We start from the raw sequence: 228,463 nt of genomic DNA, 5'->3' as shown, positions 1-228,463 counted from the left end.
CAGCCCATGACATGGAATTACTAAGAAATATTCACAGGCTGTACAAAAAGCTCCTGGAAGCTGAGTCAGTCTGAATTACACCCCACGTCCCCCTGCTTATAACCAAGAATATCAAAAATTTCCACTGAAAAAGAATGAAAAGCAGAAGGAAGACACTAGTGGACCTTTTCATTGTGCTAAAACCACACTTCTATTTCATCATAAAGGTGTATTTGTCTTTCCAGTGGAGTTTCACATGAGAGCAGAATCTGGCCTGGGCCTGGCACATATTAAGGGGTAAGTCTCATTAAAATGCGCTCTGGGTACCATTAAACAACTTTGATGTTAATGAATATATACGTGACACCTGGGATTTTAGGCAGACTGTGGCTCCATCTCAGGAGCTTGCCTGAAGCCACTGTGCACATACATCAACTGTCACTGGAAGCCTGGGAGAAAAGCACCTTGCCCTGCTGCAAAACAGCGCTGTCGACCATGCCCCATGCCTTACAGTGCTGAAACATGGAGGCAGCGGGATCACAAACGCCCTACTACAACTGTTACTGACCCTCATTACCGGCTGAACTATGAAAAATGAACAGCTTAGTGGAACACAATGAGTACAGCCCAGAGAAGTTAGCCTCAAGGAGTGAAAAAGGAGGAGGAAATGCCCTTCATCAAAAGGCTGATGAGCATATTTTTAGGAAAAGGAGGTCAAGGTTGAGATGCACGTTAAGAGCCACATAAAGGCAGAACTAGCCAAGCTTCCATGTGGAGAAGGGGTGATAAATGCACTTTATTAAGTTGTTTCTAAAATTGGAGCAGATGAGATAAACCTTGAAAGAGATACTCATTTAAGATTGATGTGGAATAAGTGCGGAGAGATAGCTGTTGAAAAGACTGCCGTAAACCAGTTCTCCAAGTTGTCATTCACTAGCACTCCCCTGTGTTTTCTAATAAAAATAATCTGTTAAAATCAGTCTCTGGAGACAGCTTGTCTTTGGCTGCCAGTGCAATTTCTCCTTATTGTTTCACGTAGTAAATGCTTTTGGAATAAGTCAGGGATTGTTTGAAGAAGAGACAGCTTTGAGATAGATTTTTAAGTTATTGTTTTTCATACTGGCAAAGCACTTTTATACAGCTTTAAAACAGGAAAAAACGGTTACAAGTTATAAAGGAACAGGGGAAAGTCTTTTTGTTTTAAAAAATGGCAAATAGTTAGTTAGAGCCACTTAAGTTGCTGATGGGTATTCCTTCCATGTACAAGTTTGCAGTACCATACAGCAGTGGAAGGATGTAGCCTTGTGCTAGCGTGGGACTATGGATGTGCTGGAGCTAATGAAATGCCTGTAACCCCACAGGATAAACTGATAACTAGGAACTGCAGAGTACAGTGCAGACATCATACCAACGCACTGCTAAAATCCTTGCTGACACAATTGCTGTGAAGTTAGTTACCTAAGGCAGCAAAGGCCGCATTGCACAGAAGAGAGCAGAGACCACAAGCAGCCTGGCTGGGGCTGACCGTACATCTGTCAGTGCCCCGGGTCCAAGAGCAGGGAGACACAGTTACGGTCCCTCCCTGCTGGGACTGGGGTCATGGAGATGCAGACCTTGGGCTGTATCCTGAACCCAGGGATGGTAGGCTCTTTGTGCTGCCTCTATTTCGTTTCCCAGGATTCAGGTAACTGCTCGGAGGGGAAACACCAGACCCCCTCCTCCCCCATTTCATCCTCTCTCCCATTATTTTCGCAATCCCTCCCAGGTAAAACAAGAGCACAGTGACATTGGGGTTGTAAAGCGGAGCTGAACTGAAGCTAGAAAACCTTCACGAACCCACAGCATCCATTTCTTCTCTGTGCCATAAACTTCTACTCATTATTTTGCCATTAAGTTTGAGAGATGGACAGCAGAGTCTGTCTCTTCATTAGTGGCGATGCAGTGCCAAGACAAGCCCCCAGCTTCCCTGGTGCGGTGCCAGGTCTGGGGGAGCCGTTAATAGTGATTTTTCTGAGATGGCAATTTGAAATTCCAAGCTGGTTTCACTAGCGAGACATGAAAGTCATTTTTGACTCTTCCACATTAGTCATGATTTTGAAACTTTTAGTGTGAAAAAAAGCCATTCTCCTGCCTTTCATAGCCTTGAAGTGATTGCTATCAGAGTTCAACTGCAGGAATATTTCCAACTGTAGAAATGTGCAACAAGCATCTTTCAGAAAAATAAAAAAAAAAAGAAATACTAATTTTTTGATAAAAAACACATTGCAGCTACCTGGAAAAGATTCTGCTGTTTTTCACGGAAAAAAAAAAATGTCACCACCTATTTAAAATATGACCAATTCTAAATGAGGCTTTTAGGTGCTTCTATGAAGTGCAATGTATTACCTTATTGCCATAGCAGAGCCCACTTAAAAGTAAATAAGCTTTTATATGCATTTTGCTAAGGGATTTGTTCATTTTGGGCCATCCTCAGCAGGAGCAAGATGGACTGTCTTACACGGCTCCACCTGCTGCTGCAGGAGCTGGGAGGTGTGAGGCTGCTTCAGACCAATGTACACCCTAAAAGCCAAAAGAGGGTACGGGACAGCCCAGACACCCCTTGGTTGGGGATTCCCCTTGGAGAGAGGGAGAATCTGTGCAAGTTGGCCAGCAGGAATTCACTTCTATAGTTTTCCAAGTGATTTGCAGGCTTATATCCCTATCGTTAAGTGGTTTCCTATGGACAGACTATAAGCACCTGAGTGTGAACCCTGCACCTCCAAGAAGAGACGTCCATGTCAGCCTCTTCAGGACCCTTTGTCCCAACTTGTCATGGATGCATCTTTTGTATGGCCCACATGATGTTTGCAAAGTGCTTTGCTGTGGTGTGTGGATGAAAAGGAGCTATATAAATGCAAATTTAATGTATTCATTTATTCTACACGGAAGGTTGTACTGAAGGCCAGGTAAATTACACCCACGGCATCTGCCTGTCAGCTCTTAATGTCACCCAGTCCAGGAGCAATAAGTTTCCATATAATTTGTTAAGCATGATATTCTTTTGTTAGTCCTTGCAGACTATTTTTAATCAAATTACTCTTCTCCAGGTGTTTTCCATCCGGCTGGACCCGCTCGCTGCTGAATTCAAGGAGCCTGATTCATTACTACCTGCGTCATTTGCCTGACCTTGCCACGAGACCGCAGTGGCAGCATAACGAGGGAGGTTCGTTCTTCTAGCACAGCGCCGGCTTCTCCCAGCTCACTGCTGGGATCCTCAGGAGCCGAATCCTTGCCCTGAAACTTTAACAACCTGCAACAAGAGCAAGTCCTTTATCACTCACTCCGGCTTTACCTGGGGTCCCTTCATTATTTCTTTTACTCCCCTTGGAAGTATGCAGCTGTCCCTGGCATTGCTCTCATTATCCCTCTGTGAACACTGGAAAAAGAACGTATTTACATTTCCTGACACGCTTAGTATTCCTGTCATCGCCGTCTCCCTGAGCTTGCCCTGACCTTTGCAATGACCTTTTGCAGCAACTCTGTTCCAAACACTTTTTCTTCTTTGCTGCTATTTCCTGTGCAATTTTGGCTTCATTTTTCCAGCTCTATTTTTGTTATTATTTTCTTCTTTGCTCTTTTATGCTGTTCTATATAGGTCCCTGGCTGTAGTGGTGACCCAGCAGCCCTTTCAGATATCGCTTTCTGGCCTCAGAGCTCCCTGCCGGAAGCCTCATTGCTGTCTGTAACGCTGCTGGGTACCGAGTACAGGGAAATTAATGTCAGCTACAAGTGAGGCTCAGCACATGGAAGGAAGTTTTGCTTGTGTAACTTCGGAGAGCTCAGCTATTCCTCTGCTGGGATGTACATGCCGCTGGCCTCATGCAGAGATGATATGTCAAGAGAAAGACAAACCTTACCACTGCCGGCATCGCTAGCGCTGTTGTTTTGGCCTCAGGCTAAACCCAGCTGCGAGATCTAAAACTGTGTGCACCTGTGGTCCGGATCAACATCCCTTCAGCTTGATACACCTCCGTGTTTCTGTGTCCCAGGGTCCGCAGTGCTGCCCACGCTTCAGACCCCCAGGGATTCTGTGAGACGCGGGGAAATAGTCTCGTTTAGGCAATCGCAAGGTTGAATTTTCCCAGCTGAAACTACATGGAGAGACATGAAGCCTTGGAGAAACAAAAGGTGGCTTATGATAACTTGACCTGGGCAGAAGCTCCAGACTTAGCTCTGAAATTTGGGAAAACATCATTCATACTGGTGTGGACCTCTAGTTTTGTTTTGACACTCACCTATAAGTAGCTGCAAACTCGCAAACCTTGTCAAGCAAGTTCTTGGATTTGTCTGCAGAGTCAGTAAGTGGTGGAGCCAGACCTTTAGCTGCCGAAAAGCAATAAAACTTCAGTCAAGGCAGTGGATTTGCACTGATTTACATTGGCATAGCTTACAGTCCACAAGAAAAACCCAGTTTATTATATTCCTGAGAGTAAAAGATATATTCTCTGGAAAGCAGATACAAGAGTTACTGTCATCCATCCTCCTTTACCGGTGTAACAGGATTGATGTGGTTCAGAATGGCACCTATTAATTGTTTTCATTATCTTATTTTCACCTTTTTCTTTCATTTCACTAGCAGGCATTATTTAACCATCAGTGCTGCTGGAGAAGGCCGGTACTCAGGTTTTGTACTATCAGTGAGTGAGTACCTGGCAGATCAGAGAGAACAAATGCTGCTCTTGCAAAGGTCTCTCCAAATCCTTGGAAGAGGCACCCTTAATGTCTGGCAGCATATTGGGAAAGCAGCCCAAGACAGACAGATGCAGAGCTGAGCAATGCAGGTTATAGCCTTACTTTTGCAAGGAGTCCAGCTGAGGAGTTTGGCTAAAACAATACACGGACTGCAGTGAGTAAGACTGATGAAAACGGGAACAGTGTAATTTCACCTAGGCAAACTGAACAGCAAAGGCTGATGCGCTTCCAGTGCTGAAAGCTGGTATTATGGTGCTGCAACTGAAGGCACAAGCCATTTCTCCCCTGAAACCAAAATAAATGCTTTAGGCTTCTGCTTATTTTTGTAGCCTCACAATTTTTTCTCTATTTTTTGGGAGCAGACGGAGTGCAACAATGCTAGTAACAGTTCATGCATCTGACTGCTGCTATGGGAAATAGATGGGGGAAAAGGGGTTGAAGGACGCAGGGAATTTGCCAAACAGTTGCTTGGAAAGTGGCAAATAGCTCCAATAAGTCCAATAGAGCTAATACATCCACCTAACTGTATGTGCCATCCTGCCCAAGCACTTAATCCTTAATTATGTGACTGTTTTTATCTCCAGATGGGAACCCATTTGAAGTGTTTATATCTCCCTCTGGATTTGGGAAGGAGGTTTGTGCTGACCACACACCAATTTCCTCTCATGGCTGCAACACACAGATCAGACACTTCACACCAGCGCGGCTCTGTGAGATCCCTTCAGCTTTCCACACCAGCTCCAGCCTGGCATCACTGGTCACTCCAAAGCCCCCCTTCCCCAGGACTCGCTGGGGAGGAAATATGGAGAAGGTGTTGACATCTGCTCAAGCAGAAAGTGATGGGTGAGAAGCACAAAGCAAACAGCCTTGGGACATAGGTGTTTTTCACAGGTATCAGAACGGACTGGCCAGACAGAGGGGTGCTGGCAAAACAAGGAGTAGCTGACAGTCAAATTGCGCAGGTCATTGCAGGTCTTGTAACTCAGCAGTGTGAATTTTAGTTTCTTTATTTAGGTTAGCGCAAAAGAGCAAAGGGGAGCAATCACCTGGCCTAGCAGCTGCCTCACAAGAAGAAACTACAGTAATAAGCATCTAGCTTTTTAGTAAAGTAACAAGTTCTAGCTGTGCTTTAGCAAAGAGTTGCAATGGCTACTGCTTACTTACCTTGCTAGAGCTTTGTTGTCCCCTTTAACAAAAATAATGTTCATTAAGCCATCTGATTTCTCTTTGCAAGTTAGGAACATAAACTCACCAAGGACAAAAAAAATTTGTAGATATTTTCCTTGTTTCTGGCTCACACTGTTAAGCTTGAGTGCAGCCCTTGTTGTTGCCAGTTGAGTTCTGGCAGATGGGTTGCGCTTGGGAGCTGAGGTTTCCAGGACTAAGCAGCAGCTGAAGAAGGAGTGTGAATACTGAGATTTGGAATCAGGCACTAAATCTTTTGGAAGCGTTGCCCTTAAAGATTGTCTATTTCTTTACCGGAGCAGCGTGAGAGGCTGCAAACTTGATACTGTTTCCTGGAGACCAGACACAGAGAAGGTCCTCTGCCTGGTGGGCCAAATCCAAGCAGAAGGTCCTATAGGCTTATTAAAGCTCAGTTAGATGACTACTGGTCTCTTACATAGCTGCTTATCAGCTGCCCTTTCCAGTTGCCCATTACTCAGCTAGAAGGAAGAGTAGCATAGAGCCTGGCAGCACAGCTATTGAAAGCAGACCTTCTGCTTGCTGGGTGTGCTCAGCAGTGCCTTAGTCTATATACTGTAATAAAACTATAAGAACCAGGGTGTGCACTGGCATCCCAAGACAGACAGTTGAGAGAGCACTAAAAGTATCCTAAAATAGATATAGTTTTGCTCTTTTGGATAATCTAAATAGATTTAGAAATCAAATAGATTTTGGAAGACATTGTACCATGGGTACTACACCTCTGTGGACAATTGAACGTATCGGCAGTGAAGTGTAGCAATTTATGGAGTTGTTCCAATATTCCTGTGGCAAAAATCCACTGCATCTACAGCGTATTCATGTCAAGACCTCAACAAAGCCTTCCCAGGGTGTGTGAGCAGTGTGGCACTTGAGCTGTGCCAGTGCTGCAGTGCTCTCAGCTTTCCCTTCCTATCTAGTCGGTAGTGTCACCCAGCTGAAGCTGTAACTACGCTTCTTTTCAACAGTGGCTTATACTTCAAAAGGACAAGCAACAAGAATTAGCACCTCCCAGTTCTGCAGTCTCAAACTGGGGGCAGCAGATAATCTGGTGGGTCAGGCACTTACTTTCTGGAGTCATTTTGCTTCTCTCAGAGCAAGGTGTAAACATGCTGTCTCAAACCCAGATATCGGTGTGGGGAGGAGTGTTTGTGTGTTTTACACCACCAAGAGCCTCCTTGCTTGGGCAGTCAGGAAAGGACGCCCATTGTCTTTCTCTGGAGTAGAGCCATGGAGCTGAGAAGGGACTGAAATGCCCACGGCTCAAGAAAGGACAAGTAGCAGATAAATAGCCTACTCTGGGCTGTCTCCAGTAGCCTGATGTATATGTAGAGTTCAGACAGTAGATATGTGACAGTGTGTGTTTGTTATGCTTACAGAGTAATTTCCAGGTACCGTTCGCTTCCCACACATCCCTGTATCCCACTCCTCTGACCTGGTACTCGTTACCTCTGGCTGCAGGAATGCTCAGCCTGTATTGGGGGTTAGCGACAACTCCAGTTCCCAGAATCCAGTCAAGACCTCACCTCAAGGAATAGCCATGCATTGAGGATTTAGTCAGAGTTTCTCAGTCTGCCCATGAGCCGTGGGCCTATATTGGCAAGATATTATAAATAACCATTTTGGCCTCCACAGTGGATGCTCCATCCTTTCGCCACTGTTTCTGTACAGAGCCAGAGATAGTTGTAGATAGTAGCTGGCCTGAATCATTGGAACTAAAACATCAGAAGAAACACTGTCTTAATCTGAATAGGCTTGAGCTAATCAATTAGTGTAAAATAATGTAAGCGGATAATTAAAACAAGTAATGAGAAAGTAATAGGAACGGCATATCTGGGTCCAGTTAGTGGCTTTGAAATGCTTTTGAAAGTCTGAGTCATGCACAGGGTGCAGATACTAGAGATCATTTAGTTAAGAAGGGGACGCAGTCTCTGACAGCTTGTCTGTGGATGACTACTCAGAGGTCTTTCTGTGTACACCCTGCTGAGACCTGCCTGCTTCTCTCCTCAGTTCTGGGCAAGCTCAGACACATCTTCCTGCCCCAGATGGGAATTCCTCCTCTCCGGAGCATCTGCATCTCTGTGGAAGCACATCGTCACGTGCTGTCACCTCTGCGTGCCTTCCCTTCCCAACATACTGCTGGAATTAAGGCTTGAATGCTCCTCAGCATGTGGTCTTCTCAAGCAAATCCACTGGTGGGCTCTGTAGGGAGGGGACATGCATGCGGGGATGCTAAAGTGAAGGAGAAGGAGGAAACCATTTCTTCCACCACTGTAATTTCAACTTTGAAAACTTCTTCTGAGTCTTAGTGACTCAGAAGAATGAAGCCAATTAAACTGCAATCTGTCAAGTCTACGAAGCATCCCCTCCTTTCAATGGAAGTCCTTTTCTGAGTGACATGAGCTGAGTGGAGGAAGACTAAACAGACAGGAGCAGCACCAAGTTTTTTCTAACTGAATAACTGCAGCGTTTAATATTCTGGTGCACTGTCAGTGAGAGGTGATCATTTTTTCAGAAGAAAATACACTGAAACTAGAGAAAACTCTGATTTCTACTTTTGCAATCAGATGCGGCAACACCTCCGAGCCTTTTTTTTTTTCACCCTGATTACCTAAAAGACACTGTAGCAGAATTCAGAAAGATGCAGTCAGTCTGCATCTTTTTGCTTGGAAAAGAAAAACAGATATGGTTGACACTCCCAGTGTGATGTTCCTTAAGAGTACACCTCTCCAATCAGCTAACATTCACCCGAGCACTTTCAAACACAGAAAAGAGCCTGCTGATGAAAATAGCTGCTTCTTGCTTGTGTTGATGCTTTAAAAACATACCTGCAGAGCTACCCAGAAAGCCTACTACAGGCTACTACTGTGATATACAGGCTACCCCATATACGTCCTTTTATTTCACCTACTGAACTCTGCACTGAGCCAAGTGATTTGAACCTTGTAGTTGCTGCTATTCACACCCATACCAGCCCAGGGCTAGAGCTTGTCTTCTACTTTTTGATTTGCAGACCACCAGACGCTAAGAATCAACCTCCTCCCTGGTCCTCGTGGTTAAATGTGCCAACCTGAACTTGGCTGGAGTCTTTGCAGAGCTGTAGGTTTTGGTATGTGTTTTGCCTCAAAATACAAAAGGGTTTTTGGTACTTGGTATTTTCCCCAACATGAGGAATCAACAAGTCATCTTTCAACCTCCCATCTTTGTTAAAATAACCTGCCTGAGCTACGTGTCTCAGTGTAAGTGCTTGAATACTTTTGTGGATCTTTTCTGCCCCTCTCAATTGTCTTCAAAGGCATTGTCAAAATAAGACCAACAAAATGGTACGTGATACACAAAGGAAAGTCAGTCATTATCTCCCACCTTCCTATTTGTATGCACCAATCCACCACTTATACCTTAAAAAATTCTACTAGCAAAGGTTTTATCACATCACTACATTAAAAATGCTTGATCAGTTGCTGGCTCAGTAGAGGCCCAAGAACCTTTCCAGGGGTGAGACAATTCTGCATCTACCAACTGTAGCCCAGGAACAGGCACATCTTGCTTCCCACCAGGACCCATTACAAATTGTTGAGCTGTCACAGTTTGTCAGCAGAGCAATTATACTCAGTTTCAGACTGCTGATGGAAACACAGGGCGGTGTTGGCCTTGTACCAACATTTGCAAACCCCACTAGAAAAAAAAACAGTTGGATGACAATTCCCCACTGACAAGTAGTTTTTGAGCTGTCAGTTCGGCAGTCTGTAAGCCACTTAACAGGTGCTTCAGTGATACTGCAAACTGCTTATTTCTTTGTGCTGCTTAGTATTATCCCTTGTGATTTCTGTAGGATCTTAGGAAACCAATGATGTGGGGTCATCTTTGTGGGAATAGGAATTAGACTTGATCTTTTGAGACGTGCGGTGGCAGGAGTGGGGGAAGGACTACAAATAAACTTCTAGTTCAGCATAGAAATGCCTGCTTGTCCCCAGACTCTGCCCGCCCCACCCTCATATAGGGCTTCCTTTGCCAGTCTCTGCCCAGCCATCTTCTCTGGTGACCCCAAAACCCCATTCCCCCAGTGGCCTGGCAGATTATACTTTCCTCTTCTCCCTAGACCAGACTTTTAGAGAAAAAACCTCCCTTTGCTCACCATTTTGAGAGCTTCTGCACTGGGTGGTCACTGTACTAAACTCACAGACTGTGAAACGGCATTGAGAGTGCTCTGCCAGCTCAGTCGCCACCGAGCCATACCATGGCAGTCGCTAACTTCCAGTAGCCTGCTACAACCAATATACAGGGTCTTGATATGTAATTTCAAGCGGTGAAGAAGGTTTCTCACAGAGGAAATGAGCTGAGTGGATACCAAACAGAGCTACCCACAGGTCAGTAGGCAAAGACACTTGGTGCAAGTCTTTCTGAGTTAAATCATGCTTGCGATTAGCTATGGTATACACCCACATACAGTCATTGAAGAACTTATTCTCTGCATCTCTTGGTCTATCAAGACCCTTAAAGTATATTAGACTGCAGCCTCATCTTCCAGAGCTCCTGAGTTTACCTCCATTCCTTCATTACCACCTCATTTTCTTGCCTTCTCTCTCTATTGATGAGAGCAGTCACATTTGCCTGATTCTCCAGCCAGCACCTTTGACTTTCTCTATTGCAAACATCCCTTTTCTGGCTCCCCCCCGCTTCAACCTTGTGCACTAGATGCTCTCATGTGATGATAAGTCAGGACTTCTCTGTGAGATGAGTGGGGCATGTGGGCTTGCCTGTGCTTATGTATCCCGCTGGTTTGCACTCTTGTGGCCTCACCTCTCATTCATTTGTCCTGGTCACCTGTCACAACTTGTTTTTTCACCTCTCCACCCTTTGGAGATGGCTCTGCTGCCAAACAGGTACACTGCTGGTGATCCAGCCTCTGGGTAAAACCGTAACACAAAGCTTGTTTAACAGGAATAACATCTCAGAGCACACTGTTTATCCATGGTGCCTTTTCCCTAATTTCCTTTAATGAAGGACTTGATATTTCTTTGACAACCATCTGCTGAAGAATATAAGCGTCATCCTTCACACTGGTAAATCTTAAAACAAAGGAGTAATTCAAACAGCTTACCGTCAGCCTGCTGCCAGATCAAGGGCTTTATTATGAATTGAGTTCAAATTCCTCATGGTGCCAACACAATGAAAGGCACTTGGTTTATTAACATGAAAAGAATCGTTTCTACTTCAGTATATCTTATTATCCCGGGAAGGGAATTCAGGCAGTCTGCTCTATTACATTTGGTGGCTGATATTAAACTCATCAGACCCAGTTGTAAACTCAGATGCGTTTAGCAATGCTCAGATATTAAAGAAGGCCTGACACTGTGAAATCTCTCATTTGTATTTGATTTGCTGGGTCGGATGAGGCAGACCGCCTTCTCTCCAGTGCTCCCCAGTGCCCTGTGCTGGCTGAAATTGGATGAGCTAAGGGACGGGCCGTAACAGGGACAGCTATCGGAAACAGGAGGTCAGCCGCGTCAGGCCTATCTGAGTTTACAAAGGCTGGCATGTTTATGGTATTATTGGTATTCAAAAGACTTAATTGCTGCTTTGTTTGAAAGAGAACTTTAAACACTGACAAACACCCACGGGGAAAGTAGGACTCTCTTCTCTCTTCAGAAATGTCTCTCTTTCAGGGCTTCCTACCTGCTGAGGGGAGGTGATTTTCCTCACTTGCCAGGCTGGGTTTGAGGTCTGCAACTCTCTTCAAGGCATTCTGCCTCTTCCCCTCTTTATACTCTGCTGATATGGGGCTTCTGCATCTCTCTTCGTACATGACATTCCCAGAAACAGTTCCCTCATACATCTTCATCCACATCATTCTTGGAAACATAAACATCTGCTGAGTCCAGGGCGGGGCGGGCTGCATGGCCCAAGTGGAATAAAATATTCCTTCCCACACGAGCCACAGCAGACAGAAAGGTGGCACAACCAGCAGCAGGGACCAAGCAGTCACTGCTGGACAGCCAGAAACCTCTGCAGTGCTTATGCAGGGAAGGAAAAGTGGAAAGTCACAAATTCAAGAGCGAGAGCTCTTTTAGAGAATAAATGCCGAAAGCTCACCTCGCCTCCGAATGAGTTTTTGTCTTGCTTCCACAATGAGTGCTGAGGCTAGTGGGTTTTAATGGATGTTTAAAGGCTACATCGGGGGGGCAATGGCACACAGCACCTGAGGACACGGCGTACTGCTTTCAGGGCTCCGTACCTGCAGGCTAATCAATGCAAGTCCAGTTCCCACTGGGAGCACATATCTACCCAGCAGGACTGCTGTACTGGTTCCTGAAACAGAAGCCAGGATACAAGCAAATCTGCTGCCGACATACAGAGCATAATTGGAAACCCTCAGCCTAGCTGCTCGCTCATTAATAAAAACAGATTCATAATGTACCTGGCTCCTTCCACCTGCTGCTAGTCTATAATTAGCAGCTTGTGCGTAGGTGGCAGCACTGGTAAATTACTTCCAGTCTTCGGTAACAGTAACTCATATCTGTGAGAAGGGTGTGACAAAGGCACAAGGAATAGGGATAAATGGCTACAATAATGCAGAAAGCCATTAGCACTAAACAGCAACAATAACCCTTTGTACGTCAGCACTAGCTCTGCCCTCATTTGTATGAGTCTCCGTTGCCTTGTTGGAATTATGGACAGATGTTAGCAGCTGGGGAAGGCAGGCACCTCACAGCAGTCAAACAGGCTCCTTTTACACAAGTAGCACCAGAGTTGAGGTTTTACCCCTTGAGTCCTCAGAAAAAAGCCTGAAAACTGCTGGGCTGGCCCTGGACCAGGGTGCCAGGCTGTACAGACCCGTTCCACCTGGCCCGGACTGTCAGGCAGCAATTCACCCCATCCTCACCATCTGAACCGGGTGCTCAAGCCTCCTTGCTCTATGATCCACCAAAATCACGCCGCCACCTGCGCCCATGGGACCACATTTCCCTTGGTCATCTCCTTTCACTGACTCTGCAAGAAGACCTCATGGCAGAGACAGGATCATGTTCTGCTTTAGGGATGCTGCTGGTGGTAGCATTACCCATGCAAGGTCCCGCCCTAGCACCTGCAGTTCTCACACATGGAGATGGGACCAAGACTCTTCTTTCGGCCTTAGATCCTGTTGTTACTCATCCTTACCAGGTCCTGTCACCATGGACCTGAGACATGGTCCACGCAAGGATGTCTGTGGCTCTTCTAGTTAGTGACTGCACGGGGAATAATTTCTCACTGCTCTTGGGCAGCTCTAAGCGAGTTCTACCTTAGAGAGATGGAAACGTTCATACATGTGAGAACACTGCTCATTATAATTCAGAGGAATTATCATTAAATCAACACATCCTCAGGTTCTGCAAATCCCTGAATCTGTTGCTGAAAAAAGAAGTCAAATCTGTCTAGTCTTTTTGATTGCAAATGAATATATTGAAAGTGTGCCTCGTTCTCTTTGAGAAATCAAAGCCTGTTTGATTGAAGCTTATTTTCACACAATTAGCTGATGCAGCTCACACTTTAGACGTTTTCAAATTCTTTTCACTTTTCTAGAAAAAAGACATAGATCCTGAAGAAAAGTGTCTTTCTCCAAAGTCATCTGTCCAGGCTTTCGGTCTCTTACATTTTTTTGCTGCCAAACTTTTGATTAATAAGATGAAAAATTGTGTATTTCCTTAGATGACAATAACGGGATGACCTTTCTCCTGTCTCTTCTGACTATAAATGCAGTAATAAAAAAAGTGTTTTGATGGCAAAGAATTAGATTCAGGTGCTGATAATACTAAAATACTGTAGATTTATTTTGTAAGAATAATGCCTAAATCATGCTTCCCATTTTTCTTATAACCTCTCAGATGTTTCATTACGTGGCAAGAATTCTGAAAACCTGTTCCCTCTTTTGGTAGCTGAAAACCTGGTCCTTTTTCTGACTTGTCTCTCTGATGTTTTGCTTTGCGGAGTCTCTTTAGCTGGAACAGTATTTTTGTCTTGCTGTGAAGTGTTGCTTGATGCTCGCCTTTCAACCCTAGGAAGAATTCTTGTTTGTAATTATTTCAAAAGTTCAAAACTAATTTAAAATGTAGGGAACACTTGGAAAGTGCAAAGAAAAAGTTCAGATCTCTAAAAAGGAAAAGAAAGGAAGAGGAGGGGATGTGACAGAAATACAGTTCTGGTGCCATTTGAGAGTTAGCCATTAATAAATAAATAGGAAGTGTAACAACTGATTCAAAGTTTCTGAAAAATTATACGTATAAGCTTTACGCCTGTCAGAAGTGTGGACCGAGAATTTTCTGAAATGTTACAGGGACATGGACCCCCAGTACACCAAACTCACCCATGAAAAAACTTCTTGGAGGCAAACAAATGCAGACGGAAAAAGAGGGAGAAAGAAAGGAAGAAAAAAAATAGTTAATTTTCTTTATGAAAACATTGGAGCGCAAAATATTTTGTTAAGAGTTACAAGAAACTCCAGCAGAGGAGAAGCTGTACCAGAGAGACTTGTCAGATTAATGCCTGGTGACAAGATGTATGGCATGGAAAGAGAAAGAGATGATCAAAAAAAATGGGTATAGTCACAGATGTCAACACCAGGGCAAAGTTTTCCATTGGTTCAGGTCAAAATACCCTACTAATGCTCACCCACCAGAGCTGAAAAAAGTGAAATTAAGGAAGCACATGCAGGCTGCGTGTCCCCTCAAACCCACATTTACTGCCATCCTTCTTTATGGGGACTTCTTATTTATGGGAAGTGCTGCTTTAAGTAATTTTCTGGCATTAAGAAGGAACTGATTACAGATGCTCCTACTCCCACCAACGCTGCTCGCCGGGGAGTCCCCACTGTCACGCCATCAAACACTGCAGCTTGTTAGAGTAGAGGGGAAAAAAAATCAGCCTGTGATGAATGGCCCTGCAGCCCAGCCAGGTGAGACGGCCAAAGGGAGCTAACCCACCTGAGAAGAGTGGCCTGCTCTCCGGGACTTGGCTGTGTTTTATATTTAGTCAATTATGAACATCCAAAACAAATTAAAAAGGGGAGGTCAATCTCTGTTTATAGGACTCTCTTTGATCTGTGTAAATTTTAATTCAATTTCATTTATCTTTTGATTATATAAATCTATATTAATTTAGTTCGACTGATTGGATCACCAGGCTGTGGCACTGTCAAGATCTCCAGCAGCTGGAGGTCTTCTCAGGCCTCTGAATTCCTGTTGTTTTGAAGCTGGGGCTTCAAGCTCTAAAGACCTAACTCCTTTATGAGCAAAATTTCCCTGTCCTGTTTCTCCCAAAGCTACACACTAGTGTTATCTGCTCCCCTGGCAATTGTGCAGCACTGGGGCTGGTACTCAAATCTAAGCACATGTTTAAATACGTGATGGATTTAGGGTGGATTTTGTCTCCTTTCATTTGGGCCTTCCTGCTGTGTACTGCTCAAAGTAATGCGTGTTCATTCAATACGGTGGAAAATAATCCAAGCAGACATCACTGAGGGCACAATGCTAAAGAGCAACCTCTGAAACGCCCATCTGCACTGGTGACCCGGTGAGGTAGATTGGATTTTCCATACATTGGTAATTAACCACTGCTTCATTCAGTCTAACTTTAATTACCTCACGGATAAACAATAATCTATTTTTCTGCCAGATCATGCTGAAAACAACTTCAATTTTTAACAACTTTAAAAATGTACTTTTTATCCAAAGAGGTGGCAGACACACAGCTGCGGTGCTTTCTCTCCTTACATTATTCTTGTGGTCTTTTCCACAAACGCATGGGTGTCTCTTAGGTATTACTTTTTAATCATCCACTCTCATTACATGTAGTGTTTGCTCCTTTTTCATTTTACAGCACAAAGCCAGAAAGAAGGCAATTAAAATTCAATAATGGTGCAGTGCTTAGACACTCATTAAGTAGTCATTATGTAGTCTGGAGACTCATTGTCTTCATGAGAGTTCGTTTTCTCGCTCTCCGTGAATCTCCCCACCGCATTATTAGCTCGAAACAGCCGGCGCGGTGTGAATGTGAATCCAGACGGGTTCATGAGCCTCCTGGCCCAGGCACAAGTGCTTCCGTTGCCTCCTGGGCACCTACCACCTCGGATGCAGCAAACCCCTGGGGGTCCTCCAGCAGCACCGAGGAGATGCCCAGGGCTGGGTCTACCCTGCCTGTCCCTGTCCTGCCCTCCTGGCTAGGACCAATGCACCCTGGCAGTGACTCCTGTCCTCCTCAGGTGATACAAGGATGACTTCAACGCCCTGGCATATGATGGCTTGACTAACACCCCCTCCCAGAAACACAGCCCCCAGTTGCCACGACAGCTTGTAGAAGGACACGCTTCTCAGCATGAGTGATTGGCAAAATCAGGACTCTTGGGAGTCAGGAGCATTCGTTGTCAGCATCAGGAGCCAAGCTCCTGCCAAAAGAACATTCAAAACAAGCAAGCTTCATTTTGAGGTGGGAAAAAAAAAAACCTCACTGGCAGAGATAGGATGGCAAGAGTATGCCACTGATTGTCAGATGCATAAAGGCATCAATAAAATAATGTTCACACTCAAAAGCTGTCTTACAAAACAAGAGAAGCAGCCTCTCTTGATTATAAGGATTGCCTCTGGACAATAAATAACAGCATCTGTTCTCCAAACTCTGAGCATCTTGAGTTTGCTTTGCTTTCTGTCCTTGAGGAGGCAGGGAGGAGAGAGGACAAGACAAGACAACTGAGATGGTTCAAGCTAGGAAGGCTCCGCAGCAGCTTTAAGGAGCAGTTCACTGGAGCTCACTGAGAGCACAGGGAGCAAACCCCAATGCATTATTTAAGACTACCCTCACACTGCTGAGCCTTCGTAGATACAGATCAATATAGTGGCCTGCGCCAGAAAAAGGAGCCTTTGCTATGAAAAAAAAATAAAATAGGATTCCTATTAGAGATGCTGAGGGGAAATAATACAGCCCAAGGGAATATCTGCATGCCATGGTACAGTAAGGCAGTCCCTGAGGGAGCTGAGCAATTCACAGATTCCCAGCCTGTTGGGCATAAAGCTCTGGCATAGAATCACTTCATCGGTAGCCCGTCACCTGCACCCTTGCTTGCACAGCCACATTTCATGAAATAATGGGTTTCTGTATTAAAACTCATTTCACCTCTCACTAAACATTGCATCGTTCTTCATGCCTCGCCTTCCCCCGAGACCTACATGTTGCCACCGACTGCCTGGCCCGGTGTCGGGTGAGGAGCAAGAGGAGCACTCCAATTTGTAGGCTGCTTGTTGCAGTTTGCTACACGTGCTCAGGCTACTTCTCTGAGCCATCCTCCATTTGTCTTCCTGCTTGGTACCTCAGCTGGGAGGTCTCCGAGGTTGGGATTGCCTTGGGGCTGTTTTTCTCAGCGTCAGATGCAGTAGCTGATCACGACTTTGGGGTTTTTCCCCTCAAGGTGCATTCAGCTGGAGATTTACCTGCTTGTAAGAATTTTTCTAAGCAGTTGGCAGCCATTTAGTTTATCAAGAGAGAAAAAGTATTCCTGAAGGTTTGGTGACGTGCTGTGCATAAGGATATATACATACCCGTATGTGTATATATATGTGTGTGTGTGTGCGCGTGTAGACATAGGGATAGATGATAATTAGATAGCCAGACAATTCATGACAGACTCACAATTCATTTCTCTATATAGATACACATACAGAGGTAAAACATTTTCCGGCTCCCTAAGACAGACTGCAGATTCTAAATGCGAAAGTATATTGACAGTCAAGTCATAGAAAGGAGTAATCTTCTCCCCTTCCATTTGCCATTTTTCTTTAGAAGTATTACTTCTTATTGTTTGCACACCACTGCCTTCATACTTTGGTAACAGCTAGCCATGGATTAATGAAGATGACAACAAAACTGAGCCCATTTTATCTGTGGGATGATAGTCACAGTGTGTGCATTTCTGGTACGTTGCAAAACATTGGGAATCCCTGGCCAGGTATCATCTGGTGGAACGGATCAATACATTTACACCAGCTGACTAAAGATCTGTTTTCCTCAACTGGTCCTTCTGCTGGGAAGTTTATTCCCATGACCTGGTTTCTGCTTTCTGACCTGATGGGGTAGTGACCAACTACACAGTGCAGGAATACTGAAAATCAGGTGGCTGTGGCTAACCTTGTGTGAACAACTCAAGACTGAAACCTGTCTGGAGAGCTAACATGGCAAATTATCTGTAAATAAGGACTTACATCTTGTTTGCTGTGACAAATCAAATTGGTCTGCCTCCTAATCCAGCTGTGGACGAGACATTGACAGCTCTGCTTCTTATCAAAACATTCAAATACTCTTTTTCCCTTTATAATTCAAGCACCTTTTTACCAAGTTCGAGGCCCCAAAGTGTTAAATAATTACCTCACTTCCTTTGCTTGCAATATCTCTGCATCAAGTAATACAGCTTCTAGCACTTTTAGGAGAGTCAATAAAAAAGCAGCAAGGCTGTTTGATGCTTGTGAAGGTTTTTGGTACAAACATGTAAGTCAAATGGGACCTTTTATGAAGCCCTACCCACAGCAATCTAATATCTTTACATTTATTTCCTCACATTTACTTCCATCAGCTCTGTTGCTTTTTTATTGCTGAAGATCCATGATACTAACAGTCCTCCTCCTTCCTTTTAGATTCCTACTAATGACCACCAGCAATGGGATTTTGCTGGAAATGAACTTGCTTGTATTTCATATATTTTTTCACATATAGAATGCATTTCATATATAAAGGACAGTGACTCAGTCTTTTCTTCATCTTAAGCCCTTTTTCCCCAGCGAGCAGAATAGATCTGAAAAAAAAAATTATGTTATACAAGATCTAAACTTGTAAAAAGATTTTTTTTTTCTTTTATGGCAATTCATTCCATTTGTCTAATAGATAATGTAATGAATTTGATCCGTTCCTCTCCTTCTATCAATGCTCTATTAGGCTAGAAAAGGACTCTGCACTTCTCTCTACAGATTGACATGTTTGTGGAAGAGTAAGGCCTGTTAACAGCCTGACTGGGTTCAACCATTGCTTAGTGGACTTCATGATACAATGACCCTTTCGTCGTCTCCTGCTTTCTTCAGACTTTTTGCATTTCTAAGGACCTACTGATCTCTAAGTATTCAGTACCGTACTTTTTTTGTTAGTTCAAAATTTACTACTTTCTTTTTATACTAAACTTGATTGCAGAAAGATAATTAATCTGATAATGCTATATAGAGATTATCAGTATGGCATCTAAGTAACCACTGTTACATTTAATACTCATACCACTGCACCAAATGCAGCTTCACTAAGCTCAGCAGAGACAGTCTATCTGGCACCAGCCTCTCTACCCCAGGGTACGTAAGCTGTTCTCTGTCACAATTTTTGATTCATGCGTCTATATACAGTTTTATAAAATCTTCGTTAATCTATTTAGTTTGAAACAGTTCGGGATCAGTGGAGGCTCTTATAATTTTTAGCTGGTGGCGACCTCAAGCGAAAATCTGATAGGGGATTTGTGAGTGTTGGTGCACACATGTCTAAGGCAACAAAAGGTTTATGATAACAATATCACACAAAACAAGAACAGTGTAGGCTATATGTCATCAAGATAATATTAACATGATGAGAATATTTAGTTGCTGGATATTGGAAAACAGAAAAATACGGCAATTGTCTGGAAAAAGACCATGTAACTTTTTTTTATATACCCACATGCCCATCTCTGCAAGCCTGGGGACAGCACACAAAATCCCCACTGAAGGATACTTACTGTGCAGCTGCAGAAGTGTAGGAGGATACTGGGAGGCCTTTAAACACCTGTAAAAACAAAACAAAACCAGGCTTTTTGGAACCTATGAAACAGGTTTTAATGAGCTGCAGAATGGAGTTGAATTCCTGATGCATACTCTCCCCTGGGGCACGGAATGCAGCATGACAGAAGACAAATTCATCGGGTTTTATCAGGTTCTGGTGGGGATAGATCTCATTGTCTGTAAAATAAGAGCTGGTCCTGGTCTGGATGATGCAATTTCAAACCCAACAATTTGCTGAGAATTTTGGAAGGGATGAGATCTGAAAAAGGTAGGGGTTTATTGGAAAAAGAGAGTAGATGCAAAGGCATACAATCCGATCTAACGCTTTTCTGAAGTGAGCCTCAACAGAAACAGTGATGTAAGAATTTCTGTCAGATCCATGGGATTTACCTCTGTGCTTTTACTACAGTTCAAAGACAAAAAGTTTCCTGCTGAGTTTAATATGTATACCACATTGCCTAATTGTGGTTTGATCGACAGAAAAACAAAACCAAAGTGTAGTTTAAGGTATATAACCAGTAAAAGTAGTAACCTCCAGATGCCTCATATGACTTGAAGTTCATATCCTGCAGAGAGAAGAAAGCAACTGAAGTGACTGTAAAAGGCGCTGTGATTTCTTTTTTCTTGTGTAACAAGCAAAAGTACTGCTCCTCAGAGAGCAACCATTTTCCTAAGTGTAATCTGCATGGCTAGACCATGTTTTCCAGGCTTTAAAGGCTGCCCTTTAATGATCTCCCTAGAGCTGGAATGCCTTAGAGAACTTGACCCATTCCTATGCAGCTTTATTTTCCTTGCATGCTGCAGGAAAGCAGCACACAAAAAATGTCTAATGAAGTGTTCCTGATTAATAAAAAAGAACTGATTGCTTACAGAGGCTGTTTATGAAGTTTTTGTGATAAATTACTCTAAATCACAGCTGGACGTAAGTGTAGTAGCCAAGATTATCTCCCTCTGACATAATTCTCATCATGTGCTGGTTACTTATTATTTGCTTTGACAACTTTTTAGTCCCTGCAACATCCAGTAACCCCTCCTTTATCTTGGACTTTGGCATTCTGTTTTCAAATGGTCTTATATGAAGTCGTGTGCAAAAAATATGGAAGAAGTACACAGACACAACGTCGAGAAGGATGGGGAGTGTTAAGTACAAGAAGAAATAACAGAAAAGAGACTGAAACCTGACTGAGAATTTGTGCTTCAAACTGCCTCTCCACCTGAACCACCACATAGAAGAAAAAAATATGTTTCCCTACCTCAGTGATCATATGTGTGGATTTTAGTCTCCGGTTTGTAGCACTCTGTGTTCCGAATAAAAGCTGAAATCAGACATGCCAGATTCTGCTGTTACTTTGAGTTGGAAGTATAATGCCACATCTTCTGTAGCTGGGCATGTCCTTTGCTTCTTCAGTTTGTGTTGCTGCTGAGTTAGATTAAGATGACTCTACTTACCTTTCCCTTTAGGTCTCTTAAAGCATATCACAAAGACAGATCAGGTACTGCTTAATTTACTATCAATACCAGTAAATAACTCATCTCAGGTCAAATAGCAATGTTTTTTGATATTCATATTACGGATTTATTTTAATTTATTTAATTTAGTTCTTTAGTCCTTTAAAAGTTGTGACACAAAAGCAGCAAACATAAGGATTATGATAATGGCTCAATGCCTAAAATTAATTTCATCCACAATTAATTTGAGATTCTACTATAGATTGTACTACTTTGTTATCCTTTAGCGTTTTACACAGATGGATGAAGGAGCTCAGAACGCAGAATAAAGAAGAAGGAGGTAGAAGGAAAACACCAGGTATATACTCAGAGCATGATATACAGTTGAAATCAGCGAAAGTGTGAGGCATATGACAAAGGGAGCATGAACACTGAGAAAAAACATTAACGGTAACCACGCGCAAGCCAAAAAACCACCAGTTTATTTTTCCATCTGTGTACAATGAATTTGATCCAAAACTCTCAGAAGTTGCAGCACGGATTCCTAGCTAACGTAGTCAGCTATAGCTCAGGCCTCACGTCTCTGTCTCTATACATGCACGTGTGTACGGTGTATGGCCAGACATCTTTCTTCCTCTATGGATATACATACCTATCTCTGGGTGCATGCATGTATGTATATAAATATACACACCAGCACGTATTTTCACGGGTCCTTTGAAAGTCATGCAGATTAAATGCAGTCCTTTTGAACACTGAAGAATAACAAGACAATTAGTGGCTGAGAAGCCGAACATAGATATGTATGTTCAAGGGTAAACCTGCCAAAGTACAAAAAATAAGGGCTTAAATGTCATGAGGACCAGTTATCATAGGAATCAACAGCAGCTGGAGTCTAATCCGGCACCATTTCCATCAGAGGCAGCTTTGCCAGTGATGCTCTCACTGATGCCTGGCCAAGGCCCAGGACACCGCCTTTCTTTATGTCCTAAGTGGTGAAAAAGGGATGCTGGTAACGGTGAATCCTCCCCTTCACTGTCACAAATATTTGTTGTTCTTCCTCTGCCTGTAATTTGTACCATATTTACCCACTTCTCACCATGGTCTGGAATCTTAAATGGAGTTTACCCACATGCTTAGGTACTACGTTACCTTCAGTAGTTTCCTCCAAATACCTCCTGTACTTGCTCACTGGCCTGAAGAAGGCAGCTCAGCACATTCACTCCTCCTTGCCATTTACAGTCCTCTTACTGACACAAATTTTACAACTGAAGACTTTCTTCTGAAGCCTGTAGCTGCTCCTCAAAGTACAGAAGCTGATCCACTTCAAAGCAATCGCTTGCTCTAGCAACTAGTTTCTCCAGACGTCTCCTGATCTCCTCCTCACTGGCATTCTGCTGTCTCGCTTGCTTGAGATAGCTGTACACGGCCTCAAATACCTCCGCTCCCAGCTTCCCTATAGCAGATCTGGGGATAAATATTACATAAAGGTCAAGTAAAAGTAAATTCACATTATATATTAATAAAAGCAATAACTACTACTGATTTTTTTCTAAATGTTGTAGGTACCATATAATGAGGCACCTTATTTGTCTGACAAGGACAATAAAGTTTCCTTGGGAATTTCTCTCTGATTGTTCATTATACAAAGAGCCCAGGAGTGAAAACCTGGCCGTAGCAAAGTCACAGGAAACATGGCCGTTGTTGTTGTTACAAACCAAGATTCCTTTTCATGCCAAATCTAACACAGCATTTTATCTACAGCAAGCCCAGTATACCCACATGTATTATTGCCTCTGGATATCATTATAACCAAAAGGAGCCAACCCCAGTCAAAAATACACCAGTGGAATTTTATGTGAACAAACACATTTCAGGATTCATTGCTTTATTTTAGCTTCTATCAAATAACAAGGAAACCGTTGTGCAAGCTCAGCATGAGCTAACTGACATTTTTTTCTTTTCCTACAGCACTCTCCTTTTATCAGAAGACAGATCTGTAATTCAGCAGCAAAGAATACACTCACAGGATCTTAATGTTGATTTACAAAGACGATCCATTTGCAAACTGCAAGACAATGAATAGAACTTCTTTTTAAAGGCAAACATCTTTACCTTCCTATGTCACCAGCCACAGGTGACATAAAATTTTCCACTCAGTGATGGATTCATAATATTTTTGATGAAAATATTGGAGTAATCTTCCTTCAGCATATCAGAAACTATATGCCTGCTCTGCACACATCTGCCACAGGAACTGTGCTGTTTTCTTTCTTTTATGTGTTAGAGAAGTTGATATTTGATTGTCTTTAACTTCAGACTTGCACATTTCAGGAGTAATCATGCCCTTCCCTTAGTCAGAAACTGAGCTGGAACAATTGGGATCACTTTGTGGAAACATCTGCAATTTGTATTAAAAAATGTCTTATTTTGGTTAGGTAAAGTTGTGGTAAGCAACCTTTCCTCCCACTATGATTTTTCTAGGATTTCAAGAGTATTTGGGGTTTTGGTTGGTTGGGGTTTTTTTTGCTGGGGGGTGTGTGGTGGGTTTTTTTCTCCAGAAAATCCATCATGGCATGAAGACCTCTTCAATAAACCTCTTCAGCATATCTGAGTAAGGTTTCTCTGACAAATTATTCTTACATACTAAAATGAACTAGTGGTATCTGAGATTCTAATGCTCTCACACATTTCTCAAGCATCACACATATTGTGTCTCTAGCATGTTAAAATATTTGATGCCTTAACACTTTGCTTGGTGGTAATTCTTTTAGTCAAAAAGGAGGTACTAGGAAATGAGCCATACAGTGTTCCAAAATGTCAGCCTCAATGTCTGTGCTCAGGTTTGCCTTCCACTGAGTCTCTGTCACACACTGCTTTCTACAAATTTCGATCGCAGTAAACTGAGAGGATGACCCACAGAGTTGTCCCAAGATGGGAACTGCTTCATGTATCACCCCAGAATTGAGCTGCCTACTACTTATGAAGGAGCTGCTGGTGGCCCTGGGCTCATTCTGCCCACAGTCAGGCTCCAGCCAGCGCCTGGGTTACAGGGCAGCAGGGAGCTGGGACATGCTCAGCTTCTGGCCATGCCAAGGATCACCCTTTCTGAGCTGTACAGGAGCAGAGAAAGGGGTCAGAGCTGTCTCCTGGTGCCAGCATTAAGGCTTAGCACTCTAATACTCTGCGCTGGGTTCAGCACAAGCACACACAAGACTTCCCAGAAGCAGCTTAAATGGTTAAACCTGCACACTGCCCCCCAACACCACCACGTGCTCCAGTTGGACTTTTTTTGCTGATATTGCACTGATTTTGCTATGTGTCTAACACCAGGGCAAGGCCAACAGTTCTAACCCGATAACATGATTCACCTAAAGGGGTAGCTGCTTTTCATCTGTGGTCATCCTGTTATTGCTGAGGAATAACATCGTTATAGTGAGATTGCAGCCAGTAAAATTTCCACATTATGTAAATTCCTCCATTCTCAGAAAATTGTTTCAAAGAATTTTAGTTTATTGTTTCTTAAACTTCATTTGGTGTGAAAGCATACCATTTCCTCAGTAATGCAGAACCACTTTATTAGCATATAACGGACTTCTGAAAAAACCTGTTATTATATACAGTAGGAACTACTGCTGCTAAAAATGGACAATACATCTAACATGGTATTTTTGCCTGAAGGATATCCTAGGTGACTACTCTGATCTCACAAGGAGGAAACACTTCTCCTCACATCCCGCCTGCTGTCTGCTTTTCTGCAGCTTGGTCGTGCTCAGCTGTGATCTCCCCCTTCGGCTACATATTACCCCTCCTGTTGCCTCCTGACACAGAAGCGGATTGGGAACTTGGGGCAGAGAAAGCCAAGACCCAGGATGAGAAGCCACAGGGCCAAGCTCCAGACCTGATCCAGTCCTGCTTCCCGTAACTAGAAACTGCCCCTTTTTTTTCTAACAATGGTGCCGTTTAGGGAAAACTAAAACTCTTGGAAGTGATTCATTCTCAGACACTGAAAGCCTAGGGATTACATTAGCAATGAAAGCTAAACAGGGATTTGTTTGGCAAATAATGTACATTTCTTCACAAATCAGAAATATCACCGTATTTCTCTCCAATGGTTAAAAATGAAGACACGAGAAGCTATCACCGCTACTTCATCAATGCCTTTACTGACTCCTCTCTCCCTCTTAGACAAGTACGTTTAATCTTTTGGCAGTCCTGTCTATTTAAAGATGAAAATTAAGCAAACACATATCTTGGGAGTATTGCTACTGCTAATAAATGTGACCTGCAGACTTGAATCTTTTCAGTTTAGCTTGGCAGAGCATGCAAATCAGCTAATCTGTATAATAGCTGATACAATAGCATTAGGGGAAAAGTGATCCTAGGTTGAAAATTAAGGGGTAGGTAACAAAAATTATAACCTGCTTTTACAAAAGAAGACATCAGGCTCTGTTTGGACTCGAGCGCTGCATTAATGTGAGTCTGCTACCACATCATGCATTTTCTGTGACAGAGGCAGAAAGGTGGGATCTAAGACAGTCAATGTCAAACAGACGGTACTGAGTGAATCTATCATCCTGACGGAGGGAGAGTGATGGTGCCTTCCTGGAAAGCAAGGTTTGCCCATTACGGCCCTGATCCTGTGCTAGGGGATACTGTTCCATCCCTGTGAAGTCCTACAGAGGCACAATTATGGATTTTGCACCTCCCTTGTGTTTATAGTTATTTCAATTTCACATGCAAATCTGCATTTACAGTTTTGAAATGGTTAAAAGCCTTACCACCAAATGTGCTGTGAGAAGAAGTACAAAGCTCCCATTTGGCTGTTCTCTGATTTACTGGCATTTACTCTTTTTGTGCTATCTCATAGCTCACTCACCTACAAACTCACTATTTTCCCCCCAGAAAGGAGCCATCATCCCTTTCTCAGCCAAGACTACACATGCAAAGGGGGTACCTGACACCCGGGATTTCATTACTCTGACAAGCTCCGTGGGCCAGAACCCCGTCCCACACTGCCCTAAATTGTTTTTCACTTTGCTGAAATCAAAGGAGTTACATCAACCTCTACCAGCCAAGGGTCTGACCCAGGGTGATACACACTAACATGCTGAAATGCAATCTCTCAGATTGTTCTTTATTTTGTTTCACTGTGTTACGAAGGCTTAGATATACAGAGGGATTAATTGCTGGCATTTGAGCACTCTGTTTCCTAACTTTTCAGCATCTTGTTCATGGAATGATATTTACAGCTCTGTGGTTGAACTCTGTTCTCTCTGTACAATGCGGTCACCCAAAAAAGGTCATTTACCCAACACAGCAGCCCATGACAACTGAAGGAAGGTATATCCTAAATCTGACACTTGTCTGGCTTTATAGGAAAGTTGGGAATCACCTCTGTCCACCCAGGACAAACAGCAATTCAGCATGGCCACATAGGTACACATTTGTCCCCTTTTAGAGCATTCACCCAAAGATCTGGAAACCTGGGGCTAGGAGGAGATTCAAACCCACACCTCCCAGAGCAGTACCATAATCACCCATCAGACAGGGGGACGAAGGACTCTCCTTCACCTTCCTTCTGATTTGTATGAAAGCTGATGTATTGGGCCAGAAGAGAATGAGACATGATGGAGGCTAACTCTGGATAGACTGAGGACCAAGGACAACACTGGAGGTATGTGCAAATATTATTTTTATGAAACAGTCCCTGGATAAAATAGTATGTGCCGTCATTGGAGTCCTTCAGTCCTTGGGACTGAAATCCAGGTTGCCACATGGAAGTGAGTGCCCTCCTTGCGAACTACAAGAGATTCAACAGTGAGGCCAACTTCCCTCACTCCTTCTGGCTGCAGAGAGCAGTCCCAATGTGCCAGGCAGAGAAGGCACAGGGATGGGGACCTCCACAGCCTGGAGGCATGCTCTGACCACCAACCTACTGGCTGGACAGCAGATATTGCCAGGCCCCACACTAGCATCCATGGAAGCTGTGGTTTGAAATAAAACGCCTCTCGCTGACAGCTTTTCTGCAACACACTATCCACGCCTAGAGAAAATTAACTGGAACAAGCCACAGAGATATCTGATTTGTGGATAATGAGGGGTCTGGGCATGAGAGAGACTTGGTTCTGTCAAGGATAAGGTGCTTCTGAGCATGTGAGAAGTGGTATGAATATCAGCAAAATCATAGGCACTTACTGCTTTGACTCACTGCCAGAGTGAGAGGGGAGCTAAACAGGAGCCTTGAGAATCGCAATTTTATACTCAGGGTGTCTAAAAATGTTCCAAGTCATCTAGTGGATCTGGGCCCGAATGAATTTATTGGGCTATCTGGTGATTTGCAGTTGATTTCCTACGCATCAGTGCAAAATTACTAAAATTTGACAATATAATAATGTTGTGTTCTCAACTGGCTGAGGAAGTTGTAAATCTTTCCCTGGGTGAACAAAGAATTTTCTATTATCCCGTGGGTCTTTATTTTGACTATTCTGCTACTAGCTACATATTAGCATTTCCTTTCTGGTCTGGAGATCAATTACAATACACCTACCTTTATGCAGCCCTGACAAAAGCCACAAAACAAGATTAATGCTTAAGTTTGCGCTCCTCTGTGGGCGTTAGCAGCTGGGTTAATATTTCTCAACAGCTTGTCATTGCCTGCCTTGAAGGATAACTATGACACAAATAAGCAGCTAAGGAGGTTTTCAGCTTCTCACTTTCGAATGTCATTCAGCATGATAGCGACTATCATTTAAAACCATTCTGCCCTCCTTCTTCCACCCCCAAAGGGAAGCAGCACTTTCTGCTGGCAAACACAGAGTTTTCACTAGTGTCTCCAGGGAGCTGCAGCGTGGTCCGCGCTCGGGAGCAAGGAGAGGGTCTGCAGCTGCCGAGTCACCACGCTCGGGCACAAGTCACTACCGAGCACACCAGAACGACACCATGAAAGTCCCTCTGGATCAGGCATCTCACTGCTGCCGCAGCAGACGACAAACACGCGGCTCCTACGCCAACCACAGAAAATACAGTTATTTCAAAATACTAATATTATTCATGGCAACCTAATGTAAACCTTAAAAAAAGAAGCTTTCTGTACATGGAATATCCATTCCAGTGGACATTTATTTATCCTTGCAGATGCAGCCAGGCCACCTGCATCCTATATCAACAAGCATATTGTAGATCAGGAGGCAAATCGGTCGTGATTAGGGCTCATGGGGCATGAAAGCAAGCGCGGGGATCTTTGAAAGAATAATTTCAGCAGATTTCACTAAATTCTGTACTCTGTAACTCAAGGGTATCCCTACGGAGTCCAGCAGTATTACTTAAGATTCCCATCAATACAACCAACTTTGATTTGTCCCCAAATGTGTTATTTCTAAGCTTTTGTTTATTAACCTTATATTTCTCTTTAAAACAGAGCACAAACCAGCAGTAACATGAATCTTGGTGAAAAAGATTGTTACATTTATCTCCTGAAATGACTCTGCAAAAGAATCAGGAAATTACATGTCTTTGATCTCATACAAAATCTTGTTTTCTAGCTGTACCAGAAAATCTTAGAATATCTGCTACAGCACCTCATGGTTCAGTAAACAAACAGGTTTATCTCAGTTAAAACACAAAAGGTCCCTTTCCTCTCAAGTTATCTTCCTGTCATTTGGTATGTTGGCATTACTGACTGTGAATGATTAAAACTTCTCTGAGACTTGAAAGAAAGTGCTCTGGGTTCAAAACTGCATTTGCAGCAAAGCTTGTCTGTTGCTCTATAAAGACCCTTTGAGATCTGCTAGAAGTGCATTATAAGTTCCATGATTATTTTTTTTAGGAACTTATTGCTAAAGGTAGGGCAATACCTTTCTAGTTCTGACAGCTGTTCAGTCTTGGGAATGTGAAAAGTATCGCAACGTCTAAGAAAAGGGTTTATTAAAAAAAAAAAAAAGGAAATTGAAAGAAGTATGATATAAAAGCTAGTAAAAGAAAATCTGAATTGTTAATATTAGCCCCTACCTTCACCTTCAAGCCTCAGTGGACTTTGACTTTCATCATATTACTGCTGAATGAAAATTTCTTCACTTGAAGACACAATGATAATTTTCATAATTCATCCTTAATTACTTCATAATTTCTGAATTAAAGCACCTTAATTTGATTGCAAACAAAACTCTCTGATGTCCTACTTCAAAGACTGGCAAAATCTAAAGCATGTTTAGAACATATTTTCCCATGAGCTAAGCAGGATCTTATTATTAAAAGCTGTAGACACACAGCTGAAGAAATATCAACAATAATATTCTCCCCGCATCTCATTTTCTGAGATAAATGAATTTGTAAAATAGTAATTGAAGCTGACATCTGCTCTTGGAAGAAGCGTGAATTAGAATTTAGAGCTGGTAGTTGAATTCTAGCTACTACTAATTTAGAATATAGTTTGTCATAAGAGAAATTTTTTTTTGTTTTTCCCACAGAAAAAAGAAAGTCACAACAAAACAAGGTCATTTAAATCAAACCTGAATATGGCAATTTTAAAGTCTTCCTATATTAACAAATTTACTGCTGATACTAAAAATGAAAAAAAAGAAACAAGTTTGCTTATATAGAGCTATTCTTCAGGAGGTAAGACAGGTGAAAATGACAGTATAGTCCCCATGAAGAATTATCTGAAACACACTTCCCTGGGCTGCAGGCTCTTTATACACATTCTGAGATTTCCTAGCCTTGGAGAAATAATTTTAAATAACATCCTGGTTTTAACAGTGTCATGGCATACAAAGAGTCTTTGAAAAGTCATCAGTTCAACTTATTCAGCATCATTGGTGAAGATCAAGCAAAAATTCAAGGCACATTCGATACATACCTGATGCCATCTACTTTGTTTATCAATGCTTTTGTTTTAGATAAATATGTCTGAAGAGCAGCACAACACACTGCTGCTTCTTGAATGTGGGCATGCAAGGATACAGTAGTTATCTCTGAAGTCAATAATTATATACAGCTTCATAAGAGTTTAAAAGTAGGAATATAATTGCAATCTCTTTTGTTCAGCTGTGTGGTAATTCAGAGTTAATACTGATTTTCTCTTCCACGGCTTGAATTGGTGGTGGTGGGGGTCCTCTCCTGATTTAGGGTCTTGCACCAAAATGACAGTTATAAAACTAACAATTTGCCCATCAGAGAAGGGAAAAGATACAGACTTATGCATTTCAATGAAACAATCATAATATTACATATTACTACATACATAATTTTGGTCAACCTGAGCACTGTCTTTATCCACATTGCATCAAACGTTAATATTGGATGTAAAAAAATGCATTTCTAAGTTACCAATAAGCCAGTCCCATCAAAAGACTGTCAACATGTCAAGCATGTCAATGGAGAGATTAATGTAATCATCTGGTATGGAGCTGGACAATTATTGATAAAAACATCACAAGCCCCACAGTAATTTCCTAACAAACCTTCAGCTGGGCTTGGATATTGTACAGCAACAGGGGGAGATGAAGCAGCAGTTCTGGGCACCTCAATATGAGAGAGATGTCGAGGTGCTGGAGCGAGTGCAGAGGAGGGCAACGAAGCTGGTGAAGGGCCTGGAGAATAAATCTTATGAGGAGCGACTGAAGGAGCTGGGACTGTTTAGTTTGAGGAAGAGGAGGCTGAGGGGAGACCTCATCACTCTCTACAACTACGTGAAAGGACACTGTAGAGAGGTTGGTGGTGGTCTCTTCTCACAGGTAATTAGTGATAGAACAAGAGGGAACGGGTTCAGGCTGCAGCAGGGTAGGTTTAGGCTGGACATCAGGAAAAAATTCTTCACAGAAAGAGTGGTCAGACACTGGAATAGGCTGCCCAGGGAGGTGGTGGAGTCACCATCCCTGAATGTGTTTAAGACTCGTTTAGATGTGGTGTTAAGGGATATGGTGTAAGGGAGAACTTTGTAGAGTGGGGCTGATGGTTGGACTTGATGATCCCATGGGTCTTTTCCAACCTAAATGATTCTATGATTCTATGATTCAAGTGCTGAACTACGCTAAGTAACCATACCAGGTTATCATAAAAGTAGTAATACTTTTAAGTAACCCAATCAAAAAGACATTTTAAAAGTTAAAAATAAAAACAGCTGCTGTGGATTCTGAGATGCCCAGTTATGACAAGTATATATGCATCTATATATGTACACATAAAAATAGATATTGACATAGGCACAAATAACTGAGTAAAGTTTTTGTACATCAAACGTTTGGGCTTAGTTCACATCTATATCTACTGGAAGGGGCCTGAAAGTAGGTGGATTAAGTCCACAAGTTCTTTCAGGTCCGTTTCCACACCTGTAGCCCTGGAAAAAGTTCATAGTTAAGACCAATTCACATTCTGGCAGAGCCACACAATGACTACACCATACTGCAGAGGAAGAAAGAATAGCAATTATCAACTATGGACAGTAGATCTATGATTTTCAGAAAGACCTAGAAATGGTTATGCACTCAGTTTCTTCTGGCTCTTCACCTAGCTTTACAGAGGTATTTAGACATTTAAAGAGGCAGATAAGATGTCTAGTCCTTTTGATTTTTTTCCCAAAGAATAAACATTTAATACCTAAAGATTTTTCAAAATAGGACTCTAGTCATTCCTCTCTCAAAAATCTCTTGGAAAATCAAATAATACTACATCTAGCTGTCTGAAAATATGGTATATAAAAGACTAGTGAAGAATTCTATTAAGCCTAACAGAAACATAACAATCAGAATATAATATCTAAATAATTTGTTTCAGCTAGTAGACGCACAGAGATAAAACCCAAGCTTGCTGTGAAACATGACTGAGCCAGAAAAATTACCATTAAGCTAAAGCGTATTTTTGCAATGCTCAGTTCTTCTCTTCAGGATCAAAATTATTTTTCTGCAGAAAAGTTAATGGAGATACATGTCTGAGGTGTTACCCTAAAACTAAGAGCAAGGTTAGGCCTTACAAGTACTATTATCCTCTGGTTTTGTCCCAACCTTTGGCCATGTCTGGTTAATGTAAACATAGGACACGTCCTACGGTAAACGTAGCGCAGTCAGTTTGGTATCTCCAAATCCTGAAGCCCGACAACTCATGAAAACAAGCTGCTCAGCAATGAGGTTCACCGCAGAGGGAGACAGACCTGCAACAAAGCCACCCTCAACGCTGCTGCACCCTCAGAAGTGGTGGGTGCTCCCTTTGGAGTGATGGCAAATGCGGTGTCTTGGGTCTGCTAACCTCTCCTTCGTGCAAGACAGTCTGCATGCTGCCCAAGCCTCTGGTATTTTATCCCGTGGGTATTGTTTATGATAGCAGCTCTGCATTGCTCACCTCCTTCCAGACGGGGAACATGAGATGTATACCTTAGTGACTTATGTATAGAAAGGAACGAAATCACTATGTGTTAACTGGGAAAAAAACACGGTGAAGGAATGAAGGAAAAGGACAGATTTTCCTTACAGACAAGCATGGTATTAGAGTAGCAAGCAGATGAAGACAAAAGTAGAGGAAAGAGTAAACATCGATAGCCCTGGCAAGGTTTTGGTCAATGCCCTTTGTGTATTCCCTACCTATTTTTCTCCCAAGTGTCTCTGTAAACTTCCCAAGGTTGCGATGCTGCATCTAGTAAACACTGTCAAGATTCTTCAAGTGGTCCTGGACTGAAAACAGACTGTATGATTAATGCCACATGAAAGCATTCTCATATTTGCAAACTATTGTCAAAATCAAGGTGCTAGAAAACTGAGCAGCTCAATCTGTGTATAATGTATGCACAGCAAGCGAAACTAGGGAAATCATGCTTTTTGTGCAAAACAGAAAGATGTGTCAGTCTAATTCTCCTAGTGTTTTGAGTGTTTGGGGCTACTTGACATTTTAAAATGAGTGAGTCTATACTTATAATTTTATGTGTTTTGTTACTGGATAAAAACTCTCTCTAGTGCTAAAGCAATTATAACACTACTGTCCACTTCAAAAAAATTCTTAAAAATTCAGGATAAGAGACTGGCTCGTGAATCTATGACATGTAGCTCAGTAGAGAAGCTGAAAAAGTCTGAGTTTCCTTTATATATCTAAATTCACAAAATCTTACACTTTAAGGGTTGGACCTGAGGTTTAAGTAACATCCAAAATGTGCACCACGATGAACATCCCAAGAAAATACATCAAAGTTTAATTACATCCTGTTGTATGTTAGCTAACAGATACACTCACTCTAGCTGCTCGGTTTGTTCACTTCATTCATTCCAAAGTGCTAAGTAACGCTGCTAAGAACTGCTGAAATGATGGCATTGACAGGTGACATACTCTTCCCATCCCCAGATGCAGAATGGAGAGGAGCAGTATAAGCTTCTCAAAGAACAATCTACGACTTGCAAGAAACACAAGTACAGGCAAAAGCAAAGTGAATGGTCACCCAGCCTAATTTTATACACTTACCTTAGTTGGCTGCCACCTTTGGCACCAGCGTGAGAGAAACAAAACTCCTACAGGTAAAATCAGAATAGGAGCCTAAAACATACGTTCTAAACTATCCTGTGTCTTTCCACAGAGGGGGCCCAGAGAAGTTCATAGGCACCTAGGAAAGGTTGCTATAATTGGGCTGTGTGAATATCCTCCTGTATGACTACTCCATTCAATGTCTGATTAAGCCAGGCAGTTGAATATTTGCATAACCTTAAGCATCTGTTGTCTTTCTGAAGATGATAGATGACTTCTGTTTAACATTATGAACATGATGAAGCACTTCACTGACCTGGGACCTTAATCTTTGGCACCCTTTCTAGGACAACAAATGAAGCAACTAAACATAAATATTTGTGGCCCGTTTTACACTGAGATACAGCAAATAAACTAGTATTGATTCAACTTAGGCTACAGAGCTGGGGGCTTCATGCTGGAGACTACTTCAGAGAAGCAAATACATGTTCTATATTGCAGACTGGTTGAAAACCCAAGAACATCTGGATTAGTGACCTGGGATTTTAATATGTAATTCCATTTTCCATAATTGTCAGGCTAGAGAAATACATACATGCTACCTTCAAAAGCAAGCAAAAAAAAAAATGATAAAACATACTGTTCTCGCCAAATACCTTTCAGTAGCAGCTGTTGAATTCCTGCATTGCTTGTAGCTGGCAGGGCAGCACATTAAGATCTATATAATCAGCACACCCCCATCTAACAATTAAATGATGGATCACTTCCAACTTTCGCTGAGCTCAGGCGTATCGGAGCTTGCCGTGAAGAATACCAGAGGCCCTAAAGCTGAACAACCACTAAAATTGAAGGCCAACAGCTGTAACACTCTGGAGACATGGAATGAATGCTCTTGACCATTTTAAAGATGCCATCATTTCCAACTTAAACATACAGAACTTCCGTCCTGTTACGGCAGGGAAACAGACTCAACATGCAAGCGTAAAACCTGAGGTTTGTTAATTCAGTTGCCAGCGCTTTCTATGTGACTCTGCATGTATTAGGCACAAAAGAAGTCACTAGTAATGAACAATTTCTAGAGAAAATTGGATCTTACTAAGTATTTTGGTTTATTTCTTGAATGGAAGGTAGTTGAGTTCTGAACTAATACAACAGATTTTCCAAGATTCACACATTTTCACACCTCTCCCCATCTACCACTCTAATCTTGAAGATGTACTTTGATGCATCTTAATACCAGGGATCACGCTGTTCCTGATACAAGGACAAAATGCTATCTGCATGCAGTCTGAACAAAAATGAGGATAGCACCCTAGAGGAGTCCTGAAGATTAGGAACCCCACCAGGAATTGAGCAGTGGCTTTCAAATGATCATCAGGAAGATATTCACATGATAACCATCTCCAGGGTGCCTCGGTCCCTTTGGAAGTGAGTAGAACTTGTCTCTTTGGGTGCTCTGAGATTTTACCTAGTTTTTCCTTCCTGGATGATAACAGTCCAAACCACTTAGCTGAGGAAGGCAGAGACAGAGGGCCAAGACAACAAGAGAGGCAGCCAGCTTTTGCTATGGAAAAGGCAACAGCACGGACAATGGGAAGAAGATGAATGAAGACCCACAGGAAATTGCCTGGGGATTTAGACCATCATCTCCAACTTCAGCCTTGAGGGACGACTACTATGTCTGCTGCAGAGGACTCCTGTACTCCTGGGCAATAGCCACTGCCTTGCTCACCTTCATTTCTTCTTAGGCAGGAAGAGCCCAGGATTCACCCATTCCCACTTTCTCTCTCAGTTGTTGCCTTGGGACAGCAACAGCCCACAAACCAGGAGCGTTCACTCACTTTCCCTGAAAGGAGCCAAGAACCAAGTTCCCAACTTGGTCACATAAAGGCAGGTTCAACTCTCCTAGCGTTCCTGGTTAGTTCTACTGTATTTTCACTTCATTTGCTTATAAAGCAAACAGCAAAATCAAAATATTTCAGACCTTCAAATCTGGGTCTGGAAGGTAAGTATGCAATTATCTTGAAATAGATTATCAGTAAAAGAAGAAGAAACTCACGGGTTAAGATGTTAACTTATTTCTGTGGTGAGCTCATTCGGCCTTAAACAATTAAGAGATGAAGATTGGCCTTTAAAAATGAGGTGTGAGAAAGGAAGTGACAAGCAGGATGGATATGTAAGTAATATTTTGGCTTAGCCGCGGCAAGATGTTTTGGGATCACCAGACAGAAATTATTACCAGAAAATGGAGTGTTCAGCAGAACAGCTGTGGTATGTGTTAAGAGGAAATTTCCTGCTCAAAAACATTCCAGGATCAATACTCTCAAGAATAATGTCCTCTATTCATCTGCAAAAAACAGCCATAGCTCAGACAGTGTCAATAAACTTCCTTACCAAATATGTCTTTCGTCTGTGAGAAAATATCTTATTCCTCATGCACGTTTACTTCATGACACCTTCAACACGACAGTCAATGGCAGTTAGAAGGTCACTGAGAATTCTTTCTATGGAAGTCTAAAAACCCGATTAGCTTTTCTATATTTGTTGCTTTTGTCTTCACCTAAAGCTGTCCTTGATGTCAATAACAAAACCAGTTTCAGAAGTCTCAGAGCTGACCCTTAGGAAGGTCCACCTAGCATCTAATAAAACACAAAATCAAGTAATCAGTTTCTTTACTGCAGTAGTTCAAAAATGTGCAGAAATAAGTTTACAAAAAGTCTTGTATACTTTAGGCATTTTTAGGACTACTTATCTTAAAGAATATCCAGTGCTTATTCAATGACTTCAGTATGACCTTTCTTTCTGAATTTTTAAGGTAAACGATATATTTGATGCCAATGTCACAAGCACAAGAAGCATATATGCATACTGCTCATGAGTGCAAATCAATAGTGTTATGAGCATTCACAGGAACAGAATAAAAATATCACCAAATGCCTTTTCTCCATGACTTCTGAAAGATGGCTTTACTTACACTCAGCAGGTGATGATGAAGTCTTTTTCCTGATCATGGTATGCTGCTGTGCGTAAGACTTCAGGGACTGACTAAGAAGTGCTTACTGCTGTGCAAAAGGATTTTAATTTACTTAAAATTTGGGGCATAAAAGCCTTTTCCTTTTACTGACATACATTTTATTGAATTCTAAGCTGCATATTAAAGTTCATGGCTATTAAAATGATGCATTGTATATATTCATGGATACCTCCACAAAGGAGCACAAAACACGCTGTACTAACTTTTTTTTCTTCATTTCCTACATTTTTATTTCTTTTCATATTTTCAGGAAAGAGAGAACAAGATATGCATTCTGTTCTATAGCTATTCCATCATTCAAAAACCAGCCTTACTCTGTACAACACAAATCCTGATTTTACAAAGCCAAGACATGAATTTTGACTGCAGTGCTGAAGAGGCTTCAAGGGAAAGCCTCCAGCCACTGGACAGCTGGGAAACGAATACTACATAATAGAGGGAGATGCAATTGTGAATATAGTCAACTGCACCAAAACCCCTAATAAGGTTTGTTCTTTTCCGCAAAATTTCTGCACACACTTGTCTTATTTCTCATCTTTGCTTCTCCGTTTTAGATCATAAAAACCTGCACAGACTTGAGATGTCAAGCGTGCATCATAAGACTTCGCACAGGTTTCTGTGCTTCTGCCAGGCCCTTCATTGTGCTCAAATTGTGGCTGAGGTGGTCAAAATCTTGGAAACAAGGGCCTCACAATAAAATAGAGTAAGCTATAAAGAAGTAGAAAAACTTTTTCAGCTAGAGATCTAAAGTTGGGCCTGTCTCTTTTAATGTAGTGCTGTTAGTTCAAGCCTGAAGAAAGCTTTGTGGTCGTCCACCGAGTTTTTCAAAAGCTGGCAGAAAAGAAGCTAGTGTTTGCTACAATGACTCTTCGAAAGCCTTTCCTTAGGGACAAAGCCAATCTTTCAGGCAATGCGTACTGCCAAAGCTTCTGACATCTTGTAAAGAAGACTGTGACAAGCTGTAGGGACCTCAGGGGAAACAGTAAAAGGAATAGATGGTGTAACAATTTGATCTGATGGTGAAAAAAAAAAAAGCTTTGGTTCGAGGAGTTGTTTCTGAAGAACAGCAGGGTTCTTTTCTGAGATGCATAGTTGGAAAGTCTCTATAGGGGAGCATCAGAGAATGGAAATTAATTTTTCCTCATGGATCTCTCTGGTGAAGATAATTTGGCTCTGGATAGCACGTGTCAGTAGAGCTTCTCAGACTGAGGCGTGCACCAAGTTACCCAGTACCATGGATGGGAACCACCATGAGAATGAGATGGTGGCTGAGACAGAAAATACCAAGAAACAGCTCCTCCTGTTTCCTGCATCTAACATGATTCCTCAGCTTAAAAGCCCAATATGAAGAATACGAGTCACACAACTCTGATTTATATATTTGCTTGACTTCCCACTGTTAACATGCAAGGCCTGGAAGGAGCGTAATGAGAAAAAGCTCAGCTAACCTTTGAGGGGGCTAGTTCAAGAAATAGAGATTTCTTAACACTGCAGAAGAACCCAATATCAAAATGCTTAGCACTGAAGTAGAAAGTTTTGCAGAGAGAATGAACTCTACTTGAAACGTAAAGTTAAATCTCTGCTGCTATAAACTTTATAGTGAATACTGATACCAAGTATAACAAACTAGAACTTGTTGTCACAGGAGCAGGTGATTTTATCATGACTTTTACTGAGAGGACAGCAATCAAAATGCTGTAACAGAGCGCAAGGGGAATTGGAAAGAAGATGACAGGGAAAATATTCAGGGACTGTAGAGAAGGAAGCTGGTGACTGAATCATAAACACTATCAGGTTATCTATAGGTTAAGCCCTGAGCCTTTTTTTTTTTTTACTTAAAATAGAAGAAGGCAAAGGACTTCGACCTACCATATTTGTGGTGACTCCCTGTAAGGACTTTTAGCATAACTTCCCTCTCACATGAATATAGGTATAAAGCCCGGCAAAAGAATACAGTAGAGGCTACGTAAATTGGCACTCCAATAAAGAGCAAGTCTCTTTAATGTCAAAGAATGCATTCAGTGCGGCATACTGCAATGACTCAAGGAATGAGCACATCACATCTTGTCAAGTGACTGTCCTGCTGCAGTTGTTTGTCAGCCCATATTATTCACATGTCAATTAAAAATGGCTAAAAGGCCCTTTTGCTGTCAGACTCTGTGTTGTTTTACATGAATCTACCATTTTTTCAGAACTAACGAGTTTCTTTCATTAATGTTACTTGCAATGTATAGGCACAATGCTTGCTTTCTGAGCAATTCATGACATAAAAAAGAGTGTTCCTCATCACAATCTATTGCTGTTAGCATCTGAAACTGGCACTGATCTCAAACCTTCGTACTTCTGTTTCTATAGTGACTTGACACCTAGACAGATTTCACTGCACTTCCACATTGTCTCCACTGCTCTTCTTTTCTGTTTCATCATAAGAACTCCAGCTACTCACTTTCTTTAAGACAAAATAACCACCTTCTCTCTTTCATTAGAAGCTGTCAACTGTAAGACCCCACCATAAGTCTGTGGCTTCCTGAGTAAAACTGAGTAGCACAAGTCTAAATTATGTTAGCCTTGCCTAAGCAGCTCTGCTGTGTGGATGAAGTACAACACATCATGTGAAGTTTGATGAGGGATGAGCAGAGCAGCTGAGGCTTCATGCATCATTCTGCAGCCAGATGTACTTCCTTCTTGCCACTGAAAATTCCCCCACTATCCTTTGTGTGCAGGCTGGCCACATGTAAGACTTTGCAAGCATCTCCTTGTGGATGCTGGGTACCATGCTCACCCACTTGTTTCTTAACACCCTAACTTCCAAGCAATTAACATACTCACTCACCATTACATATTCAGGAAGTGACAAGGTCGTAGTACGTTTAGGAGAAAGGGCAATAATCCGAGTAAATATTTTGATAGACTTCATTGCACACAAAAGGAGATCTGTACCTTTATTTACAAAAAAACCAAACCTAAACAAACCCAAAACATACCCCCTCTTAACTTGTTCTATTAAGGAATGTAACTTGAAAATCATTCATGGGTATGGTCTGATGAAAGTTCTCAAGATGCCACTTGGTTGGGTCTTTTGGCCTCAATACCCAGCTGACTGTTCTCATTCAGGAACAAAATGACTAGGAAAGTTTCCAAAACCAAGAAGTCTAATGCATTAAATGTGAATTACTGCAGTTAATCAGGCTTTTCATTAGCATATGGCTTGTTTATAAACTATTCTGCAATGTCACATTTCCAAAGGATCATATTCCAACTTTTTCATCATTTCATTACTTCCAAAATTTTCAGCATTTAACCACCACCATGTGCCTATCCTATCAGAACCAACAAACTGTGAAAACCATGAAAAAGCACTAGAAAAACAGAACTTGAAAGAAGCAAGTGATTTAATTGTACCTCAGCCCTAAAGGCAATGATCATAAAGTTCAAAATTTAAGGTTTATCCTGTAACCATGAGAACGCAAGATGAAGCTGTAAAATTAGTGAGCATTTTGACTAAACAAGTTCACCTTGCAACTAGTTGGCACAACATGATGCTTTTTTATTTTTATTTTTATAAGTACTTTCTATGAAAAAGGAATGGAAAGCACTCAGAGTGGCAGGCTGTGAAACTTGCTGACTGGTTGCACAATAAAGGCTAAGCCATGAAGTGAAACCCTAGGAGCTGCTGCATCTCAAAATGCCATAAAACTGAACAACTTCTATCTGGAGTAAATCTGATTGTTATTTCCCTTGAATACATGGTGCATTTGGCACTGTAATTTGTTTTAAACAGTGATTGGCATCAACGCTGTTCTGGTTGCATTCATTTTCTTTAGAGGATTCATTAAATAACCACTAGCATTAACTATTTGAACTTATTTGTATTCTGATAACATCCACCATATTGTTGGCACTGACCACCCACACAAAAGAAAACTGCCCTTTTTTAAAGAGTTTACAATCCGAGATCTGTTGAATGTTGCAACACTGCAAAGAAAATTTGAGTTCAGAAATAATACATAGCATCATGATTATCAGATCAGCACCTACATTAGCGTACAATAAATCTTAGAAGGCGAGAAATTACTGAATCAAGATAAAAGCTCAAGATACATTAACCAGTATATTCTAGAAAGGAAGCACAGATCTTTGTTTTATTAAGACACTGAAATCTTGATTAATAAAGCTGGGGTTTCAATGATGCTGAAAGCAATTAAACAATGAGTTTCAAAGGGAGCTGCACATGTAAATTCCTCTGTCTTATTTGAAAATCCCAGCCAACAGCAGCAATCGTGTTTGGTTTAAATCATCATATCATCATGGGAAACAATCAAATCATGGGAAGTCATCAAATCATCACTTTTTTGGGAAATAAATCCATTAGTCTTTTGTTCCAGGCAAGAATGAAGTGTGGGTGAGGGAGCAAACATGGTGGGAACATGGGTATCTGCAGGTGAACTAAAAAAGGGGATCTGCAGATGAAGTAAAAAAGAAAGCAAAGTTAAGAGCAACGCAGACAGCAGCGAAAGCACACTAGATCCTGGAAGGATGACAGTGGTTGTGCAGATTATGAGAAAACAATCAGAAGTGACAGGCAACCTTCATCCTCTGGAGGCAAGTACGCATCCAGTCCGTAAAGATATCTTACCATCCACTTCTTTTTGCTGAAGGGATTTTTTTGGAGTGGGGAAACAACACATGGTTTCCTTTGCTGTGTTCTGCTGTTTTTCAAATCCATCCTATTTGTCTGAATATGGGTAACATATAAATATTCTACTTACTCCCTCATGCGTTTCAGTTTGGTCTCAGCCATAGTGCTGTTGAGAGCTCTGAATCCCTGGGGCGCCCCTGGAGACACTCCGGTGACAGTCCCCGAGCCTACAAATCAATGCACAGACACATAACCTTATTCACCTTCATCCCCTGAGCTCTATTGCAGAGTCAAGGGCAGTCAGAAGGAGGAAGACCTTGTTTCTCACAAGGTAGTGCCACATTAATTAAAGATGAATTAGATTATTACATGCACATTAAGGGCAACTCCCCTCTGAGGGACAAGTAGATTTATAGCTTAAAGGCACCAAATTTTTAACAACAATTTTCCTTCTGTGTAGCGTACAGGGAATTACATTACAACAGAAAGAACAGTCACTGGAGAAAGTGCTGGGACAGATAAATATTAAACAAAATTAAATTTGCTTAGACAATATGTATTTTCCTTCATTGTCCTTTCACTTATTTATAAGAGCAAGAACCTTCTTCCTAACAGGCAAGTCTCTCCTTTAGCTTCATAATTATTGTAAACAGAAAGCATTTTACTTATGACATCACTCTCCCCTTCAGATGAAGGCACTCTTTTTATGTATGCCTACATATATATATATAAAAAAAAAACCTGTATATGTAAATAAATATATATATATATATGTATGAGAAATATACATAAGCATATACACACACCCACACTCTTTCTGTTTAGAGGCCTTGAGAGCTGTTGCAATATGTAAGGCCCTAATGCTCACAGACCGCTGTGGTGCTCACCCACAGGGACACAGAAGTGCTGCATCCCAGAGGCCCTGTCAGGGCTGTCAGCACAAATATCCTGCAACTTCAGGTTGCCATTCCATCATGTAAGTCTCTGCTTAACCTAAGGAATTTAGGTTGCCCAGAAAAATGGATGCCCCGTGCATGGAAGTGTTCAAGGCCAGGTTGGATGGGGCTTTGAGCAGCCTGGTCTAGCAGGAGGTGTCCCTGCCCATGGCAGGGGGTTGGAACTAGGTGATCTTTAAGGTCCCTTCCAACTGAAACCATTCTGTGTTTTATTTATTGCCCCTACTGCTCCCATTGGAACATGATTTCAGAGCCTCACTGTGAGCTGGTGGCTAAAGTCTCTCCTCCAATTTCCCAACAAAAGTTCTTTATTGGCCAGTCCATGCTCATTTTTCTCCTGTGCCCGTCCTTTTGTTTGGCTTTCTTAGTTCTTCCCTTTTGCATACTCGTTTCATTTCTTTATAATTGGAAAAAGACATCCTACTTCAGCTTTCAATTTGCTAAACTAAACAAAGCAGCTATTTTAGTTTCTTCTTGCAAAATATTTGGCATTAGGATTTCACTTCCCAAAAGAGGAGAATATGTATCATGGTGCAACTACATCCTGTGTAAATGTGTGGGCCCAAGACCCGAACAGGCACAGGAGGGCTCTGCGTAGGATATGAAGAAGCTGAAAGCCACACAAACACATCAACACAATGTTGTGTCTAAATGAACACGCCCTCCCCTCCTAGCAGGGGTTTTATCTTGGAGTCAGTTCGGCTTTAGTTTGGATTGCATTAACCTTGATCACATGCATCCATAGGGAGCTTGCAGCCACCTTCCTGCTATGAGCAGTATAGACACTCCCAGAGAGTACTGAATGCTTCCCTGGAATGCATAATCATGGCTTTCCCAGGAGTTAAGCGGAGTTAAGCTCCTGTGTTTTACACGATTCTAGACCCTGATCACATAAGGTTGAATACTGAGATTAAGAGTTTCCACCGTGAGTGATCCTACTGAATCACCCACGGTAAGCACCTGCTGGATTCAGAGCTTTGCTGGATTCAGAAGATAGGAAGCAGGCATGGAGAGAGACCACAGAAGAAACAGATTCCTGGCTATGGACAAACGATCTGACTTTTTAAATCATTTTCCTTACTCCTCTTTACGCCTAACGGCTAACAGTGGTCTGGTGCCTAAGTATTACAACTGAGGTATAGTTAACGTAGTTTAAAAGATGAAAAATGACAAGCTCAATTCTTACTAGCAACCAATAACTTCACCCATTGATGCAAAAAACATTTCCTGATCATTTACTGTAACAGTACACATGCATATCCATACATTTTTACACGGGGTCTGTAAGCATTCAATTACTTGAGCAGCATTGGAAAACTCAGCTGTCCTCAGGGTGGCCCTGAGGAAACCCGAAACGCTGTGCAAAGCAATGCTCATGACTTACTGGGTGGCATGCTCCTCTTGGAGCTGGCATAGAATTAAGGTCCAGATGCGGGGCTTTGGGGCTTTGGAAGCAATAAAAAATTGATGCCTTCAGCTCCAATAGCTGAAGAAAAATATAATCTCTTAAAAAAGAGTACATTTAACCACAAGCCTCAGCTAAATTCTGGTATTACTATTATTACAGGATATATCACTGTAGTAAGAGCTCAGCATTCTCTTTCTGTGTAGTGGGTTCAATCTATTTATTGCTGCAATATCTCCTTCTCCTCCGACATTTCATTATTAAAGACATCCTTCTTGTTTTTTTCTGGGATTCCAGGCTAAATAATTCGTACTTTGTCTACTCTCCATGTTGGCAGTTGGCCAAGCAAAACTTATTCTCTACACACAAACTAGTATCTATCTTCTTCTCCATTTAATAAGATTTTCTGGGTACTGTGGGGTAGCTGCAATGACTACAGATTGCAGGATGCTGCAAAGGTGTGGTTAGTTACCAAAAAAAAGAGTTCTCAGTGAAAACTGCTAAGACCTTTTCATGTTGTTGCTACAACAAGCCTCAAAAATTTTTCCTGGGGTCATTCATAAGCCACACCAGCTTCTATGTCAGAGATATTTTCTTAGAAGCAGTTACTTGATTAATAACATAATTTGCACCCAGCTTTGAGCAGTTTGCCTACCCATGCATCAACGCAGAACAAGTAATTATGCTTCTTCAAAAAGTGGCCGGATAACTATTTGCATTTTTTATGCAATATGTCATTCTTGATTCATTAAACAAAATCCAATTAATCAACAAGAGCACTGACTTTTCAAAAACAGGTATTGTGGCTTTCTACATCCATTTCAAAGACAAATACTCTCCCAGTGTCTAGCCCAGTACTGCAGAGAACAACATAGGGCAAAAGGGCAAAAGATCTTTATCCTCAGGTCATGGAGCACCAGTTTGAGTTTCTCACTGCATCTTTCTTGTTCTGTCAAAGGGAAGATGAAAGGATCTGTAGGGAAACAAATCTTCTCTCTGACATTTATTCACAGGTACTTAGATTTAAAATGGGTGATTATGATTATATGGTGAGACTTTTCATACATTATGGCCCAAAGGCATTCCTACCAACATTTCTGCTAACAACCAAATAATTGGTGATAGACATCTACTGCTTCTCTTGGTAAGCCACTCTGTGTTGTGAAGCTGTTATCTCCACTACACCATAGACTTCTGTTTGGATTTTGGATTTCTCTCTTCAGCTTTCACTGCTACATATGAGATCCCTCAAGGACATTTTCTACAAGATTAAAAAGCTCCTTAGAATCAGATGTATTTTCCTGAGTTTATAAACAATACAAAGTTACCCAACAGCCTCTAACCTTCTCCTTTAAGCTAAGTAGATTTAGTAAATTTTAAAACCAGGTTTTCAAACTTCCTTTCATTTTGCAGTTCTTTTCTGGGATCCTTCCAATTTTTCAAACTTTATCAGCATGGACTATATTATTTCAAATATACTCCACATGGAACTGTATAGCCAACCCAAAATGAACCTTGTGCCACACTGAAGCACTGATATTCACAGTGACTCAGTGGGAACTCTTGAGGAAAAAACTGTTACTTCAAAAACCCTTTTACCCTTCAACACTGAGGTTTGTACTAAAGCAACTCCACCTATGGAAAAACAATGTCTATTTACTGCATCCTCTTTATCGCAGGCCTTGCTGACATTAAAAAAGTTCTAGTTTTATTCTACTCAGATGTTCTCTAACATCTGCTTGAAATGGCACATAATTTTTTTCACAATACCCTTAACAATGAAATACACTACAAGGAATTCTGGCCAGACCAGATTTCTGCATTTGCCCTGGTATTGCCATGAAATCCACGCTGTTTTCAGTAGTAGACACTATAATGATGATGTAGCTTTGTAGCCCAGTAATATGGTATTGCCACTGCTACTACCGGGTCAAACGCTTGGACCAGAGTTTGCAAGGCTCCAGGCTTTGTCTGAACTTGTCTTGACCCACCATGAACTTAAGCTTAAGCTGTAACAGCAGTTCTTCTAATGACCAGGTGTTTGTGGCTATTTTGTTTTGTTTCCACTTATTTTTGTATTGTACAACCTGCATTTTTAGATAGATAGTAGTAATCTGTGTAGAATGATATATTTATAACTAACTTAATATAATTAATGTAGAGAAATACAGGCCTGGTACAACAGCAGATGCTTTCAAAAGCAGGGACAAAGGATGAGGTGTAAAGGACTATGGGCATGGGATGACAAGAGGTGGGGCACAGGCTGGTACTGGCAATCCCATGGCTATAACCAACGTGCTAGTCATCAGTTAAAGAAACGCAGACCTGGAAGTGGACATAACTAGCTTTAGGGTGAACAGAGAACAAGTATCTACCCTACGTAAAATGCATGGTATACAGAAAATTTTGACTGAACGTGACTTTGCAGCCCAGTGAAGAAAAAGCAAGGTATAAATGAATGTTAGCAAACACATATAACGAGGTCCAACTGCAGCTTTGTAGTTTGACATTGGAAGAACTAAAAATAGTAAATATTTAAACTGCCTCAGTGACACTGAACGTACAAAGATAAAAGGGAACCTAGCAAATTTCTCTCTTATTATCATCACATATATTTGTTTGGAACAGACCATGCAAACCTAATTACCAACTCAGCTTGAAGAAAGGCTTTAAGTTTCCACACAGACTGGTCAGAGATTTTTTAATGATTAAAGCGCAATTTAATTCTTTAATATTATAAGTTTTAAAGGCATCTTCTTGTTCTTAATACTGAAAGAAAAAAGACAAGAGTCTCTTTAATACTATGATTTTTTAAAAATACCACTGTTTGGCTAATACTCCAGGTTATTCCCAGAAGCCCTCAAGGCAATTCCTCTCTTTCATTAAAATAACAAAATATTGAAGCATAGAGCTAAATATTGTCCCTATTTCCACTTCTGCAAACCCACTGCAGACAACAATGCTGCAAATGCATAAATGAGTGCAGAATTTGAAGACCACGGGATCTCCGTTACTGTGAAGACAAGCTGGACGTGAATGTTCCTTCCTTCCATCACAAGGATCTCCCTCACATGGGACCCAGAAGATGACCAGACATGATTCAGTTTTCCCAGGCTTCCCCTATGTTATTGTGTCAGAGATATAAGATAATACTTAGTAACGTTTATCGGGGGCGTTTGGGAACCCAGCTGGGCTTTCATGCAACCCACACGCAGGCTACTGCTGCCACAGTTCAACCCAGTGGTCTTCAAGGGCAGTGAGTACACCAGCCTCAGTAAATACCCTTCTTTCATTTAAGTTTTCTTTTTAGCTTTTAAGCAGAACACAAGAAACCAGGCTTTCAAACTATACATTTATAGAGAGAACTTGTGGGAGATTTTAGGATTAAATGGCAAACTTAAATTCTCAGTGATTTTTCTGTGCTTGTAATGAGATACTGTAAAATAAAATAAAATTAATACTATGCAAACCCGGATCATCATTTAAACGAAATTTTGAAATATTTTAACTCATTTTCTCTTATTGTTTCCAGTGCTAGAAACTATAAAAGAACCTACATACCCTTAAATATTTTCCTCTGGAGTAAAGATGGCAGAAGCCAAGTTTTTAAAAGCTTTTGTTATAACATTCCACACTTCTGTCCATCACGCTTTATGGCTCTATTATTTTCAACAAAAGCACTTAACTGTGTATGCCTTTTCCTGTGGTATATTTATTCTTCTCTACAGTAGGTTAAGGAAGCAATTTTCAAGAAGATCACATTTTTTGAGTTATTTTATTGCAAAATGGAAATAATTGGACTGTGATGAATACAGACTGCTAATAACTGCTGCTATTACATTTAAAGAAGAGATATCATCTTACCCGATGAGCTAGTATTCAGGACACTCTCCAAATACTTGACCATTGCCTCGATATCACTGTCCTGTGGATAAATGAGATAAAGAATAGCATTAGCGTGAGCACAAACTTAAATATAAGCACTATGTACCAGACTTATGATTCCACAAACATAAAGGATATCACTTACACCAACAAATGTCAACACTAGACTACAAAGAGTCTACGTTGCTCAGGACTTTTTCTGTATTGTCTTCTCCTAAACCATCAGTTTGGGAATGATGTTATATAAAAAAAAATATTTACATCAGATTCCTTGCAGAACATAAGTGTGTAGAGCTGTGCATGGAGTTTAAAGAAGATATGTTTACTGTGGAGGGTGGTGTGCAATCTCTGAAAATACACCAGCATTTTATCATCGGTGAGTCCTGGAATATCTAAAACAATATTATATTGAAAAGGGCAAGTGTGTACTTCTTAACTACGCCAAAATTTCTTATGCTTATGATAGCTGCTCACTGCAAATTAATACTTATGTTTCATGTCATTGTATCTACTTACACACCTAGTAACAATGACCAATTGAAAAAATTCTAATTAAGAAGAGATTTTAGCACTTTTCTATTTCAAATTTTCTGTTACCAGACAGATGATTAACAGTTTTACCATGTATCTTTCCTGTGAAATGCTATTTGTGTACACAGATGAAATTTAAAGATCTGTTCATTAAGCAGTGATTGTGCTCCAGAAAGTAGATTGCAGTTTTATTAAAGTCCAAGAGAAACTTGGACTCTGAGTTTCTAGAAGCGGCTGCCGTACCACATTTGACAACATGGCATTTCTTGCTGTTTAAAACGAAAGTCAAAATCTTGACCTTACTGAAAAATCTGCCAAAAATCTGCATATTAAAAAAATATTGAGGAGCCTATGGTTTTAAAATTTAAAACTCTGAAATAAAAAGAAAACATATTGACCTCAGCTTCTACAATGGACAATCTGCTTTTTACTTCTCTGTCATCTTACTCAAAAAAGTTCATTCTAAGTTTCTCAAACTGAGGAACTGTCAGTATACCTTAATACCATGACAATAATTGTTGGCAATGACTGTTAGTTAGTTAGTGACCTTTTGGTGCGAGTGAAAGCTGTTATGGAGGAGCGTGATCTAACTTCTTATCACCCAAAGCTGTTTCATGGGCTTATATTTGAAACAGGCTCTGCTTTTTTAACTGAGGTTTGCAAGATGGTAATCAGCTTCTAGGTTGGCCATTTCAAGAGATAATCCAAAGGCTCATAGGTCTGAAGGAGCCTCTTTACCCTTTTGGAGCAGCCTGTGGGGTCCTGGCTGGATAAAGTCAGCACCAGGGTTTCCAGTTCCACCGCCCATGCAAAGTCCCTGAGTTACCTCAGATGAACAAGTTAATCTGAACCTGCTTAACCAGGGCTTTTGCCCGTTCACAATAAAGTGCCCAGGAAATGCTGATGAATGTATTACATTTATATATAAAATATATATTGAACATTGAATTAAGACAGACTTAATATTACAAATATAATTCCTCCTGTACTACCTATGCCTTTTGTCCACTTGGGTTTAGCAGTCCAAGAGGATTTTACCTGTTTTATTTAATATATTTATCTATTTAATATATTTCTTTAATGTTTCTCTTTTTTTTTAAAGCCCTTCAGAATGGACTCTGACAGGTAGAGGCACTCTTGCACATAAGAGCCAGCGTAGATGAATGCTGAAATTTAGAACAAACGAAACCCTTTCTAGAAGCAAAGGCACGTGTTAGGAATCCAGTGGAGCATTTGTCGGGTGGCAGCATATAGACCACCCACAGCCACTAGAGCTATGATAATTTATGTCAGATGATTATCTGGCTTGACAATCTCAGAAGCAACCTGGAAATTGAAAATAGGAAGTTAATGTACCACATTAGTAGACTTTGTCAGAACAAAGAGGGTGAATTTGCTATTATTGTCACTAAAAGAAAGCACAAAGAAGGTGGTGATAAGCTGCAGTAAAAAGCATCCATTAGCATCTCAGTTAAATGATAGCTAATGAGCTTCATCACGCACTAACTTTTCAAGATGAAACCTCTCCTAAGCTTCATATTTTAAAAAAATTTTTACAAACAGTTTCTCATTCTCTTTCATGTTTTCCCCCTAATTAGAAACTAGTGTTCCTAGAAAAAAATATGTGGGCAAGAGCCATTGGCTTGAAGTGGTCTAGAAAAGTAATTGGCAAATTGCTGCTTGAAATCTGGCAACCTGCATTTCTGCTCCAAAAGAAACGGACAAAGGACACTAAACTCCAATGCTACAGCCAAGACAAGAGGTCTAGATGTGCTTAGGGTCTGAAATTGGTTGTAACTCCACATCTGCAACTGGACAATGTTGCTGAAAACACACAGGTTGGATCGAAAGATATCAACACAGGAAAAAACAGCTGTCTTGGTTCCAATCCTAAATCTTTGAAATTATATCGTTCCAGTGTCTAACTCTACCTTCTTAACTGAAGAGGTGTCGCATCCCACGTAAGGGCACCACTTCTCAGTCTGTCTCGACATCTGTGGGAATCTAATATAGCTTGAATAAATAACTCGGATGTCTTTCTACATCATGTACCCCAATGTGTTGTTCAATTAGATGACCTCTCTGACCCCTGATGCATGACCCCTACCGCATGAACATCAGATATTTTTTTTAATCATTGTTTGAAGTAATGGGGTCACCAGAGAACGCTGCACGGAAGTAACTAGTAAAGCAATCTTGGCATTGGAAAATTGAGAGATTTGCACGGATTAGGAAGGTAAATATCTTACAAGTCCTTATCCTGTGCGGCAGTGCAAAGACTTTTTATTAGCACACACATCCAAAAGCTTAATTTATGAAGGTATTTTTGGAGAAAGGGTTTAAGACTATGAATCCCATCATAGAAATAGGAGTAGGAGTTTTGGTATTAAGTAAATGACTGCAGAAGCAAACCCCTGCTATATACTAGCAAGATCAAATCTATTCTGGTAGTATTTGAATCTTATTATTAATACTGAGCATGATCCCACCTACCGTTGAGTGGGATTCATCTCACGTAACTGTTGACATCCAGGATGAAGATGTCTCATGCATGCTAATAACTGTAGCTCCCTTTATAATCACCAGAGAGAAAAAGAGACCTCTCAGCATATTCCATCTAACCTACGTTAGATGTTTATACCAAGATAATATTATTCCTTAAAAATGCTTGCTTACTTCCCCTTACTGTACAGACTTTCCATTCAGTTAGTTCACGTTTAGGTGTCCAGACTGCAGAGCTAAGTTCAGTCTGCTTTGACCTTGGACTTACTGCAGAATTTTTCACTTGACAAAGGGAAAACTGAAAATTATGCTCACCTCCCAAGAAAAAGAAAAGGTGATTGTGTTGACACCCAGAAACACACTTCTGCGTTATCTAAGGTGCCTGGGATCAACATGAGAAAAAACAAAGACAATTAGTTTCTTTGATAGAGGATGTACTAAAAGGCAAATGGCCACTGGGGGTGCTTCCCAGTCAGTTTGGGCAGGGCAGTTCACAGAGGGTTAGTGCCCTGTGTGCACACAGACTGCTGGTAGAGCGAAGCCTCAGGTCCATCCGGGCTGGATTCAGACAAGAGGTGCCAGTGGGACAACTCTTGCAGCCCACAATGATTGCTCTTGTCATCGCCGAATTCTGAGTCACTGCAAAATGAGGGAATGTCGCTGCTCAGATCTGACTGCCAACGCCTAATTTATTCTGCGTTATTGAGAAATCTATTTTTATCTTCTGCCCTTCGTTAATTCTAAGCAGCAGTCTGCCTGTTCAAAAACACTATTGATTGACACTTAATGACACCACCAATGAAAGTTGAATGAAAATTTTAAACGGCGTTCTAAAAAGAAAAAAGATAATCTCAGAGTCTGATGAAAGTGAGCAATAATTTATTTTCAAGAGTATCTTGTGGTCGACTTTCTGGGAAACAGAGCGTTTGCATGTCTATGTGTTGTGGGTAAACACAGACCCAGCAACCTGAAAAAAGGCATTGTCTTAGATATTCCACTGACTTACAATTCACTAATAATGTCTTTAGACCATTACTGTATAAACAGATCCTGAATTTTAAAACATCCCCTGTATTTAATTTGAAAGCTAGGAGGACGTTTCTAGATTGAATTAAGCTGTTTCTGAGTAAATTTCAAGTTTAACTTTTGAGAAAATTTGAGGACTCCTTGCTACCATGGTAGAAGTAGAGTTCTGATTTCTCACACAAACATTTTATTTTTGCCCTTAAAACTACATCTGAAAGAAACTATTAGTTCAAAATTTTCAAAAATCATTATAAGTTATTTATAATTTGGTGACGAGTATTAGCATATGTGGTTGGCTCCCTAGAATGCAAAAGACATCACACTCTGTTCTGCAAAATTTGAACATGAACTCAGAATAACGTATATGATCCTAAACAGAATCAGACAGTACCATTCAGAGGCACTGTATGCAATGGTCGCCCAAGGGAGAAAAGAATTGTTCCTGAATACCTTAGAAGGATCCATTTTCAGAACTGACTTGGGCATTTAAGTTCATTGATTTCACTGAGACTCGATCACTTGAGACAAGATTCATCTCAGCTCGTTCTGATCAGATCTAAATTAGGTGCCTTTTCCAATAATGTTCAGCCTTCTTCACACTACAATCCCTAAGACTTTCTTGTGGCAGCCTCACCTGATAAAGCTACTTGAAGACTTTCAATAATAATTTTTCACTGACGCTTTCTGAGATCCTTGGGAAAGTCTACAGATTTGCTGCTCAAGTCTTGCAGTTTTTTAGGCTCTCAGTTCATCACACTATCCTAGAAAATATGTCTAATATAGGCAGGAAGAAGTGGCAACTAGAGGTGCCTATCTGTCCATGGGAATAAGAGTTGGAACTTAGATCTTATGCTTGAAGTATACCTTCAGCTTTAACTTAATCTACCCATAGCTAACATGTGAGGGAACCCCACTCTGAATGATTTAGAGTCACAAGGGAGTTTATTGACAACAATCCGCCTTATGGCATTCATGGGAGTATTATCCTTAATCTTGAAGGAATGCAAGAATCTTTCTCATTAATGTCTCAGAAGAATTACATATGCATACCCATATAATTAATTCATGATACTGACATACACACACATTCCTAACAAAACCAAATTTCAGTAACATCAGCAGGACAAAATCTTGGAAGGAGCTTAATTTTCCCATGAGCATCAAGTGTATGCTGTTTTCCCAAAGGTCACATATACCTGGTGATTTGTCTTAAAGGCCAACTGTGACGCTTCCACATCCTCCTCCTCCTCTTCACTGCCTTCTGAACAGGATTCAAACTCATCATTATAATATTCTTCTGCAATTTCTGGGTCTTCAGGGATCTCTAAAGGCAATTATGAGTTTAAAGTATACAGACAGACAATATGCACGATGTTAAAAAGATAAAATGGATTTTATAACGTCCATGTTATGTCACTGGCAATGCATTCTGTAATAGAAATCAAGGGATAGATTTTCAGGTTAAAATGTTCATCTTTGATGACATGATAAGCAATGTTAAAGCTGTCTCCGGCAAAAGGTCAGATCCTCATCATATGTTAATTAAAGACCTTAAAGGATCTATATTGATTTTGGCCTGAAATCACTGAACCATAGAATAATTCAGGCTGGAAGGGACTTCATGAGATCATCTAGTCAAAGCAGGGTCAGCATTGAATTGAATCCAGCTTTTGTGAGCTGAAATTATGTCCCAATTTGGTTTTCTCTAACACACACAACCTAGGGTGAATACAACTGCTAAGCTAAAATGGAAAATAATATATACCAGGCACATGTTTAAAAGATAAAAGAAATAAAATCTACATCTTTTTCCAAACTTTCCTGAAGCAAAAGCATAACAAAATAAAAGAAACTGGTGTAAAGTCAAGCTACGCATACTTGGGTGTCACGCTTTCTCAATTTGTTACTATCAATCACAAGCGAGCCTATGAAGTACAATAATTGTTATTAAAACTCAACACATTCATCACAGCATGAAAGACATCCCAGCCAGTCTGCTCCAGGTGAAATCTTTCAGCATCCCAGACTACGTAAGTAAGGAGGTAGTGAAACAGCTCAAGGCCTGATGGCACCTGCTTCAGCAAGCTGTCCTTTTTCAGCAGAAGCACCTAAGCATATGTTGAATTTTAAGCAGAAGCTGGACTGTCGTCACTATTTCAATAAAAAGCATAATCCCCACTTTTATAAACAAAGAAGGAAGGCAAAGAGCTGCCCATGAGAGACATGGGTGAGAAGCAGAAGACAAGGAAGCCCAGCTCGCCAGCCATCCCATCAGTAGCCCTGTGCATTCACACATTCCAGAGACATCTTCCAGGAGAGCTAACCCCCGTGCTTCAATTTTAGGCAGTCTCTTACTGATTTGCCAAGATAAGTTACATCCAAGCCCGGAAACAATATTTTTATGCTACTAGTTTTGAAAAAGAAAATGTTTGATATCCAAGTTTGCCTGGTATTATTGCAAGAAACGTTAGCTGCAGATAAAAAACACTTAGTATTCAGCTGTCATAAATCACCATAGTCCTAACTTTAGCTAATGCTGATTTCCACCGTTCTCCCCAGTTAAGTCTACCAGTTTAAAGATACTTCCTTTTTCTATAAACTTGATTTACCTCCAAAATGCTGACACATTTTCACTCAGGTTTCTCTATTTTAAGATATTTATGGAAGCTTCTTAACAGCACCATGCTCCACTGCCACAATTTCTAATCCTTCCTGTTTCTATTTTTCACTTTACTTAATTTGAAAAAAATAAAAAGAAAAAAAAAGAAAAAAGAAAAACAGAGGATAAATACGTGGGCTTCCAGGAGAAGAACCCCCCCAACCCAAAACCTTTTTCTCACAAAAGGAAGCATTTTACTGTGTTTAATTGTTTGATTTCTACAAAGTGCCATTTGTCTGAAAAGCTAACACTTCAACTTAAAAAAAAAATCTTAAATATCATTCCTTTTTAGCATGGGAAGAACACTACTAAATCAAGATACATCTCCTTTTCCAGACAGAGTGAATGTTAATTTTTCCTTCTTGCAGAGAGGCTGTCATTCCTGTGATTAGTAAAATTTTATTAGGTTCACCTGCAATCTATCTATGTCTACATACGCATTCAAATACATATGAATCAGCCTATTTATTATGTTATAATGCAAACATTGGATGACACTAGTGTTTTCCGAGTTGTTTTCTCCTCCCACACTCTTCATTTGTTTACTGTTGTACTAAAAAATGCAATCCTCTCCTTCCCAACCAAACAAGGTATCAAAATCAGTCTTCTGACACATGAATGTAATTTCCAAATGGCTGCTCTGGCTACAGTAAAGCTCTATACCTTGCAAGTAACCTGTGACCAGCCAGAGCTGCTGATGCCCCCAAACTATGCAGAGGAGCTGGCACTGGCCGTACCTTACTACCACACCAGCTTTAACAACCTTGTCAGAATTGCTCACTTTGCCATTTGAGAAATTGTTCTGAGAGTTGTTCATAGATGGCCAGTTAATCCAAGCTCAGTAATACAATTTTAAATGCTAGTTCAGACCCTAGAGATGTTCCAGGGTACAGATGTTTACTGGCCTTGATTCAGAAGCTCTTCCAAGTGACACTTCTGAAAGAATACTTAAAGGGTGGATGTCAGGAGGATGGGGCCAGGCTCTTTTCAGTGGTGCCCAGTGACAGGACAAGAGGTAACAGGCACAAACTTGAGCATGGGAAGCTCCATCTAAACATGAGGAGGAACTTCTTTACCTTGAGGGTGGCAGAGCACTGGAACAAGCTGCCCAGAGAGGTGGTGGAGTCTCCGTTTCTGGAGACATTCAAAACCCACCTGGACGCGTTCCTGGGTAACCTGCTGTAGGTGACCCTGCTCTGGCAGGGGGTTGGACTAGATGATCTCCAGAGGTCCCTTCCAACCCCTACCATTCTGTGATTCCGTGATCCAGTGGGTGGGAATTTGGGATTTAGCTACTACAAGTCTTTAAAACTTCTTAGTTTTATGACAAGCACCTTTAAAGAAGGCACTTTCAACATATTCTTATTAGGCTGTCTGGTTCCATATAACAGTTTCTTGAGTCCTACTAAGTAGAGTCAACTCCCAGGCATCCATAAGCTACAGATGCAGAATTAATCTGAGTACAGAACAACTTACTTAGTTGAGATTCAGGATCAGCCTAATTTCAAGAACACATAAGCTGGCTTTAGCATAGCTGATACCATAAATCAACACGACGAGCTGTACCTCGGAAAAGAAAGGTGATGGTCACATCCGATATGAAGGTTTCTAACACTGTGCCAGCTGGTAGAACACGCAGCCTGATGGCTGCAACGCCACTGTAGTATAGCTGTCCCTCAGATGCCCATTCTCCCTCTCATACAGCATACTTATATGCTCCTTATGGAGCAGAAAGGAAGGCCTCTACTGCTGCTTCTGCCCCCTCATGCCCCCCAGTCTGTCAGCTGCTCTCTGAAAATACATTACGTTTTACCTAGCTATGCATATTGCACTAAAGCCAGTCACGGTATCTTTTATTTGCTTACAAAGCACTTTGTTCAGAACAAACTCAGCTATTACTTGTGTATTGCTAGGTGGCTTAGTGTAACATTGAGACGCTTGATATTTGCTATTAGATATTCAAGGGAAAATGAGCTCTGAATAATAACATTCCTCATTAGGTTTCTTTCTATACATTACCATAACACTAATAGTGGAAGGAAGGGTAAAAATCCATTATCTAAAAAAAATCATAAAAGCATGGTTATTTCCCAAGAAGACAAACTATACAGAAAACAAAGGAATGTGATACTTGTAATATTTTGCTTAAATCCACCAAGAGCTTGTTTCAGGTAGCATGGTAACTTGGCAACAACAGTTTTCTCCAAAGAGATGAAAATACTTTGATAAATATCTTTAATTTTCTCTTGCCTTGAAGTCATAATTGGTGCATTGACGCAGCTTTGTCACATTCCGGTGCATGCAGAAGACAATAAGTAAGGCCCCTTTTATTTAAAAAAGGGAGAAAAAGGAAAAAGAAAACAGAATTGTATAACATATGTTCATTTTCACCACTTACATTCACAGTTACAAAGTCACACTTGGCTCTTAAGGACTATGATACTTTTTTAATCCCAAGGCTTCATCATATCTCTGGAAGACGGCAGATTTTCTCAGCTGTCCCTTTCCCATTTTAAGGAAAAACCTGCTATGATTCCACGTAGCTACACTCCTCGGTTTGCGCAATACCACAGACAGCAAAGTGAGGAGCAAATCACTCGACTGCTCCGACAAACGTATACTGTCATGAGATATAATGCACTCTTAACATTACGGTGACATGAACCAAGACGCTAAAAAACAGTGCTACCACACACTGCCACAGGGAGCTGGAAAAAAATTAAGAGGAGGGGCCAGGACACAGACACTTGCGCTTCTCCCCTTGCAAGGCTTTGTACACGAGCCATGCTGGGGACCGAGGCAAGAGCAGAGACAAGCGTTCCTTCACGGTTTTGCTTCTGCATTGCGCTGGGCTGCAGGACGGCCCGCTGGCAGCACTTCATCAGTAACACAAAGGTGTCCGTGGTCCTTTTTCTGTCTTTCATCAGCAAATTTCAGTTTTATCCCATCTGAGCAGGAGTTACCTACGGAATCAAGGATCACAGCGGCCCCCAAGCTGGGCAGGGGGCTGGAGCCCCTGGGTGCAAGGAGGGGCTGGGAGAGCGGGGTCTGTTCCACCCTAAGAAGGGAAGGTAAAGGGGAAACTTTATTTCTGTCTGTGACTATCTGCACAGAGGATAAAAGTAAGGTGGAGCGAGACTCTCCTCAGAGATGACAGGGATAGGACATGAGGAAACAAACACCAGCTGGAACATCAAGACATTAGGAAAAAAATTTTACAATGAGAGTTATGAAGTACTGGAACAGGGCTTAAAGAAGCTGTAGAATCTCAATCGTTGGAGGCGTTCAAGACTTGAGCAGATACAGCCCTGTGCAATCTTATCTGATCAGACCTGCTTCGAGCAAGGGATTAGACTAGACCGCCAGAGGTCCATTCCAACCTAAATTATTTTATGATTCTGTGGTTACCTGGTGCTCCACAAACAAACTGTTTAGAATTACCCCAGATGTATTTGTGTGTGTGTATGTATTTAACATACACACTCACAAGCTAAGCAGAAACTTGCAACGTATACACATTCTCATAAATCACGGGCAAAAGGAGACGGTGCCCAGGGCTGGCCAGCACTCTTCAGAACAGCGCATCAGTTGTCACAGAGGAAGAAAACAGAACAGGATTTCTCCCTTCAAGGGTGAAAACAGAAAGAGCTGAAGTACTGTCACTAGGAAAGAGGTTTGAAACACAGAGATACGTTTCTCTGAGCTACATAATCCTGAATGAGAAATTCTACTGCAAAGGAGAGCACAGGCTCTGTGCCCCTTCTGCAGTTCGGGGCAATACTCACACGATTAAGAAAAATAAGATAGCTCCATTATTATAATTTAAGCTCATTCAGATTGGTTTGGGTTTATTTTTCCCAATGCATGACAAAAAATTTCAACTTAAAAAGTTTCCATCAAAGAGAATCGCCTCCTTTGGTCAGCGATAGACGAGATACGCATTACTAAGCTCTGAAGCTTCATTGTTCAGAAAGCCAGTGGAAGCTTTTGTCCAGCCCTTCTAAACTAGGCTGAAAAAGACTCTTGGAAAATGCCTTGTTCAAGAAATGAACCAAGGGATCTAATGGGACTTTTGTGCCCTTGAAAGTCTTGTACAATCCTTTTGGCTAAGCACAAAAGGACTATGAAGTCATTAATAGAATTACCTTCTGACATGGCCATGTACAACATAGGCATAAAATAAAGCGGGTTGTTCGAAATGAGAACCAGAAATACAACCAAAGTTAAGCATTAACATGTTATAGTTCTCCTTTTAGCATTTTAGAAAGAAAAAAAAGCTTCAATTCACTTGTGGGTTTCACTGAATGATGATTTACCTATTGTGAAACATCTAGGAAAAATAGAGATAAAGAGGATGTAAATCAGAGTAACATTATGGGGATCTTCCATCACTTGATATTAGAAATGAAGTAGTTAGTTCAAAATGTTTTTCCAAGGAAAAATTACTTTTTTAAACCAAAATTAAAATTCCAAGAAAAATGTTTTATTTGAAGGACACCGTTCTTTTCCCCAAACCTTTCACCTCCTTGTATTTTATCAGCATGTAAAGAGGTAAAGCATGAGAGAATGGGAGGAGTTGCTAACAACAATGAACAGCAGGAAGGAACACTTTCATCACATTTTTTTCCGTAATTTTCTGAGTGGTTAGTTGTTGGGGTTTTTTTCCGCTGATTTTCTAATTGTCATGTACACAGAAATGGGAGCGCTGGTAGGCAGCGATAACGAAGGTGCCATGCTGCCTTTCAAGCACAATTTAAAGTTCAGCAAATCTAAAAATCTTCCAAATACTCGGAAATCCTTTTAGGATTCCGTTTAGGATCACCCATGGGTGAATAAAGAGAAAGAATAATATAGCGATGAAGTCAATAACAGGGAGCACTTAGTGAGTCATGGAAGCCATTTCCTTTATGCACAAAGAGGCCCTGTTATTGTAAAGGTTGCCCTATTATTTGCACAGTTTCCAACAGGAGCAGAGTAAGAGCTGTAAATTAAAGGAAAAATGACCACGAAGCTACCTTATGACATCAATTTAAAACTACCTTAGTCCTTGAGTTATTTAAAACTTTTTTGATCAGTCAAAGCATACTTTCAAATAAAACCTCGGTTTTCCTGATGAATCTGGCAAAGACTGCCTGATACTTTCCCTTTCAGTCTCACAAGAGTGTTGGGTAGGAGAGTCCACATGTTAACACGAAAAGCTGACCCTTAAGACAGTCACTTCCTTCTCCCCAAGATTCAGTTCAAGAATTCCATTTTTAAGACATAAATTGGGGATATTTTCACAACCAGAAGTTACTAAAAGAGTAGAAGCAAATGTGAACAGTTCAGATCCAAACCTGGTGTAAGCAGTTGTGTGCATGAGAATCTGGATGTAGCAAAGATGTAAAATACATTTAATTTAGGCATAAGCAGTAATATATGTTGAACAAGTACAAAACCAAGTAAATGATTGCAACCACGAAAATCTAGGAAAAAAGCATTGAGACCTTAAACACCTAAATGAAATTAACTAACTGGTTAAAGTCAATGTATTGACTAGATCGCAGGGGCACACTTTGCTCCGTGGAGCAGATAAAATAGCAGGACAACGTAAATCAAGATCTTCATTGCTGTCACCTTCTCATTTCCTACAGCTAGTTGTCTGACCGCCACATGCACTGAAAGCTAAACTGGTAGAAACTGCAAACTAATTCAGTATTTGCAGGTACTTTCTGAGCAAATTCTCCCTCACGTGGAATTGGCTCCAGCTTCTTACGCCACCGTATAATTTGGCCCAGCTCCCCAGAAATGCTGTTTAGTTTGATAAGTGAGCCAGAAAACTGTGACTGGGGGGTGGACTGGGATTCCTTATCAAATGATTTTCAACACCATCCTGTTCACAGATGCTTTGTTTGCAAGTAAATGCCTGGTGTGTTTTTATTTACATCGGTTTAACCTTGAGTCTAAAGTGCCATGTAAAGTTACATTGCCCTGTAAGTAGGACAACTTGAAATAAAAACCGGTATCTTTCTAAGGAAGGCTTAAAACTTTGATATTATCTGAAAATATCTGTTATAGAATCTAGTATTGTGATTTAACGCCAGTCAGCAGCTAGGACCATGAAGCCACTCGCTCAGTTCTCCGCCTTTCCCCCCAGAAGGATAGGGAGAAGAGGGAGAAAAGGAGGGAAAGGAAAGGAAAAACACCTTGTAGTGGAGATAAAGACAGTTTAATAGAACAATAACAGGAAAAGGAAAAAAACAATAATCACGATAAAAGAATATACAAGATAAAATAATACAACACGAGTCTCTCTCACCACCTGGTGATCTGGTTGCCCGAGCAGTGGTTGCGGATTCCTGCCCCCTGGCCAACCCTCACTTATATACCAAGCACAGGGTCTATGGTACGGAATATTCCATTGGCCATTCCATTGCTCTGTCTATGCTCCTTCTCAGCTTCTATGAGAAGCTGAAAGAAAGTCCTTGAATAGTATAAACTTCAGCTAGCAACAACTAAACCGATTTGCATTATTGACATTTTTTTAAAATTGAATCTGAAACACAACAACCACTAGAAACAAAATTAACTCTACCCCAGCTGAAGCCAGGACAAGTGTATAGTATTTTTCGTACATATACAGTCTTCGTGCATTTGCTTCTAATTGCTTCCTAAATTCATCCAGTGTTTTGTAAACATTTTTCAACATAATGCTTTGGAAGGAGTGAAGGCACTTCCCATGTAGGTTTTAAAAATATTTGGCCAGAATCATTTTAACTGTAGTCATTGACCAAGGTGAATTTTGAGGTAGGCTCTACTTATCAATGCCAAAGTAAATCAGTATGAAAATTAAATCAGAAAAAAAGTAGACGCTACAGAGTAACATAATTTGCTCTCTCCCCACACTTTCAAATTGTTTGGATTTTTTTTTTACATAACTGCTGTTTAAAGACTTCATTCCGCAAGCTTCCCTCTGGGAAGCTGTAAGAGCAAGACTTCTTGTAAGAAGTAAGCTGTGAATTTTTGTGAAGCTATGAAAAGATTTAAGTAGCTAGGCATACTGAACAGTACATAGCTTTGGAAAAGGTTTCCTGAGGAGGTTATGAGTAGAGTTCAATTCCTGATGGCCCTCAAATAAGCTAAAGCATTTGAGTAAAAACTTGAAGATAATGCAAAATGCATAGAAACCTCTACATAGAGGTTTCTAAATTACTGTAAACACAAGATTCAGAAATATAATAACATTCCCAAAAATATCTCTTTAATCCTATGGTTGCCCTCACAGAAGAACGGTTTAAATGGAGAGCTATAACCAAAGCAAAAAATCAGCTCTCCAAAGGCAATATTTCTAGGGAAAAACTCCTTAAATGAAAAGAGTAATGCTTCAGTCAATTAAAAAGAAAAAAAAAAAAGCATTGATTCATTTGCCTCTTTGTGGCTAAAACTTGCAAACTTTGTTAAACCTTGCTTTTGCTAGACTAAATCAGATTTACTATTCCTTTAATTGAATCTGGGACAAGGTGGGATCTCAGTGTGAAACCAAGCAATGAAAACATGAGACGGATAAGCAGGTCAGAGGGGCACGCTCCCAGCATGTCTACGTCCTCAAACCCTGCGAGAGTCACAGGAGCTTTGTCACCCCATGTGCCAAGGACAAGCAAAGGACCGGTAACAGCAAATGCCAGAACTAAACAGGCAAATTTCTCCCAGCAAGCATCCCATGGTATCATTTCAGAAAGTAGTAAGTCAGGGAATACGCCTTCAGATCCTGGAAGCAGGGTAACCACATGGAAGAGGAGACCAATGGGTAACCCACAGTAGAAGTCACTGCAACACTATCTTAATTGAGACAAGTCTTTTTGGTTACAAAGGATACTATAACAATAACACTGCAGAAAGGTGCTTAGTGCCACTTATTATAAATATTATTGTGTTCTATTTTGGCTTGCCAGACTGAAAAACAAAACAAGACATGATTTTCCTAAAAGTCTTTGAGCGGTGTGATTGCCTGTATGTTCATATTTTGGAGTGTTACTCAGTTACCCAATCCATATGCGTAAGTACCATTTTATAGGCACTAAACAAAACGTGCATCTGCAGAGATGCTTAAAGATGTGCTCAGAAATAACCTTTCAAGACTTGAAAAAATACCTTGAAAATCCTTCAACAAAGCTTGTAAAAATAACAGAGTAGAAAAAAACCCACAATATTTTATAAGTGAACATTTCCTATTTGAGAGCCAACTGAACTTTGCCCACTTGAAATTCAAAGCAATATATCCATAACTCACAATTAGCAATGGAAATCTAGAAATAACATATGCAATTACTGTAATGTACTTACCTATTTTGGAATTGTAATGAAATCGGGGGGTTGCCAGATGTAGTGTATTGCAACATATTAAGTTAAGTAATTTAACATGTTATAATATTTGCAGTAAACAGAAATAAAAAGGAATATAATGCAGATCAGAGAGATCATATAATATATCCCTTTAATTTCTATGCCTTTAACTTTTTAATTTAAATAGCTTAAGCTATTTTTCTCCTTTAACTTGACCCCTTCCCACACACAAACATGTCTATTAAGAGCAGAGTAGTAGTTTATGGAGACCTGGGGCTCTTACAGAAAAGGATGTGAACATGGGTGATGTCTAGTAATGTCCTAGCAATCCAAAAATGCAAGATACAATATTTTATTAGTGGCCCTTACATCCATTTTCCTGCATTTTTTTTTTCATTCCAGGCACTTAAGTGCTGCAATGAGGACAAGCCCTTAGAAATATGGATGCATTTGCATATATAATTTCTTGAATACTTTAAAAAAAAAAACAAACACCAAACCAAAATCTTTCCCACTCTTGTTTACCGTGTTTCATCAGCTGTGAAATTGATATGAGTATAAAGCGGCACTTTTAGCCCGGAATGCCAGTGGATGGCTTTAAGTTTTCATGCCTGTTAGACATCGGCTTGTTGAATTTAACACTCCTTATGGCTCCTGTAAAAAGTATGGGGTTTTGGTAATGGAGATAGCTTTCCACCCAACTTCTTTCAGCTGTAAAAACTGATTCAAATCAGAGGGATCAAAGATGATGGTGAGGAAATGGTAGTTTTTGTTACATCTGTAATTGCACTGAGGTATCTGGAAGCACTTTTAGATACAGTTTATGATTTTGTAGCCAATTTGAAGGCAAGTTCTACTGCAGAAATTGAATCAGAAGCCTTGAACACTTAGCTATTACAGTTGTATAACCAGATTATCCCTTGCTCTTCATGCCTTTTTCAACTGCAAAGACTGAGCTTCTCTACCTACAGGATTTTCTATGTAGTAAACATGAGAAACTTCAGATACTCAACACTAATTTCCCACATGGGTAAGTACAACATGTGCTCTGATAAAGATTTCTCTGGATTCTTTACAATTAAGTCCCCATAACTAGTGTTTCCTATTTATTAAATACCTCTGCAAACATTGATACAGTCAACGGGAATCAAGTTGTACACAGTGTTGAGAATTATGCTGTAAAATTTAGCTTCATTAGAAGACACTGTAACCAAAGCAGAAGGACTCGCACTCAAATAATTAATGTGATGTAGTGACAGAGCTACAATTTTCCATCCTACCTAGCCCAGTGTGTAGTAGCCCACACAGAAAAGCCACGGTGGTCTGCCAGTACTACAAAATCCACGGAAAAGATGACCCTTAGCATCCTAAACTTCTCTCAATATCCAGTTCTCTGAAAAAACGGGCATCTGCTCTTCTGTTTACTTATTTTACAATCAGAAAATTAGTCTACGAACTCAATAAAGTTAATTAGTAGATGAAGATTAACTATATTCATATATTAGAAAGTAATTAATTACTTACATGATGGTTCCAGTAGGTTTTTAGAAGGAGGCCACATCATTGAACAGTAAACATCTCATGAAGCTGCCTAGCTGGAACAGCCACGTTCTAGGTGGCACAGGAAGGCACTGACCATATTCATTCATAATATCAAGGCTAGGTGTAGCTCATGGATACTTTTAGTTTTTGGTCAATAATTTTTGCTAACGGTTTAGAAAATAAGTAATTTCATTCCAGCTGCACTTATTATCGTTCATGGAAATGAGCAATTAAGTACGGACAGTTCTTATTTACAGCAAATTTTTTTCTTATTGATAAACTGACCTCTAGTTGCCAGCCCTACATTATAATTTGCCTCACTATTATTTTCACAAAACCACTATTGAAAGCTAAGTACTTGCACTGGAAATACAGTGTTCTCCAGAAAAATGTACATTGGCTTATCTACCCGAGTCCAAATGGAGAGAATTTCTATAAAGAAATGGGTCAAGAGGCGGGGGGAGCAGGAGGCGGGGGCAGAAGTGATGTTACGCAATTCATTGCAAGGTGGCTTTTCTTTTTGATGATAATTAGAGAGGATGAATGACTTATTTCCTAGGTAATTATCTGCAAAAATAGGAAATAGAGACACAGGTTTACCCTGACACGTTTTGCATTGCCCATTCCTGCTTCATTGCCACGATTTGCAAAATACGCTTTTTAATGCTCATAAATAATTAATCAATAAAATGACCTGAAGAAATGTAGCAGCAAAGAAAAAATCCAAATCAAAATACAAAGGGAATTTAGTTATTAATCATTTGCGATTTTACACTGCGCCCTGAAAATAAATTAAGTGTACAGATACACATATATATATTTTCGACACACAAATATTTATATTTAACACCAACAGTGGCTCAGTGTCTCTGAGTACTATCGCAATATGAAACTTATTTCAGCTCTTTTGTCTCTTCCTTGTACTTGGAGAAACTGGAGATGGAAAAGACAGGAAGCAAAACTGTTCCCAATAGTACAATATATTCCTAACTGCTCTGTCCACCCTAGTTTTAAATTATTTGTATGATGACAGTTCGATAAATTCCTGGACACATAAGATGGAGACATAAACATTTTTCAATGAATATTAAACAGAACTATAAAATTCCTTTCCATACATATCTCATTATCAAAATATAAATTATTTTAAGTTTTGTTTACAATTAACAAATTAAAAAACTTAATGCAGATTAAAACTATTTCATAAAATAGTTACGAATTAGTAAAGCTATTTTCCACTGTTTTATGTTTAGAAAGGTTTACATTTCCAAGGAACATGTTAGCGGTCTAATTAGCTGAAACAATACAGTAAGAGTGTATATTATTCTAATGATACACTCAACATACCACTTCAGCCATTTACTTTATATAGTTAATAATAATTATTAAAGCAATTTTTCTAGCTGACTCTTTCTTAGCAACTCTGTTGCCTGTCTTTTTACAAATAAAGGGAACATTTTTTACTCCAGATTGTATGAGTAAAGATGCAAAACTGTTAAGAAACTTATTATAATAACTTAAGAGAAATAGAAATTTAAAGCATGTTTTTAAACCTTCACCATTGCAAGGAATGTTACCTACCCATCTGCCATGACTCCCTGAAGATCTGCAATGTGGAGAAAAGTAATAGCCAAACCAAAAGAATACTTTGCTGTAGCACGCACGCAAAATGCAGCTAAATCACGGAACTGGAGAGATGAAGTCCCAGAACATGAAGATTTACAGAGATATTCCTTAAAACCCCAGTGTGCCTGCCTGCTTATCCTGCTGCCACTGCACACCAAGAGGATGTCCCATGCTTGTGAGATTATGAGTTCTCCTAGCCATCTAGGCTGATGTTTTAGGAAAAGACACTTGACTTGATTTCCCTGCAAGCTCATCTATGTCTGCAGAGCAGCTCTTCAAATGCTTCTCACCGCCGCAAGCTTGCTGACCATGAGGAGGGTGGGAAGGGTGCAGAAGCAACGTGCCGCTGGGCAACCAAGAGCAGCAGTGCACATCTGGCCAGGGAGAGGGCTGCTCTGCTGGGGTTGGCATGCACAGCACTGCTTTCCAGAAGCTAAGATGGCAGCGCATCACCAATACAAAGCAGGACCAGCATAGTACAACATATGCTGGGTGACCCTGAGAACTGGAATGACAGGGAAAATTCAAAGAACAGAGTCATGAGTTTAAGCATTAAAACCCAAATAATCTATTGTAAATTGGGAGAAAATTGTTTGGAAGCATCTTAAGGAAGGAATAAGGAAGGAAGGTTCAGGTGTGCTAAAAGTGACCAGTGTTAAAATGTATGAATAAAACAGTATTATATAGAGGTATTACACAGGAGGATATTACTGCTGCCTATAAAAATATGAGGAGAATAAGCAAAGGAAGGAAAAGAACTACTTAAGCTGCAAGGCAACAAGGCAGTGCATCTTAAAGATGTCGGCATGAAACAGCCAGAAGTAAAACTACGCCAGAAATAAGAAGGTACACGAGCACTGCAATATTTTAGCCCAGGAACAGCTTTCTATGTAGAGAAGCAGGAGGAACTTTCTAGAGTGTATAAAATAGGTCAAGTTCTTTAGGAAAGGGGCAGTGCAAGTAGATGCCTATGGTAGCCACAGTCTGGACTCGGTTGTCAAATTGATGTTTGTACTCTTTCCATGGAACAGAAGCAAATGACGGGAAAGTGGTGGGATTGGAGGACAGGGCTTTCTCTCTAGCAGAGCACCAACAGGAGCCAAGATAACGTCTCTGTAACGTGTGTGTTTAATGTACAGCTTCCTCTCTGTCTCATTAAAACAAAAATAGCATAGTTTGTTATTCACGTAATTTTTCAGGGCTGCCCACTCCCAGGTTAAAATTGGACCCCTTTCTTCTTGAGCTTAAGTAATTTAAGCACAAAAGAATTTCAAAGTGATTTCTGTCTGCAACAGCTCATGTTTCTTCGATCTCCCCCCCTCCCCACGTCCTTTATTTTCTGCTGAGGCATGGAGGATGCTGCAGAACATGTGAAAGGCGCCAGCATGCCAAGGTGCACCAGCCATCGCAAGCTGGTCTGGCTTAGCAAGTGACATCTGAACAGTCGTGTTTAAAAAACCCTGTCTCAATCAATCCCACAGGACTCAGCAGCATTCCTAGTCTCTTTGAGAGAAGAATAAATCTGCACAGTATTGCTGGATGGCACAGTAAGGAACATGATGTTGAAAAACTAACTTAATTTTGTTTTTAAAATATAGCATTTACATTGCCTGCAGCATTTCTCTGTAGGAAGAACAATGAGATTATTTCTTTAAGTTTCTGAAGAACTTCTTGTACCTACTATGAACAATCTGAATGAACCTTTTCTGTAACAGAATCATAGAATCATTTAGGTTGGAAAAGACCCTTGGGATCATCAAGTCCAACCATCAGCCCCACTCTACAAAGTTCTCCCCCTACACCATATCCCTTAACACCACACCTGAACAACTCTTAAACACATCCAGGGATGGTGACTCCACCACCTCCCTGGGCAGCCTATTCCAGTGTCTGACCGCTCTTTCTGTGAAGAATTTTTTCCTAATGTCCAGCCTAAACCTACCCTGCTGCAGCTTGAAGCCATTCCCTCTTGTTCTAACACTAATTACCTGTGAGAAGAGACCAGCACCAACCTCTCTAAAATGTCCTTTTGTAGACAAACAAAGTGGTTGTAGAAAGTGATGAGGTCTCCCCTCAGCCTCCTCTTCCTCAAACTAAACAGTCCCAGCTCCTTCAATCGCTCCTCATAAGATTTATTCTCCAGGCCCTTCACCAGCTTCGTTGCCCTCCTCTGCACTCGCTCCAGCACCTCAATATCTCTCTCATATTGAGGTGCCCAGAACTGGACACAATATTCAAGGTACTGAATATTGTGCTGAGTACAGGGGGACAATCACCTCCCTACTTCTGCTGGTCACACTATTTCTAATACAAGCCAGGATGCCATTGGCTTTCTATAGACTGACTTCATCTCAACATCAGAAGCACAAGGTCCTCTCAGATCTCTTTCATATTCCAAAAAATAAAACCTGCTTGAAGGCTAACAAGTTGGTCAGTTATTTGTGATTTCAGACAGCTCTCTTAAATGTCTCTCAAGTGCACAGGGCTGCTAATTAGAATAAAAAATGTTCAGAAGACCATTGCTGATTACATAAAACAAACAGGGAGAGAAGCTTAAACGTCCCAGGGAAATCTGCAGCAGTTAAATGTTTTTGACATTGCTGAAACTCCTCCACTCTAAAGTCCAAAACCCCAAACTGTCATAGTCATTTTCGTTTATTTAACTACACTGCCTTGTTTTTCCCAACTTCCAGTAAGTATAGCTACCACTGCTAAAATTGGATCAAGATGTCATGGTTTTTAAACCTACTTACTAAACTAAACCTTGAGCTTTGTATTTGACACCATCCCCAATGACATACAAGTGTGTTTCATAACGCTTTAGATGATAATTTTCAGTGAAAGCCAAGTGTAAGGTGTTTCATTCTCTATGCCTCTCCCTAAACCTTTAAAAGCCTGGTCTTTCAGTTCTCCAAGCCTTGATCTTCTCTTTTGTTCATGTTGCAACTTTTCAAGGACTGTAGGATATAAGCAAAAGATAGTTTGAACTTTCCTCCCTACCTGTTGCGATTGGGGTACTATCCCTACCTGTTGCCCACCAGCTTTTCCCATTCCCAAGAGGATTTTTTAGGTCCACCCTGAAGTAATTTAAAGGCTGCTGCTGAGCCTCCTCGGTGTTCATGAACAGTCTCCCACCTCTTCCCCTCTTCCTCAAGATTAGTTCTAACTAGGGATCTTGTTAGTCTGGTTTTCATAGTCTAACTTTTTCTGCTAACCTAGTACGGATTAGCAAGGTTTATTAACATATAAGACAACTTTATAAAGCCATTTCATAGCCTTGCTTCTAGCTTTTTTGTTTTTCTATTGTATAGCCCACTGATCAAGAACAAAATTCTTCTGAAAATCAGTAGCTGGAGTTGTTTTTACATTTTCAAATACAAAGGTGCCATTAATAACTTAATAATTAGACATGTAGGACACGCATGGTTGCACTGAAATGTTTTAAGAAAAGAAGAGCATGAATACTGAATAGAGTAAGTAACAGCTTTGACATCAGCTTCAGGAATAACAAGGTATTCACAAAGCAAAGAAAAAAACATGTAATTTCTCTTGCCTATCCATAACTCCTTTTTCCCATAAACCCACCACTTCAATGTCAGAGACTCCGGCAAAAGCAATTAAACATGCATTCAGTTTTGTACAATGGATTGACCCAACTTTTGCATCACAGATATAAATGCATCTAATTTCTGTCATTATAGTTTCACAGCTCAATGGTCTCCAAAGGCAGAAACATCAGTTTCTTTCCTTTCATGCATGTTGTTCTGTTTCTATTTAGGTATCTTTGTATGCTTCCCCCAGTACATCTTCCACCCACATTGACTGCTTTCTCTCGGTCCTCTGTTTGCAAGATTCTCCCCCCTCCCCCCAGGATGTATTTCTAGCAGCTGGGTTCTCTCCTACACAGATCATCCCTCCTTATACTGTGAAATTGCAAGCCAACCACGTAGACGTAAATGAGGCTACATTGAAAGAAAAAAAGCCATTTGCTATTAAAAAACCCCACCTCCACCACAAACCCACTGATTTTGATGCCTTCCTTTTAATGGCGTATACCTTCACAGATACACATAAACCAACACCAAAAGGCAGAGCTATTAGAGAGAAGTAGCTTTCATAAGTAAAAGTATATTAATGCACACTTGCAAGATTCCGATTAAAAATCTTCCACCATAATAGTGCTTACACAATGATTCTTAAATATGAGTATGACACTACGCCAGAACACTGTAGAAACAAAACATATAAATGTGCTCTTAGAAATATTTTTCTCATTAAGCACATTTCCACAGTCTGACCCTTTTCATCTATCTACAGAAAGTACACGTTATATCGTACTAAAGTACTATAGTACTACATAGTAGCTAAGTATTTGAAGACTGTATAAATAAGCACAGTTTAAAGACTTTCCATCTGCTTCTCTCATTGTTATAGATAAAGAAAAATGCATCAAACTGTACCAAAGATTTCATACGTGTAAAGTTAAATCTATTTCCTTCTAACTAAGCACCTCATTTGGAGAAAGCGCGTTCACCTCTGTCACTGCTCACGGGTCACTTGGACTCTGGGAACACAGACCTCCTGCCATGTAACCTTGCTGTACGTCTGCTGTACATACACCCACGTAGATTATCTTCCCTCTCTCTTTGTAAATTTTTTGGCTGCTTTACAAGTTTGACTGCTTTTTATACCGCAGTTTCCCCACCACAAATTAACTGCAAGGGACAAAATCAAACCTTGCTTTGTTTCTACGAAGTTCCACTTCAACACCAAATTTTGAATTCTTACCATGGTCTGTAAGTTCAGACATGCAGAGCTGACTTGACGCCTCATTTCCACTTGGTTCGTCATGTCCTATGGACACATAGGCGCATGTAATGACTGGCTGAGAATGAATTAGAGGTTTTGAAGTCTGCTCGTCAGATTCCTTAGTCGAACAAAGCAGCATGAAGAGAAACAAGTACAGTTAGAGCTTTCAGCAGGATCACAATACAATGGTTGCCCTGATCTACACAACTGCTGGGACTTGTATTAGGCAAACACTAAAAAAAAAAATCCTAACTTTTTTGTAAATGATCAGTAGTGACTCAGCCATAAGCAGAGACAGATTTAATGTATTTTTATCCAGACACAATGGGAAACAGAAAGTAGACTGCATGTGAAAGAAAAGGCAGAAGACAAAGCACTAACCAAAAGCTCGTTATTTCTGTGATGTTCTCACTGACTATTTCCAAACTGACATTGTTCTCTCTATGATAACATGTAGTGCTAGAATTGACCAGGCCTACCTCTGCTGCAGATAACTTAAAAGAAAAGGACAGCTTACACTGGGAGTCATTCCAAGACATCATTCTTACTAAAAAGCCAGTTGAAATGCTAATATTCTTAACTAATCAAATGTAAAGAACCCACAGCCACGCCAAATTAGAGTGTTTAAAGGATTACAATTCTAAACTCATTTAAAAATGAATGCATTTTGAACTCTGATGTCATGCAGACTGTCAGCAAGTATATTTCAGAGAGCAGATTTAGATTTAAGGGTGACTTAATAAAAGAAAATTGTGCAATGAATAGAGAGTTTGTCAAACCGTATCTGTATAACTGCATGTGCTTTCTCTCATCACAGATCCACAGGTTCAGCTAAGAGTCTAGACTTTGGTGCACTTCCAAATTATCAATCTTAGAACAGGACTATGCCTCTAATGCTAATGAAAGCATGTAGGAAACAGAAAAGTGTTGTATGTTGAATGCGCAAAAATGAGGCCTCTGACACAACAGCCCATACGTACATGTAGGACATTGACATTCAGCTGCTGAAAATTACGGGACCTGAATTCTTGCATTCGTTTGATATTTTCTTGGTATTTTTCTTCTGCCAGCTGTCTGTAAATACAGAATACTTGTATTTAGGATGCAATATGAGGGACTGCACAAAGGGCTCTTCTAGAAATAGATGTGGAAAAGCAAATTCCATAATCAGACTCCCACGATGCCAAATGTTCATGGCATCTACCTAAGTGGGGTTAGGTTTAGTGAACTCACAAACTGATTTCAGGCCTTATTTACAAACACGATTATATTTTTTTCTTTCACAACTTGCATAACATAATTGAGAAACAGTAAATTATTAGTCCCGGTCTTTTTTGTTTCTTCCAAAGATCTTAAATACTTTGGACTTCATTCCACCAGGTAGACCAGGGACCTTCCAGCTGAAGATAGGCACGCGACACTTGCGCACTATGAACATTTCACCTGGGGGAGAGTTGGAAACTCTGTTTTTCTGTACGAGACTACTTAAGCCAGTTGCTACATTAAGCAGCTCTTATAGTCTCCATTACTACATTCCCTTCCTGTCCACCTCTAGATTTGCACTGCTGAAAGCAGATCTCCAGTTTGAGAAGGTACTGGTTTTGCACTGGTTTCTAGTACTTTCAACAAGAGTGAGCTGGCAATAACCCAGAGCTGAATATAGATCCATTTTAAAGATTCGTGACTGAGAACAAGATTTGAAGATGAATATGTTGCTTTTATATTACAAAATAAATATATTTAATTTTGTTGCTGGGGAAAAAATCTAGAAATTTAAATAGAAAACACTAAAGTACAAGAAAGTAAAGAAAATTAAAAGCAAACTAGAACTATCCTGCAATGTGTATTATTTCCTAATCTCCATCCATTTTAAGCAGTGAGAGAGACAGACTTCCTATTTATAAATTTAATGTAAGTACAAAAATTTTATTGAAAAGACCAGCCAGAAGAGGTGTTAAATTTATACAGTGGTTTCAATTCAAGGAACTTTTTTTTAAATGAGAATAAATTTAGATACCATCTCCAGTATCAAATGCAATGGTAAGCATCAGACAGACATACATGCTGATCAGATATATTTTCCAAAAAGAGATGAAGGCCTTTAGGTTTTTTTGTTTGTAGCCTTTGATTACGGGCATCACAAGTTAGCACAAGTAATGCCAGGATGTGATTTTACAAAGCATTTTCACTCAAATGCAATTACTGTTGATTTGCACGTATATGTAGCTGCAGAATGGCTGAGGCCATAAATTCAGACTTCATGTCACCTCGCAATATTTTTCTGTACTAGGACATCACTGCCTTACTGAATTGCTAACTTGCTTTGACACGACAGGGTTAAAATGCTGATTCTTATGTTCAAAAATAATTATTTCCTCTATTACCCTCTATAAGTAACTGAGTAAACATTTGTTAATTTACTTTGCACTTTGCAAAATGTTTTTGAAGAAAACATTAAAAATGAATCAAAAATGAACATGGTGCTTTTCTGATCTTCATTCATACCAAATAAAATGCTGACTATTTTTAGGTGGGAAAAACTCAAGTGTGCGATCAAAACAATATATTCTTCTTTTTGTTTAAAAAAAGAACCCATGCATAGACACATAGCCCTCCAGCTGTTTCCAATATTCCACTCAGAAATGGTACTTATTCTCCTTCAAATCCCCCCTTTTATTATGTCTCGCTCACTTAATAAAAAAAATACAAATCATAAAGCCCTTATAACATGTCCACTACCCCCGTTTGATCATTTGGTAAGACCATCCTCTGAGCTATTAATTTCTGTTGGAAAATCTCCTAGGCCAAAACAATTGACAGAAGCTGGATTGTAACTAAATGTCCAACTCCTCAGACTGCGCAATCTTTAAAATGACAAGTCATTAAAAAAAAAACTCCTATTGTAACACATCTGAAAACCTCTCGTATTTAACCACAAACACAGTTTTGGGGTAACGTTCTGACGTTTTTTTCTACATAAATAATTACTGTGATTTAACTCATCCAAAATCCCCATTGACTTTGAGTAGCTGAAGACCCTTTCTATTTTTATTTTTACCTTGGCAGTTCTGTCTCGTTAGACTGTTGGATGGGGAAAACTGCATTGTTAGGGACCGATGCTAATGTTATGCTCAACTTACTTCAACTTCTTTGCTTTCTCATCTGCAGCATTTAACTTCCTCAGCCTCATTCGTTCCCGCGGTGTCATTTTCTGTACTTCAGAGAGTTCCTGCAGAGTTTGCAAATGAACTTTCCTCTGCCTGAAATTGAATGCATGCAAACCCATCGTCATATAAAAATGTAAATATCAGTATTTTGATTTGATATTGAAACGTAGCGACATTTCAAATGGAATAATTAGAAAGTCATAGGTACTATAACAGACTAAATAGACCTTAGTTTGGAAAGCAAATGCCTCTTTTAAATTGAAATATTTAAACTTAGATTCATGAGGAACGTGAATCATTTCAGGTGAGAATTGAAAACGGTAAACTCAGCTCCTTAAAGAATAAATGTTGAAGAATAGTGAAATATTTACCCTGTCAGGCTTCATTTTTGAGCATATTCCAAGTACAAAGGCAGTCTTTAAATGAGAACCACAGAAAAAAGCGGTATCACCCATACATTTTACATTGATTGTTACAAGCTGTCTAGAATAAAAGAGAATATTAATGTGTCTTTAATGACAGCCATAATTATCATGTTGTCCTCTTGAATTTCTAGTCCTAATCAATAATAACAGTTCACCGGTCAAATGGTTTCCACACACCATCTCTGAAAGCTGAGCATGAATTATTGACATATGTATCTCAGCTGTATTTATCAATGCAGGAGAGCAATATTAGTCCTATATCAGAAAGAGGATATTAATCTGAGATTTTCATCTCACATCCTACAGTAGTTACAAAAATTAAACCATAGCTTGCAATGCCTTGGCAGCCACATTTCATACTTACATCACGTTTTCAATTGTTTATATTTATGATACCAAGTATTCATTTCAAATCACTACTTTTGCTCTTCTGAGATAAATTCACCTCTGATCATCTAAGAGCCCACTTTTGTAACCGTATTAATTGCAACACTCCTTCTGGACTATCATTTTGAAATCAGGATTTTAATAAATGAGAGGAGAAGTTTTCATTATGCTTTTCAAATGTTGACTATAGAGGGAAATAGTGTAAAGATATGAATATTAGTGTGAAATATAAAGGACTAAGGACAAAGACAAGAGGAGCTCAATTATTCATAAGAATGGAACTAACTCTTCAAGTATGAATAATGTAGACATATTTCTTGTCCTCTGTAAAAAAACTGTAATTTAAATTAAAAGAACCTCCGGGGGAAAAAAAAGCCATTTTTCATTCAAGTCAAAACTGAACTTGTACAGCTTTATGCTTACTTAAATATTTAAAATTTATGACTTGCATGGGACTGGAATAAAGTAAGCCATTAGAGGCCTTTACTAGAAGAAACTAGACTCAACTATACATGGAAAAAAATAATTCCTGGTGAGAATAATAAAATCATAAATATAAAGTAGCAATGATTGGGGAGGACACCATAACAAGCAGCTCCTTGTACACTCACTCAGGCTAGAGTATTGCTTCATTACAGCAGATGTGGTAAATTTACTATGTTTAAATTATTTCTCCTCCACTTTTCTGCTCTCTGCCATTTTTTCAGGTATTTTACCTACCTCTTTAGATCCAGGATTGCAGAAATTATTTGGCATTTTGCTTACCGGAAGCAATACAGACAGCTAATATTCTCATAACTACAGGGAAAGTCATAATAAGATTATGACTTTCTGCATATTCCAAACATTTAGACAAAAAGAATCAGACTGCAGCACATTTGAAGATAATTTACAGTGAAGCTTCTCCTAGGATTTTTTTCTCAAATTGATGCCCTGAATTTGAAATCCTCAAAGTAAATTTCCATGCTCAAACAAAAACAGTTGCCATGCATTGCTCCACAATTTTTAGGACCTTTGCACAGAAACAGCTGACTTTCTATTTCCTTTTAACCAAAGTGTAAGAACATGTTAGTAGTTAGAACTTGCTCTTCATCTTAGAGACTGCAGACTTGCTTTTGAACAAGAATTGTTACAGATTCTGGGATACACATGAATTTCCTCCCCATGTGCTAGCTCTGTCAATATATATGATGTCCATTTGGAAGGTGATACGACTCTATACATTCAAACTAATGACAATGGATCAGGGATGGAACATAGTATATGTTACAAAGAATAGAAAATGGGTTTATCAGTCTGTTCGAGAAGCATGGGGATATTTGAAGTCTAGGTATATATTTTGCAGGTAAAACCACTTCCTCAAAGAATCCACCATCTTTTGGTGCATATAGATAATTTGAAACCCTGTACCCACAAATCAAAGGCATGGATTAAAAGTTTCTGGAAGATTCCCATACTTTATGTTTTAATGAGCATTAAGCTCTCAATGTAATTCAGATAGAGTTGGCATAATATTTGGGCAAGATTTCAGTGCCCCAAAACTATTTAAGGTCCATCGCTGAGGAACATCTCTGCAGGTAACTATATTTCATTTGAAGAGGCAGGAATCCACTCAGAGTTAACTGAATCAACTCAAATACAGCAGCCACAGACAAAAGATACATCTAATATTTCCCAGCTATTGCATATCTACCTGTCTGACTCTTCTATTGCCAGTATACTAGCAAAGCGTTATTTCTAGCAGAAGCCATCACGTAGAATAGTAAGGCCAAAAACTTGACAGCAGTCTCAGCCAGCTCCATTTGCTGTTATTTATTAGATAGCTGTTACTAGCCAATACAGGTATTGTTCATTGTTGCATTCTACATCTATGCTTGCAAAGCCTAACAACCTATTTATACTAAAGGCACCTATTTACACCAAAACCGAGAACTTGGGTCTGATAAAAAGATAGAGACTCATCTGTCACCAAGGGACAGCAACAGAACAGAAGTGACAGGGTGGAAACCCAAACCACAATCTCTAGAGAGGAGACCTTTACAGATACACTTCCAGTGTACACACCCAGTAGTTAAACTGGGTAAAAAAGATGTACAGAAGTTTGTGCTGTGTAGAACTCCACTGTCTTTGCTCCCCTTTCTCCCTACCGCCAACACTAAATCAGTCTTTCTTTAGAAAAGCTGAAGCTGGTCACCTCTCCTGAAGGGATGCTTGCAAGCACCAGAATTGGCAGCATCTGCAAAGTGCCCACAGCTGCAAAACTGCCGGTCCTCTCCGAGAGCAGAGGTGACAAAGAATGAAGGGGAAAGGCCTATTGTCCCAAGCGCATTGCTACTTCTGGACTGGAGCATGGGCTTCTTTATTGCTGTTACCTAATCATTCGAATGAAATTTCGGGTAGCTGTTAAAGTCTTGGCAGTTACTTAGAGGAAACACGAAGCAGGGGTGTCCACTGTGTCCACAGAGGACCACAAACTCCTGCTTTTGAGTGCGCCAGCTCCTGACAGAGGAAAACCATGTACAGCAAACTCTGGGACAGGAAGCAAAGGGGAGGGCCAGCTGCCATCGAAACCACGGAGCTAATTTACAAAGGCAAAATGAAATTGTGTATGTTGACATTTGCTTTAATCATTGCAGCACTGTAATTTAATGCGATTAATTAATTTAATATACATTCAGTGCCTAAATGAGACATCATGTGCGAAGGCACTACTGATGTAAGAGCCAAGAAACATTGCTAGCCTTAATTTCTCACTATAGTTACAAGACAGATATAATAGTATCCTACAGACGTATTAGCTGAATATTAATTTAAGTGTATGCGCTTTTAGTTTGGCGTCATTTAGGAAACATAGCTTTCACATTCAATAATTAGTAAGTACAAAAAACAGCACCATAAGTGACCGTGACATAATTAAAATGATGATCTAAACCTTCAAAATGTAAAGACAAAGGTCATAATTTACATACTAATTGGTAATAAATTAACATATGCATATACTACACATGCATGCACAATTTTCACAGTTATATAATAAAAATATTTGGTAAGTCCTTCCCCCCCCAGTTTAATTATGCATCTCACTAATGTGGTTGCTCTTCTGTATTTCTGGGGAATGGGTCCCTCTAAATATAAAGCACTATGAGATGAACACAAACGTTTACAACATGATATTATTTGGCAAAACTGTAATTTCATATACTGCTGCCCATAAAACGCTTAAAAATACTTACACAGCGTCAAAAAGGGGAGCTGTGTTTTTCTGCCAGTCAAGCGCCTTGTCTTTTACGGTCATGTTTGTGACCTTGTACTGTATATTCTGCAAGGAAATAAAATAGGAGTGTTATCAACACTTGAGGCTGGAGTGATCCAGACTCTTCAGCTATGACCCACTACAGTCCTAATGTAAAAACTGACTTAGCAGTTCCTTCCCCACCTTCTTAGAAAGCCAAATAATATATACACTGAAGCAGGGACCAAAAGAGCAAAATGCACTGGTTTTCATCAAAACTATGACTAACCAGAACAGTTTAGAGATTATATGTACCCAGACCCAAATGATCTGCACTTGGTACATGTAAAATGCCCATTCTCCTTATTGCTCATAACATTTTAAAGGGGATACATTCAGCCTGTTAAGTGACAAGGGCTTCATTTCTCACTGCCTCGCTACCTCGGTCATATTTGTAAATTAGCTCTGAAAGTCCCCAGGATTAAAGTTCCTATGAACTGCTGTCTATTTTTTCTCAACACGATTTCTCCGCCTCCGCTCTGCTTTTGCAAAATACATACTCAAACAGCAAGTGCACAGCCATCACTTTTTCTCATATACCTTTAGTTGTTCATTAATATAAGGGATTTTTAGAATCTCTGCTGCTGGTGGCCTCAATGAAGGATTCTTATTTAACATGCTGAAACATTAAAAAAAACAAAAGTAATAATTAAGCAATTTTCCAAATTAACTTAAAAACCTGCTAAACATGAAAATAACATACCTGCACATCACAGCGTTCAGTTGGCTTGGATATCTATCAGGAAGGGCAGGTGTTTCACCTTCTACAATTTTTAACACAACAGACAAAAAATTGTGTCCACTAAATGCATGGTTCATACAGCACATCTCATACAAAATGCATCCCAGAGACCTTGAAGAATAAAATAACAGGAATAGTATAAACAATATTTTTGAAAGTAGCATGCTTTCATAGTAGTAGTGACATTAAGGTAAATAAAATTACAGTTGTATGCCTTTTTCTCCTGGGAACAGGATATTTCATTATCATGCTATCCTTTTAATCTGAAATACATTTTTTCAAATCACAAATTAGTAACTTTATAAACAGGGGAAATCATTATTCTATTTCCATAAGTGCAGGCACAAACTTAAATTATATACATATATATATATATACGAATAAAGTAAAACCCTATTGTATGAACTAGCTTTTAAGGAGTTACTCATTAAGTTAGGAATGAAGTACTTTAATTAGGGACTGACTGACAAAGCAGTTTAGTAGTGTTTGGACATAGGTTTGTGTAAACTGGTTTTGCAAACTAATTTCTGACAACAAACTGAGGCTAAAATTCAAGTTCAAATTAAATAATGCCAGTTTCAAATAATAGAAGTGTCTCTGGTGTGATTTCACTCATTTGGTCACATATTCCAAATAGAGTCCGAAATTGATTTGGACTCAAAGAATTATCAAATTTGAGATGACCGCATCATTTTGCAACATCTAAAACTAAATTTCCTCAAAATTTTATTTGGAGAAGAAGAGAAGGAAACTGAACGTGCAGGTTTGGAGACTTAGCTGAGAACCAGTGTCAGTTTTAAATCATTAAAAACTGGGAGGAACGATTACAAACAAATTTTAAAAGGGCCTCTGGCTTACCATTACCTTATTTACCAGTCCTTACAGAGACCATAAAAGATCACGAAGTTGAACATTTTAACATAAACACTCTCATAATAATCTATAAAATGACTATTCATAGCAGTTTGCACTTAACTGGGTTCCATCTGACAAATGTTTTTTTAAATATAGGGGAGCGGAGCTTTCCAGGCTTTGAAGGATGCTCGGTGTTATGTCCAGTTTGCAGTCAGGAGAACTGAGGCACTGATGTGCGACTTGATCAAGGTCATAGAAAATACTGGTGAGAGCCAGCTGCGGGACCAGACCCACCTAAGCAACCAGCTTAAATATCAGTGCAACTTTACTTGGAACGTAGTATTTGATTGTGGTATTTATAATTTACAGACGCAGTATGAAAATAAAGCATAGTGGTAATGAGTAGAAGTACGTAGAGGTGAATGGCTTTGATGAAAAATGTATAAACGTTATCTTTGAAAGTAAATCATGAATCAAAGTTTCAATTATTCATTTTGGTTAAAGAAGACAAATTGATTCAGTCTGTCTGGCAATAAAAGAACAAGAGCACGTAATTTTAAAGCTGAAAGCCATACAATGTAAATATACAATGCAAATAAGGAAGAGGAGAGAGAATAGGGGGGCTCGCTCACTGGTACTTTTCGAGCAGTATGTGAAAACAATGAGCAGAACATTTTTGCTAACAACTGCATAAAGACCAACTACTGAGGTACAAAAATAATTGCCTAATCTTTTTTTAAGATTTAACTGTCAACTAGTTTTCAAACTTCCAAAATCAGTAAACAGTAGCATACTGATTATGATCTGTATTTATGATGTATGTTCAAACTCTGAAACAAGATAATTACTACATGAGAAAATACTTAAAAACAACCAAAAAACCCTGCACACATGGCATCTGAAAGCATCAAACAAAAATGGAAACCAGCCAGAGGGAAGAAAAAAGGAAGGAAAATCCCAACCTGACAGACTGTACTGTAACTGCTTTTTGCAAAATCAATCTATTTTGGAGGCTGCTTGATTCTGGCAGCTAGAAATTGCTTAATGAGCCATTAGGAGCACAGGATTTGCCACATCAGGGAAGCCCATTTTTTCATCTAGTTTAGTACTCTGACTACACCTGAGGCTTTGGAGGAAGATGAAAAGAACACCCAGGGCATTCTACTGCAGCCGGGGCTGCAAACAGGCTACCCAGGGAAAACCCCATCTGTCCCATGAAAGAAAAATAAAGGAGAAAAAGAAAAGAAAAATGAGGGAAAAAGAATAAAGTTGTACTGCAGGGTACATTTCTTTGATATGAAATAAATACATCCTAAGCTGAGAAATGCTGCCCTAGGTCCCAGAGCAAGGCCATTTCTTCCCAGGACAGCTGCTCAGCTGCGATCTCGCGAGGGAGTTAGTACCAAGCTTTTGCCTCAAAACTGCATTTCTCAGTTGTGTTTCTACAGCCCTGGCCTAAGCATCTTGTAAGGAGCATATTCAGCAAGAGAAAATTGCTTCCTGATTCCCATAAGCAATCTGCACATGACCCAAACATATAATTTAATTACTTCTACAATCGTAGCTTGTATAACTGCCAGCGTTATAAAATTCTAAAATGGTCACGAATCCATACAGCCAGAGCATTTGATTTGATGGCTCCCTCTGTTCATCAATAGGTTTGATAAAGGTCCTAAACAGCACTTAATTTCGGCAAAACCGATGTATGACCATTCTATATTGAAGTCACTTACGCTCAATTGCATCATAAAACGGAGCCTCTGGAGAGGCTTCAGTGTATTCTCTGTGATATCGACTGACAGACCCGTAACTTCTCCTTCTCAGGAGAAACCACCTGAGAAGGTTTTTGGTGCTACTTGTTTACATAAGCATTGCTGTCCTTTTAACATCTTCTGATCTTTTGTACGTTATAATCCTTCAAAGGCTATAAGATCCAAGTTAGCTTTTAAATTAAACTCCAAAAGCCAGAAAAATCTAAATGCGTATGCCTTTGTGGCTTTTATCTCTCAGTCTAATCGTACCAGAAGGTCTTAAGAATTTGCTGACTTCAGAGTCTATGAGGAGTACGTACATGCACACATGTACCATCGTAACTCTCTCAGCCACTGCTTTGCAGGTCTTCACTGCTTTCACTGCTATTTTTGGTAACTATTCTACATAAAATTCATCAGTAAAAAAAAAAAAATTAAAAAAAATCCATTTTTGGATTGCTAAGATTAAAGGAAAAGGCAAATTGGGGGAAAAGCACAGACAAGCAAGCACAATTAAAATGAAAGTCCCAGGATCCGTGGTATAGGGAGCCCAATTTACCCAAGCCCTACAGACAAACCATCTGTCAGAATCTGACAGCACTTGGTGGAAGACATAGGCTACAATGGATTTATATGCGACTGTAACATTGCTTTGTCTCTGGAAGACAAAAAGGAAGTTATTAATACCTCTCTTGTAAAGAATTTGCTAAGTCTGTAAGTGAAAAAAAAGCATTTGTTTTTCAACTAAATTATTCCTGTTGTCATTTCTGCCTCTGCGATTATTTATAACGTATAATATGCACAAATCCTTTCAAAAGTTCCTGGATGGCATTTGCCTTGTATGCTTATAGCTTTTAGAAGAAGAGAGAAATATGATTGTTGACAACTATTTTCATACACTTTATCTCATCCACTCAGAAACAAAATACTATATAGTTACAATAGCCACTGCATGGACAGGCACTCAGTATTTACGCTCAAGGACCTACACTGGTCCCTGGCAGACTCCCAGCCAGTACAGATTTCAGAGGCTCATCTGAGAAACCCCAAGCTCTCACATTTAGAAAACCTGCAAAAACCTGCAGGTGGAATACAGGCTGACTGCTAGTGGCAGGCAAATCTTGGTAACGTTATTCAGGAGCAGAACAGGCAGATCACTTCAGCTGGAATGGGAAAGAGTGCTGCTCAATCCACAGCATGACAAAAGCAGGACCTAAACTGGTTGGGAACCCTTGTGCCAAGGGAATCCCTGGTTTTCTGAAACAAAAGAGATCTCCGGGAAAGCTACAACAGGACCCTTTAGTTTTAGGACCATTTGCAATAGCTATCATTGACCCATTTGGTAAGTCTGGGCTTTCTAGGTGCCATGAAGATTATGCAAAGTACAAAGGTATCCCTGCTGTTTAGAAAACCTCAGATAAAAAGTTAGTGCTCCCCTAATGCATTAACAAGTCGTCACTACTGCGCTGAATAAACTAAGTACCTGCTGTTGTGAGTCTACTTTTCCCTGGAAAGAAATGTTTTCATTTTGTTTGAATAGCTCTGGGAGTTAGGGGATGCCGGTTCTTCTCAGCCTAATATCAGGAAGTCCAAGTCTGTTTGGGCTAGAGTAATGATTTGTAGTCACTGTATGGACTGAAATAAAAGCTGATTAAAATTGCTACTTTGTTGGTAGACTTTCATGTAATCCCCTGGATCTGTGATTGCTTTCTTAATAACATTGCTGATAGGCCTCCCTCTGCATCAGTTGGTGCTGGGAGACCTGTTCTGCCGTGATTCTTCAAGTCTTAGTGGGATGACATTGACGTAATCTGGGTAGATTCTGACCCGCTATTTCCTACAAACAATATTTAAAAAAAAATACCTCCCAAATAACAAAATAAAAACGACACATGCCTTGTAAAACAAAAGAATTAATAAACTAAATCAGCCTAAGGCCAAAGGATCTAATATATACAGCTAACACGTGGTTTAACACAGGGGATGAGTCCTGCTTGTTGTGCCCCTCTAAGTACAGAGAGGGTCAGGCATTTTCCAGGGGAAAAGTGTGTCACTGGAACATGAACTCAGGTTAAACAAGAAGTCTGGTGGCTTTGTCAGCCACAGAGGTTTGATGAAACTTTTGCCTGGAAGGGTCTGAAAATAACCCAGCTGCACCTCCTGGACATCAGGGGTTCACACCAAGGTCTCTGCTCTGCCTGATTCAGACCAGAAACACTAACTTTGGTCCCTCACACCACCAGGGACCATCTTAGCCACCAGGCTACTGGCTATTTCACATGGCTCTCCCTGTGTTCTGTTTTCCACAAATTATAAAATACTCACTGTCCCAGAGAAGCAGACTGCATGTCCCATGTCCCACCACGTGACTTCACTTTTCCTGACCATAAGAAATGCCTTAAAATGACACATACAGTCTTCAGTTTGCTTGACACATGAATGCAGAGCCATAGCACCGGTGGTGGGGGAACGCTGGCCAATCCCCAGCACCAGTCCCACCACGCGGTGCCTGAGGCCAGGAAGGGTCACCAGGACCCCGGCACAGCAGTGCCTCTGGGTCACGCTGGGCTCATGTGAAAAAAGTGAGTCCCAGCTGCCAAACGTGCGCACACACATCACTTGCTAATCCTCCACCTGCCCTGGCCTCTTGAACTAGTCACTGTCTCTGCTCGGCTGCCGGCGCTGCACTGACCCTTCTCCGTCTGACGGCTCCTTAGGGGGAAGCACCCACGGGCAGACGGGCTGGTGAACTCCTGGACTGAGACCAGCTCCCCGAGGAAGATCCTCGCCCGGAAAGGAGGAAACCCCAGACTGTGTCATCTGCAAAGGCTTTCACTTACTGCCTGGCCAGTCCAGGCTCAGGGATGGTAAGCAAAACACGGATGGCAATTTTAATTTGCCTCTGGTGATTTAAGATTTGGCATAAAGCATGGAACAGCAAAGAACTCCAGCCCTGAAATTTTAACTGAGGACAAGCATAAACGCTGCAGCTTCTCTGAGCCTAATTGCAGAACTTCTGTACATAAAAACTTTAAAACATGAAGCTTTTTACATCTATTGACCTTGGGTTACAAAGGACAATACTTCTTGCACCAGCCGCTGTACTGTGAATATTCAAGCCAGTTTTGAAGAGCCAGTTGCAAAACATTTCAGTGAGCCTGAAAAGCACAATTTCTCTTTAGAGCACATCATTAATGCAGCGTAAATGAAGGTCTTTCCAATGAGCAGTGATTAAGTGGACTGAACACTGAGAGGACCACAATAACTCAGTGAGATAGCAATAACTGCCTTTTGTAGAAGATATTTTACATTTTCTTAAATTTAATATGGGAACACCTTCTGAATTTTTGTGTGTAATATTTTGAGTCCTGCTAGAGATCAGAAGGACGAGTCTGAAGAGAGAATGTCACTTCAGGTACTCATAAAAGACTTGGGCAACTTCTTGATGAGCAACTGAACTCCCTGCAAAGCAGCAGAAGGATTTCGCCTCACCTGGAGCCTCCAGAGTGGGTTCCCCTAGGTGCTCAGGGACCTCTTGTGTTTCGGCCCCCATTAAATGGGGCAAATGTAAAGCAAAAATCAAACAGAATCATTATTAAAATATTAAACAAAGAGATGAAGTGGCCAATGTATCAATCAAATGTGGGAGTCATGGTAGTTGATGAGTCCTGATCAAAGGAGAGTTTCTTGGCTCAGAAGTTCTTTGGGGGCTGGGGGTCTAGTGAGTCAGGGCACACCCCCTCCTCAGTGCCTCAACAGTGGGGGCCAAGAAGCTCCTACTGAAGGCAGTTCCACCCCCTGATGAGTGCTCTGGGTGCTGCTTTGGAAAGATTACAAAATGCATAAGGTATATCAGAAAGCTCTGGCTAGTGACTTGTAGGGGTGGGTTGGGGTGCAGGGACATTTCTGCTATTTTTTAAATTTTGAAAGGGTGATCAACACATCATCTATAAATATACTAGACAAATTTCTGCTTTCATTTGCTCTGTACAACTTCAATGACATATGGATTGACACTTGTAGCAACAAATAGAACTTAAACATATATTTTACATTCCATTTCAACTGCAATACAATAAATTATTCTTTACAGTAATAGAGCACAAAAGGCAGGTTTTCTTGTCTGTTTACCTGTTTTGACATCTTTTGAAATCTCTCAATATATTTTTATTGACTACATGTATTAACTGATATTTGTTTTGACACAGATGAACAAGAGAGAATCTGACATCAAATCCATCTCAGTTTAGGTATACAGACCATGAGATGAGATTCCTGACACATCCGTTGACTGGATTAAACACGCTAACTGTGAAAAATGTTTGCTACCAGTTGAAAGTACAGATGACTGTTTTCAACTTTTAGAATTATATCTTGCAGTCACAAATATATTTTGAAAAGGCAGAACTGAGCAGAAGCTAGCATAAATTACCAAGCAAACAACCTACATTCCAGTCATCAAATGTTTTACGAAGGAAATTTCCTGATTTGAAATATTCATAAAAAAGGAACCTTCAGATTAGCATACTTACAGAAACAAACACATCTTAACAGAAGAAAAAAAGCACATTTTATATAAAAAATACTACGACAGAATTTTAAAAACACAATAGTTTTAACCATCATCTTAAAACTGAACAAGATGCTTTAGGATACAAAGATAAACGAGGCAGATATTTTCCCCATTCCAAAAATCATTCTTCATCTTAGCTTGCAGGAATGCAAAGCTAAAAGCACATCTAAAGCTCTCCTAAAGTCTTTCAACAGATCTCAGGTTCTCAACTTGATTCTTTAATCATCACCTCAGAAGTCTTGATCTCAAGAATTTGTGCCAAGTGTAGAACTCACACTTTACTGTCTACCTTTGAGCCTTTCATAAGATAGAATGACTTTTTGCTTCTGTCCTAACACTCCAGTTATTCTCATTTTTAGCTCCCCTTCCAAGTACCTTCTTTCTTTTTGCGTTTGCCAATGTTTTTCAGTTTAGTTCCTAAGAAGGTCCTTCTGCTTTCCTCTCAGCCAGGAATCACTCTTTCCTCATCCACTTGGAAGTTTAACAGAAAGTTGCGTCTTTCCCTTCATCTTTCTCAATATGAGAAAGAAAAAGATTTCCCCCTCCCTAGCGAAACTTGAACTTTGTCTACAGCCATCCTGTGTCATGGCAGAGACCGGACCTGAATCTTCCTGTACTTTGAAGTCCCAGGTAACCCAGAATAAGACTAAACTACATGTTTCTTAACACATAAAGCAAGCATTCCAATTGCAAAATATGACACAAATGCCCTGGAATAATTTTAGTGGAGAAGTGTGAGCACCCTACTGAAGGAGCCAGTTTTTTTAAAAAAAGTAGTTTCTAAATAAAGTCAAATGCTGATCTAGAAAATAAATGCCTGGTCCAACTGAAATAGCATGCTGACTACTCACCAAATGTCAGATTTTGTGTTATATCCCTGGTGCTTCAGTGCTTCTGGACTCATGTAATATGGTGTCCCAGTAAATGTAGTTGCCAGATCACATGAACCCATCAAAAGACGAGAAACTCCAAAGTCCCCTAAAAGTAACAGCAGAAACAATAATCTAGTCATATACATCCCATAAATCTGTATCTGTTCATACAAACTCTTTGGGTTTATTGTTAGACATGATACAATGACTGTACATCCAGAAAAACTTCCAGAATTTTAAAATATGGAAAAACCAATTTTCTGTAATTCTTCAAAATAAAAACACCAGAAAATCATAACAGTAGAGAATGATGTAGGTTTGAAGAGGCCTCACAAGGTCACCCAATTCAAACCCCTGGCTGAAAGCAAGGCCAGCTTCAAAGTTACATGAGGCTGCTCAAGTCCAGCTCCAGCCAGGCTTGGAGCACCCTCAAGGCTGGAGATTTTATTGCTGCTCTGGGCCCCTGTTCATGTGTCTGACTGTCAAATACAGTTTGATTTGTTTAACCACAAATCAAAATGCTCCATCAGACATGGCTTGATCTAAATCTCCTTATTGACAAAATGTCTGCTGGACTGTTCTATCATACTAAAACACATCTTTTAAAAGTATGGAAATCTCACCAATTTTAAGAAGATTACTTTTCACAAATATATTCTTGGCTTTCAAATCTCTGTGAAGTATTCGCCTGGAATATAAAAGGAAATTCAACCTCATCCAACTTGAAGCATTGACAGTCATGTATCGAGTATCCCAAGTATTTATCTTCATTCCTTGTTAGGAAGGCCAGCCCACCACTGCTACAGTCTAACCCTGTAAGTGACAACGCACAGGCGATGGTATTAAGGAACTTCATATAAACACAGAGGTGCATTCGCAGACGCCCACACGCAGGATGAGAGCTTAAGCAGCCAGGATAACAAAAATGCACCTAGGGATCCCAGCTTGAGAATACAGATACGGGCTTAACGTGAGCTGCAGAGGAAGGGAGAAAGGCAAGTCTTCCTATCTGGCGCTTCTTAAAAGCATTACGTCTTATTTTCTGCCAGAAAATGAGATGTCTCACAATAGATTAAGGGATGAGAAAAACAGCAATAAGAGATTCTCAAAGCTCAGGGAACTCTCCTTCAGAGAAAATATACATATTTGTATATAGACTAGGCTAGTAGTTCAAATTTTTGCAGTAATGGTGTGGAAATAAAAGAACTTTACAAAGAGAGAGATCAAAAGGAAAAGAAAAGAACAAGTAGCTTTTAAAGACTAATTCTTCTATTAAAGACTGAAGCATCATCATAAGCTACACGCCATGTGGGGACAAAAAGCATCTTCTCAATTTCTTGAAATCTTAATGCGTAGCAGTAATTCTCCATCTCCTTAGGAAAAGAAACTATCTCTACAGTATACAAAACGTGTTCTCAATTAATTCTTGTTAATAACTCTTCCAAAAGGGTTCCCTACAACCTCAACTAAACTAAAGCTCATCCACTTTTAAATTCCTTATAGCTTGATAACACATAGTATTAGTTATCAGCTCTGCTCAGGAGCTCAGGGGGAGTTTAGAACAGCATTTGGTACATGCTAGCTACAGAAACTGCATTTGCTAATACAAATACAGCAGTTGTTCAGCCATTTCGAACAGATAAAGAAAGGAACAGATGTTATAAGATTCTTGAGATGTGGGCAGGAAAAACAAATATAGTAATAGATTCTAATTGTTCTTGAGCAATCCTCAAGTATTATCTCAAATTTTACTTAATTATTACAGTCTTATTCATTGAGATACTGAAATTATTTCCAAAATAGTTTCTATATTAAGACTAGAAAATACATATTCTACAGCACAATTTAAATAAGCAATTCAGTCCACAGCTCATTTGAAAATCTTTTTTGCAAGAGAAAAAAATTATTAAACTCAATACACTCTGTTCACAAACGGGAAAAAATATGAATAATAACTACCAGAAGATGTTTTAATATGCACATAGACTGAGCATGAAAAGGAAACATTTCTATTTTTATAGGACATAAAGAAAAGAGTTCTTTAAGCTTCTTATGGCAATCTTTTGAGTTTTTCTCCCGTAAGTAATGCTTGTAGAGAAAGGTCTGCACATTGGAAAAATGCAAGTTTTATTCAGTATGCCTCCATTGATGTTTATAAATAATTTGTTCTCTATTTGGCAACTTTCTTGAGCAATACATGCACACTCATCATACATTATGTCAGTAAGGAAATTAAGCTAAGGTGATACTCATTATTATTTCATAAGCCTATATTTACATGTAGTTTTATATAAATCTTGCTCTGTTAATTTAGATTCATAGTCTTCCCTTACCATTCATCACACAGAGTCTTTGCAAGAACTTGACGAGTTAGATTTTTCTCGCATATTGTTGTTGAGTGTTGGTGGGTTTTAACCCTTTTTAATTATTATTACTTTGTAGAAATACAACTACAGACTCTGTGAACCTGAAAGTTTCCTGGATATCTGTGATTCGAGTAGCAGCTATCTTGATGTATAAAAACTATCCAGAAAGCTTTCAGTAGCGTATTATTTGAAAAGGTGATAAAGAGAAGATGTTTGGGTCCCATTAGTTTGAATTAGAATGTAATGCTAATATAAATTTGTAACATATTGATGAAAATGTTATGCAAATTATTTGCATTACCAAGAATTATAAAATGCTATTTTTTATTAATATGACTAAGAAATACTTCGGGTCATTGTTTGGAAATTCCCATGATGATGTCTCTCAATGCAAGCCACCTTATTCTGCCAGGATATGTCAGAAGATTAGTTACAAGATGAAACCTTAACTGAAGCAACTGGTTTAATTCTAGTAAGAAATAAGTACTGAGCCTGCACTGTAAATCTAGTTTAAGGAAGAGTGTGACACTTTGCTGGACCAAGAGACAGACCTATAAAAGTAACATGAATTAACTGGACTCCAGCAAAACTTAATCTAACTTGACAGTCAGCAAAGTGGTTATTGATATTTTGGGTAGAAATTAACACATAAGGACAGTTTCAAATTTGGCCAATAAATACACCCATATCTACGTTCTATAGATTACCTGCCTGTTGTTTCATAGTCATAAAAAAACAGCGCGAAGCAGTGAGTAGGGGCAGGCTCCTTGAATAAAGCTTCCTCTGCAACATACCAGCAAGGGAAGCTGATCGAAGTGGAAGTCGTTTACTGCTGTGAAATATTCAGCAATTAATTTCTCTTTTCTCTAGCTGAAGAATTATTTAGAGAAGTAAGAGGTTCTGAGTAAGTCTGAATCCTGTACTAGGGAAGACAACGTGAAATCCAGACAAAGTACTTGGGCAAAGCCTGCCATCCTGTAGATTAAAAGCGGCAGATTTGCTTGCATAAACGGTAACCTGATAAAAATCTCTGTGTTGGCATGTTATTCATAAAGACTGGCAAAGTGATGGATAACATAATGGTCAGTTTATTCAAATTGAGGTTAAATGAATGAAAAGCTTCATTCCCTGATTGCTGTGGGATGACGTGCAATGGGCTACAAGTATGCCAGAGAGACTAGATGATGGTTCCATGCTAACGTTCTCCGCCTAGATAAGACCACTGAACTATGTTGTCTCTCCTTTACTTCTCTCTCTGGTTATATCAATGACAGATGAGGATTGAATCTATTTAATTCTAGACAATTTAGCTTTCAAGTTTAAAATTAAAAAATCCTTTCAATTATGCAAAATAGCCAGTAGGTAGCATAATGACCACAAACTATTCATGCCCTCCTTGGGGTTTACGAAGCATAAGTAAAACACAGGGATCTCTAATCTGTATAATCTTTATTATTACAGGAAAAGAAATACAATCTAAGGCAGTGAAGAAGTCCTGTTTTAAAAAAAGTTTCCAGCATAAGAGTTTTCAAAAAGTGCAGAAGTTCAACTAAAGCTGTGCAAGGACAACCATGTGAATAGTCTATATCTAAAACCAGAAATAATAATTTTTGCTGCTCTGGAATAAAAACTCTCATCCACTGCAGCTGGATTTTCTAAGGAATGGCATGAGGAAGTCCAACCCACAGGTAACAAAACTCAAGCTTCTAATTCTAGGGCAAAGTTTTCTTTGCATTAGAACATAGTTCAAACATATATCACAGCTTTTTTCCGTATCAGTAGTGAAAAAATAATGTATGACTCCTCCATACCTAAACTGAGGGCTGTTATTATGTTTCAGTAATTCAAATTAATTTTTGTAAGTAGTTTTCCGTTCTTTTAAGCCTAACCTTTTCCATTTAAGCTATTGTTTGGCTCTAAACTAATAAGATAAATATTAAATTTTCTAATGTGCATACAGTCAAATAACATACAATACAGGAAATGCAAACAAAAATAAAACTGTCAGGTCATTTGTATGTGTCTGGAGAGGTGCTATTAAATAGCTATGATTCAAAGAGAGAAAATGAAATGCTGTTTGCAAAATCAAATTGCTGCTTTCGCTGAAGAATTAAACTGTACTTTTCAGGAAAACCAGTAATTTAATATACATATTTACCAAAGGGCGTTTATTTATAGGATTTTTTTTAAAAGATTTATTTAAGAACAAGTAGAAGATGAGAAAAATAGAAAGAAAAGAAGAATAGACAAAAGGGACATGGAGGAAAAGAGGAGATAAAAGAGGAATAAGGAAATACAGAAAATGAAAGATAAAAAGAGTAACATACAATAGAATAGAATAGTTCTACAGTGATCATCTAGTCCAACTGCAATGTTATTGTTATTCTGCCTTAGTCTGCACAATGCATCCTCTAAACACGTATACTAAAGAAAGGATTTCACCAAAAGCGGACTTTCCAGATTACCAAAACTTTTAATGATCAGTTGTTGAATTGGAGTTTGAGAAGAAAAAAAAAAAAAAACAAAACACCCAAACCCATGCTGCTAATTTACTTAAACGGTCAGGATTTTTATTTCCATTTCCATCTGTCCTTTCCACCTGAGGTGAACGCATCCCAAGATGAACAGAGCATCCCAAGAGAGCTCTCTCTGCTGTGCTCCCATTACCGCAGTCTGTGGGGGCGGCACTTCACGTACAAGCCCCAGATAAATTGGCATTTAGGTACCAAAATGTTCTTGCATCCTGGACAGCAATTCACTCTGCCCTTTTGCCTCCAGAGTCTGACACCGTAGGTGCAAAAACTCATTAGGCATCATGCAGTTTAGGTCCAACGTGTCCCACATACTTTACTTCAGCTCAACTGAGAAATGGTTGTTCTCGGTGACAGGTGACTATACCTAGCTACCGCTCTGTTGAGACTCAAGTTCAGGCAACCAAATTCGGCCCAAGCCCTGCTGTGAAAGATATTATTTGAAACAGCTACATCAATTTGGTGTTTGCACCTTCAACCCAGTGCATAATAATCTTGTTTTCTGAGTATTCATGCAGGATGGAAGACTATGGATTCTAGTTTACTTTCATATTGAAAAAAACTGAATTCTCTTCTCCAGATTCTGGGTGTAACCTACTCTTCAAACATAAACATCTTTTCACCCCCCAGCTGTATTAATAATTTAGGCCAGTATTTTAGGCGTATTAGCTCATCTCCCCAAAACATGCAGGCAACTAAAGACAAACATCCTTAGCCTCTGCTAAGACAGTCCTTGCAGCAATGACATTCTTATTTGTAAAAGTTCAATAAGAATAATAGTCCAAATAGTTTAGCTTGGCAGGACGAAAAATCTTGGACTTTTGGGCTACAACGTTCTTTAAAGGATTCTCTGTCTTGTTCATTAACGTGACATTTCAGAGCTGCCAACAGGCAAAAGCAACAGGGAGGAAAGGGAGGAAAAGAGAAGATGGGAAGCCGGGTTAACTTCAGCTGGCTCAGTGTTTCCGAAAAGCTGCTAGGAAAGGAGCCTGGTATTCCCGTTTGCTCGGCTGTTCCTCCAGCTCTCAATGCAGGTGGCAGCATGCTGGGCCTTCTGCTCCTGGCTCAGCACAGCACTCGATCTCCCTCGTACCATGCTAAATATTCCCACCTACCTCAAAGGGAACCGCACTGGGTGACACGGGAAGGGGACCAGACAGGGCTCACGCACATGTGCAGTACACTGGCAACGAGGGAACTGCTTAAGTCGCCCAAATCAGCCTGCCTAAATCACATTGCAGGCAAGAACTACACCCATGGAGATGACCAGATGGGTATTCACCAGCATCTACCCCTGCTCAAACCATGCGTGATCTCCACACATCACTGACTGGATGACCTGCAGTAATTTTTTAGGTTATTCTTCGATGTGCTGTTAAAAGTAGTGTCTCTTTTCAAAGAAGGTATGTATGTAACTTCACTGATTATAATGGGAGTACATCAAGCATACATATTGCATTCGTCACATTAAATACCTACAAGAGATCCTTGTTGACTCCCCTTAAAAAAGCTGACTTGGTTTTAACCTTTTAATCCATTTTCTTCTAACAATATTGAACTATTTCTGTTGAAGGCTCTTGGAAAAAGTGTGTCTAATGCTTAAAGACATCTACCACTGTGCTGCTAAAAGATATAATACACAATGCTCTTGCAGAATAGATAATTAATTACACTTTAGGTATATGACTTATACCACAGCAGTTTGGTGAATCGGACTTTATACCTATACACGACGATCCATACAGTTTCGTTTCTGTTTGAACACCTGCAACTAGCCAGTAAGTCTGCCCCCTCCCCTCCCAAGATAAATGCGCGCGTGTTAAATGACTGTACCTTTCATGCATATAGTTGACTCCGAGTAACAACTGTATAAACCAGTCTATTATTTGTCTTTGAGTGAATATCTTCCCAGATTCTTTGTACTCTTGAATTTTAAAGTCCAGATCTCCACCCTGAAAAATATCACAACGTATTTGTGCATTTAAAGTAAGTTTTTAAAATGTCTTCTCCTTTACCAAAGTGCAGGGCTCTGCTTTCTTAGACCTTCAGGCTCCCTACCGCACAATCTGTAAAATTAATGCTTGCACATGAATTCTAAACTCTCCCAGCACCAAAAGCATCCACAACTGAGGATCAAAATGAGACCAAGCAGTCTGGCGGCGTAGGGAAAGTGGGTCAGTTTTCTCCTGGTGTTACACAATATCATCAAAGTTTTCAACTGTTCTCATTTCATGTCCCCCGGCTTTAGACGTGCGCCTGAGCTGGTGACCTCAAACTCCCTTTACAGTTAACACAAAGGAACAGGCACAAGTATATAGCGCAATTGTCTCTGCCATCTAGCTGTCTACCTTAGGAATGGATGGATCATGTTGTAGAAACGCTGTTTCTCTGCAAAAGTTTATGATGAGGGCCTACCTCAACAGGCTAATATGTAGACACCTAAATCAAGTAAAATGAATCTGCCCCAATCAGTCCAAATAAGTTTATAAATTTGAGAATTGCATTTCCACTTAAGTGAAACATTGCACAGTCAAGAGACGCTCTCATTTATTCTGCTGAAATAACCACGTCAGCATCAAAGAAACAATGCTGTTCTCTGAAGAATTAAAATACAGTCTCTTTAATTATGATGCTTTGTCCCTCTTCCAAACTCATTTTTGCCAAAGCAGAAACAAAGCAGAATTAAAGCTTCAAGAATCTATAGCATGTGTTATTGTAAATACTTCATTAAAACTACAATCGGTCTTGAAGTAACACTAGAAATGGAGCAATAGGACCTACATTAGGCCATGAAAATAAACCAGAAAATATATACAGAAAAAGACGACTTGAAAACTGGTAAGCCAGACATTTGGAAAAATTGGTTGAACAACGGTATGATGAAAGAGGTTTTTGAGAAGACTTATATGAAAACTGTTCATTTTGCTAAAAAATAGACAGACGGTTGTCAGACAGTTGTTTATGCAGTTTATAAAATAAATGCATTTTGTGTACAAGAACGCACGTTAGTGGCAAGCACTGTGCTGAGGTAACTAATCCCAGAGCAAAGGGACTGTGAGTCTCATTGTACTCTAGTGACTAATTACCTTACATCAGGACAGCTTATTCTCCATAAGTCATTACTTTTACATTATACATTCTGCATAAAATAAGAAGTTTTATGTGCCATATACAAGAAAATAATTTAACCTGTACAACCGTACCTGTACTACCATTTCCCATCATCAACCCTTCCTTCTCTGTACCATTGACTCTCAATGTTTTATGATCTCTTCAGCCTTTCTTGTTTTTCTGTTCCCAACACTCCAGCATTCATACTGCCACTACAAAATAAGCAGGTTCTGTCCTGTCCATACATTTCTGTCTTTGACATGGATTTACAGTAATTACTGTGGTCTCTGAGGTTCTAAGTTACAATATTCAAGAGTGAATATGTTTAAAAAAAAGAAAATATGTTTGGTCATGTATCAAAAATGTGTTCCCTGACAATGTCCTGCCATTTTTTAATTGAAATGTCTGAATCATCTCATCCACTAGGGAAGCGAATATGCTCTCCATCAGCTCTCCATCTGCCTCCCTGCCGCAGCCCAGAGAGAAGCTCTTCTGGGAACTTGGAGCTCTCAGCAGCTGCTTCCCCTTTGCAACTCCAAATGTTCGACTGCTTCCCCCCAGTTGCTTGCAGCAGAGCAGAGGAAGGAAAGAAAAAGTGTTGCTGGGTACCCTGCTGCATGGCAACCAGATGGGCTGTGTCTGAGCCTACTCACGCACCCCAAAAATAATGATTCACCTATTCCAGACGGTTGCCCCAGATCATCCGGAGCCAACTGTAGCGATAGCCCAAGACTCAGGGGGTGCTCAAACATGTGTCAGCTGGCTACTGGCCGCAAGGGACTATGTACTATCCAGGTGAGGGTAGATGAAGTACAGCACGGTCCAATCGCCGTTTGTCCCTGTCCCAATATGTCCCCTCTCACAATAACACATTGCCATGAAAAATGCAAGGAAAAGAATTGTTGGACCTACAGAGTTAGGCTAGTGAATGTCCTCTTAATTTGGGGGACATTACCGTCAAAATATCTAAGGAGGACAAAAGCTGTCGGATAAAGTACTACGTGTGCCCTCAAGTAACTGTATCAAGCAGAGAAGACTGGTCTCAATGTCTTAAAATTAATTTAACCTTGATTTTGCATCTAAAAAAGGAAAACAAAAATACATCATAAAAGATTTGCTGAAATACTGATGCCATGAAATTCTGAAGAAGTTTGTTAACCCAATTTTGCATTTTGGAAGGTCAGTATAATGAAGTTTATAAGGAATTTAACAAATAAAGTATATAGGGAATTTCCAAGATGCATTTTTGATTTAAATGTCAAGAGTATCAAATACACCAGTAACTTATTTAGAACAGCTTAGCATCTAGAGCTGATAATGTGAACAGGCACTGATTGCTTTAGTTATTTCTTTTGCTCAGATTTCCTTAGCATATGTGTACTCACTTCACAGCTGAGACCACAGTGAAGAGACAGAAATAATTGCTTGGGGGAAAATACAACTAGTTCTGGTTTATGATGTATTAAAATTATGCAACTATTAAGGTAGTTATTTTGTAAAAACGGTATTTTAATGAAGTCCAATTTATGCTACAATATTAAATCCAAGGTTCGTGAAGGAATTTTTGCTTGAAATCTGACTTCTCTGACAATATTTATATTGCCTGTAAGATTTTGATCCAGGATAACTGCCAAAGAGGCTCAACAAGATCAAAACAGAAAACATATACTTATTTTCTATAATTTTGAGTGAATTCAGTTATACTAAAAGACGTCGAGCTGAGCAATGCAGACCAATGTTCTCTTGGTATAGCACGGTATAGCTGCATTGGAGGCTCACTCCATGCTATTGCATCAAGAATGAGCAAAATACTACGGCTAATGAATAAGCCACAGTACTTCGGAGAAAACAGAATAAGGCTCAGAAAGTAGTTCTGTTTCCATGCCAACTTAATGTTTATTCTTTTTTTTGAGTCTGCCCAAGAGTACCGATTACTGCCAATCTGGTAATTATTCTATGCGTGAGAAACTGAATGTATCAGACTTCCGAACAAGGATGAAGTAGCAATACATTTTTCTCATTCTCAATTTATATGCAATTTATACAGGCATTTTTTTAGCTCAAAAGATTCAAATCCCACTACATACAAAGGCAGGTTATAGATAAGTACATACAAAAGTATACCTTCTGGAAATACTCCCACTAAAATAGAAAAGAAACTTTAGAGCACTATGTGAACCCTTGCTTTACACTTTCCTTGTCTGAACATTCAATTAAATACATCGTAATTGCTAAAATGCAGTGATACTAAATAGTGTGTCCTTCTGGAAAATGTCAGAAGCACATCCTAGTGGACCCACTGTCATTCTGGCCTGACCTAGCAGACAAAACTGAAATGATTCAGCTGCACAGCCAACACATCCATTTCCTCCTCTGTCATTTGCCTTGCTCTAATACGTTCTCATGTGTTTGAGTATACGACTCCCAGATCCTAGGGTAACTCCACACCGAAACATTTTCACACAGGGTAGTTTACATTGCCTAAATAAAAAAAATCCCAAGCTGCAGCAGCTTGCGATTACTATGGGGATTGCTATCATGCTCTTTTTTATTCTCCTATAACTTTATTCCAGACGAGGAAAAAAAAAAAAAAAAGATAGAAAACTGTGCACCAAAGCCACCAGTCCAGCTCTGTAATGCTGCTGGAAGAGGCTCCTTTATTCCTATAGGCTTAACTGATCTGGTGTTGGGCCACTTTCTACCACTGCTAGAGAGAAAACGAATCAGTGCACAGCAATATCTGGGCAGTAAGAATAATCCTTCAATTCTGAGCTCTGGATTTCCACAGAGACTTGGCAGTACCAAATTTCTATCAAGCGTCAGTTGTCAGCCATTCAGGGAAATGATGCAAAGAGCTTCTGCATGGGTGTTAAAACAAATATTCAGATTGCATAACAGAATTGAACATTTCATATTTAATTTTTAAAAATCCCAGCAGTAAATAGGCATTTAACTGTCATCAAAGAAACCTTCTAAGGAAGAAACAACTGGCAGGAATAGTACTTCTTTAATTACTCCCACCAAAGCCGAAATCTTGAAGAAATGTGATTAGCTAACACAAGTCTGATTGGTGGGCAGGTAACCCAGTAGTCCAGGGTCATTAGCTTCCAAAGCATTTCAAATGTCTAGCAGAGCACAACTGAATAGTCTGCTTCACAGTTTCATGAAAAGATCACTGTATGTATAACAGATTGTATTTTTTTAAAAACAGCACATCTATATTTAATACAAAGTAGGCACTTGTTTTATATAAACTCTTAAAAATCTGTCTTAAATATGTATAAGTTCTTATTTTAAAGCCTTAAAACAGATTGCATCAATATGTTTTTAAACCAAATGCTAGAGTGAAAGAAACTGGTAGCTATATTGTAATATATCCTGCTTTAATGTTTTTTGTATCCTCTGAACTTTGGTGGTCTTTGACTCACACTATTCTCCAGTTCATAAAGTCAATGCTGCTACCAAACTCATCATCCATGTGATCAGGCTTGAGCTTCTCTGGTTTGTCTGAGCTACGCGTCTCAGGTGAGCAGGTAACATGTCGTATTTGAAATATGCCTAATGAGTAGCAGGTGATACCACAAGTGAGAAATGAGAGTAAAATTCAAATGAAAACATTAAAGAAAACTGGGCTATGTTTCCTTTAAGACCTTATCTTAACACACACATTCTTTCAAGTTTCTTCAAAGCAATCTACAAGTCTCACCTCGCAGTATTCAGTGATAATGCAGAAACTATCTCGCTCCACAAAGCTTGCATAAAATTTGACAATGGCTGGATGGTCTAATTTGGAGAGTAGTTGTGCTTCCAGATTTGCTTCAACTGTATCATTAGGCTTTAGGTCTCCAACAGAGATTTCCTTTAGAACCTTTCTGGAGGAAAACAAGAAATGTTTGTATTAGAAATAGAAAAACGGAAAAACACATAATGCTCAAAACCCCATCATGATTTCTTTAAATGCAAAATAATAACATTAACCAAGTATTTGGCAACATGAAATAATGAGGCAAATATGGGTAAATGAACAGAATGCATTAAAATGCAAATAAAAATGCTAGTCATCATAGCAATTAAGCAACATTTTAAAAATATTATTTTGAAGTATTTTTCCCCTACTGCACTCCCTACTGCACTGTTTTCTTCAAGACATATTTTCAGTGCTATGGATTAATGCATAATAATAAACATAAATAAAAAATCAAATCTAAGTGATTTCAAACCCACTCAGAGCATATGCTCAAGATTCATACATGAAGTACGCAGTAGCAAGAAACTCTTTGGTTTTGCTGCTTCTGACGAAGTCTCTCCATGGAAGCATCAGAAAAATCACACAGAGGGCTGTATTTCTGTGACTCTTCTTCTGGTGATAAAATCAGGACGCCTATTTTTTTTCTAAAGATCAGCCTGCCCTACACCCGAACACCTAAGTGGAAGGTGCAAATCTGGATTTGTGGCTGAAACCTAATTCTGCTGTTTCAAATAACTATAAATTTCAGAGTTTTATGTTTGTTTTGGGAGGCACTAGACCTCTAAAGCTGAAAAAATTAAAGGGATTTTTCATATTCTTCAATTCCAACACGTGAACGTGCTGTAGGAGAAACCGTGGTTCAGACAGCTCTATACGGTACCTGGAGTTGGGGAGTTTACTGTTAACTTGTGCTGGAATAAAAAGCCCTCAGTGCAGGGCATTGTGAGGAAGCATATTTTGCTGGGATCTTCCTAATGAAATGTTTAAAAAAGGCATACATCACACAAAAGCATGCCATTTCCATCTACTTTACCAGACACTGAAGAATGGATCATTGGTCTACGCCTGAAGTAGCCATTTGAGACTATTAGAGAATATCATGGTATTTTACTGCAACAAAGTGATGAATTTCCAATAACTTTTGAATACACGGAAGGTAAGTTCCACACCAAAGGGATGTCTTCACAGTGCTTTTAGTAATTTCCCATTCAATACTACATGGTTGTAAAGTCCTAGTAGTTAAAGATGACAGCAATAAAACCACAGTAATTCACTTGATCTAAGGGGAAAAAAAGCTGTATTTCTTCAGAGGAAAATTTCTTCCTAAATCTCAACCATCAGTTTCTGACTAACGATGCATGAATTTTTACGTAAACTTATCTAATCCCCATCTGGCAGTGTGACGAAAAAAACATGCCGTTTGATTTGTCTGCATCTCTACAGACGTGCTTCATACTATGAAGACAGGTAATACCTACTGCAATCTTCTAATCTTCAATTGACACGGGGACATTATTCCTTCCTTCATATAGATCAAGTCACAGAACTGACAAACAGAATGGGTCCTTATTAAACCCCGCTTAACACAAGTTTCTTGTATACCCAACACAAGTTTCTTGTATACCCAAGACAGCAATAAAAGCCTGATGCGTTGATGTGTAGGGATAGCTTGTCATCTTAGTCACTCAGTGATTTCGACGTTGTCATCAGCTGTCAGACAAGACAAGTGTTTTTCTTATTAAAGTTCATTCCCAGGAGAACAAATCGGGAAAATGTACTTTTGTAAATAAGGTGTTGGTTTTCTGCAACACAATGCTAATTCATGCCCAGGAGTGGAAGTCACTTGCATCTAGAAAGAAAACTTTTGAGATGCAATCGAGACTAAGCATATCTGCATGCCACTGGTATATGTGTGTACTGTTTCTGTATGTAGATAAGGTTTGATTTTAATTAGAGTTTAAGACGACAATCAGACTTTTTACTTTCTGCCATGCTTTTGATACCTACTTAAGTAAATGGGCTTAAAAATTATAAATAAAAATTCAAAAAACTCTACATTGATTAAGTATTGACAAAGAAGTTATGTCAGGGTCCCAGAAGTCTCACAGAGAAAATGAAGAATAGTCTCCAGATCTAAAGTGGCTCTTTTCTGACAACTTTAGAAGAAAAATAATGAAGCTAAAAGTCTCCAATCAGAATTTCTTCTATGTAAATTAACTATACTTTTCAATATATAAAGCACCTAAAGAATGCTTAAATTTACTCTACCCCATTTCAGTACTTAAACAAGTAACTTCTGCCCTAACAGGCAGCTAAAATGGGCATTTTCTGTGATTTACAGGACTCCAAAGATAACACAAATTCGGCATCCCTGTTGATGTCAAATAGGCTGATAGATCCATAAGCTGATAGTGTTTCTGCCTACCCAAAAAAAACCACATTAGTAATCATAAGAAAACAACAAACTTTTCTTAGCTAAACAATCCTGGCTGTGTTTCCCCTCTACGAAGAGAATCCAGCTCTACACTTTGAAGGAGACAAAGTGTTTCTGTTTATACGATACAACCTGCATTTTAAGGTTGGCTTATAATAAAAAGTTATCTTTGCTCATATTTCACTCATTTTACTTGCGTATCATCTGATGAAAATCAGCATGGATCCAACAGCTTAGAAACATAAAGTTAGGTAACATAAAGTATTTTAAACAAACCTTTTGAAGCATGTGACATGAACATTTATTATGGATGTTGGGAATAATAGACTCCTGTTAAGATTTTGTCAAGACTCCATCTGGAGTAGAGATGTCCATCTGAAAGTCAAGTTTTTTCATAAAACCTGCCCCTATATTTTCTGCCACTTAGGCTCAAGTGTCAAGTAGGATTTAAAAGGTCCAAAACTATTTGCATGAACTCAGAAAACATAGATTTAGGAGGCACGTACAAAAAAACAGGTAAAAACACTAAAATGTGGATGCTTTCCAGATACAATACTTAAAACCACCCCTTTTGATATAATGCTAAAGGAGATGTACTGATTCTTTCCTGTGAGGGTGGTGATGCACTGGAACAGGTTGCCCAGAGAAGCTGTGGCTGCCCCATCCCTGGAAGTGTTCAAGGCCAGGCTGGATGGGGCTTTGAGCAGCCTGGTCTAGTGGGAGGTGTCCCTGCCCATGGCAGGAGGGTGGAACTAGATGATCTTTATGGTCCCTTCCAACTCTAACCATTCTGTGATTACATAATTTAAATTATATACCCAGACACATAAGCAAATCATAGAATCATACAATCATTTAGGTTGGAAAAGACCTTTAACAACAAGTGCAATCACAAACCTTACACTGCTAAGCCCACCACTAAGCCACGTCCCTAAAGATAAAATAAAATGTCTGAACACACAACTAGAAAACTTTGTTATAGAAGTGCTAGAAGATATCCCAAACTTAAATACAGAGCAAAGGATTTTAACTGTGTGGAAAAAAAAACCCTAGCCTTGCAATTTAATGGTGCAAAGAAACTTTGAACTTAATCTTGAACAGACCACAACTGAAAGAGTCTTGTAGTGAATGCAATCACATTTTAAAATAATAAGCGCCAACTATCACTGTTTACATCCATCCTGGAGGAAGCTGGGTCTGCTATGTGTAACAGCATCCATCCCCCCCAGGATGGGAAAACAACATGAGCGGGAAGCCCACTCCCCACCATACAGAAAGCAGCTGCCCTGCCTCCGCCGTGCCCGCGCCTCGGGAGACCTTCCCCGGGAACACCTTCTGGTTTTCATCAGCAAAACCTCGCTGGCTCGCATTGTCACGCTTTGAAATGCAGCCAGGCCAGCACACCATGTCTGAAAGCGCAATAATGTGGAGCAAATAGGGATAAATAGAGCAAGACTTAAAACAAGAGAAAAACAAGCACGAAGGTGGAATCCTCCAGGATACGGACACCCAGTGGGAATCCTTTTTGAGCTTTACTAGTGACTGACAATATGCCACAGCAGTGTTTATCTCAGTCTATTTGCACTGATCTAAAATTAAATGTTTTACAACCCATCTGGTATGTGTTTACATTGATGACATACTTTATTATTATATAATTTGGTTTATTGGATCAGAAGCAATTCTTAAAAAAGACAATCTTTCTCAAAATGCACTGTGTTTATTGAGTAAACTGCCACATGAATTATTGACTAGGTGTATTTGCTTGCTGACAATGAAGTAAAAGAAATACAACTCTTTTAATCTCAAGAATAAATAGGTAAAACTACCACAGAGAGGGTGTCCTCTGGGAATACATGATCAAAATTTGAAGGTTTTCATTAAACTTCATTTCACACAGGCAGTCATTCAGTTAATTGCAGCCTGACATTAGCAAGACCTGCTAGCAGGTAATCAGTGTGCAAAGCTGGGAATTTATCATTCCCAAGATTATATTTCCAAGTCATCCTGAATTCCATATGGAGAGTTGTGGCATAACCCATAACTGTGTATTGTATTTCTATCCACTCTGAACTTTGTAGGACTACCTCTTCACCCCGGTAACTCCTCTGGACAAGGATGGCCTGCAACTCTGTAAAAAAGTATCACCTCGCCTGCAACTGGATCTGAAATTGGTCATAAACAATAAAATAAAAGGAGTGCCTCTCTAATTAATGATCCCTTAAATTCTGTTTAGCAAACAGCAAACAGACAAGTATGATAACACAAATGGGGACCAAAATGATGAACAGGCGACAACCCTCATGCAGAAGTCCTGTCAGCACAACAGCTTCCACCATATTAAAACTCTGGGAAATTCAATAACAAGGACACCATCTGCATACAGACAAGATGAAGCCACCCATCACTACTGCTTCTCACAGTCAGTTGCTTTCTAGAATGTCACACAGTTGATGAGATTTGCACATTACAGCCAACAGCGTCGTTCTAAAATCCTAATTATAGATTTCTGTTGATAGCTGCCACACTGAAAATATATTCTGAAATTTAATTTTTGATATATAGTCCTGCCTGTCCCAAACTTTAATTGTTCTTTCTGTAGAGTTTACATCCAGATATTACAGATTCCCTTTGATTTGACATTCCGCTGTGCACATGAGGTACTCCTCATGTAAAGTTGCTTGCCCTCTGTCAGGCGTTACAGTTTCCTTACTTTTCCTTTCAGATCTCTCATGTTTGCACTTTTGCACATACAGTTTTTATTTGAAATTAAGATACTTTACTGATTTTATATGGCACCCTACTGCTTAGAATCTATATGTCTCACTTAGGCTGGTCTCCTAGTTGCATTGTAATTTTCATCTAATCCTTACCCATGATACATACAGTTATCCTGTTACTAATAATCTTACCAGATTTCTCCATCTGGTGTCAGTGACCGGCTTTCCTGCAGTTTACAGCTTAGTATCAAAAATTAAAATAATCATTCTTTACATTTTATGCATTATTTTTGGAGCTCCAGTATCTGCCTGGTCTGACAATTTAAAGACATTCATTCATCTAATGGGGAAAGAAGGAGCTGGTGAGAGCATGAAATGCAAAGTCAGCATACACAAATCAGTCCTACCAAGAATGAATATTTGGTTTTAGTTAAAGAAAGAAACACTCACAGTAAATTAAAAGCACTTGATTTCTGGGGGGGAATCAGGAAGATTACCATGCTTCCAATGAAAAACAAATTATAAGTGTGGTTTGCTGTTCCTACTTACATATATATGTTTACCTATTAGCCAAAACATTTCAAACCTAGAGTATTACTACACAACTTCTGAAATCAAATGTTGGGCTCCTTTTATCATTCCCATGGCTGTTACTAATTTATTACTTGAGCCATAAACCAATTTCAATTGTCCCACAATTCCTTAACTCAAATGCTGGGCTTCTTTTGTCTTTGTCATTCCCATGAACACTATTGATTTATTAGTAAAGCCATAACAATTGTCAATTATTGTTTTTTACTCTCCTCTAAAATAGCCTATTCATGCTGTTCACGAACATTCATAAACATCAAGAACTAATTTTTGCAGACAGCACCAAATTGCGCGGGAGTGTTGATCTGCTTGAGAGTAGGAAGATCCCTCTACAGAGGGATCTGGATGAGCTGGATTGATGGGTTGAGGCCAGTGGTTTAAGGTTCAACAAGGCCAAGTGCCAGGTCCTGCACTTGGGTCACAACAACCCCATGCTACGTTACAGGGTTGGCAAAGAGTGGCTGGAAAGCTGCCTGGTGGAAAAAGACCTGGGGATGTTGGTCAACAGCTAGCTGAATATGAGCCAGCAGTGTGCCCAGGTGGCCAAGAAGGCCAACAGCATCCTGGCCTGTTTCAATAATAGTGTGGCCAGCAGGACTAGAGAAGTGACTGTTCCTCTGTGCTCAGCACTGGTGAGGCTGCACCTCGAGTACTCACTACAAGAAAGATATTGAGGTGCTGGAGCGTGTCCAGAGAAGGGCAGTGAAGCTGGTGAGGGGTCTGGAGAACAAGGCTTATGAGGAGTGGCTGAGGGAGCTGGGGTGGTTTAGCCTGGAGAAAAGGAGGCTGAGGGGAGACCTTACCACTCTCTACAACTACTTGAAAGGAGGTTGTAGGGAGGTGGAGGTCAGTCTCTTCTCCCAAGTAACAAGCAATAGGAAAAGAGGAAATGGCCTCAAGTTGCACCAGGGGGGGTTTAGGATGGCTATTGAAGGAAAAATTTCTTCACCGAAAGAGTTGTCAAGCATTGGAACAGGCTGCCCAGGGAAGTGATTGAGTCACCATCCCTGGAGGTATTTCCAAGACCTGTAGATGTGGTGCTGAGGTACATGGTTTAGTGGTGGGCTTGGCGGTGTTTGGTTAATGGTTGGATTCGATGATCTTAAAGGTCTTTTCCAACCTAAATGATTCTATGATATTCCCTGAGTTAACCACTAAGAATTCAATTGCTATCCGAGCACTATAATATCCGTAGATGGATAAAATATAATTTCATTTTCTAAATAAGCACTTTAAAGAATTTAACAGTGCTTAATCTTTGAATGGCGATGAGATTTCATAAATTTACAAGTGAAATGGATGATTCATTTTCCATTTCCATCAGCAAGTCACAATTATAACACCTACAAACATTTTTTGAGCTGCCTAATTTTCAAATGCTCTAACATATGCACTAACACTGAACAGTTCAGCTCATAATGTAAACAGTTTATGGTTATTTGAAAATTAACAGTTTCTAATTAGTATCCCAAAGAAATGAGAGTATATTTTCTGGGACAAGATCATGAAAGAGAAGACTGTTGAAATAAATTAGCTTCAAGTAATACAGCTTGTATCATTTTCTTCTGCACTAAAATCTCATATATACAAAGGGGCACACTTCAAATTATTTTTGGTCAACCATATGTGTCAATGTTGGAAAAATCCATAATTATAAAGCAAAGCAGAGTACTTGTGTTATCCTCCACAGAACTGAACAAGCCATATTACTACTGCACAAAAGCATCCATTAACATTATTTATCTAGATATTCAATTGTCTTTATTTTGAATAATTCTTCAGGGCATTTTGGGTTGCCACCTACATTGATTTAAAATTACAAAATAGTAGTGGACATTGATTAATAAAGGAAGAATTTTCCTCTAAAACCATGTTTTTGAAACCTAGAATTTTTTTCCTTGACAGAAATGAAAAAATAAAATGTAATTACATTTATAGTCTATTCATACATTTCAGCTCTAAATCAAATACTAATTGAATTGATTGAACTGAAGAAATTTGTGTCTGCTCAGGAATATTATTAAAAATTATTATGGGGTACAGCCTAAATACCTGTGAATGTACTTTTTTTAGCAATACTACATCTCTACATGTTGCATTATCACCATCTACTGTTCATTCATCCTCTTTTCTACATCCTAGTCTTGTTTAAGAATGTAATTAAATGTCATGCTGCCACTAACCTAAATGGAATTTGAGAAGGAAATGTGACAAGGACTAAATAATTTGTTTATCCTCTGTATCTTTGAAGACTTAATTCTATCAAACATCAAATCATCTAAACCAGGCATTTGTCCATTGTGATCTCATTACACATACCTGGTACATTTCACTATTAACTTTTCTCTGCTAATTAACGTTCACTTTCAGAAAAAGGAGATAGTGTTACAGAACTAAAACTCGGATGCAGCGTTTTGTTTTCAAGTATTATAGAATCATAGAATCATTTATGTTGGAAAAGACCCATGGGATCATCGAGTCCAACCACCAACCCCACTCTACAAAGTTCTCCCCTCACCATATCCCCTAACACTACATCCAAACGACTCTTAAACACATTCAGAGATGGTGACTCCACCACCTCCCTGGGCAGCCTATTCCAGTGTCTGACCACTCTTTCTGTGAAGAATTAAACATCTCACAATTGCCACGTTACACTTCTTCAACTTGCAAACTTGGGCTACAGCAGCTGCCAAAAAGAATTTTCCTTGCATAGGAGTTAAATTTTGAGTTAGTTTCAATTAGAAATTTTGAAGAAAGACCCTCCTAACACCTGATCCATATGAATCAGTTTATAGAAAACAGAGAATTTTGAACAACAGGAAGATGTGAAGGGAAACCAAACACACTAATAATCACTATAAGAATGCATTCCATAGAAATTCAACTAAAACATTTCCTCATGTAAAATTTAATTGGTTCTTTCCTGAATGTAAGTATATTTGTAAGCAGAATTATGTTTCTTTCAATGTTGCAAGGATATTTACGTCAATAGTATTGTCCCTTCAGTGGAACTAATTCCCATAAGTAATTTAAATACTAATTGCTGCAACTTTAATGAGAAAACTCACTCTTCCTACATGTCTCTTTCCAGCAGGCATCTCCTTCAATGTTTATTTCTGATACGCATTGAATTATCTATGGTACAAAAAGCAGGGGAGGGGAGATAGAGATAAAAGGACAGTTTATAGCTTTACAAAAGCATGTTACTAAATAGTCTACAATCAAAGGCAAAGGGAATCAAGCAACGCTGAGGAAATTAATTGTGTGTACCATCTATTGTTAGATAAAAATCTTTTAATACTTTCTAGCCCTCCTGAGTATGATACTGTGGTCTTAGAAATCAGTGAAACATGAGGAATTCAAAAATGAAGCAACTACCCAGCCATATCGAAAAGTTCTTTTAGAACATATGAAGGGCACACCATGCATGTAAGAGAAACAGCGAACTAGAAATTACATTTAGTAATGTGTCACATAAGCACAAAAAAAAAGGAAAAAAGAAGGAAAAATACACTGACTGTCCAGCAAATCCAGAATTTATTCCACTCACTGCAGCAGTTTTCTCATTACAATGTACTGAATGCAACAAAGAGCCATAAGGCTCATTCTGCATAGAAGAAACGACAACATCCTTGATACAGACTTAAGAGAAAACACCTTGCCAACAAGGGTAAACTGCCACAAGATACATAGTTAGGCATATTCAAATATTGCAAAACCAAACTGTATCTTTGAGGTAAAAGTGGTCACATTTTGACCTCAGGTAATAAGGCAGTACCTCTCCATTTTCTTACGAAAGCTAGCTTACAAATGCATAAAAACCGAACATCAGTTTTAACAAAATGAATGAGACAGAAGTGATCTCAAGGCACTCGCTTAATTACAAAATCACTAAGTTCTGTTTCTGCTGTGCACCTCAAAGAACCAGTAATTTACCACCAATGCCTTAAGCACAATTCTCTGCTCAACGTTGAAAACTTTGAAAAACGATGAACTTAACCATCAGCACCACTCACTGCCTGTACACAAGATCACAACGTGGTGGGTGCTGCAGCACGGAGCTCAGCTCTGATGGAGATGAGATTTAGAGTAAACCCAAGTAATATTTTCTTTAAGGAACTCTGCCTACCGCTCCCATAAATTAAAGACCTAGTTGGAATACACTCCAGTCAAATGGACAAGTCCCACTGAAAATAAAAAAGCAGGCTACTTAGTCAAAGAAAGATATACTAAAAGCAGAGGGGGGTGGGGGAGAAAAAAGGAAAAAGGAAAAGGAAAAAAGAAGAAAAAAAAAGAAAAATCAATACCAATTCCACCAAAGCTCAAAAAGATGACTGAGCAGATGTAAAAGTTGTATCAGACGTGGCTGCAGAGGATTTTCACAGGCACCTATGTTACACCAGATGAATGAAAGGTCCTGAGATGTTCTGAATATTTGCCCTTTGATTTCAAAGAACACACAGAATATTAGGTTTTACATTTTTTTGAAAATGAGGGAACTAGAAATTTTAACAAAGGAACTGCTTACACCTGCAGCAAGGCTGTAGCTTTAAATTGCCAAATCCATCACCAGCATGGGCAGTACAAATCTCACATCCGTGCTCCAATGCCAAGCTACCCTGCAGCCCCCATTAGAGAATTATCCAGTCCAGGGACTTTCCAAACTTTCCTACACTGAGCTCTAAATAGTGCGAGACGGTCTATTTCTTGGATTCGTGTGTGACAAAACCATCAGTTCTGTTGTTCAACCAATTTCAGCAGAGCGTCCCTCTGCGAAGATGCAGGTGTGTTTGTTTCCATAGCTTCGTGGTAGCTGCATATAAGGGTAGGTTTACTGGAGAGAGGAACACAGAGCTGTAGTAGGCTCCAACGGTAGTGTCTGTCTTCTGTACCCGTATTGTACTTTGGCACTGTCACATTCTCACTGCAAGGTAGGTCTGCAGCTCCTTACCTCCATATGCCAAAGGTTGCTGAGAAGCCCTACAATGCCATGCTGGGCTGCAGGAGGTGGGGACTAAAGCATCCTCCCACATAGTCTCCAACGAGAACTGCCTTAAATGGCTCTGGTGTTATCAAACTCGTCTCTGAACCGGTATTGGCCTACACTAGAAATGCTCTAAAACAACTGTGGACAGAGCTGCAACTGCCTACCAAAACTGAAATATGTTTACAGATTCACTCTCTGTCAACCTCCATTTGCAGGTGCACTCCTAAACTAAGGCACAAGAGCATCATCTACTGCTACAGAGGTTTCAGCAAGGACTTCAGTGCTTAGCTAGGTCCTGACTCCCACAGCATTGTTCACAGAATATGAAAGTCATGCTCAGCCACTCAAGTGGAAAGCTTGTGAAGAATAACTTCTTAAACTGCTCTAGCTAAACCAGCAAGACCTCTCTGTCAATGTTCTTATTATCTCTTACCTGGGGCCAAGATCGACTGTACGCCTTAGTGGCGAAAGCAACTCAGCTGATACCCGGTAGCCAGAGCCTTACATGAAGAAGCAGAGGCACACTTGACTGAACCAAGCAAAAGATGGTTCACTAAGAAAAGCTTATTTAAAAATAGGCAGCAATCAGGAAGGCCCTATAGGAAATGTGCCTTAGTTCAGTTTCCAAGGAGACCATGAATATCTGTTCACATATCTAAAATGACCTGATGGATTATAGTTCTAATTTCTAGTTTTTATTATTAAAAGAGGGAGACGAAAAAAGGAAAGCGGCATAATTAGATGAACATACACATGACAACTGGCAAGGAGTCATTTGTTACTGTTTTAATCAATTCAGTATCAAATGACCATTCCCTTGGAGTACCTTCAGAGAAGCAAACAGGCAGCAAACACAGGGATTTGACGACACAGCAAGCTGTTGATTGTCACTTGGATATTTGTAAGTTACAAAACTCTTCCACCTTTAGATTTTATTTCATTTGTTATAAGAAGTCATAAATAATTGAAAGTCATGTGATAAATTATTCAGCTAAGCGCACAGTTTCCAAGGAATCATAGCATGAGTCTGGATTAATGGTATAATGCAAGTCAGTCGCAGAAGTTGAGCTGACACCCCACAATTACCACACACAGGAACAGTCCAGGGAGTCTGGCGCTTCTCAGCGTGTGCTTTCCACCACAGGGACGTATAAGTACCTTGTGAATATTTATGAACTAGAAGTCCCTATTGCCTACTGTGTACTGCAGCTGCTTGCCTATGCATGGTTATGAATTAGTGAAACTTAACCCAGAGCTTCACTTGGCACAATTGATTAGGACATTCATTATCTATAAGCGATAGCGCTGTCCTTCAAGACGACTGCTGAAAGTAAATCTCTACTTTAAAAGATTTTGTCTTTAACCATAATTACCTGTTATAATTAACAGATAAACTACTCATCAGGGACTGGGATAGAAGTGACTGCAGGGGTATTACTGTTTGCTGTAAAAACGCTGGTACAGTCCTGCTACTTTTTTTATACAAACCAAGTTATCTAATTATTTTGGCTAGGTCTAGGTCCATGATGTCCAGAAACAAAAGCCAACTCCTCAAAAATTGAGACAGACTTTTGCAAAATCATACGCAGCCAAGAATCTGGAGAAAAAAAAAAAACATAAAAAAACCAAACCAAACAAACCCAAACACCTGCAGGTGTCCTGCATTTTGAAGGTGATTTGTAAATTTAAGTAAATTTTCTCTGAATATACCAGTAAATTCACTTACTAAAATTCATATAAACTGTTTCCTGGACACAATATTGAAATGCCTTTCTTCTCTTTATCATTAGAAATTGCATTTGAACAGATAATTGAGACGGTAGTTTTATAAGACTGAGCTGCTAAATAAAAGTTTCACTTGTAACTTTGCCAATGAAATTGGCATTGTATTCACACATAGGTGTGACTTGAATTTCCTATCAAATAAGATCTAATAAGCTTCAAAGCATTTACATATTATATGTTAACAAAGAACTGACGGTAGATATTAAAGGTCAAGTACACCGGAGAGTTGCAGAATTCCTAGTTTAATTGTCCCACCAGCATTTCCAAATTTTTCCAGTTGTCTTAAGATTAGCAGCCTTGTCTACCAAGGAAAAATTGTCTCTAGCAATCACTACTCAACTTAGGGAGTTACCATCAAGTTTCAACCAAATTTGTCTGAAGGACAGCAATTTCACAGATCTTAAGACGACCTTATTTAGTGATCTAAGTAGGAAGTGTAAGAGCCTTAAATTAGTGACCGCTGGATCTCAAAAGTTATACATTGTTTGAGTTGCAAATGGCCAGTGCACATATACCAATCATCTCACCTGTGCTCAGTGACCACCACAGGTTGACCTGTCTCTTTTCAAGCCACTAATTAGGGAATACAGGAGGAAAATACAAATATTGGAGGGATAAGAGAGGGAAGGGAGAAGCTGGAGCTATGATTAGAGGAAGTAAAAGAAAACGGCACACATTCCAGAAAAAGGAATGTACTCATAACACGTGTGGTGAAAAAGTAGGGCTTCCTGTGGTAGGATAAAGGGACAGAGGATGCAAGTCTACAGGAAAAGCTACGTTTCCTTCCCACCACGCACAGAACAGCTTCTTTTCAAACTATAGAACTGACCACCATATTAGGCTCTACGTGAGGATCAAGCACCTACAGTGTAACTAAAGGTTCTGCTACTATTCAGCAAGATTAAGATATCAAGGAATGATTCTCAAGTAGGGGCCCAGTTAATTTCCAGGCACACCACAGCCTCACTACATGGACACAGGCAAACTGTTTAACCTCCCTGTTTATTGCCTTTGCAAACTGGATAAAAATGCTTTACACCTCTGAAAAGCGTTGTCAGGTCCCAGAATGGAAAAGGTGGTAAATGCATGTAAAGAGTCATTCTAAATAAACAGTATTCCATAGTGGGCATATATGGGTCTAGAAAAGTGACTAACTAGTGCTGTTTTTTCCTTGCTAGGAACATTAAATTATACAAATTGTAAAGAAAAACTCCAGCTTCACTACTGGTGCAACTTATACAAAAGAAAGAGAAGAAAGTGAACAAAAATACCTAACAAGTCATTTTTACCCATATTAAAGCTACCGTTTTTTCTTCTTAAAAGAGCCTAACCCTCTAAAAATTTGTGACACTCCACTAATGGGCCACTACTGCTGTGCATCCCCATCTAGCATCCCTAAATTCAGTTAAAATCCTGGAAAAAATGATCAAATACAGCAAATACTTGCAGGAGCATCCAGTCCTTATTTGGATTCTAGTTACCTATTAGCTAAATCAGTTTGTAATTTGAAATGAAGATTTGCCAAAACTCATTTTAGAGACCACTAGAATGGAAAGGCAGTGTCAACATTAAGCAATTCAAACTCAATTCTAGTGAATGTACAGTATTTGGCTCAAAACCAGAAGATTTGCAAATATTTAACAGGGAAAATATCAAATAATACACAAACAAAGCCGTTCTGTGTAATCTGGGACTAAGCAGCTTGCTTTCGTACAAACATACCTCTTGCGTTTAACTGATTTTAGGGTCTAAGATGATATAAATTTTGATCACAGTTTCTTCCAAAACTGGGGGAAATTGATGAGCTCTCTCCTGTGTGGATTGTCTAGTACGTAAGAAATTTATTTCGTAGTGAAGAGTCTCCTAGGTTCTGGCCCTTCTCTTTATGAAGGCATTCATTTTGTTCTCTACTCCGCTGTCTGTTTTCACATAAGTTGCAGGAACTTCTATCTTTGATGTTTAATCCTGTCATACTTGGTGACAATCATCCAACAGGATCAAAAGCTCTTGTAGAAGATGTACAGCAGATGGCACAAATTTCTTCACAAACATGGAAGAAAATAAGTCACCTTCCCTAGCCATAAATCTAAAATCAAGAACTTGCATTTTTCTTTTTAGGAAATTATTACAAAATATGAAAAAGTTATTCATCACATGTCTGCACAAAGCAGATATCTCAGAATGAGGTAAGTGTGATCCTGAACTCTAACAGCCAGTCTGAAACAACCCCATAGTGGCACCATCTCACTCCAGAACACTAATCACCGGTTTGGTTTTCTCCCTCTCCATTGTGGGTAATATTCCTTGGAACAACATAAAACACAAGCAATACAAGCAGAGAAGCTATTGTTCAGCAAACTTAAATGTCAACAGAACCTATGAAAGTATATATAAGAATACAGGACAACTTGCAACTATTATTTTCTAAAGGAAAATGGAGTTCATAGACACCAGAAGATGTATGGTATGAATAGGGATTTTTCTGGCCTAGACATTCAGCTGTTTAGCTATGTCTGTAGCTGGCAGCTGTTTACCAGCTACATATCATTTTCTACTTGAGACAGGATGGAAGGTAAAATTAAAATGAAAAAGGTTTTCAGACTCGCCTAATAAAAAAAGGCGGCAAAATTATAGATATCCCACAGGACTACGAACATAAAAAGTTACCAGAAAATATAATTTGCAAAAAATACAATTTAGAAAGTGAAAGCAACAGGCAAGGAATATGTCATACAATGCAACATTTGAGAGGCACTTATAGTAAGAGACCTACATGTCCTACTATACTGGTAGGATGTCATAACCTTATTATTTTATAGTACACAACTCATCTATGTCACACTGGATGCCTCTGATCTAGTACATGCTCAGAAGGTCAGTAATCCTGATCCCATCCATACACAGAACTGGAGATCAGCATGAAGCTGGCATGCACTTCTACAAGAGGCAGGTATTGCTGACCTAAGCAGCTCTATGTGGAGAGTTTTATGTGAAATGAGTCTGTTAACTTGAGGCATGCCCCAAATAATCAACCCTCTCTCCTTCCCAGCTGAAGCAATTGCGTGCATAGCACTTCAGTCACCACAGCTATGATCCTTTAGGTGTAACAAAGTACAAGACATACCCAAAACCTATTTCTAAAATCATGCAAAAGCTTTGCTGAGCATACATGAAATTACATTATAACCATTGTTAGTCTCTGCACTAACTCATTCCGTAGACATTGCACTAATGGAAAATTGAAAAAGATATCCCTGAACAGCTTCTGTACCAATATCCAAGCTCTCATTATTCTTAGGAATTTGTATTCTTATGATTTATTCCTATGGTCTTTCACAGTGCTTTAGACTGTAGCAATTTTCAGGAAACTATCTGTGGCTGAGTTGACACTGTATATAACATTTGCCTAAGGGTGTTCTATATCACCTCTGAAACAATAAAAATAGATTTCTAATTCTGGTGAGATCATTTGGGACCTAAATATCTCAATTCCTTATTTTTCTGCCAAAGTGCTTTCAGAGCTGTATTATTTTTTTTTAAGGAGTAAGAAACATAACCACCTAATTTTTCACTTGAAAGTATATATATATACTTCCCAATAGAAAATATAACAGAATTAGTAACCTGTACAGTTCCATAAGAGAATATTTTCTGATTTGAAAGTAGTGTTGAGAACGTGACTTCTAGTATATTTCACCACCTTAAGAAACCAGTATTTTTTAAATAGAAGAAAGTGTCTATACTCTGCCTCTTTATGGTACTTGAGCTTTCATGTTCATCTGGTCCAGTCTTTTTGTCATCTATTAGCAAATAAGAGATAGAAAGTTGGGGGAATCTGCTCTTCAATCCACGTTTGTGCCTCGGAAGGAATTAACTGTGATACACAGGTACCCCCTAGCGATGAAAGGATGAACTACAGCATTACACTAGCACTGAGGCTTGTTAAATACCGTTTTAGTCACAAAAAGAGACTGATAGAACAAACAAAAATAATATGTTATTTCATACTCAGGCTCTGTCCTGAGGATGGCAGAGGACACAATCAGCCTCACCCTTAACAAACCACAGGCATGAGATGCTGCAGGCACTGAATGTTTGTTCAAAACACAGTCACTCAGAATTAAAGTTCTCCAAGAAAAATTCTAAAGAAAAAATAGAGATAATAACTACTTAAAACCAAAGCACACATTCCTTATTTTTGAGGTTTGGCAGCTTGTGCTATAGCAGCAAATGTGTGCAGACACACATTTCCCTATGCTGTTAATATTCTAAGAGTGAATTAAGTAAGAGCTGAATTCTGAAGGGTTTTATAAGCTCAGTTCCTGTCACCCTCTTTGCGTGATAAATTATTTTAACAGAAAAAGAAAATGAAAAATATTTTCTATTGTTTTTAATGAAAGTTTTCATTAAAAAACATTTTCATAGCAAACCATATCTAAGACTAAGAGAGATCCAAAAGTTTTATAAAGCAGCTGGAAAATGCTAACACCTTAGTGGCCTCTAAACCTAATCCAAGGAGCTGAGAAGCTGTAAATTGATGTAGAAGGAAAACAAGTGAAAGAGTTCTGTCATGGCTGCACATTTATTAAAGCAATATCGCCAAGAATGCAACATCACAAACAGCAAAAGTGAGGCACAAATGAATCAGAAAAAGCTCTTTGATCACATAATTGCTCATTAATGTGTTCATCAATAAGGACCGATAGACCCCCATATTTAAAGGTATAATGTATTTCTGGCTGAAAAGCACATTGATGAGATGTTCCAGATTTTAAACAAAAAGCCTCACAAATTTTATTAGATAAAACCAAAAATATTCACATTTACATTTCACTTGGTGTAAGTATCAAACCAATAGACAAGCACAGTTCTACACAACAGGAAGTCCAGCCAGTAATGCATTACCCAGGCACCCAACTTTAAACTCAGACATAGAAATGTCAACACTTTGAAAATGTTCTTTTGTCTGTGTGGCTTCAGAATCCTAAAGGGTTTATCAACCAAACTGACGAGACCTGTCCAAATTCAGGCAGGTAAAAAAAAAAATAAGATCAAGGTTTCCTGGCAATTAAAAAAAAAAAAAAAAAGTGTTATCAGTTAGGTATACAGCAAATGGAAACGTGTTTACTGGAATTTCTGTAACTATTCCTTCTCCGGTCTCATTTAGACAACTCAATTATAAAAAGATAGGACATGAATATAGTACAGTTTCTTTTGAGACCCCTCCAACATCTGAGTCCTTACAATGACACAGATTGATTCCTGAAAGCATCTGATTAAGTGTTATCAAAAAAACTTTACTAACAGTAATGAAATAAGAAATCATCAGAAATGAACAGGAAAGACCATTAAAATACACTCAGAAATTCTGACATTTTCATGTTCCCTTTAAAGGTTCCATGCTTTAATGGGCATATATAACTGAATGACGCATTATAGAGCTAGATATTGCAGTAGTGGGACCTGATTAGACTAAGGAATCTCTTCTTCCATGTTTTTTAAAACAAAAATGTCACATTCATGAAAATTGATAAGCATGGAATGGAAGACCCGGCACTTTAGCAAGTGTTCTGAAGAAAGAACTTCAAGAACCAAGTTTATTTATAAAATACAAATACATCAAAAATAAACTATACAGTTATATTATACACACATATATTATATATTGACATAATTATGAAATGATAGCTTATAAATTATAAAGCTTTAAGCCTTTAACAAACAATTTTGTTAAAAGAAGAGCAAATTTGTGAAACCTGGCATATACCTTTGCCCTGCTTCTTGTCAGGACAATGATAAAATTTACCCCAGTTCTGAGTAAATACAAGGGCCTTTTCCACAGCATATATCTTACATTAGCAACTTGTCCAAGGTATGACACTGGGCAATAGGTAAGCTACATATATTTTTACTGTTTTTATTATTTATTACGAAGCTTCAGAAGTGTACATCACTATGGACATGAGGGTCTGAGATTTTCTATCTACCTCCATTCTGTCTTGCACAAGTAATTAAAAAGGATAAAAAAGGATAAAATCACAATGAGAGAGATATAGCTGATAAACTATTTTAAACAAAAACAGATTCAGTTGGAATGCTGAGGCAGCATAAACTCTGCTCCTATCTTATGTCCTCAATAAGTTAAACAGTTAAGGCTGCAACGTAACACCAAACTGAAAGATGAGACACAAATACAAAGAAAACATCTACAATGCAAGAAACATGTTACAATATTTTTTATTTAAAGTATGCCAAAGGTTTACTTACAATTCTTCTCCTTGTTTTGCTTTTCTGTCAGAAACCAGATACACACTTCCGAAGCTTCCATTGCCAAGTTTCCTCTGAATAGTGTATCTTCTTGCAATCATAGCATCTGAGCAAGCAGAATTAAATCTGGCAACACTGACATGCTTAGCAATTTCTTGAAATTTCAGCATTGCTCTGTGTAACAGAAACTACACAAATTTCTCTAGAATTTAGCTTTCAAATCCTTTTAATCTTCCATGGATGTTCACAGGAAACACTTGAAACAGAAAAAAATTGATTTGTCAATGCATTATTCTTATTAAAATCTTCATTTAATACTATCACAGTGCTTATTGTGCTCAGCTTACAGCAAAACACAAATTAAATGGAAGCATTAATTACTAAGATGTGGGTAGCAAACTCAATAAAGAAGCTCCAGACAATGTAGATGTGACATAGTCAACCTTCCTCTAAATCAATCTTAAATTAATTCAGTAGATTGAGAACACAAGGAAAAAGAAATGCAGGTGCTTATACATTCATTTATTTAAAATTTCAAGTGGTTTTTGCAAGGACAACTACACCTGTGTTTTACCTGAGAGTTCCACTAGATATGGCACTCTTCTTCAGCAAATGTCTTTATACCAGCATGATACCTAACACCAAAAATGTCTGTGTTTCAGGATACAAGTTTCATTATTTTTGTATATACTCAAGCATAATCTCCACCCATAGTTTGAGTTCACTCCCATCAATAACTACAAAGCTGTTTTCTCTGCTCTTTCATTTGCCCCTCACGTTTCACCATCTAGTTCGGTGCTGACCTCACAGCTTCTATGTTATTCACTACTAATTCACTACTAATAATATCTTCTGCAAATTAGAGCTTCCTGGCTACCCACAAGCCTACAAGACATTCAATAAAAAACACTCCTTCCAAAAGTTCCTCATTTCTCCTGTGCTGTAATAATTCTTTCTTGACCCACCTTTCTAATAATTTAGCTTTGCTTCGGAATTCTTGTCTAATTGAGGTCCTAATTCTGCAAACATAGGGACCGCAAAGGCAAACCTCTAGTCTTTCTATGGTTTTCAATAACTAAACATGAATTTAGAATAACTTTGTCTCCTCTACCTTTCTCATTCCAAATGATAAAGGGTAGGTGTTTCACTGCACATAATAAAAAAATATTGCTTTTGTTACCTTGCCTTTATATAATGCTAGCTGCATCATTTGTGCTTGAAGATCCTTTGGAGCAAATAAAGACATTGCAAGATCCTACAATCAGTGCAACTAACACTACCTATCAGCATTGCCTGCTGCAGTGCACTGTGCCCACACTGGGTTTGCTCACCATAGCATTTTAACATCAGTGCAAGCACATCAAAATGCTTTTTCTGTTGTTGTTTTGGAAGAGAAAAGACAAATTGATTAATTTTAAAAGGTGTATAACTGCTGGTTCCAAGTCACTGTCTTTGCAGAACCTAAATGAAGATTATAAATTTGTATCTTACAACTACTCTGTGTGTGTGTGTAAGAACCTATTTTAATACCCATCTACTGAGCTGCTGTCACACTGTACCAAAGAGCCTGACACTGCAGCGTCATTATATTATGAAACACAGCCAAATTTTAATCACTACAAGTGATGTTAACAATGATACACATCACATATTTGTTTCAAACAAAAGCACTCCTGAGATTGTTTCTGTATTCTCCTTCAGATAACAACAGTGACAAAAATGTTGAAATGCAAATGTTAAGCAAAGAATGTCAGCTAGAAAATTACTTCTCCCGTAACTCCGCATCTGTCTGAAGATAAATGGACCACATTGAGGTGGAGGGTGGGGAAGAGGGCAGGAAGATGAACTCCATAAAATATTACATTGCCAGTTCTGGCAAGTCATCATATTTTTCATTTACAATTCTCCTAGGAAGATACTGTTTTATGGATGCCTTCATAAATCCCCAAAAGAATAGTTTTGAAATACATACCCTTTAGAAATAACTAAACTTAGAAAAACTGCTGAGCTATCTACTCCTTTTTTCTGGTCAAGAGTCACTTAGCACTGCTCACCTTCGTATTTTGATACTTACCTGAGCCCTAGGAAGTATCACAATCCTTTACACCACAATATCACACTTGAGATGAAGTAGCCCATTAAGTCTAATTGTTGTGCTTTACTTCCAACCCTCCCTCTCACTGCTGCTCTCTATGCTTCTATTTCCCCCTATAGATAATTATAGTAATAACTATCGTACATTAAATGCTTTGATATCTACTGCTGAATAGTGTTATAAAGCAGGGACCAGTGACCACAGTTGTGCTGTCACAGGCATATTTTAATGACACGGAACAGATGAACTGCTGAGCAAATTCATTTTGAAAGAAACACCCTGTGAGAGTCAACAGACTCAACCATGAGATTCACTGATTCTTTAAGAAGTATATAACTGGCAGCCTCTCCTACCTCACTCAGACCTTTAGCCCAGTCTTTCTTCAACTTTTGACCAGTGTCCACCTTCTTCCACTGAGCAGGTATTTCCCAAGCAGCAGTACATCAATTGCTTCATTGAAGTTCAGAACAACTAGACATAACTCAAAGAAATCAGCTCTCCAGCTCCCTTTTTCTCAAAAATCCCAGTACACCCTATCCAGTAACACTCTGGTAAACAGTTTATGTTCTTAATTTTCTTCCTCCGCCCTCCCCCAAGCCCCATTCCAGAGCCTGGCAGACTGCTGATGCCAAATTAATGCAATTACACTGTCTGGATCACCTTTTTTATTTTTACATCTTCCTTGGCTAGAGTTAAATCTCCTTACTCTTTATTGTTGTAGGCTAAAGCAAAGTTGTTTAGGGTTTCACAGTTTCACCTACACATGCTAAGTGCACAGCACCTCCACTTCCCCTGACCTTCTTTTGCTTATATAAGATACTGATTTTAATTTCCTTCACGTAACCTTCAGATTTCTTTAGCAATGGCTAACATACTCTGATACTTTCTGCCTCCAAGACAAACCTTTCTTTGCAAATCAAGGCCATTTTCCAGTTCTATCAGGTTTTGGTTTTATTCCTTAAGAACCCCTGTTCTACATCAACATTTTCCACCCACACCCCACCCCTTGAAGTACAAATTCCAGAATTTTTATATTTAAACACCAGATATCCTCAGTAGTTACTACCTTGATTTTTTTCCTCCCAGTGACTTCACTGGCCTGCTCCTTTAAACTTTTGGAAAATAGGGAAGTGAGGTATTCCTGGTTTTTTCCTTCATTTAGAAAAAATGAACTCCTGAACACTGGCCCCATTGTTATTTTCTGCAACATCCTTATAAACCTAGCCAAGCCTAAAGTAACATTATCTCAGTTGGCTCAGTTTTTTACTGCTCCCAGAGAAACGCTAACTAAGAAAGATGTTATTAGTAGCGTCAGTAGCAAAGCTTACAGGTGGTGGTAAAACAAGGTCAAATGTATTCGACCATCAAAGAGGCTCATTTATATCTCCCTCACACACATTCAGGAAGCCGAGATCCCCTAGGATAATATCAGAGATGTTACGTCTTTCTAATACATCGTGCATGACTCAAAATGCAGCTGGGGCCCGGGGACACACACACAGGTATGAAGTGTCCCCGCTTCGCCTCCCAGCTACCCTCACACAGAGGCGGCATGCCTCCGTCCGGTCCCCCTTCCTCACCCCTGCGGGGAAGGCGGTGCTCCCCGGGACCCCTCTGGCCCTGCCGGCAGGTACGCGACCTCCTCACCAGTTACTGCCCCTTCAGCGCCCGCCCACCCACCCGCCCGTACGGCCGCCGAGGGTTGCCTGACGGCGAGAGCTGCGATTCCTCAGGATCCCCCGGCTCCCCTCGGGACGGCCTGAGGCAGGGCGAAAGCGGAAGCGGCCACAGCCTCCTACCTCGCCCGGCCTGTGGAGCCGAACCGGGCCGTACAGCTCCGCCGGGCCCCTGTTTGCGCCCCCGTCGCTAGGAGACAGGCCGCGCGCGCGCACTGAGGGCCAGTGGGCGGGAAGAGGAAGAGCTCTGATTGGAGGACTCTGCCTGTCACTCCTAGCGCTGCTTCCGCCCGAAGGAGGACGAGGAGGAAGGGGGGTGGCTACCGCCATGGGCATCCAGGGTCTGACGGGCTTCGTGGAGGAGCGCGGGTCGTTCTTCACCGAGCTGCGGGTGAGGGACACCAAGCTGGTCATCGACGGGAGCAGCCTCTACCACCGGCTGTACTTCGCCTCCACCGACGACTTCCGCCGCGGCGGCGACTACGGGCCCTTCGCGGCGGCGGTGGGCGAGTTTTTCGGCAGCCTGCGGGCCTGCCGCGTCGCCCCCTTCGTGGTGCTGGACGGCGGGCGCGACGCCGACGACAGGAAGCTGCCCACGCTGAAGGGACGAGCCGCCGAGCGGCTGCGGGCGGCCCACGGCCTCTCCCGCGGGGAGGGCGGCTGCCTGGTGCCGCTGCTGACCCGCGAGGCCTTCGTGCAGGCGCTGGGCCGGCTGGGCGTCCCCTTCGTGCAGTGCTTCGCCGAGGCCGACCGGGAGATCGCCGGCCTGGCCAACCGCTGGGGCTGCCCCGTCCTCTCCCTCGACAGCGACTTCTGCGTCTTCGACCTGGCGGCCGGTTACTGCCCCCTCAGCCACTTCCAGTGGCGAAGCGTCTGCCCGGGAGAAGGGGAGGAGGGCTCCTACGTTCCCGCCCGCTGCTTCTCCGTGGAGAAGTTCTGCAGGCACTTCAGCCACCTGAACAAAAGCCTGCTCCCTCTCTTCGCCGTCATGAACGGGAACGACTACATCGACCTGGCAGCCCTCGAGGTGTTTTTCAGCAAGGTGCGCCTGGCCGGGGGCTGCGCGGTGGGGAAGGGGGGCAAGCATGCCCGCCTTCAGGGGCTGCTGCGCTGGCTGTCGCAGTTTGCTGAGCCCACCGAGGCTGTCGACAGCCTGCTTAAGTACCTGAAGAAACACCAGAGAGAAGAGATAAGGGAGCTTCTGTGCACTTCAATGGAGGATTATACTCCGTCTGACGTGAATCTTGAGGACTTTTTCCAGAATGGGAAGTATGAATGTGAGGCTGCCAGGAAAGCAGACTTACCCTGGTGGGTGCTCGATGCTTTGGCAAAAGGTAAGCTGGCCCCATTCATCAGCGATGCCCTCATACTAAGAAGTACCTTCCTCCACGTTCAGGTGGAGAACATGCAGAGACCTAGCGCACACAGCACAGCTTTGCCCATTCGACAAGTTATCTATGGACTACTTCTCAAAGTATCTCAAAATACTGAAGCTGCTTCTCCAAGTAAGCAGAGCAACGAGCTGCCAGTTGTATGTGAATTTGACAGACTCCAAAAGACACTTAAAAAAACATTTGTTCAAGCAGCAAGCCTACCCACAGATTTTTGTGATGATCATTTTACTTTGGACAAGTTAATTGAGGTAAATGGTTGTCACAACAGATCGCAGTTAACAGTGTTTGACGAGTGACAAAAGATATTTGGGACTCACGTTTGCCATCTGGTCGCTAAATGCGATGCCTGAAGTAAGCCACCTCAGTAAGTCACTTTGTAATACAGAGGTACCTACAGGTACCTCTGAACTCGGCCTATGATATTTCAGAAGCTATACACAGATTGCCTTTATCTTCTTCCCTTCCTGCCCCCCCCCCGAAGCGTACCAAGACAAATTATATGAAAAGTTGGTTGTGTGTGTATGTAGTATTGCCTGCATTTTCTATTCTAAGGCCTTTAGTCCTGTGTATTCTGTTACCCTAATACTTTTATAATTATAGGAAGGTAACTCAGTATAATGAAATTTAGAAAAGTGCAATTTAACGCTACAAAACTATATACTTGATCAAGCTATGGATGATTCAGAGCAATGTTCTGGAACAAAATCTGACCCATGCTTTTTTTACTAAAAATCGCTATTACTTTGTGTACGAATCTTGCAGCTGCCCAGCAATTTTACCTGCCACAAGTACGCGTTCTGATAACGTGGACCCCTGCTGCTTGCCAGACAGAACAGCAACTGAAAAACAGCTTGTAATGAAAGGAAAGTTGTACTAGGTTAGTTCCAGTCAGTATTAGCAATTCTGTATATTTAAATTCTAATGTTTAAGACTGTAACTCTTGGAGTGAATGGAAAGTAATCTCCCATTCCCAAAGCTGCAAAACTGAGGTTTTGTATGCAGTAATTTCTGAAACATCTGGAAATACAGTCTGGTCTTTTAATACTGCATATTTAAGCCACATACTCTTACCAATTCTGACATTCAGGTCAACTGTTAACACATCTCTGTGCGCGTGCTGTATGTTTTTATCACTTGCTGGTGGCTATTTCGTGTAAGAACCAAGTCTAATCACTGCTATGACCATTAAATGCTATGGTAGCTATGGATCCAAAGGCCTAGATACAGATTATTGTTACAGGCCTTTTAAATGAGGGATATGCAAATACTTAAGAGTTTGAAAAATCATGTTTTGGGATTTTAAGAGACATAATTGACACCACTATTATAACAAATCTTCTTACTAAATATATGGGAATTATCAATCAACATAAGGTTAGAAGAAGAAAGGTCATTCTACATTTAAAGTGCTATAGGCAAAACTGATTTCAGTTTATCTTCACCTGTGGGGATGTCTGCCTAAGAATGGGCAAAACCATCCTAACCAAGGTTCACAAAGCACTCTACTTGCCATTGAACAGCCCGCTGTGATTCTGCTGCATGCATGAAGTTATGGATAAATTCATAACACCACTTTTTAGAAGTTAAATAAACAAAGAGGGAACATACGCTAGGAATTAATACATTGCAAGTGAAAAATGCAAAATTCACACATAATATTTTGTTGTGATTACAGGTAAGTGTGTTTTCAACATAACAAGAACAGACATCACCATTACCTCTCACAAAGCAAGGATAACTTAAGAGGCACAAAATTAAGTGTGTATATATATATGTATGTGTGTGTATATATATATTTGCCATACCAAAATGATTTTAATGCATTATGGTTACAGGATTTTCCAACCAAGTCAACTTTTATGTAGGAGCCTCTTAAGTTACCCTTGCTTTGTGAGATGTAATGGTGATGTCTGTTCTTGTTATGTAGAGTCACCTGATTTGAAGACTCTGAAACCTCTTAAAATCTAACTTCAGGCAGTTGTAAAAAATGACTTTTCTTCTACCTGACATTTAACTGTGTAGTTTTTAAAGCTTAAGTAGTATTTAAAAATATTTCCTGTTCAGAACAGCTATGAAACTTAAAAAACTATCAAGTTCTAGCTAGTTTATGCACAAACTTATTTGCCTTTTGGAAATTGCTCACAGCAAATAAAGTTTCTTACCTTTATTTTTCCACTTCAATTTTTTAATTTGTTTTCAGGTGCCCACGTCACGCCGTCGGATGCTATTGCTGGAGACTCTAGGAGTGAAACCAAGTATCCTAGAATCTATCCCCAGTCACTTACAACTCCCTGTTGCTGTAACGTGTTACTGGATATGTTGTTCAGAACCAAAAGTTAACTCGCATCAATTAAAGGCTTTACTTCTAACGATGGTATCGGGAGAACTTCACAGGATAACAAATGATCCAGGTATGTCTCCAAAGACGACGAGGTATTGAGCTGCTATGAAAATCTATACCATAATTCATTTTCCCTCATTTATGGTGAGTTGTCCAAATTCAGATGAATTAGCATTGATTTACACTATATCCAGAGGTGTCACATTCTTTGCATTGATAGAGAGCGGAGAAGCAGTGCTAGGCTTTTGTAAAGGTAAAACAGTACTTTGCCATCTTGTAAAATGTTAATTTGCATTTATAAATGCTTTCTTCAGGACTAAAAGATTAACTTAGATCTAAAACTTCCAAAAAAAAAAAAGCTTAACGTGTTTGTGCATCAAAAGAAATGAGAACAACTATTGATACATTCTGATAGATACTTTTTTTTCTCATGAGTTTTTCTAAAATCTTCTGTACTTAAAAATGCTGAATTGCCCAGGCACTCTTTATCTGCCTATGCATTGCAAGTTGAAAGTACTAAGTTATCAGAGAAATTGTTTCAGTGATGTTTATATTATTAGAGTTATGGTGGCATTTCCTCTAGGAGTTCTTCATTTGATGGCAAAGATTACGCATGCCAGGGTTATACAGTTTCTTTAGGCTCTAGTTTATAGAAACTGGACTTGACGCGGTTGCCACCTGCTTCCCAAGTGGGTGGGTGCGAGATGGAAATCTTGTTTGGAATTGAGCCCCTCACAGAACAGTGTCGCAAATTACTTAACAAACAGAATTCCTTATTTCACAATTTCAGATTCTCATGGATATTCATACTTGAATTTTTACGCAATTTTATGTCTTAAAGTTCAGTTTGAGACATTTGAAGACATGAAACAGAACTGGAGGTTTGAAGACCCTATACGTTGCAGATAACTTTTGTAGTTTTCACAGCAGAACTTTTATTTGCATGTTGTTTTTTATTTATAACCCAGATCCCACAGTTGTACATGCTGAAGATGACACTATTGCATATAACGAATTTCTAAAATGGAAGGAAAAGAAATTGCAAATTAAAGACTTTGATTTAGATGCTGCGCACAGTTTTTGCCAGTGGCAGTGCTGTCTTCAGATGGGATTGTATCTCAACCAGCTACTCTGCACTCCTCTCTCTGAGCCAGACCTAACCAGGTAAGGATGTTCAGAGATCTGCTTTCCACACATTTCCCTGATGAAATGCATTCACATGTTGTTTTATTTTCTCTGTTGAACTCCTTTGGCCAGTTTTACTACATTTGAACTCCCTTCTTTAAAGATACTAATATCGAGAAAAATACTGAGTAGAATAAGTATCCCTTAGGAGCTCACTGTTGGATCCTGTATGTAGTTAAGGCCATGCTTTTTTCCGTATCAGTTTAACCATATCAGTTAAGACCATTTTTTTCCCACTAAGCAGCATGTTTTTGTACGTGTCCTGCTGAGGTGTGATTTCTCTCCTTCCTTTGAGCAGGCTTTACAGTGGGACCCTTGTGCACAGACTGTATCAAGAGCTTAAATCAACACCTTCAGTGGAAAATCTGTTTAGTTCATCTCCAAAAATGACTCAGGTATATCAGGTTTTGTTAAATACAGTGGCATCAACTGTATCTCCAGACTTCTTTCAGAAATCCGAGTCCTGTAAAAAGAAGAAAGCATCTAATAAGAAAAAAAAGACCATGAGGTGTGCTATACCAGAAACTCAGCGTTTAGGCAATGTTAATAGGTTTGCATCACTTGGAGTGGAAGACTGAAAGCGTCATTCCTGAACTAACTTTTAATGCCACGCAGATGAAAGAAATTATATTAAAATACACAACTACTGGAATTTGCTCAGCTGTTTTCACAAAAGTTCCTAACACTTGCTTCAGGGTATTTTTTAACTTACTTTTTTGTAACTAAAACTTTTGTAAATAAAAGAGGTGCTGTATAAATGTTGTGGTGTTTTGTTTTGTTTTTCTTTAAAGGTATCAGTCTAATTGAAAATGAGAGCAAAGCTGGTCAGCATTTCAGAGCTGGGCTATTTCAGAGGAATTATTTTCCTGAACGTTTATAGCTGGCTATCCCTCTGTTTCCTTGAACACTTCTAACTTACAAAAGAATCTGATTTTTGTGTTTGAGAAACACAGTGATTACGGATCAGATTAAACTTGACAATTTCCATTTTAAAAATATTGTAGAATCAGTCTTTACCAGTAGACTATTTGTACTTTTGGGGACAGCTAGCTTTACTCATTGACAACTGAGGAAGTTGTGCTTGCAGTATTGTAGGCACTGAACTATGCTCAGGGAGGAACTTCAGCTTCTATTCTCCTCCACTTTGGTATGTAAGTAAGAGTTAAATGCTTACATGCATCCACAAAGCTATCACATGGTAGCATGTTTCAGCAGGTTTGCTAATTCAGAGTAATTTTATACTCTCTTCTGCCATCAGCAAACCATTGTTATTCAAGTTAACCTCCTTTGTCTAAAGGCTACACTAGAATTACAGACCCATTTAACTTGCCCCAATGTACACTAAATTACTTGACAAACCTTCACTATCAACACAGTAATACCAAATAACAATTTATATTTAAAAAAAAAAAATCCTACATCATCAGTATTTCTCAGTGCTTTGTATTAGCTAACTTTCCGGTAAAATTAGTCAATTTACATAAATGCTTTTCATATAAAACTCTTTCCCAGTGTCTTCCCCATATGAAATATAGTTACTACATTTGGGTTTTTTTCTCCAGAATCCATCTACCTTTTCTTACATTCAGGAAAATCATCATTTCCAGCTTTAATCATTAAGGTTTTGCCCATTACTTACCAGAATTCAAGCTTGATTCCTGCATCATCTTGTCCTCAGTTTTCAGTCCTGGTTATGTCCCCTATCTGACAGCCGTCCACATGGAAGTAACTCACTAGATCTTGTGACTTACAGAAAGGGTCTCTGATATCATACAGCTGAGTCTTGATACTGCTATAATATACTCAATGAGAAAAGATGTATAACATCTATTAAATTAATGAGATTATCTTTGAGGTACAGTCTGAGATGGTAATATTTTAACATGTCTTCAGTACAAAACTGCTACCTATTGAACTACCAGCAGATGGCACCTACGCTCAACCATACAGCAAATTACTAGAACTGTGCAACCCATTTCTAAATAGGCTTCAATTTGCAGCAGTCTGCAAAGTCACATTTCCAACAGGTGACTTTATTTAAAGTTGAAAGGGGTTAAATTTAAAGTTCTTTATTTTAGTAACTAAAAGTTAAATCCTTAATCATTCAAATCATCCTCTGATTCATTATGATCTCATGTGTTTCACTTTATCAAACTTGTCGTTCCTCATAGTTTTTAATCATTAGAAAGTCACATTTAAAATAAGTCTTAAATATAAAAGTACAGACATCTTTGATTCCATTTTGTTAGTGCTGTGAGAAGAGAGGTATTTACACTGAATCCCACATTGGAAAAGTGCTGGAGAACATAAATTCTTGAGACTTGCCAAGAAGCTGTATCTTCAATTAGATAGTTCAGAAGACTAGGATAAACTCAAGTATTCCACTTTCGGATAAAAAGGCTGCTATGATCACATGGCATTTTGAGATGATTAAGAATTACTCTACTGGAAATGTGTTCTCAATGCAGAATTCATCCGTTCTTTGTTGCTGGTAAGATGAAATACACCTCATTGCAAACACCAGCCCTGTATGCAGAAGAAAATGATTACCAATTCTAGGGTTACTATTCAGAATTTAAATCAAATGTTCCAATTTTCCTTTTTGAGTCCTTATAGGTTTTCAATCTTCCTCGGGGGAAAAATAAAAAAAATAAAGGACCATTATTAAAACAGAAGAGTTCTCTATACCATGCTTTAGTATGAGCAACTAAATTCCTTGGTTGCTATTTTCACCCCACATTAAATGCCTCCTCTTTTGTGGAAAAATCCCACTATTGATTGAATTGTTTTGGAGAAAAATCTCTCAGACTTGCTGTTAGATGGTAACGATCAAGAGCGCAGCCAAAAAGTGGCAATGGAATTCAGTCCGCGCATTTTTCATGAATAATGAGAACAATTAAAATAACCTCCTAGCAGAGAAACTCGTATAGCACTTTCCAAACTGCCTCGTTTTCCATGAACTCCCCAGATTTTGAGCATGGCACGGTAAGTGCAAAATATCGCAGTGACTGTTAATGACAATTCCTCATTAACCGACAGGATGACCTTCATGACAGCAGGGCCCAGAGCCAATACCACTGCTGCACTTTCCGGCTACACTGTGAAAAGATGTGTATCCAACAGGCTTTCGAGCAAAAGAGATACCATTACGTCTCCAACTCCTCTTAGACATCTTAGACATCCTCGTTTCAAGATTCCCTAGGTGATTGTTCCTTGCGTTTCCTCAAGGGATGATGAGTCCTACCCTGACGAGAAGACACTGATGACAACAGCTGCAAGTCTATTTTGAGGACGAACACCGTTTCCAATTACTGAATATTATTCAGACATTATCATATATTAAAAATACTTTTAACAGATCAAGACAGGAGTCTATCATGCTGCTTTTCTAGCCACAAAAAGTCATTCTGTAGGTTAAAATTTCAAGTAACACTACCAGTAAAAAGTTTATCTTTATGATCAGAGTGGACGAAGGAAGAGGAAGGAAGCTCAAGCTTCTTCAAAGAAGGGTGGGGTTTTTGCCATTAGAGTGCGGATTCGTGCATTCATTTCCTAATTCAATACACTACAAATCATTTCAGTTACAGTACTGTTTATGATCACTCAAGTGATCTAACGGTCATAAGCTAAAGTAAATAGGGAACAAAACACGAAGCAAAGCTCGTCTATAAAATTATATCCAAACAAGCACGCTAATCTGTGTAAATGCCAGGTTCTTTTAAAACAAAAAGACAACACACTTTTAAGAAAAGCAAACATTTACTTCAAATTGCAGTATAGGCTTTTCAATCACAGAAAAAGAAAAAGAAAAACAGTGATCCAACAGCGGTCACATCCTGTGCAAAAAAAAAACCTCAGGATACAAAAAAACTGTAGCACAAGGTACTTGAGCCGCTTACACATTGCAGGATAAAGTAAATAAATACAGTAGCTAGAATATGGCACTCTTGTGACAGACTCTAAACCCAGTGGAATGCCTCTGAAATACTTTTTTTTATCCTTTTATTAGTAGCAAAGTCCCACCACCATAAAAGTAAAATAGTACAATGTTTTAAATAAAAACAAACTAAAATATTTATATCTAAGAGAAGGATTTTACACAGTTATATCTTTTAAGTGCAGAAAATGGGACCTGGGCTTCGATCTTTCTTTAAATTAAACCCCACACACACAAAATCCCGTTCAATCTCAAAAGTAAATTTATGTTTGAGGAAAAATGTTACCAAAGTTGCATAATTTCATTTGTTACTCCCACAGCTGGAAGTTAAATTCTAAACAGTCTTGAAACATGAACGTTCATCCTTAGCCAGTGAAACAAAGGACTTGTCAAAAGCCCTCAGGATTTCTTTTTCCTCCCAATATTGTTTTTCTTCCTCGTACATCTTTAGACAGCAATCCCTAAAGTTTGCAAACAAAAGAATGCAATATGCATCATACATCAAGAAAAGACGAAGTTGACGAAGAAGAACTTCCACGTTTCTGAATCTTTTCCTTGCTTCTTTCAAACTTCTTTATGATCTCAGTCACTATGCACACAGAGGAAGTGAGTCCCAGAAGAAACAGTAAATCTGGAAAGAGATAATTAGTCTTTTTAAAATTTGCTAGTTAAGGCTAAGGGCAGACTTGTGAAAGAACAGACTTAAAAACTTTCAAATTGTCTCCCAATCATTGGTTAAGTTCAGGAGAAATTAAGCAAAAACCAATTTTTGCTGGACCAGAAGATTATCACACATAGATGCTGCACAAATCATACGTACAGGCATGATATTTCAAACTGCTGGAGTATTTCAGAACCCTATTTTTACTAACACCCATGAAAACAAAGAACACTAAGCAATATAAAATTAACTTCATACTGAAAAAATATTAATATAATCAGAATTATGTAAAAACATGTATTTAATTACATTTAACTGCAGAAGTAATAAACATAATTAATGAGGTGAACAGCATTAGGTATCTATAGCTTCTTAAAATCCTCACGTCTATTTATCCTATGACAATGCGGCTGTTTTTTATTTAATAAAGGATCAAGACTTCTAAGCAAGGTGTTTATATTTAGAGGAAAAAAATGGCTAAATAGCAAGATTATCAGTGCTTAAAAAAATTCAGTAAACTCTACACTTCATTTTTGCCTGCATCAAAATTTATATTCATTAGCACCTAAGAAACTTAAGAATGCACTCATCAGTTGTGTACCATATGCGTTTCAATCACGGTTCCCAAAGAAAACATCTAAAAGGATGTTAAAAAAAGGTTAGCAAGCTTTGCATTCCTGTTGAACGCAAGCAGCCAGAAGTGCTCTTATAGAGCTCTTATAGAACCATCAGCTAATGCATTTACAAATTAATCCGTAATGTACAATTTTGGAAAGGGAACTGTTCTTACCCAAGATACTCAGGCTCTCTGTTTGGAAAACCTTCTGAAGTGGAGGAAAGTAAATGACCAACAACTGCCCCATTATAGATCCAAGGACGGCATAGCAGAACATTTTGTTACTGCAAAGTCCAATCTCAAACACAGATTTTGCCTGTTAAATAAACAACGTATTACACTGTACATGTAATCTTAATTATCTAGACAAGAAAATAATTCTTAACTACAGATTCTTTTCATCCAGACTTTTAGAAAAATGTAAAAAATTGTTGTTGACCTTTTAGATAATCCAGAACAAGTTCTTGAACAGGCTAATTGCATTTTCTCTCTGGTAAACAGAGCACAAATCTTGTCTTCATAGTCAACGACTTGTATATTGAGCTCACTTTTCTGCAAGTACAGTGCATTAGAAGGTGGCCTCTACACTAGATGGAAGTGTTTTTGTTGACCCTGACAATTCACATCAGAAAATAGACTGGAAATTAGAGTAAATATAGTAATGTATACTAGCAATGTACTTTTCTCCAACTAGCACAAAATTTCAGACTTGTTTCATTGAAACAGAAATACAGACAGAAAGAACAGTTGAAGGAATTTTCTTTCGATTATGGGTTTAGGGTTACAAAATAAAAAAGGTTAAGACCTTCAAGAAATTTCAGGTTCTAGCAAGGATGCTGAACTGACAGGATTTTCAGGAAAAAATCCCAACCAAGTGTACACAGCAATACAAAGGACGATGTCACATTTCAACTTTTTATTAAAAGTTGTCTTGCTTCTGCCAGGACAGAAGCGTTACTAGCAGCTCTGCATCACATAAACAAATTAAGGAAACTACTACTTATGCGTAATTTAAGAAGTCCTACCTAGTAAATACGTGAAACTCTGAAGCTTAATAGCAAATGTGAAGTAGATCTTCAGGAAAACATTTGAAACAGATACAGCAAGATCCTCCCTCCAAGAAATTTCTGCTTATTGTGTAAATGGACAATACGAATCACTTACCTGAGATCTAGAACTCAAAGCATTGAACATATCAAAAAATACAAAACAGGTGAATGTCATGGTTGTATCTCGAGGCGTTATTACATTGTCTCTTAACTGCCAAAAAAAGAAAATAAAATGGCTTTAGCATGCTTTAAGCCCTCCACAACTAAACAAAGTTATTGTAATATTTTAAGTTATACTAGCTAGTAAATGAAAGCAAAAGCAAATTGTTTGCCCTAAGCTAATTTAATAAATCGTACAGCAAAAGTTATGCATCTGTAACTTATAACAATTTGTAATTCCAAGTTGTGATTAAATGAAGCCTCTTGACAAACATCCATGCAAGCACATGGAATACCAAGAATTTTATGATGCACTACCAGAAGTTCAAACATTTTTCTCTACTGGGAAAAGAAAGTGAAATGTCTGTTTCATATTAGTCTGGCTAGAAGATTTGTACAATTACTTTCTACAGGCCAAAGTTTCCCAAGTAGATTTGGGACCTGGAAAAGTCTGTGTTCAAATAGAGACTAGGGAATAAAACTGTATTCCTAATTTCAACAACTACTTCAAAAGTCTTCCTCTCTAATCTGCTAGCTGAATAGATTATTAAGTAAGCATGGACAAAACCTGCAACTAAATTCATGCAAATTCTGAATTCCAACTGCTGTTATAATCAGGATTTCTTTTAAATTAGTTTGTCACTGCTTTAAGTTTTGTGATTTTTGTCATACCTCTCTCCAGAAGACAAACAGTGTTCCACACACGATAATTATTGACGAAACCAGTATTTTAACAATCAGGTTTTTGGTCAGAATGCTGTCCTTCAAATTTCTTGGAGGCTTCCGAATAACATCTTTATCCACAGGCTCCACCCCAAGGCTTATAATTAAAAGAACATCTTAGATGTTTATCATCATAAAAATAATTCACTGCTTCGAACTTAAGAACTAGATTTTCCGAGTTGAAAGAAAGATTTTAATCTTCTCTCTACAGCCTAAGAATCATTCAAATAAGCACATGATATTTTCACTTTCAGAAAACTGAGTTATATGTATTAATAACAGGCAATATTCTAACACTGCAGCTTAAGAGTCAATAAATACCGGTATCAGACAATATTTAAATTACCAGATGTTAATTGTAAAGGAAGCTGCAATATTAGTTATGTTCCCCTTTTCATAGAATCATGGAATGGACAGAGTTGGAAGGGAGCCTAAAGATCATCCAGTTCCAACCCCGCTGCCACAGGCAGGGACACCTCCCACTAGACCAGGCTGCCCAAAGCCCCATCCAGCCTGGCCTTGGACACTTCCAGGGATGGGGCATCCACAGCCTCCCTGGGCAACCTGTTCCAGTGCCTCACCACCCTCACAGGAAAGAATTTTTTCCTAATATCTAACCTAAACCTACCCTCTTTCAGTACTTCTGTTACTGTGATCAATCTAGCTAAGAAATTTACTACTAGTTCCTTTCCACCTCTGCTTCTACCGAAGAGGGTCAGAGGAAGAAGCCAGAGGGAAGCCAGAATCCTGCATCCAAGTCTCACAGGCATAACCATGGATCTTTAGGTATCCATGCTACCCCCATAATTATTGATAGATATGATACTAAAGCAAACCAAAAGGAACAAACATAAAACTATACTGCAAACATTGTAATTCAAAGCAAAAGTCTGCTGTTCAGAAACATTCCACTGAAGTTTAACACTTCACAGTTTTCTTTACGAGTAACCATTTTCCTTGCTGAAATAGAAGAACTACAGACCTCTAATGAAATTTAAAGTAATTACTTACCTCTGAGCTGGAGGTCCATCCATAATAATATTGATCCATAAGATCTGCATGGCATTGAGAGGATTAGGAAAGTTCATTAATGTAGCCAGTGAGATTAAAGTCAGTGCTGCTATACTCCTGTTGAAAGAATCCAGTTTTATAACTGTCAGCACGGAACAGATCTGAAGATCCACTGATAACTGCTTTGTAATCAACACTTAACTGTTTAAGAGTAGATACAGATTTTGACAGTGTGAATTATGATTGATGTAAGCCTAACTTTAAAGGCAGACCATGAATTCATTTAGAATATTCATCTTGACACGGTCCATATTTAAAATAGCACTGTTTTGGCAGTTAAAAGACAGCAAATTTGCAACTTAAAACCCCCCCAAACTTTAAGATAACATTTCAGAGTTATCACTCACCTTCAACCTAATTGATTTGTTTACTGGAGAACAAGGTCCTATACCTCTACTGTGTCAGAAGTGGAACTTTTAAACATGGTTTTGAAAAATGAACTGCTTTTACGCTTTTGATGTAAACAAAACACAACCACTCTGTGCACCTGGCACTAGGTTGACTAATCAGTCAAGGCAAAGCGCCACCCAAGCTTCCTAAAAATACTACACTGCTCCTCATCATTAGCAAGATGAGAAGGCTAGGCAAATGACTGAAAATAGATTAGCTGGTTGCAAGCTTGGTATTAGAAACCTCTCTAAACAAGTATGCACTAATTGCTTGCAGTGAAAGATTAAGTGGTTTCATAACCGACAAGAAGAGAGCAAGGCTTATAATATTTCTGAATTTAGCGCTCTACTGAACCCTATTATGCTCTCCCTGCAAAAAGGGACCAAAAAAAAAAAAAAAAGTATAACTCATCCATCAAAAATCTGAGGCTACCATTGCCATGGCTAACAGGCAAGCACGCTTTCCTAGAATACCTACGATTTGCCATTTTTCAGAAGCAGATTTCTAGCCTTCTCCCTTCTACCTTTCTAGTCAAGACTGAAAGTATATGACACTTCTTAGAATTTTTATGCAAGTTTTAAGAGGCTGGCATTTTCTGGGTTTTTGGTGTTTTGTGGGAGGTATTTGTGGTTGGTTGGGGTGGTTTTTTTGTTTGTTTTTTGTTTGTTTTTTTTTTTTGTTTTTTTTTTTTTTTTAATTTCTGCAACTTTATTCAACCCCTCTGAAATGCCATGAAGGCTTCAAAAAAGTACATGAACAATGCGACAAAGAAGAAAACCATGCTCCTGAATCCAGATTCAATAAGATAAACTCACAACATTTTGAAACTAAGGCTTAATGAATTCTTGTCTTACGTACACACGATATTGTTAGCACCACAAACATGTAAGGGATACTTACATGTAAGAAAAGGAAGTTAGCTTCTTAGAGCAAACTCATTCCACAAACCAGCATAGGGATTACAGAGAAACTAACCTCCCGTTTTCCCTGGTTTGCTCCATTTGATATACATGTTCTGGTTAAGGAGGGAACAACTACTAACTTCTCCTTTAAACAAGGACCCAAAAGGTAGCTATCCTGTTTCTCTCCATCCTCTCAGTTGTTGACTATTTTTTCTACATCTTCACAGCAAGAACTGTGACAAAGTTAGATGTCTGTTTATTGCACTATTTTCTGGTTCTTTAAAAATGAAACAAACCACCAAGTACAAAATGGCATGGTGTATCAGCTTCCAACATTAAATTTGCAATTTTCACATTAATTTATGCAGCATCTGATTCATGATGCTTTGATTCATTCCCAATATAGTAAGAACCTTTGATATTGTCAACTTTTGAAACTTACGTGCTCAGTTGAAATCTAACAAAATTTTTTATGTTATTATAAATTCCTTTACCCTCTTCAATTGCAGACCTGCAATTAAAAACAAAGATTACATCACTAGACAAATGAGACTACTGCCAAAAAAGCTTAAAACAAACCAAAAAAGCTATTATTTTAAGTAGCAATACAAATGTCAAGAAACAAATGGAGCTGAGGTTCTTACAACTTTGCCAGTCATTGTTTTTCATCTTGCCTATGAGATTAATCAAAATAGTTATTTTTCCAGCTGCTTAACTTTCAAAATCAAATGTCAATGGTAAAATCTCCTCCTTGTGCTTTAAGATTTACCATTATCCCTGATGAGACCTTCTGATTCAAGTTAGATAATCAAAATAAAAAACAATCCACTTTTACAAAATCATAGAAATGTAGCATGACTTTAGAAGACCACGTGTTCTTACTGCACCATAACTAAATATGTATAGACTATCTTTTCAACCTCTAGCATGTGTCAGAACTTGCCTATCACATTATCGCAATTATAGCAGTGCGAAAGTGTTTTCTAATACCTATATCAAGTCTACTCTGGTGCAAATAAGACTGATTTCTCTCTTCCATTCCTCCACCATCCAGGAGTAACAGTTAATCAGCATTCCTTTTGTAACTTTGAAGACAAAAAGATTGAAGGGGTCGGGGGCAGGATGTAAAATTATGGGAGCACATTCTTCCTTTCTTTCCCCCCCCCCCCCCCTTATTGTTGACTTTTTTCACTCTCTATTGAGAACTTCCCTGATGAAGTGCGCAAAACGGGATAAGGCATTCCAGCAAAAGCCTCATCAAGCCTAAGTACTTACCACAGATGTCCTTCCCATGTACTCTTCTGAAAATATCTTAAAATTATTCCCTTCTCCCTTTTGTTTTTTGCACAACAGCACATTCCTGTTGGCTGAATTAGTACGGAAACCTTTTAACTGAGATCATCCTCTGACAGCCTACTACGTAGGTACTACATTTCACTTCTGCCCAACGGTTAAGCGTCATACTTTGAGACAAACTGAAGTGTTCCAAGATTAATTCATAATTTTGAAATGAAGGCTATCTCACTAGACAGCAGTCTTGCTTTGGCCAACAACCACTACCTTCAAAAGTCAGATGGATTAAATTCAGAATAATATAAGTTTAGCTATACTCTCTTTGAAGTACACTGAACAAAAAAAAAACCCACAAAACAAGTAACAAATAGCTGGTTACTAGAAGCTGGTAACTTGTTTTCACCTGTGACATTTAAATAGCTTATATTCCTTTCCTTTTCTGAAACACCACCACATTTAAAGAGTTGAAAACAAACACAGAACTGTGTAAAAAATTTAAATCTTGAGAGAAATGCTCTCTCTCTCGTTTTTACACAAGATTTATGCTTCTTAAGTAAGAAATTAAATGAAGATGAGTCCTACTGACAGCTAACAGACTCACAATTTTGCACCAGTTGTGTTTCCTAATACACTACTACCATAATTCTACTTGGAAAAGCAGAAATACAGGTTAGTTTCTATATCACGTACATGCACAACCTCCTTTGTTACTTACATTTGATCTATGTACAAGACCAGAGTAGCAAAGGTCTAAATATGTAAATACATTCTTATATTATTATTCACATACATAAAAAGACAGAAATGCTTAGTTGTCCCTCGTACTATTATTTCCTATTCTATTTCCTCGTACTATTATTTCTTCTTTTAAGAATATAATACAGATAACTACACTAAAGATAATTCTCCTCACTTAGCAAAGAACTCATTAACAGCTGCTACACTTACAAATTCAGGGAACTTCTTTTGCTTTTAACCCAGGCAACGTTTCATTAAAACTATACAGCACAAGGTATGTACGTAAATGCCACCTACATTATTGTCTGAAAATCATCATCCACGAGGATCATATCTGCTGCCTCTTTACAAACATCTGTTCCAGTTTGTCCCATTGCTACACCAATATCTGCAGCCTTCAGAGCAACAGCATCATTCACTCCATCTCCTGTCATAGCTACTACTGCACCATTATTTTGCAGGGACTAAAGAAAGGGAAAAGAGCTTAAATCAGGGATTGATATAACCAATCCTGTAAAATTATTCTAGACACAAGGTTGGTGTTGTCACCCCCTAGCCCCCCAATTTCTTCTCATTGCACTGTAAAATCCTAAAAAAAAAACCAAGCAGCAGGTTGTATTGTAATGCATTTTTACACAAGATTTTAGGTTACACTTCAGTTCGTATAGTCAGCCAGCCTAAATTTTAAAGCTAGGGTATATAAAATGTACCTTTAAGAGAAAGGAAAAAGCTCTAGACAAAGAAAGAAGAAACTTTTCATTTTAACATTTATCAAAAGCTACCAACTTTTCATTTTAACTTTTAATCACCCTCTTATAAACCTCAATGTATTCCAACTGTCTCAATGTTTTACTTCTTTAGTCTTATTGTTGCTTTTCTGATTGTTCCAATTGTTACACTGAGTACATCCCTCTTTGCGACCTTCTTTTGTTAGCTTCTGCATGGAAGCATCACTTCAGACATAGCTTGAAATTCATGGCTTTTCATCCTGTTCTGAGAAGTATCAGAACGATGGTTCTTTCAAGCTCCTAGACAATTGCACCGCAATGTGACACAAAACCTCAATCAACCCCCAGCTCCCTGCATAGAAGAAAGCATAATGTTGCCTACCGGCAGCTGCCTATCACTTGTGGGCGCTAAACATATTTCTAGATAATATTTTCAAATACACTTCACTTTCAAACCAAATGCATTTCTGGTTTCATCATGACACACTGTAGCATGTTATAATTTAAGTAAAGACACCACAAATGGTACCCATAGCAACAGTCCAGCATTTGAGCCTCTAGTAAGACGTACCTTTATAATTTTCAATTTATGTCGGGGACTGGCTCTGTAAAACACTGCAACCTGTTAAAAGCACAATAAAGAAGTAGTGAAAAGTTGAGAAATGTAAAGAATTGCACTGGATTCTATACAACTAGAAAATAAAAAAATATTATCAAAGGTCAACTGTACTCTTGCCAGCTGAACTGTGTTTTTAATAGTGAAATCATTAATTCCAGAGAATACTCAAAGTGTGTTCTGGTAAACAAAGTTGGTGCTACTTATTTCAAGATAGAATAGGTAATTTAAAAACCCTCTGAAACTGTGAAACAACTGAGTTATAATGGCTTGCTGCTGGCCTTCCCGACTAAACTCATGCAGGCGATTGCCACGCTGACTCTATAAATAATGTCCTTTTCCCTTGTCAGCACTAGTGGCAAGCTACTCGGGACGTATCAATTTTACTGGTGTGTGTAGCGTATTAGTAACAAATTGAAGTTTTAAAGCTAACAAATAAAGATTCCAGCTTAGAAGGAACTATTTTTCAGCATTTTTTTGTCTCTGGTCTTCTCTGTACATTGAAATTTGAGCACGTAGAATTTAATTTTCAATAAGCTCCATACTTTTAGCTTTCACATCTATTTTTCCTTTTTAAAAGGCTGGATAAGAAGTTAGATTTCTCAACAGGCAATTTAGACTGTACACCAATATCAATCCTATTGGATGATTTTAATTTATTCCTGATAAGATTTTAGATAAACACCTAGAAAACTAATTGGGTCTCAGGTCAAACATGCAAAAAGTAAATTTGCAGCTGTTTCAGTTATTTAAAGAGGACAACCCTTAAGAATAAGTATTACCAAATAAACCAAAAATTACTATTTGCTACACAATTCTTTTTTTCTAAAGTTGATTTTGTGAGTCAGCAAGGAAAGACACACAGCTGATGTGCACATTTCTTGATTGTAAATACTGGCTTTTGGCTTGTTTACATCAGACTCAAGCACGCTGCAGTCTAATTTTGCAGTCTTCTGCAAACAGACCAGCATTTTGATGCATCAGTTTTGCAACATAGCCAAGCCTGAACCTCAATTGCATTTGATTATGCCTTTACATTTACAACTTTGACACTGGCTAATACATTTAGTTATTTAATAACTAAAAAGTATTAAGCAGTAATTTAATAAATAAACCCTTTCAAAATTCTCAGCCCGTGATCTCAGATCGATTAAAAAATCTAATTAAAGATACAGATAGCTCCTCTTACAAATTACAAAAGGATGGACTGTCTGAACATGCAAACTGTAAGGTTATACATATGAGCTGAGCTACTCAAAGAAATAAAATGGTCTAGCAACAGAAAAAGGTGATGATGCTCACTAAAAGCGAGAGGTGGCAAAATGAAAGTTCCAACATACAGGCATTGAAAGGTAAAAAAATAAATTGGATCATTAAAAGAGACAAAAGTAATAAACTCCCTAAAAAGATAACTGCATGAGTTGAAAGAAAAATTTTCATATGTCAAACCAAAAGATACTTGTTTGATCCAGGACAGCCTCCGTGTTTCTGTACTAAAAGCCTCTGGTAATTTACTGTATCACCTACTTCTATTAGAACCATGTTACTTGTATCTCAGAAGTTACATTTTAGCTTTCCACAGATAAAAGCATTTCTCAATATAAAATATATCCTGTACTGCATTTCATTAAGTAGTATATCAAAACAAACCTTTGGTGTTATCTGAGAAAGTTGCTGAATATCCAAATCATCTATTTCTTCTCCAGAAATTGATTGTGAATTTTTTGAATACAATCCTAGTCGACTAGCTGGAAATAAATAATAAAAAAGGTATTATAATAATTTACCCTCTTAAAACGGTAAGTACCTAATTATTTTTTTTTAAACCTACTATTTTCTGCAGCATTGCGGATTTGAAACGCCTAGAGCAGAACATCTTAACACCTTATTGATTCAGTATACTGGAGTAAATTATCTGAACTCCTGAGTAACAAACACACGCTACAAAGTCTATTCTAATCAGATATTTATTTCCTCAGACTTTTTAGGTCTAAAGGTCTGTAATTCATTATGTCAGGTGTCATACAAACTCAAGAGCTCAGTCCTTTCTAAAGAATTCAAAGTTCAAAAATAGCATGATAGAAAATGAAAAATGACATGAGGGAGACAAAGTAAAAAAGCTTCTGAGAAGGTACTGCTAGTTTGGGCGTGTACTTTGTATGTGCACACTCAATTTTTTGTTCATCATTCCATATGTAAAGAATTCATATTCTGGCTAAAGTACTTGTACATTACTGTATTATATTGTAAAAAGTTAAGTAATTTGTTTAAATATTAATTAATAGTACTTAAACTTCAAACTTAGTTATATGGACAAAACTGTATTGGATAGTACTGAAGTGCCATATCCATCCTAAATACTAATTGTCACCGGCTATTTTAGTTTCTCTCTAAACTTGCCATAAGACAGGCATCCAAAGCTGAGGAAGGGTGGGGCTGGGAGTGTAGGAATAAGAATTAGAAATCAAGCATATGTTACAACAAAACAGTCTAAACATAGTCTAAACCAGCAAAACTCATACATTAAGCAACTGAAAAAACTACAGTTTAAGCTGAAACCAAAGTATCACTTCAGGCTAGGCTTGTTGTTTTTTTTCCTAATTCCACTGTGCCATGTCCAACATACAGAACTCACAAATGTTAAAGACTTAATACCCATACTTCATAACAATTAGCTAGGCATTGCCGAAACAAAAAAAAAACCAAGTGAAAAAAGAAAGGAAGTGGACTATTCATACCAATGGCCACTGCAGTCTCCTGTGAATCTCCAGTAATCATTTTTATTGCAACTCCTGATGTGATAAGTGTAGTAACAGCTTCTTTTACGCCAGTCCGTGGAGGATCGATTATTCCCACAAGCCCCAGAAAAGTCAGTTGTCCTAACTCAGGACCAGAAGCTAAGGCTAGAACTTTTAGGAGACAAAGAAAAACAAAAGTTAAGATTTGAAATTAACATTTACATCAGCATTTAAATCAACTTCTAGTATCTGTTTTCAAAAATGAAAACTAGTGGCATACAACTATACATCTGCATATTGACCAAAGGCCTCATTGCTGAAAACTTTTTGAGTAACTTCATTCATCTGAGTATTCCACTTGAAATTAACTTATTGCAAGAAGATGTTTGCAAATGAGACCTAACTGAACTACTAGGCCAGCATAAAGGAAAGCGTGGAAATTGCAATTTTCTTTTTTTAAACCTTGGTAGCAATGCCTGTTATCTTGAGTATTCAGAATAGCCTACTTATGTATATTCCTTTCTTCTAAAGAGTAGTCTTTTTACCAAACATACGTATTCCAGGTTTAAAAGATAACTTTCTTATTTGTTCTCAGATGAAAGTGTTTATAGTTTCAGCGTGTGGAAAGAGAACAGCATCTAGCTTTGTGGTTTCTCTGTACATGCGTGGTCTTTGATGCAAGAGGATGAAAGGGAAGATTACTAACTTATTTCGAGAAGCAGACTTCATTGAGTACGTGCTGAATATTTTCTAGACTTTTACAGTAGGAATCTTAATTCAAATATATTTAAATTATGTTAGAGTTGTAAGAGAAAAGCAAATTAACTATTTTCAAAACATTACCTTAGTTTTTTGTTTGGTGGTGGTCTGAAGCAGACACAAAGAATGACTGTCCGAACAAAACAGCACAAAGATACCACTCCTAGCATATCCTCTCAGTTTCTAATAATTTGCATCCCAGGAATTTCCTGAGCCATACAGTCCCCATACCTTCACATTAAAAAGCTGTGGATGCGCTTAACAGCCTAGAGGTCTCTTTACAGAGGCGAAAGTAAGTCAGCCATCTATAAGGCTTGCCCACAATCACCTCCTATCAATCATCTTGAGAGAAATACTTTCAGTTATACTTAAAAATCTACACAGCCTGTTAACATAAAATGTAATTCTAATGGCATTGTCTGACCTGCTATCAGATGGGCTAGCCCCACTTCAAGGTGCCAGCAGCCAAAGTAATAGAAAAATAAACACATTCACATTTTATATAAAAATGCACAAAACACCCACAGTGAGATATGGGAGCTACCAGGTAGCAACATACTATTCAGTTATGGTCAAGAGATTACAGAGAATGGCAAGAGATGACATGAATCAGCAGTGCCTTTTCTCACCATTTGCAATTTAATCATGTTATTATAGCGGTCTTGGGGAACAGCACCTCTTTTCCACTCCCCCATTTTAAAGAAAAACTAAACCCAGTGGCACTTACTGAACAAAAACAAAATTCCTAGTGATTTTGGGGTGGTTTTTTGTTTGTTTAAACAAGAAGCAGTGCCATTTAAAAAAATATATATTATTTTGGGACACTGAAACAGCCTTACCCCTAAGTCCTGCAGAGCCCATAGATGTCTTCTCTTGCTGGTATTGCTCTCTCTGTTGCTGAACAAGAGGTAGGGTCTGCCCCTTACAGTTATATGATGTACAGTACCTAATGACTTGTTCATAAGCACCTTTCATAAAGCAAACTTCAGGTTTGTCCTAAAAGGAAAAAGAATTGTTGTGTGCACATATCTGTATGTATATATCAATATATACACACACAAGTAAATACACACATAAGAATGGCAAAGCTGTACTTTTCTAAAGAGTCTTCAGAACGTAATGCAAATCAAAATTAGACTTCTAAACCTAAAAATCTGTTCTTTTGACTATCTCTATACAGTGTATGTTCAAGAGTGGTAATGTCAAAAGAGCCAAGCTATCAGTATCTCATCTCAGTAAACAGTAGACACCACAACATCAGACACCGTGGGTCACAGTTTATACACTGAAGAGGCCATACAAAGGACAGAAAAGCCTACACAGAACAACAGACTGAAAAGACCTTTAGCTCATCATTTGACCAGCTGCACAGGTCATTAAATACTACCTGCATTCTTGTACCATGCCTAACAACTCTACTATTTTCCAGATAACCATCTAGGCTTGATGATATCAAAGGATCAAGAACACACCACCTACCTTGAACACTTAACTCCAATGCTAAAATCAACTCATCCTTTCCCTTCCTGCCTTTTCCATTAAGAATTGCTGCCTCAGCTCAATTTCCAATCACTGATTCTCATCTTCTCTTCCCTGCTGAACTAAAAAGCTCTTTTTTAATACATCTATTTTCTCCCTGTGAAGGTATTTATGCACAGTAGTCAAGTTACCTCATTCTTTCTGATAAGCTCAAGTGATAGAGCTCTAAATTTCTAATCCCACTGCATTTTCTTAGCCTTCAAAGAATTTATGCTCCCTTTAAAACTGCTACCATTTTTTCAACAGTCTTAAAAGTGCTGATACCACAACATAGACACAATAAATCCTTACATGAATGAAAGCTGTATAGCAATTCCTGCTCACTACTCTTTATACAGACAAGAATTATACAACAATATTAACAATATAGATAAAAGGAGTAAAATGCTTTGTTTCCAAAGCAAAAATTTTACTGTGATACTCGAACGCTGTCAATAAGCCTTTTTTTGGCTAGAAGTACTAGGAAATTTTCCATAAATCCAAGGTAAGGTCTGTCCGTGCACATATTGTCTAGAAGGATCCAGTTACCAGACTGGCGGTGACTATGTCAATATTTGTAACAAAAACATTCAGACTAGTCTAAATGAAATATGAATGCAAATACATATGTGAAAGCATCAGAAGATGGAAAAATAGGTTAAAGACTGGTTTGTATTGATAATCCAGGACACTGTTGACATGAGTAAAAATCTGTCAACACGGGGGAATGTGCTGTCTGCATCGGAACTAGAAAACCTGCATTTTAGCCTAACACAAATTTTACTATCAAACATCAGTACATCTTCTTGCTCTTAGTTCATTACATAACTGTGTAGCACTGGAACAGCAGAAGTTTGTCAAAATTGCTTTACATGTTTGAGGAGGGAGGAGAAGGAAGAAAAAAACCCATCCAGGTATACATTCAAAGTCTCGGATATCAAAATACCTAAAATAATTTCCCAGTATGCCTTTTATGGAAATAATTTCTTGTGATTCTTAATCTCCACTTCAGAGTTTGAAACTAAAACTGTATCTATTATCAAACCATATTCCCAGGATTGTGCACTACTACCAGCCTGCCGTAACTTCTGAAGTGAAAAATGAGGATATTAAACAAGGTAGATAACCGTTCTACGGAGCCAGTGCACAAGGAAACAGTGATTGAAGCTTACCTGCTGTGTTCTGTGAACACATTTAACAGCCATCCATTTTTGTTCTGAGCTGAAGGGATATTCAGCCTTCCTTATGTAGTCTTCCTGGAGTCCATCTAAACCCATCTGCATAAAACAGAAGTACCACCACAATATCAGGACCTCTTCTTTCCAAACAGCTATACAATTTGTTGACTTGTTGAGACATCTTAGTTAACAATCATTACTTTCATGTTTCATCCCCAAAGTTGCTTTTGAGCACCATTCCAGTTTAGACAAACTTCTGAAAAACTAGCACCGAAACCCCTTAGAAGCTTCTTTCAGGCTTCAGCATCAGTCAGACCATTGAACACTATACTATCTTTGATCCACAGATCTTGAAATACTTCGTGGATTATGACCATCCACAAACACAAGTCTTGCAACGGCTAGCAATGTAGCTAAAACAAAAATAGATGTCTAAAGCCCCAAAGCCTTCCCCCCACGCTGCGCCCTCCTTACATCTATGTAATTCCTCTGCTAGGATGGCCTAGAAAATTGTAACACAAGGCTGTGGCAAAGTCTGAAGAAGGCACTTTAAGTTTGAATGATCCAACCTGAAGTGACTTTTTTTTTTTTTTTTAAGTGAACAGAATCACCAAAACATTTAATCCGGAGTTAACCATGAAGACTCCAGACAAAATGCATTTAATTCTGAATGCTGTTCTCTCCCCGCCTCTGATGCACCTCACAGCATTCCATTCTCTACCCTTAAAGTCCAAGAGAAAGTGACAATTAAAGAAGGTGCGGAAGCAGCAGCCTGCCATAAGCCATTCTCAGTACTTAGAGAGCTTCACAACTCCTTCACTATCTCCTTTTCCAGCAACAGATGTGAAACACTCCTTCTCAGCTTCTATGGGCTCATGCCAAAATAACATCACTCTGGTCCTTCCCAGTCAAAGACTGGGGACTTGGAATGAGTCTCAGCAAGAAGATATATCTACCTTGGGCTTCAGTTACACAGGGAGAGACTGTAATGCATTCATCTTCCAATGTTTTTCAGTTTATTCACCAACACAGAAAATTATCAAGTGCTAAGAGGCCTTGCTACATTTCTCAGTAGCTGTAACAGGTGTGTCAGCTTTATAGAAAAAAACCCAAAACATTTAACTACAGCATCCACAATTCGAACTACCCATGCCCCACACTTATAGGGCACTGCAAGTGTTGCAGTCACCAATACACCAGTTATCAACTTCTTACTGCTTCTGATGAGAACTGTGAAAGAGACAGCTCAATCAACATTCAACAGGCAAATTAGTTTGTGGCAGGTAAAATGACAGTATTAAGTACAAAAATATGAAAATAAAGATTTTACTTCAGTTATACATAATTTTCTCTCATATTTCAGAATGTCCAACCATTTCCAACAAGTAAGAAACACAGGACATAAGCAGTTGCCATAAAAATCTAGGCACCCCAAAGGAGAAGAAAATGGGAAAAAAAACTCCAAAACTTATTTCTACATACTTCCCACCTGTCACGAATCCAAAAAGCACCACCAAGTACACACCTTCATAGCAAGCGCAATTAAAGCCCCTTCTGTTGGCTTCCCCATTAACGTGTTGTTTCTAATCAAAGCATCATTGCACACACAACCGGCCTGTAAGAGGACGAAGAAAAGGGAAGAAAACAGAACACAAAGTAAATTCCATACAAAGCTCTTGTGCTACATCATAAAATTAAAACTCACTTTGTGCCAAGTCTTACCTCAACAATTTTGCTAATGGATGGGTTATTGTAACCATGAATAACTTCACCGTCGAGCATCACCTCTCCAAACCTGTTATAACCTACTCCAGTAACCTGCAAGACAAACAGCCAAAGGCGGAATGCAATGTAATGTTCACCAGGTTCATAAACTGTTTTAATCTCATCTTTTTTACTATAAACTACAGAAAATTTTAAAAAGGCCATTCATAATGACTGATTTTACCCAGTGTGAATGGATTGTCCTACGCAGCTTCTAATGTAGAAGGTACTAGATTAAGGAATAAAAAACTGAGGGCAAGGGAGTTCAATGAAATACATTAGAGACTAATTTATATTTTTTTAAAGTAGCAATTTTATTCCTTAGCATAAATAAATGCAATGTATGTTGTTCCATTACAGTATTAGGCATGCTTTCTTTTGCTTTCTAATTTTTTCCTCCTATTTGTCTTTATCCTGGTTAATAATGCATACCCCTTGCAGGGGAATGGAAGTACAGAGCAGAGTCCTACTTCCATCCAGTGAGACGGGAGGGGGGGGTTGGGAAATCATACTTGAACAGTCTCTCAGCTGAGACCTCAGAGAGGTGTTAAAAAACACTAAAATTGTATTTTTAGTGCATAAAAACCAGGCATCCCACTAGGATCCTAAAAAAGTCTACGGCATTAACAGCTAATATATTTTACAGCCATTTCAAGTTCTCTTTGAATTGGGAAAAAGGAGCTGACTTGACCCAGATGTAAACAAATTGTGCTAGTAGTAAAGAAAAAGCAATTACAGTATTCCTACAGAATTCTAAAAATAGAAAAATAAATACCAGGATATATAAGCAAACACAGGTAATTATCAGGAAAGAATAAGAAAAAAATACCAGTACTTATGCTTACAGAAATCAGTGACAAGACGCTCTGTTAACTGTAATGTGAAAAAAACCCTGATCAAGAAGAGCTTGAGAATTTAATAACTTGTTTAAAACACTCCCATGAAACCACATCTAGTTCCACACCTTGCTGCTTTTCCACTCCTGCTGCTTTTGCTTCTTTTATGTGCGTTTACATAGTCTTTCAGCCAAAAGCTGAATATCCCTATTTTAAATGTTTGCAACATGCAAATTTTATTTTTATGCACCTGCAACAGCAAAATAACCTAAACTTTCTTTACTGAAGAAAAAAAAAAAAAAAAAAGACAAGCTCTCAACTTGTCTTTGTACTGTATCTTGGCATCTGTCTTACATTGTGACCTAAAGCCATCAAGAGATTAAGAACCTAACATATTATACAAAAAAATTCTTCTTTAACCAGAGAAGTCTTGGATAGCACAGCTCAAAGGCTGCAATACTAAATGAACTGAAGAACAGAATTAGCTGGAAGTTGATGAACAGGAATTGGTGCAACAAATGCATGCTTTCCCAACTGATACTTTACCTGCAGTATACTCAAGTGTGTTTACTTCATTGTGTGTATCAGCTGAAAAAGGAAAATTAAAGTCTAACAGTCTCACTACATACCTCAGCATGCTGCCCATCTGAAGTAAAAATATGAGTAACGGTCATTTCATTCTTTGTCAGAGTTCCAGTTTTATCTGAACAAATTACATTGCAACAACCTGAAATAACCAATTAACATCTATAAGACAATGTTTGTTTAAAACGATGCAAGTAACTAACGAGAACAGAAGTATTCAAGGCAAACAAATTTTGAGAAATACTGCAGCTGTCTTTGTGAAAAAACAAAATGGGATTTAACAGAGACAGCCGATTTTCAACTATTAATGAATAGCTGTACAAGGTTCTTTGCAAGTTTGTCCAATAAATAAAAAAAACTAATTAAAATCCCAAATTCACAACTTATCTGAAATGCTTCCATTCACTACCTCTCCTTCATTTTATTCTGCTGTATCTTGAACTACATTAGTGAAATTGCAATTACAACTCCTGGTTAGAAGGACAGCTAAAAGCCTGCTTTACAGCAGTCAATCTTCTTTATCAAAAAGTACAGCATCCAACAGTAGCACACAAAAGTATGACTTACTAATAAACCAGCAAATTTTAATAAGATTGAAAAGATTACAGAAATGTGAAATTTATATACATCTTTTTAACTCAGGGAAGGAGTATTTTGAAAGAGTGTTGGCAGTATCTTGACATTTTTGGACACGATAGCAGGAATTGCAAAAGCAACAAAAATCCTTGCAAAACTAATGAAACTCTGCTACAGGCATTAGAAAAATATTTCCAGTATTCAAATGCAAAAAGAAATCCAAATGCAGCACAATTATTTAACTTAGTATTGCTATTTCTTTTCCATGTCCTGTGCTTCCCATGTTTTATGACTGGAACTGCAGCCAGAACATTTTTCAGCTTTAATGGTTTTAAATGATTTTAAGTTTTAATATGAGCAGCATCACATCCCGAAGGGGATTACATTATGCTTAGTAATAATTATGATTACAAAGCTTTTTCTAATATTCAAACTTGGATTTGTTTCCAACTGCCAATATCAGTCCTAAATTTACACTAAAAATTTACTTTAAAAAATATTTTACAAGTCTTATTTAACAAGAACACCTTACAGCAAACAAGTATAAAGGGTACTCCATACATCCAATCGCACATACAGTTTAGAGTATTGCTAGTGTAATATGCTGACAGACCGTTTATATCAGCCAGAAAAAAAACAAAACCAACAAACGTGGAGGGCCCGCAAAAACATGTATCTGAATTCTACCTGTGTAATGCATTCAATTTAGAAGTGTTTTAAAGATACCACCACATTGCTAGCAAAGTAAGAATACCTGCTTTATTTTAATCATTAATTATCAATATTTGTGTTGATTTCCTAACATTTATATCAAAATACTACCTCTACATTAGTCTCGTCATACCTAAAGTTTCAACAATAGGCAGTTTTTTTACAATAGCCCGTTTCTTCACCATTCTCATCACACCAAGGGCCAGCGTCACTGTTACTACAATTGGGAGTCCTTCAGGGATTGCAGCTACAGCCAAACTGTAATGAAAGTAAATATACAAATCTTGTCTTGGAATGTCATGCATGAATACATGGTAATGATGAATTTAAGCTTCAAAACATTGTTTCTGTAGCTGTCTTGTTCACTGTGGTTAAAATTAAAAGGAAGCAGCTGCCATTTGACTCTAGTTGTATACCATTTATTATAATTCACACACTGAAGACAGTAACAAAATGCAATAACTTAGACATTTCTACTCATTACTTATGCAGAAGCATGAAGAAAAGTTGCGGGGAGGGAGAGAGAAATCAATTGTACATCTGCTTTGCCTACACAAAACACTAATTAGTACTGTGCAAAGCAGCCCAGATTGTGAAGAATAAGTGTAGTCAGCATTAAACAGAACTGGGAAATGTCACCATTTAGGTGACCACTGATCCACAGTTGTCACTTGCAGATTATGATGTGACAGCAAGCTAAGTGCAAGAATGAGGCACAACAGGTCATTTAAAAAAAAAAAAAATCAAAACATCAAATAAAAAACCTGATAATGGTGTAAACAAGATCACAATAACTCATTAGATGATGCTCAAAGATGCTGGTCCTGGTACTTTCCCTTCTTCCTCCCTCCCTCCCCTCCGAAAGGGTAAGTCTCCAGAGTCTGATCCTGTCATTTAAAGACATGCTTCTGCCTTATGCACTGTCCACGCAATTAGCAACTTAGCAACTTTTCTAAGGGTACAGAGTTAGATCATCTAAATTCAGTGTTATTCTCAGCAGACAGCACCCTGGGATTAAGTTTCCAGAATATGCTAGAAAATGAGCTAATGGACTACATGACAGAAGGCTTGTGGTAACTTGGTTTTGTCTGATGCCACTTATAAAATTACATTTACTTTATTTACTCGGTGATGGAAATTCAAACTGTACCACTCTATCGTCTGCTTGCAGATGATCCACAATAAATCCACAGTCCATGCTCAGAAATCACCACATGAATGCACGGTTTAAGAGACTGACAAGAACACACTGTATCATTAAAAATGACTATGAATTTGCTTTTTTTACAGCACAAAGTCTATCTTCATTTTGAATAACTTATGCGAACTTAAAAGCAGAGTCAGTGTGCAAGCATATTATAATATACGTCACTAGCTTTCAGACATGTGCTGCAATGCATGATCTACACTATTTAAAAACAAAAATCTTACCTCACACCAATTGTGAACATATCAAGGATATGCTTTCCTTGCAACCACCCAACCAGCATAATAACTCCTATAAAGAAAAAAGCCATCAGGATAAATATAAAACCAACATGTACTGTGTAGCCTCATGAGGACAAGAAAAAGGACTCGAATAGCCAAAATCATGCTTATCATTGTGCTACCTATAAAAATATATTAATTCTTGCGCTATCAAAGCATGACTCCATTAGTATGGCAGAAGTGAAGAAAGCTTCTGCCAGTCAAGTTGCCCAGTCATACCGACAGTAAGGTACTCTTTTATGGACACCTTGAATCAGAATACAAGGCACGCTGCAATTTAAAATGAAGCATTTAGAAGCCAAAAAGTAAGTCAGAAAAGTATGTTTGCAGGAAGAAGCAAGAAAACACCCTTTTCCGATGAAAGTTGTGTCACAGCAGTAATCTTCAGTTGGTTAGTGGCATGAACTCAAAGTGACCAATAAAATGAGGACCCAAAATATTTTAAAGATATAAAGCCTTCCGTTTTCCCAAGCCTACACATTAGTTTCAGTTACATAATAATTTGTAATTCTTTTACATAAATTCTCTTACCTATTATACCAAAGGAATACAAGGAAAGCTGTTTTCCCAAGAGATCCATGCTCTTCTGCAGAGGTGTCTTTGGAGCCTTGACAAATGGTAAACATGCAGTAGTTAACAAGCACGGGTGAAAAAGCATGAACTGTATGACATATTGCTTCGGATGTGCAAATTTCAAGACACCGTCAGTGAGGAAGATACAGTTATACCCTATGCTTACTTTGTGAAAACAGACTGCTCTGTTCCATTCTTCTGTAGATTTCAAGACTCAAGAACACTTCAATGAAATGAAAAAATTATTAGAAATATTCTTTGGGAGCTCTGTGATGTCTACAGCAAATAATCTAATACAAAATATTTTAATAAAAAAAGATTTTATTATCAAAGATTTTATTAAAAAAAAAAATCATGCTGACTAAAAGCCACTGCACTTCTTCCAAGAACAAAAAGTTCTTGATAACAATAATAAAACTGTCTTTTCAAGACAAAGGTATTAGAGCCCTGGAAGGCCAGTTATATCTCAAAAGGAATTTGTTGATCATCTGCAGAAAATTCAATTTAAGCAAACAGAAAACTATGGAAATACTTAGATAATCTAGTGTCAAAAAAAAAAAGGGGGCGTAGAAAGGAGGAGAGGACACAAAGCAAAAATTTTAATTAAAAAAGCCCAAAACAGGTAAGTGGATTTTTACATTGTATGCCAGTGAGTTTGTTTTTTTTAATAGTAATATATGGTGGACTACAGTATAGAAAGCATGGCAAAAAAAAGATAGGGTTATTGTAAAATCATGTTTGTTCAACAAGTAATGAAAAAAGTGCATGTACACTATCTAAGAAAGCTGGTGTCAAGTTTGATTCACTCTTACCTTCAAAATTTACTTTTAAAATTAGTTTACTGTAATATAAACATCAAAAATAACCCTACAATACTCTGATATTCCAGAATGTTGTTGGTGTAGAATGCTCACAAAGGGCTCTTTCTTATTGTTGTTTGGGGTTTTTTTTTTCCACTAATAATTACACTTGTTACAATACAAACTAAATACTATTGAACAGATGATTGTATTTTCCTCACATGTATATTAAAGTGGATTCCACTTCGGTGGCTGGACAGCAGTACTCCCTTGAAAGGTATGGTAATGCACTACAGCTAAAAATACAAGGTCAGTGATGCACTCCTGGCTGATGCATGTAATGCCTTTAATTGCTCTGTTTGGGCAGATTTCAGAAATGTAAATACCTGGAAAAAAAAGTGCTGCCGATACTATGCCTGATCATGTCCTGACAGCTGGAGACAGACTGCCTCCTTATGATCCTACATTGCTCACGCAGCCAAAGAAGCTAGAAGGCCCTAGATACACAAAGCACTCCGGAGTCTGAATTCCCACGTGGATAAGTGTACTGCAATAAGGAAAAATCACTGTGGGAGTTTGATATACAAGAGTCAAAGGCAGCTTATAAAAGGATAAGGGACACCATGGAGCAGCAGGAGACACATGCATAACCCCGAAGAGTACACTGCTAATCAAGGCAAAACAGCCCTGTGCATGCAGCCCACAAATCTGTCATACAAATCCCTTTTGCACAAATGTAGTTCCACTTGAAAAAAATACACTTCCAGAAATTGCACAAACAAATTACAATAAGATTTGTTCCACGGAACAGGTTCAGAATATTATTTTCATGGTTAATATTTTTAGGTCAGCTATGGCTATTCCGTTGCATTGAACTACTTTCATCTCCATGAGCTAAGATTCATTTCACTAGAGAAAAGACAAATATTAAAAGCAACATAATTAAGTTTAACTAAGTTCCTAAGGTATAAATTCAAAGTTTTAATGGATGAAATACACACTTACAAAATATATAGCTTTGCTTCTAAATATTCACTCTTACCTCTTCTGCTTGCATCATTTTGAAAACTTCCCCAAATTCGGAGTTTTCTCCTGTTCCAATAACTATCCCCTAAAAAAAAGGCAAACAGAAAGCCAATTCAAATCTTAAGCTTAATTTTAATGTTAGTGGTTGCTCTTGACAGCTTTGACTCAAATAGCAGGCAAATGCCATTTAGCTTGCCATTAGCTTTGTTTATAGAATTAATTCTTGGCACAAATAGAATATATTTTTGCTAAAAAACATTTTGGCTCTGTGAAACAAACTGCTATTCCGTGCACTGCTGAAGTATTTGGTAACTACCAGTAACAAAACTCAAATATGGTTAGCCCAAACTGTATTTTCAGTTACAGATTTTCAAACACATGAATGTAGTTCTAGAAGCAAAATGCTACATCCTAGGCAGAAGGGTTTCCCATCATCTGATCCCTATAAATTTGAGCTCTCCTGGCGCTAGATTAGTTTTCTTTTTAAACCAGTGTCTGAAAAAGCACCAGTAATAAAAGATCTGCAGTGTATCACAGTAGTCTTCCATATTTCCAGTCAAAATTTTTATTTCCATCCCATTTCTATTCTTTCAGAAAACTCAACATATATGTAGTTATTAAATTACATTTCTCAACTGACAGGTGAACTTTAAAAATCAGAACTGTCTTCAAATAGTTGAAAAATTGAATATATTCTTCTCTATTAGTAATGATTTTACCTTTGCTTTTCCACATCTGACCAACGTTCCCATGAAAGCAATATTGCTCCTAGAAGTAAGGTCTCCATTGGTTGCTGCTGGCTGAGGAGCTGTAGATTTAGAGCAAGGAGCTGTCTCACCCGTGAGACTGGATTCATCAATAGAAAGGTCCACAGCCTTTGAAAACAAAATACATAGACTAGGTAAAAAGCATGACAATCTTTTTTAAGTCATTGGAAGTGTTAATAGAAGTTACCCAATTTTGACCATTAAAAATACATCCAATTTATTAATATGGCAAGGAGCCATGTCAGTATCAACCATATTTTAAGGATCAACAAAGCAACAAGCACTCCTACAAAATACTGCAGCAATGCAACAAGCTCTCATTTTGAAGAGTCTAAGTTTACTCAATTTTGTGTTCATGATTGGTTTTCCATAAAACATTCAAGAGGTTGCAACTGTGTTGCATTCTGTCGCCAAAGTTAATTAACTGCAAAGGCAAGTGCACATATATATATTAACCTCTCAATTCTTCCCCCATTCACTTCCTCCTATCATGATCCCTTAAGAACTTGGTAACAAAAATCATATTTCACACAGTGGTTTTCATTCACAAAGTCTCTACAGGGAAAATAGTCATGTGGACCAGAGGAAGAGAAGTTGCCTTTTTTTGTTTTAGATTTTACTTTTGTAGGTTTTGTGGTAGCATGTGGAGGCAGTTAGAGAAGGAAAAGTTAAAAATTAGTTACTCTGTATTAATCAGCTGACAGATGAAGAAAATAAAGCTTGTGCTCTATAAATATAACCCAAAACAAAAAATAACTTACCAAAATATAAATTGAAGAAAAACATCTTCCCTCAACTGACATCCTTACGTATTAACCTACTGACTTTAATGACTCTTGAACAGACCCAAAGCCTGAATCATAAAATCCTGTTCACGAAATTTAAGTAAAATAATTCTGTACTATTAAAAAGTATAAAGCCGCTATTGGTGACTATACCACTAAATTTCAAGATAACCTTCTCAAGAAAAACAGTGTTAAAGGACGCACAATAAAACTCAACTGCCAAAACTCTTTCAAAGGACATCACTTACAAAGAGTAAGTAAGAATCAGTTACATTGCACTCGGTACCACTACACTATAGCAGATCACTCAAAGATTTGAGTTCAAGGTTTTTTGGTGTTTTGTTTTGGGTGCTTTTTGTTCAGGTTTTTTGGGGGTTTTTTTCTGGGTTTTTGGTTGGTTGGTTGGTTTTGTTTTGGTTTTGAGGAGGGGTGGTTGCTTTTTTGGTGTTTTTTTTGAAATGGCATGATAACTCCGATGCACTCCAGTTCTAGCTGAATAACAAAATGAACACAGGTGGCTAGATCAAAAATTCTTTGGTCAATGTTAAAAAAGGATAGGACCTTTACTAAAGTGCTTTCTGATTGGGCAAATCCCTCTAATTCCTGCTATTCTCTCACATAGTTACCAGTGTAGTACCCATTTTTAAAAGATGGATGCTGTATCAATAAAGGAAAAGGGACACTTGTCAAAAATTGCAATGAACATTTCAATCAAAGCCATAAAGAATGATTAACTCCAGAAAGTTCCATAGTAATTTTGTATTTGTTATGTATTCCTCAGACACCAAGCTGAAACAGTATGAAGATGCTGCTTTGCTACTATTCAGATTTAGCCACAACCTCTGAAATATGTATCATCACTACCAAAAGAATTGTCTCCAAAGACTATACTGTTACGGGTATGTTAGTTCTTGATGTAATATTCTGGCTTTAGAGTACCATAAAACTTGACGGACCACTCATTAACATACAGAAAACTTAGGCCAGAAAAGGTCTTTTGGAAAACAAGATTGCCCCTGCAAGATTAGACCAGTAAAGAAACTTCCCACATATATGAAAGGCTGTAGAAAGTAAACAGTGCCTACTTTCATTTCTACAATTTTCTAGGACAGCATCAATCAGAATACGCTGAAGAGATCTAGCTCTTTATATGAAAAGATGATCTCCTTTTAATTATTTTTAAAACTCACCACCCCATAACAATGCCCAGTACAGACAAGATGAAAATAAGATGACATGCTCTTATTTTCACATGATCTGCAAGAGTAGTTGAGATAATGATGGCAGAAATTTTTAGCTGGTGTAGGGCTACAGACAACTGAGAAACTCTAATTCCGCTTCTGCTTTCCTTTGTAAGAGGTTCAAGCACGTTACTGTCACAGCATGCTATAACCTTATGAGCAAGAAAGAAGATGCTGCTGCAATAGCAGTTTCCTATCACTGCAGAGACTACACAATTGCTGAGGGAAGAAGAAAGTGTTTGCAATCGCAAAAACAAACCCACTAGAGTACTAACTACACTACAGGGGCTAACAACAGATGAGCCAGACAAATTTCTCAAGAGCAACACAGATTTATCTCAGAAACTAGCTTGTTCAGGCTTTGTCTATAAAATGAACACTGATTAATCCAGTATCAATTGTGGATCTACAGCTCATCATATCCAGAAATTACTTTAAGATGATAGATAGCCCACGTAATGGGAAACCTGAGGATGCCCAATCTAACAGAAAAGTAACATGACATTACTCAATGAAAACCATCAAAATAAGATGAATAACATATGCATTCCACTTAATTTTTAGAGAATCTGCAAGTACTATTATACTGCTACTGCTTCAACTCAAGCACTTCATCATAGAACATGTTGGGTTGGAAGGGACCTTTAAAGGTCATCTAGTCCAACCCCCCTGCAGTAAGCAGGGACACCTTTAACTAGATCAGGTTGCTCAGAGCCTCATCAAGCCTGGCCTTGAATGTCTCCAGGGATGGGGCCTCCACCACTTTCTGGACAACCTGTTCCAGTGTCTCACCACCCTCATTGTAAAGAACTTCTTCCTAATGTCTAATCTAACCTTACCCTGCTCTAGTTTAAAACCATTGCCCCTCGTCCTATCGCTACATGCCCTTGCAAACAGCCCCTCCCCAGCTTTCTTGTAGGCCCCCTTCAGGTACTGGAAGGCTGCTCTAAGGTCTCCACAGAGCCTTCTCTTCTCTAGGCTGAACAACCCCTACCCTCTCAGCCTGTCTTCGTAGGAGAGGTGATCCACCCCTCTCATCATCTTGGTGGCCCTCCTCTGGCCTTGCTTCAACAGGTGCATGTCCTTCTTGTGCTGAGGACTCCAGAGCTGGATGCAGTACTCCAGGTGGGGTCTCACAAGAGCAGAGTAGAGGGGCAGAATCACCTCTCTGGATCTGCTGGCCACAGTTCTTTCGACGCAGCCCAGTATGCAATTGCCCTTCTGGCCTGCAAGTGCACATTGTTGGCTCATGTCCAGCTTTTCATCCACCAGTACCCCCAAGTCCTTTTCCGCAGGGCTGCTCTCTATCACATCATCTCCCAGCCTGTATTGATAACGAGGATTGTCCCAACCCAAGTGTAGGACCTTGCACTTGGCCTTGTTGAACTTCATAAGGTTTGCTCGGGTCCACCCCTCTAGCTCATGCAGGTCCCTCTGGAAGACATCCCATCCCTCTGGCCTGCCAACCACACCACTCAGCTTGGTGTCATCGGCAAACTTGCTGAGGGTGCTAATGTTACAAATTAAATATTTGGTAAACTAGAAAATATAACAACACACTGATGAAAAAGTGTCAGAGAAAAGATTACAGTGGCACAATTTCACAATATTTTTTTTAACGTTCCATTATCAGAGAACACCGAAACTATACCCTAAAGATTAATGCAAATAAAGACTCAAAAACATCTGCAACCAGCTGCCAAAATATCTTATCATTCAGACTGAAAACAATCATTTTACAACATGTTTAACATTGAGGAAAAAGTACTCAACTAAAATTTTCAAGAATGCATTACTCCATAAAACTGGAAAATTCTTTCCTATGTCCTACAAAATCCACAATTACATTTGGAAAGCAGTTATTTCAACATATGTCAAAGCAGTTATGTCAAAATAGCTGTGAATTCCAAACAATAACAATTATTGTAGTTCAGTATTCAGTGGCTATTTTCTCTTCCCCTCTGTCCCACAAAATAAAAGTTATTAAATGTTAAAGCAATATTAGGTATATACCTCAAATAGTCGTAGATCAGCTGGGACTCTGTCTCCAACTGACAGGCAGACAGTATCACCTGGGACTAAATCTCTTGCAAGTGTATGTTCCACCCGACCTTCTCGTACACTGTAGGTAAAAACATGAAGAGCACTAAGAATCTCTTCTCTGACATTTTGCCCGAGAAAAACATTCACACTGTTGACTACGCACTGCGATGTTACTGGTTTCAGCAAAATACGATTTCTTATTTGCTGCTTGTTTCTTAGAAGACATCAGTAACATCATTTGAAGGGTTTTTTAGGCTCATAAAACAATTTTTAAAATGAGTAAAAGCAAAGCTAGTTCTATGTCAGCATAAGAGTTTGATACAAAGGCAGTAAGTTCAGTAAAATCTTTTTCATTTGCTCATTTCAGGTTAAAGTTATTATGACTTAATTTAGGACTGAAAGGACAGACAATTACATACCAATGGCATTCTGGAGGCACAAGCTTACTAAGCTCTTCAAGAGATTTTTCTGATCTGTACTCCTGCAGAGAGATTTAAAAAAAAATAAAACAGTTAACATTTTTATAACAGGCAAAAGTTAAACAACAAGAAGATACGTCCATATCTACTGAAATTTGTCTTATTAGTAAAGTTGTATTAAAGTAATATTCCAAACAATAAGATAAGAAATGCCCTTCAACAGTTCTCTATTAGATACTTTCAAAAGCAAGTATGGTCCAAACACTGAAAAATTTACAGATGTGCCTACAGGCATTTCTTCCGAAAGAATAGCAGAGGTCCCTTTGTATTTTCCTTCAATATCTTCAGGTCTTTGTAATCCTTGCAGTAATGCTTCTAAACTCAGGGATCAGACACTTGATTAAGTTCTACAGTTTAAAAAGTTAGTACCAAAAGTACTGCATTTATGCTCTTAGCCACTGGAGAACTAGGGTAACACAACTCATCTCTAGCTCAATATATAAAACACAAAACACAAAGCAATTTTGGTTTAGGCACGCACTGAGTAAAGCTGTGTATTTACAGAATGAAAACAACTTTTTTATGACTCAGAAAATTACCTGAAGACAATTTAATTTGATTTTAATTTCTGTACAAAATTGAAGCCAGAGTTACATTTTCAAAATCTGTTTTATATTTAAATATTAAATAAATATTAAATATAAATATTTTATATTTAAATAAATATATGAAGTTAAGTATTTAAGTACTTCTACACTGTTTATTCTAAGTGCTTCTTTACAAGTACTCTTTTATGGCTGAGTATAAAACTGATAAAGATGCATAAATGTCAATGTAGTTAATGCAGGTCAAATCATGCACTTTGGAAAAGGCAAAAGACTTGGATGAAAGCACAGAGCTCTTTACTCAACCACTCACAGCACAATGCATTAAGACAACTACTCCAGTCTTGTAAATAGAAGAGTTTACATAAAAGCAATAATCTTATTTGGACAACAGCTGTCTTACCTGAACAAAGGCAACTGTAACAACAATGAGTATTGCCTGCAAGAAAACAAAAGCAGGTGAGATAAAAGAATTCCAAATGGCCATGAAAGTAACTGATCATATTTGGTTTTGCTCAGCCATAGTTGTTACTACATATTAACAACAATATGATCTGGAAACAAACTTTCTCGTGCTCAAAATCCCTCGGTATCCCTTGGGTCTGTTATAAAAGTGATGCTATTATCTATTTACATCTGCTCTAGTGATGTCCAAGAACTCCATAACCTGATTTTACTAAAAATGAGATTAATGACTAGATAGTGACTTTGAAGAAAAACTCCCTCTGCTCCGTGTTTCTAAACAGTGACCAAGAGACAGCAGTGGAGAGAGATCCATAACACAAATAGAAAAATCATCTGAATTAAATGTGAATGTTGTTCTCTGTGAACAGAACAAAGGTTAGGCATGACGTGTTAACTGCTACAGAGCATCACAGATGTGTTTTCATTCAAATCACCAGATAACAGAATGACTAAGAATAAACTGAAGACCAGAGATAAGGCAGCACGCTGAAGAACAGGTCTGGAGCCAGAAAATATCCCAGCAAGAACAAGAGGAGGATAAGACTCAGGAATGCTGCCCAGGACTCCCAAGGAGGGAGACAAGACGCTGAGTATGCCCCAAACACCCAAGATGCCAAAGATCCCAAACACAAAAAGCTAAAAGAATTTGCTCACTAGAAATAATCCAAGATAAGTACTAAGTCCTCAAAGTCCCCCACATCACACACAATTCTGGTCACACCACTTCAACGTAAACATCATGGGGCTTGTAAGCATGTGATGTGAAAGTGAGTGAATGAATGAAATCTATTACAGGAAGTAACAACCATCAATTTTGTGTAAAGTAAGCATCGTCTTCCCCTTCAATACACTCTCAAATTGAGTTTTGTTACATTAACTGAATTTGTTACTTAAATTGAGTTGTTACACTGCTTTGTTACAGAAACATAACAAAAAATCCATTCATTAAGCCTTTAAAGTACGCGCAGAACCTACTAAAAATAACAAAGGTATTACCATTTTGCAAGAGAAAATCTCCCTTGAAGAACTCTTAACTAAATCAAGAACAAATACCATAAATCTGCCATATTTTTTATACTAACATTAGTCTCACCAACTGAATATTACAGTAAATAACTATATATATATATTCCATCTTTCCATGGAGTATTTCCACCACAGCTACACATGTTTCTTTTGGAGGCAATATTATCTTTCTACAGTTCATGCTACCTGACACAGCTTTGCATTTCTAGCCTCACGTCAGTCTCTCAGCTTGTGTCTGCATATGGAAAATGGATGTAATTATTTAAAAAAAAAAAAAAAAATCTTCATCAGTTCCCAGTCCAGATCAAAAAGCTTTACAATGTATTTGTATCAGCAGAGCTAAAAAGATAGCAAAAGCTGCTCAAGCCAGTATTGCCACCAAAAGAAACAGCAGCAAATTAGTTGTTGCTAAAGCTCTGAACACAAATATACAGTCACAGAAAAATTGCACTGTCACCTGAAAATGAGGCAAAACAAACATTCACTACGTGAAAAAGTGGGCATTAATAATAAGAAAGGCTAAACGGCAGGTTAGTCGAAAGTTATACAAAAAATACAATGTATGAACTGTAACTCAACCACACTTTTTCTCCATATTTTAAGACACCTCTACCAATGTTCACGAGGCTGTTACAGATTCCGTCTCAGGTTGTAGCACAGAACACAGAAATTACTGCTACCTTACACTAACCGCCCTGTTCTTTTCTCATTGCCTTGCTCAAAAGATTAGGTAACAGACTTATGGGCACTAACCAAGGAAAACAAAACAAAACAAAACATGAAATAATTAAACTTTCAGCCACAATAATTAAATATATTTCATAGTACAATAATTTGCCTAAATCCAACTTAGGAACACAACAGAACATTCCAAAGTAACAATATACTCAAATGCATGGTTTTTCTTAAAGAAGCCACATGTTTTCTTTGGAAGATAAACTTACTCTTTTGAAAGAATTTAGAGGGCTTAGGAGCAAACCTCCAGTTACCTTGAGTTAATTACAAAAGTAAAACTCAACATAGAGAGTGCAGAGAGCAGCCAAGACACCAAACAGCTAGAACTTTTCTCTGATCATACAGAAATCCTGATTTTCAGTTATCACCTATCACCCATCACCCTGAAATGGTCAAAGGTATTATAATTTTCTTTTGTGTCATTTGCAATGACAAACATTTAGCAGTACGGTATGTGGCTCACTAATTTAGCACCCTATTTAACTGCAAACTTCTACAAAAAAAAAAATAATTATTTCAGCTTCTACCTTCCATCTGCTGTTTCTAGACAGTTCAGGTTACATTTCTTTTTCATGTTTTAAAGGATTAATTCTTTCAAGTAAATTCACAGAAGGCTTATTTGAATTTCCATTTGAAATTAAAGCATAATTTAAGATAAAAATTACAGAAAAGACACCAAAAATTGTTCCTCTCAACAAATGCCTAAAGACAGGCATTTCAAGCAATGAAAGCATAAAGATGCAAGATGCAGCCAGAAAATTATTCGTTGATGTATTTTGATACGTATTACTGCTATCAGTCAAGAAAAAAAAATCCAGTCACAAACTAAACAGATTTAATGACAACATACAAATCAAATTCATTAATTAGAATCAAGTGATCCCATCCCACATTGGCATTCATGTGATGTTGAAAGTGCACGTGGTTGCACATTCTGAAGCACTCCCAATGAAGATAAAATATTAGTTCCTTACCACAGTGATACTGACAGCATCATCAAACTGATGCATTAGAACACTGATGACTGCAGATGCCAGGAGAAGCATAATAAGGGGATTTTTAAACTGAAATGGAAACAGAACAGTAATTCAGCAATATTCTTAAGAGAAAGACCATTTTATCTACCCCTCAAAGCACATCTGATCTGTTATTGAAACATATTCTTCTACAATTAAAATATTTCTAACCTACCAGTGCAAAGAAAATCTGACTCTGTACAGTTTGGGCATTTACTTGAGCCTTTTATTTTTTTAAATATCAAAGACCTTGAATAGACCGTATTCAATAAATAACAGGAAAAAAGTGTTCCTTACATTTCTTGATTCACATTTTTAAGACAAAAAGAATAATCTATGTTTTTTTAATACTGTATTTGAACATAATTTAAGCACACAAATAGGAGCCTGAAATATATTCAAAACATCTTTGAGGTAACAGACTTAAACTGTCCCCAGCAACTGATCACTATCAAGGCAGCTATGTGTTTCATAAATTTCAATTCATGATTTCTTGTTTCAAAATACAAGTTTTCTTTTTAGATCATACGCTTTCTTCAGATTTCTAAAGCTAAAGCAATAACAGATCTTGCTTCTACATGTCAGCTGGTTGCTAACATGGTTGTTTTTTTGAAAAATGTTACAAAAAAGAACATTCCTCCAATTAAAGTGAAGAACATTCTAAAAGCTCACAATAAGCACATTCAAAGCAAGTATGTATCTTAATAAATCCTACCTAAAATAGACTTAGATTACATGCTTTAGAAATGTTCTGATGCATCTGACTAATTTGACACTACACATGGGAAAATAAAGCATAACGCCAGTGGACAGCTAGTATGTGATGATGTTCCCACTGCTATCATCAGCAGAGCACTGAATAACTTTTTAGTCACTCCCAAGTAAACCAGTTTCTCTAGAATTAACCATCTATTACTTCAGGGTTTACTCTAGAACTTAACTGCACTGCTGCTCAGACAAGGTACAGGAAACATTGGCCAAAATGTTTAACATTAGAAATTAATTAGAAAAATCTTCTGTGTGAAAATTTGCTGTAAATATCTTGTGTAGCTGGGGGATGGGAGGGGTAGTCAGAAGGAAGTAGTGAAACTTTCTCACTCTTTTGAGAAGCTGCATGCACTTCTACAGATATATAGATAGATATATATGATAAATCACACTGATGGGGGGGGGGGGGGGGGGGGAACAAAAACACACCACCAAAAAAAACCCACTTGACTTTTGCCAGTTCTGCTTAACACCAGAATCAAGGCTGGCCCTACCTCCACTTCAGTTCAAAGGCAGTGGTTTTGCTTTTTAGAATTTCCTTTGTCTATCAAGTTATTCATACTTCATGTTCCATTTAAACATTTACCGACAGTCGTATGCATTTGTGTCTGACCTTAGTGCAATTCATGCTCAAGTCTTTGCCTACAAGGAACTTTATTGTGCCTCTCCAGCCCTCAGGCTAGTTATGAGTGGTACCCTTTGGCAAGACCAAATCATGTAGTTAAAATACCGGCATGTACCTAAATAAAAGCTTTTTCAATATGTAAATTAGATATAAATTATAGAAGTTGCAATTTCCAATTCTACTAGAGTTTCCCCACTTTTATCAGAGTATGTTCATGCACATAAAAGCTAAACAATACAGAGCAAAACTGCTGAAAAGTATTAAAATCAAGAAGCAGAAAGGACAAAAATCTTAACCTGGGAAATATATTTTTTCCACAGTGGTTCATCTTCACTAATATCAAATTCATTCCATCCATGGAATGCCCGTCTATGACAAACTTCACAGTTTTTTAAGCCATTCTGAAGATTAGCCTATTAACATATGCAAAGAATAACACAGTCAGCAATTATACTGATAAGCTAGACTTCAAAATAAATGCCAACACCAAAACATATAGCCTTAGATTATACAAATTTGGCCAACATCAGAAAGACAAGCTTGATACCAATCTTTGTATGACAATAAAAGCTGACTAACTACTATTTTAAAACTCAATTTGGCAGTACTTAAGAGATTCAACAAAAAATTCACAGAGCTACTACAGAGGCAGATGCTGTTTCACATGCCTAAACAATTGCTGATCTTCCCTGCAGAAAACTCTTTAACAAGCCAAACTGTAGGCATAGTTCAGACTCTTGAAGATTAAGTCAGGAGCTCAGTTCCTCAGCCAAATGACAGCAATAGCTTCAAAGTCTTGAGTTGGCGGTGACCAACATTTATCATGGTGTTTTCTTCAAGCAGTCAAGCATACAGAAAATGAAAAAAGACCATCTATCATGAAAAGTAACCCAGATTCAATGGTTCATATATCTGTCAATGGGTAGCTTTCTCTATCCTGTTCCTCCACTTAAAATGGAGACTGCCAAAATAAATTAAGGACATTAAGGATTCCTTAGAGAAATGGAAGCAATAGCCATGAAAAACAGGACAGAATTTTACAGGAAGGTTGACTCTAGAATTTTTATTAACAAAAAGCAACCTTCAAAGCATACCAAAATACAGACATTTTCAAGTTGAATCTCATCACTCCTCCAAATACTCCAATTTTTGAAAATATGAAAGATCAGAGCATTTCAAGTAACAATTTAAAAAAATCAGCATGCTTTCAGAAATAGACAATAGCTAATACCAAACTGCGTGATAATGCATAGACTTTCAATGACAAGATCTGTCCTTAAGAAATATCAAACTTATTGTTTGGTAACATCTGTGCATTCTTAAGAGATGCAAAACCACTTACTTGGAGAATGCTTGCTACTTCATCAACTGGCAATTCACTTGCTTTTTTTGAAGACAGTACAGGAATCATTGTCTCATTGTCACCATCAGGGATTTTTTGAAGACGTGCAACCTAAGAAACAAAACCAAAGTCTGAAGGGAAGGAGAACACTAACATTTAATTTCAAACAACATATACCAGAGCAATACAGTATTAATACTATTAAAAAGTAGGTTTTGGTAACAACTGCACTTTAAAAAAAAATAAATCTACAATTCAGCTTATTTTCATGCAGTACCACCTGCAATAATAAAAGAAATCATGGGACATGCAACTGAGAAGACTAATTTCTACAACAATGTGTTCAGTGATGACAAAGATCCTAACAGTTAAATATATTAATAATCTGTTAGCTCATTATCATCAATGCCTGGTCAGAAAGTAATCACTCCAAATAAATTTCACTCCCTGCCCCTACTTTCTACTCATTAATGAAGGTGGTCTAAGGAGGCCTATTTACATTTTCTTGTACACAAAGAAAGGAGAAACAACATTAAGAAAACCTCAAACAAGAGCACAGATGCAAGAAAAGTCATAAAACTTGACTACAGTTCAAAAGTTTCAAGTCAATGCTATAAAAGGTAATGTTTTCCTGTAATGTAAGTTAAAATTTTGTGAACTGCAGAACAGAGCAATAAGAACATTGATCGCACAGCTCAGCACTGCTTTGATATTTAATGAAGCTTCAGAGTTACCAAATTCTTGCTTATTAAATGAGAAGCTGGAGTGATACTCTTTCTTACCCTTCACTACCCTACTGCACCCATAATTAATATCTTGTCCATTGTGCCACACATGCTTCCCCCCTCCATTAACTGCATGCAAACATGCACACCACAAGAACGGTTTTCCCATTATACTTGCATGGAATTTGAATAGGTGGTTTTATGCTTTAAATATAATTATTGTCTGTATTAATCTCCTCTACGGATGCTAAGACTTATAAGATAAAGTACTTCAAGATGACAATACACTAAAAGATTCCAACATTTTGATGCCCTAAAAAAGGTATGACAATCTTCATTTTCTATAGCACGTGCTGCTTGCCATGTACTCAAATATCCCAGCTGAGATACATTCAACTCAGTATTTGTTCTTGTAGTTGCTTACTTAAATAGATTCCACAAATGCATTATCCCAGAGGCCCAAGGGAAAAATGAACAAAGGTGAAAGTGCTACAGTTGGAACTCACATGCTTTCACTTTCAAGAGAAACCCTTGGAAACCCTACACTTGTCATGTAGTCACCAGCAAAACAGTAAACCAACAAGACTCACTCCTTCACTGTAAATACAAGAAAGCAGGTCTAGAGACTAAGATGAGAAAGAGGGTGAAATGGGGTGTGCGTTTGAGCTCTTGGGCAGGCGGAATGGCAGATGAAAGAACTGCACCTTAACAATGTGTTTACTGGCCTCCAAAGAGGGGGAATCCCTTGGACCCCACTCAGGTCTCTGTAGCTGAAGCCCGCGGGACTGAGTAGCCGGGCTGCTGGAGCGCAGCTCAGCAAGGGCCAAGAATGGAAGCTCAGCTACGCTCTGCCACACCTCCACTCCAGTCCCCGTATTTCATTCCACTGAAAGAGCTTTCTTTGGTCCTTTACTGGCCTTTTAATGATGCATTAATGCAAAGACTAGAACTGGAAAGTCAGTCTGTGGTGAAATTTTTAGAGCATTACAAAATATGTGACTTAAATATGCTTTAGCATTGGTTAGGTACTTATTGAAACCTTAGGTATATACAGTGATGCAAGTCAACTTTAAAAACGATGGCGAATACACACTATTACATACTATGAATATATACATTTACAAAAATTATCTAGCAAGTTACCATTTCCAAATACCTTTACACATTTCAAATCAGACAAGAAATTGAGACAATATTTCAGCCATGGTTCAAAACAGTAACAGATTTTTCTGTCTCAACAGATGTATATTTAAAGTATTTTAAAAGAACTTCCAACACCAGAAGGAAAACAAAATCATGAATATAATTCTGCTCCTAACAAGGGGCCTTTTGACAAAACCCAATGCTAACAAGCCCTTACACCAACAACGTTACACTATTCTGGATCAGAGGGACAAATGTGCTCCACAGTTGAAGGCTTGTCACAGAACACAGCATCACAAGACGCCCTTCTACAGAACAGAACTATTATTAAAGCAACTTAAGCTGACCACAATAGCAGCAGAATGGAGGGGGTTTCAGTTAGGAAGAATGCAGACATTGTGACCCTAAGCCTTATAAAATACTCTTTGGTGTATACAAATTCATTTTGCTAAAACTTCATCACGGCAAGCGATGCATCATCGCGACCACTCAGTCTTCCAAGCAGACAGTCAGCCTTTGGTGAAGTGTACCACCACTTTTACGCGCATCCATGAAGCACTTGATGCTCACAGGGTTCAGTCCCTAGGAAGAAAGAGTTTCATTCAAACTCACCTATTCTGCAATTAAGAACACACACAGTTACAGCGGTTGTCAAGCCTACACATAAACCAATATTAAGTTAAATTACTTCACTTCTCAGAAAATTGCTGCTGAAGATTATGACTTTGCAAACATTAAATGATTATACTTAATTTTTTTTGGATTTTAACCTTACTTCTGTTTCAGTTTTCTTGGACCACACACTTTTCTAAAGCAAACATTCACCCAGAATTTTCCCACAATCTTCCCTCTTTGATAAAACACCCTACGGAATTACTAGCTCATGTTCTTTTCTTTCAAGTTTCTGATCCTAAGTACTAGGTTTTGATTTTTATTGAAAACAGAGACCATATTCATGGTATTAGCTACCGAACACCAGCTCAGGTCTGAAAAACCATTAAGCCTAAGTGCTATTTCAAAACAAACCCACAAACATGTGAGTTTGACCAACATGACTCCACATTCTCAACAAAAATGCTGAGCAACCACACTTCTGCAATAAGAGTAGGCAGAAATGAATTGAGCACATTTACAAATTTTAGTGCTGAGAAAAGTCTTTTTCCTGATACCAACTGACATGGCTGCTAAACACAAATAACGATTCCAAAAAAGGATACATAACTGATCATTTCCGTAATATTATCAATTACAACTTCAGAAAGTCTAGTAACAAGATTTTGAGGACATCTTAGGAAGTTAAACAAAAATGTTAAAGTAGTCTCAGAGTTCAGGCTTTTCCAAATAAATCTTCATTAGCACAGAACTGTACTACAGCAAAGCCTATTTTGACAGCCTTTTCATGACAGACTCAAAAAGGCATTTATTTTCAATGCGTGTTTCATTCATACTATCATCCACTTTTACGAACAATATTGCACTGTACACAGCGAAAATATCTACTGAGAAAATCTGGTATAGGATTAAAAAAAAAAGGTTCAGAAGGGCTTTTTATAGCCAGCTCCTTTCTCTAGAGCAAAATTACATATCACAAGACAATTCTGGAGGATCCCCATCTAATTTCTCAAAGACCTCTACAATCTGTGTAGATTAAACTACACTCGTAGTTCAGAAAAGAACAGTTTCAAACATCTGACTCTGCCACCAATTAAATTCAATTGTTTAACTGATGAGAAACTGATCACTGTCACCTTCATCACTACCTTCTAAAATATAAAGTGGGTTACACAACAGATTTAGGTCCAAAAAAATAGTTGGAAAAAATGCTTGCTATCTGCTGGAACACAGTAACTATACTGAAACAAATAATTTTGCTTTTACGATGTATTACTTCCACAACAGAAGCTATCCCCAAAACCAGTGTTCTATATTAAAGGAGTCAACCCACATATAGTAAGATGTCTTCCCATTCTACGCTGCAATTAATTTTCAAGCATCTATCAGCTGATACCTTAAAACTCTTCAGTAATTCGTTGAAGGCCAAGTTTTTGTATGGATAATTGGGCTAAGAAATTACACTGGCCTATGCCGCTGTATCAGAGGGGCAGCACGTACATGACCGCTGAAGCTTTTGGAGTTGTGACTACAGCTTCCCATTGCCCGCTTGCAGCTAACGCTACCAAGGAACAAAGCAGCAGGACACTAACTAACTAACAAAAATAAATAGCTGCCTCGGGAAGGACTTTTCTTGGACCACTTCCAACGTACACACCACCATTTCTAGACCAAGAAACAGGCATCAATCACATGACCACGGAAATGTGAACAAAGCATGCTTATCAAAATTAATACAAATTAGCCTGGAAAGCTTACACTACCAGAAATTCAGAGTTCCCTTCTGTTTCCTCTGAAGAAAAATCTATTTAAACAGTTAACAGTAATGTGTTACTGTTTCTTCTTCCTCATATACTACAAAATTCTGTCTATCCTCTTTCTACCATGACTGATACCATGTACCAACAACCCACTTCTACCATGCTGTTTCTCAGTTTAGCAGGAACCGTCCATTCTCAACCAGCAGGGCTCATTGACATCGAGATACTTTTACAATAATTTTCTGAGGGGAAATTTTAGCTCTACTTCCTCTGAAAATGCAAACGGCAGGACCTACATTCACTGAGAGCCGTCTAAAAATTTAGAACATTCTCATAACAAAATCTATTTTTAGAAAAACTTATGACCAAAAAATTTTAGCTAATTAGCTAATATAAAGTCCTGTAAATGTTACATGGAGTTACTCAACCGACCTACAAGTGCAAAATACAAAACTGGTGTAAAAACAAAACTACTGAGGACAGTAAAACTGGGGCTTGGGCGGGGGTGTGTGTGAAATTTTAAAACCAATGACATTGAAGTTGAGGTAATTAAAGAGAAATACTGATTCTTTCTTTGAGAAGTTCCTTCAGAAACCCAAGAGACAAGAAGGCATCTGGGTTTGGGCACTCTACTCTCAGAAAGAACTGTTTGCCCTACCACACAAGAAGTCTCACTGGCAAACAGCAGGTTAGTAGAGACAGTTCTTGGGAACCATTGTGGCACAAGTGGAAATGTAAAAAGATGACTGGAAGCATTGATTCCGCGTGTTTTCCAATAGGTGCTTCTTAACCATACCTATCACTTTCTTCTGAATCTTCCTGTCCATTTGAACAGATGATTTGGTCAGTTTGAATCTACCCCATCAGTCCCTCTAAAACTGAACCCCTTTCAAGCCAATCCAAGTAGTACAAAGACCTTTTGCCTTGTTTGCAGTGATCAACCTGTAAGACTATTACTGTACGAGTAGTTAGTGATCCACATCCAGGTATACGCCCCTACCACAGATACCACACGACTGGTACTGAATCATGCTGTGTCTAATCAATAGTAAAATTAATGAATGTACACCTAATCAATGTGTAATTAATCAATGTGCATTTAATCTTAAGTGTATGTACAGTATGTTGTCTTTTCCACGTGAAGTATTCCATGCACCTGCTCAGAACTGCAGCTTTATTAATGAGATAAGGATATTGGAGTGTGTTGTCCAAGGGACAACTTCAAAGCCCACATATCAGACCTGACCGCTATCAGCGGGTGATTGATGAACCCGAACTGTGAGCAAAACCCCATAAGAGTACTAGTGAACTCAAAGAACATGAGATTTAGTGTGCCATGCCCTGACCAAAGATCCATCCACAGCCCTATCATGTCAGGGTTCCCAGCATCAGAAAGGACATATAATTTTATGCCTTGCTATCACCTTTTCTGAGTGATTAACAGTGATCTGCCTTGCAAGTGTTTGTGCCTTTCTTATTGGGATCCTGAAAAACTCAGTACTTTCTCACCCACCATAAGAATTATGTTTCATTTTTTAATCTACCTTCCTCGCACTGAAAAAAAATAAGTGTTCAACAACATAATAAAGGTGTTTCACTGTATACAAAACAGATTGAAACTTCCAAGCTCCTCATTTCCTGAACCTTCTGTATGATTAAACTATACATGATGTATACTAAAAGGTTTAGAAAACTCAGATCCTAGTAAGTATGTTCTTCTCCAGTTCTGTACAATTCAAAGCCAGGATGGCAGGTGCGGAGGGGTAACAGCAGACAGAGCAACTACTGTAGCCATCAGTTCACAGGGTAACATAATAAAACACCAAGTGCTTACCTCTGCTGCACCATCTGGCACCCTGAAAGTACACAGGGCTAGAGATCAACTAGACGTCAATGGGCACAGAGGCCTGAGTCTCCGTGTGTGTGCACATGGACTTTGGAAACAGCTCCCGCTAGGCAAAGACTCTTGGCTGTGAAAGGTATCTTTAAGGAAAGGACTCTACCCAGAATGGAAGTAATGCTCTTTTCTCTCAGTTCCATTAGATATGAAGGATCAGTGCAAAGTCTTCTCCTACTTGTTAGGACATGGTGGCTAGAAGTTTTAGAGATACAGATCTTTAATCATCTTATTGTCCATCTTCAAACTCTCCATTTAAATAGGTCAGCATCACAACTGTGATTCCATAGTCAGTTTCTAGCAATGACCTTAAAAAAAATATATGTATTTCACTAGATTTCTGCCATCTTTGACTCCACCATTTGTCTAGAAAGCAAGGTGCTCCTAGAATCTCAATACAGGTCCCAGCCACAGAACAACAACCACATGATGATAAGACACAGTAAAAATCCAAACACAAAAAAAAGCATTAGGCACGCTCAATAGTTACAGTTAAGTCCTAGACCAACTGCACACCCAGAAACAAACCCTGGATGCACAGCAGGATTCCAGAAGTGAAGGCAGGGTGGAGAAGAGCACCCAAAGAGCCCTCAAGCCATTCTGGAACAAGCAATACCCAACATGGTTGTGACTATGATACAGCTTCCTCCATGAAATTCTGACAGATCTTAACAGGAATATATCTCCAGATAAATTCACCAGTTATATTGACAAAAGCAGCAGGTGGAAGTGCCTAAGTGTGGTGGATACAGATTTAATAAAGTAAATAAAAATCAGCGCAGCCAAGTTCACAATGCAGACAAGCTACAAACTTCCCTTAATTAAGTAAATTCCATTATTTAATGTCTTATTCTTGTCTTTTGAACTAATTTTTTAATGATGTGCAGAGAATTGGAAGTTATATTCAGGAAGGCTTCATTTATACACACTGCACTGATATAGTTGTTTGTACCTCATATGTGATTAAATCGCAAAGACCAATTATTTCCTGTATTCTCAACTTGCAATTTCTCTAATGAGTCGCAAAACCCTGTAAATTTAGATATGAAAAATACTCAAATGCTGCGACTGACCAGTAAACCTCTAAAACAGAAGGCTCAGAGGAGATGGGCAAAGGCAATGTGCCCTTGAAGCTCAGGAAACAGTGCTGGGCGTGACTAACCACAGCTATTGCAAAGAGTCTAACTTCACCTCAACGCAATGGGGACTGGAGGGTGGCCTTTGCTTTGGCTAAACAATTATCCAAATTGAGTGCATCAACTGGTAGTGTAAATGTTTCTCCCCAATTTCATCAAAAGAATGTGAACATCTGAGTTAGACAGACCAGCAGGGGGGGATGTATATGTGGTTCAGCCCATATATATCAACATATGCACTGAACAACCAACAATATTTCAAAGGAGGGCAACAGGCTTGAGCTGGTTTCAACCCAAAGATTCCTTTCTGACGACTGGAGATGCCGAGCGCTGTGATCGTGAGCATATTACAGAGACTGGTAATGGGAATCACATGGGTATTGTGATTGAACTTTGTATTGCAATTTCTATATTTTGCTAAGTGTAACTTACAAAATATACTTAACACATAGTACAAACGTATCATTCTACTAAATCAGAAATCCCACATAACATCAAATATCTCTAAATACACACATTTGATATTAAACATTACACTCTCTATACATGGATTATCTAAAAGAACCTGGTCAGAGTATTACACTCTGACAAATGCCTTTATGGGAAATAATGGTAACTTCTTACAGCAACAAGTAAAGTGCCAACACTCATTCAACACAAACATCCGTGACCAATTTGCAAAAAGAGTATTTCACCTGCCACTGCAAAGAGCTGTCCCTTACCACCCCCAAAAGGTTGAAGTCTGGAGACTAATGAGCCACTTGTGTTCTACCAGGCACTGTTTGCTCAGGAGAAGAAATACTTTTTGAAAGCTTTGAAGTTACTGTCTACTGTCTTCATTTAAATGGACTCCTTTGGAAAAGTGTGATGACTTTTCACTTCTGAGGGAACAGCTGCAGCAGCTCTGTATTCTAATATTCAAAGAAATTTGTTCCTATTCAACAGAATTTTAGTTTAAACATTTTACCAGGAGACCCCACATCAAAGGAAGTGCACACGGAAAAGTTCTGTCTCTAAAAAAGCCAGAAGGAAAGCGAAACACTAATTTGCATTAATGAGTTCTCCTTGCAGAGTAATTTCTATCCTTGGAGGTCACATAGCTTCAGCCCCTTGCTATTGTGTGTTACTTCATAAGACTTTACAAAAAAAGGGCACTATTCAACCTGGCACAGACACTACCCATTAACCAAAGAAATATAAATACCTAAATTATGAGAACAACCTGCTAAGCTGCCCCATGAGCATGAAAAAAACCTGCCTTGTATTTTAGTACTATTTCAGTAGTGCTTAGCACTTTCACTATGGCCAACCACCAGCCATAACGCAGACCTATACTCCTTGGTACACAACACTTCTGCACTTCTGACCAACTAAGAAACAGAAATCTGAATATTGGCACCAACTATCTTGAATCTCAAGGTTTGCCCAATCTTAAAAGTTGTAAAATAGTTAAGAGACACATGTATCCCCAATCCCATCAACTTCAGGCAATGTAATAAAGACTACGATGCTCCATTTAACATCTAGCTTACTGACTCTACAGTAGCCTATAAAGCTCAAGAACTGTTTTCAAGTACTAAAAATACTTAAGTAATAAAAATATCTTCTAAAAAAAAAAAAAACTTCTCTGAGAAACACGTCTCCACAACCTGAAAAACATCTTACTCTTTCAAGATGTTTCACCCTGTCTTCTTTAATTTAAAAAAATAGAAAGGAAAGTAGGACACCTAGTTCAACTGAGACTACCAGCACAACAGTAAAGCTGAGCAATTTTCTATCATTGTAGTATATTCCATGTGGTTACCTTGCAAGCCTTGTGAATGACAACTGCCTGCTCTCTAGCCAGAGAAAACATTTCACAAAAATAATGATACCTTAACCTGACTGCAGTTCTGTTGATTGTAGGAGTAACAGCAACAAAAACTCAGCCTAAAACCCCAACACCATGTCTGTCCAAACCACCGTATCTTCCTTTAGCCCATTTATATAGTATACAGTTGAAACTTAAGCATGCCAGTCAAACTTTGTATTCAATCACTTGTATTCAATTGCTACAGAAGATGTACTATTTAGAGCATTTCTGTATACTCTCGAGGATGCACTATGATGAATTTAAAGCCTGAAAGCCTTGAGGTGGCATCAGTTACCAAGAATGCACTGACAAACACGCCAAACGAATCTGTATTCAATTGGCCAAAATATTCAGCTTTGATTCCTCCTGTTCAAAAAAACTCTTTGAACACTGGAAAAGTCTGCTTGAAGATTTCATACATTTGTCATTACTTATTAATCAGAAGAACAAAAAAGATACAGAACCCTAAGCAGGCACTAAAATGGTCAAATCAATGCTAATGCCTTGGTGAAAGCAAAGTTTACACATAATAGTACCGGGTCAGCTCAGAAACATCGGAATAGAGCACCAATGGCTCTATCTCACTTGACTCCAAATAGCATACGCCTCTGCTTAAATCCTGATTCACGTGAAGCCTTTTAGAAGCTGAAGGCGAAAAGACTTTGGGTCTAAATATCAGTCATTTATCTTGCCAGAGAGTTGCTGCCATTCTAGGAGAACATTTAGGCTTAGAAATAAGATCATATGGCTCCTCTCCAATAGTATGTTGCTATCTCATAACATTTGGAAGTGCTGAGCTTCTCAAAATGATGGACGGCACTTGAACAGCAAATGCTAATAAAGAATTTTAACACCCTGTGATATACTACTAATGTATCCATGAGGTGCAGACTTTAGTTGCCATATAATTGTATTAAGCAAAAACACCAATAGAAATATTTGCTCAGTACTTATTTGTACAAAATAACAAACGAAGCTCCAAGACTCAACCGTTGATTATATCCTTGACAGCTATACAGTTACTTCACAATGTGACAAAATGAAATTCTAATTAAGATCCTGAACTTACCATTTACAACAGTTCTCAGGACCAAGTTAGTATCAGTGCTGATTTAAATGCAAACATAACTCACTGCATAATTACTCTACTTATGGTAATAAGTTTTCTTATTAGTATCAAGAAATCAGCAACATTGTACTCACTAAACTTTTTTTTGTGAATTATGTATGCAGAAAAAGTCTTGCAGAAAATTTATGACTTAAAAATATTTTAAAAGCCTTTGTAAAAGATTCTGTAGGCTGCATCTTCTAATCCATTAGCCATTTCATCCCTTCGAAGTCTTTACGGAATCATGGAGTAGAGTAGAAGTTTAGAGTAGAATGTTTATAAAATAAATAACTAGAAACAGATGCTTGTCCCAAATTTATACCTTGATTATAGTATTTTATTTTCCTTTTCTGCATTGTAACTTTACCATTCCTTCTAGCTTCTACCAGCCACACTGTAAATGCCACTTTTATCACCCAGTGTCAATTAGGTATCACCTGAACTCTTTCACCAATTCAAAAGCAGGTCTCAACTAAAATCTATTTATTAAGTTATTCCACTCTTGCAAAATTCCACAATGATCTCTGGGTGAATTTATATTGAACTGAAGCTAAGACTACACACAGAAGTGAGTCAAGCTAATGGTCTGCTTATGCTAAAAGGAGGAGGTCTCACTGCTTTGTCCCTCAGTGCTTTTGACATTAACTGGACACTTCATGAGCCCATTCAACTTACTAATTCAACAGGAAGTTGTCCAACTGGGGGCTGGGCTAACCTTCTGCCAGGCTAGCAAGCCAGACAAACTCAACAACCACCACAGCCAATGCAACACAAATGGCAGGAACACAGCTGAGAGTAGGATCTTCTTTCAGCAGTAATGAGACCGCTTCATACAGTCCTATAGAAGAGCATGCCAAGACCACCACACACTTGTCAAACTCTTCAGCAAAAAAGCAAGCGAAAATGTTTGTTTCTGTTTTGTTAAATTAGCTACCCTGAGAATTGTCTGCATTTTCCTTACACCGCTGCTTTTCCTGACTCACTAAGAGATTATGCCATACATTCCCCACATAAAGGAGTTACAAAGCTTGCAAAATAATGAACTTACATTCTGTGATACATGAACTCAAACCGATTCCATATTAAACCACCTCTAGATTATTACAGATTAATACTTCTGATTTATCTGCATGTGAAAAAAAGGGAAAAGACTAAAACTATCTAATGCTCCATCAACCAGTCAAACAACAGATTAAAAGAGGACAATGACTGTTGAATTAAAAAGAATATCTATGTTTCAAATACAAGACACATGCTGTGTTAACTTCGCAGTTAAGTTACCAAAGCACTGTTAAAAGCTAGGAAGGTATCTACTAGAACTGGTCTTTAGTGAAGACTCAATTTTTTTAAAAAAGAAAAAAAAAAAATAATCTCTTCTCTCAACTTATCCTCCAAGTTAAACAGAAGAGATGTGACTTTTTTGCCAACGTAAGTGTAAAGTACTGGGTTCTAATTTTCTGCAAGCTGCAGATGGTAAGAAATGGTAATCAATGAATATTAAAATTCTTGTTTCACCTACTAGTTTAAGAAATCATCTACATGTCAAAAGGAACGCAAACTGCTGTGACAACATCAAGGCCATTTCAGAATTTCTAACATTTTCTACCGCAAATTTCATTCTGATTATTTTGGAGATTACTTTCATGAAACAACTGATGATGCCACTCTGGAACATTTTAAATCGTTTTCAAGTCACTGCTGCCGCAGGCATCCCTTCCCCCTCTGTTTTCGGTTGCATGTACACACGCTCCACCCGTTCATCAGTACTTAGAGCTGCCAAATCCATGACGAGCTAGTCCAGGGTGCTAATTCACTGCCCTCAAAAACCAAAATCTATTCACTGATCTTCAATCTGTTACTTTAGCAACTAAGCCCATTTTCACTATTTAAGAAAAACACCCATGAAACTCATCAGGAAATTCAACTGCACTTCAAGCACACAACAAATAAAACCAATTCATTTATCACCTCAGGATTATGTGAGGAAATAAAACACCTTTTTCAAAGAAAAAAAAAAAAATCTTGACTTACATCTCACTATTCATCCAATCATAAGAATTATCCTGAAGTTACTACTGAAAGACTACAGGCTGAAATTAACAGTCGTCTCTGAAGATCAGCTGCAATTAACCAGGATTCAAAACAATGACGATTAAGGATTTCAGAATCACCACATGATGTTCCTATTAATTACAGTAAGTCTGGTCTGAGTTTTGGTACCAACCTTCTACATGATTTTGGGAACGCCTTTTCAGTTTACATGTGGGAAAAAATGTTACTCTGACCTCTTCTGTTAGCCACTTAATGATCTGAAAAAAACACTACAGAAGGCCTTGGTAACAAAACAGCACTCCTATTTAACAATTTGCATTCATAATCTTTAGAGCAGAGAAACTCAAAGTTGATGTGACCTAAACCGTATTCTTTATTTTTCTACTAAAAGGCAGTCTTCTACAAGACAATCTTCAGTAGAACAAAGAACCTGACAATCAATCTAAAAGATGGTGATAAAAGAAAGAAAGAAAAAAATATCAGACTACAGTTATAGAAAGTTACTTAAAACATCCCAAAGGTACCAGTGGAGAGATCCAAAAGTTACAAAGCCTAGTTTGCACTCAGAGTTATGTTTTGTCTAAACAGCTGCAAGTTCTCTTGACTGCCTACAGTTTAAGAAAACTCCGCTTATGGAAAGAAGTCACAAAATTGTATCTTTCCAAACAGGAATACAAACATAATTCCTCTAAGTCATAGTTTTATTGAGCTAAGCAGAAGTTTTCCTATGATGGGAAATTCTCTCTTCCCCGTTACCATGAGACACATGAATTTTTGCGGAAGCTTAATCATCCCAACACAAGAGACAGGAACCATGAAGTCTTGGGACAAAACATTAACTAGCTTAGAGTAAACATACAATACTGCTTATGAAAACTGAATTAACACAGGAAAACATCAGTTTTCCAAACCATCTTACCACTTCCCAATCTTGAATATTCATCCAAATGCAGGGGGGAAAAAATCCGCCACCATTCAAGGTTCAAACTGAAGAGACCTTTCAAAGACCAACTTGCAAAACAACAACAAAAAAAAAGAGCTTAAAGATATTCTAACTGTAATCTTTGTTCTACACGATTACAAAGATTCTTCAACTGTCTCCTGGAGAAAATACATTAAGGATCCTCTCAAGAGAGCTGAAAAGTTCCAATACGAAAGCTGCTAATGTCTAACTGTCTCAAAATGTCAAATGGATAGAAAAACAGCTCAGAAATACCAAGAACACTAAAATAGACAGCTGTAAATATACATGCCTGTCTGGAGCCTCAATTATGAGATTGGGGCGGAGGGGAGTGGAATGAGTAGAGAAGTAACTCAGGTGTTACGGGAATAAACTCAGTCTTTTTATTCATACTGAAGTTAAGCTTTTCTCCTACTCCCAGAAGCCCACTCCATTTTGAAAGCCCTCAACAAACCACAGAATTTATTTCTGCCTTTGACATACATATCTGATCATTTTTTATTTTTCCCCTAGATAAAGCTTTTTTTTATATAAATTACATCTGTCATACAAATATTACTGATTTTTAAACATCATTTATTTCATAAGAAACTTAAGAAATGCTATCTTTGTGCTACCTGCATTCAGAAAACTTAGAATGGGCCATACTATCACATGCAACTTGGTTATAAACTACATCTATCATACACTATTTATGATATTGGTATTCTACTGGTAATAGAAGCAGAAGTCATTAAAAGTCTTCCTGCAATTTTTGTTTTGGTACACAAAATGTAAGACAGCTACTTTTTTTCCCCCCATAAGCGTATTTCTCCTCAATGGCATTATATCGGCTCTGCTTCCCCTGCCCCCAGTGCTGCCCATTCAAAAATCTTTTATTTGCAATGCAGTGACTGAAATGCAGAGGCACCAACACTACTTCTATCAGCTGTCTAGCCTCCCAAAACAAAGATCAATCTTCTAGAGATACTCTCCCACACTCCAAAATTCATACTACCTCACAAGTTCCATGCTCTTTATTACAAATATACAGTTGGAAGACATGATCAAGAGAATTAAGAAAATTCTAAGATTATTTTAAAGTTAAAAAAGAGTTCTGAGATGCGAGATTATAACAACCTACATAGTTTTCAACATAAGCTAGACTTCACAATTACAACTTTCCAGTCATGGAAGAAAATAGTATTTCAAAACGGAACAATCATGGAAGAAAACGGTATTTCAAAACAGTACAATATTCAACTGTAGAAAATAATTTAGTTGGTCTACACCCCAAACTCAATCCAACTTTTCATTCAAGTAAAACTATTAAAAAAGCACCTCTCTTTTCAAAATGGGGTGGGAATAAAAGGAACTCATATATCTCACATAACAACCTATAGCAAAGGAAATTTGATAGCCACCTAAAAAAATCCATCTAACATCTTCAAAGAATACTGATGACACAAGAGGGTGAGGGAAACAACAGTTCTTATCAGGTATATATAGAGAATAATAGAAATAATACATTTCAGAGATTTTTCAATACCCAGAGTCAAATAGAAAGGAAGCTCACAGTCACTATCACCAATGCAAAGGGGCTTTCAAGGTTCCCAGAGCATAAACTGAAGCCCAACAAGGAAAAACTGAATTAAGTCCCTGGATGAAGTAATTTCCAAACTAGACAAGAAGGAGAAAGCATAACAGAGCCACTTCTTTCAGTACATAGAGTTTACAACTTTATACCAAATCTTTCAAGTGGTAGAATTCAAAACTTCAGTGCCACTTTTTAATTAAATACTGTCCAAGCCAGCAAAACTAAGTCATTTTTAAGAACGTAGAACGCGCACAAAAACATTTCAACACAAAGTGCAACTGATGCTTCTCAATTTCACCCTGAAAGATAAAATTTAACAAAGTCTTGTAATCTAAGCAAATACCAATCAGCTAATGCTCAGAAGCCCCTACCTAAATAAAACAAGAAACTTCTACTCCAAACATAGAGAGCACTAAATCACTCAATAGATGTTTTGAGAGAATAAAATCTGCCTGATTAGTTCAACAAGCAGCAGTACCAATAAAGGAAAACGATCGCCCTACAGTTCTTAAACTACAAAATGCAGATCAAAATTCCTACCACGAGATTAACACACAACAGCAACCCTGCGAACCCCTGGAACGGTAAAACATACACACGCACCAGTAGGAGTTGTCACCAAATTGCATGCAAAAATCCTCTTAGCTCCAATGAAGTCAGTGACTCTGATGAGACCTTTACCTTCATTTTTCCATCGAAATCGTACTTGAGTCGATAGTTAAAAAAAAAAAAAAAGTCTTTAGCAGCAGCAGCACCGGAGCTGAAAAGGTGAAGAGAGAGATGCCCCAAGATCCCAGGCAATCACACTGCTCCCTCTGCCCCCACCTGGAGCAACATCTGCAAGAGAAACCAGCGCTAAAAGAGGGGGAAAACAATAATAATAATAAAATAAAAAAAATAAATTAAAAAAAAAAAAACAACAACAAAAACAACAGCCGAACCCTATAGGTCTCCACCGCCTTTCCATTCACGCCAGGCGGGGCAGGCACACGCATGCAGGGAGCCCGCAGAGCTGTCAGGGGCCACCAAGGATTAGGATTAGTCGCCCAGCAGCTCCGGCAACCCCGAGCAGCGGCGGCGCCACCGCTTCCCCCCCGCCCCCGCCGCCCTCGCCACAAGCGCCACCAGCGGCCTCGTCCCACCCGGGGAGGGGCTCCGCACGGAACGAACGCCCCGCACCTAAAAATAAACCTTCACCCCAAATAACCCGTTCCCGCCCCCCCCCCCCGCCGCCACCACCACCGCCGCCTTGCCCGCACCCCGTCTCCTCCGCGCCAGGCGGAAGGGGAGAAGGAGGAAAGCGGCGGCTCCCCGAAGCTGGGCGACCCCCCGCCCCGCGGCTCCTCTCAGCCGCCCCGGCCCCGCCCGCTCACCCTGTGGCGCAGGCCGCCGCGGGAGGCAGGGTGAGGGGGGCGGCGTGGAGACGGCGGGGGGTTGGGGGTGAAGAGAGGGGCAAGCGGTAGCTCCCTCAACCGCCGGCTGCGTCCCTGCCGCCTCGCCTCGCCTCTCAGCTCCCGGGCTCGGGGCGGCAGCAACAGCGGCGCGGCCGCATCCCCGCTCCGCTCCGCTCACTTCCGCGGGCGGCAGGGAGGCAGCGGACGGGGCGGGGCGCGGCAGCGGAAAGGGCGGGCGGATTCCCCCCCACCTCCCCCTCCCCAAGAGGGGGGTGCCCGCTCCCCTCTGAGAGCGGGCGGCCCTCGGGGGGCGGTAGTTAAGTCCGCCCGTTGGCCGGCGGTCAGCCACAGTCTTGGGGGGGCCTCGCCATAGCGCAGGGAGACGCGAAAAGAAACGCGTTTAAAACGCTCCTCAGCCGCGGCTGGGAGCTCCGGAGGCGCCCCCGGCGCGGAGGCCTCTTTGCCCGCTGCCCGCGTCCGCATCGCTGTCTCCTCACCTCCCTGCCCGGGCAGGAAGGAATAAAGCACGTTACCAGGAGGAAGATGGAGCCGTGAACGGCCCGGGGACCACCGCAGCCCTCCGCGGCTCACCTGCCCGGGCTCGGCCTGAGGGCCTGCTGCCTCGGCGCCGCCGGTCCCAGTGCCAGGACTGGGAGCCAAACCCGGCCCTCCGGGCCCCCGGCTGGTGGTAGGAAAACAAGCCAGGAACACTGGCTGGCTGCAGGGTTCCCCTCTGCCCTGTGGTGCTCCGAAGCAGTTGGATGAAAAAGATGATTAGGGGATTGGAACACCTCTCTTATGAAGAAAGGCTGAGGGATTTGAGTCTCTTCAGTCTGGAAAAAAGAAGACTGAGGGGGGACCTTATCAACACTTACAAATACTTAAAGGGTGGGTGTCAGGAGGATGGGGACAGGCTCTTCTCAGTGGTGCCCAGTGACAGGACAAGAGGTAACAGGCACAAACTTGAGCATAGAAAGTTCCATCTAAACATGAGGAGGAACTTCTTTACCCTGAGGGTGGCAGAGCCCTGGCACAGGCTGCCCAGAGAGGCGGTGGAGTCTCTGTCTCTGGAGACAGTCAAAACCCACCTGGACGCGTTCCTGTGCAACCTGCTCTAGGTGACCCTGCTCTGGCAGGGGGTTGGACTAGATGATCTCCAGAGGTCCCTTCCAACCCCTACCATTCTGTGAAGAATGTCACACACATGGAGTAGCTGCTGGTTTTAGGGTTACAGTACACCCAGACTGGACTTGTCTAAGTAGTTTGGAATCACCAAGTTACTCTTTCAAATGCTAGGAAAAAAAGAAGTCTCAATACAAAAATCTTAAACACATCAAGTGACTACCTTTAAAATCATGTAACCACCAACCTTTAACCTTCCTACTTAACCAACTTACCACTAGTTAAGTACTGTGGGGAAAAAAAAAATATGCTTTACCAATTCAATTATGGTTACCTAGATGCCAAAGGAATATTATCTGAAACTACATTTCCAATGCTGAGCTCCAAGGCTGGGGAAGTTTTAAAATAATTTCCACTGAGATAATAAATTTCATGTTTAAGGTACGATGCACAGCGCTAGCAAGAACAAAACGCCTCTTGACTTTCAAGGTCAAAAATCTAATGGAGACATGCTAATTGTAGGCTTTACACCCCGTTTCTAAAGGTGCATGACAACATGGTCTGAGAAACACAATTGCATTGACATCGTGTGATTAACAACCTGTCACCTTGGCTTTGTTTTTCTTAAGCAGCAGAAGAAACCAAAATCAGTCTTTGTCAGTTCATAAGTAGTATTTAACAGAACTAAGTTTTAAACATTTTAATTAAATCTCCCAACCCATAATAGCATGCCTCTTGAATTCCTCAGCTAAACAAGGTGAAGTTAAAGAGTATACCTTCCTCTTTTGAGCCGCTTGAAGATAAATTTGTTTGAGTGCTAAAATAATATAAATTTGTCGCTATATTGTGAGAGGTAAAGACATCAGTCAAGTGCTGATTTAAAGTACAGGCCCTGGATATTTGCATTCAGGAAAATAAGATGACAAGAAGCAGGTTACTTGTTTGAGAATACCTAATGCATAATTTCAGTCCTGTCCCGTATAGTTGCCATGTTACTTGATTATTTCCATGGTTACTCCATGAAGTATCCCATTGCAAGTAGGTAGCACTGTCATTGTGGCAATGACTCCTCTCAAAGGTGCTGCTGCTGTTAACTTGTTTGTAAGGCAAGCAAAGAATTGTGTTGAGCTGCCTGTGATGCTAGTTATGGTGCCTTAATTGCAACACAAAACTGATGCACCATAACTCGTTAGGAAAGACATTCAGTTGCTTTGTTAAAACGGGTAGCTCTTGCTTTCAATATCAGATGTTACCCTTAAATACAAAAAACTTATGCAAATACGTTCATGAAGGAAAAAAGCCAAAGCCTGTAGGTCCTAATACTGTCTACATCCAGAGCATATTTGGACTTCTTTACACTATGCTATGTTCTCTTTATGCTACGAGAAGTTTTGGGGAGAAGATTGGAAAGGAATTCTTGAACATTACCGAGCTTGTTCGCAATTGGAGCTATGGAGATCTAAATATCTGTGGCAAAGCCTGCCTACTAAGAAACATTCTTTGTTCCTGTGTCTCAAAACAGGAGAAGAAAGTCAAAAGCAAGCCCTACTATAGAGCGAGAACTAAAAAAGCTGCATCACTGGGGCTTAATCTCTTTCTCATTAGCATACATCTGCCAATCATACATGCCTGTGATGCTGCCAGGCAGCTGGGAAGCGCCTCTTCTGCATTATAACACCACCATATCCATCCTTGATTGGTTTATTACTGTTTCTGCCCTACTCCACACCTACAAACAGCGGCTGTTTAATAAACAATGCTCAAAGTGTTTTATCTCCTTCTGCTGCTGAATATTGTTTCTTTAAAAATCCTGACCTTAATGTGAGCTTGATACAGAAGAGTGTCAGGACTGCCCTAATATCTTCAAGGAAGCCTGATAACAGCGTGTGGCAAAGGCATTATTTGGCAAACCAAAGCAACGTTATTAGAATATGATTGTGGAGATAGTCCGAAATTAAAAAAGGCTTCGCTTGCAGTAACCAGTTGTCGCCAGTCATACTCACAAATTACAATAATATTTGTTTTACATTTTTTAATCTTGTAAAAAAAAATCTTGCAATACAGTGCTCATCTGAATATCCAATGAGCAAACATGTCTAGCCACAGCTGAGTAATTCCATTGAAAATACACTCGCAAATTGGAAGAACAATTACAAATTCAAATATGAAAGGCCAGAAAAAAAGAAATCTCTAAACTTCACAGTTAGAATCCTTTTTCAAAAAATAGTACTTGAAAGGGTATGCACTACTGATAGGGGTTGAGGGGGAAAAGACTAAACATCATAGTGGTTGTTAGTTCACTATTTTTCTAGTTCGCAGACCTGAAAATACTTCTTAAAAGCAAGCAAACCTACTGATAATAGGTTTGCTTTTATGAGAGCAGAGTTCCATGAGCATTCAATGCCAACTGAAGCAGCCCCCAGCCCCAAGCGTTCTCCTTCCCTTGGTATGTTGTCAGGTTTATGGTGCCACAGCACACCACTTAAGTGTTCTGCATCACCACAGGAAAAAAAAAAAGTTCCAGTCATCCTGTCACCACACCCCACTCCCCACCCAGTTCCCTACCCATCCTTTTCCCCACAGATGTCTCCTGATTTACCTCCTGTCAATGCCCAAGCCAGACCTTTCCTCCTGCAAGTGTCCTTCAGCAGCAGGCAGCCACTAGATTGTCTCAGAACCACAACCTCAAACTGACCAAGACCTAAGGTTATGTGGGAACTGATTCACGTCCAGGATAACCCAGCAGATCAGTAAATATAGACTTCTCAAACTGAATCACAAGTGGTTATTCTGGCACAGCCAAGAGGGTAGAATAGGTATGGGGAGCATAAATAGGTACTGCAGCTTTCAGTACTTTCTGCACTCCCTTAGATCTTCAGGACTGAAAAATAGCAATTTCATAAAATGATTTGGTTGTTTGGGTTTTGGTTGGTTGGTTTTTGTGATAGTCAGCTGTAAAACAGCATACTTAGCCTCCAACCAAAGATTGCTTTTAATTGCCTTTCTACATCTTCAGAAGAATTAAGAGCCTCTGGAAGGCTTGGAAAAAGCCTTCCATATTAAAAGGTAAAGCCTTTTAACATAGGAAAAAAAAAAAGCCTACCATATTAAAAGGTAATAAATATGTGACATTCCAGATAGTGCCATCAATCAGTTGGAAAGAGAGGAGAATTCAGTCTAATGGCATTAAACAGATAGGCCTTAACCTGCAGCAAGTTTATGTGCAAGCTTAACTTCAAGTTTGATTTAGTCTTCAGGATTACAATTAATTCAACTTCACCTCAACTACTCCCTTGTGCTACAGCACTACCAGAACTAGTAAAAAAAAATCAAAAAATCAAAATAATAAAGATACCTATAACTGCAAAGTTCACAGATTGGAGATCTATTATACAGAATTCTGTTGAAATCACTTTTCAGACCATAACAGCACTTGAAATACTTGTTGCTCTGAAGTGAGCTTCCAAATCCTCTTAAAGGATCCTGTTAAAGATGCATTTGTTTAAATTCTGTCAGTGTTGAGTAATGCTAATGAAATCTACTACAAATTTTGTTAATTTCATGAGAACTTTATTTATGCACTATAGCAAGAGAAACATTTTTCTGAATCATAACATCAGTAGTATTTTAATATGGACATAGCTTTCTACAGCACCTTAGTTCGGGGCAGAAAAGGCTAACATGTGATCCTTCTGTCACAGCAGGCTTCTCAACTATTTGCTTAAGGTATAATTCAAACCATCCTCAATAGACTAAGCACAAATTAGCTTTTCGGGAAGAAAAAAAAAAATATCACTTTCTGTTAAGACGGGCTTTCATTTGATCTAATCTCATTGTTTTTTGTCTTTCATCTTGATGTTAAAAACTCACCAGTGCTTTTACAGTTCTCTATAGAGTACTTGTATGACTGGAGTCAAGACAGGGCAGGGATGATACTGGAGCTTCTCATTTACACACTTTAAGTGGCATGTACCATTCATAAAGCCTGTATTGCATATTTCCTCCTAACATCCTTTCCATTCATGTTGTTCAACTGATAGCTGATAGAAGCAATCACCTCATCTCTGAATAGAATTCTCCAGAGGAAAATCCGTTATAATTCTACATAAAGTTTAAATGTTTTTAGATATGTGTGTGTATACACACACACACGTGTGTGTATATATATATATAAATGAAATCAGTTCACTAAGTTTAAAAGAAGATAAAGGATACAGTTTTCCCAGACAAAACACGTACTCATTTCATTTTCTAAATCTGAGCATGTTAAGATGTAAGAAATGTAGCTACATTTTCAAATTACCTTAGCTCAGCCCTGTCTTGACACTGTGCAATTATGCTAATTAAGGAACTTTGGTTTATGGCAGTCTTAAATTAGCTTTCACTGATTTTTTAAAACACCATTAAATTTAACCCTTCCATCACATCCCTAAATAGAATCCCTACTAACATTCTGCATTCAGAGGAGGGGTGCAGCATCACAGCAGTTTAAGTTGACATAAAAATCAGGCTTTTGTGATTCTCCTTTTGCTGATGCTCAGTTCTGCGCTTCCTGGCACTGTCATCACTGTCCACTCAGGGGGACCGATCCAGCCAAAAGGAAAGCCTACCTCCAAAAAGGCATTACTGCCGAACTCCCAGAACTGGTACAGGAAGGCAGTGTGGGGCAGCGGCATGAGTATGGGAGCTCCAACCTAAAATCAGCTTGAACTGTTGTGAACATACACTCTCAAAGGATTCAAGAAAATCTGGTTTAATCTATCCTTCAGGGACAGACTAGATGAATTCATTTTCTGACCATAGCACTCAACTGTTGTCTCAAACCTGTATTTCATCTTCCATACTTTTCTTCTGGATACCTTCCATCTCTCCCGCATATTCCATACTCTCCTGCCATTCTCTTCCTTCAGCTGCATGATTTTGAAATAGTTAAAATTATTAATTGCATGTTTTCCATAGAGGTTTCTCCTCCCTTCATTTAGGGCATACAGAGGTCTTCAGCTGTTTCTGGTTTATCCTCAGTGATTGTTTTCAAAGTTGACTACTCTGGTACAAGCTTTACTACTAAAGTGGAAGCTCTCAGAAATGCCCCTATCCTATGTTGTGAGGTTTCACAGTTCCAGAGACAATTCTACTCATTTTGTGATGTAAGGAGCTAGTTTCCTGTTGCCTCTAACAGACAGCCAAGAGACACATACAACGAGATTGTGCTCTATAATTGGAATGTGCTGTGAAGTTACTGTTGGAAGCCTTAGCTGAGGCAGGCAACATGCCTTGTTAGGATGTCTTCTACCAGACAAAGGCACCACTGCTCTGCACCATCAGCTGCAGCTACAGTCATGTCATGGCCTGAGTACCAGGCCATGGTGGAAAACTGCTCCCTAGTAAAGGTTTATGTCTTGCCAAAGGATTGCTGCAATTCGTTAAGTGGGAAAGAAGAGCACCCCATTTACTTTTAAAATATTTCAGTTACATTATAGTAAGATGTCTGTGGTGGAGAATAAAGACCTTTCAACAATGAAACTATAAACAGTTTAAAAAAAAAACAACTCCAGAAGTAGTGAAGTACTTCAGTTTGAATTGATTCAAGGCTAATGTGCCAAGAATTTCAGGAATGCTGCATATATTACAGAGAAGTAATCTTGCCAAGTCTCTCGGCACTTGGAAGTTCTTTTTCAAGACTATTTGAGGGGGGGTAAAATTGGGTGAAGGTAATACTCATTAAGGAGCTGGCAGTTAGTAAACAGATGTTTACGTAGTTGTAAGATTTCAGCTCCTGGCAAGAATAAGATAGTTTGTTTGATAAAACATTTAAGCATAATGTGTTGGACTGTGTAATTTTATTCAGACTCAGAGCCAAAAATTTTATCAAGTGAAAGCATGTGGTAGCTTTTCAGGTTGGGAGAAATTCATTATAAACTTTTGTTTTACAGGAGAGCTCACATTCCACTTTCCTTTCTATTTTCATAACTGCTACTATGTGTATGTAAATGGAAGTCAACTATTCATAGGATTTTTTCCTCCCTTATGTCTTAGTAAAAGTGGCCTGAGGTCACATTTTCAAACTGGTAGAGGTTATTGATAAAAGCAATTAATGTGGCATCCTTCTATTGCAACTACATGCTCTAGCTTAAAAGACCCCTAACCTAAAGGTAACTCCAAGTGGTGAATTGAAAGGTTAAATCTGTATTCCAATGCATTCTTAATCAACCCCAACAATAAGGCTGCAAGGGGAGAAGTAAAACCTCTACTTACAGGTATGTAACACGTAGAAACTTAATGAAGTACACTTAGTAAAATTACCCAAATTTAACAAGGTTGTTCTGACCTGGTTCCCTACCCAGCTACAAAAGCTTGTGCTGGGACAAACAGGCGGTGGGAGCAAGTGCTCAGAAGTGTTCCCATACCACTGCTGATGAATATCAAACTGCAGCACAAGCGAATTAAATAGCAAACATCCATTCCAGGGCAGCACAAAAAGACTCCTGTCTGCCTTGAAGAATAGGTGCTAGAATATTCCCAGCAACATCACCATCTTTAGCCTAACTCTTGCATTAAATAGTAGATCACATACTCGAGTCCGCATTAAATAATAGATCACATACTCAGGTCCATACATCACCAAGGGCTGGATTCAGCCTCCAACTGAAATTGGCAGGAGTGGATATGGGAGGGACAAACCCCACAGCTATGTCATATGAACCGGGAGGGTATATTCCACCAACCTGTCGCAATGGGAGTGTTAAAAGGGCCCTGAGGTGCCCCTCTCTCTCCCTTCCAATAAATCAGTGACTAACGTCAGCTTCATTCTGTGCATCTGCAACAAGCCAAGAAGCACCAGAGGGGGATTTAATTTAAAAAGACTTGAAACTTGTACCGTATGCCCTCCTCCCCACCATCTGGTTAGTGGGGACATTCCGCATGAATTCAGCATGCCAACTGCCTATTCAGAAGGAAAAAAAGAAGTTCCTCTTTCAGTAAAAATATTAGGCAGTTCCCATTCCATCTTTAAGGGCCTCCAACGTAATCCAGATCCATTGAGGAGATCTGAGGATACAACCCTATTTACAGACTACAGAAACTGGCAGTGATAGATCAGTGAAAATCTTGTTTCCTATTTGAAGTTCATCTTAAGGTAAATTATAACCTTAAAGATTCTATATAGTATTTGAAAACTGCACGGAATCTGTTTATATCTAATCAGAGACATGATTTCTATCATATATCTTACATATTTCATATATTTAAGGTCAGAAGATTATAATATTACCATATTATAAGATGTTTTAAGATAATGTTATGAGATCATATTTATCATATCACATCAAGTATATCTTACACTGTATATTTCTATGATTCCTATCATGATTTACTTAATCATATGTCTATGTTTATATCAAGCATTAGTTTATCTATCATTAGGTTATATCTAACCATATATCTATCCAGCCATATAGCTATGGCTTATTTAATATGCTGAACTAAAAAGATATCAAGCTGTAAACGTTTCTGATACATCACTCATTGACCTGTCGAAAATCTTCCATCCAGGGGAAAAAAATAAAACTATCATTGGAAGCCTCTGACGCTATAGGAGCAACATGGATTAATTAGAAGTTACTTACATGTGTATGCAGTGTGAACCAAAAACCTTGATTTTGCTACTCTTGAAGTTGCAGAGCAGGACTCCTAGAGAATTTTCTTCAGTAGACCTAGATTTCAGTAAACCTGGTGCTTTTAATAATTTGTCTTTTATATTTCCCATAATTTTCACTCTAAATTGTTTTCTGTTTCAGAAAAGTTGATCTTTGGTTGTTTACAGCCTCACATCTTCAACACGTGCACAGTCTCGTGCTGTTTTTCACTTCCTGGGACAGATTACAAAGGATTTAAAATAAGCTAACCTTAGTGTTTCAGTTTTTCCTGTTGATAAAGTGTTATATCCTAAGCCATAGTCTCACTGGAATATCTGAAGAGAGTGCTAGGTTTGAAGAAATTAAGCTTTGCAGGAATTAAGCTATTACATCCTACAGAGTCTAATCAAGATCCTACTTCTAGGGTCAAAGTGTAAAGAATGCAGAACTGTAACAGAAAAACTGAAAAAATCTGTGAGAAAAAAAATAAGGTCCATTTTTAGATTTGCCAAAACCCTTAAAAAATCGCATTTTCTTGTGCAGTTTGTGACAAAAGGAAAACAACCATTTTTCCCCCCAAGTCCTAGGCCTCTTAAAGTAGTACATCCAGTTTGAATAAAAGAACAAGTGACTTCATACATTTCTGCAGCCCTTCTGCAACCCAGAACCCATCACAATGGCTTCTGATCCTAACAGGAACTTTTAGCAAATATTTTCTAATGAGTTCCAGGTTTACAACAGGTATACAAACTTCACAAGCACTTGTCTTTAAGCAGTACTGTCTTTTTTTTTTTTGTTACGTTTACATGATTTTGAACCACCCTAGTCATGGACAATAATTCCATTCAACCTTTTAAAACAGCTGTGGCATGACATCCTGTCCTTCTGTGTAAAATTAGCCCTGCTCAAACACAGGGCCTCTTGGAGCACTGTAATTGAAGGAGCAACTACATGAAATTTGTTCCGGTTTAAAAGTTTCTAACAGCAATGCCAACACTTCTGAGTCCGATATATAGGATGGTTACAAATATGTATTTTTTTATGTTAGCCCTCATCAAAAATACCACACGTTACTATGAAAGGCAGCCTCTATTAAGATTGCTGTCACTGATTTGGGTTCCTCCCATTTTCCTAAGGGCCGAGTTCAGGCAGTAGTAGCCTATAACAAACTGCCTGTGAATGCAAAGCAGACACCATAAAGACATAAGCGTGGCGTGGCACAAACACCAGAGGAGGGCTGCAACCAAACGGTCAATTCCTATAATACTGCTGTGTTAATAGCATTTGCAGTTCCTGGGCTTTAATAACATATTCTTTGATATTACAGGCTGGTTCCTGGAACTGTGCAATTAGATCAAAGATGTTTGCCTATGCTGAAAAAAGTTTCTAATCCTTTTAGTTGCATAGAAAAGCTTGAAACCACGAACCTCAAAACTTGAATAGAAAGGCCAAATGAAATTTCCCTGAAAAGAAATCAGAATTTGAAAGGCTAAGTCATTTTTGTAATTGTTGGGATTGAGAGTCCTGAAATTTCTAGCATTCAAAAGCTTTTTCAACTGGGCTTTTTTAATGCCTCTTGAGCATTTTCTGCTCTAATTCATTTTAAAATATGGTAAAAAGTAGAGCTGCTATATCTCTGTCTAATTTCCTGGGGAGAAACGTGAATATATACATGTGTTACTGAGTGCATGTGAGCCCAGTACCTCTTCATTGTAACACATGTTCAGTACATCTGATGGTGTGATAAGCTAGTTCGACAGGGCACAGCTGAAGAAATTAAATTAAGAAAACAGGAGCCGCAAGCATCTGTTCTGTTTGACTATCTCAGAACTTTAAATGCTACGTAAATTTTGGGGGGGGTTCTTGTCTTTCTGTGGCATTAGAAAAGCTAACATGAAAGTCCTCTAAATTAAACCTAATCCATTTGTATCTGACAGATTTATTCACAATTTTAAAAGGGAGGCAACAGTGGGATGGGATAGAGATATTTTTTTTTAATTAAAAATAATGTGTTCATTTGTACACAAATAAAGCTACAGTAATGGAATATATCTTAGTTTTGAAATCTTTTCTCTTGGCCTTCAGTCCTTGTCATACTTACGTTTACATATGTTGCTCTACCCGTTATTCAACTAATGCTGTAGAATTCCAGCTTAGTCTCTCTCTAATCTTTAAGCTTTCTGCTGCACTGCATGTTCTGTTAAGGTTTTTCATTTTACTAAATTTCAGAAGTGGCAGCCAGCCCACTCCACTCTCCCCCCTCCCCAAGCACTAGCTGTCAGCAGCAGCCATTGGGTCATGATACTGGCTTAAGTGAAGAACCTGACCATATGTGACTGAGATTGTATCAGTGCCACCAGAAGTGCCTAAATGAAAAATGGTATTTCGGGAAATGTAATATGATCCTGTTTTAAGTGTCAATGATGTTAAGACTTCTTCAGCAGACCATCCCATAAACTTAGAGTCCAAAAATAAATGAGCATTGACCATTTAGATTAGTAAGTTTTCAACTTCTTAAAATAAGAATTTTTATAGTATAAACCATTAGGCAAGAGCTGCCACAGTCCAATAAGTGGCTAGGTAAGTTCTTCAAGATGCTAAGGGACCACAAGCCTCTTTTGTCAAAAAGGCAGGAGCTCAACATTTTAAGATTAGGATCCTTGTTTAGCTCAGTGCTTCCTTCGAGTGATTATTAGTTGCTCTTTTCTTATGACAATACCAAAACCTGCTCATCTCAGAATGTGTGTATACAGACAGACATAGCTTATGCTTGAAAAATTGACTAGTCATGTCTGACAAAGCAGTGGAGACCCAGCTCACATTTCAGCCAGAAGATGGTAGTTCAACAAAGATGTTTATCTGAAGGGGCAAAACATCCAAGCTTCAATAACGATGATCATAATTCAAGAAGAAAATCTGCTTAGGGGGGAAAAAAAAAATCTGCACATCCCTGGAAAACATCATACAATCCTGACAGGAATTGCTGTGCGACTATAGTAGAAAGTCTAGCATAAAGCCAAACCAGAGCAAATGTGGACTACTTCTGACGCAGCCTCTCAAATACTGATCCAAATGAGCTTAGAAGAAGCTAGTGTGACAAAGAGGATATCTGAGCTACCCGTCTCTATTAGAAGATAGTTTTCCAAATGAGTCTGTGGACTGCAAGGAACTGTTAGGACACAAGAATCATTTTGACATGATGGTGTTAAGCATAAAATATTAAACAACATAATACCCATCAGCCCCAGAGAATCACAAAGTATTTCAGATTCTGGACGTACCACCCCAGGAATACACAGCAATCAGTTAGCACTTTTTATGCTTCAGAACAACAAAGAACAGAAATTAAGGAAAATGCTTCATTAAAGGAATGAGTCAATCCTCTGTTTAACCACAAAATTCATAGCATCTTAGTCATTCAAAGCAAGCAGCACTTTTAACGTATTGTCTCAAATTTAACATATGCATAGTTTTTACATACCAAAAAGTATACCACTATTATTAAACAAATTTAACTTGACATGTCTAAAGCCATTATAATGAAGTTTTCATTAGTAACTATATAGATTTCTTAGATGTCCTAGTAGAGAAGTACTATGTGATTTGTGATACTCGCGTATTTCATAGAACGCTTATACTGGAAACTTGTGGTAGCTACGCCAAATGCATCTTTTGATACAGAAATCTTTAGAAAAGCAAAACAAAGCCAGACTACTGGTGACACCCCTCTTTTTTTAACCCAATAGTAGCACTTGGACTACCCCAGCTGTAATACAAGCATCATGATGTTAAAATATTGGCAATAATGGATCTCATTTCTCCTATACACACTAAGAGACAGCATCACTTCCAGCTAGATGTTAACTTGTGTGTGATGGGACATACTGTTTATCTCAGAGCAGAGATCAAGTACCAACTATTTCAGCAAAAGCTTCTAGATCTTTTTCTGGGTAACGTGTCTCATTCAGGCGCTTGAGCTGCATCCTCATTATCTCATCTCCAGGCTGACTAGATGTCTGAAAACTTTCCTACTTTGAAGAGTTGATTCTTGCAAAAGTCTTAGATTGTCACTTGAGGACATGAAATGCATCCCTTAAAATGCCTGTAGTCCTATAACTTCAGGAACTGCGTGTCAAACATATGTCAGATTCAGTCATACTAATATCGCCTGGCATATAACGATTACATTTACAAAGTTTAACAGTGCCATTTGGATTCAATGAATGTAGATTTTAAAGCTGTGAGGAATTATTTCTGTAATCCAGGCTGACTGTATGTGTAACAGAGAACTTCTGTCTGTAAACTGTGCGCAGACTATAACCTCTATTTCATCTATATAAAATCTTTTATAAGCCCCTCTAACCAAAATTTCAGAGTATGAGCTGACAACAGATAAATTATTCCAAAGGTTAAATACTGATTGAAGGGTGTACCTTATTTCCTATTTGCATGCAGCCTGCAAGCTTTTTTCTCCTTGATTAAAGACCCATTGTTTGCGAGCAGTCTTCCTCAAACAGCTACTTTGAGATAAGACTTTGACTGTTAAGCTGGGCAGAGTTGCCATTTTTGAGGAAAACAAAAGGTAACGCAAAAGAACAATGCACTACACAAGCAAGCATCTGATAAGATCTGCTGTGAGAACATCTTCACAAGACGAACTGTGCTCTCTTCCTACTCAGACCTTAAAGTGACTTACAAATCCTGCCCAGTCACACTCAAGACAGTGTCTTGAAGGAAAGACAGCTTGATGCAACTCAGCATAGGTGCTATTATCCAAGTCTAATCAAATTAATTTAGACAGCAGTTATTGAACTGTGAACTCGAGAAAGACAAACATGTTTTCATGGCAGGGAATAGCTCTTCCGTGACAGTTAGTGGAATATCTTGCCTGGTCTCCAGCAGTCTGGTTGATTGACTTGTTGGCCAGCTAAGCATGCAGCAAAGAATCAACCACTGCCAGGTATGTGAGTCAAGGATTTTCTCAGATATGTTCTCTAGGGTAGGGCTTGTTGTTGGTTGTTTGTGGTTTTGGGGTTTTTTTTGGTTGGTTTTTTTTTTTTTTTTTTTTTTTACACCTGAAAGGTAACAAAACTGACTGGAGGTTTTCCAGTGTATGAAGTACTCATTATTATCCTCCCCTGCATGATCTCTTTGATGAAATGTTGCTTTTAAAGGCAGTTTTAATAGTACGCCTCCCCTCTTATGAGTCTTATTTTCATTAAGTGTGTGGGTGTTTCACGTCTTTGAGGCTCTTCTATCCATGAGTTCCACAGTTACAGGGGGAGAAGGCCAGACACAGCTCGCTTCCTTCAGAAAAGAGGCTAAAAAGGGTTCTGCCAAAGCAGCTGTGTTAATTGCTAAAGACATACATACTCTCAATGCAACATACAAGTCATTCTGTGCTGCCTCAGTTCTGGACTCCCAGAGCTCGTTTGGTGGTTTCCCTAAGGGACCAAACCCCATCTGTTAATGCTCATGTATAGAAGCTCATTGATGGTATCACTCTTACGCGTGAACTGTTGGCTAGAGAAATTATTTTAGCATTCATCTTGGGGCTGGTGTGTAGCTCAAAAAATAATTCTAAAGAAGTACTGGCTGGAGAAGCTGTAAGAAACGTCTATTTACTGCTAAGATTCAAAAGGAAAGCTGGTAGTTTCTCAGCACAGAACAATGCTTCCTCCATTTTCTTTAACATTAGTCAGATGTTTGGTCTTTGGTCCAGAGGAGGGCCATGAAGATGATCAGAAGGCTGGAGCACCTCTCCTATGAAGACAGGCTGAGAGAGTTGGGGTTGTTCAGCCTGCAGAAGAGAAGGCTCCAGGGAGACCTTATAGCGGCCTTCCAGTACCTGAAGGGGGCCTACAGGGGAGGTGGGGAGGGACTCTTTAGCAGGGAGTGTAGCGATAGGATGAGGGGTAACAGTTTTACACTGAAAGAGGGGAGATAGAGATTAGATGTTAGGAGGAAATTCTTTTGCCCAGAGAAGCTGTGGATGCCCCATGCCTGGAGGTGTTCAAGGCCAGGCTGGATGGGGCTTTGGGCAGCCTGGTCTAGTGGGAGGTGTCCCTGTCCACGGCAGGGGGGTGGAACTGGATGATCTTTAAGGTCCCTTCCAACCCAAACCATTCTGTGAGTCTATGTCCTTTGGAAGCTGATTGTAAATGAAAAAAGCATCCTGTGGTTTCTTTCAGGGAAAAGTTTTATCTGGGTCCAACTGGCATTTTCAACAGGAATTCCAAGTTTTATGGCCATGTTTTGAAAAGAGGAAACCTTACAATGCTCTTGAAAAGTCATTTCCTCAAATACTAATTCGGGTACACTCAAACTAACAATAAAGGCAAAATTTATTTCTTGCTTTGCCAAATGAATTGAAAAATTATTTCAAGGAAAGGAGAAAATGCTCCCAGCATATACACCATTAAACAAGCCACATACATGCTTTCTATGTATTTTATCTAAGCAGAGAGGCCTCAAACACCTTGAGATAATAGGTCTTTTATGTTTGACAAGAAAATAACTGGCATGTTTATAGCTATACTACAGCCTTATCAGCAGGAACAAACAAAGTTTTCTAATGTATATACTCAGAAATGGGGTTGACTGGGATTAGTCAGCCATGGCATTAAAACCACAAACCCATTGCATAGTCCCTGAGGAAAACTCATTTCCAGGGCTACTAAGCTGCTGTTTCAGGATCACTTACAGTCACTTACAAGGCTAAAATTCACAGGGCTTTGGATCTTCCAGTTCCCCAAAAGAAGCAGTAACCATATCAAAACATGCATTGTATTTTCACCTTCTCTCTGGTGTCTTCCTCTCTATATCTTCTAAGTTCCTTCATTATAATTTTTATTTGGAGCTTATTTTTTAAGAAAAAAAAAAGTTTACTTCATTTGTCAATGGCAGTTCCACATGCTAGGACATTGTTTCATTCATTTCCTTACTCAGGCTGAATTAGTATTAAATACCTCATACCTTCTAAGAACTCAAGCGTAATAATTTTTATGGAAAAAATCAAAGTATAGAATTAGATAAGATTTCCTCTTAAAAAATACATATTTCCATAATAAATAACTATACAGATCTAGATAAAAGAGTCATTTAACGAGAATTACCTCCTAAACTCAACTATGCTGTTAAAACGCCACTTACTCTCAAAGAAACTCTGCCATATAGCCATAAAACACATTTTCATAACATTTCTGTAAAGATAGAAGCTTTCAGATTTTTGTGTTTTAAAACATTCAAGATTGAGCTAAAAATGGGAGAGAAAATCTCCTATGTAACGATCATAAACAATTCCATTATTGAATCATACCGATACTCCATGAAGTCCATGCTCCTGGGCCTGGTTTGTTCAGCAAGGAATGATTCCAGAAGGTGATCCAAGAGAGGAAACATTTAATACACTGCCAGTATGGAAACAGTCTTCCTAAACCATACTGTATACCTGAAGCAAGTTTATCCTTCTTAGTATAAGTCTGGATGTTCTTATCTGTACATGTCCTTCTTATAATCTGTTTATCTCTTGGACTTCGTAAGATTCTTGTGTGATTTCCAGAATCTATCGTTTCTGAACAACAGGCATTTATTTCACAGCTTTAATTTTTACTGAAATATTTGATATCTAATGCTCTTACTCATGATCAGTTTCTGTAAAGTTTCTAAGCAACCAGTAAACAGGATTTTTAGTTGTCTAGTTTCCAGAGTAAAATGCAACTCATTAAAGTGAGCATGCAAAGCTGAGGTCAGATTGAAACTATTAGACTTATTTTAATGTCGTATTTCATTTAAAATGTTGGATCAGTGAACAAGTCTCGTAGGATGTGTATCTTTTCTGGAACATCACAGTGAACAGCAGTTCTTCAACAAGCCTCATTACATTCACTGCATAATATCAGGCAATGTAAAGAGAATGAATAATAGCATCACATTCAGTTCATTTTATATTGATAAAGCTTTGTGTCTTGGGACTAACATGCTAATAACCATGTGAATGCTTGTTTTGATTAAATGGATTTCTTCCAGCAGCTTGGAACAGCAGTGCCAGAAGTATGTTGCACTGAAGGTACTCACATCCTTACACACACGGAATGATGTGATTTGGCATCAAGTTACTGGTTGCTCTCTAAACCATTCAGTCTCACCAATTAATGTTCAAGTTATAACTGATCCATACATCCTCTGAAGTTCAGCTGTCAGGGCAAGCCTCTACCAACTCAAAGTTATTAGCCAACTAGCCCTACATACCCTCTCTGCTTGTGATTTTTGCCTCCATAACTGTACGAGCAGCACCATGTGCATCAGACAAAAACTGTCTGAACAGAACATGAGAATAGCACTGTTAGCATGGATCTGTCAGCCCTCCTGAGTTTTAATTAATTACCTGTCCAGGTCAGTAATGGGTGAATATAGAGAAAAATGGCAAAAAAAAAAACCTCAAAGAAAAAACAGTTAGTCATCTACTGATAGTATTTATTAAAGGGCATTGAGCCAGTATTAAGCAAACAATCCTGATGACTCACCCTGCCAGATAAAAGAATGTGATCCTCAGAAATAAAAAGCTTATTCTCAATGCCATGCAGGGCAACCTGCTGAGCTCAACTGCACTTCCCACCCCGTAAGTGTTTGTAGAGTCAAAGAAGCAAAGGTGAGTATTTGGCGAGTATCAGCCCTGCCAACATTGGACAAAGCCAAGGAGAACGAATAGGATGTTTCTTTAAGCATGTAGCGCTTGAGCTGTTAGCCATTGTAAAAAAATTAGGAGTAAGAAAGAAAATAATGAATGTTACTGTACCGAAACAAGAAAAGCAGATTCCCGCCCCGCCCCCCACCAGTTATAGCCCTGGTACTTTTTTTCCAAAATATATCATGTCAAAGGAATGTGCCTTTCTTTGCCTGCTGACCGCTCATTTAGAGAAGTATGCTATTCAACAGCATTTAGTGCACAAAGAGCAAAGAAGTTTAACTGTTTCAAAGGAATGCAGAATTCCAGCTCTTGTTACAGGCTGCTTCTGAATGCTCACCCTATAGCTTAATATTGAGCACATATTGGATGAAAAAGAATAGGAACTCATCAGAGATGGCCCCATTCCAGACTCACTCCTCTCCTCCCCTCCCACCCCACCCCCAGCTAAATAATTTCCGCTTCCTTGTGAAACGGCAACAACTTCAGATAAGTCAGTTCTCCTAGGGATATTCGTATTGCATTTAAGTCAAGAAATCATCATCTACCAAAACGTTTAAGAAACTAAGTTACAAGCCCTACTGCCAAGAATCCAACCTTTCATTTAACACAGGTTTATGTGACAAAGAGCTCAAATACCCACCAGTCCCTACACCTGATCTCAGACTAATTAACATCTCTCAGTAGAGACAAAGCCCTTACAGCACAGAGAACAGCAGAGCGTAATGTTTATGGCTAACAGAAGAGTTAAGAGAGCAGAAGCCTGGTTTATTTTATATACATATTTAGGAATTAATTTCTTCAAATATACCCCCCTTAGTGTAGGAAGAGGATTCAAGACTATCAAAAGTAAAAGGAAGATTAACAATTTCTTCAGCCAGCTAGGATGGAGATGAGTGATTCGAGATGAACTGGAATTGCACTGAAAACGTCTCCTGACAGCAGTGAAATATGGATTTTTGTGATCCTCAACAGACAGGTAATGACTACTTAAAGCTTCATGGTCTCGGACCCCAATTGCTTTAAGTGTCCAGTAATTTCCTCAGAGTCAAAAATTATTTGTTCTCAGGGCCAATTTTGTCAAAGTCACAAAGCTCTTATAAAAACTTAAACATAGCCATTACTCCCAAATACTGGCATTCAGAAAACCATGCAGCTAAACTTCAGATCCTCTTCCTTTAAGATATAGCTAGGTCACCCATGGGGTTACAGTTGAAGGAGCGTTTTTTTTCTTTTAATTTGTTTTTTACCTTCTCTTGAATCCTCTTGTCTTTCACTGTTGGTACAAGTCTCCAAATTGCACGGATAGGAAGCTTTATGAAATGGGAGAAGACAGGCTTATGGAGCAGATTATCCATAATTTAAGCAATTTCTGTTACTGCACAGTTAAAGAGGCTTCTCTGTCTGGAGTTTGAGATCTGAATGCATGTTTTCTGCCTCTTCCCAAAGACCCATAGTCCTCGACTGTTGCACAATCCTTTTCTGCAGAGCAACTGGTGAAAATCAAAACATCAAATGCAGAGCCTGCAACAAACGACCAGTGTTAAAGTGCCACAAGGGCAGTGTGAGCTGGAAGAACCGAGGGGCAGTTCTACCAAATGTAAATCATTTCCCTGACAGCACGTTCTGACAGCCCTACTTATGCTAAGAATATTCTGCTGCTGCAAAAAAAAAATAAATAAAAAAAATCAAACAACAGTAGCTAGGTCCTGATTTTTTCCTACCCCTCTCGCTACAAAGAATAAATCCTAATACCTCTTAAAGCTTGTTCAGCTGCAGTAAAGAGGTTAGAAAACTGCTGTTTCTAGCATATTCCCCCCTCCTCCTCAAGCTGTATTTCACCGACTGCACTCTCCGATTTCACTTTTGTTTCACACACAATCCTGTTCTGTGGGTTTCAGCCAGATTAATGCTTTCTTTCATTCTCCACTTTCTAAAACTGGAACTGCAAGGCACCGGTTACAGGGCATAACAATGTAAGCTCAGATAAAGCTTAGCTTGCAACTGGAGCCTTTGCCTTGACTCTTACCTGCAAACTCATTTCCTTTCAAGTCATTACATTTCTCTTTCCATGAGCCCATCTCTACTTTGCACCTTTGATCAGCAGACAAGCAATAAGTGTTTGCCTGGCTTTTATAGTGGATGGAAAAAACAGCAAAGCCCATTTCCATCAATTATCATCCTAAATTCCTGAGTTATGGAAGTTTGGGTCGTTTTTTTTTCCCTGCCTTTGTTGTTGTTTATCTTTTAAGCAGAAAAGTCCGAGAGAGGAGCTGAGTTCTTATTACAGCAAGGCAATTCAGTGCTCACTACCACTCCACAGCCATTGGAGATTAACTTAAAATCTTTTAAGTCTTTACTAACGTATACTTCTGTCTATAATAAATTATTTAGAGCTTGGCTAATACTACAGAATTTGTCCTGAAGCTATTAAATACAGCTGCCAAAGACTAACCAGCCAAAGCAATGTTACGGGCCTCCTGCACATCAACATCTGTGGGAGGCAAAAGAAATAATTTCTTTACCTTGTCAGCACAGTTTGTGGAAAATGATCCATGTGGTAGCGAAATATTACTGCTTTGCAGGACTCTTCTCCCACTCATCCCTTCTAGGTCTCACAGCTATGAAAAAAATCTTTCAATGGATCCAGGAAAGGATCCAAGACAGATTTTCATGTTTGTTTTCAGCGTTAGCTCATCCCACACTACTCGCACAAATCCTTCCCTCCAGGTTTGGAGGCTTGACACAGGCAACCATTCTGACATTTCATGCTTGGAAACCTGCCTTCAACAAATCCATTTTGGGTTCCTAAATGCCTGTTTGGCTGCTTATGCTTCAGCCCATCTGTTTGGATGGCACCAGGCCTGCTTACAAGGTGGTCTTCCACTTTCACTTCACTTCCCATCCAGGGATGCCAGCCAATTTTGGGCACTTGGCACAATACCTTCTCCTGCCCTCACGTTAGTACAAAGCCCTGCTGAGTCAGAAACACTGCTTCTGTGCTTTATCGAATTTGTTGGCACTTGTGGGGCTCCGACCACCTGAGCAGCAGAGGAAGAAAACTGGAGTTGTCAGCACTGGAAATTGCCAAGTACACTTGTTGCTGAGAAGCCAGGGGAATGTTATGAAGATCAGTGACACATCATAGCACGAGAATTTTAATTGCAAATGCTCTACAAAACCAGGATCATCATAAGCAGAAGGACAAGGATAGTAAAATGGAAGACACAAGCCACCGATGTAGAAGATTCAAGCAGGTGAAAGCATTGAGCTCTACTTTGCCCTAATGGTTCCTTTAAAATGGACAAACACTAGGACATACTTGGTTTGTATATACTCTAACTTTTATCTAAGATCACAGCGTTATGGTTTATGCCGTTCACTGAAAAATCATACTGGGCTGAAGATGCTTCTTTGCAAAGTTCTGAAGTCCTGGCCAAGCTCTTCCAGAGGAATGGACCACTTGTTGGTGGGCTTGTTTCAGGCTGGCCTAACATCAGTGCTTCAGCAGCCACATGTGTGCTGCAGATGGGTCCTTACTGAGCACAGAGGGAGATATCTGCAGTAATCCAGATGGCTGGAGCCTCCAAAGTGTAGGAGGACATCATCTGGTTGCTACATAACTTGGCCTTGGCCAATATCAGGATTCTACATTTTCTTTAATAGCCCCTTAAATTCCTTATTGAAACAGAGATGAAATACTGAAGTATTAAACTGGCTTTCTTAACTTGAAAAACTTGCACTAAGAAGAGTAAGTCAGTGGTACATATCACCAATTTTCTCCCCCACCCCGCTTTAAGGAAGGCAGTAACAAGCCAAGGAAAGCAAAGACAAGCTTTCAACATACCATATCAGCTGTCAGAATGTTTTCGTTTAAGAGTTTTAGTGAAAAATTCTCTTTTCACTGGTTTAAAGCAATGTGACAAAAATTTCCAAACAGGCATTCTGACACCTGAAAGAACAGTTTCTTCTTGTTGTGCCCTGTGCTTTTATTAAAGAAATCCCCTGGCTTCTTATGCCACGATATATTTAAAAGGAAAAGAGAGAAATTTAAACACTTCAGCTTTACCTAGGAATGAACCCAATTTATACTAAAATAATGATCCATCATGTGTTCACAAAACAGCAAGCAACAGAGACTAAAGCCCTCAGCTTTGGCATGGCAACTATCCGGTATCAACAAGAATAGCATTAACCTATTTGTTCAGCTAACACATGTGGTATCAGTCAAGGTGAATTTAGCAGCAGCTTTAATGACAATAATAAAATATATCACTAGCAGCCAAAATCCACAAAACAGCGTCAAGATCCTGTTGTAAAAGAGGTAAATAATTTCATTTCCATTGAGTGAACAAAATAGAGAGAGATACATGCATCTATATAGGTATATGTGTATAGCTATATAGATGCATACACATGTATATACGTGACACGCCCACCCTGAAAACACCTATAAGGAGCTGATCAACAAATACAGACCTCGTCCTACTAGTCCCTGTAAGCTGATAGTAGCTGGACAGGTAGCAAGATGTAACTCTTGCTCATCATGAGCTGTTTTGTCATCTTCTCCTATCATCCTGGTATCTCAGCCAGAGACCTTCATCTTCCAAAACCTTTCATTTCAAAGTTCTTTGGGCAAAGACTTCTCTATCACAATGAAGCCACAGCTTTTGCATCCTTTAAGCATATCCTGTATGCATGTGTTGTATTGTGGTTCGGTTCTTCTTTGGAAGAATTTGCTTCTTCCGCTGTCTCCCCCCACCTTATTGCCTTGATAAATAACGGTAATTCCAGCATAGCTGTTAGTATAGGATTTTCAACTTACTTAATTTCCTGTTCTTGTGAGCAGCATATATTAGTTCAATTCTAGTTAAAACCTGATCTGATTTCTTTTTTATTTTCAGTGACGCAAACTATCTTCAATATGCATCACTGATTTAGATTTTCTATGATTTTAATGAAACAGTAGATTTTTAGTTCCATGTCCAGTTATGGGCTCCCCAGTACAAGACAGACATGGGTATACTGGAGCAAGTCCAGCAAAGAGCCACAAAGATGATTAAGGGACCGGAGCATCTATCATGGGAGGAGAGACTGAGAGAGCTGGGACTGTTCAGCCTGAAGAAACGGCGGCTCAGGGGGATCTTCTTAATGTGCATAAATACCTGAGGGGGGGAAAATGAAGAAGGAGCCAGACTTCTCAGCAGAGCCCTGTGAAAGGACAGTAGGCGATGGGCACAAATGGAAATACAGAAGGTTCCATCTAAACATAATTATTTATTTATTCAACCACCGTAATAGCGATGAAGCACTGGAACCTGCTGCTCAGAAAGGTTGTGGAGCCTTCAACCTTGGAGATCTTCAAAACCATACATCAGTCCTGAGCAGCCTGCTCTTTGTGACTGTGCTTTGAGCAAGGGTATTGTACTAGATGATTTCCAGGAGTCCCTCCCAACCTCAGCTGTTCTACAATTCTGTGAAATTACAAGCTATTACTATAAAAAGAATTCCTAAGCATATGCAAATGGTATCATTGATTCTGCATCAAAATAAGTGCTTCTTAAAGAAAGAAGAAATAGCTAACAAATGTCACTGGTAAACCGATTCCCAAATGCATAGATCCATTGTTGGTGCAGTGTCAAGATATAGTATTTAATTTTACTTCAAGAAAGTATTTACCTGAGTTTTCATAATGCTTCTCAAACATAAGACAGTACTCTTCTGTAGAAGCATTCACACAGACACACAAATAACTATATATACTACAAGTTTTGTTGCAAATAGCTTACTTAGAACTGTTTGACCAGATAACTGGTCTATAACTCCTCCTAGACACCATAGGATTTTGAGATTATTTTCCTACCTCTCCCACACATGCATGAAACAGTTTGATTCCCCCTTTTCTTCCTAGAGACATCTAATTTCCCAAGAACACCAAGTCATCAGAAGCAACTGCCTGCAATGGTACCTTTGCTTTGCCAGGGCCTCAGTCGAGATGAAGTCACTCTTAGAAACGAAAGACCACAGCTCTTAAAAAAAAAAAGTGCAAAAGCAGCACGCATTTCTCAAAACTTCTTTCCTTGGTTACGTTATTCATGTTCACCGTCATTCTCCGCCAATCAGAAGATACTGTTAATTCAGTTTTGTACCTCGTAGGAACAGGTTGATAAGATGGTAGACAGAGGCAGAGACTTCTACCCTTACCGCCTGCTACGTTTTTCATGGCGAAAGCAGCTCCCTCCCATTGCTTTCTGCCAAGTACAAGAATGCATCAGAAGTTAGCATCAATCAATCGCATGCAGGGTGCCTGATGAGGTGCCACATGGCTGAGAGGTGGGCTGTCAGTGGAGCACACTGTGCTCACGTGGCTCTCAGAGGCTGCGTACACATACCAATCAGCTCTGCAGTGCTTTCAGAAACTTTATTCCTTTATCATCCAACCCTGAGGTCGCAATTAAAGAGCTTATTTCATATGGATAACAGGTTGAAGCACTTGCATTGCCGCACTAGAAACACAGAATAGATATCCTTATGGCCACTGTCCTACAAATGACCTCTCTTTTAGTCTCTCTACAGCCAGGAAAGCTATTTGTCTTTTTAAAGCTCCATGGTATTGGGATTTGTGCCCCATTTGTTACCTGCTCTCCTAAATTCCTCTCTGCTTTACCAATCTCTCATCAGCAGCTTTCCATTTTGTAAAGTGTCACCCTCCAGTGCATTGTTTAACATTTATCTAAATTAAAATCTCACCCTATTTAAAATTTGCCTTTTACTCTAAAATCTCTTGATCAATCATTCTGTAGCTACAGCCTGGCCTCTACAAATTTGATCAATGTGTGCTTCATTTTATCTTCCAGATTGTTTAATACAAACCTTAATTAGTGCTTTCATTAATTAATACCAAACCCAATACTGATCCAGAGATATCCTATTTGATATCTCCCTCGCCACTGGTGTTCCATTGTTAATTATTCTTACATTGTAGCCCAGGCAATTCTGTATTCATACTACAGGATTATGAAGCAGAGAAAGCCTTTTTTTCCTACCAAATTCTTCCTGAAGGAGCTTCCCACACACAGCAACAAGAAGCCGTGGTAGAGTCAGATAACAGAAACCCACCACGTTTTATTTGTCTGCTAAACACCTAATATACTGCAGACTATTAACATTGGCTGAATAGAAAAGATCAACTAATTATTCACATATGGCTCAAAGGAGAATGAAAACCTCTCCTTCACTGCACTGATTGACCGTGGGTTAGTTTTAGGGTGCTTGACGGAGCAGTAGGATTAGAGAGGCCAGGCTGAAGTCTGCTGCTCGTGAACCCGGCAGCCAGCTGAGCTTCTTCTCACCTCTAACTCTCTCTCATCCAAGGTCAAACACGTTAGATTCCCACAGTCTTGTCTGCCTAACACAATCTTCCTATAGAGTTGTTGCACGGTAACTATCCACAGATTGGCTTTCAAACACAGGAAATCAGGTAGCCTATCTGAAAACCCACAAAAATGTTTGGGGGGGAGGGTTATTGCAATGAAGGGGGCCTTTTCTCAGACACACAAATCTTCCAGCTCTGAAGAGGACTAATCTGAGTGTTTTCCCTCTCTTACTCAGAAGAGTCCTACGCAAAGGTACTTTCACAGGAGGTTTGCCTCAGGAAGAGAATACTTACAGTAATGGGCCCACTTATTTAAGACATACGAGATCAGATTATCAAGAATACCCTCTCATTTAAGTACAGGCTTTACAGAAATTACATAATGGACAGCAAGTACTAGATTTGCAGATGTACTTGGGGATAAGAGACTCATTCTTGCCAGGAGCCCCAAAACAGGCTTTAGAATTATTTTTTTTTTTAAATCTTATCAGAAAAGTTATAGTAAGAGTCAGACCGCTGCTTGCTTTTGAGATAGCTTCTTCTTCACACCTAAACAAGAAGAAGGTCTTTCTCAAACTGAGTCCGAATCCAGCAATTCACCCTTAAACACTTAGCACTAGCCTTTCAAGATATTCCTCACATAAGATTAGGGAAAGATAACAGGAAAATTCAATCTACATTCCGCCAGGTTCAACATACAACATTGTCCTTGAAATTAAGGAGACGCTTCTCTAAAGTGGAAGTAGCACCTTCTAGCAACTCAACTTTGCTCCTCAAACTTGTTGCACAATATACTCTGCTATATTTCCTTATGGCTTTATACCTATGTAAAACTTTTTTCTTTCTAAACGTAGCTACCATTCTCAAGATAATTAAAGAGCTGAGAACCAAAACTAACTAACCTTTTTCCCCATCTTCGCATGGTCTGTAATTCTTCTTTTCCGAAGCCCTTCCAAATGTTCCTCTAGCAACATGTCCCTTGATAAGACTGATACACACCACAGAAGAAAGGAAGGGAATTACAATACTGGCTTTATAAGAGCTCATCTTGGGGTCCCTTCCTCTCACTTAAAGAGACCTAGCCCAGCCTATGGTTTAAGGAGTACTGCTAAGTAATTCTAGATTTTTTCCGCTTGTCTTTGTGAAGATCTCAAATTTGAGGCTGGTGAAGTAAGCAAGCAAGGAGGGGAGATATTGTGAGCCCATGAAATATGACTTATCCTAGAGTGGAGAATGTGAATCCTGCCAATGACAGGGTATAAAGGATCTAATTGAAAGCATATATATAATTTGAAAGCTGGTGGAGAGTAAGGACCAAGTGCTGAGCACCTGAAACCCCAGGTGCAATTAATAGTTCAGCTGCTTAGCATCTACTGAAAAAAACATACCCTACTTCATAAGAGACTCTGTTTTTCAAAGGTCTTCCTCCCAGGCCACTCCGTTTCTCTATTGATCAGATAAAAAGAAGAATGGTTGGAAATCTACATACAATTAAAAGGAAGAATCAGCATGATAGTTTAGAATAAAAGCTTAGCCAACAGGAACTGAGTTTCATGTAGTAAATTGGCAAATGCCTGACTTAAGAACGGTGTTTGAAACTAAAAAGACACTCAGAAAACGGATTCTGTGAAAGTATGTCTGGTTTAGACTTTATCTGTTTATATATCAAAGGGCGCTTTTCCTAGTAGCTGCATGCCAATCTGTTCTTTCTGCTTTGTACACACTCTAAAAATTATTTCAGGATTGAATTAGCTGTCAGTTTTGGATAGCCTGGATCTCTAGTGCAGAGGATATACAGCCACTTTAAAGACATCAAGCAGAAGGTATTGCTCACATTATAAACGGATGATCAAAAAAGTATGCCTAGAGAATGAGATGAGGCAGGATTATTTTCTATTCTAGAAACTAAGGATGTGTCTGACTGGGAGCACCCATAGCCAGACGTGTCATCGTCTCACAAAAAACAGCTGCAGAAATGCAAAGGCAGACGACGGTCATGAATAGTCATACAAAAGCTTTCCTATGAAGAAGGATTGAAACGATGCAAACTGTTTAGAGCAGGCAGGAGACAGACACAAAGGGAAATAAAAGACTGCACAGAAGAACAAGGTACAGCAAAGAAGGGCTGAGCTCTTATTTGCTTTTACCCTACACAGGGGAAGAACCAAGCCACAGCACATTTGAAATGCAGGAAAAAAGTCTTTTTTTTCTTTTTTAGATTTTCTTTTGAATAAAATAGGAAGTGATTAAAATGTGGATTTTTTTTGCTGCAGGTCATCTCAGAGGTCAAATGTTAGTCATATTCAGAAGAAGATTGTACAAGTAAGCATATAATGGGAACATTCATTAGAAAGGGTACAGGCTGGGATATCAAACTCTATGCTTCAGGGCATAAATCCCTCATCAACTCTAAGGAATTAGAAACCAGACTTTTATAAGCAGTTATCCTGGCAGACAGGGAAAGAGTTGTTAATTTCTTTATAATGCTTTTGACCCAAAACACAAGGGGAGGATAAAGACACAAAAGGAAATACAAAAAGAATTGGCAAAAATACAAATGAATCAACACGTGATGACTTATGAGAAAAAACACAACTTACTCTTTAGGAAAAGGAAAGGGATGAAACATCAATTAATCCACCAAAGAGAAACAGAGCGAGGTTCTAAGGTTAGACCCAGTACGGTGGAAATATGAGCAAACAGAAAAAGAGCTCCAAATTTTTAAGCGGAAGAGAAAAATGCATCACAGTTATACGGAGGGTGAAACAGGACTGCGGCATATTGAAGAGATGAATAAATGGATTTTTATATTAAAACAAAAATTACAGTGAACCAAATTACAGAGCAGATGCAATATTAAACATCTGAAAGTTTTGTTAATATAAGTTAATGCTGTACTCAGGGAAGCAATTTGTCTAAATTATTTGCTAAATGTACTTTCTCATCCTGAGCCTGGACATGCTTCAATCCTAGCAGAAGCAGAAGGTAACATAGAAATGATCCTTCCTCAACAGCACTGAAACTTGTTGACAGGAAAGGGTGATGAAACTTCAGTTATGTGTTTTGTGCACAGAAATGATCATTCATCAGGGCTGTTTGACACTAGCTTCCTTTGACAGTGAATTCTCAAGGAAGGCAGGCAGGAAGAGAAAACCTGCCACCGATTTTCTGTCTCATGAGGTAAATTGGATGAACAGATTCCAATTGCAGAGTATGATGTGTTATTAAATTCTCTCAACTCTGAACACTGCATATGTTGATAGACAATCTGTTGGTAGCTGGAGTGATCTTCTTCATTATCCTAGCTTATGGCCACAAGTGTGCCATAAGCTATGTTTCAGCCCAGGATATTTTATATCTTCTCCTGCTTGAAGTCAAAAGAACCCCCTAGCAAACTTCTTACACACCCTGGGCAAGACGTCTTAGTCACTTTACCATCGTTGCTGGAGTTCATTGAGCAGCCCTGTCCATACATACCCCTAACATTTGTATTTGGCATGGTAACCTTCAACCTTATAAATTCTTGTAAGAGAATCTCTGTGAAGATATAACTGAATTATAAGATCCATGGTGCTGTGTGATCAAGCATGGTATCACTATCAGACCTATCACTTTTTCTACCAGTGTGTGGGACCATATGTGCTACATTCACATGTCAAAGAGGCAAGCAGGCAATGTGATAGGGAGGTGACAGCTGGGGTGTGTGCCTGTGCCCCACAGCTAAAGGTGCACAAAAGACATAGAATCATAGAATAGTTTGGGTTGAAAGGGACCTTTAAAGGTCATCTAGTCCAACATCCCCTGCAATGAGCAGAGACATCTTAAACTAGATCAGGTTGCTCAGAGCCCCATCCAACTTGACCATGAATGTTTCCATGGATGGGGCACCTACCACCTCTCTGGGCAACCTGTGCCAGTATTTCACCACCCTTATTGTAAAACATTTACTCCTTGTATCTAGTGTAAATCTTCCCTCTTTTAGTTTAAAGCCATTACCCCTTGTCCTATTGCAAGAGGCCCTGCTAAAAAGTTGTGCACATAGATGCACAAAACACCAGCCTTTAATCACCTACTCCCTGCTCAATGGTTAATTGATCACAGATTGGGTCAATGACCTGGTCATTGCATGTCAGACCTCAGAGTAGGCTACAGGCATTGGTGTGGCACAGCAGAGTGAGACATAAAGCTAAGAGGCAGGTAGGTGTGAGCCATGGGTGATCTGCGGGTCGGGAAGGCATAGCCTCACCAGTCGGTGCTCATCCCACTGCTGTCATGGAGGAAGCAGGGCAGGTTGGAAAGGGGCAGCCAGGCACAGCCTGGAGCCCAGGTCATCAGGCAAGCCCATGGGTGATGAAGCAGGTACGTGTCCATTGAGAGCTGCTGCCTGCAGTGGCTTGTCGCAGACACACAAAGAACCAACTAAGAGCGGAGCAGGTACATAGCATCGCTTCCTTGAGGTACTTTCATCAGCTTCCAGCAATCTGCAGGTCAAGGATTTCCTGCACCCGAAGCAGTGTCTTTAGGTGTAACAGCCCAGATGAATTTTTCGTGCATGAATTTGTCTAATTCCTTTAAGAGCCCATATAAACTGCTGGCACACAAAGCATCCTATAGCAGTGAGCTCCCCGTCTTAGCTTTCTTCCGTCTGTTGAATTCCTTTATGAATCACTCTAAAAAGCAAATAACTATATATATATATATGTAGCTGAATTGCTGCTGAATTCTTGGGGGTAACTGAGAACAGACCTTGATCTGGTATAGCTATAGAAGTATCAGTTGCTTTGAATGATTTGATACTACCATGTCACATGCAAATACAAAATTTCAGGCTTAGACATACTAGTAAAGGGACTCTTGGAAAGAAATGATACAATGTGTTTGGTTTTTGTAAAACCTGGCAGCCAAAATGTTTTGTCAGATTAAAAAAGCAGATTAAAAAGGAAAGTAAAGGGCTTGTTAGTAAAATTTTATTGCACAGAGATACCTCCAGAGACTAAACGAGCAGAGCAATCACAGTGTCAGTGCCATTTATCACCGAGAGAAGACTCAGCGTTCCCACTGTAACCTTGTGTTTCTATGCAGAAGGCCTTCTCTTGGCTTTCTCCTTGTTATGATCAATATGATACACCGAATATGCACAAATGCGGTTTCCATACTCAATTGAGTTTTCATGATAGAGAAACAGTACACAATCTGACAGTCAAAAAAGAAAATTACTGTACAAAAACTATGTTTGGGTTATTCACTGCAGTATACAACTGGGAAATCATGGAATCACCGAATGGTTTAAGGTTGGAAGCGACCTTAAAGATCATCTAGTTCCAAGCCCCCTGCCATGGGCAGGGACACCTCCCACTAGACCAGGCTGCTCAAAGCCCCATCCAGCCTGGCCTTGAACACCTCCAGGGATGGGGCAGCCACAGCTTCCCTGGGCAACCTGTTCCAGTGCTTCATCACCTTCATAGTAAAAAATTTCTTCCTAATATCTAATCTAAATCTACCCTCTTCCAGTTTGAAGCCATTACCCCTCATCCTATCACTACATGCCCTTGCAAAACGTCCCTCTCCAGCTTTCTTGTAGGCCCCCTTCTGGAAGGCCGCTATAAGGTCTCCCAGGAGTCTTCTCCAGGCTGAACAACCCCTACTCTCTCAGCCTGTCTTCGTAGGAGAGGTGCTCCAGCCCTCTCATCATCTTGGTGGCCCTCCTCTGGCCTTGCTCCACAGGTCCATGTCCTTCCTGTGCTGAGGATGCCACAGCTGGACACAGTACTCCAGGTGGGGTCTCACGAGAGCAGAGTAGAGGGGCAGAATTACCTCCCTCACCTGCTGGCCATGCTTCTTTTGATGCAGCCCAGTGCTCACTATGGATTATGGAGAAAATTTGACAAGTAACGTTGCAGAACTGGGACAGATCAGGCCATCAGGAGAATGATATAATCTACTGCTGGTATCAAATGCAGGGACTTTTCCCATGTCTCTGCAATTGGAACATGTGTGCTGGGGCTTAGGATACTGTGCTGTTACACCTTTGTCACATTGCCTTTTGAAGTGTAGGAAAACTTGCTGAATATTTTTTCTTGGCATTACATGCATTCAATTGAAGGAATGATTTTCAAACACTGCTCTTGAGAGCTTGTTGCCAAAGCTAGCTGGGCATATATGCTGTAGGGCTCAGTTTAAGGCGTCACATACAGTGCACTTCCAGCCTATCTTGAGTTGCTCCAAGCAACTTCAGGGTGTTGCTGCTCTCCAACAGCAACTTGGAAAAGAAGATACCCACCTCCCCGTGTGATGCAGAAAGCTGATGCCAGTGGTGCTGTGCTGGCTTTAAAACAGCGATGAAAAAGGAAGCCTCCATTTCAGGGTTTTCTTTGCAAGAGTTACCTCAAGGGCTTCCTCTACACAGAACAATCAACTTACTGAATGCTTTTGAGCTGCTATGATTTTTGGATGGGAGAATAAAAAGTTATGTTTCATGGTCTCAGGAGATCATTTCAAGATAGGGTTTCTAGTGGAGTTAGTGGTGCCACTACTGGAGCATCTCACCTCTCTCTTCCCCCCATTTTTCTATTTAAAGCCCATCATCCGCACACGGGTCATTCAATCACTGTATAGATGCTTACAGTGCATGCATAAGACATAATATTCCGTCCATTTGTTTTTTCCACAGCATCTTATGAAATAACGTGATGCCATTACCTCGTGATTTACTGCTGTTCCCTTTTTCTTCTCGTATCTCTCCATTCCAGAGCACAGGAAGCTAACCTCCTGCTCTGTTGTCGCAATGCAATTTCCCTTATCGCCTCATGGGAGCTAACTCCCTAACTTCTTCGTAAGTCTTTGATTCTGCTTTAAATAACAATCTTCAGACTGACTTTAGAAAAAGCGCACTGTACTCCCTGCTGTCAATATGTTATATTTTGTAAATAAATGAATTATGACACACTTAACAAAAAATTACTAACAATGCAAGAAAAGAACATTTGCCTAAACTGTCCATTAACCACCTGGGAAGCCTGCATATAGGAAACATCTGCATTTATTTTTACTATATCAGAATTTGATTCAACAGTACTGGGTTATGTCATTGATTAAATGGGTGCACAGAGTGCCTGTTAATGGAAACAAAATAAACGTACTGTGTGAGATAGAAGAAGGTTGTGGGGATAAAACCAAATGCTTTTGGTGAAAAGGAAAGCAGTCTTTGTATCCATTTTCATGTCTTGGTTAGAGTATTTGTGCATAATTTACCCAACACATTTGCAAGGAGTTCTCTTCTCACAAGACGTGAAGCTCAGGCAGCTGGAAATACAGGCCAAATCTCACCCAAGGGTAAGAGGTACTTTAAGTCGCATTACCTAGTCAGTCTCGTCATGATGAAGTGAACATTAGTATTCTATAAAATGGATTTTACCACCACTGATTCATTGCATATTCATGATAGAATAGCCATATACAAAAACCTTTTCTGCCCACTGGCCTAGATTCTAACTTTTAACTATTAAAGGTTTGGTAACTGATCTGTTTGAGCATTTCATACATATGGTGTAGGACACGGACAGAACAGACATGTTTGCCTCCCAGACATGCCACCTGGACTCTCACTCCTCTGGTTGCCTCCCCATCTTCCTGGTGAATAACCACTCGGAAACCACAAAATGGTTACACTGACTAGCTGGGATATTAAACAAACCTGCAGTGCTCTAAGGATCTAATAAGTAGTTGCAAGTTGCCTCTGTTATTAAACATTTAAAACAAATCATTACAAAAGTGTAGTATTAAAGTACAGGATGTGCTTGCTTCCATCTTTCAGCCACTTGCTATCCACTGCAAAATTACCTCATGTATTTTGTCCAGAGATGAGCATGTAGATACAGGCAGCACAGATGAAGCACAGTTGTAAGAGGAGTGTTTACTGCACACATTTTCCACAAAAAGTATGAAAACCAAGCATTACCTCCATTCCTAGATTCAGCTGTGATCCTCTACCAAAAGCTGAAGGGGCACTAGAAGGCAAAACAGGCATTTTATAAGAGCACTGCATATGTTACACCTTGGCTGCAGCTAAAAGGCTTTAATGTCCACAGCTGGTGTTACAGCTCCTTGGTATAACCACCATATTGAATTATGAAATAACATGAAAGTTCAGACTGGACGTATCAGAGGGCACTTTCCAGTGAATTCGCTCTGATGTAAATCCACAGTACCTCCCATAAAGTAATGTCAAGCTTCTAAGGGTTTACACTGGGACCCTGTAAGATGCCATTTATGAACATGGCCATAAATTCACAGGAAAACACTTGTCACTTGTGATACCACTTTCAAGGTCACAAAACACCGATACAAAAGTTCACTTATAATACTATCCTTTTTTCACTCAAAAGCATATGCATTTTCAGAACTCAAGCACTCCCTCAGTACCTTTTGAGTTCCAAAATAGCCACAATGAACAACAATCAGCAACACTCACGTGCATTTCCAGCCAAAGGACAATTCAACCATTTTACCCTAAATATCATTTACCCAATGGCACAATTGTCCCACTGAGTTACTTCTGTCAGGTAAACACAGCAAACAAAGACTGTCCTATAGATAGAGCACTGTGTCATGACTAAATATTGTCAAGAGCAATTTTGACAGAAACGAAAAACAGAAATTCCCAAGCACTAGAAAAATAACTTTCTACGTAAGTCATGGGCATATGGTCTTTACTGTCAGGGAAGTCACTCTGAAATTACATTCCTCCCTCTTCAGCATGAAATTCTGCTTGTACTGAAAATAATGGAAATGCCTGTATCAGTTTTACTGCGAGAAGCTTTTCAGCCCAGTCTTTTTAAAGCATTACTCCAGAATAGCATTTACCAAGTAACTCTGTTTACAGCCTCCCTTCGGAGCTTGCAGCCGGGTGGGAAGTGCTTTGCCCTCACTTCATCTGCAGCCCCCCAGGTTGTGAGTTGGAGTTTCCACCTGGAGAAGTTAAGCGACTGATATAAATTAACAAATGACAAAATTCAGACCAGCATTAAAAAAAGTGGTCTCGCTTCCAGTGAAATGAGTTGACTTCTCATTTCGCATGAGATGGTGGGCTAAGGTCAGACCTCTTGGCACCTGTGTAACCACTCCTGAATTTTTCCAAGTCTTCTCAAACCCTCTGACCAATTTAAAGCATTAACCTTCCACTAGGCAACAGAAGGGACAGGTTGGACAAGCCAATTTTAGTATGCATCATGGCAAGTTCCCCTGAGAGCTTTATCAGCTGTTTATTAATGGTTGAGGAGAAGGTTGATAAAAACAGCTGTGCAGAAAGATTAAATGTATTTCCCGTGCTGACATTCATACTGACTCGGAGTTCACAAAAGCCTCATGAAATATTAGCTGTAAAGCAGTATCTATTTAGGCTGGTCTTCAAAGAGATTACACCTCGTTTTGTCAATCAGGACCTTTCATCAGAAATAAAACAGGCAGAAGTAAATGAGAATTTATAGACAAATCCCTTGCCTCAAAATTTGCTGCGTTTACAAACAGTACACACAGCTACTACAAGAAAGGTCATGGGTAGAATGAAATTTGGATGAATGGGCTGCAGACAGCAGCAGTAAACATTTCTCTTCGCCCCTGGTAGCTCAACAGTGTGTGTAACAGGACCAGAGGAATGGAGGGGAAGATCTCGCATCCTCAGTCTTACTGCTCCGGAGTGAAGGGTGCAAGCTGGGTGCCAGGGAACACCTACTTGCAAATGCTTACGTATCAAAGAGTTGTAAAGAAAATGGATAGAAAGGACCTGTAGAAGTTACCTAGTTGAATGCTTCTCAACATTTTTTCACCACTGGCTCATCAGATCTTAGATGGCACATTTACCAAATGATTTTAAACCCCATAATGTTACGGAAATATACAGCCAAATATAAGCGAACAAATGAATATGACAGCAAAAAACCTAAAGCCATTTCAGCCCATGTGTTGTTTAGTTATAAGAGAAAACAATTATGACAAAACCGAGTAAGATATATCTTTCTTTGCTTAAAGTTTGGCTTGCACTTCAACTAAAAAAGGCTGAGAAATATTGACACTGACTATTGCCCTGTCCGAACTTTTGTATATGTTATTCCTCACAGCATTTGTTTGCTCTGTAACCAAAGACTTTCAGGGATGGAAATTAAACAACTTCCATGAGGAACACATGGACCAATCTAGTGGTCGGTTGAGCTGACTGAGTAATCTGTTGGTCAAAACAAGGCCCCTGTGATCCCTTCATTGAGCAATTTCTTAAGAAAATGAAAATAAGGATATAAACCCCATGTATAACCCATGTTCTTTCATTCTTTGCTGGAAAAAAGCACTAATTTTCAGAGAGAATTAAACAAGGGATAATTAAAACCTGAACATAAAAGAATGAAATATTGAAAGTCATTAGCTCCTGAGACAATTTTAATGACCTTAATCAAAACTGCCCTGAAAGTCATGCCCTGAAAGCAATCTTGTGGTACTAGGATATTAAATCAAATACCCAGGAACTAGCATTATATGATACTATGGCGTTAGAAGACATTATGATACTAGCCTTTCACATTTGCAGATCCTTCTTTCCTCACAAGATCTGAAAGGCGGTTTGACAGTATTATTCTAGTCCCTATCTGTAGGTATCAGAGTGAAATCACTGTTGCAGTTGCAAAGCTGGCCAAGCCTGTTCAGAAAAGGCTTGGCATGGGAGTAGGAGCGATGCTGTACCTCAGGAATTAGGGATCACGTGTTCCTGTTACTAGCACGTGAAAACGTGCAGCGAAATGTTACAAAACCTGCCTTCTAGTCTTAAGCACAAGCCAAGGCATCCCATCTGGCATGCCAGGCCAACGCGGGGATCTGCGTGCTGCCGCGCAGGAGTTGCCAAGAAGTACAAATGAAGGTGTGGTACGTGGGAGGTAGGTGCTGCTGGTGAAAAAGCAATTTGCTATATGGTAATATTATCCCTGGAACAGTCCAGTAAAAGTAGCAAAATGGTCATCTCTGGGAGGCAATATTGTGCTATAAAAACAAATCCCTTACTCTCCAGAGAATACAGCTCATCTTGCCTGGTTACCTGAGAAAGTCCATCACTCTTTTTGCTTAATTGTCAAAAATCAGCTGTGAAGTTCTTGGTTGCAGGTGTCTGGGTTTGAATGTCTAGAGGCTGTGAAGGGGCACGATCAGTGGAGATTCCTCCTTCTGGAATTGATTCTTCCTTCTGTCTAACACAGTCCTGGTGCTTTGACTGAAGCAGGCTGTGGAAGATAGATTATATCAGTATAGGTTCAAAATATATGTTTGTTGTGTGCACATGAATACGAATTAATAATACTTTAACATGCTTCAGCACTAGTGGAAGCAAAGATTTGTTACTCAAAGATTCTCTGTATGTAGGTAAGGACCAACTCTTACTCTTCCTTTTATATAAAAAAGGGAGATAATTTTCTGTCTGTCTAGCTTACTGGATGTGAGATGGAAGATAATCAAATTGCTAGTAATTAAGGATGGTTAAGAGGAAAATTATTAGATATGAAAAACATTTTTTCAAATAATCCTCTGAAACACCCTTCAGTGCAAGGCTTCAAGACTGAATTAAATGTTGCTCTGCATTCTGTGTAACCTTAGTTTGTGAACCTCATTTAACAAAAAAGCTTTCTTAAGCAAACGGGTTGATGTCCCAGATGCTGATTAATTATATTGAAATTTCCCTCGAGCATCAAATCACTTGTTTATCTGAAATTGTTCTTTGGCCACTTTCTGCATACAGGTAATCAAGCATATCATACAGTACAGATGTCAGCTTATTATTTTACCTACTAACTCCAGACATGAGCACTAAATTGGAAGGAATACTGTAGCGAGATTATCTAAAGTTATAGATAAAGTGAAAAGAATTTCTATTTTCCAGACCATGCAGCTCCTAATGACCATTTTAAATTATTCCTTACTCCTCATGAGAAATGTCTGGCCTACAGAATTATCACGTTAGCCTTGACGCTGTGGGCTAATTAGATGTTAAGCATAACAGCTCAAAAAGGAAAAAGCCGTCTTCAGCATAATTCATGAGAGGATCGTTTGAAGAATTTGTACGGCAAACTGTTCTTGTGCACAGTGCTCAGAGGAAGCCAGAGAAACACCAACGTTGCAGGTAATTTCCAGCCAGGAAGAGAGCCCAGCATGCTGAAAATCAGGATTCTGACAAACCTCAGTCTGCAACGGTCACGCATCTCTCTCAGAGAAACACCTGTATCAAACAGCAATGCCTAGGGACCATGACCATTTTGCTGAGTTAGCTGAGAAGAGCAGTCGTCCCTGCCCCAGGAGATGCTGGTGTGGAGACACTTCCCTGCCTGGTGCTCTAAAGAGCAACTACAAATTCCTTCTCATGGCTGTTGCTCAGTGTTTTTTTCTGTCAGAATTATGTTATTTGTATATAATCACTGGTATAGTACAAACCTTTTAACCAGGATAGTCTTAACCAGGACATCTCCATGGTTGCTAATTTAGCACAATTACACTTAATGACAGTGAAACTGCTTAACAGGGATATAGTCATTCAGTGACACAGGGAGTTAAGTATTAGCAAGCTCTTAAATCAGCGTGAAATGCCAAACTTCACTTCCATCACAGAGATTCCTGTAGTAATAAGGAAATAAATGCCAAAGAAAAATGAAATGCTGTGAATAACCTCCTTACTGCTGTATTTTTACTTTGGTGGGTACTTTAGGGCATGGCAAATTTTTTCAGAAGCATTTTTGTCTCTCCTTATCAGGATAGCTGTTTAATTGAGTTGGCTGTCTACCAGTTCAGGGGATCCTACTGAATTAACATCCAGATTTGCTTAGCTTTAGCTAATCAGATGTGCAGGTGTGGTGTTCCTGCAGGTCTTTCAGTTGGAAAAACAAAGCTTATATGTTGAAGAGTATAGTTTAGAGCAATGAAGATATGTTGCAGCTATTATATGTTCCTTAGTGTACCAGACTGCTTTTCTTCCTTTAAATTTTAGATCACCATTACAAATCACTATTGGAAGAAATCTGTTCTGTTTACATTAAATGATTATATATTTATAAACTGGATATTTATGTTAAGAAAAAGAAAATGAGAAACTAAGAAAGAAGTCCACAATAAATACGGGAAAAGTGTCTAAATCCTTATTAAATTGCCTAGCAGCTAGGATGGCTGTTTTTCCTGTGACAGAGCACCAATCCAAATCACTCTAGAGAGCAGGGCAAAAACCCAATTTCCATTTATCCCTGCAGGTTATCTTCATGCCACAACAACAAAAAAAAAAAAAAAAAAAAAAAAAAAAGAAGAAATTACTTCAAGAAAGGAATTAATGAACAGTTAATGAGTAGCTTTACTTTCAGCAGCCCACATGTAATTTCAAGACCTAAAGCCAAACCAGGCTGTTCCTGTGAAGATTTTCAGGGTGTGCAAGAACAGGATGGTCCTCATCTTTGCTGAAACATCTATGCCTGCCCCAGGGCCCTCAGCACCCTGGGTCTTGTACTGAAAGTGTGAGGCGAGAGGGTTTCTACTGCTATGGCCAAAGGTGAAGAGGACGTAGCGCAATAAACCCCTGCCTGTGTCATTGTGCCCACCCTCTCCATGCTCACTACAGCTCCAAGAAAAAGGCATGAGGTCTGTGCCCTGAACACAAACCCTTTCCTGATGAGTTTTCTCCCTGCCCCAGCAACCCTCTGTATTCCCCACTTCTGAAAGCAGAGGGCTGTGCTGCACACTCCGCCTTGCATACTCTTGGTCGGCCTAGGACAACAAATAACAAAATAGAACCCATTAGTAGGTTTTTTATGCAGAAAAAAATTCATTCTCTAATTTGTGAAGGTGTATTTCAGATAATGAAAAGGACTGGGAGAAAGGGGTACATCGTCAAGACTTCGTTTTGTGCTTCTCAAACCACAGAGTTCTTTTCTTCTTTCACAGTAGATTTTTTGTTTTCCTCTATTTGGCCACTGAACTCCTCCAATGAGAACATGGAATTTCCTTCCTATACAGGGTCATCCTGTCTTTTGGCATTTCACGGAGTAAACATGCAAGCCCAGCTCTGCATCACTCAGTGAGGCTCTTAAGGTACCACTGCCTTCATCAGATAATAGCCTGATATTGTTGGCTACATCAGACAAATAATTTTTTGAAGCATGTTGAGGCTAGAAGGTAACCAGCTTTAGCTACAAAGACAGATTTCTGTGTGTTACTGTCTTCAGATAAGGAATAGGATTATTTTGTACTCAAGCTCTCCAGTCACTTAGGAGTTGGCTGTATGCTCTTTGCATTTTGCCTTTTGTCTTTCTTCTCTTGTTTTGCCATGGCTTTTTAGGACCCATGTTGAGACAGACTGCTCCTGAGAAGGAATTTACACCTTGGCACATCAGCTCTGGAAGCTGTAAAAGTGTAACAGCACTGATGGAAATGTCTTACTTTCTAAAGTACACAGCAAACTGTATGCATTACTGGAATAAAAAAGATTCCAGCCTTCCTGTAGTGATAGGACAAGGGCCAATGGTTTTAAACTGAAAGAGGGAAGATTTAGACTGGATATAAGGAAGCCGTTTTTTATGATGAGGGTGGTGAGACACTGGAAAAAGTTGCCCAGAGAAGCTGTGGCTGCCCCATCCCTGGAAGTGTCCAAGGCCAGGCGGGATGGGGCTTTGAGCAGCCTGGTCTAGTGGGAGGTGTCCCTGCCCATGGCAGGGGGCTTGGAACTAGATGATCTTTAAGGTCCCTTCCAACCCAAACCATTCTATGATTCTATTATTCTTGTTACTCAAATCATATTTCAGAATACTTACAGTATGGAAATGCCCCAAAGAAGTAGAAAAACATGACTTTCCCGACTAATGCAAAATTATGGAAACTTCATAGTAAAATACAAAGGCATATGTACAAAAGATCAGCATGGAATCTATACAGGATCTCCTGAATATTTTCTTCAGCTGAGTTTCTGAACTCCCTGCCAAGCTGTTAATCATGTAAAGAATCTCAAACAATGAACACAGTTCATGTTGTCTGCAGAAAGAAGTGATTTATTATTTACAAGATCTAGCAAATAAGTACTAGATGTCCACTCATGGGTAGTTTTGTCCATACTGGCAGGTTGCTGAGGGTATATACACTGGTTTTGTTCTGCAGTTTATCCTTTTTTGATTTCATTCATAACTGACAGTTGCATTTGCCTTTTCATATTTGCAATAAAATACTGTGAAAACAAAATTTGGGAGTATACGTGCAGTAAATCTTGTATCAACACTGACTGGCTGCCAGATATGGAATTGATTCACTGATTAGTTTGAGAGTGATTCATGTGAGTGCTTAATTTAAATCCCTGATTTAAAAACATTTAGAGGGAGAGAATTGACAGCATAAATAGCACTTCAAAGCGCTACAACTGTTCCTTCCATGGACTCTGCTTTTTGCTCTGAAGTGTGTGGGAAAGTTGTTGCTCAGGTGCTCATGCCATAAGGTGATGATGTTCAGATGCCAAATTTTTGAGCCCTTCTTGCAATAAGAAATTATAATTGCTAACAGATTTTCTAAGGAAAAAGTGGAAGAAACCCCACTTTTTTACAACTGAGAGGAACACCAAGAGATGGCTGAATAGGGTACAGAGGTTAAATTTTTGATACACCCACAGCTGGAATTTCAGCGTGCTGTATGTACACTACTTCTAGGCAGGACATGACCAGTAAAATAGCATTTGGGGTTCGGATAATAAAAGAAGTCCTTGTAGAGGGGCCGGTGGTTTGCTGGTTCAAGCGATAACTAGACTAGAAGCTTCTCCCAGCGCTGTCATGTCAGACCTGGTGCTTTCCCTCCCTATACACCTCTGCCCAATACACGTGGGAAACCCGTAGTCCAGGTCCAGCCATGGCCTTCCAGGCTGTTCTGCTGTTCTGACTGCCTTGCAGTTCTCTGGGAGCAATCTGGAAGGATCCTGCATAATGAACACGCTAATACCCAAATGTCAGGGCTAACACTGGAAAAGAAGGGGTTCTTGACACTGAGCTTTGTTTTGAAAGGCATTATGAAAAAAAAAAGAAGTCACAGCAGTAAAAAATGTTCTCTTGCATAGATTATGAGGCAAACAATCCTAGGAGATCAAATAAATTCAATTATTTCTTTTTATTAGGACACAGCTGCATGCTCCCCCTTAAACAGACTGACTACATATCCTCTTGCATCTTTGAACTCATCCAATTTTGGTTGTTTGTCATGGGACACTGTCTTCTGATCCTTCTAAGGCACTTCCTTTCTCAAAGTCAAAATCACAGCAGCATTTTAATAGATAAAATAAATTACTGGAAGCTCTCATGTCTTAATTTATGTACATATACAATCATTGTTTAGTTGACCCTTTCATCTGTTTAAATCTGCCTGGACATGCTGGAATCAGCCAGTTTTTAACGGAAAATGACAAATGCCCAACTGCATTTTACTTTTTTTCCATTCTCCAGTTCCTTTGGGAAAGATTTCTAAGTTAAATCCAACTTGCATGTAACACTGTCTGCTAAGATACAACATACTGTGTTGCCCAGGCAGATTTCCCAGGTATTTGGAAGGTATACAGTTCAGAACTGATGTTCGCCATGGCAAATTTATTTTTGTGAAGTACTTTTGCAGCTCATAGCAAATTCCATTCTATTTCTTGTGGGCATATGCAACATGAATAACAGTACAAATTTGTTGTGCTGCTCTGCCGATACCTTCCTAGGTAATAAAAGAAAATTGCCTCTTTTTCCTATTCAGTACTTCAGGCTGCCAATAAAAGGGAAAAGTTGCAGTAACCACCCATCGCGATTTAGAAGAGATTTTCATCATTTTACAGAAGTCAGGCAAAACAGAGCTGACCTAAAGTGGTCAGCAGTGACCGGGATTATATTCAAATTAACAACTGAAGGGAGAAATCCTCCAGACTTCATCGTTAGTCCATCCAAAGCAGCTCCACCTTGGTTTGGAGCGAGTTGAACCCTATGGAGTTGGTACATAGAATCAGGGAGAAAGGATTCTGGCCCTTTATTGCCTTCTGCCAAGGGAAAAAATTGATCATAATGTTAATACTTGACTAGTGGGCACATACAATAGTGTAATTTTGCTGGGCTTATTCATGGTTCTTCAAAAACACAAAAAGCACAATTCTTGTTCCTGAAAAAAAAAGAAAAGGAAAAAAGAAAGAAAAAAAAAGAAAAAAAGGAAGGAAAAAAAAGAAAAAAGAAAGAAAAAAAAAAAATTGCTCTGCAAAAACTTTTTCTTCATCTTTTGAAATAAGCTCATGGCAATCTGTCTTCATTAAAACTGTAAGGGATCTGGCTTGGGTCCTGGAACAGACTCTGGTTCCTTTTAAAACAGGGAAATAGCTCCTAAATACATTGAGCTGCTTTTCGGAATTTATGAAGCAGAACACAAATCTAAGAGCTGGCAACATTTAATGGTAATGAGGCAATTCTTACATGAGAGAGTTCATTACGGGATCAGCTCATGATGTTTCCCAGCAGCTGGAAAATGGAATCTTTTGCGAGCTGGGAATGAAAAATCTTGCCTTAAAATTATCTTGTGTATACCCCAATACACAATTAGTTTAAAATGGCAGCACAGCAGAATTCATCCTGCTGCTTCTAATGCAATGGGTTTTTTTTTCCTGAAGGAGGAAAATATGTTTTCCTTGCACAATGCTGCTGTGCCAGCTGAGCTGCAGCACGTGGGGGAGCGTGGGCCCTGCCTGTGCTTTGCTCCTCTGCAAACGTTCTGAGATGATCAACCCTGCTCTTGGACGAGGCAGAAGCTGTCCTTGTATCCAAAGAGTGCAAGGACAAGGATTGTGTCTGCCTCCATGGTGCAAAGAGGTATTTCCTTACAAAGGCACGTTTCTTAATTATCTGCCATCCCGCCCCAAGTGGTCCCCCATACTGTATTTTTGCCATCAAGTGGCTTCACAGCAAAAGTATGGCCCAAAAGGAGCTCGAAGTCTCTTTCTAGTGTCATAGCTGGAGCGAGTTTTCCAGCACTGAGCCATGCAGATGCGATGCCTGCCCCCCAGCTCACTCTCACTATTCTTTCACTACTCAGATTTTGACCAGGATGAGTCGCGATGCGCTGTTTTTCAAAGTGTCTGTATTGGTCAGCCAGTGGGTGCTACTACAGTAGAAAATGCAGTTGTTTACTTTCTCATTTTGCATTTTTTTTCTGGTGGTCTGCAGTGTGCTAAATGATCCAGGGCTGCAAAAACAATCACCCCAAAATATGCAAGTCCCATGGGAAATATCTTCTCTCTAGGTTGCTCTCTGCTGCTCTTCAAAGTATTATTTTTCAAAGATGCTGAGGACTATTTCACTATACTTCCTACCCGAATGCTGTCTCCAAGTTTAAAAGAGATGTAAATCAGTTAAAAGCAATAGAAGGACAACAAAACATCCCACTTGGCCTTTTTAAGACTGTAGAAGCCCAGAGGACATCTAGAATTGAACCTCTCTGGAGGCATCCCATCACTCCAAGTCAGCTGCCGTTTCTCACCAGTTACTGAGCTGTCTCCTGCAGTCGATGCTGGTGTAGAAGGGGCTGGTGGAGGCCAGTCAATGCTAGTGTAGAAGGGGCTGGTGGAGACTAAGGACAAAAGCTGATTCCCTCTCTTAAGTTGAGCACTCAGTTCCCCAGCCGGCTGAGGGAGCTGGTTGTCATCGCTATTTCCCTCCTCTCCAATTAGGCATCATGCAAGGCTCAAATATGCCTTAGGAGTGAGGCCACAGAAAACACAGCTGGGGAATCAGGAGGGGTGTGGGGAGAGAACAGAGATGAACTGTAACCCACTGGGATTTTTAAAAGAAAGGCCTCTATGAGAAGGAGCTGTGGGTACTTCCTTGTGGAGGCTTGCAAACCTTACATTAGCAGCCTTACTGGTGTCAACAGGTAGGCAGGCTGGGCACAAACAGCAATGGGAGTCAATGCCAGCAGTTATCCCCACACTCTTATTTGTTGTCTCAGAAAATAAATTATAGAGAACTACATATGGTTGGTAATAAGCAGGTTTGTTTTTTTTTTTAAACAGGTGGATTGTGGGAGCAGAAGTCAAAGAAGCTTGAAAACTCCTCACTGGAAAGAGTGTTGAGGAATCGCGAAGATGTTAGACTGCTGAACCAAGATACTTTTTTTTGCTTTAGACAGAAGATGTAAAAGAAAACACCAAAAAAAGACAACAAAAAAAAAAATCTGGCAGGAAAAGGAACAGGTATCCCAGCTGCAAAGAAGGCCAAACCATCAGCTAGAAACAGATTGCTGAAGGAAGATACCCAAGTAAGCCAGCCAAGTATTTATTCTGATTTATACCAATGCTTGGCCCAAAGCCCCAAACACGTTAAAATATACTAGACGAACAGCAAAAGTATGAATGAAAATGCAACTTCAGCTTCAGATTAATTTTATAGCAACTTAAAATTATTGTTGTCCTTCACAGAGCAACCACTAATGGTTTGAATTTCATAGACAAGTGAAGTAAGGAACAGTAAGCTCTGAATGGGACATGAGAGAGAGATAGAGAGAAAATATCCTCCAGCAAACCAATACCAGCGGCTTTCCTGGTAATTTATTTTTTTTTTTGTTATTGAGACGAAGAGGCTGCAATTCTTGTCCTACAACTCAACCAGGACGTGCAGCTAGTTCCTGGCTGATTTTTTGCCTCTCTCAACAAGAATTCAAACTAGCTGGTAGCAGCAATTTCTGTCCTGAAATCCAATCTATAGCTCTAAGAGACTATCATGTTTTCATGGCTCAGTGAGACCAGAAAAGAATTTCACTGGTGTTTGCAAATAGAGTGATACGGCTGAAAGGCTGGGTATGCTCTTCTATGCTGGAGAAGATATAATTTAACACTCTTGAACCCAATTTTACTCTCATTATAGGCAACTGAGGACTTCCCAGTGAAATCGGTGGGCAGAAATCAGACCTCTTACTGTGAGCAGACAGACAAATAATAATCTGCTACATAGGAGACTGTCATTTACCCTGCATGTTAAATAAGTGATTTTTTTAATAGCTCTATAATATCAGGCATTCTTTAAAAATATAGGACTGGCATATTAAGGTGCATAAATGACAATGCATCAATATGACCAAGAGCTCAGAAATGTTGCAAAATCTTTTGGTGAACACCCTCCCACTCCTGGATGCATTAGAGATGCTTTTCTTGAAGCAACAGAGAGAACAGAGCAAAGGAGAGAAGCCTGGAAATGGGGGAAGGAAAGCACGAGAAAGAAGTTCTCCAGAGATGAATCTGCTATTATTTTTAAGACCCTTTTATTATCGCCAGCTTAATTATAACTGGATTTGCTAGAGAGGATTCTGTCGAGCATTGTAGCACTCGGCCTCGCTCTTTCTTACTCTCTTGCTGTACCCAGAAATGGCAGCGATGTTGCAATCCTTGAAGTACGTGCTCATAAAAGCAAAAACCCACAGGGAAGCCCCGTGCATTTCTTTCCACGGGCTTTGTGTGTAAGGAGTGAAACCGTGGTTAATTACCTGCCTCCAGCCACTCCTTAAAAGCTGAAGAGCTTTTCTTTGTATTTGTATGGCTACAGTAGCCATGGCAGCTGCTCATTTATTAGTTGCAGCACACATTAAAGCAGGCTGGGTAACTAGACTGTGTGGAAGGTGAAGATGCGTGCACATTTCTATTTAAAAAAAAAAAGCCAACAATGTGTTTACTGAGAGCAGGTAATGGAGATGCTAATCAAAACCAGAAATTGCCTTGTATTTTGCCATAAAGCAAGAATGACTAACAACCTAATATTGCACTGATGTATGTAATTATGTATCTGACATGTCTAACTATCCCAGGCATCTGATAATACATCATTCACTAAAGATGGGCCTGAATCAACCGTTTTCCTCTCAAATTTGAATGGCCAAAATCTTGGACAATACTAGATGTTGTATTCAGACTGGAATTTAGGGCTAAACATAATCACTGGCTCCAGTGAGACAGAAGACTCTAGGAGTGGATTTCCCTGATATTTAGTGTTTGGGTGAGGAAGGGTAAGAGTGGAGGAGAAACGACACTGTGTGATAGCACAGTACAAACATTACTGCTGCTGACTCTGCCAGGAAGCTGTTATTGAGAGAACAAGATGCAACCAGTTTTCATACTGTATGTCCACGTGAGGAGATCATGAAGAGCAGCAACACTGTTCTTGCTCTTTTTTCATGTGGACAAACCCTGTGTCAAAGTGGTTGCTCTCACACATGGGTCTTCAGGGCAACTGTCATATTCACTTATGGGACTGGCCGTTAACTATTTCTCTGCCCTCTTCCCTAACATTCCCATAACTAACACCGCTGGCCAACCAGATGTTCCCTGCCCTGCATCACCTCCCCAGATGTTGCCATTCCGATTCTTCTGCCAGCCATGCGCCAGGCAAGCTGACTCTGCTTAACAACCGAGTCAAATTGGCAGGCTTTCTCCGAACTGCACCTCTTCTCAAAGAGCTCACGCCCTTATCATCATCTCCCTTGCAAGGGAAGAACCACTTTTAATTTGATCCAGATTTCACAGCAACCAGGACCTGCTTGCTGTTCTTTGCTTGGAAATTTTATGTTCAACCCCAGTTCGGCGCTGTCTTTCGCCTTGAAGATGCCACCAAAGGATAGTTTGTTAAGCACATGCGTTTTACAACATAATGGGAGTGCTGCCACCCCGCGGTGGCTGAACCTGCATCACATCTTACTAAGATCAGCTCATTTAGCAGGGGGCTGGGGTTTTTATCGAAGGACACACTAAATACGTCTTCAGAGAGGCGTTGCCTGAGAGCACCGGTTTGGTTTTGTACCCAGGAATTCTAAGGAAAACTAAATAGTCATAGTCTTTAAAATAAAATAAAGTAAAATAAAGAGTATGAGGTGTTTGGCTGGTGTTGGAGCTGACAGGCCACGAAAAAATGGCCATTACCTGACTTGTGGCTACTACAGAAGAGGCATTTCTCATTCTCATGCAGAGGAATTAAATGTAGGAAGGGGGGAAAATTACATAGGTTAGTCCTTGAGGTTAAAGAGTTACCAAACTTTCACTTGAAGTTCAAAACCGGCTGAAATTTCTCCCTGTGAATTTCCGTATTTCTGTAAAACAAAAAGCAAAACATTCTTCCTGCTCTACTCTTGCTGCAAGGAGGTGGTTGGTAAGCACTATCAACAGCTTACAAGTATGTTTAGGGTATAATAAAGCTTGGTTTTACAATTTCCTGCTTTCTTTTTTTAATCCCTAAAGTTAAAAGTAGCTGCAGATGCAGAAGAAAATTGCAGTAGTA

At 39.2% G+C, this 228,463-nt stretch overlaps 3 protein-coding genes across 9 annotated transcripts; 1 reads left to right on the top strand and 2 right to left on the bottom strand.

The window, feature by feature from the left end:
- Window positions 1–21,629: 21,629 nt before the first annotated feature.
- On the bottom strand, window positions 21,630–121,151 carry NEK11 (NIMA related kinase 11). Of its 4 annotated transcripts, none has more exons than XM_074575170.1 (17): window positions 121,052–121,119; window positions 119,606–119,723; window positions 117,158–117,413; window positions 98,329–98,494; window positions 93,345–93,463; window positions 87,238–87,302; window positions 86,594–86,720; window positions 78,525–78,674; window positions 78,362–78,440; window positions 77,763–77,848; window positions 73,691–73,810; window positions 71,531–71,624; window positions 70,530–70,668; window positions 52,789–52,916; window positions 47,513–47,573; window positions 41,418–41,514; window positions 21,630–22,640 (listed from the first exon to the last, which is right to left on the bottom strand). In XM_074575170.1, the coding sequence occupies exons 3-17, from the start codon at window positions 117,325–117,327 to the stop codon at window positions 22,436–22,438; spliced, it is 1,806 nt and encodes a 601-aa protein (XP_074431271.1). In that variant the 5' UTR covers window positions 117,328–117,413; window positions 119,606–119,723; window positions 121,052–121,119; the 3' UTR covers window positions 21,630–22,435. The 4 variants fall into 4 exon arrangements, with proteins under 4 accessions (XP_074431271.1, XP_074431273.1, XP_074431272.1 ...); XM_074575172.1 differs by having other exon boundaries at window positions 120,933–121,117; XM_074575171.1 differs by lacking the exon at window positions 119,606–119,723 and having other exon boundaries at window positions 121,052–121,151.
- Window positions 121,152–121,222: 71 nt separating this feature from the next.
- On the top strand, window positions 121,223–126,603 carry ASTE1 (asteroid homolog 1). The gene is made up of 4 exons (XM_074575169.1): window positions 121,223–122,570; window positions 124,523–124,733; window positions 125,632–125,827; window positions 126,147–126,603. Exons 1-4 carry the CDS (start codon window positions 121,257–121,259, stop codon window positions 126,424–126,426), a joined length of 2,001 nt encoding a protein of 666 aa, XP_074431270.1. The 5' UTR covers window positions 121,223–121,256; the 3' UTR covers window positions 126,427–126,603.
- Window positions 126,604–129,588: 2,985 nt separating this feature from the next.
- On the bottom strand, window positions 129,589–200,268 carry ATP2C1 (ATPase secretory pathway Ca2+ transporting 1). 4 transcript variants are annotated; one of them, XM_074575168.1, is made up of 28 exons: window positions 181,316–181,552; window positions 180,546–180,779; window positions 165,121–165,231; window positions 164,075–164,191; window positions 162,344–162,433; window positions 159,547–159,582; window positions 158,539–158,600; window positions 158,090–158,198; window positions 154,003–154,158; window positions 153,300–153,368; window positions 151,416–151,491; window positions 150,828–150,894; window positions 149,530–149,654; window positions 148,154–148,251; window positions 146,647–146,742; window positions 146,450–146,539; window positions 144,919–145,023; window positions 143,068–143,224; window positions 141,470–141,640; window positions 140,382–140,479; window positions 138,687–138,737; window positions 137,685–137,851; window positions 135,799–135,867; window positions 134,005–134,121; window positions 132,943–133,090; window positions 132,227–132,322; window positions 131,237–131,378; window positions 129,589–130,416 (listed from the first exon to the last, which is right to left on the bottom strand). In XM_074575168.1, the coding sequence occupies exons 3-28, from the start codon at window positions 165,187–165,189 to the stop codon at window positions 130,280–130,282; spliced, it is 2,718 nt and encodes a 905-aa protein (XP_074431269.1). In that variant the 5' UTR covers window positions 165,190–165,231; window positions 180,546–180,779; window positions 181,316–181,552; the 3' UTR covers window positions 129,589–130,279. The 4 variants fall into 4 exon arrangements, with proteins under 4 accessions (XP_074431269.1, XP_074431266.1, XP_074431268.1 ...); XM_074575165.1 differs by having other exon boundaries at window positions 180,624–180,779; window positions 181,316–181,530; XM_074575167.1 differs by having other exon boundaries at window positions 180,624–180,797; window positions 181,316–181,518.
- Window positions 200,269–228,463: the final 28,195 nt, after the last annotated feature.

This window comes from Larus michahellis, chromosome 2 (genome assembly GCF_964199755.1).
Source record: "Larus michahellis chromosome 2, bLarMic1.1, whole genome shotgun sequence".
In the NCBI taxonomy this organism is placed as follows: Eukaryota; Metazoa; Chordata; class Aves; order Charadriiformes; family Laridae; genus Larus; species Larus michahellis.
Note: the sequence above shows the minus strand (reverse complement) of the source record. Positions and strands in the feature narration are given on the sequence as shown.

Coding starts and splice junctions, on each gene's coding strand:
- NEK11 (XM_074575171.1), bottom strand. CDS start 117,327: ATGCTGAAATTTCAAGAAATTGCTAAGCATGTCAGTGTTGCCAGATTT. Junction 77,849..78,361: donor ATATTAATGAACAACTAAAG/GTATATGAGAAA, acceptor ATTTCCTTGCAG/AATATACAGTACAAGGTCAC. Junction 52,917..70,529: donor GTCTGAACTTACAGACCATG/GTAAGAATTCAA, acceptor AATTGCCTTTAG/AGATCCCTGAAGACCCAGAA.
- ASTE1 (XM_074575169.1), top strand. CDS start 121,257: ATGGGCATCCAGGGTCTGACGGGCTTCGTGGAGGAGCGCGGGTCGTTC. Junction 122,571..124,522: donor CTTTGGACAAGTTAATTGAG/GTAAATGGTTGT, acceptor ATTTGTTTTCAG/GTGCCCACGTCACGCCGTCG. Junction 125,828..126,146: donor TCTGAGCCAGACCTAACCAG/GTAAGGATGTTC, acceptor TCCTTTGAGCAG/GCTTTACAGTGGGACCCTTG.
- ATP2C1 (XM_074575164.1), bottom strand. CDS start 200,136: ATGGATAATCTGCTCCATAAGCCTGTCTTCTCCCATTTCATAAAGCTT. Junction 153,369..154,002: donor TCAGATGTGGAAAAGCAAAG/GTAAAATCATTA, acceptor CCTTTTTTTTAG/GGGATAGTTATTGGAACAGG. Junction 131,379..132,226: donor CTTTGAGTTCTAGATCTCAG/GTAAGTGATTCG, acceptor TTTATTTAACAG/GCAAAATCTGTGTTTGAGAT.